The sequence below is a fragment of the Rhinatrema bivittatum genome, chromosome 5 (genome assembly GCF_901001135.1).
Source record: "Rhinatrema bivittatum chromosome 5, aRhiBiv1.1, whole genome shotgun sequence".
NCBI classification, from domain to species: domain Eukaryota; kingdom Metazoa; phylum Chordata; class Amphibia; order Gymnophiona; family Rhinatrematidae; genus Rhinatrema; species Rhinatrema bivittatum.
In genome coordinates this window covers 301,600,867-301,844,659 of record NC_042619.1, presented here as the reverse complement: position 1 = coordinate 301,844,659, position 243,793 = coordinate 301,600,867, and the positions used below count along the sequence as shown (strand labels likewise).

The window sequence follows — 243,793 nt, the reverse complement described above, 5'->3', positions numbered from 1 at the left end:
AGACGGGTAGCGGGTAGCGATAAACACATGTAGGCAAAATCTCTGGTGTATGGTGGATAGCCCTTGGATTGGAAAATTAAGCAATACCAAGCTCAAGTCTGGGGTAAAGTGCACTTTGAGAACAGAGTGCAACCAATCAAAAATCATCAACCGCAGTTTCTCCAGCACAGTGCCGAATGGGTAGGGTATATTCTATGCAACTTTTCAGGAGTGAAGTGCCATCTATAAATCATTTTAAAACAGTTTTCCTGCTATTTAGTGGAGATGGAACACTTACTGGAAAAGAGATATATCTTCCCCCATGATTCAAGACTTAATGGTGTCTCCAGATCAGCCTCCCATTTGGAGACAAATGGGGGAGATCGCTGTGGCGGAGACAAAAGCAATCCATAGATTTTGGATATGATACCCCTGATGGTCGATGCATGGGTGCAGAAATTCTCAAAGATAGACCTAGTGGGTCGCAGCAGGCACATAAGAACATGCCATACTGGGTCAGACCAAGGGTCCATCAAGCCCAGCATCCTGTTTCCAACAGTGGCCAATCCAGGCCATAGGAACCTGGCAAGTACCCAAAAAACTAAGTCTATTCCATGTTACCGTTGCTAATGGCAGTGGCTATTCTCTAAGTGAACTTAATAGCAGGTAATGGACTTCTCCTCCAAGAACTTATCCAATCCTTTTTTAAAACACAGCTATACTAACTGCACTAACCACATTCTCTGGCAACAAATTCCAGAGTTTAATTGTGCGTTGAGTGAAAAAGAACTTTCACCAATTAGTTTTAAATGTGCCACATGCTAACTTCATGGAGTGCCCCCTAGTCTTTCTACTATCCGAAAGAGTAAATAACCGATTCACATCTACCCGTTCTAGACCTTTCATGATTTTAAACATCTCTATCATATCCCCCCTCATCTGTCTCATCTCTAAGCTGAACAGTCCTAACCTCTAGTCTATCCTAATAGGGGAGCTGTTCCATCCCCTTTATCATTTTGGTCGTCCTTCCCTGTAACTTCTCTATCGCAACTATATCATTTTTGAGATGCGGCAACCAGAATTGTACACAATATTAAAGGTGCGCTCTCACCATGGAGCGATACAGAGGCATTATGACAGTTTTGTTTTATTCTAATAATTCCTAACATTCCATTTGCTTTTTTGACTGCTGCTGCACACTGAGCCAACGATTTCAATCTATTATCCACTATGAAGCCTAGATTTCTTTCCTGGCTGGTAGCTCCTAATATGGAACCTAACATCATGTAACTATAGCATGGGTTATTTTTCCCTATATGGATCACCTTGCTCTTATCCACATTAAATTTCATCTGCCATTTGGATGCCCAATTTTCCAGTCTCACAACGTCCTCCTGCAATTTATCACAATCCACTTGTGATTTCTGAATAATTTTGTATCATCTACAAATTTGATTACTTCACTCGTCATATTCCTTTCCAGATCATTTATATATATATTGAAAAACAGGGGTCCCAGTACAGATCCCTGAGGCCCTCCACTGAGAAAATTGTCCATTTAATCCTACTCTCTGTTTCCTGTCTTTTAGCCAGTTTGCAATCCACGAAAGGACATCGCCACCTATCCCATGACTTTTTACTTTTCCTAGAAGCCTCTCATGAGGAACTTTGTCAAACGCCTTCTGAAAATCCAAATACACCTCATCTATCAGTTCACCTTTATCTACATGTTTATTAACTCCTTCAAAAAAGTGAAGCAGATTTGTGAGGCAAGACTTGCCTTGGGTAAAACCATGCTGACTTTGTTTCATTAAACCATACCTTTCTATATGTTCTGTGATTTTGATCTTTAGAACACTTTCCACTATTTTTCCTGGTACTGAAGTCAGGCTAACCGGTCTGTAGTTTCCTGGACCACCCCTGGAGCCTTTTTTAAATATTGGGGTCTTCAGGTACAATGGATGCTATTGTACTATCTTCAGGTACAATGGATGCTTCCTCAACGCAGCATGCAGATTCATTGATGCGTGCGTCATCCAAAGGAGATGATACACGCAGAGCCGCTGTCTTGGCCGAGAGGATCAATTCCCAAAGGTGCCAGAGCCCACATCAAGAAGAGACTAGAGCCTACCTCCCTGCTTGTTCGAGACAGAGTGTGGACCCAATCCTGGACATATTGTCCCAACCACTATGGGCTTCTCCGCCAAAACCTGTCTCCAACAGCTCCAGATCTTCCTCCTCCCAGGAGAACTATAGGTGTAGATTTTCAGACCTATGTACGCCCGATTTTATAACATGCGGACGCATGCTATAAAATCGGGGGTCAGCACACGCAAGGTGCACAACTGTGCACCCCCTTGCCCGCACCGAGCCGCGCTGCCTTTCCTCGTTCCCTACCCCCCCCCCCCCCCCCCCACCTTCCCTTCCCTTCCCCCCCTACCTTTTTGCCAAATTTTCTTTTATTTCAAAACTTACTTCAGCCCTAGGGCTGAAGTAAATTGCGCGCACTGGCACTCAGCCAGTGCGCGATCCCCGGCACAGCAGCAAATGGCTGCTGTGCCAGGAGCCTCTGGTCCCAACCCACCCCCCTGGACCACCCCAGACTGCCCTGCCCCCTCCCTGCCCTTTTTGCAAGCCCCGGGACTTACACGAGTCCTGGGGCTTTATGTGTGTCAACGGGCCTTTTGAAAATAGGCCCGGTGCACGTAACCTTTTGAAAATCTGCCCCATATTGTTTACTCAGATTTATCCTCCCAATTGCACCTTCAAAAATGCATTCTTCAGGTGGAACTCTCTCCGAGAGATAAGCATCCTGTTACATGCACCGACTGCAGGGCCCCATGGTCGGCTGCACTCACCTCTCCCTGGCCCCCAAGGCAGCCCCAGGCTCCCTGGCTACGGCTAGGAGCTGGCATCGATGTTGCACTGCTTCTCCTCTTCCTGACGCTGTCCTTGGTGCAGCAGGCCTCCCCGGGCCAAGCTGTCTCGCTGACTTTGCACTACCAACTTCCTCTCGGGCCAAGAGCGTCCCTACAAAATTTAAAGGGCCCGTGGCAGGAATCGCCCACGGCTCTTACTGATGACATCACAGGTCTTCCTCTACTTAAGGCAAGCTCTGACAGTCAGAACTTGCCTTGGCAACAAGACCCTTCACTCTCCTGAGCTGCGCTTCAGTGCTCCTGTACTTTAGTCTTCTTGCGTTCCCATCTTCCTGCGTTCCCGCCTTCTCCTGCTCCTGCCTCCGGATGGACCTTCGGCTTCTGACTTCTGCTTGGACCTGACTACGAGTATCACCGCCTGCCCTGACCCTTTGCTTGGACCTAATTCTGAATATCGCTGCCTGCTTCTGACCTTTGGCCTGGACCCAACTTCGTGTGCTATCGCCTGGTCTTCTCTTCACAGGATCATCCACGCAGAGGCCCACCTAAGTCCAGCTGGCCCCGGTATCCGAGGGCTCAACCTGCGGGGAACGAGGGCTGATATTGGTGTAGCTCCTGCTGGCCTCTGCTCCTGGCTCAGCCTCGCCTGCCGACGGAGGGGACCTGTGGGGTCTTCTCCCACAGGCAGTGCCAACTCCTTCTGGTTCCAAGGGTCCACTTCTCCAACACATTCTGCACTGAAGAAAGGTTCCTGGAAAGCTATTCAACCTCCCTCAGAGATAGTATCTACAGCTGTTTGCCTGCAGGGAAGGCATTCTGAGTCTTCTTTTGTTGCCCAAAATCAGGGGCCTCCTGTGGATCCACATACCAGTCATTCACAGCAGGCCATGGATCAGATCAGCTTACTGCAGGAGCTATGAACACATGAAGGAATTTTTATCTGAGCTCGGCTGGATGGCTGGTCCTATACCGGAGAATTTCATTATCAAATATGTCTCCCATGCTAAGGATTCAGGTGCCTGCAGGGGATCCATAGTTAAGCACCTAGCAGGACTAGCCTTTTTCACAAAGGCATGTGGCTGGGGTGACCCACCCCAAGTTGTTTGCATTAAAGAGGATGCTCATAATTTGGGCCAGAAAAGATGGACCGACAGAAAATTCTCACCTCCCAATTATGCATGACCTACTGAAAACATTGTGCATGCTACTGCCAACTATATGCATGTCAGTCTTCGAGACTTGCTTATTTTGCTTGGCTTTCTTATTGGCATTCTTTAGAGCATTGCAAGTAAGCGAGCTGGTGGCCTCATCCAAATGTGAATCCGGCTTCAATGGCATCTTATTGTATGTGACATGGGCACCATCGTCCATCTCCATATGGATACACAAGTCCAAGACAGATCATGATGGTAAGTGGGTCTTGCTTACATTAAAATCCATTGGCTCCCCGTTTTTTACTAACCAGTAAAAAACATGAAGAACTAGTTGGCCATTCGGCCCCAAGGTGGGACACATTTGCTTATTCACGCCGATAGGGTTCCACTCACTTGATACCAATTTTCTGCTATACTTCATCTTGCAATAGACAGAGCCGAGATCCCGATCCAGGGCATAGGTCTTAGATGGAACCCCACCCGGGGCATAGGTCAGAGCCGGGACCCGGACAACCCCACCCAGGGCATGCGTCAGAGCCGGGACCCCACCGGGGCATGGGTCAGAGCCAGGACCCCGACCTGGGGCATAGGTCAGAGCCGGGACCCCACCCGGGACGGGTCAGAGCCGTGACCCCAATCCGGGGCATGGGTCAGAGCCAGGGACCCCACTCGGGGCATGGGTCAGAGCCAGGACCCTGTCTCGGGGCATAGGTCAGCTGGGACCCCACCCGGGGCATAGGTCAGAGCCGGGACCCCGACAACCCCACCCGGGGCACAATTCAGAGCTGGGACCGAACCCGGGGCATAGGTCAGAGCCGGGACCCCGACCAGGGGCATAGGTCAGAGATGGGACCGCACCCGTGACAAAGGTCAGAGCCGGGACCCTGACAACCCCACCCGGGGCATAGGTCAGAGCGGGGTCCCCGAACCGGGTCATAGGTCAGAGCCAGGACCCTGACCCAGGGCATGGGTAAGAGCCGGGACCTTGACAACCCCACCTGGGGCCTAGGTCAGAGCCGGGACCCCCACTCAGGGCATGGGTCAAAGCTAGGACCCCACCCGGGGCATAGGTCAGAGCCAGGACCCCAACAACCCCACCTGGGGCACTGGTTAGAGCTGGGACCCCGAACTGGGGCATAGGTCAGAGTCAGAACCCCACACCCAGGGCATAGCTCAGAGCAGGGACGCTGACAACCCCACCCGGGGCATAGGTCAGAGCCAGGACCCCACCTGGTGCATGAGTCAGAGCCGGGATCCCGACCCGGGGCACAGGGCAGAGCCAGGACCCCACCCGGGACATGGGTCAGAGCCATGACCCCAATCCGGGGCATGGGTCAGAGCCATGACCCCAATCCGGGGCATGGGTCAGAGCTAGGGACCCCACCCGGGGCATAGGTCAGAGCCAGGACCCCTACCCGGTGCATAGGTCAGAGCCAGGACCCCAAAAACCCTACCCGGGACTTTGGTTAGAGCTGGGACCCCAAACTGGGGCATAGGTCAGAGCAGGGTCCCCGAACCGGGGTATAGGTCAGAGCCGGAACCCCACACCCGGGACATAGGTCAGAGCCGGGTCCCCACCCGGAGCATAGGTCAGAGCCAGGACCCCGACAACCCCACCCGGGGCATAGGTTAGAGCCGAGACCCCGACCCGGGGCATAGGTCAGAGCCGGAACCCCACACCCAGGGCATAGGTCAGAGCAGGGACACAGACAACCCCACCCGGGGCATAGGTCAGAGCCAAGACCCTGACCCGCCGCATAGGTCAGAGCCGGGACCCCACCCGGGACATGGGTCAGAGCTGGGATCCCGATCCAGGGCATAGGTCAAAGATGAGACACCACCCGGGACATAGGTCAGAGCTGGGACCCCGACAACCCCACCGGGGCATAGGTCAGAGCAGGGTCCCCGAACTGGGGTAGAGGTCAGAGCCAGAACCCCACACCCGGGGCATAAGTCAGAGCCGGGACCCCGACACAGGGCATAGGTCAGAGCTGGGACCCTGACAACCCCACCTGGGGCATAGGTCAGAGGCAGGACCCCGACCCAGGGCATAGGTCAGAGCCATGACCCCAATCCGGGGCATGGGTCAGAGCCAGGGAACCCACCCGGGGCATAGGTCAGAGCCAGGACCCCGACCCAGGGCAAAGGTCAGAGCCAGGACCCCAAAAACCCCACCCGGGGCATTGGTCAGAGCCGGAACCCCACACCCAGGGCATAGTTCAGAGCCAGGTCCCCAACCGGAGCATAGGTCAGAGCCAGGACCCCGACAACCCCACCCGGGGCGTAGGTCAGAGCCGAGACCCCGACCCGGGGCATAGGTCAGAGCCGGAACCCCACACCCAGGGCATAGGTCAGAGCAGGGACACAGACAACCCCACCCGGGGCATAGGTCAGAGCCAAGACCCCGACCCACCGCATAGGTCAGAGCCGGGACCCCACCTGGGACATGGGTCAGAGCCGGGATCCCGATCCAGGGTATAGGTCAAAGATGAGACACCATCCGGGACAGGTCAGAGCTGGGACCCCGACAACCCCACCGGGGCATATGTCAGAGCAGGGTCCCCGAACCGGGTCATAGTTCAGAGCCAGGACCCTGACCCAGGGCATATGTCAGAGCTGGAACCCCACCCGGGGCATGGGTCAGAGCAGGGACCCCGACCCAGGCATGGGTCAGAGATGGGACCCCGACCCAGGCATGGGTCAGAGATGGGACCCCGACCCAGGCATGGGTCAGAGATGGGACCCCACCCGGGGCGTAGGTCAGAGCCGGGACCCCAAACCAGGGCAGAGGTCAGAGCCAGATCCCCACACCCGCGGCATAGGTCAGAACTGCGAACCCGACCCGGGGCATACGTCAGAGCTGGGACCCCGACAACCCCACATGGGGCATAGGTCAGAGCCGATACTCCACCCAGAGCATAGGTCAAAGCCAGGACCCCACCCGGGGCATTGGTCAGAACCGGGACCCCGACCCTGGGCATAGGTCAGAGCTGGGACCCCACACCTGGGGCACAGGTCAGAGCCAGACCCTAACCCAGGGCATAGGTCAGAGCCAGACCCTGACCCAGGGCATAGGTCAGAGCCGGGACCCCTACCTAGGCCGTAGGTCATAGCTGGGACTCCACCCGGGGCATTCATCAGAGTAGGGATCCCACCCAGGGCATGGGTCAGAGTCGGGACCCCGACCCGTGGTATAGGTCAGAGCCAAGACCCCACCCGGGGGGTAGGTCAGAGCCAAGACCCCACCCGGGGGGTAGGTCAGAGCCAGGACCCCGACAACCCCACCTGAGGCATAGGTCAGAGGCAGGACCCCGAACTGGGGCATAGGTCAGAGCCGGGACCCCGACCCAGGGCATAGGTCAGAGTTGGGACCCCATCCTGGGCATACGTCAGAGCTGGGACCCCCGACAATTTCACCCGGGGCATAGGTAAGAGCTGGGACCCAACACCTAGGGCATAGGTCAGAGCCAGGACCCCGACCCGGGGCATAGGTCAGAGCCAGGACCCCGACCTGGGGAATAGGTCAGAGCTGAGACCCCGATCCGGGGCATAGGTCAGAGCCGGAACCCCACACCCAGGGCATCGGTCAGAGCCCGGACCCCGACAACCCCACCTGGGGCATAGGTCAGAGCCGGGACTCCACACCCGGGGCATAGGTAAGAGACGGGACTCCACACCCAGGGCATAGGTCAGAGCCAGGACCCCGACCCGGGGCATAGGTAAGAGCCGGGAACCAACCTGGGGCATAGGTCAGATCCGGGACCTCAACCTGGGGAATAGGTCATAGCCGGGACCCCGACCCAGGTATAGGTCAGAGCCGGGACCTTGACAACCCCACCTCAGGCGTAGGTCAGAGCCCGGACCCCACCCGGGGCATGGGTCAGAGCTGGGACCCCACCCGGGGCATAGGTCAGAACCAGGACCCCGACAACCCCACCCGGGGCATTAGAGCCGGGACCCCGAACTGGAGCATAGGTCAGAGCCGGAACACCAACAACCCCACCCGGGGTGTAGGTCAGAGCCAGGACCCTGACCCGGGGCATAGGTCAGAGCCGGGACCCTGCCCGGGACATGGGTCAGAGCCGTGACCCCAATCCGGGGCATGGGTCAGAGCCAGGGACCCCACCTGGGGCATGGGTCAGAGCCAGGACCCAGACAACCCAACCCAGGGCATTGGTTAGAGCTGGGACCCCGAAATGGGACATAGGTCAGAGCAGGGTCCCCGAACCGGGGTATAGGTTAGAGCCGGAACCCCACCCCCGGGGCATAGGTCAGAGCCAGGTCCCCACCCGGGGCATAGATCAGAGCCGGGACCCCGACAACCCCACCAGGCATAGGTCAGAGACTGGACCCCGACCTGGGCATAGGTCAGAGCAGGGACACCGACAACCCCACCCGGGGCTTAGGTCAGAGCCGGGACCCCGACCCGAGGCGTAGGTCAGAGCCGGGACCCCATCCGGGACATGAGTCAAAGCCAGGACCCCACCCGGGACAAGAGTCAGAGCCAGGACCCCGACCCGGGGCATAGGTCAGAGCCAGGACCCCGACAACCCCACCCGGGGCTTAGGTCAGAGCCGGGACCCCGACAACCCCACCCGGGGCGTAGGTCAGAGCCGGGACCCTATCCGGGACATGAGTCAGAGCCAGGACCCCACCCAGGACAAGAGTCAGAGCCAGGACCCCAACCCGGGGCATAGGTCAGAGCCAGGACCCCGACAACCCTACCCGGGGCACTGGTTAGAGCTGGGACCCCGAACTGAGGCATAGGTCAGAGCTGGGTCCCCACCCAGGGATTAGGTCAGAGCCAGGACCCCGATAACCCCACACGGGGCATAGATCAGAGCCGGGACCCCGACCCGGGGTATAGGTCAGAGCCGGAACCCCACACCCAGGGCATAGGTCAGAGCCGGGTCCCCGACAACCCTACCCGGAGCAAAAGTCAGAGCTAGGACCCCACCCGGGGCATTGGTCAGAACTGGGATCCGTCCCGGGGCATAGGTCAGAGCCGGGACCCCGACCCTGGGGATAGGTCAGCCGGGACCCCGACCCTGGGGATAGGCAGAGCTGGGACCCCACACCCGGGGCATAGGTCAGAGCCGGACCCTGACCCAGGGTATAGGTCAGAGCCAGGACCCAGGCCATAGGTCATAGCTGGGAATCCACCCGGGGCATTCATCAGAGTAGGGATCCCACCTGGGGCATGGGTCAGAGCTGGGACCCCAACCCGTGGTATAGGTCAGAGCCGAGACCCCACCCGGGGCATGGATCAGAGCCGGGACCCCGACCTATGGTATAGGTCAAAACCAGGACCCCGACAACCCCACCCTGGGTATAGGTCAGAGCCAGGACCCTGACCCTGGGCATAGTTCAGAGCTGGGACCCTGACCCTGGGCATAGTTCAGAGCTGGAACCCCACACCCGGGGCATAGGTCAGAGCCGGACCCTGAGCTGGGGCATAGGTCAGAGCCAGAAGCCTGACCCGGGGCATAGGTCAGAGTCGGGACCCCACCCGGGGCATTCGTTAGAGCTGGGACCCCGAACTGGGGCATAGGTCAGAGCCAGAACCCCATACCCAGGATAGGTCAGAGAAGGGACCCCGACAACCCCACCTGGGGCGTAGGTCAGAGCCGGGACCTTATCTAGTGCATGAATCAGAGCTGGGACCCTGACCCGGGGCATAGGTCAGAGCCGGGACCCTGACTCGGGGCATAGGTCAATGCCGGGACCATGACAACCTCACCGCGTCATAGGTCAGAACCGGGTCCCCGAAACGGGGTATAGGTCAGAGCCGGAACCCCACCCAGTTCGGGGACTCTGCTCTGAACTATGGCCCAGTTCGGGGTCCCGGCTCTAACCAATGCCCCGGGTGGAGTTGTCGGGGTCCTGGCTCTGACCTATGCCCCGGGTTGGGGTCCCGGCTCTGACTCATGCACTGGGTGGGGTCCCAGCTCTGATCTACGCTCTGGGTGGGGTTGTCGGGGTCCCTGCTCTGACCTATGCCCCGGGTGGGGTCCCGGCTCTGACCTATGCCCCGGTTCGGGGTCCCTGCTCTGACCTATGCCCTGGGTCGGGGTCCCGGCTCTGACCTATGCCCCGGGTGGGGTTGTCGGGGTCCTCTCGTAGCTCAGAGCCGGAACCCCACACCCAGGGTATAGGTCAGAGCAGGGACCCCGACAACCCCACCCGGGGCATAGGTCAGAGCCGGGATCCCGACCCGGGGCATAGGTCAGAGCCGGGACCCCACCCGGGACATAGGTCAGAGCCGGGACCCCGACAACCCCACCGGGGCATAGGTCAGAGCCAGAACCCCACACCCGGGGCATAGGTCAGAGCCGGAACCTCACATCCGTGGCATAGGTCAGAGCCGGGACCTCACACCCGTGGCATAGGTCAGAGCCGGGACCCCACCTGGGATATGGGACAGAGCCGGGATCGCGATCCGGGGCATAGATCAAAGATGGGACCCCACCCGGGACATAGGTCAGAGCCGGGACCCCGACAACCCCACCGCGGCATAGGTCAGAGCAGGGTCCCCGAACCGGGGCATAGGTCAGAGCCGGAACCTCACACCCGGGGCATAGGTCAGAGCCGGGACCCCGAGAACCCCACCCATGGCATAGGTCAGAGCCGGGACCCCACACCCGGGGCATAGGTCAGAGCCGGGGCATAGATCAGAGCCGGGACCCCACACCTGGGGCATAGGTCAGAGCCGGGACCCCACACTTGGGGCATAGGTCAGAGCCGGGACCCTGACCCGGGGCCCCCAACCCGGGGCATAGGTCAGAGCCGGGGCCCCGACCCGGGGCATAGGTCAGAGCCGGGGCCCCGACCCGGGGCATAGGTCAGAGCCGGGACCCCACATCTGGGACATAGGTCAGGTGTGGAGTCCCGGTTCTGACCTAGGCCCCGGGTCGGGGTCCTGGCTCTGGCTCGGGTTGTGATCCTGGCTCTGATCTATGCCCCGGGTTGGGGGCCCCGGGTCAGGGTCCTGGCTCTGGCTCGGGTTGTGATCCTGGCTCTGACCTAGGCCCCGGGTCGGGGTCCTGGCTCTGGCTCGGGTTGTGATCCTGGCTCTGACCTATGCCCTGGTTCGGGGTCCTGGATCTTCCCCGGGTCCCGTTTTTGCCTTATGCCCCAGGTGGGGGTTCCGGCTCTGACCTATGCCCTGGGTCTGGGTCCGGGTCCCGGCTCTGACCTATGCCCCAGGATGTGGGGGTCCCGGTTCTGACCTAAGCCCCGGGTCAGGGTCCCGGCTCTGTCCTATGCCCCGGGTGTGGGGTCCTGACTCTGACCTATGCTCCAGGTCGGGGTCCCGGCTGTGACCTATGCCCCGGGTATCAAAAGCTTTGGCATATCCAGATTCTATCAAAGATTTTTGGGTGGGGAATTTCCATTGAAATGGGCACCTGGGTGCTTTCGTAATTTTGGGTATTATTATTTCCTTATACAATCTCAACATTCGCCCTTTACCTGAAGGTACTCAGCAAAAATTTGATGTATGGCAGCATCTTCCATTATCCCTGGTAATTTTCTCCAAATGGCTGTATGATGTTCAGCTTTTACCTATTCATATTTTGAGAAGGGATTTTAAAGCTTTAGACAAAATGCTTCTTAGTTTTCTCTGGATGGGAAAAAAACCCGAGAAAAGCTCTTAAAAAATTGAAACAGAATTAGAGACAGGGCAGGTTGGGACTGCCAGATATGGAAAAATACAATTTGGCCAGTTTATTACGGATAGTGAGGGATTGGGTATATGATGGCTCTATTTTCACTTCCATCACGGCTGGTCAGGCCCTTGTTCCTAACCTTGATCTAAGATTTTTATTGCAAGCTCAGAAAATTAACTTTTCTCCATTTTTTACTATACAAATTCTGGTTCAGCCTCTGCTTGGGGCATAGAAATCACTAATGAAGAGTCTGCAGCTCACAAAGCATTGCACCCCCTTTGTACCCATACAGTGTAATCTTCTGTTTTAGGAATTTTCAGTTTTGGAAGCAGAGGGGTCTCACATTGTTACATCAAGTGTTAAGTGGGGATGGTATCATGTTATCTTTCCAGGAGATGCAAAGCCAATTTGGTTTACGAGCTATAGATTTTTTTTTCTGATATGTTCAGTTGCGCCACTACATTCATTCTTTACCCAGAGATGAGTTAACCATTATGGTGATTGATAAAATCGCTGAAAAGTATCTCTCTCCTTGATTTATAAGGAATTACAGAAATTAGAACAAGGAGATTGGATTATGGGTTTGGGTACACATTGGAGACAAGAGTGTGATCTGTCTCTGGACGGCGCTACTATGTTAGCTTGCTTTTGGAATATAAAGAGTCTGACGAGCCACAGTTATTTATGTGAGATGCAATTTAAATTTTTACATAGAGCTTTTTTTTCCTCAACAAATGGCATTTAAGGCTCATCTAGCTCCAACAGCGGAGTGTATTAAATGTAATTTGGTCAAAGGTTCTCTCTTCCATGCTTATTTCTCGCTTCTGGTCTAGGCTTATATCATACATTAATGATCTGTTAGGTTGTGCTATACCCCTACAGCCTGACATACAGGTCGATACTGTAAGACCGCGGGAGAGCGGACGAACGCCCGCTCTCCCGGCGCGCGCACCGGCCCTTCGCCGGTGCGGGCGATTCAGTATTTAAATGAGGTGACGCGGGAAAAACGGGGAAAAGGAGGCGCTAGGAACACTAGCACGTCCCTAGCGCCTCCTTTTTGTCAGGAGCGGCGGCTGTCAGCGGGTTTGACAGCCGACGCTCAATTTTGCCGGCGTCGGTTCTCGAGCCTGCTGACAGCCACGGGCTCGGAAACCGGACGCTGGCAAAATTGAGCGTCCGGTTTTCGGCCCGACAGCCGTGGGCCGAATTCAAATTTTATTATTTTTTTTTTTTACTTTTTTTTTTACTTTTGGGGACCTCCGACTTAATATCGCTATGATATTAAGTCGGAGGGTGCACAGAAAAGCAGTTTTTACTGCTTTTCTGTGCACTTTCCTGGCGCCGGAAGAAATTAGCGCCGACCTTTGGGTCGGCGCTAATTTCTTAGAGTAAAATGTGCGGCTTGGCTGCACATTTTACTTACTGGATCCCGCGCGCATACCTAATAGGGCCATCAACATGCATTTGCATGTTGAGGGCGCTATTAGGTGCCGCGGGTGGGCCGCGTGTTTTCCTCCCCTTACTGAATAAGGGGTAAGGGAAAACACGCGTCCAGAGCAGGCTGACAGTGCGCTCCGACGGAGCACATTTTACTGTATCGACCTGTTAATACTGTTTGAAGTAGGTTTACCCACTTAAGTACAGAAACCTGGGAAACGCCTTTTAGTGCGGAAACTGCTAGCTCAAGGGAAGCGTTCAATGCTATTAGTCTGGAGGGAAGTGCTATCACCTTCTTATTGGCAATGACGTAATGCTGTGCATAATATGATGGTTATGGAATCTATGGCCGCTCGTTCATCTTTTTGCTTAGATGCTTGGGAATCATATATTCAAGGTCTCTCTAGTAAAGCCAGGAGTTTAATCCTGAATACTTTGTAAAGGATTTTAATTTTGTTTTCTCCACACTGCTTAGGTCATATCTTGATAGTTGAGGGGGTTGGGGGAAGGGGTCCTAAGGGGTAATGGAAGTGGGAAGAGGTTCCAATGTGAAGGATAGGTCAGACATACCAGGAACAGATGTCTGACCTAGCTGCGTAGTGTCTTGCTCTTGATCTTTGTGAACCTATTAGGGGTGTGGGGGCTGAGGATGAGAAGGGTGGGGGATAAATGGCCATTGTTTGTCAAATTATCAAATTATTTTTTTGTAAACTGTATATTATCTTTTTATATACAATGATGTTTTCAATGATGGTGAATTGCTATGATGGGAGTAGTTTCTGCGGAGTTTGTTTCTCTGGTTATAGTTAATAAAGATATTTTAAACTAAAATCATCTATTGTACCTGAAAACTGGAATGTGGCCAACGTAAGCCTGATATTTAAAAAGGGCTCCAGAGGTGATCCAGGAAACTACAGACCAGTGAGCCTGACTTCAGTGCCGGGAAAAATCGTGGAAACTGTTATAAAGAATAAAACCACAGAACATATAAATAACCATTGTTTAATGGGACACAGCCAGCATGGATTTACCCAAGAAACGTCTTGCGTCACAAATCTGCTACATTTTTTGAAGGGCTGAATAAGTATGTGGATAAAGGTGAACTGGTAGATGTGGTGTATTTGGATTTTCTGATTGCATTTGACAAAGTCCCGCATAAGAGGCTTCTAAGAAAACTAAAAAGTCATGGGATAGGAGGCGATGTCCTTTTGTGCATCGCAAACTGGTTAAAAGACAGGAATGGTTACACATCTTTCAAATGGTACCCATTAGACTAAAACAAAAACATTTGTCAGAACTGGATAGAGCATTACGAGGCTTTCTGTGGATAAATAAACGAGCACAACTGGCCTTACCCAAATTAAAAGGTCCTATAGAGCAGGCGTGGCCTGAACTGCCCCAATTTGCAGCTGTATAATACAGCCTAGTTACTGCGACATGTCTATGATTGGGGTACAGAACTTTTTTCCCCCCAGCTCCTTTTTGCAGGCATGGAGCACTCTGATACAGCTGGGAATTGCTCAACAGGTGCAAGCCTGCTCCCTTCCCAAACAACTTCAAAGTAACCCCAAGGTGGAATTGGTGTCGACAGGCATGGAAATTTCTTTGTGCAAAATTGCAGGTGCCCTGGACTGGGTCACCGGTGCTTAGGGTCCGGGGGAACCCAGGTTTCCCCCCAGGTATGACTATGGGGATGTATAAATAATGGGCAAGAAAGGGCTTAACTCATGCGTATCAGTTTCTACAAGCCGACACTGGGCAAGTATGTAGCTTTCAGGATTTACAAACCATGTATGCCATTCCGAGAACCAAGTTCTTTGCATATTTACGAGTTCGGCACTTCATAATGACAGACCTTCAAAAAACCCTCAAACTTGGGGACTCTACCAAAATAGTGAATTTCTTCCAGGTCCCATCGGGGAGGCGGTTCTCAGGTTCATTGATAACAAACGCCTTGAGGGAGATGGGGGGAGGGGGGGGGGGGGACATGCAGGCCTTGACTGTGAGATGGAATCAGGAAATGGCAGGAGAAGTAACGCCAGGCTTGATTCGTGCATGCTTTGCAGATCTTACCATGAAAATGTGAAGCTCAGGAAAGTGCAGTTCAAATTCCTATGGCGTATGTATAATCTCACAAACCTGGGCACCCAAAATAAAATTGACTGATACGGATAGATGTATTAAATGCAACACAATCTCGGGCATGCTGTGTCATTGTTTTTGGGAATGTTCGAAGGTGGTTCAATTCTGGGAGAAACTTTTGCATTACCTAGGACAATTATTGTGCTGTACTCTGTTAGCCTCAGCACTATTGTGCCTGTTTAACTCTCAAGAAGACCTCACAGAGGATATGTCCGAATGTACGGGTATGTTTCTGAAGAAGGCGTTTCTTCTGGCTAAGAAGTCAATACTGGCGCATTGGTTGGACACCGGGGCACCATCTCTCATATATTGGAGGATACAACTGCATCAAATGTTGGTATTTGAATACCTGTCGGCGCGTAGATCATCCTCGAAGCGGTATGCTGTGTTCATGGATATATGGTGGGAGTACAAAACATCTCTAACCCCCAAAGCACGGAATAACTAATTTATGCTCAAATAATGAGACACAAGCCTCAAAGATACTATTGCATGATATCTGGTATCGAGGCAATGTGGGGCAGCGGAGGTATATGTCATCTTTCCACTCACCCCCATTGGACTATTGGAGGTGGAGGATTAATGATGGATTGGGGTGAAGCCTGGACTGCTGGGGTTCCCGTACCAAGAGAACTTGCAACTTATGTTGTCTACCCTTGGGCGAGGGAGAGGGGGGTGGGAAAGGGGGAGGGGTGCAGGTTGATATTATTATTATCATTATCATTACTGGTTTCCGAGATACTGAAGGTATGATATGTATAAGAGACCACTTGGAATTAGTAAGTCTCATGATCTATTTTGCAATTGTTGGGTGTAATCTCAAACTGTTTATATGTTGAAGGAAAATGTTAAATAAAGAAGGGAAAAAAAGACAGGAAACTGAATAGGATTAAATGGTCTGTTTTCAAATTGTGAAAAGGTAAACAGTGGAGTGCATCAAGAATCTGTGCTTGAACTGCTTTTCCATATATTTATAAATGATCTGGAAAGGGGTATGACAAGTGAGGTGATCAAATTTGAGGATGACACAAAATTATTCAGAGTAGTTAAATCACAAGCAAATTGTGATAAATTGCAGGAGGTGTCCATATGGCAGATGAAATATAATGTGGACAAGTGCAAGGTGATGCACACAGGAGAAAAAAAAATCCCTTGCTGTAGTTAGGTTCCATATTAGGAGTTACCACCCAGGAAAAGATCTGGGTGTCATAGTTTATAATACATTGAAATTATCAGCTCAGGGTACTGTGGTGGTCAAAAAAGCAAACAGAATGTTAGGAATTATTAGGAATTAATAGGAAGGTAATGGCAAATGAAATGAAGGATCTCATAATGCCTCTGTATCGCTCCGTGGTGAGACCACATCTTGAATACTGTGTACAATTCTGGTCCCTGCATCTCAAAAAAGATATACCATAGTTGCACTGGAGAAAGTACAGAGAAGGGCGACCAAAATGATAAAGGGCATGGAACAGCTCCCCTGTGAGGAAAGGCTAAAGAGGTTAGGGCTGTTCAGTTTGGAGAAAAGACAGCTGAGGGGGGATATGATAGAGGTCTACAAAATCATGAAAGGACACGAATGGGCAAACGTGAATACAAGGACTAGGGGGCACCCCATGGGGTTTAGCAAGTAGCACATTTAAAACAAATTGGAGAAAATTCTTTTTCACTCAAATGCACAATTAAACTCTAGAATTCATTGCCAGAGGATGTGATTAAGGCTGATAGTGTAGCTAGGTTTTAAAAACGTTTAGATAAGTTCCTAGAGGAGAAATCCATATATCTTCCAGTCTTGCAAGGTCCCTCTGCAATTTATAACTATCTGCCTGTGATTTAACTATTCTGAATAATTTTGTGTTATCCACAAATTTGATCACCTCACTTGTGGTTCCACTTTCCTATATTGAAAAGCATTGGTCCAAGTATTGATCCCTCTCTCCACTGAGAAAACTTGACCATTTAATCCTATTCTCTGTTTCCTGTCTTCTAACAAGTTTACAATATTTGATTACATAATAATAACAAAATTCCCTTTACAAATTATGAAAATACATTGTAGGTTATAAGAAATGATGGTTGTGGGGTGTCCCCACTGTTAGGAACTATCAAATGTGTATTTACTGGTTTTGCCTTGAAAGGTTATTTTCTTCAGACAAAAAAAACACATTTGTTCTTTTTTTTGTTATTTTGCTTTTTTTTTTTTACTTGAAAAGATTTTCTTCTGATCTTAAACTCCCTGTTTTGTCTGCAGACTTGTTCCTGTACCTGAATGATAATCTATCTCCCACGGAATCTGTTTGTGAGGCATGTGTACAAAGGAACAAAAAGCAGGTTTTTCTGGAATAATTTAGGGTTACTTGTGTCAGCGTCTACTTGTCTGTCTGTGTGCGCCAGCATTTCCAGTCCTGGGTTCTGCATTTTACCGGTGCCTCTGGCCTTGCCAACCACTAACCCCTTTGACTTGTTTTACGCGCTAGAAACCATGCAATTAAGGCCAAAACTTCGATAGGCAGCAAATGTCCTGCAACCCAACATATCCTACTAGGCGGACAAGTAATTCGCAGATAATGCAATGCTTGTCTCGGTTCTCTGCCTCTCATGCTTAGCTGCTATTAATCACCATACCGGTCCGGCTCCCAGGCTTTAGGGTCTGAAGGTGTTGGGCTGGGACTCTGCCGCGAAGGGCGTGCAGCTCCTTCCGCCGTGCTCCGCCCCCCCCCCAGCTGTGCGCGTGGTGCGGACGCTCCGGCCCCCGACTCGTTCGCCCGCAGCTGGAAGCCGCGAGCTTGTTGCCGGCTGCGCGCGTGGGAATGAGGGCAGACGCCGACCCGCTCCACCTCGGCGCGAGCAACCTGACCCAGGTGAGACTGAGCCAGCGAGAGGAGGAACCGGGACGGCGGGGAGGGGGAGATTCTGAAGCCAGGTGAGCTGGGAGAGTAAGAGGTGGGACTAGAGAGCCTGCTTTGGGGCAGATGGGAGAAAGAAGGTAAGCAAGCTAGGGCTCTTCAGCTTGGAAAAGAGACGGTTGAGGGGAGACACGACAGAAGTTTATAAAATCACGAGCGGGGTGGAATGGGTGAATAAGGGACAGCTACTCTTGCAAACACTACTAAAGAAACGAACAACCAGCACATTCAAAACAAGCTGTAGAAAGGACGTCTTCACTTAGTGCACTGTCAAGCTGTGGAATCTGTTGCCAGAGGATGTGAGCAAGGGGACCTGGCATAATGGAGTTTAAAAGAGGTTTGGACAAGTTCCTGGAGGAAAAGCCCATGACACATTATTAGCCAGGTAGACTAAAGAAAACTATTGTTATCCCTGGGCGTGAGTAACAGGAATTTACATTTGTTATGGGCTCTACTACTTGCAACATGGATTGTCTACTGGGCTTGATGGACTTTGCTCTGACCCAGCATTGCAATTCTTATGTCCTTATGAGTGGGGAACATGACCCAGTCCCAGATAGGATGCAGAGGTGTGTTGTTCTGGGGGACAGTTGTGAAGGAATGGTAGGTGGTGTGGTTTGTACCCCCAAGGGTATTGGGAGAGAAGTTTATGGGGGGGGTGGGAAGAGTATGTAGAGGAAGAAAAGGATAGGAATGAGTGGGACAGGTTTTGTGCTGTGCGCTGGGTTGTGAATGGGTTTGGGCTGTGTCCGGAGAGGAAAAGGCAGGTAGGAAGTTGTTGCTGTCTAGGTGACGCTACCTGTCAGGCAAGGAACTGGTAGGCAGAGGAACTGCAGGAAAGCTATTATAAGAACAAAACAAAAATCATTTTTACAAACTAAAGCCAAAATCCATATGCTAATGTAAGAATGGGGTAGTTTAAAAAAAAAGAAGCAATTATGAAACTGCATTCTATGTAAGCTGTAGTACTAATTTAGTAACATACAGGCCGATTCAGTAAAAGTTGCAGGAGAGCAGGCGAGCGCAGGCTACTCTCCTGTGCGCGCGATTCAGTATTTAAATGAGGGCCTGTGGTAAAAAGGCGCTAGGGACACTAGCGCGTCCCTAGCGTCTCTCTTTTGACAGGAGCGGCGGCTGTTAGCGAGTTTGACAGCCAACGCTCAATTTTGCCGGTGTCTGGTCTCCGAACCCGTAGCTGTCAACGGGTTTGAGAACCGACGCCGGCAAAATTGAGCGTCCGGTTTTCAAACCGTGGGCTGATTTTAAATTTTTATTTTTTAATTATTTTTTACTTTGGGACCTCCGACTTAATATTGCCATGATATTAGGTCGGAGGGTGTACAGAAAAGCAGTTTTTACTGCTTTTCTGTGCACTTTCCTGGTGCCGGCAGAAATTAACGCCTACCTTTGGGTAGGTGCTAATTTCTGAAAGTAAAATGTGCAGCTTGGCTGTACATTTTACTTAGTGAATCGCACGGGAATAACTAATAGGGCCATCAACATGCATTTGCATGTTGCGGGTGCTATTAGTTTCAGGGGGGTTGGATGCGCGTTTTCGACCCCTTACCAATAAAGGGTAAAGCTAGCGCATCCAAATGCGGGTTAACAGTGCGCTCCACCGGAGCGCACTGTACTATATCGGCCTGATAGTAATGATGGTAGAAAAGGACCAAATAGTCCATCCAGTCTGCCAGCAAGCTTCTTATAATAGTATCTGCCATGCAATGCAGGTTACCCCTATGTTTCTCTTAAGGCTAGCAACTGCTGCTGTGTGCACTTATCCTCTAGCCTTATGATATGGATAGTAATACTTACAGTCAAAACCAATCAATTGTCAAGCCCATAAAGAATTACTGCTAGCAACATTTTTACTGGGTGAGGAGTCCTTTTAAAAATTCAGAGAGTGCTGCTTGACGAGCTTTGCTTTTGGACCTGTGCTTTTACCCTTAGGTCTGCGAATCAGTACCCCGCCCCCCCCCCCCCCCCGGACTGGAAAAGTCAGGGACCGTGTTGATTGTCGTCTGAATCCAGTTCCCCTTTTTTAGACCGTGTGGTTTAATATAAAGAGCAAAGGCAGAGAGGAGTCATGTAAAGGTCAGGATCTTAAGAGTACTAATCCTGACATTGGGGGAGTGCCCCAGGGACACAATAGCAGGGTGGGAAGATCTCCAGGAGCTAGAACAGTGCACTCACCTAAAAGAAGCTATTGTAAGGCTAAAAAAAAAACCCCTCATTTCGGAAAGTAAGAAAATGTGAAAGGAAAACGAGACCAGGAAGGTTTTCAAAGAAAGAGACTAAACAGGTAAAAGCAAAGAGATTAAGGTAGAAAAGTTAGGAGGCATGTGGGTTAGTTTAGTTTTAAAATGTATTAATCACCTACGCCAGGGCACTAGGCAATTTACCATAAGTACATTAATAAAAAGTACATTAAAAAAATAGCATAATAGTATTAACAATGCTATTATGAGGAGGGGAGAAAATATCTGGAAAGACTGAGGGAGGCGAAGATAAGACGGCAAAAGCATAACTGGAGTAGAAATTAGCTGACAGTGAAGTGAGGTGTCTCTCTAAGCCAGGGGTAGCCAACCTATGGCTCTCTTCATGTGAAAAAATGTGGCTCTTGTGCTCCTGTCCCATGGCAACTGAGCACCACTGGGGTGGACAGGAAGGGAGAGGCTGGAACTGGGAGTACAACATAACCAAGCAAGAAGAGCCAGTTAACTCCCTGCTCCGGCCACCCCAGCCCTGGCATTGGATGCTGTGAGAAGGGGGATGAATGTCACTTCCGTCCCATCTTCCTGAAGTCAAGGAAATTGGGCTGTCTGGCAACTTATTTCCTCCCCTAGATCTATGTTGCTATTTGTTCTTCAGTGGGCGTGATGGATCGAGGGCTAGGGTGGGGAAAATAGAGGACGTGAGAGAGGGCTGCCATAAGGGCCATGTGGGAGTGGGAGTTCTGTGTGAAATAGCGTGGGGGGGAATGGAGGGGGCACAATAGAGCTAAGGATGAGGGTGTGCAGGGTTAGAAAAACTGGGGGAAAGGCAGTAGAGGGGTGCAGGAAAGTCACAGGGTGGGGGAGGGTGTGCTCAGAGATGATGATGGGGCAGGAGTGAGGGCAATGAGCAAGAAATGGGGTTGTGTGTGTGAAAGGCAGCCAGAGGTGATGGAGTGTAGGGGGGGGGGGGGAGGATGCGGGACAGGGTGCAACAGGTGGTGAAGGGGGAGGAAGGTTGACAGAGAGCCAGAGATGGTAAAAAAAAAAAAAAAAAAGGGGGGGTGGGGAGGAGGAAAGAAAATGAAACTCAGAGGTGTAATGGGGGTGGGGAGGTTAGAGAGACCCAGAAATGGTGACTGGAAGAGGGGAAGGATTTGAGAGCGCCACATACAGAGGTGATTGGGCAAAGTGTGTGAGAGACAGAAGAGATGATAGCCAAGGGTGTATTAGAGAGAACCAGGGAGAGGGTAACTGAGGAGAAGAAAAGAGGGCAATGGAGACAGGAAGTGTGGTGGTGGGGGGAGGAGAGAGAGAGAAAGATGCAGGCAGGACAAGAAAGAAAGCGAGGGAGGGAGGGCTTGTACATACTGATGCTGGGTAGAGGAGAAGAATGTGTGTGGGAAGGCAGAAAGGAGACAGGGAGTGAGGGCAGGGGAAAAGTGGGCATTGGGGAATATTGGGGCTTGGCAGAGGATGGTGGGATGCAAAGTAGCACAAGGCGAGGGCTGAAAGTTTTTCTTTTACAGCCTCTGAGCCTCCATCATTATTCTTGCTTGGCATGGAGGATGTTTTCCTAGGGAAGCTGAGAGACAGCCAGAGGAAAGGGTGGAAGGATTGTGATGGTGGGTACAGAGTGAAAAGAGAGACAGACAGGGAGGATTGAGAGACACTGGTTGAGACAGAGTGAGGGAAGTGAGAGAGACTGGTAGGGGGCAGGGTATGAGAGAGAGACTGGTGGGCACAAAGTTGGGGAATTGAAAGCAAGAGAGAAACTGGTTGGTACATGTAGAGGGATTGAGAGACAGACGTGGGGAAGGGTTGGGGAGGATTGAGGGAAGATGATGGAGAGAGATACTGGTGGGGACAGGGTGGGGGTGTATACTATTGAAGTTGAGGGGGAAGGGGAGTACTCATTGGAACTAGCTTGCCCCTCACCCCTGCAGTCTCTTTAAAATGTGAGGCTCTTTGGTACTGTGTATTCTAGTTTCTTGGCTCTTCGTACATGAAAGGTTGGCCACCCCTGCTTTAAGATAAGTCATGAAAAGAGGAAGAGCAAGGATGAGATTGGACAATGTCCGATCACCTTTAAAAAAAACAAAAAAACTCAAGAACTGGTTGTTCAACCAAGCCTTCTCTTAACTCAGCTATCTTATCAAATCTCCCACTAGTAGACTCTGTCCTTGGCAAATCTCTAATGGTACTTTCGCTCTAATAAACCCACCGTAGTAGCACTTAATCCCTGTGCCCTATTCTAGTCACCGAACATTACACCAGCTAGCATTAGGCTCGCCGGTCAAGTCTCCTTTCTTATATACTATGTTAAACCCAGTTCTTTGTATCCAAGTTTGATCACCCTGGTTTAATGTAAGACATTCTCATGTCATGGTTTTTGTTGGAATGTAAACCGAAGTGATTGGTAACTCTGTTACTTGAATAAATCGGTATATAAAAGTGCTAAATAAATAAATAAATGTTTGTAAAGTGGTTCCGAGCTCACCAAAAAAGAAAGTGGAGAAGTTGACAGAAAGATGTATGACAGAAGGGGCCATATTGCTCTCATTTGCAAAGGAGGGTTTGCGTGGAGCTAGAACAACTGCGTGGCCAAGGCGATTGGGCTGGTTCAGATACATCCCAGGATATTAAATCAGCTCAGAGGTTCTGGTAGCGCCATTGATTATTCTGTTCAATCATTTTATGGAGATGGATGTGATTCCAGAGGACTGGAGGAAGACTGGTAACTGCAAGCCAGTTATTCTGACCTCCGTGGCAGGTAAATTAATGGAGTCCCTGCTAAAGGAAGGTTAATGAAATATCTTGAATCTGGCAGGTGACAATACAGTTTTTACTAAAGGTTGATTTATGATAAAAACAAGTCTAATCTATCTATTTGGGTAACAACAGAATTAAATCAGAACAGACGCTGATCATAATATAATAATTTGAATTTTAGCCCACCTTTCCAAGATGGCTCTCAGCATTTTTTTTTTCTATAATTCAAGTACAACTGGATGTGATGTACTTGAATTTTTTTAGTGTTGCCAGCCAGCTCCATTTTTTTCAGGTCCGTCGGTTCTGGTTTTACCCCATGGCACACATGGACTTGTAGTTCTTCTGTCCTTCACAAAAGTGGTGCTAGAAATCCTTGGATTGTATGGTAAAATTTAGCATGTTCTGAAGAAATGGAGGCCAGTTTATAAGCCTAGTGTCAGTAAAGCTTTTGACGCTGCACTGTATAGGAGGCTCATGAATGAACTAAGTGGCATAGGGGTGCATCACAAGATCATGGATAGAGTTAAGCTGGTTGCGTGATAAACAGGCAACTGCCATATGCGTTCCCTCAATCCCGGGGCCAATCCGGTTCCGTATTTTCAGAAAGGATATTGCAGAGGGGCTGGTAGGGATGGCTTTTCTTTTAGCAGATGCCACTAAGATTTGCAAAGGGATGGACCCTCCAGATGGAGTAGGAAAAAAATGAGTAGTGATCTAAGAGAGCTTGAGAAGTAATCAAGTGCTTGGCAGCTAAGATTCAGTGCAAAAAGGTGCAGAGCCATGCATTGGAGATGCAGAAATAAAAGGGAGCAGCACAGGATAGGGCGATGAGATTCTGATGTGCACCAACCAGAAAAAAGCCCTCTGGCTGATCTGTCATAGTTTCAAAGCAGTACAACAAGGCAGTGGCCAAAAGAATGTAAGGGTGTATAGGGAGAGATCGCTTACCACTAGTGTAAAACAAAAAAAACCCTGATAATTGCCTCTGTACAGGTCACTGGTGAAAGCTTACCTGGAGTATTTTCCAATGCTGGAGGCTTATAGGCAGTCCAGGAAAGGGCCACTAAAATCCCTGTGATACCAAACTAAGGATTTAAATATGTACACCTACAGGAGAGGATATGATAAGATAGTCATACACCTACCTGCAAGGCATAAAAAATGTAGATCTCTTTCAGAGGAAAGGAAGCTCTAGCACGAGAAGTTATGCATGATATGAGGCTCTAGGATGGGCACAACATAAGGAAATATCTCTTCAGGGAGGGGATGCATGGAGCAGCCTCCCAGGGGAAGGTGGTGAGGCAAAAACAGGATCAGAATTCAAGAGAGCCTGGCAGAAAAGAAAACTGGAGATCAGCTGGAAGCCTGTGGGAATGATATCGGGCAAATTAGATGGGCCTTAGGGGCCTTCTCTGCCATCGTATTCTGTGTTTCTCTTTTTTCCTTCCCTTCTGTTTCCTGATCACGATATACCCCTGGCTAGCAATTGGTTAAGTGCTGGAAAAGTGTTTTTGGTTTTTTTTTCACGAAACAGAAGCAAACTCCTCTCAAATAATCACTCACTAAAAAGTGGTAACTTTAGAGAGGGAAATAGTATTTTTAACTATTTACCATAAACACATTAACTCAGACTAGAGACAATATCATCGACTTATGCTCAAAATAGGATTTAATCTGCTGTCTCTCGCCCTCAATGGGCCGCAGGCAGTAGTCAGCCTATGAGCAAAAAACTTTTAATCATTTATTGTCTCCCGTCTAATATACCAATTTTATCTTTTTTATCTTTTTTAGTTTTTTTATCAACTGTTCAAGTTTAATCAAATTAAATATAGAGCATCTATCAAAAAATCTCAACTGGCTTGTTACCCAAAAAATGTTTTTGAAAAAATACTTAGCCAATAGAAGGTCCTTCAGATATTCAACCCGACATGGGCCATGTTTCGACTCAAAAAGAGTCTTTTTCAAGGGGAACGATTACAACGGCTTTCTTAGTTGCCGGTCAAAACGTTGCTGGAGCATCAAAACGCCAAAGTCCTATTTCTCCAAATCTCAACATGGCGATGGACGCATTTGGCGTTTTGATACTCCAGCAACGTTTTGACCGGCAACTAAGAAAGCCGTTGTAATCGTTCCCCTTGAAAAAGACTCTTTTTGAGTCGAAACATGGCCCATGTTGGGTTGAATATCTGAAGGGTTGAATATCTGAATGACCTTCTATTGGCTAAGTATTTTTTCAAAAACATTTTTTGGGTAACAAGCCGGTTGAGATTTTTTGATAGATGCTCTATATTTAATTTGATTAAACTTGAACAGTTGATAAAAAAACTAAAAAAGATAAAAAAGATAAAATTGGTATATTAGACGGGAGACAATAAATGATTAAAAGTTTTTTGCTCATAGGCTGACTACTGCCTGCGGCCCATTGAGGGCGAGAGACAGCGGATTAAATCCTATTTTGAGCATAAGTCGATGATATTGTCTCTAGTCTGAGTTAATGTGTTTATGGTAAATAGTATTTTTAACTATTTCCCTCTCTAAAGTTACCACTTTTTAGTGAGTTTTTTTTTTTTAACATGCGTAGTTTAAAAAGCAAAACTTAAAAAAAAAAAAAAAAAGCCTTGCCTTTTGTGCATTGCTAAAACCCTGTTTATTTTCCTTTTATTCCTGTCAATTTAATACTCTGAAAAGATTTCCCACTGCTTTCATACTGCCCGTATTTAGAGAGTGCTGGAAGTACTGTACACTTAAGCAAAAGTTAAACCGTGATAAACTCCCAGATGTCTCTGATGAATTTCTTTTCAAACCAGTGAGTGATGCCTGAGCAGCTCAGTGTCTCTCTGCTTAACTCTTCAGCCTGAGAAGAAAACAGGGGATTTGGCTCCTAAACATCATGAGCATTTCTCTTTTCACATCCTCCGTGTATGATTTCACCCGTTTAAATACTAGGATTAAGTCTGGTCTGACGACATGGGGGAGGCTCTGTTGTCTTCAGAGGTGGTAATATCATTTATTTTTCCTGTGTGTTTATTTTTACATCCCATCGAGCCAGACACTTGTGTCACCGGCATTGTTTGAAAAATGTGAAAACCGCCCGTGTGATGCCCTTCGGGTGAACCTTGGTGGAACACGAGGTCACGACTGTGTGTGGTGAGGATCACCCAGGTCAGCTGTGGGAGCCCCTGGTTGGGGAGGGAGTCATGGTCATCGCTTGAGGGAGACACCTGATGTAGCCGGATTCAGGACCCGTGGTCGCAGTGTTCCAGAAGGAGCCCTGGCGCATGGCCCCAGGACCCTCACTGCAATGACCAAACTAGGTATGTTTTGGGAGGGGGTAGGAGTAAGAGGAATAAAATGAGGGGAGAATCTGAAGTAGCTGAGAATGAAGGCTCCTGGCACCAGATCTGAGCCTGTGTTCAGTGGAGAAGGACACTGTCAAGTAAAAAAATATATATATATATCCAGAGTGCGATGTTGCTTCCTCTTTTTTTTCTTTTTTTAAATTCCAGTTATGTAATGTAGTGGACCTTCCAGGCTCATTATTATTAGTGGCCCTTAGTAACTCCTTTAGCTGGGGCAAGCAGTTAGAATAGTAGGGGAGAAATTATTCATCTGCAGCCTCCTCTCTTTGAGGTTTTTGGAACAGTCATTCCCCTGGACAGCAGCTCTCTACTGAAAGACTGTGGGCAGTGCTTTTAGGCTTTTGGAGAGTTAGGTGGCAGTAAGGAGCATTGGGTTTGCTGGGTTTTCAGACTTGCTTGGAGGATCCAGGCAAACCCTGCCTGGGGATCCTAAGCAAGGTCGATTTCTACCAGTCCACTCACTGGCTGGCTGGGGCTTCCCTCTCTGTTATTTTGGCGGGATTTTGCATTTTCCTGGTAGAAGCCTGGTGAGACCTCTGGGTTATCTCCTGGATCCAGGGCACGGGGATCCCCTGTGTCTGGTGTGCCCAGGGTAGGGAAGAGATATGGCGATGACCCGAGGCAAGGGACAAACTCCGATGTTAACTTCACTTTTGGGAGAGAGGCTTTTTTGGTTGAAGATCCTGCTGCCCATCTTCCTGCCCTCTGGGGAGCGTCCAGAGCCACAAGTTCCAGACAGGAGCCCTCCCATCAGGAATCTGATTGAGAGAGAAAGGGAACAAAGAAGATCACCTAACTATGAGCAAGAACATCTTGAGGCTTTGAGGGCACCCATCTGGAGTCTTCGCCCCTGGGAAGAGAGAGGATTTCTGACTCTGTGCAGTAGTCTGTTTTATCTTTTTTCTTTTTCGCCAGTAGTGGAAGGGAAACTCCACTTGGCCAAGCCCTCGAGGGTAGGTGCTTCCCTTGCCCTGCAATAGAGACCTCTGCACAGACTGAGGGGAAAAGACTGTAATTCGAGAAGTGTGGTGGTGCTGAGGACTTTATTTCTGCCATGTACCAACCTGATTACCATTTATTTTGGACACTTGATCAGTGGCTCCAGTGTATTATTTGGCACTCGCAGGGAAAAGGAAGTTACGTCTTTTCCCCCCACCAACAGCCACCTTAGGTGGCAACAGTTTGGGGTGGCAAAAACTGCCTCTCAAAGCACTCCTGCTGCGGCCGCCTCAGTCTGCATCTCGACCCAAGACAGCAGCTGTAGGATTTTGATAAATGGCCACGGGGGGGGGGGTTCCCAGCCCCGTGGGCAGGAAGAGCAGAACCACGGCGTGGTTTTGATAACGTGCCAGTGGGGTTCCCAGCCCCCGAAAGCAGGAAGGCATGAACTGCAGTGAAGCCGAAGATGACACATCCGCAGGGTTCCCACCCTCTGCGGCCAGGAAGGACCTTGGTGGAGGGGGTGAGTGAGAAGGAAGCAAAGGGGAAGGTGTTGCGAGAGGGAAGGGGGAAGGAGAAGTGAGGTGGGGAAGTAAGGGAGCAAGAATGTATGGGGGGTGTAAGTAGGAGAGAGTGTAGTGCCAGTAAAAGGACTAGGCGGCTGCCTGAAGCACCTAAGTTTTGGTGGAGGCACAGCAGTGGCAGGACAATTACGCCTTCTTGTTCTTCCCACCCTCCTGGTCCCAGGAAACGTTGTTATGTGGGCCCACGTGGGTGGGAAGAACAAGGAGGGGCAATCACTTGTGGCCAGAAGGAGCAGGAGCAGCACTGGCTCACGTGGCCAGAAGAAAGGAGCAGCCCATGCCCAGGAGGAAGGAGGAGCAGCTCCATCTGCTGTGTGGGCTCATCATGGAGGCAGCTGCAGCTTACGTGTTCCAGAGGGGAAGAAGGGTGAGGATGAGCATGCGTGTGTGTGTGCCTGTATATATGAGAGAGGGAAACATTTGTGCACAGCCCCCCTCCCCCCTAATTCACGGCAATCTCAGGGTGACTGGAAATTCAAGTTCCCCGGTATGGAGAGCAGGGAATTTTTTTTTTTTTTATTTTTTTTTTAATCCTTACTAATTTTGTTTTGTTTTAAATTGAGTATTTGATGTTTGCTCTTTTGAAATATTTTATTAATTTTTGGAACCACTTTAAACATGTTTATATGAGATTTGATTATTGAATATGCTGTCAGCTGTTTTGAAATATTCTTTTTCATAGTATGCTTTATATTTCTTGATTGTATTGTTTGATGTTTTTTTGTGAGGAATGGCAATGTCTCTGTATTTCCATAGTTGCGCCGAGTCTGGCTTATTGCTTCCAGTTCAGTTTTTGTCTGAATTATTATATTTGTCCTTTATGGCCTCTTTACTCTGTATTTGGTGAGGGTCTGACTGTTTTGCATGTGTGACTGAGGTGAGGTAGTCTGTTACCAGAATATATCAGCCTGGCTTGTTGTGTTTTCGTAATCGGAGATGTATTGGTGTTTTAGGGCCTGGTACAATATTTGCAGTGATGCCTTTTCATAGGTAAGGTTGATACTATTTGAGTGCTGGCAGTTAATGCTCTTTTGGTTTGGGAGGTTTACTATATTGAATTGCTTACTCTCGGCTAGTGAGGGCTAAGCTCACACCTAATAATGCACTTTACTATAGGTCTAATATTATATGGGCTCCAATTGTCTTTTTTTTTTTTTTTTGCAGGGTTTTCTGATTGGCAGCACAGCAGTGCATGTAAATATAAAACGCGTGTTGTAAGTGATTCCTGCTTCAGAAAACTGAATGTCCTTTTTCATATAAAATCTGTTATAAATGCACAAGTTGTGTGTGTGTGTGTGTCTGGAGGGCCAGGATGTGGAGGGGTGGGCATGCAGCTGTATGGTTCGCCTAGGATGCACAGTACCCTTGTGTTGGCCTGTAGAGAGCGATCCACACACAGACCCTCCTCCTCGTTCATCCATCTCGCACTTCTCCAGGGGGGAAAATTCTGGGGAAGGCAGGTGGCAGGGCTCCTGGGAGTGTGACAGGGTTACCAACTTCCTAGAAGTACTATCACTGCCACTTATCTTTCACTCCTCTGGAAACCCTGACCCTCCTTTCCCAGCATTTCAAATTAACAAAGAAGGACCCTTCCCGCTCCCCATCCACCAGCTTTTGCCCTCTTGCTGATTTGATCTGTGCTCTGCCTTTGGTGGGGGGAGGGAGGCAGTCTTTCCCCTCAATTCAGGAATCAGATTGCCATGAGCTGACCCAGCTACAACTTTGGGGGCAGCAGGAGGTGTGAGACCTAGGCAGCAGAAAACAGCTGTTCTATTTACTGCTGTAGTCTTTCCTCTCTAACAGTAAGGGGTCGAAAACGTGCCTCCAACCCCCCCCCCCCCCCCCCCGAAACTAAACTAATAGCGCCCGCAACATGCAAATGCATGTTGCGGGCGCTATTAGTTATTCCCATGCGATTCAGAAAGTAAAATGTGCAGCCAAGCCGCACATTTTAATTTAGAAATTAGCACCTACCCAAAAACTGCTTTTCTGTACACCCTCCTACTTAATATCATGGCGATATTAAGTCGGAGGTCTCAAAGTAAAAAATAATTTAAAAAAAAAATTTAAAATCGGCTCGCAGCTCGCGGGTTGAAAACCGGACGCTCAATTTTGCCGGTTTCCGAACCCGTGGCTGTCAGCGGGTTTGAGAACAGACGCCGGCAAAATTGAGCGTCGGCTGTCAAACTCGCTGTCAGCCGCCGCTCCTGTCAAAAAAGAGGCACTAGGGACGCGCTAGTGTCCCTAGCGCCTCTTTTTACCGCGGGCCCTAATTTAAATACTGAATCGCGCACACAGGAGAGCGGGCGCTTGCCTGCTCTCCCGCGACTTTTACTGAATCGGCCTGTAAGGCAGGGAGGAGAGAAAATGAAAGGAGGTAATGAGGCTGGCGTGCACAGTGCACACAGCATAAAAGAACAAATCGATGCCCTTATGAAGCCCCTCTCCTCCTGTTCCTTCCTCACGGCCCTTTCCCTTCTGCCTGCAGGGAACATGAAGGGGAGTTGGTGAGGTTGAAGTGAACAGCAGAAAAAGAAGAGTTTAGGTTTTGACTGGATATTTGTTTCTATTTAGTGGTCACTTATTCTATATTTGGTGAAGGTCTGTGTTTTGCTTGTGTGATTGAGGTGAAGAATTATTCTAGAGTAGTCTGCCTTGTTCTGTTTATCAATAGGAGGAGTAATGGTGTTCTAGAACATGGTGTAATATCTGCAGTGTTCTCTTTCATTGATAGGGTTCTTGCTGTTTGAGTTTTAGGAGTTAGTGTTCTTTTGGTATGGCAGGTTCGCTGTATAGCTTCTGAGTGTCTCTTTTTTTTGTGCTACTTCACAGAGTGTCTGATAAATGAGGGAGTTTGTGTCACTGTTACTGAAGTAACAACAAAATTTGAGTGTGTTTATTTGGTGTGATGAGTAGTAAGGAAAGATCACATCCTAGTTCAAGCCAGCCATTCTTTTTAAGGATTATCTTCAGGCAGTGCAGCATGGATTTCTTTTAATTTATGAATGTGTGCTTTTATTTGTTTGTTTTTGCAATCTGCTTCCCAATATCATAGATAACACATTCATCAGATGCTGACATATGTATCCCCTGGAGCAAAATTAAAATTTGGGGGGGGGGGGGGGGTGTAACTTTTTTTTTTTTTTTTTTTTTTTTTAAATAAAAACATAGAGCTGACAAATTTAAATGTAAAACTGACCTGGGCTCCTAGGGAGGACTACTGTGCTTTCTGGCTGGAGATATCATGGCCAAGCAGAAATGCAGCAGCATTGTTTGTTTTGTTTCTTGTTTATTTGCCTGGAGACAGTAATTATATGGCAGCAGGGTGCTTCAGGAGAAGACAGACCTGCCAGTGATTGCAGGGGGGGGGGGGGGGTGTCTGCAATAGCATTGCAACATCTGTCCCTGGTAGCTGTGAGTGGCAGAAGAGGTAGGAGCTGTGTTAGGAGTCGGTCCTGGCAGATAATTGAATGGCAGGAGGGTGGGACTTTTCAGCCACCATCAAAGAGCCAGAAGTGACCCGAGGAGGCATTTCCGGTTTTGCGCTGGCTCAGGGGTGACTTTAAACTGCCCTAAAAATACTTTTGTGGCAAAATTGCTTATAAAATAGCAATCCAAGGTGGGGGTCTCTGCTTGAGCATAAGATTGAAAGTCCCGACTAAAACGTGTCCAACCCAATCGGTGCCCAGAATTCCCTGGGGTTGCAAAACGTTACCAAATAAGAGAGCGTGGACAGGTCAGAGGAACCTCTTCAGGTGGTCTCATAGTTTCCAAGTTGTGAACTGACCCTAATTTCCCCATTTAAAAAAGATCCTCAGACCTCTTCAAATAAGATTTAAAACTAGCCAATGGAAGTGGTGGTCCTGTGGAATGACCCTGTTGACCTTCAGGCTGGACACTGGATGCCTCTAAAAGAAGCATTTCACATTGAAATGGACAATATTGTTATAGTTTTTTTGTGTGTGTTCAGAGATAATTTAAAAGGGGAATGAATACCTCAGGAGAGATAAGGGCAGCTTGGTGAGAGAATAAATGTTTTTGGCCTTAAACTTTGCCCTAAACTTTGCTTTTTATTCAAATGCTCTCACTGCCACAGCTCATAGGGTTCCCTACCCATGCTCAGTCTAAGCTGGCATTTGAAGCTGCTGAAAACTATCAGCGTACTGTATCCATGGTAACCCAAGTGCTTCAAGATGAGCTGACAGGAAAGTTATGGTAAAGTGGTCAGTGTAAGAATACCAGTTTAGCCCTCACTCTTCGTCTCTGAAGGTGCTGACGTGAACCCCTATAAAACTAAACATCACAAGTAGTTCTCCTAGCATGCTCTGTAAACTTGCAAAGGATTTTTGAGTACTAAAACACCTTATACAGTTACCCTCAGGAACTATTTGCTCATGACATCAGCAGCTGTAATGATTTGCAGCATGACAGGAGGGTGGTTTCAGTGAAAATCTCTGAGGGAGAGACTTTGATTTGAGTGAAGCAGAAGGGCCTGAGACTGCTAAATCTCACTCAAAGTACAATAAATCACACTGAGGGAATGAGAAAACATAAATTGAAGTGTGTATGAATGGAAACGTAGATTTTGGTTTGAATACTTAGGAAATATTCAGGTAAGAATTAGAGTTGAATCAGTTACTGTTTAAAATTCAGCTGAAGCGCAATAATATTTTCTAAAGCTTTTGTAGAAATGTTGAAAGGCAAGAAGGATGAAAGAAAGTAGTAAATATTAACTAACACTGTTAAAGAGAAGGGAATATTATTACTGGATATACTCCCACCCCTGTGTACCATTATTGGTGGGGAAAATCTTAAAGGCTGTGCTAGCCTTTAATTAATTGTATGTAGACACCACTATTTATAGTGGAAGTTGGTGACTACCCAGTTGAGTGTATCTTCTAACTATTACTCTGCTTAGAGTTCAGGAGTGGGTGAAAAATATCCTGAGAAGTACTGGAAGAAAGAGTCACTATAAGCAAATCACTAAATGCTCCAGAAGTTTGCCGTAGAGGCAGAAATTCACAGTAAAAACTTTAAAAAATATATCCGAAGCAGAAAGCCTGTGAGGGAGTCAGTTGGACCGTTAGATGATCGAGGGGCTAAAAGGTTACTTAGAGAAGATAAAGCCATCACGGAAAGATTAAATGATTTCTTTGCTTTGGTGTTTACTGAAGAGGATGTTGGGGAGGTACCCGTACTGGAGAAGGTTTTCATGGGTAATGATTCAGATGGACTGAACCAAATAACGGTGAACCTAGAAGATGTGGAAGACCTGATTGACAAACTGAAGAGTAGTAAATCACCTGGACCAGATGGTATACACCCCAGAGTTCTGAAGGAACTAAAAAATGAAATTTCAGACCTATTAGTAAAAATTTGTAACCTATCATTAAAATCATCTATTGTACCTGAAGACTGGAGGATAGCTAATGTAACCCCAATATTTAAAAAGGGCTCCAAGGCGATCCGGGAAACTACAGACCGGTTAGCCTGACTTCAGTGCCAGGAAAAATAGTGGAAAGTGTTCTAAACATCAAAATCACAGAACATATAGAAAGACATGGTTTAATGGAACAAAGTCAGCATGGCTTTACCCAAGGCAAGTCTTGCCTCTCAAATCTGCTTCACTTTTTTGAAGGAGTTAATAAACATGTGGATAAAGGTGAACCGGTAGATGTAGTATACTTGGATTTTCAGAAGGCGTTTGACAAAGTTCCTCTTGAGAGGCTTCTGGGAAAGGTAAAAAGTCATGGGATAGGTGGTGATGTCCTTTTGTGGATTACAAACTGGCTAAAAGACAGGAAACAGAGAGTAGGATTAAATGGACAATTTTCTCAGTGGAAGGGAGTGGGCAGTGGAGGGCCTCAGGGATTTCTATTGGGACCCTTACTTTTCAATATATTTATAAATGATCTGGAAAGAAATACGACGAGTGAGGTAATCAAATTTGCAGATAATACAAAATTGTTCAGAGTAGTTAAATCACAAGCAGATTGTGATAAATTGCAGGAAGACCTTGTGAGACTGGAAAATTGGGCATCCAAATGGCAGATGAAATTAATATGGGTAAGTGCAAGGTGATGCATATAGGGAAAAATAACACATGCTGTAGTTACATTATGTTAGGTTCCATATTAAGCACTACTACCCAAGACAGAGATCTAGGCGTTATAGTGGATAACACATTGAAATCGTCTGTTCAGTGTGCTGCGGCAGTCAAAAAAGCAAACAGAATGTTGGGAATTATTAGAAATGGAATGGTGAATAAAACGGAAGATGTCATAATGCCTCTGTATCGCTCCATACTGAGACCGCACCTTGAATACTGTGTACAATTCTGGTCGCCGCATCTCAAAAAAGATATAATTGCGATGAAGAAGGTACAGAGAAGGGCGACCAAAATAAGGGGAATAGAACAGCTCCCCTACGAGGAAAGACTAAAGAGGTTAGGACTTTTCAGCTTGGAGAAGAGACGGCTGAGGGGAGAACTGATAAGGTGTTTAAAATCATGAGAGGTCTAGAATGGGTAGATGTGAATCGGTTATTTACTCTTTCGGATAATAGATAGGGGGCACTCCATGAAGTTAGCATGTGGCACATTGAAAACTAATCGGAGAAAGTTCTTTTTTACTCAACGCACAATTAAACTCTGGAATTTGTTGCCAGAGGATATGGTTAGTGCAGTTAGTATAGCTATGTTTAAAAAAGGATTGGATAAGTTCTTGGAGGAGAAGTCCATTACCTGCTATTAATTAAGTTGACTTAGAAAATAGCGACTGCTATTGCTAGCAAAAGTAACATGGAATAGACTTAGTTTTTGGGTACTTGCCAGATTGTTATGGCCTGGATTGGCCACTGTTGGACACAGGATACTGAGCTTGATAGACCCTTAGTCTGACCCAGTATGGCATGTTCTTAGTTATTTGTTGGTGAGATTTCAGTGTAATAAAGTACAAAAAGAAGGCCCTTAAGTTGGGAAGTATTTAATTCCATAATTTATAGAAACAATTTTCATTATTGGTATCAAAAACCTTGCCAATGCTTGAAAAGTAAGTTATAAAGGGAGAGAGAGAAAGGAAGAGAGTGCATCCGTTACACATCACTCATTCCCTCTGAAGGTCAAGAAATAGGGATAATATAATTCTTTTATTTTTACATCAAACTAGCCCAATTCAATTAGCCTTCTGTATGACACTAAGCAAAATATTAGAACACATACAGAAGATTTTGGTTATTTAAAGAATATATTCAGAGTAGAACATCTACATCAACGCACCCCAGCCGGCTATACCAGATCTATGGACTCAAAGTTAAGTGTGCACACTTCATCACAATATCAAATAATCTAGCTAGAACAGCACCTTGGAAGACAGATATCAGCAGTTGGAGGCAGAGTGCAAACTGTTTTGTACTGCCGTCCCTCTCTATATAGCTTGGTGCAGCAGGGAAGGCATCAGTAGCCTCTTGTCCAAGTTCTGGAGTAAGGTTCCCCTGAAACTCAAAGAAAGGCAAGAAAGAAATTCTTTCCAACAATATCTTAGTAGCAAAGGTGAAAAAAGATTGGGCATCATGACTGCTCCTTTCTCCCTAGATTTCCCTTTTGGGATAAGCCCCCAACTGTTCATCATTCTCTCTTTGAGGATTTATATTAACCTGAAACAAAGACAATTGTATATTCCTATCCTTTTTTTTTTTTTAATACTGTTTTCCTCCCAGGGCGGGCTCTGGACTGGTCAGGACTCAAGGAAGGGCAATTAGCAGGTAAGAACCTAACTGAACCTTCCTCATTGTTCTGCCAGACCAGCCCAGACAAGTGGTATGTACCTAAGCAGTACCTATCCCGGGTGGGAATATCCCAGGCTGCCCATGGCAAAAGCTGGATCTCCTCTCTCTTGGAAATTCAGCCTGTAATGTTTCATAAAGGAACGCAACGATGCCCAAGTGGCGGCTCGCCAAATCTACTGGGTATACCTGACTATATTCCACCCATGAGACTGCTTGAGGTCTCATAAAGTGGGCATATAGAGCCTCTGGAACCTGCTTTCCCTAATCATTATACAGTATATGCCGCCGCAATTGACGCCTTCAAGGTTGCTTTCCTTCTGCATGACCTTGTAAATACGAAAAGCCTGTCTGACTTTCTGAAATGATTCCTAGATTCCAGATATCTGATGAGGCATCTCCTTACATCTAGCCCTCTCAGTTTCTTCCTCTGACCCTGGCATTGTTCCTTTCTGAACCCTGGTAAAGTAACTGCTTGATTTACATCAAATTCTGACACTACCTTAGGTAGGAAGGATGGACTGCCCTGATTGTGACTTTCTCTCCAGAGAGGCTGAGGTAAGGGTCTCGGCAGGATGGTGCCTATATTGCTAGCAGTAGCATGGTCTTTAATGTTAAGTCCTTTATGGTAGCTCTTTTGAGTGCTTCGAATGGAGCCTCTGTAAATGCCTTTGGATCAAGTTTAGGTCCCGCTGTGGGACTAGTGGTCTTACTGATGGTCTAATATGACTTGCTCCCTTCAAGAAATGTCACATCTGGATGAGATAGTAGCGAGGCTCTCTTAGGTCACCTCCTATGGCACTAGTCTGGACTGGTCTGTCAGGACTCAAAGAACCTGATTGAACCTTCAAAGACCAGCCCAACAAGAACAGTACAGAATCCTGTTCTTAGCATTCATTCTGTCTCTCAAATAACAGCTGGAAGATATACATTCTTTTATTTTCCTATACAGTTACCCGCCCCCCATGCTCTCTGTCATTTGACATATCTTTTTTTTTTTTTTTCCCTTGATCCGGCAGTTTCCTCCTCCCTCCTTTGGGCTTCCAGTTCATTCAGAACCAACACAGGGGTCCAATGCCGTGAACCTTTGTTCACAATCACCTAGGGATTTTTTCCCCTCATTTTATATCCTCACCCAGCCCAATCATTTGCTGCGACAGTCCTCAGCCAGGGCCCCTTCCAGGACTCTGCAGTCATGAGCCCTAAATCCAGTAGCTAGGTATTGCTTGTTGGGCAGTGATGGTCTCCATCCCCAGGGGCTGTGAGCATTGCCGCCTTGGCTGACCTGTTTAATGGAAGGCTTGAGCTAGAAATTGAACACAGGGCCATATGCCAATGCAGCAAGCCAAATATGTGTGTGTGTGTGTATATATATATATATATATATATATATATATATATATATATATATATATATATATATATATATATTTTTTTTTTTTTAATAGTACGCTAGTCTTTCAATGCTTTAGTTTCTGAAAGAGCAGATTTTAAAAAAGTGGATATACCTCATTTTGCAGCAAATAATTTGTGTTTTTGCTTGTTTACTGGTCTTTCACACTTTATATTCCATCGTGGGTTCCTGCAGGTTTAGTGACTTTGCCCAGGTGGCACAGTGGTGGATGGAATCTGCATCTTGGGTTTGTGGTACACCGCCAGCCCTGTACTGTGGCTTCAACGGGGAGAAGAGAGCAGAGACACAGCAGCAAGCTCCAAACGTACAATAGCCTCATAAAATATTGTTACGGACTGGTGCTGAATCTGTGACTTAAGATCAGGCGAAAGCTTTCCAGGGAAGCTTGTGATCAAGAAGTAGGGCATAGGGTGGGCTGGGGATAGTGTGTGAAGGAGGGCTGTTAGAGTGCAGGGCATGCGGCAGCTGCTGATGCCAGGAGGGAGTGCAGATGGGACTGGGGTGACAGAGGAATGCTTGCTCCTGTTGAAGGGTGGCAGGAGAAAAGTTAATATGGTGAATTTTGGTGCAAACTTGGTAACAATAACTAACAAACAAAGCAAAACAGGAAGACTTGCTCTGAACCTATGGCCCTGCTAGAATCCAGTGCTGTGACCGCATAAACTACGCTTCTGTTGACTCAGCAGTTTTCCTGCTGCTGGATTTCTCTTTCCACACTGAATCCATGGCTCACTCTGCCCACAAGCCTACCGGCTGCAGTTGCAGCCTCTCAAAACAGGAAGTCGGACAGCATGGGCTTATTTTTACTTTTAATCAATAGGGTTCACAAGCCTGTAATGAATGCCCTGCAGACCCTTAGTAAAAAGGGAGCCGGCATGGGCATGATACATTTATTAAACCCAAAAACAGCCACTCTGCAGCCTGGGAAGATAATTCTGAGTGCCCAAGGTGGCATCAGATATTTGTGATATGGGGACCATCATTCGGGTGAGTACATTTTTTTACTAGCACCCTTCACACTGATGCAAAATAGTTTGTAAAGGCCAGATGATGCCATCTTCTGGCTGCAGGGGATGTAGGGAGAAGAATACTTGGAGGGCACGAAAAATTAGAATTAGTTGGGAGGAATGTGTCACCAGTGGTGGCTGTGACTGCAGTACCAGAGGGAAAGGGAGCTGGGGAGGGGGAGAGGAGCAGGCAGCCAAGAGTTAAATTGACACACAGGGTTAAGTGTGTGTTGTGAAATCCTAGGCTGGAAGTCCTATTTGATTGTATTGTTTGACAAGTCACGTACCCTCCTGGTGCCTCATGCACCCAGCAGCGCTCCAGGCCACCTCTACAACAGACAGTGAGCTGGCACATTTTGTAAGAAAAATTTAACTGTTAAGACAATAATATCCAATATATTCTACAGGAGATTTATTTGGGGGTGGAGCTTTGATGAGGAGAGGGGAGGATATCTTAAACCCCACTCCAGCTTCAGTGGCATCAAGTTTTAGGAGGGGGAAAATGGGGAACATGTTTCAGTCAAATATATTGTGCATGTTTGCCAAATCTGGAGGTGCTGTATATTTTCCTGACGTAATTATGAAGTATTCTGAGATCCTAAACTGTTCTTAGTGCAGGGGCTAAAGCATGTGTTTCCTCCACCATGACATATTAGCTCAGTTGTTGGAGCCTGTTCAGTGGCAGATGATCCTGTGTAGTGTTGGTGAAAATCCAAAGCTAAGGCATGAGCCTTCCTCTGTGGCTTCCATGTTTGCCTTCCTAGTAGGTCACCCTTGGTCACACAAGTCAGACGTTGCAGGGGAAAGTTTCTCCAGGCACATCATCTTGACTCCAGGCAGCAGAGTGGCCTAGTGGTTAGAGCAGCAGGGCTGAGAAGCAGGGGAGCCAAGTTCAAATCATGTTTCTCTCATCAATGCTCCTTGTGATCTTGGGCAAGTCACTTTGTTTGCAATTGACTGTAAGCCCTCTGGGGCAGGGCCTACTTCCAGTGCCTGAATTGTAACTTGCCTTGAGCATGGGTTTGAAAACGTTGAGTAATTTTAAATCCAAAATCCAAGCACAGGTGCACCTTTTGTATTAATCCACAGAGGCTAAGGAGGACTGTGCTACCTAAAGATTGAACGCCCATGTCCAGGGTGCAGATGAAGACTTGAGTCGTGGAGGATGTGCTTCTGGGAAGGTAAAATCCACTCCTCAGGAGTACCTGACTTCAGCTTCTTCAGCATGTAAAGTCTATCTATGTGGTCGGTGAGTTGGCTTATGGAAGGCGGGGACTGCAAGTCGGTCCATTTTCCTTTCTTCAAAGACTTGTGTGCGCGCTCCGGGTCTGCCTTTGGTACAGCAACCCCCATCCTGAAGAGCAGGAATCAAAGGTCAAACTTTGACCCTGAATCTCCTCCTTCCATACCAGCTCTGCAGGTATGAATGAAATGTACTGTCTAAATGGGAATTTTATTTTTCCTTTTCAAGCATAAGATGTAAGACACAGGATATTTTAGAAAAAAGTTACAAGGAATCGCTTCTGTTTTTTTTTGTGAAGAGATTTTGGCTTACTCTTGCACAATTGTCTCAATACCAAATATGATTGTTTGAAATGGTTTTTTTCTTGGAGATTCTCTCTAAATTTGTTTTGATTTGCTCACATGAAGAGGAACGAGACTTTTAAACTGTGTTGTTTTGGGTACGATCTCAGTCCCTCAGATTTGTTGCTAGTGCTCCTCTTGCGTTGTGCCAAAAGCTTTCCTTCTGAGGCTCCTAGAGTACAACACACAAAGGGGCCTTCATTAGGTCTGAGCATGGAGGGCCCCACAGATTGTTCCCCGTTGTGCTTCTGATATTGAAGTAACTCCTCCTGTTTCTTCTCTCTGTTGGGCGGAGAGAATCCCTGCTGCGAGGGAGTAAACCTCTCTCCCCTTGGGTCAGTTCTTGGAAAGGAGGACCTTGCTACTTAATACATGAATAAAGATCTACGTGAGATCAGCTAGGAAGTGAGTGTGACCAGATGGTGGAGAGAAGAGAGGAGTGAAAGAGAATTGCCAAACCAGTGTCCTGGTATCCAGGAGGAGAAGGAGAGAGAGGAGTGCAGGAGAAAAGGTTCAGGCCTAGGACAAGGATCCTTGGGAGGCAGAGAGCCCAGGAGGGTGTAACAGAAAGTACCTGCTTGAGGTTTCTAAATGCCTGAAGACCAGACAACCTGCAACTTTTTTTTTTTTTTTAACTTGAATTGTTCAGTAAGGACTTAATTTTGGAACACCATACTTTGTATCAAGTGTCTCCTTGGAACTGTTCCATTAATGTATCTCGGGCCTTGGAGGTAAAAAAAATCTCTCCCCTCTGCATTGGAAGAATTCACACCAGGGTTGGGAAAGCGAATCAGAGACTCAGTCCTGGTATGAAGTGTGGCGCCAGCTGAGTTATAGCTGAAGTGGGGGGACTGCTTGGAATTTCATTTCGGCAGGTAGCACCTAAGATGATTGAGAGTCTCTCTCTTGCTGTGTGCATTAGTGTTGTAGTGTGGTGTGGTGTTCTCGCGTGGTTTGATGGCCTTGGGGTGCTCGCTCCCCATCATCTTGTAATGCTTGAAGCAGTGAAATCCTGGATTTAGTAAGCACGCATCCAAAATGAAGCTGAAATGCCAGCGTTTGGCTGTGGGCTAGTCATTCTGGAAAGAGAATGAGTAGCAGCTCTTTCCCTGCCTGCCCAGCAATGTTATGTACTTTAAATGCAGCTGGTGAACATCACCTTCTTAATCCAACAGGTGCTGCCAGCCCTTGCTGAGGGAGGTTCTCCGCTGTTTTTTTTGGTTTTTTTTACACCAATGTACATTGTTATGCATCCAAAAACAAGCAAGGAATCCACAGGCTTGATTTATTTGCAAGACTTCACAGAAGTAGAATATGGAAGCAAATCCTGGTTAAACTGGGATTACTCTTTCATGGATATGGGAGGGTATGGAGGGGGAAACCTCCCCTCTGTTTAGGATAGGGGTGGGGAACCTCCAGTCTTCAATGACCACATGCTGGTCAGGTTTTCAGGATATCCCAAATGAACACGCTTGAGAGATCTGCATATAACTTACCTCCATTGTATGCATAATTTAATCAGGGTAGCCTGAAAAACCCGACCAGTGTGTGACCCTCAAGGGCTGGAGGTTCCCTACTCCTGGCTTAGGGGGAGAGGACACTTAGGGTCTTATTGTCATTAAATGCTGGCTAGGGTGAAATTCTCCTAATAGGAGTTTAGCACTATACAGACGCCCAAAGATTTTATTTTTGCTTGCATTTTGTTTTCTGGGGGAAGTGGTTTGCGACCTCTTGACAGGAAGCGTCTTGAGAGAACAGTCCTAGGGGGAATCTGAAGTTGCCACTGAGGAAGAAAAATTCTTGGCTTGTGCAACTCCTAAAACCTTGCAGGTAAAAAGTAATTTTGAATGTTTCTCCTTGGAAGAGCATGGCTAGCATACTGGATGCACAGAGTTTTTCAGGCTAGAGCACACTCTGTTTTTGACTGTCTCTTGTTCCAGCTGTTGTAGTTTTCATTTTAAGTTTGTGGCACCCTTGTTTATTTCCTGGTAAATAAAGAATTGGAGATGGTGGTGTCTGGCCTTCCTCAAAACTGTGTTTTTTACCTTCCAGCTGACTGCAGGCTTGAAGTCCTTATCTTGGTGTGTGTAATAGGGAGTCTTGTTTTGACAAGTAGCTCATGCACATTCAGACTTGCAAAAATGTCTCAAAAGTCATATGGCTCAGTCCTGCGTCAGAGGGATCTGCCTTCCCAACGTTTATTTACTCCAAACCTGGAGCGTCTGATCTCTGGGGCCTTGATAAAGGCAATAAGTTCCTGGAATGAAGATTTTGCTGTCTGGTTTGGCTGGCTGGAAGCCGAGCTTTTCATTTTTGTTTTGGTAAGGGGAGGAGATTAGAGGGGCATCTGCATAGCTCAGGTACTTCAGTGAGGTCTGTTGGCCAGTTTGTGGCACCAGGATCTCAGGGCTTATAGGAGCTGCATCCTATTCTGTTACCCTCTGTTGATCCTGGAAATGTCATGGCTATGGCACAGAATGAATGATCTCAGTTACAGGAAAGAGAGAGATTCACTCTGTTTCAGCCGTAAAACACACATCCTCCTTGCTGAATAATTCTTTACCAGAGTGAACAGTGGCACGTCTTGAGTTTTTAGGAGAGCATTCTCTTTTATATATTTTGGATTATTACTCACTTTCCCAAACCTGTGTGCTTAAGAGGGCTTGCAGTGAAGAGTGAAGTCACAAGCAGTGTCAGTGGGAAAAGTGGTTCTCAGCACACTGCTCTAAACACCAAACCCCTTCCTTTTTTTGAACAGGAGAGCATTCAGAGATGGGTAATTGTAAGCCATCTATCTAATGTCCTCTGGGAAGAAGTGGCTGAAAAGGTAAGGGAGAAAAGGTTAGCATTCATGGAGTGAAAGACTCCACAGAAAGCGGAAGACAGGTGATAATATCTAGAAAAGCTAAGAGAAGCTGGGAAAGTACTCAGGAATACAAAAATTCAAATGGAAGTAAACAAAATAGCAAATACGCTAAAACAGGGGGATGCCTTTTTTTTTTTTTTTTTTTTTTTTTTTAGATGTTAGTGATAGAAAATGACACTTTTGGTCTTCCTTCTCAATTCTCAGAGGTGAAGGGGAGAAATATGTAGAGGCTGATGAGGAAAAAGCAAAACTGCTTAACAATAATTCTGTTTGATGTTCACTGTGGAAGGGCCTGAAGCAGAACCACATAAAGCAAACATAAAGCTTATAAGCGAGGTAAACCTCAATCGATTTTCAGAATAGAGGAGGAGCCAACTAAATGTAAAGTAGGTAAGATAATGGGGGCCAGCTGAGATACATCAGAGGGTACTGAGAGAACTTAGAGAAGTCCTGGCTGCTCTGCTGGCTGAACTTTCAGTGCTTCTTTAGAGTTGGGAGTAGTTCTGGAGAAGGGCAGTTGTGGTTCCTATTCATAAAAGTGCAAGTAAGGAGGAGGTTGGGAATCATAAGTTAGTCTGACCTCTGTGGTGAGCAAACTAATGGAACTGCTGCTAAAACAGAGGATAATGCAGTTTCTGGAATCCCATGGATTGCAAGATCTGAGGCAGCATGGTTTTTACCAGAGGTAAATCTTGCCAGACGAATGTGATCAATTTCTTTGATTGGGTGACTAGAGAGTTGGATGAAGGGGAGAGTGCTAGATGTAGTGCACTTGGATTTTGATACAGTTCCGCACAGGAGACTTATAAATAAATTGAGCACCCGTGGTATGGATCCTATTTTTTTTTTTTATTTAAAAATGTTTATATACCGCAAACAATAAGACATTTGCATGTCCGTCTAGGCGGTTTACAAATATACATACATAAATTAAAAGTGAGGCACAGCAAATTTACATATGAAGGTTAAAATAGACAAACACTGCTAAATTAGACATAATAAAGGTCTATCAGTATATTGTGTTGTTGGATTTATGGTATGTTGTATGCTTCTTTGAATAGATATGTCTTTAGCATTTTCTTAAATTCCTTACGGTTTGATGTAAGTCGGAGGTTTTCGGGGAGAGAGTTCCATAAGATTGGACCGGCGATGGAGAAAGTTCTTTTGCGGATTAGAGCCAGGCTGACTGTTTTAACTGTTGGTACTTCTAGCAAACATTTGTCCTGGCTGCTCTGCAGGGGACCTCTAAGGAAGTGATGGGAATTGTAAGGGCTAGATAAATTTGACAGATGGGCAGACTAGATGGGCCATATGGTCTTTTTCTGCTGTCATGTTTCTATGAGGGTCCATTTAGTAAATTGAGGCTTTGTATGGGTGCATCAAGGGTTTGGGTCAGGTAAGGGGTGAGTCACTAATCTACTGAATTTCTTTTGATGTAATTAGGCAGACAAATATCTGGATTCACCCAGGAGTTTCTGCTACTGTACAAGATAATAAAACTTGCTGACCTGAAATTTAAAAAGCTTGGATACAGTTTAATGACCCAGATTCTGACTTGGGAAGTATGGGGATGTGCTAGAGAACACCAAGCATGCAGTGTGTTTGTATAAGGTTTGCATGTGGTGAGAGATAGTATGGTGGTTTTTATGCAGAGGATTCTAAAGTTGATGATAGAACAAACACCCCAGAAGGTACTGAGATGAGACACATGGGCAGGTCTGGCTGGGAAATGGCAGAGGTGCTCAGATAGAAAGGGATAAGAACATGTGCTTGGGGAGCTAATGCAAGGGAGAATGCAGTCGACATGAAGGTTGCATGGGACTTAGGAACCCTCCGCAGCTTGGGAGAGAGCGGCTAGATACGCAGGGTCCCTCTTGTTTCTGAGCAGAGAAGGAGGTGGTTCTATCTTTGCACAGAGCCTGGGTAAATCCATACTTAATCTGGAATAGAAGGGACAGTTTTGGTCACCTCCTTAACAGAAAGAAGACTGAAGCAAATAGAGCACTGTATTCAGGTACATGGTGAGTCAGTGCATAAATGGAATGGGTAGAACCAGGGAGTTCTAGGTTGCAGTGGATCAGTGGTGGGTACATGGACTGGGGAGAACCAGGGAGTTCTAGGTTGCAGTGGATCAGTGGAGGGTACATGGAATGGGGAGAACCAGGGAGTTCTAGGTTGCAGTGGATCAGTGGAGGGTACATGGAATGGGTAGAACCAGGGAGTTCTAGGTTGCAGTGGATCAGTGGAGGGTACATGGAATGGGTAGAACCAGGGAGTTCTAGGTTGCAGTGGATCAGTGGAGGGTACATGGAATGGGGAGAACCAGGGAGTTCTAGGTTGCAGTGGATCAGTGGAGGGTACATGGAATGGGTAGAACCAGGGAGTTCTAGGTTGCAGTGGATCAATGGTGGGTACATGGACTGGGGAGAACCAGGGAGTTCTAGGTTGCAGTGGATCAGTGGTGGGTCTCTCAGCTACGTGGGTGTTGGAAATGTTGCAATTCCTGATTTTGGTGGGGGAGGGGGTGGAGGAGACCATAGGGAAGAAAAGAGGTTGTAAGAGGGGCTTAGCTGTGAGATAAAAATTATGGAAAAGAGGGACTTTAATCATTTGTATTTTGACAACTGAATGATTAAAAAAAACAAAAAATAGGTAGGTAGTGGCAGTACTTTTAATCAGTTAAAGCAGCAGAATCCAATCCAATGGGGATGTGGAAGCCTCAGGAACAGATCAGATGTCTTTGTTCCTCATAAAATGTTCAGGACAGATTCAAACCAAATAATTTTTTGACAAAAAATCATGTACAGGTCTGATTCAGCCACTTATTGCAAGTTAAATATTGGTGTGCAGTGACTATTGACTTTGCAAACTTGACTCAGCCTCGGATTTCTGTGTTTTTGTGTTTTGCTTCCTGGTTTCCAGGACTTTTAATAGTATGTTGAGTAGGTTGAGTGCATGTGTTTTTTTTAATACTAAGAATGTTACTGAGCTCCTCCCCATGCTAAAATTGCAAACTTCTGAGAACGTGTAGCCCAGTTTTTCAGCGTTTCTAAGCTTGTTGGGCAGCCTGGGGCTCTGAGGGATTGCTGGGGAGGTTTTAGAGGACTGGATTCTTGCAGGATTCCAGCGCAGCCTGTCAGTGTCACAAGCAGGCACAGGCGCATATTGAGCTGACAGCAGCAGGAAAGGGCTTGTGTGGTTCATGGCATTCGTGACCGGCTTCTCCGTGGTGCTGCTCCATTCCCCCAGGTAGGGGAGGCGGAGAATCATGACCTGTAAAACCTATTGCTGAGCCTTGCAAAAAGTCTTCCTAAAACACACAGCTGCAAGTTCGGAAACTTTTATACCACAAGACTGGAGAATGAAAATTTCCACATTTTATACTGATAGCTTAGGGCTTAGTAAGTGAAGAACAGCAACTAGTAAGGCATGGAGGGGGGGGGGGGGGGGGGAGTGCCATCCCGTCTCACTCGTCCTTGCCCTCTGTCCACTGCAGGGGCAGCTCAAGGCAATCTGCTGCCTGAGGTGAGGGATAAGATGGTGCACCCCTCCACAAGCTCCCTCTCTCTCTGGCATCCCCCCTAGCACCCTCACACATGCTCTCTCACCCCCACCCCCCAGGGCACCCTCTCTCTCATACACACAGACACACACCCTTCTACTCTCACTGGGGCCTTCATCTTCGCTGTGAGTGGGATGGACCTCTGCTTGCGGCACACCAGGGCATTCATCTGCCACCGGCTTGGAGGAAACGCCAGTGGCACCACAGGGCCTCGTCTGCTGCTGCCAGTTCCGGGAATGGAAATGGCACCCCTCCCCCTGTTACCACCCAGGGCAGACTCCCCTCCTCCCCCTTAGTACACCTGTGATTGAAGGAGACCCCGACTGGGGAGGGGGATTCTGCAAGGGTCCTTTGTTGTTTTTGGCGGCAGGGTGAGGCGGCCACTAAAGGAGTTTGGGGTGGGGGTGGGGGGCAGTTTTTGCTGCTTTCAAAGTTTGCTGCCTGAAGCGGCCGCCTCACCCTGCCTCATAGAACCACCCCTGGTCCCCACAGACAAACACGATCCCCATATCTGGGAACGTTTGACTTCCAGTCACCCTGAGATTACCATGGATGGGAGGGGGGAGGGCAACTGCACAGTGGGACCGGATGCTCACAAATTTGCTCTCATAAACACTCTTACATGTTCACACTTACTTTCACTGCTCATTCTCTCACATTCTCATGTCCATTTACACCTTTACTTCTGCCATTCTCCCTCCAACACACACACACACACACACACACCCGCCCATGTCTCTCCCTGCCCACATGCCTGCTCACTTTCACACCCATGCTTACTTGCACTCAGCTCTCTCCTACTCACCTACATACACTCTCAGATCTTCCTACACAAATACACACTCACTCCCTCTCACAGACCTGCTCATTCATTCTCTCTACCCCCCTTTCAAAACACACTAGCAACAGCAGACTCTGACTTGGGCTCCTGGAGCAGCAGCAGCCTCTTCCTTCTCCTCCTGTGCTGCGGAAGTGGACGCTGCCTGTTTCTTACTCCTCGTTTGATGCACGGGCAGGAAATCGCAATGTCGATTGGCCAAGGCAAACAGGATGGGGGCGGGCAAGTGGCTGGATACAGGAAACAGGCTGTGCAGGAGCAGGTGGAGTCACGAGGAAGCGAAGTTAAGAGTTAAAAAGGTCCAGAGATGGTAGAAAAAGTTCCTACTTTTTCAGCCGTGCAAGACCAATGAAGTTCCTTTCTTCTTTCCGGGTCCAAGCAGATTGGTTTTGCTGCAGCACCCGGAGGTTTCCGGTATTGGCCCGGAGACCCGGTAATTCTTTTAGAATTCCGGAGTCTCCGGGCCAAATCCGGAGAGTTCCCAGGTATGACGATCCCTTGTAAGTGTGTATTGCATGCCTGTTGTCCTCCCCACCCCCTCCACCTACAGAATTTGTCAGCAAATTAGGGCTGCCAGCTAGCACACAAAGACTGGTGGTTCTGATTTTCTTTGGGAAATCAGTGGAAAAATAAGAACTAAGACTCCTGAATGCACTGTGGTAAAACCAGGACTAGATTAACCAGTTCTTAAGAAAAGGAGCTAGTTGGCAGATGTGATTGTGTGTGGTAAAGAAGGGATCTCTACTGAAGACTTGTCTGCTGGCACAGCAGTTAGCAGCGGTGATGGCTGCACCTTGCACAGAATACGATGTAGGCCTGGGCTTGTCTTTCCCACTTGGAAAATGAGCACCCTTGGGCTGGCTTGGTGGCAGTGCTGCACATTGCCATGCAGAGGACCTAGGTTCAGTCCCTGGTTTGGAACTTCTGGTTCTCCAGCCGGCCAGGGTTGTAGATGCTGTAGAGGCAGCATTCACAGCCCTTGGTGGGAGGTGGAAGGGAGGTGATATTCAAGGGTGACACCCAGTGGCCAGACTCTGTCCACATTACCATGCTCCAGAGGACCCCCAGCTAAGGACTGTTGCTGCAGTGACCGGGAGGGGTATAAAATGGAGGAGAAATCCCAGGTGGTTGAGAATGAATATTCATAGCACCATAGTCCAAAGGAGGAGGTTGGTTCAAACTAAACTGGAAGCTCATAGGAGCAGGGGGGAAACTGCTGGGAGAGAGGAAAGAACGAGGAGAACTTTTCAGAGTAACTGCAGTGCAATTCTTGGCTCATTTTACTGTTCTAATCCTTTTTTAATGCTCCTTTTACTGAAGAGAAAATGGAGTCTGAAGCTTAGGATGTGTTCTTGTAGCTCGTGTCCTCTGACATGCTTTACTTTTATGTAATTGGAGTACAAAGGTTCCCTCTGCTTCATTTGCCAGTAAACTGAGTTGATGTGAGCTGAAATGGCAGAACAGCCACAAACAGCTCACCCAGCGTTTCTAACCCATTTTAAGGTTTGTGCTGGGTCTAGTGAAGAGGTTTTCAGCAGTGATTTAGAGAGCAGGTGACAGGCAGGGGATGGATTTGAGGGCACCTTCCATATAAATCCAAATTCTGGGCCCCCAAGCAGGAACGAGGGTGCCCCGCAAAATATCTGGAAGATGGAGAGGGATGGGAGGGAGGCAGGGATTCTCCCTCTGAAGGCTTGTGTTTTGGATTTAGTAACTCTGCTTTCCAAGCCCATGCTCAGAGCCGGTTTCAGTTCAGGTACAGTAAGTAGGCCCTGCCCCAGGGAGCTTACAGTTTGCTGGTACATGGGACAAAGGAGGGCAGATTGATTTGCCCAAAGTCAGAAGAAGTGTCCGTGGGAGGATTTAAACTCTTAACGTTCTGCTTCTCAGCCCTACTGCTCTAACCAGTAAGACATGTCTCTACTCCAGATGTGCCAGTGGCTGGGAAAGTGCCAGAACCACAAGGTATCCATCTAGGGTTACGGCCCAGGTGCCTGTCCCATCAGCCCCCACCCTTCCTAATCATCACTGAGGTAGTGACTCTCTGAGCTGCACCTCTGCAAGTAGCCATTGTGGAGGCATATTTGGAAATGAACGTTATTCCCCATCCAACCATGTGGTCAGAAAGAACCTCAAGTTTGATTTTTCACCGTCTTCTGCCTCACAGAGGAAGGTCTTGTCAGACAAATCTAATCTGATTTTTTTTTTTTTTTTTGAGTGGGTGACTAGAGAAGTGGATCAAGGAAGAGCGCTCGATGTGATTTACTTGAATTTCAGCAAAGCCTTTGATATGGTCCTGCATAGGAGTCTTGTGAATAAAATGAGAAGCTTGGGAGTCTGCGCCAAGGTGGTGGAGTGGATTACAAACTGGTTGACTGACAGGAGACAGCGGGTAATGGTAAATGGAACCTACTCTGAAGAGAAAGCTGGGTTAAGTGGAGTGCCACAGGGATCAATTTTGGGACCGGCTCTGTTCAATATCTTTGTGAGTGACCTGGTGGAAGAGTTAGAAGGTAAACTTTGTCTGTTTGCGGATGATAGTAAGATCTGCAACAGAGTGGACATTCCTGAAGGAGTAGAGAGAATGAAAAGGGATTTAAGAAAGCTTGAGGAATGGTTGAAGGTTTGGCAGCTGGGATTCAATGCCAAGAAGTACAGAGTCGTACCTCTAGGGTATGGTAATCCAAAAGAGCTGTGTGTGATTGGGGGGGGAGGGGGAGTGAAAGACTAATGTGTGTGGACTGGCGATCTGAAGGCGGAGAAGCAGTATGACAAGGGGATAGCTAAAGCCAGAAGAATGCTGGGCTGCATAGAGAGAGGTATAACCAGCAGGAAAAGGGAATTGATAATGCCCTTGTACAGGTCCTTGGTGAGGCCTCACCTGGAGAACTGTGTTCAGTACTGGAACCCGTATCTCAAAAAGATAGAAACAGGATGGAGAAGATCCAGAGAAGGGTGACCAAAATGGTGTGGGGGTCTGTATTGGAAGACTTATGAGGAGAGACTGAAGGATCTGAATATGTATACCCTGGAAGAGAGGAGGTGCAGGAGGGCATGTGATACAGATCTTCAGATTTAATGATGCAGAAACTTTGAAGCTTTTCCATTAGAAAGGAAACAGTAGAACTAGGGGTCACAAAATGAAAATCCAGGGGGGAAGACTCAGAACCACCATCAGGAAATATTTCTTCACAGAGAGAGAGTGGTGGATGCCTGGAATGCCCTTCCAGAAGAGGTGGTGAAGAGGAAAACAGTAAACAGATTCAAAAGGGCATGGGATAAACACTGTGGATCCCTAAAGGATAGAGGAGGATGATGAAGAAAAGGATTATGGGGGCAAGCTGCTTGGAGTGGCAGTTAATACTCTTGATCAGAAGGCGTAAGGGGGATTATTATCCTTGTTGTTCGGTGAACAGATTCAGCAAATAGTAGCTGAATTAAAGGACCATCATGAGACCCTCAAACAGCTCTCATCGATACCTTCTGACTTCCCTTCAAGAATGACTCTAAGAAGTCATTCTTCCACCCAAGGAAGTACTATCCTCCACCAACAAGGTCCCGAGTTACGAGGCCTTTTCAAAAATCCCAGCCTCACCAGTCCCAGAAGCAGAAGCCACAAGCAGCTCCCCAGCCGGGGCCTGCTTCAGGTTTTTTACTTTCCCTTGGAGAGCAGCAGCCTGATTCCTCTGCCAGACATACCAGTGGGAGGTCGATTGTGCCACTTTCACGGCATGTGGCAATCAATCACAACCGACCAATGGGTGCTAGCAATCATTGCTCAGGGTTACCACCTGAACTTTCTTGCTCTTCCACCGGAATCACCACCTCTACAAGCGTGGAGAGTAACCGACCACCCTGTCCTTCTGGAGCAGGAGGTTTCCCTTCTTCTCCAGTTAAGAGCAATAGAACCCGTCCCTCTTTCGCAACAAGGTCTAGGGTTCTATTCCCGGTACTTTTTGATCCCCAGAAAATCCGGGGGGCTTCGTCCAATTCTGGACCTACATGCCCTAAACAAGTACCTCCAGCGGGAAAAGTTCAAGATGTTAACTTTGGGCTCGCTTCTATCTCTTCTACAAAGAGGAGACTGGCTCTGCTCTCTGGACCTCCAGGACGCGTACACCCACATTGCGATAGCTCCAGCTTATCGCAAGTACCTCAGGTTTTTAGTAGGCCCAAAGCACTATCAATACCGGGTGCTTCCATTCGGCCTAGCATCGGCACCACGAGCCTTTACCAAATGTCTCGTGGCTGTCGCAGCCTTTCTCAGGAAAGAAGGTGTTCACGTCTACCCCTATCTAGACGATTGGTTAATCAGGGTCCCAGCCCAGCAAGCCGCTCGATCGTCCCTGGATTTGACCCTACACACTCTAATTTCTCTAGGTTTTCTCGTCAATTACGAGAAATCCTATTTAGTCCCATCTCAAACCTTATCGTTCATTGGGGTAGACTTGGACACCTTACAGGCAAAAGCCTTTCTCCCTCAACGAATGCAAACCCTCGTGTCCCTCGCTCATCAGTTGCAGTCTCAGTATACAGCAACAGCTCGACAATTCCTTGTCCTTCTCGGACACATGGCGTCCTCAGTCCATCTCACACCAATGGCCCGCCTGGCCATGAGAGTTATGCATTGGACTCTGAGGTCACAATGGATTCAAGTGACTCAGCCTCTGTCAACCATTGTCCACATCACCGACGCACTCCGTCTTTGTCTCGCCTGGTGGAAAGATCAGAACAATCTCCTCCAGGGACTGCCTTTTCACCTGCCAGATCCTCAACTCATTCTCACCACCGACGCTTCCAACCTCGGCTGGGGAGCTCATGTGAACGATCTGCAGTCACAAGGATTTTGGTCTCCAGAGGAAGCCAAACACCAGATAAATTTCCTGGAGCTTCGAGTGATGCGATATGCTCTCAGAGCTTTTCAGGATTGCCTATCAAATCACGTCATCCTGATTCAGACGGACAACCAGGTGGCCATGTGGTACATCAACAAGCAAGGAGGCACAGGCTCCTTCCTTCTGTGTCAGGAAGCTGCGCAGATTTGGGCGGAAGCGCTCTCCCACTCGATGTACCTCGGGGCCACCTATTTGCCGGGAGTGCACAGTGTTATGGCAGACAAGCTGAGTCGCGTCTTCAAACCGCATGAGTGGTCTCTCAATCCCTCGGTAGCGACCTCTCTCTTCCAGCAATGGGGTCATCCCCAAATAGACCTCTTTGTGTCCCCTCAGAACCACAAGGTGGACAATTACTGCTCCCTCGTTCGGAGCGAGCGCTCTCAGCCCAGAGATGCATTCTCCGTCTCGTGGGCAGCCGGTCTTCTTTATGCATGCCCTCCACTTCCTCTTCTCTCGAAGACTCTCGTGAAGCTCCGTCGGGACAAGGGAACCATGATCCTGTTAGCACCTCACTGGCCACGCCAAGTGTGGTTTCCTATACTCCAGGATCTCTCCATCCGCAGGCACATTCCCTTGGGAATGCACCCGCTTCTGATCACTCAGAACGACGGATGTCTATGCCATCCCAATCTTCAGGCCTTGTCCCTGATGGCATGGATGTTGAAAGGTTAATTCTTCAACCACTTAACCTTTCAGATTCGGTTTCTCGTGTCCTGATTGCTTCACGAAAGCCTTCCACAAGAAAATCTTATTCCTATAAATGGAAAAGGTACACATCATGGTGCACCTCGCAGTCCCTTGATCCCTTTTCCTGTCCAATCCCAAGGTTTTTGGACTATCTCTGGCATTTATCGGAATCAGGTCTAAAGACCTCTTCCATCAGAATGCATGTCAGTGCGGTAGCCGCCTTCTATAAAGGTGTCTGAGATGTCCCTATATCGGTAAAACCCCTCGTAACACGTTTTCTTAAAGGCTTGCTCCATATCAAGCTACCTTTACGTCCTCCGGCCCCTTCTTGGGACCTTAATCTGGTTCTCGGGTGGCTCATGAAACCACCATTCGAACCTCTTCACTCCTGTGACCTAAAATATCTCACATGGAAAGTGATTTTCCTTTTGGCTATCACTTCAGCTCGCAGGGTTAGTGAGTTACAGGCCCTAGTTACCTATCCGCCTTACACTAAACTCCTGCAGGACCGGGCGGTACTCCGCACTCACCCTAAGTTTTTGCTTAAGGTAGTTTCGGAGTTTCACATTAATCAATCCATCATACTACCTATCTTCTTTCCCAGGCCCCACTCCAACCCAGGGGAACAGGCTCTGCATACCCTTGACTGTAAATGGACTCTAGCCTTCTACCTAGACCGTACAGTTGCCCACAGGAAGAGCACTCAGTTATTCGTCTCTTTCCATCCCAACAAACTAGGGCAACTTGTGGGTAAGCAGACTCTCTCCTCCTGGTTGGCGGACTGCATATCTTTTTGCTATCAGCAAGCAGGCATTCCTTTCCAAGACCGTGTTAAAGCACACTCTGTGAGGGCCATGGCGACTTCAGTAGCACACCTACGGTCAGTGCCACTTCCTGACATTTGCAGGGCTGCCACCTGGAGCTCTCTCCACACTTTTTCAGCCCACTATTGCTTGGACAAAGCCGGAAGACAGGATTCCATCTTCAGCCAATCTGTCCTGCGTAACCTATTTCCAACGTGACGTACCAACACCCTTCCGCCTGCCCAGTGGGGTTCAGGATGTCCTCTACCAAATTCCAGCCCAGTTGTTATGCCTGTTGCACGCCGTTGGGTACATTTGGTGCATGATCAGGCATCCTCAGCTCGGTACTCACCCATATGTGAGGACTACCATCCTGCTTGTCCTGTGAGAAAGCAAATGTTGCTTACCTATAACAGGTGTTCTTACAGGACAGCAGGATGTTAGTCCTCACGAAACCCGCCCGCCGCCCCACGGTGTTGGGTTCGTAACGTTTTGTTGTTTTATTTTTTCGGCACTGCCTGTAGCTATCAAATAAGACTTGAAGGGGGACCCCTGCTGGCTGCAGGGTTAGTGCCATGCTGGGCATGCCCAGTAGGGGCCAGCCAAAGTTCTGGAAACTTTGACAGAAGTTTTCCGTGATTGGGCTCCATCCTGATGATGTCACCCATATGTGAGGACTAACATCCTGCTGTCCTGTGAGAACACCTGTTACATGTAAGCAACATTTGCTTCCCATCTTGCTGTGGCGGCAGCAACTTTAAAAAATAAATTAGCATGGGGCCTGCAGCCGCCTGTTACACCAAGGCCCTGCACATGAGGACTGTATGGGCGGGGGAGGGGCCTTTAGTGCCATTGACAGCTGCAGGGTAGGCCCGCCTTAAATTTGCTTTTTTTTTTTTTTTTTATTGCTGCCATTGGATGGGGACACTACCAGTTTAGGTAACAAGCTAGGAGGGGGGTGGGCTAAGAGTTTATTCCCTGCCCTGCATCTTGAGGGGGGTACCTATCACCATACCCCATTCCCCTGAAATATAAATCCAGCCCTGGGTTCTGTGCTATGCAAACCTAAGGAGAACTAATAAAAAAAAAAATGGTCCTACTCTCTCCATACCACACTAAAAACCCCCACATTCACTAGGGGGGGTCACTATATTAGAAAAAAATAGGAATAAACCCTGCAGCATCCTCCAATGGTGATAGGCTCTTATGCTACACTTCATGACCTGCTACTAGGCCACACTTCTCAGAAGAGATCCCAGTGGGGCCCTGCACTGGTATTCCACACCTCTACTAGGGCATTTGTGTGCTTTTAGTGATGTTGGTATTAGTTTGGCAGTCCTCTCACTGTATCAGTTAACTTGACTCCTCTTCTAATGATGGGAGCCTCACTAGGAGCCAATAATAGAATTTTTCCTATCCCTCGGCAGTTATGTGCCCATCCTTATGGTGGAGCTTTTTTTTTTTTTTTTGTAACAGGGCGGGGCAACGGTACTAATCCACACCTCCACTGCAATTATGTGTTATTTTTAAACTTGGGCCTGGCTAGAGTCAGTCACTCTACTGGGTTAGAGGTTTGGATGAAGAAAGGTTTGGGTCTCGTGCTACTGTGCAGACGTGGAGCCGCCAGCCCTGGGGTGGATGGAGCAGGCTAATGCATTTACTTGAAAGCTGCTGCTGCTGCAAGGAAGGGGAGCAGAGGTGATTTTCCAGACTCTGCTGCCTCTTGGTCACTTTTCCTAATGATCCTTTTCTCATTTTACATATTCACTTGTATTATGGTTGCACCCCTGTTTTTTTGTTAAACTATTTTCTGTCTCTCCTGCCTTTCAGTACCCCAGTGAGGCTTTGGTATAAGAGAAGTGTGTGTGTGTGTGGGGGGGGGGGGGGGGGGGGGGGAGGGAGGGAGGACAATAGACTATCCAGACCTGGTAGTTAGATTTTACAGGAAATATTCAAATCTTGTAAGGAGCTATCCTGTACTGCAAGAAACTCTGTCATCTTGTCCTTTCCTGAGGTCTGCTCTTAGCCGTGGGAGCCGTGTTCATGCTTTTCTTGCGACTCTGAGGGGGTTCAGCACAGCCTTTCCCGCAAGTATTAATGTTAACTCATATCACTGCTTCCTCAGAATTAAAAACGAGTTGGAGCTTCCAACTCCAATCTGATCCCGAGCTAGGATCTGTCACCTCTTATTCTGAGATTTCCACCCCCCACTACCACCACCACTGTATTTTGTGCTCCCCCACAACTAGCTTAGTCAAGTCATTGCAGTGAGAGTCCTCAGCCAGGGTCCTAAAACGCCACAGCCAAGGACCCCATATCTGACCACGAGCTGGCACCATTGTATATTCCCCCGCCCCCAGGTGGAATCAGAAGACTTGACCAGAGCCTGAATCAGATTCCAGTGCCAGCTTGGGTAAATGCTAAAGTCTTTTACAGGGGCTGGACAACCCTTGGCCAAATGTGACTAACAATTCTGCATGAAAAGATAGAAGTCAACAATTTGTACATATATGGGATGCATATGTTTGTTGCCGATAGAGATTAAGATCCGGTTTAAAATATAACTACAACTGGGGTATTCTGTGGAGTGGTGGCTAGCCATATGAATGCATTTCTCTCTATTTGTCTTTCTAATCTTGGTCTACTGCGCAGAGGGTGGGTGTGTGATCTTGATTTTTCTCTGCTTTTGAGAGGGGGGAGATGAGGGGGAAGGTATTTGGGATTTGTTGTATTGCATTTTATATGCTTGTATAAATTAGAAAAATGATAGAGTATTAGAAAAGAAAATGGAAATGTTAGTTATGATAAACTAGTCATGTGCTAAGTTGCAGAAAGGCTGGCACATCCACCACATTCACCAGAATAGCCATTAAAATCATCAGTTGGGCATGAAAATCTCAATTCCTCCGTTTGGTTGGAGCAGGAAGCCAGATAAGCAAAATTAGGCATAGCTTTGGTGGCAGTAAAAATCTGGTGAGAGAACATGTTCCTTGGTTCTTTGATGATTGGGTGCTTTTTTCATATATCCCCTATGATTTTAGGGCTTTTAGGAGTTGCAGTTTAGTTCAAGCTATAAAGATTAATACTGTGTGAAACAGTGTGGCTTAAAATGTCAGGTGTGACATTCATCCGAAGGTGATCTCCAACTAATTCTGACTCTAGTTTTTGCTTTTAATTAGGACTGGTTAATCCAGTCCTGGTTTTACCTTGCTGCATTTTGGGACTTGCAGTTCTGAAGTCCCTATTGATTTCCTTAAGAAGCTGCGCTACAATCCCATGTAAGCAGTGAACTAAAATCAGAACAGGATCAACTTGTTTTGAAACTAATCAACCCTTAAATTCCTGTGCAATTGCACTTTTATTTGTGCGACCTTTTTTAGAAGTTTACAAAAACTTCAGTTTTCACCAGGGCTAATATAGCTGCATTTAACCTTAATGTCAAGCAGAATCACTTTTACCTAAAGGCAAAAAGGGCAGCTCCCCTGGACCCTGCATGGTAGGAAGCCCCATTGCATGTGCACATAAATAGGGCTCTGCTCGCGGGGGGGGGGGGGGGGGGGTCTATTGACCAGTGCCCTCAATCTTAGGCAGGAGAGAAGAGCCTTCTGCAGCCTTGAGCGGACAGAGCACAAAGCCCTGAAGAGCCACTTTGCTCTCTAATCCAGCCCCTCCCTCCTTGTCATTCAAGGGCAGAGGGGAGGGGGATGAATTTGGAGCAGAAATTGCAATGCAAAAAATAGCCACCCTGCTTCCTAACATAGCCCTAATTTTTGTTCCCTCCCCTCCAATTTGCTGGGAAGAGAAGGGGAGGGGGTGAGCCTGGAGCAGTAGCTGCAGAGCAAGAATAACCACCCTGCTCCTTAATCCAGCCCCTCCTCTTCCCCTCCTGTTGGACAAAATGGCTTTGCATGCAAGATTGGCACTGTGTATCCTGTGTATATGCAAGGCCATTGTGCTCCAGTGCCAGGGTGTAATGTTCAGCTGTAGGTATCTGCCCAAGAAAGCTTATGCTTGGATTTTACTTGCCACCCTGAGGTAGGCACCTACACCTAAAATATATGCACTGGCACAGTGGCACAAGGGTCTGGCAGGTGTGATTTTGGCACCGTGCATCCTGATTTTGGCATAATCTCACAGGCAAGGTCACTTTGGTAAGGGGTGAGAGAGAGGGGAAAGGAGGCGAGTAGAGGAAGCAAGACAGCATGCAGGGATGATGTGAGTGGTGGGAGGGGGGCAATTCTTGGGAGGGTCTATGGCTGGAAGCAATCAGCTGACACAACTTCTGTGTCTGAAGTAGAATAAAAGGTAATCTCAGATTTCGGTGGCCAATATTTCTCTACTCCTGTGTCCATGTGGTATAAGCAGCTAAATGACTACCACACAGGCACAGCACTAGATTCATCTTGGCCAACAAGAAATGTGAATTACTCCACTTCAGTGGCGGCTGTTCTGTGTCCATCCAAGAGTGCCTGCTTTTTACCATAATAGCACTTGTGAAGGGTTGGCAAGATTAAGGAAGGCACCCAAGTCCTAATAAGGGAGATGGGTGGCATGAAACTCCATCAGGGGAAACTGCATGCCTCTGGCAAAGGGCTTGGCAGAGCCTGTGCTACGAGTAACACATGCACTGCATGAGCTGTTTAATGAGTCATTCAGTTAGTGGCTCGGTATCCCTGGGATCTGACAATAAATGTCTTAGATTATCCTCCAAATCCTTCATCATAAATCTCAGGAGCTCTGGATGTGCAGGAGCGATTTGGAGCTGCCTGAGCTTCATGGGATGGGCCAGTCTACTTATTGGGTGTGTGCCGAGCCTGACCTGGTCCATCAGGGCTCGGGTTGGCAGGGAGGACACAGGAAGACTGTAATGGCCTGGCTTGAGAAATGTAGCTTTTTGTCTCGGCTAGAAGAACTCATTCCTTTAGCTCACTGTTAAGAGATTAGGGTTGTGCCACCCTTACACACCAGGGCAACAGAACAGGCTGCCAGACCTGGCTGGGCTCCATTGCACTCGGAGCTGCAATTCTGACGTTTTGTCCGATTTTCTCCTAGGAAAGTCAGAACTATATATTCCTGTAGGCAATGGCAAAACCAGGACTGGAGCAACCTGGACTTGCGGGTCACTTGGCAACCCTAGTGGAGATCATAGCCTAAAGACTGCAGCCCTGCAGGGCCACCTTGAAGAGAGATCCGTTTACGCTTGGGGTTGTTTCAGTTTGTGGAAAACAAGTCAGCATAAACCCTCAGATAGAGGTGATCTCTGGCATCCTTGTATAGCAAGCCATACGCTCTGATACACACATTTCATATTCTCTTTTTAGGATGAAAGTATAAACAGTGGTTAAATTATGAGTTTACTATGGTTTATTCTTTCTGCCTTGTCCTCACCTTGTGGATGTTGTGCTTCACATTTGCAAACTGAAGTCTCAGTTCTGCTGTCTTTATTTTTTCTCCCCTCCTGTGATTCCTTTAGATGATCCCACCGAACCTGACAGACCTGCTGTCCAAGGCTGCTGGCACCCCAGTGCCCCCGCATGGTGAGTCTGGAGCCCTCTGGCTACTGCTGGCTCAGGCTAAAATGGTACAGAAACAGCCAAGAGCAAGCTCCCCCCCAACAGTAGGGATCTTATTTAAAGTAGCAGTGCCCTTGCTTGGTACAACATAAAAAAAAAAAAGAGCAGCAAGCTCTTTAGTGGAAGGAGTGAAAAGTTTTAGATCTTGTCTTTGGATTTTTCTCTTATAAAAAAAAATTTCTGACTCTTAAAAACGCGCACACACACACACACACACACACACAGCCCTCTCTGCTTGAGGAAATGACTAGGATCCACGGAAAGTGTTTTGCTGGCATTTCATCTCCTGTCCCCTGACTCTTATTCAAAATCAAATGACTGCGAGAGAAGCTTATAACCTTATCCTGCCCTCCTGACTGCACACTTACATCCTCTGAACATGGTTGCCTGCTTTTTAAAGGCACCAGAATGAGTTTTGACAAGGTGAGTCAGCATAACCCAGTCCCGAGCTCCTCACGCCTGCACAGGGTCGGCTAAGGTTCACGGGACTGGACTTTAGTTTCTGCTCTCGCTCCGTTGAATTGGTTTTAGTTTTAGTGATCGGATTGGGGGAGGGAGGGAGGGGGGGCTTTCAGTTTTGACATCACAAGTGTTCCTAAATAGGGGAGCACCTGCTCCTCTAACGACCTCTTCTGTGCCACTCCCAGGTTGGATCTGGGTCCTGTCGAACGCTACTCCCCGAGCCGTCGTGAGCACAGCAGAGCCAGCCCAGAAGAGTGGCATTGTGCCAGGTAAGAAGAATCTGGGATTCTGGGATAGAGATGGGGGAAGGGGGTGGCTCCTCGTTCCCCTCCCTGAACAGTCTGCCTGGTTGGCTGAGGACTAGAGGGGGAACTTTAAAAAAAATAAAATAAAATATTTTTTTTATCTCCCAAGACTCTGTGCCGCTCTTGTGCCTGCAGGAGTCGCCACCATGGCCGCAGCCTGCCTCCTCACACCCAACTCCTGGGGCTCAAACGCACACCCAAGATTTTGCTGGCTGTTTCAGGAAATATCTATACAAGTCCCCCCATACGATGGCTCGAACCCCAGGGCTGGCCAGGAGCTCTGGTTTTAGGGTAAAACGGGCGTTCTTGACTCCAGCCCTCGCTGGGTTCTCAGACCACACGTGTACAGACATTACCTGAGCATTCATTGTGGGCAGCCTGAAAACCGGGGCAGGCCCTTTGAGAATCCTCCTGAGATAAAAGGAAAATGGTTCATAAAACTCAGCCGTTCGGGTTAGCCAGCGGTAACCTAATAAATGGGTTTCAATGCACCGAGTGTCCCCGAGCTGTAATCCAACTCGGCGAGAGCTGGATCTTTTTTTTTTTTCTTTTTTTCCCTTCTTTACAGCTGGCTCAGGATTTGCATGCGTGGCTCGGTGTAAGGTTCAGGCAGCCGAGTCCTGTTCTGAGAGTCTGCTGGCTCAGGTTGGTTTCTCCGGCTCTTCATATCTGGGGGATGGGCAGGAAGACTTCTTTCTCACCACCTAAAGTTTAGGCAGCAAAGTCGCAGCATCAGTTGAGCTTTTTTTTGCGATGGGGGTTAGGGGGCCGTTCCACTTGGCATGTCTCTGTCACGTCTTGTCAAGGAGAACTTGGTTTGGGGGAAACTGGACCATGTGGGTTCTGATCCTGTTTCAACCACACTGGATTCAAGTTGACACTGACGGGTTTTTTTTCTTTTTTTCTTGTTGTTTACATTCAAACACCCCCCCCCCCCCCCCCCCACACACACACACACACACACACACCTTACAGACTGAAGAAAGGGGAAGGAATTAAATGCAAAGTGTGAGATTATAGAGAGAGATCAATGATGGATGCAGCCTTTTGGTACCCCTAGGTGGTATTACTGCTGCACTGCCCCCCCCCCATCTTGAATCCACACTTTAACACCCCCCCCCCCTCCTCTTGCAGACCTCCGATTTCCAATTTTCCCTCTCTCCCAAACCTCAGATCCAAGCCGTGGACCTTCAGATTCTATTCTCTCTCATCTTGGATTTGAACCCTTATTCTACACCCCCCCCCCCCCCTTCCTGCTCAGAGATTTCATTTTATCCCCATCCTCCTGGACCTCCAATCCCTTAATCCCCTCCCTACCAGACCTCGGATTCCATTCTCCTCCCACTTGCCTATCTTCAGTTCCATTCCTCCGCACAGATTTGATCCCTTAAACTCTCTGTGAGGGGAGTATACAAGAGACTCCCTCAGACCACCTTATAACCCATGCTAGAGCCACCTGCCCCGGTCTGCCTTAATGCGCAGGGTCGCAAAGGATTCTGGGTCCCAGGAGGATCCCTTCCTAACAGCATAAAGGCTTAGGAAGGCCTCGGGGAGCTGCTGCAAGCCTGTACCAAATACACACGAGCTGCTTGAGGTTTAAAGTGAGGTGAGCCACTTCTGTTTTGCTGTTCATTTTGACTCCTGTAAATACATCTTTATTCCTGACCAGAACATTCAAGTCTTGCTGTGTGCTTTTTTTTTTTTTTTTTTTAGCTGTTCCAGACGCTGTGTCCGGTCCATATGCTACACCCTCCTATAGGGATCAGATTCCAATCTTCATCCCCAATTCCATTTTCTCCCCTCCACCCTCTGAGCTCAAATCCAATCTTTTAATCTCCCCCCCCCCCCCCAGCAAACCTCCATACCATTCCTGCCTCTATCACCCCAGCTCCACTTCCGATTCCATTCCCCTCCATCCAAGATTCAATCCATCAAGCCCCATGGGAAATTCGGATTGCATTCTCTACCCCCACCTCCTAATCTTTTGTCATCTTTCTACTTCCCCCACTCCCCCAGTGGCCACTCGCCATTCTAGCATCCCTTGATCTCAGCAGGAGGAGGGGGGAGTCGAGCGATGGCTCCCCCCGATCATATCCCTGATCCTGTGTGCAGAGGAGTAGGCATCGCTTTCTCCTTCAGCTCCCAGCCTTAGTCACAGGAAGAGGGAGGGCATTGTCTCTTTTTATATCTGAGGATCAGCAGCAGCAGCCAGTCACACTTTGTCCCCAAGGTTATCATTTTCCAGGAGTGAGCCACCATGGCCCTTCTATGGGTCCTGCAGGGCCACATTGGGAGCAGTGGTGGAGCTGCACTAGAACCCGAGTGATGAAAGGGGGGGGGGCCCAGCCGCATTTGGTGCACCCCCCTGTGCAGCCCAACCCGACTGAGCTACACAGGCTTCACTCGCTCGGTGCCCCATCCCCTCAGTCATGATAGGAGGGGGGGGACACGCTTCAGTTTCATCACAAGCAAAGGCCCAACGAAGCAGGGGGGTAGGGTGGCAATACTTCTCATTTTGCCCCAGCGGGAGAGGCAGCAGGTGCTCTTTTCTGCCCTGTGGAGCTGGAGGCAGCCCAGCCTTTGCTGTGCCTGCCACTTCTAGCTTGCTGCTGCCCTAAGCACAGGGCCCAGTGTGCCTGTACACAATCCAGTGCTGATCAGCGCAGTAGGGAGATGGTAATATCAGCTGTTTGTAACATCTAAGCTTTAGAAAAAATAAATCACATGGTTCAGGTAGGAAGAAGGGTGTGGTCTTCTCCAAATTGTGAGCCCTTTTTCTTCCCTTCCAGATGCTCGGTTACTTCATACCACCAGAGCCGCTATCCTCCTTGATATCTGTGCATAAGAAATGTGTGTACATCCCTCTGATTCTTAAACACAAGATTTGCCAATCTCATGCATATTAATTCAGAGTATTCTGAAAACCAGACCGGCTTTATTTATTTATTTATTTATTTATTTATTTACTTACTTATTTATTTGAAAAGTTTTATATACCGTTATTCGGAAAAGCCATCATAACGGTTTACATAGTGCAAATATATCCAAGGAAAATTGAAATATTATAACAAAGTGAACATTACAGTAAAAACATGAGTTAGATAGTAAATTCTAGTTCTTAGTTCATTTGAGAGGTGGTATGAGCAGATTATTGGGGGTCCGTGAAAAAATTGCGAAATAGTAAAGTTTCGAGGTCTTTTTTGAAGGTTTTTATGTTGTGTTGAGTTCTCAGGTCTTCAGGTAGAGTGTTCCAAAGATTGGGGGCTTTGGTGGAGAGGTGGAACTGGAGACAGTGGAAAGACTGTGGATCAATTTGAACATTGCTGATTCAGTGTAGGGAAAAGGTGCCATCTACTGGTCAGAACGTTGTCAAAAAATATACAGAGTGCTTGTACTGAATCAATGAAACACTGCAATAGAGCTGAATAGTAGAATACTATTGCAAACGAGTCATATGGAAGATACCTTCATTAAAAAGGGGATACAGTCGAATCACAGTCCACAGGAAAGGATACTTTGTAATTGTTTCACAGGAAGGTTGTTCCAGTGATCTTTCTGTAATCTCTGTTCTACTTCTGCTATATCCTGTATTCTTTCTGTCCCAGATATAGATATAGCGACAGAGATATCAGATGCTGCCATTGCTGAATTCAGTCTAGCAGGAAATGACATTGGTCCGGCGGTGCTGAAGTAGCTGGAGGGCACATGATGTTTCATTACTACCAGTTTGGAGCTTGGAGGAGACATGGAGGAAGCTGCAGCAGGAGGAGGGAGTCTCATACAGCCCAAGTTTATACCCCTCGTCGCAGGGAGATTACAAGTGGATACTTTATTCACATCACTACTATGAAAAAACAGAAAAAAGCCCCAAATAGTTTTTTGTATTCTAGGCAGGAGTGCAGATCGCTGCACACAAGGAATCACCCAGCAGAAAGAGGTTGGCCTTTCTCTGCACAGAGTCCCTTGCAGTTCGGGCTTCCCTTTCTCATGGGTGGTAGTGGACTGGCTATGCAGCTCTCCTGACAGGCTTCCAAGTACCTCCAGGTACATATGTGTACCCCTAGTTGAGAACTACTGCTTGTACTCCACTCCACCAGTGCTTGTATAGCACAATTTGCCTAGTCTCCTTTCTTCCTTTTGGAAATTATGCTGGGTAGCTGTGAGAAATGTTACCAGACCATTCACCTTAGAGGGTGGTAAAGCACATTTGGGGTTGAGAATGGCTGTGAATGTATGTATGTATTTATTTATTTATTTATTTATTTATTTTTTATTTATTTATTTGTGTAAATAGTTAATCTAGGAAAGCTGGCATGCTCCAGCAGGAGTAACTATTTTATTTATTTATTTATAACTTTTATATACCAAGGTTCCTGTATAGGATACAGATCACCCCGGTTTACAAAATACTGCAACTTCGCACAAAGGCAGTACATAAAACAAGTGAAAAACAAGAAATGGTATAAGAAACAAGTGTATCAAATAACTGGTACAAAGAACTCAAACTGCATACTGAATATTATGTAATAACGAAGAACTACATGTTAGTTTCTGTTCAGGGTATCAGTCATGCAAGTGGTTGGTGTTCTGTAGAGTAGGATTTTCCAGTAAAATGCCACTTTACATTTGTAGTTGAGGGAAAGATCTGCTCTCTTTTTTTTAACTTGATCTTCCTCCCAGAAACAGATAAACTGAACTCATTCCTGTAATCAGTGTGTTGCAGTTCCATGAGTAGGGCACACCCGTGGCAGATCTGTTGTCTCCTGCACTGAACAAGAATTCTCCTCTAACTTTGGACACCTTATCCCTAGACTGGTCTAGAGGGTCTGCTGTATGCCTATCCTCAGATTCCTCTAGGAGCAAAAACTCTCCTAAAATTCGGAGACCAGGAGAGTAGGATTCTCATAGCCATTGTGACCAAAATAGGTTTGGTTTCCACTCCTACTGGAGTTATCTATCAGGGAACCAAGCTGGTTGGGATATTCACCCACCCTTCACACAGAACCAGGGGACATGACTGCATCCCAGTGTCAGGTCCCTAGCCCTAACAGCTTGGATGTTGAGAAGGTAGCATTTGATTCCCTGAATCTGCCTGCTTTTAGCAAAGATTCCTTTAGGAGGTCTTATGGCTTGAAGTGGTGGAGGTGTGCCATATGGTTTGAGGGAATGGTCCTAGATCCTTTCTCTTGCTCCACACAAAATTGCTTGAATACGTTCTACATCTCCGAGTCTGGTCTCAGTACTAACTGTGCAGCTGGCACTTATCACTACACTGTAGAAAGTAAACGCATCTCTGTATGGTCTTTAGTTGTCTGGTTCAGGCAGTGTTTGCTTCTATTGAAGCCTCCCATCAGACCTCCTACCGTGTCTTCAAACTTCAGTTTGGTATTGATGCAGCTCCTTCTGAACCGGTGGACTCCTCTGAGCTGAAGTGCCTGACCTGGAAAGTCCTTTTTTTTTTTTTTTTTTTTAACTGGTCACTTTAGCACGTAGAATTAATGAGCTCCAGACCCTAGCGACCTATCTGCCCTATATGAATTTTTTTTTTTTAATAATGGATCTATGCATGTATCCTAAGTTATTATTCAACTTAATATACCATCTGTAAAAACAAATTATCCAGGCTGTTTACAACAAAATTAAAGTTAGTGTCGGACTTCCATTTTTAACCAGTCAGTCTTCCTCCCAGGAGTCTTCCTTAGGCCACATGTCCACAAAGGTGAGCAAGCCTTGCCCAGTTTGCATTGCAAAAAAGCCTTAGCCTTCTATCTGGAATACTATGAAGCTCTTGGAATGCGCATCCAGGTTTTTACCCTGGGATTGCTGTAACTAAGCTCGCCCTGTAAAACTGGGTGGCAGTTTATGCCCATGCAAGCTTTACTCTGGAGGGGCATGTCGAGGCTCGTTGTGCTAGAACCATGGGAGTGTCAGTGGCCCTCCTGAGATCAGCCTCCATGGAAGAGAAATGTTCAAGGCTGTGGCATGGAGCTTGGCCCCTGCGTTCAATTATTACTGTTTTGGATAGGTTCTCCTAACACGACAGTAGATTTGGCCAATCTGTCCTAAAAGATCTCTTTGATATTTAAAATTCAACTCCCTCTCTCTTCCTTGGCCCATTATTTTCAGGTTGCCCATAAAATGAGCTGTATCTCAAGGGGCCATGAAAGAACTTACATCTCAGGGCTAATTCCAGTTGTCACTTTCCCCAGTCTTTTTGTTCCAAGGGGTGGGTTCTTTTCTGTTGGGAGGAAAGATGACCTTCAAGATGCAGGCAGTCTGGTGGAGTCTCCTCCTTTCTCCTGTGTGTTTTTAGGCTTGCTTTCTGATGGTGATGCAGGGACCAGACGGGACACCATTTTGGGTGTTCAAAATTACATTTTACTTTCATTTGCTTCTGAATAAAGTCCAATCATTTTAAAATAACTGGTTCTCAGTACATTTGTGTTGAAATTGGTTTCTTTTACTGAACCTGTTTCTCCTCTCTGTCCCCGTGTATGTTTACTCAGGACAGGATCCTGGGCTAGAGCTTATCCCTTAGGGAGTGAGAGAATAAGAGATCCCAGTTGGGCAGGGAAATTCCAATGTGTGAGGAGGATCCCCTTAGTCCACGAGAGTCCAGTTCTGTCAAACGATAAACCCCAGCCTATGCCCTGTCTCTCAAAGGGTGGGAATCCCAGGGATGGGTCTTCAAAGATCTGGACTCCTCCTGATGTGACCTGTTGCTGAAAGAGACCAGGCTATTACAACCCAACGTCAGTGTGAGGCGAGGTGGTTTTAAACCTCCTCACAAACCAAAAAGGGGGAAAAAGCACTTTCAAAGTCCAAATTTCCTCTGAGGTGATAATGTCACTGCAGCCCCTTCACTTGCAGGGAGAGGAGGACACAGATCTTCTAACTCCTAGCCTCTGGATCCAGGGTTTGTCCCTCACCAGACTGGATCAGGGTCTCAGCATAGGAAAAAAAATCCCAAAATATCAAACTGCTAACAAAAGTCTCTTTGCCACAAAACTGAAGGCAGATCCTGATGGGCAAAGGGTGCAATGAAGGAATCTCCTTCGGAAACACTGAGTTAGGCTGGGAGGCCCTAACTCGACAAAGAGGTAACAAAAACAGCTCCTCACCCTCCAGAAGCCAAACAAAAAAAAAACAAACCACATTCTCTACTCTCCTAGCCCCTCCTTCTGAACTGGTTCAAAACCATCTCAGCCATCCTCTAGGGGAGGTGCTGTGGGGGATGGCATCTCCCTCCTAGCTGACTAACTCAAGGGCAGGGATCTAGGGCCATCTAGTGGAGACCTGGGGGTATCTACATAAAGATGGCTTATTGACATCAAAAATACTTTTTGCTGGTTAGCACTGTGGTCAGGGCATCCTGTAGCTAGGGATGGCCCACTTGTGACAACAGGTTATCAATCCTCACATAGCTGGGTACTGAAGGGAGCCCCACGTGATGGCTATGATGGAGGATAGTCCGCATAGGCTGAGTTGAACATGATAAAGGCGCTAGAAGTCGTATGATCATCGTCCTGACCTGAGCTCCATAGGAGGATGTTGTTCCCCCCTCCCCCCCCCCCCCCCCCCCCCACCTATGAGGACTAACATCCTGCTGTTCTTGGAGAGCACCAATTACAGGTAAGCAACGCTTGCTTTCTGTGCAATTGTTTTGAAGCCAGAATAAAGCAAGCTGAGGCGCAGCACTTTTTGTTCTCGGTTTGAAAGAGGGGGCACACAGTAACTCTGCAGTGACTGTACTGAGTCACAGCATCTCCAAAAAGACAAAAAAAAGCTGCTTCTGTTCCACCGACAATAACTGGAGCCATTATTCCCTCCACGGTGTACCACTCTGTTACTCAAGAAGCTCCTATATTCATCCAGCAGCAGGGCATGTGATTGTGGGAAGGGGTTAATCTGCACGACAGGCAGATTAAGAAAAATCTTTGAAATATATATTTTGTGTGTGTGGTGGAGGGGGGGGAGGTAATAAGTCTCATGATTGTGCATAGAAAACACCAAATCTGATGTTAGAGAAGGACTGTAAGGCCCATCGAGTCTGCCCGACTTCATGCCTGCTACAAGTACCAGGGACCCCAGTTGGTCCTCCAGTTTTGCCCTCTCTTCAGACCATTGGTTTCAGTTTGCTGGATGTTGATGCCAGCTTCAGGTTTTTGTACTTGCTAGAACTTGCTAGAGGGGATTTCTTTTTCCTTGCTGTGCATGACTGCAAACATGTACAAACCAAGCTCTCTCTCTCTGGGTAGCCGTACTGTTCTCTCTCCTTGTTTCCTTGACACAAATTAATCAGCAGGTGCGCTTCAGAATTCAGGAGCCAAGGTGTGAGCCACCGTGGCCCCCTGGAACTGGACTGTTACCAGCATCACATTTCACATAGGGGCTCCCCCTTTTTTTTTTTTTTTTAAGTAATTACTGATCTGAGCTGCATTTGAACTGGTAACCTAGAAGCAAAAGGCTCTGTAACATCTCCCTGATCCATCCTAGCCCCACCCCCATTCCATTCAAATTGGAGGAGCAAGAAGTATAAATCCAGCACAGGATTCATGACGACAGCAGGGCTGGATTTAGGCATAGGCAAGTGCCTTGGGCACCAAATTCTGAAGGCCTCCAAAAACCTGGGATGCTCCCCACTGCTCTGATTTCTGAGTGAAGAGCCCCCTGCTTCTGTTCCTCTGCTTACGGGTACCAAAATCTTAAATCCAGCCCAGGATGACGGGGCAAAGTGTTGAAGCTCTGCTGTCTTCATTGTGTTTCTGCTGTCCTTTTAGTTTGTCGTCATCTTTTGTACCCTAGGAATCATCGCAGCTGCCATCTTCATTTCGTTTTTGCTGTGCTTATATGCAATATTGTGGAAATGTATGGTGTATGCACCCAAAAGGTAAGAGAGATCCCAGAGCAGTAACGCACCATATTAACCTCTGATTCTTCCCCTATAAAATGTGTGCGCTGCATGCAGGGGAGGGATAGCAACCTCAAAGATGATTTAAAATGTCACCCTAAATACAGCAATGCTTGGTTTATCGTGCATTCATTGCATTGATTCTTTGAGCTTTCTGCTCCCCCCCTCAGTTGTGGCTCTTGGCTGTGGTACAGTGCTGCGGCTTATCAACATGGACCCTCTTCTTGGTTTCTAGCTATAAAAGACATTTGGGTGAGGGAGACCTGGTAATTATCATGTTAACATGTTGGAAACTGTCACGTATGTTTTCTATTGCAAACGATCACTGGATGGCATTTTTAGAGATGTGAGCATTGTTGTTTTATGTGTTAATTTTGTTTTGGAAAAGGGGGAATGTTCCCTTAAGGTGGGCTTTTCTGATTGGATGACTGGGAGGTATAAAAGCAGGGAGGTTGTGGTGGGTTGGACTCTTCGGATTCCTGCCTTTTGCTGTGCGAGGTAGGTGGAAGGGACCTCCAGGGATGTGGTCATCTTGAAGCCGCCAGCCTACCAGTTTGGAGTAGGGCCTCTCCCTTTCAAGGTCATGAAGGATAGGGTTTTGTTGCTCCAGGCCCAGCGAGAAGTATCCTGGGGCAAGTCCAAAGAAGAGTGTCCCAAAGGTCCTTGGCATGGGAATCCCCACCTGCTAAAGGACTGAAGAAGGATGGCAGTCAGTGGGGAGGTCATAGACCCAAGGATATGTGAGTAGCGCTGAGAGTGGGAAATTGCATTGGGGGTCCTTTTTTGGATGTGAATTTGGGGTGCGGATATGAGGAAGAATTGTCTCCCATTCTTCCCTACCGGGTTAAATGTGAAAGGAAAAAAAAAATCTATTGTCAACCCAAGCTTTGGTCCTTGGAGTACTGAATCCCTGTGATGGGTTAAGGGGGGACGACAGTATGAGGAGTCTATAGACATTGGCTTAATGTCTAGTATGTGCTATTATGCTTTTGCTAAATGGTTACGTGGGGATGACGATACCGACCGTTGATTTCCATGAACTCTGAGGTATCCAGTGTTTATACTTTTACCTGCTTCACGTTAATTGTAAATAGTTTGCTGGCTGGTTTAAATTTGAAACAGTGTCTCCTGCACTTTGGTTAGCCAGCACTGGCAGGAAGCAGGGACCAGATTCATGGAAGGGGGAACTAACATACTTCCCTGTCTGCCAGAGGACAAAATAGTTCCTGGTTACCCCAGCTATCTCTGAACAATCCACTTCACTGGCTGCATGACCTATTCTAAGAACCCTCTATATACATTTGGAAAGGAGATCCTTATCCAATGGAGAAATCCTTTCCATGATTTTACGTACCCCAATCAGGGGCTACACAAGCAACACCCCGGGCTTCAGTCCCCTTTTAATTTCCATGTGGGGCCTGCCCTAGCGTGTAGACAGAACAGGCATCTCCCATCTTTTGGGGCTACAGATTATCTGGATGGCACAGGCTTTGCGTGGAAGAAGGGGTGGAGGTAAAAGGAATACAGGTGAGACAATACCACCATATCCTCTTACCACAGTCTTTTTATGCAACCTGAGATTTTGAGTGTGCATTGAAACGGCTTCAGTTTCTGTTTGACTTGATAAAGTTAAATGTCTCTTGGCTTTAGGAAAAAAGGAGCAAAGGAGATAGGATGGAGGGAGAAGGCTTTCCTGGGAGAAAGAAGACACAGTAAAGCACTGACATGAAGAGGGAGGCAGTCAGACACATGATTTGTGGGGTATGCCCAGATGGAATATTTTGGGGTGTTTTGTTTTTTTTTATTTAATTTTTTTATTAGAGTTTAGGTTAGTATATGTGTGTGTGTGGGGTTTTTTTTTCTTTTAAGGTTATTTTTGCTCAAATTTTATGTGAGCTTTCTCAGACACTTCAGTGAAACAAATCTCTCTTAAGATTTTCACTCATATAGAAACTGATATGGATTGAGAGGATTGGGCAGCCCCCAAGCCATGGGCCTTCTAGTGAGCAAACCAGAATGCTGCTACACACTTTTGCATCCAGATGACGTGGGAAGAGAGTGAGGGGTATACATGTGGGCCAAGTTTGCCTATTACTGGAAGGAACATAGGGCCAGCCCTTGCTCTATGTATCTGGATATGGAAGAAGTCTCATTATTTTTGGAACTCAGCTAATTCAAACCCACCTCTCCCAACTAAAATGTCTGAAAACTGCCTAAATGTGGGTTTTAACTGAAGTGATTTCTCACATCTTTGGTGAATGGCTGTGATGGAAAACCTTCAGCTCCAGCTAAAACCTAAGAGAACAGACAGGGGATGGTACTTAGCAACTTTGGTTTTTGTCTTGCATGTTTTTTTTTAAGGCTATGCAGTGTCTCTATTGATATTTGGCAAGTCTTGTTGTGCTGTAGGCTTCTCAGGTCTCGTGTACTGTCCAGGGACAAGAATGCCATATTTTAGGTCTGGCAGGAAAACAGGCTAGCAATAATTTTTCTCCTGCCTCTGGAATACATACAGAGCCTTGTTGGGGAAACTAAGAGGCCAGATTCAATGGGCTTCGTTCATCTTGATTGAATATGTAACTGTAGCAGATAAGTTCTCACAGGACTAGCAGGATGGTCACATATGGGTGGCATCACAGGATGGAGCCCGATCACGGAAAACTTCTGTCAAAGTTTCCAGAACTTTGGCCCCTACTGGGCATGCCCAGCAAGGCACTAACCATGCAGCCAGCAGGGGTCCCCCTTCAGTCTTCTTTTTTCCGCGCAGCAGTAGCCTCGCGGTTAAGGAGCTCTGAAGAAGATTACTGACAAGAATTTTCCTCATGAAATTACTAAAATTGTCCCACAGGGGTCCCCTCCTCTAACGTTTCTTAGTCCGCGTTCTCCGGTAAGTTTTATAACCCCATTTCCCATCGATTACTGTCGAGTTTGGCCCTCGTGACCTACTGGCCGTCGACCGTACCGCGGCTCGATTTTTTTCCATGGCCATGGCGTCGGGGTTTCTTCGGTGCCCGGACTGTACCCACACCCTGTCTATCACAGACCCCCATAAAGTCTGTGTAATGTGTTTAGGACGCGAGCACAATGTCTTGACCTGCACCAAATGTGCCTTAATGACACCGAAGGGTCGCAAGGCCAGAATGGAGAAGATGGAACTTCTCTTCCGTGCTCAAACCCCGACTCTGTCCATTGCATCAACGTCGTCAGAACCGGCACCATCAACGTCGTGCCAACATCGACCACCAACCGGTGACCTACCGGCATCGACGACTTCTAGGCCATCGACACCCTCTACTCCCCCTCAGGATCGAGGGGATCGCAGGGAAAAACATCGCCATCGACACCGTAAGACTCGGACCATCAAGGGAGCGAAATCATCGACCTCGCCATCATCCGAGCCGCTGTCGAAAAACCCTGTCCAGGAAAGGCACCGACCATTCCTGCGACCAGGTCACCGAGGCAACCCTCACCCGATCGGGGATCAGGAGCCGCGACTCCGCCTTTAACGGTGGCCCCTCCGGCTATGCCTCTGCCTCCTTCTTCTGTTCCGGAGCCGGGGCTCCTTGCTCCAGGTCTCTGAGAAGAACTGGACCAGATGGTTCAGGAGGCCATTGACAAGGCGATAAAACGTCTTCAGGTTCCTCCGGCACCGCCTCTGGAACTGACCATTGACCCGATTCCAGCAGTGCTGGCACCGCTGCTATCCGGGATGGAAGCACTTATGGCCGCTTTTCCACCAATGGATCCCGGGGCTCCGATGCCCTCCCCACTGACAGCATCATCGGGAGGAGAAACACCGTTCCGCATCCCTCCATCGGGGATTCTGCTTCAGCCATCGATGCCAATAGGTCCCTCGCCACCAACCCATCCATCAGTGCCGATACGTCCGTCTGCGCCACCAAGTCATCCATTGATGCCTTCAATGCCTGCACCAGTGCCTCTGATAATTCCTCTGATTCCTTCGGAGCCTAGACCGGGTCCTTCAGGTATACAACGACCCTGTCCCCCTAGAGTTCCTTATGATACCTGGGGTGATGATACCTCAACAGACACTGATGATTTACCTTCACCTACTGAGAGTAGAAAGCGTTCTCCCCCAGAGGACCTTTCCTTTATAAATTTTGTGAAGGAAATGTCTGAATTGGTTCCTTTCCAATTACAGACAGAACAGGATGATAGGCACCAGATGATGGAGTTGCTCCAATTCCTGGATGCCCCTAAGGTAATCACCTCTATTCCCATTCATCAGGTCCTTCTCGATCTCCTCAAGAAGAACTGGGAACATCCTGGATCAATTGTTCCAGTACATAGGAAAGCTGACACTACCTATTTGGTACAGTCAGCCCCAGGTTTTCAAAAATCACAGCTTGATCACCACTCAGTTGTGGTAGAGTCTGCACAAAAGAGGGCAAAAAGGTCAAAGCCTCACTCGTCTGTTCCTCCTGGAAAGGAACAGAGGTTCCTAGATAACATTGGTCGCCGAGTATTCCAAGGAGCCATGCTCATCTCCCGAATTGCCGCCTATCAGCTTTATATGACCCAATATAACAGAGTCATTTTTAAGCAGATACAGGACTTCTCAGACTTCTTGCCTCAACAATTTCAAGAACAATTACAAACCCTAGTAAACAAGGGGTTTGAGGCAGGCAAGCATGAGATTAGAACATCTTATGACATTTTTGACACCCCTACTAGAGTGTCTGCAGCTGCTATTTCGGCGAGATGGTGGGCCTGGCTCAAGTCTTCTGACCTACGCCCAGAAGTACTAGACCGGTTATCCAACCTGCCTTGTATTGGAGATAATCTGTTCAGTGAACAGATTCAACGGACAGTGGCAGAATTAAAGGATTATCATGAGACCCTAAGACAGCTCTCTTTGATGCCTTCCGACTTCTCCTCAAAACAGCCCTTTAGAAAAGACTCTAAGAAGTCTTTCTTCCGCCTGAAGAAGTCTTACTCGCCACCAACCAGATCCCGTGCCATGAGACCTTATCAAAAACCGCAGTCTCGTCAAGCCCATAAACAGAAACCACAGGCAGCTCCTCAACCAGGACCTGCTTCCAGTTTTTGACTTCCACTTAGAAAGCAGCAGCCACATTCCTCTGTCGCACATCCCAGTGGAAGGTCGATTGTGCCACCTCACAACATGTGGCATTCAATCACATCCGACCAATGGGTATTGGCAATCATTGCTCAGGGTTACCATCTCAACTTTCTCGCCCTGCCACCGGACTCCCCACCTCTACAGACTTGGAGAACATCCGATCACTCCATTCTTCTGGATCAAGAGGTCTCTCTCCATCTCCAGTCAAGAGCAATATTCTCAGCAAGGCCTAGGGTTCTATTCCCGGTACTTTCTAATCCCCAAAAACTTGGGAGGCGTCCATCCTATTCTGGACCTATGGGCCCTCAACAAGTACCTCCAGCGAGAAAAGTTCAAGATGGTCACCTTGGGATCGCTTCTACTTCTTCTACTAAGAGGAGACTGGCTCTGCTCTCTGGACCTCCAGGACACATACACCCACATTGCCATAACTCCAGCTCATCACAAGTACCTGAGGTTTCTAGTAGTCCCCAAGCACTATCAGTACTGAGTGCTTCCATTCGGCCTAGCATCTGCAGCACAAGTCTTTACAAAATGCCTCGTAGTCGTCGCAGCCTTCCTCAGGACCCAAGGTGTTCACGTCTACCCCTATCTGGATGATTGGTTGATAAGGGCTCCCACTCAGCAAACTGCTCTGTAGTCCTTCAATCTAACCTTACACACGCTAATTTCGTTAGGGTTTCTTGTCAATTACGACAAATCCTATTTAGTCCCATCTCAAACCTTATCATTCATTGGGGCAGACTTGGACACCTTACAGGCAAAGGCTTTCCTGCCTTGACAATGAGCACTAACTCTTGTGTCTCTTGCTCACCAGCTGCAGTCTCAGCACTCCGCGACTGCACGCCAATTTCTCATCCTTCTTGGTATGACATGGCGTCCTCAGTCCATGTCATACCAATGGCCCGCTTGGCCATGAGACTCATGCACTGGACTCTAAGGTCTCAATGGACTCAAGCTATTCAGCCTCTGTCGACCGTTGTCCACGTCACAGACCCACTCCATCTGTCTCTCGCCTGGTGGAAAAATCAGACTAATCTCCTCCAAGGCTTGCCCTTCCAGGTACCAAATCCTCAAATCACTCTCACCACCGATGCTTCCAATCTCGGTTGGGGAGCCCACATAGCCGGTCTGCAGATGCAAGGATCTTGGTCTCCAGAGGAAGCCAAACACCAAATAAATTTCCTGGAGCTTTGAGCAATCAGATATGCTCTAAGGGCTTTTCAGGATCGCCTCTCAGATCAAGTCATCCTGATCTAGACGGACAACCAGATGGCAATGTGGTACATCAACAAGCAGGGAGGCACAGGCTCCTTTCTTTTGTCAGGAAGCTGTGCAGATTTGGGAGGAAGCTCTCTCCCATTCGATGTACCTCAGGGCCACCTGGTTGCTGGGAGTGGACAATGTGCTGGCAGACAAGCTGAGTCACGTCTTTCAACCACACGAGTGGTCTCTCAACCCCTCTATAGCGAACTCCATCTTTCAACAATGGGGATATCCTCGGATAGACCTCTTTGCGTCCCCACAAAACCGCAAAGTGGAGAACTACTGCTCTCTCATTCGCAGCACGCTCTCTCTACCCAGAGACGCATTCTCCCTCTCATGGGCAACCGGTCTGCTCTACGCATTCCCTCCACTTCCACTTCTATTGAAGACTCTCGTGAAGATACGTCAGGACAAGGGAACCATGATCCTGATAGCACCTCACTGGCCACACCAAGTGTGGTTTCCAATACTTCAGGATCTCTCCATCTGCAGGCACATTCCCTTGGGAAAGGACCCGCTTCTGATCACTCAGAACGACGGGAGCCTACGCCATCCCAATCTTTACGCCTTATCCCTGACTGCATGGATGTTGAAAGGTTAATCCTTCAACCACTTAACCTTTCTGAACCAATTTCCCGTGTCTTGATTGCTTCACGGAAGCCTTCCACAAGAAACAAATGGAACAGGTTTAAGTCATGGTGCTCTTCAGTCCCTTGACCCCTTTACCTGTCCAGTTACCAAGTTTTTAGACTATCTCTGACATTTATCAGAGTCAGGTCTAAAACCATCTTCCATCAGAATGCATGTTAGTGCAGTAGCCGCCTTCCATAAAGGTGTCGGGGATGTTCCTATATCAGTACAACCCCTTGTAACACGCTTTTTGAAGGGCTTGCTCCATATCAAGCCTCCACTGCCTCCTCCGGCCCCTTCTTGGGACCTTAATCTGGTTCTTGGTCAGCTCATGAAACTGCCTTTCGAGCCTCTTCACTCTTGTGAACGTCGATATCTCACATGGAAAGTGATTTTTCTTTTGGCTATCACTTCAGCTCACATAGTGAATTGCAGGCTCTAGTTACCTATCCGCCTTACACTAAACTTCTGCAGGACCGGGCGGTACTCCGCACTCACCCTAAATTCTTGCCCAAGGTAATATCGGAGTTTCACATTAATCAATCCTTTATACTACCTACCTTTTTTCCCAGGCCCCATGCCAACCCAGGAGAACAGGCTCTGCATACCCTAGACTGTAAACGGGCTCTAGCGTTTTACCTAGACCGTACAGCTGCCCACAGGGAAAACACTCAATTTTTTTCCACCCTAACAAGTTGGGGAAGCCTGTGAGTAAGCAGACTCTCTCCTCCTGGTTGGCAGACTGCATATCCTTCTGCTATCAGCAAGCGGGCATTCCATTTCAAGACCGTGTTAAAGCACACTCTGTGAGGGCCATGGCGACTTCAGTAGCACACCTACTATCGGTGCTGCTTCCTGACATTTGCAGGGCTGCAACCTGGAGTTCTCTCCACACCTTTACAGCCCAGTATTGCTTGGACAAAGCCGGAAGACAAGATTGCATCTTCGGCCAGTCTGTCCTTCGTAACCTATTTACAACGTGATGTACCAACACCCTTCCGCCTGCCCAGTGGGGTTCAGGATGCCCTCTACCAAATTCCACCCCAGTTGTTGTGCCTATTGCATGCCGTTGGGTACATTTGGTGCATGTTAGGACATCCTCAGCTCGGTACTCACCCATATGTGAGGACTACCATCCTGCTTGTCCTGTGAGAAAGCAAATGTTGCTTACCTGTAACAGGTGTTCTCACAGGACAGCAGGATGTTAGTCCTCATGAAACCTGCCTGCCGCCCCACAGTTTGGGTTCGTAACGTTTTGTTGTTTTATTTTTCGGCACTGCCTGTAGCTTTTAAACAAGACTGAAGGGGGACCCCTGCTGGCTGCAGGGTTAGTGCCATGCTGGGCATGCCCAGTAGGGACCAGTCAAAGTTCTGGAAATTTTGACAGAAGTTTTCCGTGATTGGGCTCCATCCTGTGATGTCACCCATATGTGAGGACTAACATCCTGCTGTCCTGTGAGAACACCTATTACAGGTAAGCAACATTTGCTTTCTCCTCCTTTCCTTAATAAATGTAATTTGAATGCTCTGGAGCCTGCTTTAGAGGGGAAATGAGAAAGTTAACCAAATTTTCCATGGTTGCACATGGTGTGGAGAAATTGTTTAACGGAACAAAGTCTAAAATGAAGAATTGGCCCCTGTGATTTTAAGGGTGCAAATAGAGAAAACGAGGGAGTGGGTGCAGAGATGTGAGCAGCATTTTTGGCCAATATTGATGCAACCATAGTTGACCTTGGATAGCTGTTGATGTGTTGCACCTTAGAGAAGGACTCTAAGAGAAAACACTTCCCCTTTTCCTTTCCCTATCTGGCCCCAAGACTTTTTTTTAGTTTCTGCTGATTTGTTATTGTGTGTTTGTTTCCCCCCCTCTCCCCCCCCCCCCTCTTAACATCACAGGAACATGAAGCGCCACAAGGCAAAGCCACTGCCAGACAGACTGCTTCCAGACAAGACCATCTGTTAAAGTGCTCCCGAGCTGGTTGAGGAGTTACGTTTGCCATCTGGAATCACCCCCAGCAATTGGTGGAGGATCAGCAGGGCACGTGTCTTGCATTTCTTATTCCTCCGAGCCTGTTGCTGGGCCTTGGGGTCTCTGAAGTCTTGGTCAGCACAGCCTCCACTCTGTGATGGGAGTAGTAGGAGGCTGCAGGGAGTGGCTCCGATGTTGCCTCGTCCATGGAAGAGGGCATGGTGTTCCAGGACAGAACAGCGCAGGCCTCAATTCTGATGTATTTGGGACCTTGGAAACGACAGATATTGAGAGGCTTCTCTACTTTGCACAATGATTACCTCTTCTTTTTTATATATACACATGTATATATTTTTTCTCAGCCTGATGCATTCTGTTCCCTGTAATCCTGTTTTATCTCAGAGAGAGAGAGTGAGGATAGGTTTTTCAGATGTGATTTAAATAGAAATGGGTAACCTTGAGACTCCAAACAGCCAAGTTTGTGCAGCATGTGCTGTCTCTTTAGCAGGTCTTGAAAATGATTAGGGGGTCTGGAAGAGGATCACAGAGATGCTTCCTGCTGAGCAGAGGTACAAACCAGTCCTGTTTTACTCACCGTGAGGCAAGGCTATGGCCCCCAATTCCACCCCCCCCCCCCCCAAAAAAAAATAATCCTCAGAACTAATGCTAGGAATGAATCTTTATTAAGCTATACGAGAAGTGATCCGGGGGGATCTTACAGTAATGCATGTCGTGCAGATAGATGGAAACAGCTCGTGTTAAAAGGCACTGTGCAGAAAGGATATGTGAAGACAGTGCCTATGAGATGAATCTTTGACACTGCAAAGGAGAAGGTAACAAATGATGAAAAGTATAATTTGGATTTTTAACCCACCTTTCCAAATAATGCTCAAGGTGGCTCACAGTAAAAGAAGTAATTAAGGTACAAATGCACTCTTCCTGAAAAGAATGGATATGAATTCTGTTTTGTGGTGCTGGGGTTTGGATTTTTATTTTTTGTTATATATGAACTGTTAACGATTAACAGAGCCCTGTAAAACAAAACTGCACATTCATTTTTATGTGTCATCAGCAATTACTGGGGCCAGTGTAATCAGGGATGCTAACTTTAGCGCGGGTTTTTACTCCTATTATAGCATGCATTTTTCTACAATAAGTTAATGCTGGTATGTAACGGGTCTTAACTTCTTAAAAAGAAATGCATGCTAAACCAGGAATAAAAACCTGCAATAACATTAGCATGGGTGCATGCAAATCCCATGTAAAAAAATGCAGGGAGGTGCATTAAAGGGCAGACAGCTTAAAGCACCTTTTCTAAACACTGGAAACTTAACTCTTGGGTCAGAGCAGGAGTAAAACTTTAACTCACGTTTCTGGTGGCCATGTTATACTATTGCTGTGCTAGGCGTGTTAGTTTGAAATATGAGTTTATTCCACCTCAGACCCAGGAGTTTAAATTTCACTGTAAAATCTCAGGGTGGGCACTAACAGCTGAATAGTTCACACTTTAGCACTACATGAGTGCATACTGTCCAGCTATTCAGAAAACAAAGAAAACCTGTGTTCCCTGTACGTACCCGGATCAGTCCAGACAGCTGGGTTATGCCTCCCTTCCAGCAGGTGGAGTCAGAGAACAAACTGAAAAGGCACCCCCTGATAACCAGGGGTTATCCCAAGAAGGAGGACTCCTTCCGTCCCATCCTGGACTTGATACTGGATTCCCTCAGTATTTCTCTGACTCCAGCAGGTGGAAGACAGCATACCCTGTGGTCCTGCTCTTATTCAGTTCATTTCTTTTGTTGTTGAATCTTTATGCTTTAACTTTTGGCCAATGATTAGATCAACAATTTAGTGAATATATTAAAAAAAAAAAAAAATTCTATCATAGCCTGCGCGTCCCCGGGCCTCCAGAAGGGGTGGAACTTCACCCAGCTGCTTTGTTTTTGCTTTGCAGAACTCAGGGCTGTCAGCCATGCCACGGGGAGTTCAGTGCTCTGCTTGTGGAGAGTCGGCAGCATGACTCTTCCGCGACAGCCTGTGCTCCCGGTGCTTACCGGGGGGTGAGGGTACCTCACAACTGCCTCTCCCGGGCAGCAGATCGACCCCGCGAGGGCGGGGAGCAAATAATTGGGCACTGGAGGGGGGTCCAGTCAGTTGGTCCCGTTCCCGCGGAGCGCGGGAACGGCGGCCATTTTGAATATTTCCCCCGCAGTAGAAGAACAGAGCTCCGGAGGAGGGAACTTCCCTCCCCACCGCGTTTTAAGCCCGGTCCCGCCCCCCCGATGACATTTCCCAGCCTCTGCCACCTTCTCCTACTCCCTCGGCACCAAAGGAGGGGGCCTTAAAGAGACAGCACCCTTTTTCTTCGCAGTTTGTGCTGCTGTTGCACAAAGCTTATTTAGATGCAGAGGCTGATGATTTTCAGCTTCCGCAGCAGTCCAAAAGGCCCAGGCCTGATCCTCCAGCGCTCCCATCGCTGCGACCGGCCATAGCACTTCCGTCACTGCCGAATTGTTCAATTGACCCCGTGCCTCTAGACCCCAATCAAGATCTGGGAGATCACATGGGCGACGATGTGGATCCCGCAGCGCCGGGGGAGGGGGGACGATCCAAGGGTGCTTCGTTTGTTCCAGAGGGAGGAGTTGGATCCGTTCATTCCGCATGTGTTGGTGGAACTGGATTTACTGGTCCCACAGGCTGGGATGGATAAACACCCGGGGGATCCCGTCCTGTCCAGTCTTCGTGCTCTCCCTCTAGCCTTTCCTTTCCATCCTAGCCTTTTACAGCTCATGACTCGCGAATGGGATGTTCTGGAGGCTACTCTTCGCGTCAGTAGAGCGATGGAAAAGCTCTATCCACTACCGGACGAGTATCTGGAACTTTTTAAGACTCCCAAAGTGGATTCCGCTGTTTCGGCTGTCGCCAAGCACACTACTATTCCAGTGACGGGCGGCACGGCCCTGAAGGATCTTCAGGACAGAAAGCTCAAAATTCTGCTTAAAAGGATATTTGAGGTGTCCGCCCTTGGGTTGAGAGTTGCGGTTTGCAGTAGTTTTATGCAGAGAGCCACTCTCCGATGGGTTCAGCAGCTCCTTACTGCACAGGAATTTACCACCGGACGAGGCCGAGCAGGCAGACCGCCTGGAGGTGGCTGTTTCCTATACTGCGGATGCCCTCTATGATCTACTGCGAACTTCTTCTCGGGCAATGTCCTCCGCGGTGGCAGCAAGGAGGCTACTGTGGCTGCGGATTCCTCGTCCAAGTCTCAGTTGGATTCTTTTCCCTTTAAGGGTAAGCTTCTCTTCGGTGATAACCTGGAACAGCTTATCAAGGACTTGGGAGACAATAAGGGGTACAAGTTGCGGGAGAACAAGCCTAGGTCTACTCGCCCTTTCTCTTCCTTTCGCGGTCGTTTTCGAGGCCAGAGGCATTTTCATTCGGCTAGGGCACTGTCCTTCCCGTCTCGGCAAGCTCCGTCTAGGTCCCAGGTTTGGGCCCGTTCCTTTCGGGGTAGATGGCCTTCCCGAGATGGTGCCTCCCAGGGCTTCAACAATAACAAGGTAGCTCAATGAAGGTGTGCCGGCCCATTCCTCCGTTCCGGTGATCGGGGGCTGTCTCTCTCTCTTTCGGGGGGAATGGCTCAAGATCACGTCGGATCAATGGGTCTTAGACATTATAAGTCACAGTTACGCTTTAGATTTTGCTTTCCCTCTAAGAGATCTCTTCATGGTGTCCCCTTGCGGGTTGCGGATGAAACGGCAAGTGGTGCTCCAAACCTTGGATCATTTGAAGGCCCTGGGAGCGATCATCCCGGTCCCGCCGGGAGAGTATCTGACAGGCCGGTATTCCATATACTTTGTAGTTCCCAAGAAGGAGGACTCCTTCCGTCCCATCCTGGACTTGAAACAGGTCAACAGAGCCCTGCAGGTTCCCCGTTTTCGCATGGAAACCTTGAGATCAATCATTGCGGCAGTGCACAAAGGAGAGTTTTTGGCCTCTTTGGATCTGAAAGAGGCTTATCTACACATAGGTATTCAGGAGCATCATCAGAGATTTCTCAGATTCATGATTCTAGGGGAGCATTATCAATTTCAAGCGCTCCTGTTCGGTCTGGCAACGGCGCCCCGTATGTTCACCAAGGTCATGGTGGTGGTAGCGGCATCGCTGAGAAAAGAAGGGATTTTGGTTGATCCCTACCTGGACAACTGGCTCATACGAGGGAAGACGCAGAGCCAGTGCGAGCAGGCAGTTCACTCGGTGGTGCTTCGACTCCAGTCCTTGGGTTGAGTGATCAACCTTCCCAAAAGCCAGCTGATTCCCTCACAGGACTTGGAATTCCTGGGTGCCCGATTCGACACGAGAGTGGGCAAGGTGTTTCTACCCGTAAAGTGAATGGACAAGTTGATGTTTCAAGTTCGACTACTGGCCATTCCGTTGCCCATCGCCTGGGATTATTTACAGGTTCTTGGTTCTATGGCTTCTACTCTGGAAATGGTCCCATGGGCGTTCACTCATTTGAGACCTTTACAGAGGGCGTTGCTCTCCCGTTGGGACCCCAAATCCGAGGATTTTCATCTTCAGTTGACTCTCCTGGAGCCGGCGCGAAGCAGTCTCCAGTGGTGGCTAATCCCGGAGCACTTACAGCAAGGGATGGATTTGGAGAGCCCTCAGTGGTTGATCATGACGACAGACGCCAGCCTCTCCGGTTGGGGGGCGGTGTGCCAGTCACACTCTGCTCAGGGCCTGTGGTCACTTCAGAGTCCAGATGGTCCATAAATCACTTGGAAACCAGAGCGGTTTGTCTGGCCTTACGCAGCTTCCTTGCCTTGGTCTGGAATCGGTCAGTGAGGATCCTCTCCGACAATGCTACCACAGTAGCATACATCAACAGTCAGGGCGGAACACGAAGTCGACTTGTGGCTGCAGAAGCAGACCAGCTGTTGGCATGGGCGGAACGCAATCTGCAGCATATAGCAGTGTCTCATATAGCCGGAGTAGACAACATCCAGGCAGATTTTCTCAGTCGACAACAGCTAGACCCAGGAGAGTGGGAACTATCCGAGGAGGCGATGCAGCTCTTGATTCGGAGGTGGGGGGTCCCCCGCCTCGATCTAATGGCAACTCGAGCAAATGCAAAAGCGGCACGATTTTTCAGCTGCAGAAGGGAACACGGAGCGGAAGGAGTGGACGCCCTGGTCCTTTCTTGGCCCAGCAATGTACTCCTCTATGTGTTTCCTCCTTGGCCTCTAGTGGGCAAAGTGCTCAGAAGAATAGAGCCCCACCAGGGTCCGGTAATCCTGGTGGCTCCAGAGTGGCCGCGAAGACCCTGGTTCGCAGACCTGATCAACCTGGCAATCGAGGGTCCCTTGCGTCTCGGCCACATCCCAAACCACCTCCATCAAGGTCCGGTATTTTTTGATCAGGCGGAACTCTTCTATCTAGCGGCCTGGCTTATGAGAGGCGCCAGTTGAGGAAAAAGGGATACACTGAGTCAGTGATTTCTACTCTGCTTCGTGCGCTCAAGACTTCCACATCGCTTACGTACGCTCGGGTTTGGAAAGTCTTTGATTCCTGGTGTACCGGTTTTCAGGTTTCCCCAAGGAGGGCCACGGTAGTCCACATCCTAGGATTTTTACAAGAAGGTCTGAAGAAGGGGTTGGCGTACAGTTCCCTTCGGGTTCAGCTAGCAGCCTTGGGCTGTCTGCGAGGCCCCGTGGATGGTACTTCCCTCGCGGGCCATCCAGATGTGGCACGTTTTTTGAAAGGCGCCAAGAATCTAAATCCTCCAGTTCAGCAGGTCTGCCCGTCGTGGAGCTTGAATCTGGTTCTACGAGCTCTATGCGCCCTGCCTTTTGAGTCCCTCAAACGGGCCACGTTGAAAGATTTGACACTAAAGACAGTGTTTCTCGTGGCTATTTGTTCAGTGAGATGGATATCAGAGCTCCAAGCATTGTCGTGTAGGGAACTGTTCTTCTGGTTTTCATCTTCTGGAGTTTCGCTTCGGACAGTGCCATCCTTTCTCCCAAAGGTGGTGTCAGCCTTTCATGTCAACCAGTCTGTCAAGTTGCTGGCCTTCTCAGATTTGGATCTTGATTCCCCTCAGGCTCAGGAGTTGCGAAAGTTGGACGCTCGTCAAGTCCTTCTCCGGTACCTGGAAGTGACTAATGTGTTTAGGTTGTCGGACCATCTCTTCGTGCTCTGGAGTGGACCTAAGAAGGGTCAGTATGCGTCTAAGACTACTATTGCCCGATGGTTGAAGGAGGCCATCGCTTCGACGTATATATGTAAGGGCCGTCCGGTACCTGAGGGTCTTAAGGCTCATTCTCTTAGATCTCAGGCAGCATCTTGGGCAGAGAGTCAAAATGTTTCTCCTCAGGAAATTTGTAGGGCGGCGACTTGGAAATCTCTGCACACTTTTGCTAGGCATTATCGCTTGGACGTCCGGGCTCCAGATGCGGATTGTTTTGGGAGCGCGGTTCTTCGAGCGGGACTTACCAGATCCCACCCCATTTAGAATGGCTTGGGTACATCCCAGCTGTCTGGACTGATCCGGGTACATACAGGGAAAGGAAAATTAGTTTCTTACCTGATAATTTTCGTTCCTGTAGTACCATGGATCAGTCCAGACGCCCGCCCAGGTGGTTAGGTAAGTCCATCGTTTCCCTTTTCTTTCTCTTGCAGAGTATACAGATTTTTCAGATGAATTTCAGAAGATGAGCGATTCATTGAACTGTAAGGTGGGAGCAATCTACACTCCTTGCAACTTTGTAATTAGTTTGGTCCTCGGACCATGTTTGAGCCATTTGTTATTGGTTTTTTGCTCCAGTCATTGGCCATTGGTTTGTTCGGCAGTTGGATTGGGTTTCTTCTTTCTGCTTGGTTATTCATTATATTGAGGGACCACAGGTGGCACACTGGGTTATCAGGGCGTGCCTTTTCAGTTTGTTCTCTGACTCCACCTGCTGGAAGGGAGGCATAACCCAGCTGTCTGGACTGATCCGTGATACTACAGGAACGAAAATTATCAGGTAAGAAACTAATTTTCCTACTGGTGCCTGCCTCAGAAATTACAAGGAAAATTGAACTCCTGGATCAGAGGTGGAGGCAAGTCACATTTCTGGAGGCCAGTGTTGTCTGTTGTGCCCAGTGTGGTACTCCCACCTCAGACAGGATTTAAATTGCCAGCATAAGTTTTCTGGGGCTGAAACCTATAGCTGAACACTGTGTAAGCTCTCTGGGGAAGGCATCTACAGCTGAACTGTATGTCAGAGCTGGGATGCACAACACCACGTACATCACAACCTCAGGGAGTTTGAACTGTAAATATAACACCTTCTTTTGGTCTGAGGTTAAGTGACCTCACATTTCTGGTGGACATAGTTATTCTGTGGCTGTGCAGAAACAGCTAGACACTAGCACAGGGTACAGCAATGGAATATCAAGGCCACCAGAATTGGAAGTTTAGTCTTTGGCCTGAAGTGGAGTAAATGTTAACTTGAAAATCCATATGGAATGAGCAACTACAGCCATTTAAGGGATACACTGCACCACAACATGTACTGTTCGCCTGTAGGTGCCTGCTATAGAGAGCTTTAATTTCACATGGCATGCCTTGCCCAAATGGCCTTACATGAGAAATTATGCCCAGTGTCACCCTTGCATCCAAAGTCATTTTGGTCACATGGCTTTCAGCTTCAAGTAGTTACTTCCTTACTCCCGTTTTAAACCACTTCTATGCATTAGTGCGGATTTTCAGGTTCATGCACATTTTAGCATGCCTGTTTTGTACTCCTTATTTTACATACTGTTAGCTTACTCTTATCCCACAGCGACCCCTGTTTTTAATATGTATTAAGTAAGGCCCCCACTAAAATTTAACTCCAATTTTATTACATTGGGCAGACTGGGAGTAAATATTGCATTCAGATTTTGCTTGCCTCCTTTGTATCTGAGGCATATCTCAGCCAATCTAATACTTTCATTGCCATGCACACCAGACTGAAAAGAAGAGAGACTGCTGCCATCACAGCTGCATAGCAGAGCTGGATAAGAAAATTACGTCTATTTTTAGTGTATATTTCTGCTTATCACCTCCCCAGTTCAGTGTTTTGTTTTGTTTTTTTTAATTTATAACTGTATCTAATGGGTATGCTCGGTGCTGTACAGGTCAGACAGAGGTAGGTTCATGCAGAGTATGTTAAATAATTAGCACTTGTTTTGTAGGTAGAGAGAGGGGCGGGCAGTGTGGGTTGTGAATAGGGTAAGAAGGCATTGCTTACCTGAGTAGACATGGAGGGGGTGGGGTGGAGTGGGAGGCATAGCTCAGCAGTAAGCGCTAAACCCCCCCACCCTGCCAGGCTGTGACTGGGTAAGAAGTGCTTACATTGAGGGGGAGCTATTTATAGTGCACTCTTACTGCTGGAGCAATGCTTTTTTTTTTCTCACTGCTGTGCCAGCACCAGTCCTGCTTGCTATTCACTCTGCATCCTGTCCATAGTGAACCTTCTTGATTTGCATATGTTTGCTTTAAGAACCAGGTTAGTCTTGCATGTATTTGCTTTAGTCTGAAAATCACCTGCCTGTGGCCTTCTGAAACTCCTCTGCCTTGTAATCCATCTACCCTACTCTAAACTCTAACATCCCTCTGAAAAGTTGTTGTCAAGTTCAAGCTACCTACTCTTCCCCCTTCTTCTTTAACTTAAAAATGTACTTCACATTTCCTCCTTCCCTTTCTCCTAGCCCAATGCATTTCACTGAAGAATGAAGAGATCCCCATGCTTCCACCATTTTCATTTAAATAGTGAGGTTGCTTTGCCATGCCTGTTTCTGTAACTCTGCTCTACCTATGTTTAATCTGGGTTGTTTTTTGGGGGGGGTTTTCTTTTTAGTTCTTACAATAGAACAGAATAATTTGTGAAAGAAAATGTTTGTACTCTCCTTTAGGAAAAAAGATAAGCACATCTCTTAACACTATTCTCTCATAACAGTAGGGGCCTCCTACCTACTCCCCTCCCCCAACATTGATTTAATGCTGTAAGTAAGGGGTTAAGGAATGCTTGGCTGCATCATTTAGTGTGAGAGAAAATACAATTTTTGGGGGGAGGGTGGGGAAGTTTCCAGAATAAAATCAAGCTGACTTGTTGAAAATTGTGTGTCTATGTTTTCAGAGGATTCCAGTGTGGGCAAATTGGCTGCTAAGCCTGAAAATGTCTCTTTTCTACCTCCTGTCAGCTGCTCTTAAGGGCTGTGGGCTGAATACTATTCCAGGTGTAACTAATATTGGCGTAAAATCCAGAGCTGCCTCTTCCAAACATGCTACCTATATCCAGTTTCCTCCCAAACTGCGGTGCTGTGCTTACTGTGCTCCTAGTGGCTGCCTCTTGGGGGGGGATGGGGAAGGGACTCACAGGCCGAAACAGTACAGTGGAGCGCACTGTTAACCTGCGTTTGGATGCGCATTTTCGATGCGCTAGCTTTACCCCTTATTCAGTAAGGGGTAATAGCGCGTCAAAAACGTGCGTCCAACCCTCCCGAAACTAATAGCGCCCGCAACATGCAAATGCATGTTGATGACCCTATTAGTTATTCCCGTGCAATTCACTAAGTAAAATGTACAGCCAAGCCGCACATTTTACTTTCAGAAATTAGCACCTACCCAAAGGTAGGTGTAAATTTCTCTCGGCACCGGGAAAGTGTACAGAAAAGCAGTAAAAACTGCTTTTCTGTACACCCTCCGACTTAATATCATGGCGATATTAAGTCGGAGGTCCCAAAAGATAAAAATAATTAAAAATTTTAAAAAAATTTATAAATCAGCCCGCGACTCGCGGGTTGAAAACCGGACACTCAATTTTGCCAGCATCTGGTTTCCGAACCCATGGCTGTCAGCAGGTTTGAGAACTGACGCCGGCAAAATTGAGTGTCGGCTGTCAAACCCACTGATAGCCGCTGCTCCTGTCAAAAAAGAGGCACTAGGGACGCGCCAGTGTCCCTAGCACCTGTTTTTACCGCGTGCCCTCATTTGAATAATTTTTATTTACTGAATCGCGCGCACAGGAGAGCGGGCGCTCGCCTGCTCTCCCGCAATTTTTACTGTATCGGCCTCTTAGTGAGTTGCTCTTTTTGCTTCACAAAATAATTTTAACATGTATCACTGTAATGGTGTCTTCTCCATTTTAATTCCTTCTGGGAGTCTTCTCTTTAAAAATTCTTGGGGTAAATGTGACCTCAGTAGAATATTTAAAGGGTTAGGAGGGTTGCTGTATGAGTGAGTGGCAGCTATGAGTCTGAGACTGGCTACAGCCCTCAGTGGGATTCTCTCTGTACAACACTGCAGCGGCTGCTTTTCTGCTGACTGAATCTGGGTATTGACTCTAACCCCCCCTAACAATGTACATTTTAATCTTGGCATCTCTAATCTAGCTGTGCAATTACCTCCCTACCTATTATGCCAAGATTAAGGGGGGAGTTTATTGAGCAATGTTGTACACCCTCAGGGATCTGTATTGGGACCCTTACTTTTCAATATATTTATAAATGATCTGGAAAGAAATATGACAAGTGAGATAATCCAATTTGCAGATGACACAAAATTGTTCAGAGTAGTTAAATCACAAGCAGATTGTGATAAATTGCAGGAAGACCTTGTGAGACTGGAAAATTGGGCATCCAAATGGCAGATGAAATTTATTGTGGATAAGTGCAAGGTGATGCATATAGGGAAAAATAACCCATGCTATAATTACACAATGTTGGGTTCCATATTAGGTGCTACAACCCAAGAAAGAGATCTAGGTGTCATAGTGGATAACACATTGAAATCGTTGGTTCAGTGTGCTGCGGCAGTCAAAAAAGTAAACAGAATGTTGGGAATTATTAGAAAAGGAATGGTGAATAAAACGGAAAATGTCATAATGCCTCTGTATCGCTCCATGGTGAGACCACACCTTGAATACTGTGTACAATTCTGGTCGTCGCATCTCAAAAAAGATATAATTGCGATGGAGAAGGTACAGAGAAGGGCTACCAAAATGATAAGGGGAATGGAACAGCTCCCCTATGAGGAAAGACTAAAGAGGTTAGGACTTTTCAGCTTGGAGAAGAGACGACTGAGGGGGGATATGATAGAGATGTTTAAAATCATGAGAGGTCTAGAACGGGTAGATGTGAATTGGTTATTTACTCTTTCTGATAATAGAAAGACTAGGGGGCACTCCATGAAGTTAGCATGGGGCACATTTAAAACTAATCGGAGAAAGTTCTCTTTTACTCAATGCACAATTAAACTCTGGAATTTGTTGCCAGAGGATGTGGTTAGTGCAGTTAGTATAGCTGTGTTTAAAAAAGGATTGGATAAGTTCTTGGAGGAGACGTCCATTACCTGCTATTAAGTTCACTTAGAGAATAGCCACTGCCATTAGCAATGGTAACATGGAATAGACTTAGTTTTTGGGTACTTGCCAGGTTCTTATGTCCTGGATTGGCCACTGTTGGAAACAGGATGCTGGGCTTGATGGACCCTCGGTCTGACCCAGTATGGCATGTTCTTATGTTGTGAATGTAATCAGTAGCAAATCTAGAGTGAAGATAACATTCTCTATCCTATTAGTTGAGTAAATGTTACTCTCCCTTCCCCCCCCCTTTAATGGTGGGGGTACTTGCCATCATGTAAAAAGGGAATTGGTGCTTGGATTCTGGGTTTAGAGGGAACAGATTGTCTCTCTCTCCAGGACTGAACCTGGGATGTGCTGCCTCCTCCTTGCTGCTAAAGCTGGCAGTTAAAGGGTATATATCCAGTTAAACTGCAGTAGCTGCTATAAACTGACAGGCCGATGCAATATCGTGCGCTGGCCCTAGCACACGGCTCAACATGTCATTGGTAGCGTGTCCATAACCTCCAATGCAAAATGGGGCATAGTGCATCCAAAACACACGTAGCTAATAGCGCTCATCACTTGCAAATCCTTGTTCATCAAGCTATTAGCTATTTCTCCTACAAAAAAAAAAAAAGTGTGCCCAATACGCACATTTTTACTCTCCAATATTATCGCCTGTTCCGGAGCAGGCGTTAATTTTTGAGGAGTCCAAAAAGTGTACAGAAAAGCAGGAAATACTGCTTTTCTGTACTTCCTACCACTTAATATCGTGGTGATATTAAGTTGGAGGAAGTAAAAAAGTAGAACTGTCCATAAAACCCCCCATTTTTTTAAAAAAAAAAGGGTGCCAGCAATGATGTTAGGAAAAGGAACGCTCAATTAACGAGTGTACATTTTCCTAACCCGCTGCCAACCACCTCTCCTGGGTGCCTGCTGCCGAGGAGGTACTAGGGGTGCACAGTTTCCCCTAGCGCCTCCTTTTTGCCATGGCACTTGATTTAAATATTAAATCGGGCGCCCTGAAGAGGTCGATCGGCGCGTGTTGTGAGATCAGGCACCTGTTTTCCCCCGCGCTGATATTGCATCGGCCTGTAAATGCATAACCACCGTGCAAGTATGACAGGCGAACACCACTCTGCTACACTGGGAGCCTGTAAAGGGATTAACACAAACACATTTGTGTTTTGCTGTTAATAAGTAAGTAGTGTGTTTGAAAAGCTGGACTATTAATGTACATTAAAACAGATGATCTTCCAGCAGGGGAGGCAGGTCTATTCTTGTTTTTCTTTGGCACTTGAGGGAAGGGGGGGAGAGGGGAGAACAGAGCAAGGGTAAAAAGGTGACCAACCTTCCTACCGCAAAGGTTATCAAACTCCTGTTGTAGAGGTATGAGTCAGAGTTTCAGGTTGGGGATTTGCATATGACAACCCCCTGCCTCTTCCTGCTGAATTAGTCAAATATAACTTCGTAAATATTGGCTGTGTCTTAAATTGTACAACTTTTGCCTAAAAGAGAGATTTGGGTTGGAAATGTAGTAAAGACAGTTTTATCAGATTCTCAACCTGAGCGGCAAGCAAGAGTCCAAGAGCTTGCTGTTTTTCTATACTTCTGCTTCAGTACTTGTGGTTGAGAAGTGTCCAGATGTGGACTCATTAAAAGTTGCAATTAAAAGACATGAGTCTAGTAGAGCTATATACCCTAGAAATGAAAGCTCCCTTCCCTTGAAAAAAAAATGCTGGACTTTGGCTGTGCTGAGATGGAGTCAGGTCTGCTAGGAGAATTTGAAACCTGGTGGCTGAGTGGGAGGTGGGATTGGGTTGCCAGCAAGGTGTGGATCTCAGTGACAAAATGGAAACAGGTCCCTCAGGAGGGTATGGACCCCAGCAGTGGATTGGGAAGTACAGTTTGGTACCCACCAGTACAGCAAAGGAGAAGGAGCAATAACCTGGATACAAGTAGTTCCAACTCTCGCACCCTCTCCCCCCAGAAAATAAATAAATGACTAGTAGTATCCACTGTCCTATTTGCATTTCTTCACATGGATGAGAGTTTGGGTTTGATCCTTATTTCCTTTGTAGTGGTGTGGCATGGGGGGACAAACACCAGCTGATATCCTGTAGAAATGTATATAGTTGTGTAGTCTAATAAAACTTATAGATACCTGTGTACATTACCAGCCCTGCTTTCAGTCCCATTTCTTTTCTGGGTTTTCCTGGGGTGAAGGGAGGGAAATCCTACCCAATAATAATTTCTTCCCCAGATGGAGGCACCAAGCAGACAAGGAGAAAGTCTACCCAAGGTGCGTTTTGCTAGGTTGGTTCTTGATCCAGGAATCCCCCTGCAGGTAATTGAGCACAAGGGCATTACACACACAAACCCTACAAGCCACATCCCACCACCACTCTACCCACACCCCTCCACCCCCAACTGTACACATACACACCTCACCCAACTACATACAGATATATCCCACCACTACATATCCTGACCCCACTATCATTTGTAGTCTCCAAATTCACATACAATTGCTCTCCAACCCCCCCCCCCCCACACACACACACACACTCTTACACCATTACCCGCCACCTCCCCTACACACTCATAGTAACTTAGTGAATGATGGCAAAAAAAGACAAAAATGGTTCATCTAGTCTGCCCAGCAAGCTTTCTCTGGACGGTAATAGAAATTGCCACTCCCTGCAGGCTGAAATCTACATTTTAGATGTAATAGAATATTACCCCATTTCTTCAGTTTCATTCTCTTACCAGCAGGGATCCTTTGTGTTTGTCCCATGCCTTTTTGAATTCCATTGCTATTCTTTCTTTCATTGCCTCCTGCAGGAGGGCATTCCATGCATCCACCACTCTTTCTGTGAAGAAATATATTTCTCCAGAGAGTGAGGGATGCATGGATATAATCAGTCCCTCTAACACCATCAACCCACACCCAACATCCAGAATCCCCCTACAGCCCAGCTCTAAACCTACACACACATGCCCCTCACATTCCCCAAATGCACATACCCCCACTCCCACTGTACACCACCATCCCTACCTACACACCCAACCTCTTTATCGCTCACACAATCCCAACTCCCCTATCTAACTAGAGTGGGGTTGGGAAGACAGGACCCTTTACTTGGATGAGCTGGGAATGAGCTGGGGAAGCTGGTAATTGCGTCTGCATGCATATCTAATAGGATCCCCCCACTTACGCGGTAGAGCCGGCATTTGCATACACATGCATGCATCCATACAAAATTGTGCGCACATGTATGTTCCTACAGCCGATTGTGTATCATACAAGCATATACGTGTGTATGCTATATAATGGCTGTGTCCATGTGTGTGAGCCACCATATACCCAAGTGGCTGTTTAAATTTACCGTCTTAGGGAATAGCCATTGCTATTACTGTTATTAGTAGCATGGGATCTATTTAATGTTTGGGTACTTGCCAGGTACTTGTAATCTGGATTGGCTACTGTTGGAAACAGGATACTGGGCTTGATGGACCCTCGGTCTGACCCAGTATAGCAACATCTTATGTTCTTAAGACACCCACACACCCTAATACCACCAACTACCCTTCCAAAAAACACCCACACACACACTCTCTCGCACCAACACTCCTATGCACAGTTTGCACACAAGAGTATGGAAAGGAGCAGAGGGAGAGATGGTGCCTTCCTGTTCACCGCTTCCATGACCACTCCCACACACACTACTCGCATCCTGCGTACACCACCTCACCCACCCACAGGAGGGGAAGAAAGTGTATGCATGCACCCCCCCCCCCCCCCTCCAGTCATGCCCAACACCCATCCCCTGCCTTCCCAGATCATTTGCACCAAACATACATACATCCACTTTCCTTGCCATGTGCCCCCCAATCCCCCTCACATACACACGCACACAAGGAGGAGGGGGTAGAGGGAGTTGGTCAAAGTGGAGAGTGCACACCCATATATCCCCGGCTCCCTCCCCCTCAACACATGCACAAACCTCTGAAATGAACCCCATTACATGTGCCCCCCCCCCCCCCCCAACACCCTCACTTTCACCTCCCCACAACATCCACACACACACACCCACAGGAGGAAGGGTGAAATGGGAAGGGAGACAAAGCCGAATGTTCAACGGAGAGGAGGGTGAAAAGAATGCGTACGCATTTCCTCCCACCTCTGCACTTATATGGGGGAGGGTGGAGAAAAGGAGGTGAGTTCTCTATCCTCTCTCTCCCCCTCTCTTTCTTTATCCCCACATGGATGGGGAGAATGTGGAGAGTACATGGGGCAAATAGTGCACTCCCACACCACATATCCATCACCACCTGTATCCTTTCCCTCCCAACTGCATACACCCTATGCAAGCCGCCGGACTCCTTCCCTGCTGAAACACCCTTATCCCCATTCCTCCACCCCAACAGAGCAAGTCCAAGACCCTATAATGTACACATCTAGCTCATGGGGGGTCATAAAACATGCTTTTTGAAGTTTGCATGCAATTATCACTTTATCATATATGATGGTTCTCTTAACATCCACCCACACTCAGATGGGGAAAAGGGCAGGGTTAAGATTGCTATAGCTCTCTCCCCTCCCCTCCTTTTTTTTTTTTTTTTTTCCTTTTAAAGTTATTGCCCCACCCAGCCTTGTGTTTTCCACCTGGGCGCAAGCATGGGTCCAGCACAAAGAGCCCAGAGGTGGGGCTGGCAAACTTACAGGCCGATACAGTACAGTGCGGTCTGACGGAGCGCACTGTTAGCCTGCTCTTAGACGTGCGTTTTCCCTTACCCCTTATTCAGTAAGGGGAGGAAAACGTGCGTCCAACCCGCGGCACCTAATAGCGCCCTCAACATGTAAATGCATGTTGATGGCCCTATTAGGTATTCCCGCGCGATTCAGTAAGTAAAATGTGCAGCCAAGCTGCACATTTTACTTTCAGAAATTAGCGCCGACCCAAAGGTCGGCGCTAATTTCTTCCGGCACTGGGAAAGTGCACAGAAAAGCAGTAAAACTGCTTTTCTGTGCATCCTCCAACTTAATATCATGGCGATATTAAGTCGGAGGTCCCGAAGAGTAAAAAAATTTAAAAAAAAAAATTTGAATTCGGCCCGCGGCTGTCGGGCTGAAAACCGGGCGCTCAATTTTGCCGGCGTCCTGATTCCGAGCCCGTGGCTGTCAGCGGGCTCGAGAACCGACGCCAGCAAAATTGAGCGTCGGCTGTCAAACCCACTGACAGCCGCCGCTCTGGGCTAAAAGGAGGCGTATGGACGCGCTAGTGTCCCTAGCGCCTCCTTTTGCCCGATTCTACCACACCACTTAATTTGAATACTGTATTACGTGCCCCGGCGAGTGGCCAGTGTGCGCGCCGGGATAGCGGGTGTTCATCCGCTCTCCCACGTTTTTACTGAATCGGCCTGAAAGTGAGCAGGAATGCAACTTGTAGCCTGTGTGCATATGAATGTATAAATGTATTAGTGGAGTGAGTGACTAATCCTATTTTAAAATAATAATAATATGAGTGTGTGTGTGTGTGTGTGTAATGGAGTAGATGTCAGCAGCAAAAACCCAAGTGGTCCAGCCCGTCTGCTCAGCAGGCCCTGTTTTATTATGATTCTATTCGTAGGGTATTTGCTGCTCTGTGCAGGTTCTCGCAGTCAGCGTGGGTTACCCTTTTCCTCATTTCCTTCCTTTAGCCACTGGGATCCTCTGTGTCCATCCCATGCCCCTTTGAATTCCTTTATTGTTTTTGTCCTTGCAAACTCTTCCAGGAGCACATTCCATGTGTCCACCATCCTTTTTGTGAAAAAAAACAAAAAACCTTCCTGATGTTGGTCCTGACCTGTTCATTTTCTATCTATCTATAGAGCTAGATAGATAAAATAAACACATCTATGTACAAAAGTTTGCTGTTATAGCAGAATTTAACTACACCAGCATACTACAGAAGATCACTGTGTAGAACTGGACTTGACTCACTAACTGGTAGGGAAAACATTTCTTTAAGAAAAGGATATTTGGTAGTAGCCAGGCTGAGTGTGGTGACGGAGTGGAAGGTCCTTGGTGGTGTTAGCCCCTGGGGATAGCCATTGCTCAAGCATGACAGCTGGTGGCTGGAATCGGGTTCCAGGAGGAGCCCTGGTACATTGCAGGGCAAGAAGGAATGAACATACAACAATCATAAATTTCACATACTTATTCCCTGCCAATTATACTATTGTAAACTCTATGAAAAAACTCTGGGAACCTTGTTCCTACTCTAGTTTTAAGTTATTTCTGACTATACCCTTGTTTGTATAAGATTCAGCATAGTTAACTTAAAGAATTTGAGGAGATACAATTTATAATTTTAAGCCCTAATTCTAACACTATTTTTTTCTTAACTTTCTATTTTTCTATTTATTTTCTATGATTTTCTATATTTTATATTTTAAATTTTTTATCTTAATTTAATTTGTAGTTGTTATCTCCTATTTTTATTTTGAAATTTTGTAAACCGTTTTGGTCAGCTCCTGTTGCAAAAGACGTCCTGAAGCGAAAGTACACACAGCGGGAGCATCTGGTAATGTGGCGAGATCAGCATGGAGGATTCCTTGCTAACTTGTATTGTGAATCGTGAGCAGAGATTAAATACCAGAGCTAGTGACGTCATGCGGTTGGTTTGCCCCCGAGGTTCCCGCCGTGAAGCACATAAAGGATGGGGCTGCGCGCACGCATGCCCTAGGTGACTCCTGACGAATGCAATAGCCCATGCTGGACCGGGAACGCCAGAGGATTCGGTGTGGAGAAGCGAAGGCAGCCATCTTGCCAAAATGGACTGAGTCAGGCAGAAAAAAGGTGAGCAACAGAGGGCGCAACAGCCTGCAGTCAGTGGGAATGCACTAGAGTGGTGGGAGGGTTACGGAGAAGTGGAGGCAAGCTACAGGCATAGGAAGGAAGGGGGTAAGCCAGCTGGAAGTGCCTGTGCAGTGTTAGGTAGGCTTCTGTCTGAGGTGAGAGAAGTAGCTAGCTGTGGAACCAGCGAGTCTCCTAGAAAATGGGATTGGTAAAGGGAGGCTCTGCTGCAGAATGGGGAAGGGTTAGCAGCAAGCAAGAGCTTTACACTATGATGCAGCAGTGCTGAACTGGGGGCCCGATTTTAAAAGGCCCTCGCGCGTAAAAAAACAGGGGTTACATGTGCGGCCGGGCCCTGCACACGCCGCACGCATTTTACAAAGGGTCCAGACATGCGCGTAACCCATGTTACGCACAGAAGTGCTGGGCCAAGTAAAAGGGGTGAACCGGGGGCGTGGTCTGGGTGGGGAAGGGTGTGCACAGAGTTTACGTCTGCTCCTGAGGAGCAGTAAATATAGAAATAAAAAAATTTGGGGTACCTGGTTAGGGATCGGGGTGGAGAGGGGAAAAAGGAGGAAGGTTAGGTAGGTGGGTAGAGAAGTTCCCTCCCAGTCTACTCTTTACTGGGAGCAGACTGTGAGGGAACTGGGGAAAAGACCAATCGCATCGCCTCGTGTAATTTATAAAATCCCCTCCCCCCCACCCCGTGCGTGAAAGAGCCCACCTGCCCACACGTGTGTGCGGATGGATATCATATTTTATAACACGTGCGCGTGGGTCTTAAAATCGACCCTTGTGTGAGCACATAAGCAACAGTAGCATGTCAGAAAGTGTGTGTCAGAGAGAATGAAAGGCACACATCCATACACACTTTGTGAGAGAGAGAGAGTGTGTGTGTGTGTGTATATATATATATATATATATATATATCTTTTTCTCTGACACAGACAGACACACACACACACACACACTCTCAGTGTGTGGTTGTATCTTTGTGTCTAAGAAAGAGTATGTGTCTTTGTGGTTGTCGTATATGTGCTAATAAAGTTTCTGCAATTTAAAAATCTGTTTGTTACTGAGTGTGTGTGTGTGTGTCTGACACCGACTGGCAGTGGTTCAAGAGCCAGACTGGGAATCCAGGATATATCTCCATAAGAGATATAAGCAGATGTGTAGGGGACCCAACCAATTTGCATGGATAGAACCGGGGCTGCAGCTCTGCTCACCGCTGGTCTAGAATGTGCTCGACTTCTTAGTTATTTAGGAAATATGAAGTTTATTTTGGAGATATTTTGGTTAAATTTTGCAGGGCCAGGGTTGACTTGGCGTGCTTTTGGGAGCTAGTGACATATGTGCTGCAGGGAAAGTGCATGAGGGTTTTTAAAAAATCTCCTGGGCCAATATTTTCTTGGAATCCGCCCCTGTAATTGGCTAAAGGATAAGGAAACAAAGTAGGTCTGAATGGTAATTTCTCTTAATGGAGAAAGGTAAATAGTGGAAAAGGGATCTGTTCTGGGACTGGTGTTTTTCAATATATTTCTAAAAGATCTGAAAAAGGGAGTGATGAGTGACACGATCAAACAAAATTGTTGTCAGATCACTAGCTGATTGTGGGGGAATTGCAAGAGTACCCTGCAAGACTAGGGTACTGGGCATCTAAATGGCAGATGAAATCTTTCACGGTGGCGCTGTTGGGTGCGAAAGCCGGCAGCGAAAACACCTCGGTGGTGCGAAGGCTGCCGGCTTTCGCAGGCCCGCCCCCCTGCCCTCCCAATTTCGCTGGATTCACCATTCTGCGATAGAATGGTGAATCTATGCAAGTTTATTGCATCAAACTTGCAGGTTGATGCAATAAAAAATGCACATTGAAATTCAGCCCATGTGTGAGTAATACAGGTGCAACCACATCTCCTGAGTTCCCAATGTGGTAAACTAATGATATGCAAATCAATGTGGGGGTAAACAAAAGTGCATACATGGAAAAATGTGCACGAGTGTGGTAAGTTATGTTCAGAAATGTATTGCCTTAGGCATAAATGCATCTAAACTCCACAAGGTTTTCTGGCATCAGGATTGTATTCTTTAAAAATCTGCATTTATTTCTGACAGTGGAATAGAGTTTTGGAATTTTTCCAGCAGAAATATACATTGCCTGCATGGTCCCAGATTGCAAATCTCTGGACCACATGGTCCTCTTTCCTCCACCTATCTTCAGTATTCTCTTCGCCTGTGGTTCTTCTATCCTGTTCTCTTTTTATTCTGGCTCGCTCACACAAGAGTTAGGCGACCATAAAAAAGAACTGCAGATATACCATCGTGCTAAGAAATCCTTTACCGCTGCTAGCTAGAAAGAGTGTGAGTAAACTTTACTCCACATCTGAGCTGCAGTTAAATTCCGGCGTTAAAAAACCAATGAATGCCTTAGGCTGTGAGCATCTGTATGCACCTGCCGAGCAGAGTAATGGCTATTGGCTAAGGACTTCATTTACACTGGATATACATGGGCGGGCGCCGTGCTTCTGCGTGTGGCTGTTAGTTTTATGTGCAGAAAATGTGCCTCATTAAAACGGTGCGGAATTCAAGGTGTCTCTTATTGCATTGGACCTCGTAGACTGAGTCCTCTGGGGACTGGGAAATGCCTTCAGCACTGAATGTAACTCACCGTGAGCTAAATCTAAATAAATACAACTGAAGCCTGCAATCAGCAAATGTCCCCCCTTCCCTCATAAGCGCTTGGTATGGACAGTTGCTTGCAATCCTGTTTTGCTCTAGGAGTAAAGGTTTGGATATCATTTTGCATAAATGAGAGCTTGCTGCATGGCTGCTTTGTGCAGCGGATTTGCATTTAATAAGTTATGCGCGTAACCCTTTAAACCCCCCCCCCTGCGCGCACCGAGCCTATTTTGGCGGCGCGCGCAAGCCTCGGGATGCGCGTAAGTCCCAGGGCTTTCCTGGGGGGGGGGGGGGGGGAGTCGCAGCAACGCATCATCTGGGGGCGTTCCGTAGGCGTGGCCGCGGGCGTCTTCCGGGCCGGGGGCATTCCGGGGGGTGTGGCCACGGCCTCCGGACCAGCCCCCGGACCGGAACCTGGCGCATGGGCAGCCAGCCCGCGCACGAGAGTTACGCCTGCCTCAAGCAGGCGTAACTTTGTCGACAAAGGTAGGGGGGGTGGGTTAGGGAGGGGAAGGTGGGGGGAGGCCGAAGGAGCGGCCTCGGAGGGAACGGGCAGTGTGCCGACCCCAGATTTTATAAGATATGCACGGCTATGCGCGTATGTTATAAAATCCGGCGTTCTTTTGTTTGCGTGGGCACATTTTTGTAAAATCTATCCCTATTTGTATTTGTATAATAACTTGTCTCCAATCAAGGTCCTGGTGAACTTTAGCAATTTAACACTTCAAAATCATATATGCCGCCAAGGTTTGTGCAGCTGGAGGTCCTGGTTGTACAGTGCTATCACTCGGACTGCAGCATGATGTCCAAACTCGGACACTGAAAGATCAGCATGGTATTTCAGTTACATTAAATCATAGCAAGGCAGGGACCCTAAATGTTGCACTGAGTCAGTGATTACTTTTATTTGCTGATCTCCACACTGTTCTGTTGCTGTATTTGTCCCAGAAAATAAATAGGGTCAGATGCAGGTTGAGGTATCTTTCACTGGGCTAACAAATAAAAAAAAAAAAAAATGTTTTCCCTGGATGATTTTATTGCTGCGTTTTAGGGCTTCTGCAGCAGAGAGCCTAGGAACGGAAGTCCCTAAAGCCTGTGCTGTATATAGATGTGAATGCATGGGATTTTTTGGGTCTAATTTAAGCTCTCACACTGACCTACTTATTTACTGTAGCTTCATAGATCCTATGTGACATAAGCAGTAGATAGTGTGAAATCACAGAACCCGACATCAGCAGTAATCCTGGGGACAGTGTGACATAATGGCTGTGAGCCACAGGGAATAGCATGACCTCATAGAGATTGTGAGAGGCAAGGGTGCCTCGGGATAATGGGATAGTCCAGAACCTGTGAGCATCAGGACATCTTGGGCTTGATATAACTTCCCAGAGACTGTCAGTAGTAGGGAACCCGGAGAAGGTATGACATCACAGAAATTGTGAGCAGCAAAGATTTTTTGGGTGGGGTTGTGTGATAACACAGAACCCATGAGCAGCAGGGGATCATGGGGATAGCGGGACATCACAGAGCCCGTGAGTAGCAGGGGGATCCCAAGTGTAGTGTGACATCACTGAATGGAGAGGATGAACATACAAAGACTTAGGGTGTATCCCAGCCCTGCTAAACAAGATATAGGCTTAAAACATAATTTCAGAACAGAGCTATTTCTGAAGGAGCCTATCTAGATATATGAATTCAACATAACGTTTTAGAGTTCCTTTCAACTTCAGAGCTGCATCCTGTGTCGCTATGGCAGAAAGATTTGCTGTACTGAAATCTCAGACTAACACTTCTGCTGCAGCAGGGCACTGGTGAAAGAACAGACAAGCAATGAAGGCTTATGGCAAAGGTTTTCACCACTAAAATAACTTCTCTCTCTTTCCCAAGACCTGAACTAGAATTCCAAAGGAGCACTTCTCAAGGAAGGGAAAAACCAGTTGCTTCAGAAGTCCCAAGTCTAAGCTGCTGCTGCTACAATGGAACCTTCTGCAGTGATAAGACATATAAAGACATACATGTAGAGTGTAATGACTATGGCCTGCCCCCTTCCAAGCAAAAACTGCTGATCAGGCCTGCCAGAATCTTCATCCCATCCAGCGACATCACGCCCTATCCTGGATGTCCCTGAGTGTGTTAAAGATGTGACTTAAATGAATTTGTGTTTCAAAGGGCCTAGGCGCTCCCTTTATTTGGGTCAGAGTGGCTGTTTTCAGGGCCAACGTTAGGGCCTGTGGGACCTGTTTGGGCTGCAGTGGACTCCCCTCATCCTGGCACACAACACTCTGGCGCTTGCACAGGGTGCCACCATATTCCTACAGTAAAGAGCCATATTGGTTCATGGAAATAAGTTTGCTTTGGTCTTAGGTATCCCTCTCTATTTAATGCTGACTGCTCTTCGCCTCATCCAGCTCAGGCACCATTCACCAGCCGAAGCGTCCACCTATTGCTTTGGAGATCCTGCAAAATAAATCTCCGTCCACAAGTAGCAGGTAGCTACCTCATTTATGACCAGTTTTCAAGAACTAATTCACCTTATTTGAGGAAGGCAGCAAAGCTCTCGAAAGCAAGGTCTCGCCTGGAACTTGTTTACTGAGCTTTATTTCCAAAAAGCAGATGAACATGGTAACATCACAACTTTATTCAAAGGAATTTGGAAAGAGAGCTCCCCAAAGGATTGTCAAGTTGACTTAGAAAATAGCCACTGCTATTACTAGCATCAGTAGCATGGGATAGACTTAGTTTTTGGCTATTTGCCAGGTACTTGTAGCCTGGATTGGCCACTGTTGGAAACAGGATGCTGGGCTTGATGGACCCTTGGTCTGACCCAATATGGCAACTTCTTATGTTCTTCTGAGGGTTGGGCCTGCTCAAAGATGACTGCTGCAGAGTTGTTCTCTGGTGATGCACAAAGGAATCCGTGGTACACAGGAAACCGTATTTTTTTTTTTTATCTCAGAGGTGTACAAGAAACAAGAGGTAGTAGCAGGATCAGTGCAGTGTGCTGTTGGCCACAGAGATCAGCCATGCCAGTTGCAGCTAGGTGTGTGCATGTGTGGAGAGGATTTTTTCTTGTCACAGGCCAGTGCAAATTTTTGCAAAAAATACAGTTTATATCAGTATTCAAATCTAAAATAAATTAACTTCAGAAAAATACCAGTTAATTATTAATAATAATAATAATAATAATAATAATATCAAAAGCAGCAGGGTTATTTTTTGTTTTAAGTGCTGTTCTTGGTCCCGAGCATCTCCTCTGCAGTTGTTTCACCTTGAATGCCCATAATGCGCCACCAAGTCGAGATCCACCAAACCCATCCCATCATCTGATCCCAGATGGACCTGGAAGCGGCTGTTGGAAAGGTGAAATGCCACAGAGTTTTCCTGGTCGCAGTGTGCTGCCTATGAGGGAGAGGGCGATCGCTCCATGTTTTTGAGCGAGGAGTATTTGATTATAAGGAGACTGTCTGAAACTCCTCCCTCCCTCCCTCTCCATTCGAGTGTTCACTCTATCCCAGCGTGCTTAGTTCTGAAATGAGATATCACTATGGGTGGCGTGGGGGTGGGGAGTCCTAATAAATGCCCCAGATATGTCAAGAAGACCCAACTTCCTTCGAAAGTAGAGTCACTTTCTGTTTGGTCTGTAATGTGCCTTGTGGAAGGTGGTGGCTACATGACAATACAATGAAACTAATGAAAAAAAAGAGTCTTTTGCTATAAAACATAATTGATGACAAAATCCATTGGAAACGTATGAAAATGGATGATAAATAATATTTTTGTTTGCACAGTTCTGATGTGCTTAAACTCAATTCAGGCATCTAGTTCTTTAGCAGTTACTGCCAGCAGCGTGTGGGCATTTGTACTGGGTAAAGCATAATATGTTACAAGCACAAACAGCGTGTCACACAGCTGGTAAATTAATCTCTTTCTCGTAGTAGGTTTTTTTTTTTTTTGCATCTTGCCCTTCTCTGAGGATGTCTGGTAAGGATCTGAGTTCAATGCAACGCCTCTCTTCCTCTTTCAGGTGTAATTTTGACTGCTGTGGGATGGAAGCTTGGTCTCGCTTGGAGGGTGCCTGCCTCAGTAGGTGCCATTCTTGGATGACTTGTTTTTTTCTTCCTCAAAGGCCATGTTGCTGACAGCGAACACCTCTGGAGCCTTCTGGACCTCCTTCGCCTCTTTTCTCTGGAGCTCCAGGAGCATGGCACGGTTGATTTCTGGCCCTGGACAAAAAGACAAGACACAAAATCAGGGCATCAGCCTCTCCCGGTATATCAGTGGCTATCTGACTCTGGGATTCAATACTGCCGATTGATTGCTCACTGTTTAATAATTGTGCTATGGTAAATATTAATTCACTAGTACAAGGGTTCTTCAATTTGATTGGCTATTTATTTATTATTTAAAAATGTTTATATACCGCTTTTACAATTCAAAGAATTAATCAGAATGGCTCACAATAAACATACATAAAAATAATATATAATAAACTAAAAACAATTAAATTAAAATTAACTAAAACCAACCATAACAACTAAAAGAAAGGCCCGCTAATAAACAAAAATACTGTCATAAAACTGATTGTATGACTCAGAAACTGTTCATGATTAATATAAGTAAGGGGTTGTAGTTAGGCTGATATTTAGGAGGGAGTCAATGAACTAAAAGCTTTCTGAAATAAATACATTTTTAATGATTTCTTAAATTGTTGAGCGGAGGATATAAGACGGAGCGAGTCGGGGAGTGCGTTCCAAAGTATAGGGCCGGCTACAGAAAAAGCCCTTTTTCTAGTTATTTCAAGTCTAGCCAGCTTAATATTAGGTACATCTAGGAGGTTTTTCGAAAGTGGTCAGCAACAGCGATGTAAGAGCACTTGGTCTACAGCAGCAGGACATTCTAGAAGATCCCTATAAGGTTCACAAACTGAACTCAGGCATAGTGGAAAGGCAGCTTCCCAATCTCTGGCAAACTGGTTCTTCGGCATGTTTATAGTTACCTTATTTTCCTATTATTTATGATTCTTTTCCTCCTCCACTTCCCTGCTCCTTCTCATCTGGTGGCCATCGTACACAAGCTCTCAGCCTCTTTCTTAACATCTGGCTTTCATTAGGGAGCCAACATGCATACGCTTTCTGTTTACTTCTCCTCACTAGGGGTTCATCCTGTGCAGCTGCTGTCCTTACTCTTTGACTTCTGGCTATCATCAGGAAGGCATCGTGAGAGGTCCCCTGCATTCATTCCTTTCCCCACCCCCATCCAGCTCCCTTTTCATTCATTCATAGGTGAAGCACTGCAGTGACATCTTGGGGCTGAGAGCGGGATGCGATTCAAGAGCCATACTGCGGGCAGCCCCTAGAGAACAGGAGCCTGAGCTGGAAATGGACCGTGCTGCTGACGCTTGGAACTCCAACTGCTAACCCATCAGGATGTTCCATGCTATCAAGGGCCAACTTGCAGTCTCCATAACAATCACACAATAGGAAGCATTTCATCTTTGGAAGCCAGTGAAGAAGCTCACTTTTGAAGAACACCAATCGGACATTCAAAACAACTGACCTAGACAATGTTCGTGAGCCTGTACAGCAGTGGTTCCCAAGCTTGTCCTTTTGACAGAGCCATCGTGACCATGTGGCCAAGACAGGGCACCCTGGCACTGCAGCACCAGGGACAGCTTTTAGGCATTATACATTCTTCCTAATTAAGCCGGCCATCACTTCCTGAAAAAAAAGCCCTCCCTCAACAGTGCTGACAATTGTGGTCTGTCCTCCAGCTTTCAGGCCACGCTCTCTTAGAGGGAACTTAGAAGCAGGTGTTGCATCCTCAGCAACCACTGGGAAAGAGTCCAGTCCCCGCCAGGGCCATCTTCCTACAGAGATCATGCAGGACCCAGTGAGATTTCCCTCTTTCTCCTCATCTTGCAGCTACTGCAGCAGGCAAAAAGCAACTGATTGTATGAGTGTTTCCCTTCCTCTGCGGACACCGCGCAGCTCTCAGAGTGTGAGCCTGAGATGCTCAAACCTTCACGTGGTTCTCACGAGACTTTGAGAATACCGGAGTTCAGCTATGACATGTTCACAGCCAGAACAGTGCGGTGCTGGCAGAGGAAGTGAACACTCAATCAGCTGAGAGCAGCAGCAGTAAGGTGAGGGAGGAATGATTCGGGGGGGGAGGAGGAGCGAGATCACTGGAGGAGGAAGGATGATAGAGGGATTACTGCTGGGGGAGGGGCTGGGAAATGAAAGGTGTATGGTGCGTCAATGGAGAGACGAGTAGGAGCTGGGACTGAGAGGAGGTGTGTGTGTGTATAGGCACAAGATCAAGTCAGGCGCCTCTGTTTTTCAAATGACCTGGAGCAATACCAGGAGCAGTGGGCTACTGCCTTGTTTCCTGGTCAGCTGTTGTGCCCCTTCTCTCTTCCGTTCCCCATGACCTAACTGGCACCCAACACTTCTTACTCCCTCCTGCTGGCTCCTCTTCCTCTCATGAGGTTCAAACAGCTGATTTGTGCAGGAAAGAGAAAACCCAGAGGCAAGAGGAGGGAAGAGAGTAGAAGCATTGGGTTACCAGATCCAGTCAGGTCATGGAGATGACAAGATGAGGAAGAGGAGGGGGCTTAGGAATGTGAGGGAGAGGATGGAGGTAGTGGGGTTGAAAAGTGAGTGGAGACAGAAGGTGAGAGAGAGGGGGAAATGATTTGGGGTAGGGGATGTTTGAGAGAGCATGAAAGCAGGGAATTTTTAAGGGAAAGGATGAAGGGGGCGATATAGCTGAAGATGGTAAAAGGAGCAATCTAGCAAGGAGATGATGGATTGAGAGGGGACAATAGAAGAAAGAGTTGGGGAGGTGTAAGGTTGGGATAGGGAGAACTGGAGAAGAAAAAGGAGGGATGACATCTAGCTATAAGCAAGGCTAAGATAGACTGAAATGGAGACAAATGAGATTATAGAGAAAGATCAATGACAGAGAGAGATGTAATGCTATAACTTAAGACAACAGGAGGAAATCTCGAGAGCAAACAGAAAATGGACATAAAACCCTCAAAAAAGAGTTAGGAGACTAACAAGAGGTAATCAGTAAAAAAAAAAGATGAGAACCAAAGTGATTAGAAAAATATCCAGACAACAAAGAGAGAAAAAAGCAGTTTATTTTCAGTTTAGTGAATAGAATATGTTGGCTTTGGGAATATACACCTCTCATGTCATTATATTTTGTACAGTTCATGAGGAAATGCATTTGTTTTTTTATTTCTCTGGGGTTGCATTGCATGTAGAGTCTGGCTTCTTGGAGTTTCCATTTCAGTTTTTGTTTACATGTTCCTATTTCTAATTTGTGGTCCTTTATTCTCTGTTTGGTGAGGATCTGTCTGTGTTCTGCATGTGTGACAGAGGTGAAGTATTTTGCTGGTGTTTAGTTTCTGTGCAGGGAACTGCAGCAGTCCAGCTTGTTCTGTTTTCACCATAGGAGATGTAATGGTGTTCTAGGGTCCATTAACAATATTTGCAGTGCTGCCTTTTCATAGGAAGGATGGTTGTTGTGTGAGTCCTGGGTGTTAGTGCTGTTGTGGTATGGTATTGCTACAACTGTTCTGAGTGTGTTATTGGCAGGGTTTTGTAATGCATTATAATGTACCTGGCAGTGGAGGGAATTTGCTTTGTTGTTAATGAGGTCTAGCACTTAATTTAATATACTAAAAAATCATACCCTTTTCAACCCCTACAAGGTAGTGATTACTACTCAGTTGAGTAGATATTAAGGATCACATCTATACAGACCTTAGGCTCAAACGTTTAGGATGATGGTCACACTTGTGTCTACTTATAGATTATAAATTACTGGGTTTTAAATTTAAAAAATAAATTTAACAGAATCTCCCAGCATAGTGTCTTGTTTGTGTACAGGGTTAGGGCACACTTTGTTACTTGGCCATAGGTGCCAAATTGCCTAGCTATGTCTCTGCCTATTGACCCCCATGGCTGGTTGGATTTTCAGGAAGTCTACAATGAAGATCCATGAGATAAATATGTATATGCTGAGTCTCCAATGTGTGTAAATCTATCTCATGTACATTTTGTTGCAAATATCTTGGAAACTTGACCAGCTGTGGGTTCACTACTACAGGTTTGGGAACCATTGCTATATGTCAGAAAGCTTTAAAGAGATTTAAGAGGAGAAGCATAGAGAGTTTTAAATGGTTACAGAACTGCACCAAAGGAAAGGAGATACTGGCATGGTTAAAGTACAAATGTTTTTTTTTCTTAAGCAAGAAGTTTTTTGCCTCTCAAACAGGAAGATTTGAAAGTTAGCAACTCTTACCAGCTTAGAAGTAAAATTTAAGACCTGCGCACTTGTGCGCATTTGCCAGCGTGCGCATATGGACACGCCGATATTAAAATATATGCGCATATATGCGCACATTATAAGAACATAATAACATAAGAAATTGCCATGCTGGGTCAGACCAAGGGTCCATCAAGCCCAGCATCCTGTTTCCAACAGAAGCCAAAACCAGGCCACAAGAACCTGGCAAGTACCCAAACACTAAGAAGATCCCATGCTACTGATGCAACTCAGTGGCTATTCCCTAACAGGCCGATTCAGTAAAGTCCACCGGCGTGCGCACCGGCCCCTTGCTGGTGCGCACGATTCAGTATTCAAATGAGGTGGTGCGGTAGAAATGGGGAAAAGGAGGCGCTAGGGACACTAGCGCGTCCCTAGCGCCTCCTTTTTGACAGGAGCAGCGGCTGTCAGTGGGTTTGACAGCCGACGCTCAATTTTGCCGGCGTCAGTTCTCAAACCCGCTGACAGCCACGGGCTCGGAAACCGGACGCCGGCAAAATTGAGCGTCCGGTTTTTTAAACTTTGTTTACTCTTCGGGACCTCTGACTTAATATCGCCATGATATTAAGTTGGAGGGTGCACAGAAAAGCAGTTTTTACTGCTTTTCTGTGCACTTTCCCGGTGCCGGAAGAAATTAGCGCCGACCTTTGGGTCGGCGCTAATTTCTGAAAGTAAAATGTGCGGCTTGGCTGCACATTTTACTTTCTGCATCCCGCGCGCATACCTAATAGCACCCTCAACATGCATGTTGAGGGTGCTATTAGGTATGCGCGCAGGGGTTGGACGCGCGTTTTCCTCCCCTTACTGAATAAGGGGTAAGGGAAAATGCGCGTCCAAGAGCAGGCTAACAGTGTGCTCCGTCTCTTCTCCAAGCTGAACAGCCCTAACCTCTTCATCCTTTCTTCATAGGGGACCTGCTCCATCCCCTTTATCATTTTGTTTGCCCTTCTCTGTACCTTCTCCATTGCAACTATATCTTTTTTTAGATACGGTGACCAGAATTGTACACAGTATTCAAGCTGCGGTCTCACCATGGAGCGATACAGAGGCATTATGACATTTTCCGTTTTATTCACCATTCCCTTCCTAATAATTCCTAATATTCTGTTTGCTTTTTTGACTGCTGCAGCACACTGAGCTGACAATTTTAAAGTATTATCCACAATGATGCCTAGATCTTTTTCCTGGGTGGTAGCACCTAATATGGAACCTAACATCCTGTAACTATAAAATTGTTCTCTGGTGTATGATTTTATATTGATGCGCATGTGCGCACGAATGCTGTCTCAAGCGTGTAAGTGGGGGGAATTTTAGTAGGTTATTATTATTTATTATTATTTAGTACGTTTATTAGCCCTGAGCCTTAACACCATGCTGACTAGCCTCATTTTTTTTTTGTTATATGACTTACACGCCGTCCCTAGCAGAATTCAAGTTACACGGTAGGGGACCCCGGCGCACACTTGTGCGTGTGAACACTTATGTACAGATTTCATGGTACAGTTCCGGCCCACCCATGCCCCATCCCTTTTGATGAGATTTTTAAGTGCATACCGGGAGATGCCCATCTAATCAATTTTAAAGGCCCTATGAGCGCCAAAGCTGGGAGATACGCATGTGACTTGGCCTTGCGTGCACCACACAGATTTTAAAACCCACACAGGTACGCACGTATCTTCTCATATGCACATAAAAACTTTTCTCACCAAACGTGGCTGGGTCTGGGCGGGCTGGAACTGCACCACGAAGTCTGCACGTAAGTGTTTCATGCACAAACGCATGCTGGGAGTCCCCTATTGCGTAACTTTACTTCTGCATGGACGGCATATAAGTCGTGTGACAAAAAAAAATGAGGCTAGTCAGCGGGGTTTTAAGGCTCAGGGCTAATAGGGTAAGAGAGAGGCAAGCTAGCTAGTGGATTTAGGAAGTCCTCTCCTTTACTGGGACGAACTGGGAAAAAAGCCTATTGCGTTGCCATGCGTACCTACTAAAATTCCCCCCACTTTCGTGCTCAAGGCGGCATTCGCGTGCACTTGCGCGCGTCAATCTAAAATCATGCGCACATGTACGCACGGATAGTCAATTTTATAACGCGTGCATATGTTATAAAATCGGCGCAACCATGTGTGTGCACCGACAAACGTGCGAACATGTGCACAAGCGCGTGGCTCTTAAATTTTACTTTAGTGTTGTAGGTTTCCTTGGAAGGTGGAGAGAAGCTCCATAGGGAAAGGACTAAATTGTTATCCTTGCTTGTTTACATGAGAGACATATTTATAAACACTGACCAAAAACATGAGATAAATTGACCACAAATAAGTTCAGAAGGAATCCTGTGACTTACCAAAATAACTGAGTACAACAGGCAGGAATACAAGGCCATGGACCATCCCCAAGAGAGTGATGGCAAGGTTGAGGCGGAAGAAGAAGATCTGAATAAGTTGGGCCTTGGCAAAGGCCAAGACAATGATACCTGGTAAGTTTGTCATGGCAACACCAGCAAACACCTGCAGAGGAAGGAGAGTGCCACCTAGGATCAGAAATAATCATGGCATAATACCAATTTCAAATTACAAAATAGCTGAATATTCATGCATTCAGTTATTAAAAAAGAAATGCTGCCTATTGATCAAAGGAAAATTGGTTCTTACCTGCTAATTTTCGTTCCTGTAGTACCACGGATCAGTCCAGACAGTGGGTTGAGCCTCCTGTCCAGCAGATGGAGACAGAGAAAAACTGAAAGGGTATCCTATATCAGGACAGCGCTCACCCTGCGTCCCTTCAGTATAAATGTTATCAAAGCAGAAAGAATAACTTAATAACCCGAGAAAGAGCAAGCAAGTAAACAACCGTAACTCTGAAATTGTAATCTGAAATTCAAATCATTCAAAAAAAGTGCTCTTATACACATATATCTATAGTAGATACTTCCGGTGCCTTAGAATTTCGAGATAGAGATTTCTCAATCAGAGGCTGTAAAAAATTTCGATTGGAGATATCACAGGTAGATGAAACCAGGGCAGGAGTCTGGACTGATCCGTGGTACTACAGGAATGAAAATTAGCAGGCAAGAACCAATTTTCCTTTCCCTGTACGTACCCGGATCAGTCCAGACAGTGGGATGTACCAAAACTTCCCTAAGTAGGGTGGGACCGAGATAGTCCCGCTCGAAGCACCTCTCTGCCGAAAGAACCAAAGACTGGCGTCTGAACATCGAGGCGATAATGCCGAGCAAAAGTATGTGTTGCGTCCGTCGGTCTCAGACGGCTTCGACCTCTGTGCCTCACCTTTCTTCCTTCTCTCTCCTCAAGCCTTGGGAAGATGGTTGCTGCCGTGTCTTCATGCCGCTCTCTCCGGCGTTCCCGGAATGGCAACAGTGACGGTGTTCGCCATGGATTTCCTGAGGGCCTCCTAGGGTGTGCGCGCACGCCACCCACTTCTTTATCCACGTCATGGCGGGAACCTCGGGGGTGTCCCTTCCAAGTGATGTCACGACATCTGGGTATTTAGCCTGCCTTTCGTTTGCTAACAAACTGAGTTAGCAAGGATTGGACTGCCTCTGGTCTAAGCTGCTCTGCCGCTTCCTTGCTGCCGCAAGAAAGCCTTCTCTCTGCCCTTTGGGGTAATTCATCTCTAACCTGGGTACCCGCTCCTCGGGGGCCCTTATGCTCTCTTACAGTTATCTATCTGAGATATCGGGTACTCGCTCCTCGAGGGCCTGCTCTTCCTACTCTGGTGCCTTGCTACCTACATCTGCCTGCCAGGATCTTCATCAATACAGCTATCTACTTCAGTGAGTAACTACCTTATCAGTCTGTCTCCTCTCCAGCTTCAGTGCTCAGTCTCCATCCGGGACTTTCCTCTACTACCCTGCGCTGCCTACCATTTACTCGAGTGTGGAACTGGTCTCCTCTGCTGAGGACCCCTGGACTGCTTCTACTAAGTTACCTCACTGCTGCCCCTCCTGGGCAGTACCACCGAGCTGTATAATAAATACAAATTCTCTGTTTGTGTGTATAGAGTCTAGCCTAGTACTGCGACTCCTCACGGGGCTCCTCCCCGTGGGCGTGACCATCACCGCAGTACCCAAGAATCCACTCCAACACCTCAAAACCATAACAGTATGAAGAGATTTCCAGGCATATCTCCTGTGGGGAGACCAGCTGGCTCTCCACCCAAGAGGTAGCCTGTGAGCATAACAAATGGGCCTTTAAACCCTCTGGAACCAGCCGGCCCCAAAAGATATAGGCCGACGCAATCGCCTCCTTTAGCCAGTGAGCAATGGTAGCCTTAGAGGCCTTGTTTCCCTTGTTGGGTCCACTCCATAGAACAAAGAGATGATCAGAGACCCGAAACTGATTTGTGACTGATAAGTATTGCAAGAGCACTCTTTTAACATCAAGATGCTTAAGGTCCCCGCCAGGAAATGGTTCCCTGCACGACAAGGCTTGGAGCTCAGACATTCTTCTAGCCAAGTAGATAGAAACCAGAAAAAACGTCTTAAGAGTCAAATCATTAAGAGTGGCCCGACGGAAGCCCTGCAGAGAACTCGAAGTACTAGATTAAGGCTCCACGATGGACAAGTAGCCCGAACAGGCAGGTTCAAATGCTTAGCCCCCTTGAGGAATCGCACGACATCCAGGTGCGCCGCCACGGCATAACCATCAACCCGTCCTAGGAGGGAACCTAGAGCCGAAACCTGAACCCAGAGGGAACTGAAAGACAAACCCTTGGAAAAGCCATTCTGTAGGAAGGCTAGGATCTGGGACACTCTGGAATCAGCACACGTCGTCTCAAATACAAATATAAGCGAGAGATGTTGATGTCTTACGTGTTCGCAACAGGGTGGAAATAACATCCTCCTTATAACCCTTCTTTCTCAACCTTTGCCTCTCAAAAGCCAGGCCGCTAGACAAAACTGATCTGCCTGATTGAAAAATACGGGACCCTGCTACAGCAGATGTGGGAGATGACCGAGACGAAGAGGCCTGTCTGCCGCAAGGTTCACTAGATCCACGAACCATGGTCTCCGGGGTCACTCTGGCACTACGAAAATGACCGGCCCTGTGTGAAGTTCTATATGTCTGAGTACCTTTTCCTCCAGAGGCCAGGGTGGGAACACATAGAGGAGGATGTCGCGAGGCCAGGGTAGCACCAGGGCATCCACCCCTTCTGAGCAGTACTCTCGTCTGAGGCTGAAAAATCTGGGAGCCTTCGCATTCTGCAGAGTGGCCATGAAGTCTAAGTGAGGGGTTCCCCACCTGCGCATGACGAGATCCATCGCCTCGTCGGACAGCTCCCACTCGCCGTGATCTAGGTGCTGACTCAGATAGTCGGCCTGAACATTCTCCTTCCCCGCAATGTGGGAGGCCACCAGACCATCCAGATGGCGGTCTGCCCAAGAGAACAGCTTGCTGGCTTCCAGGGCCACCAGACGACTTCTGGTGCCTCCCTGGCGATTTGATGTAGGCCACCGTGGTGTTGTTGTCGGAAAGGATTCGCACAGCTTTGCGATGGAGCGAGGGCAGAAAAATTTTGAGAGCCAAACGAACCACACACACCTCCAAGTGATTGATGTGCCACCGGGCTTGGACTGGGGACCACAGACCCTGGGCAAACTGGTTCTGACATACCGCTCCCCAGCCGGATAGGCTGGCATCCGTCGTTACAATAATCCACTGGGGCGTCTCTAGGGGTATCCTCTTTGACAGGTGAGCAAGAGAAAGTCACCACTGCATGCTGGTGATGGTAGACTCAGAGAGCGGTAGAGGAGTCTGAAACTGCTCCGAGACCGGCTTCCAGCAGGACAGCAACACTTTCTGCAAAGGTCGCATATGCGCAAAAGCCCAAGGAACCAAATCTATAGTGGAAGCAATAGAGCCCAGAACCTGAAGATAGTCCCAGGCCATGTGAATCGAGAGAGATAACAGGTGTTGAACTTGATTCATGAGTTTGACTGCACGAGCCTCAGGGAGCAAAACCTTGCCCATGCTGGTGTCGAAGCATGCTCTTAATAACTCCAGGACCTGAGAGGGCTTGAGATTGCTCTTAGGAAAATTGATGATCCATCCGAGGGAAGTGAGGACCAACAAAACTCTGTTGATTGCAGACTCGGAGAGCGTTTCTGATTTTGCCCGAATGAGCCAATCATCCAGATAAGGGTGGACCAGGACTCCCTCCCGACGGAGGAATGCTGCCGCCACCACCACCACCTTGGCCTTGGTAAATGTGCGAGGAGCGGTGGCAAGCCCGAACGAAAGAGCCTGAAACTGGAAGTGGCGCCCCAGGATGTTGAAGAGAAGATACATCTGGTGGTCCTGACGGATTGGGATATGCAGGTAGGCCTCCATCATATCGAGGGAGGCCAGGTATTCGCCAGAGCGAACCGCTGCTATGCCCGCCCTCAGGGTCTCCATTCGGAAATGGGGAACCTTGAGCGCTCTGTTGATTCTCTTGAGGTCCAGGTTTGGCCAAAAGGAGCCGTCCTTCTTGGGAACGACAAAGTAGATGGAATATTGGCCAGACCCTTGTTCCTCCCGGGGGACCGGGATTATAGCTCCTAGCTTTTGCAGCCTGTCGAGAGTATGACACACCGTTTGACGCTTCTAGCTCCCGCAAGGAGAGATTAAATAGCGGTCCAGGAGATCCCAAGCAAACTCTAAAGCGTAGCCATTTTCGATCACCTCGAGGACCCACTGATCCATAGTGATTTTGACCCATTCCTCGAGAAAAAGGGACAGACGTCCACCTAAGTTGGGAATGGAGGAATGGGCCGGCCGCATCTCATTGGGAGGACTTAGTGGTGGATCCTTGGGGGTGAGCCTATCGGAATGGACATCATCCACGAAAGGAGTGAGACCAAGACTTGGATCTAGAGGAGGTAGGTCTTTGGGCAGCCCCCCATGGCTTGTTGTACCTGCACTGTCCCCGGAAACGAGGGTGCGATGGAAAGAAGGACTTAGACTGTCTAGGGCGGTCCTCAGGCAGTTTATGGATCTTATTTTCCCCCAAAGATTTAATAAGCTGGTCCAGGTCCTCTCCAAAAAGCAACTGACCCTTGAATGGGAGAGTGACCAACTGTAATTTAGAAGAAGAGTCCGCAGCCCAACTGCGCAGCCAGATGAGATGCCGGGCCAACACCGCTGAAACCATGGCTCTGGCTTGCACCCTGAGGAGGTCATAGAGGACATCCGCCCCATATGCAACCGCCATTTCCAGCCATTCTGCCTGTTCCACCTCTGCAGATGGGAGGTCCTGGGTGCTGAGTAGTTGTTGAATCCACCTAAGACTTGCCCGCTGCATGAGACTGCTACAGACTGTCACCCGGACCCCGAGCACCAAGACTTCAAATATCCTCTTGAGATAGACTTCTAACTTGCGGTCCTGAAGGTCCTTCAAGGCAGTCGCCCCCACGACCGGAATGGTAGTCCTCTTCGTGACCGCGGAAACCGAAGTGTCCACCTTGGGAATCTTAAGCATATCAAGACACTGATCTGGGAGAAGATAGAGCTTCTCCATAGCTCTGCCCACATGCAATCCGGCATCCGGCGCTTCCCATTCCCGCAGGAGTAACTGCATCAGCATTGGATGAAAAGGGAAGGTGGGCAGAGGTGTCCTCAGGCCAGCCAGGACTGGGTCTACATTGCTAGAAGTCGAGGCACCCGAGCAGTCCTCCGGAGGAGCATCTATGCCCAGCTCTGCCAAAACGAAGGGTATGAGGGGATCCAGTTCCTCACGCTGCAACAGGTGCAATACCCATGGATCGTCCCCCTCTACTGGAGGATTCTAGGAGAGAATATTGGCATCTCGGTCGGGGTCCGGAAGCTGAGGGGCTGGACCAGTGGGGGCCAGAGGGACCGGGGCCCCTGGTACCAACCAAACCTGGTTCACTCCTTGAGCATCAGGGATAGTGGATCCCTGAGTCAGAGATGCCCTAGGGGCCTTAGCAAGAGGAGGGCCTATAGGAGGCCGAGCAGGCGAAGGGTCCGAAGGTGGCTCATCCTGCTGCATCAGAATGGCCACATATTCTTTATGCATCAGAAGAACAAATTCTGAAGTAAAATGTCCAGGTGCTTTCCCTGGCATCGGGGGAGGGGGGTCAATGAGCAGTAGAGAGTCCGAGCCTGTGCCTGGAGGGTCCACGGGGCTCAAATTTGGTGGGGAGTGAGGAAAATTCTTGTCCCCTCCCCCACCCGGCTCCGATTCCGAAACGAGGTCTGCAGACAAAATGGCTGCCGTTCCCGCAGTTTGCAGAACGGGGCCGCGAATGAGTCGCTGATTTATCCGACGCAGAGGGACCTTCCCCACCGGGTAGGCAACGCGAACAGATTCCCTCGCGGGAGAGCCTCGAGGCAGGCTCCCCACACGCAAGACAAAAGGTTGAACGAGGCATGGAGGGAGAGGGGGAGGGGGAACAGAACTGCCGCTGAGAACGGCTAAGGTCGGTGGTGCCAGGCTGCGAGCAGGAACGACCTATTTCAGCTACCCGCTCCTTCCCCCAGAGGTATCAGCTGTTAGCCGAGCAGGAAAAAACCTCCTGTATCAGCTTTTTTTTTTTTTTTTTTTAGTTTTGCTTGCAAGACAGAGGAATGAAGCTTCTCTATCATGTCTCTGGGTCTGCATGGGGGAGGGACTGGACCACCAGTATCACCCCTAGCCAGGCAGGTCACCGGGTAGTGTCCTTGGCTGATCACATTAAGGGGCAAGCCCCCTAGGCCCAGATAAGAGCAAGGAGCAAAGTTGTCGCTCCTTGAGATTTTTTTTTTTAAACTTTATAAAATGAGAAGTACTTGCTTGATCAGAAACAGACAGAAGAGAGAGAAACAAACTTTCCCAGGTGAATAACTGTCTAGAAAAGGGGAACTGCAGGTTCTGCTTTCTGCATCTGCTGGAGACAGAGAAATACATAGGGGACGCAGGGTGAGCACTGTCCTGATATAGGATACCCTTTCAGTTTTTCTCTGTCTCCATCTGCTGGACAGGAGGCTCAACCCACTGTCTGGACTGATCCAGGTACGTACAGGGAATGTTCAACTACCGGCTGATTTCAAATTTATCAACATTGGCCAAGTTTATTGAGCGGTCTGTTCTTCTGCAGTTAACTGATTTTTTTTGGACATATATAATATCATGAGTCCCTATCAGTGCAGCTTTAGATCTGGTCACAACCACATACACTCCTTGTGGCTGTGTCTGAATTTCTTCTTTGCCAGGTAGAGTTTATGGGCTGTGACTGCAGTGTTTTTAGATCTCTAGCTGGCGTTTGACACTGTGAGTCACTTCCTGTTACTGTGCCATTTGGGCGAACTAGGGATAGGAAACTGGATTCTCTCCTATTTATCAGGAAGGTCATTTCAGGTGCAGAATAATCAATGTCATTCAACCTGGCCAGGCTATCCGAAGAAGCAATGTCACTTCTGATCGGGAGGTGGGGGTCCCCCCACCTCGACTTGATGGCCACTCTAAGGAATGTGAAGGCGCCCTGCTTTTTCAGTCGCAGACGGGAACATGGGGTGGAAGGGGTAGATCATCTGGTACTGCCCTGGCCTCACGACTTTCTGCTTTACGTGTTTCCCCCATGGCCTCTGGTGGGGAAGGTTCTACGGAGAATAGAAGTTCACCATGGAGCAGTGATTCTGGTGGCGCCAAAGTAGCCAAGAAGGCCGTGGTTTTCAGATCTGGTGAATCTAGCGGTGGACGGTCCAATTCGTCTGGGACATCTTCCTTGACTCCTTCGTCAGGGTCCCGTATTTTTCGACCAGGCAGATCGCTTCTGTCTTGCGGCCTGGCTTTTGAGAGGAGAAGGCTGAGAAAAAGAGGCTATCCAGAGGAAGTTATTACCACGCTTTTGCAGGCCAGGAAGGCTTCCACCTCCATTTCTTATGTACGAATATGGAAGGCTTTTGATTCCTGGTGTGTCTCCAGGGGAATTACTCCTCGTCGTGTGTCTGTGGCTCAGATTCTCTCTTTCCTGCAGAGCGGGCTTGGCAAGGGTTTGGCTTACAATTTTCTTCGGGTTCAGGTAGCGGCCCTTGGTTCGCTCATTGGGCATTTGGATGGAACACCTCTAGCATCACATCCAGACATTGTCCGCTTTTTGAAAGGTGTCAAACACCTGAGACCTCCGGTCCGTGCCCTGTGTCCTTCGTGAAATTTGAATTTGGTACTACAGGCTTTGGGTGGTCCACCTTTTGAGCTGTTGAAACATTCTATGCTCAAGGATTAAACTCTGAAGACTGTTTCTCATGTCCATTTCTTCAGCTCGCAGAATATCAGAACTGCAAGCTTTGTCTTGTAGGGATTCGGGTGTCACCCTGACCACAGTGCCATCTTTCCTCCCGAAGGTCGTATCCTCTTTTCACCTCAGTCGGTGGAGCTTCCAGCCTTTCAAGAGGAGGACTCCAGGGAACTGCGGTGGCTCGATGTTAAGCGAGCGCTTCTTCGTTACCTGGAGGTCACTGATGATTTCCGTTTTTCAGACCATCTGTTTGTTCTCTGGAGTGGCCCCAAGAAAGGTCAACAGGCCTCTAAGACTACTATTGCTCGCTGGTTAAAGGAAGCCATTGTTGCCGCGCATATAGGATCAGGTAAGCCCCCTCCAGATGGTATTAAAGTGCATTCTCTCCGTTCTCAGGCGACTTCTTGGGCGGAAAGTCAGTCGGTATCTCCTCAAGAAATTTGCAGAGTGGCTACATGGAAGTCACTACATACCTTTGCGCGTCATTATCGTCTTAATCTAAGACCTCCGGGGTTGGGTTCGTTTGGCGACCAGGTCATTCGAGCAGGGCTATCAAGGGCCCACCCTATGTAGGGAAGCTTTGGTACATCCCATTGTCTGGACTGATCCGGGTACGTACAGGGAAAAGAAAATTATTCCTTACCTGCTAATTTTCATTCCTGTAGTACCACGGATCAGTCCAGACACCCACCCACACTTTTCGATAGCACATTTCTGTCCAATATCTTGCTTTTCCTCAGCACAGAAATTCCTGAATTCTGAAGAAATTGCCAGGTTTCCAGGCAAACACTGGTATACTCTGGGTGCTGAAGTAGAAGTGGCCTGCTTGTGTAAACTTGTGTAATCTGGGCCTGTGTGAGCAGGAAGGAGGAGGAGCGTCACCGTGGCTGGAAGAAGGAGCAGGAACAGCATGGGCCCATGGAGCCAAAACAAATAGGAGTCCTGTCAACGGGCAGAAGGAGGAGGCTACTATTGTTTGTGGGTTCTGGAGGATGGGGGGAGAGAAGTAAGACAGAGTGTGTGTGTGTCTGAGAAGGAAGTGTGCATTGTGTGTGTGAGTGAGCATGTATGCAAGACTGAGAGAGACTGTGCGCATATGTTGTAGAGTGAAAGTATATGTGTGAGAAAATGAAAGTGTTTGAAACTCTATCTATATGAGAGAGAGAAAAAAAAAGGTTTGTGCACACTCTCCTCGTGCTAATCCATAACAATCTCAGGGTGACTGGAAAACAAAAATATCCAGGTTTAGAAAGCAAGTTTTTGTTTTTTTTATCATTATGACTTTTAATTATTGGTTATTTGATGTGTCTGCTGTTTTGAAATATTTTATTGCTTTTTGGCAATTTTTACATGAATTTTTAATTATCGGATATTATTCTAGTCATTAACTATTTTGAAATATTAATCTTTTTATTAGTATGGTTTTACTATTATGATTGATGTTTTATATTTCCTACTTTTATTGTTTGAATTTTTATGAGAAATGATGATGTTTCCCTTATTCCATTGTTGCACTGCATACATAGTCTGGCTTTTTGTAGTTTCCAGCTTAGATTTCATCTGTACATTTCAATTTATACTTTATGGTTTCTTGAATATGTGTTTGGTGAGATGCCCTACCTTGTTCTCCCTAGGAACATGTATTTGTTTTAAACAAATGTGCAAAATGTGACGAATAAGGGCAATTTGTTTCATTCAGGGTACCTCGAAACGAATTGGGCTTCGACCTGAACCCAGGCCCAAAGACTGGTCCAGTGCCTGGGCCTGGGCCTAGGCCAGGTTTCGGGCCCAGATCTGAACCCACAGCCTGGCCTGGGTCCCAACACCATGGCCCAGACCCAGGGGAGACACCAAGGCCTCAGCCTAGAGTCAGGCCTAGGCTCAGAGCCCAGGTCTTGGAGCAGAGACGATGACGGCGTGCTCTTCTTTCTTCGTAAACTGATTTTGTCCACTGGGGTTGCGACAGAGTTAATTAACTCTGGCACATTCAACCCAGCAGACAGCATTGCCGACTCCTGGGCCTCAGTCCAAGCCAGGGTTCAGGCCCTAGCCTGGCCCAGTGGCCAGGTCCTGATACCTGGTCTTTGGCCTAGGCTAGAGCCTGGGACCAGGACAGATCAAGGCCCAGGTGTCAGCAACGGCATTCATCAAAATGGCGCCTTCCACTGGGGTGAATGTGCCGGAGCCACCACTTACCCAGGTAAGTCAATTCTTATATGTGGGCATCTTTAACTTTTTTGATCATTTTTTTCCCCTTTCTAAGAGGTTTTAAGTGCCAGTGCAGTAGATTTGGAAACAAGTCCAGCTAAAGGGTGAGTTGGCTAAGTAGTGGTTGATGCCACTTACCCAGACAAGTCAATACTTATCTGGCTAAGTAGTGGTCACTCACATCAGATATCCAGATAAGTACAGACTTATCTGGCTATCTAGCAGTGGCTGCCAGATAACCGGATAAATCAGTATTTACCCAGCTAAGTGGCTGCTGCTGCTGTCATTTAAGGCTGTCAGGGTTGCCTCCCCCTTTCCCTAGTTAAAATGTGCGTTGGGCCTGTGCCAAATGTACATTTTACTCTTAAATGCTCTTTTTTTAATGTCTAATGCATTTGAATTTCATTAACTTACAGCATCGGGAGTATAAAAAAGGAATGAATCTGGGTGTTAAAGATGTGTACTAAAAACCAGCACACAGTTTCTTAATGCCCAGATTACTGCATCGGCCTGATGTTCAGTGCTGTCACTGTGAAGAAACAGTAATATGGACAGCAAGGGAATGTGCTTCCTAACATAGTACACCCCTTGTTTCCTCTCCTGTCACAGCTGATTGGCTTTGGTTAGCAAAATGAGCCAATCAGAGGCAAGAGGCAGGAAAGTAGCTGCAGAATGAGAGGCTACTTCTTGCTGGTTCCTACTTGCCTTGGTTGCTAGTGTCTCATCATCATACGCTGGCAAAAAAGATGGCTATGCTGGGGAGAGAAGGATGATCTTTGAGGTCCAGAGTAGGGTCTCTAAACCTAGAGTCTCTGGGTCAGATCCAAAGAGTTCCCAGGTAAATTTATGGACCTTGTTCCACCTTCTCTAAGAAACGAGGACTACGTGTTCCAAAGCAGGATGGGCTCAACCATGTGCGGATGCTGTGGAGCCTGTTGGTAAACCATATCCAGAGCACTACTGGGAACTGTTTTCTCCTGCTCTGTACTTACTGCACTGCCCATGTTCACTGTTGCCTCCTTAGCCCGCTTAACCTTTGATGATTTTGTGCTCATCGCGAAAGAGCGGGTGAGATGGGAAACAAACTCCACAGAAATTCCCACAGCCTAAAAAAGATGAAAAAAAAAAAGAAGACGTTTGTGAGTTATCTATGAGGAAAGGACTACATTACATAAAAGTTATATAGATTAACAGGTTCTGTATGGGGGCAGTTCATAAGTGAACACCTTCTGGGAGGACGGCAGGTGCAGGGAAGAAAGAGCATGTTACCATTGAAATGAACTACAGTAAGAAAAGGCAGTGTAACATGAGCCAGAAAGTCAGAGCAAGACTGAAAAAGCTATCAGACCCCTACTGTGAAGGTGATTAAATCCTTATCGAAGAGATATGAGTCAGAGTTTCAGGTTAGGGGAGTTGCATATGACAACCCCCTGACTCTTACTGCTGGATTACAATCAAATCTATCTTCACAAATAATGAACAAAGTCCTACATTGTACAGCCTGGACTAAAAGAGGGATTTGTGTTGGAAACATTAAATGACAGCCTTATCAAATAGATCCTTACCCTGAATGACAAGGGGGGGGGGGGGGGTACCTAAGCTTTCAGTGCAGAGACAAAAAGGCCAGGCAGGATGGAAGAGCTTGTATTCTTTCTATAATACTGCTTGGGCCCTGGCCTGGATGAGAGAAATTCCTCTATGCTTAGTAAAAGACTAGAGCTGTTCGAGGGCTTGGTTTAGTTTAGTTGGCATCAGTATGCCAAGAGGAAGAAAGCCTCAGGATGTTAGCTTTGCAGAGACAGAGTTGGGTCCCCCAGCAGGGTATGAACTCCAATAGTGAATTGGGAAATGAAGTTTGGTCTCCCAGGAGGGTATGGACCCAGTAGTTGAATGGAGGTGAAACAGGAGATAGCAGCAGTCTGGACCCAATATATACTTATGAACCGCAATACCCACTGGCCCATTTCCATTTCTTCACATGAGGGTACGGTGGGAAGGAAAAAGGGAGAAAGTAACTGTAATGGAGCAAAGGGATCACAAGAGGTTCTTTCATTTCTATATAGTGATACCTCATGTGATCTAATACCCCTAAGTAGCTAAATGTGTTTGATACAGCTATTAGTCATCAACATTTAGCTATTAGTCATGTAGTCTAATAAAACTTGTATATTCCTCTAAATACCACCAGCCCTATTTACAGTCCCATCTAGTTTTTGGATTATCCTGGGGTTAAAGAAGGAAAATCCCACCCAACTAACACCACCTTCCCCAGGTAGAGGCACCAGGGGCCAAGCACACAAGGATTGAAGGAGCTTGCCCAAGGGGAGCTCCCACCAGATTTGTCCCAAACCCAGGAATGCCCCCACAAGGTAATTGGATATGGCGACATTAAATATATGAGTGTTACATCATGCAGGTTTGGAAAAAAGAACACCTACTTTGTAGTTCTCTCAACCTAAATCTAGGCACATTAATCTCCTTAAACAATGCCACACACACCTGCTCTGGGGCACTATGGAGCAGCTGAAGTATCTGCAGTTTGATTGTTTTTCTAAAGGTGACCCTGTCGCAGTTAGATTGTGGGCTTGGTTTTCCCTGAGGAACGATAGGATACAGAATGAGAATGAACCAAATTTAGGCCACGGGAATGCGAGCGTGGAGGCAGATCACAATTATCACCATTCAAAAACCCTGTGCACGCTTACTGCCAGGCAGGCTTTATAGGCGCATGAGTCAAGACTGCATTAAAGCGATGGTTTGTGGGAACTTTTGTCGTATGTTCCTTAATTGTTTGGCATTGTTTTAATTCACTGTTGGATAAAGATCCAAAAAATCCCCTCCTAATGATCGAGGGTGGGGTTTGAGATCATGGTTATGAGGCTAAAATCTACAAAAGGGCAACATGTACATGTACATTATATATACTGTGTGTGTGTGTGTGTGTGTGTGTATATATATATATATATATATAGTATATAAAATAACTAACTAATTATATATATACACACAGACACACACACAAGACCAAGTAATATGTAATCATATAGGGTGCGCAATAAACAAGCAGAAAAACATTCCAAAGGATTGGAGAAAAGAGCACTAGTATTATTAATGTGGTATTCATTAAAACATGAATCTTTATTGATCTACCAGTTCACCTTTGTCCACATGTTTATTCACCCCTTCAAAAAATATGTAGGAAATTTGTGAGGCAAGACTTCCCTTGGGTAAATCCTTGCTGACTGTGACCATTAAACCATGAATTTTACTTCCTGCTTATTCTGTTTCATTGTAAACCGGATTGATATGCATTTTATGCAGGAAAATCGGTATAAAAAAACTAAAAATAAATAAATAAATAAATGTCTTTCTAAATGTTTTGTGATTTTATTCTATATAACAGTTTCCACGATTTTTCCCATGGACTTGAAAGGACTTGAACAAGTTATTTGTTACGGCTATGGCTGCTGTGCAACCGCCTCACCACCAGGGGTCCCTCTAGAGCTGGATCTCCTGACAGGCCCAGTCCATCTCCCTTCTCCTCTCTATGTTCTGGGCTGTCCCTTATAACTCTGCCTGACAGTTCCCTCAGTGCTTCGGCATCGAGCTCGCCTGGGCTCCCTGCTCTAGCCTTCCTTGCTTGCTGTGCATTTGGTCCCTGGACCTTCCCTTGCCTTACGCGGCCTTCGGGCCTTATTCCTTGCCTTGCCTTGCGCGGCCTTCGGGCCTTATTCCTTGCCTTGCCTTGCCTTGCCTTGTGCGGCCTTCGGGCCTTATTCCTTGCCTTGTCTTGCCTTGCCTTGTGTGGCCTACAGGCCTTCTGTGTGTGTGTGGCCTACGGGCCTTCTGACCGGCCTTGCCCTGCTTACGGTGTGTGGCCTACGGGCCTTCTGTGTGTGTGTGTGGCCTACGGGCCTTCTCTGCCTTGCCTTGCTTATGGTGTGTGGCCTACGGGCCTTCTGTGTGTGTATGTGGCCTACGGGCCTTCTCTGCCTTGCCTTGCTTACGGTGTGTGGCCTACGGGCCTTCTGTGTGTGTGTGTGGCCTACGGGCCTTCTGACCTACCTTGCCCTGCTTACGGTGTGTGGCCTACGGGCCTTCTGTGTGTGTGTGGCCTACGGGCCTTCTCTGCCTTGCCTTGCTTACTGAGTGGGGCCTACGGGCCTTCTGTGTGTGTGTGGCCTACGGGCCTTCTGACCTGCCTTGCCCTGCTTACTGAGTGTGGCCTACGGGCCTTCTGTGTGTGTGTGGCCTACGGGCCTTCTGACCTGCCTTGCCCTGCTTACTGAGTGTGGCCTACGGGCCTTCTGTGTGTGTGTGGCCTACGGGCCTTCTCTGCCTTGCCTTGCTTACTGAGTGGGGCCTACGGGCCTTCTGTGTGTGTGTGGCCTACGGGCCTTCTGACCTGCCTTGCCCTGCTTACGGTGTGTGGCCTACAGGCCTTCTGTGTGTGTGTGTGGCCTACGGGCCTTCTGACCTGCCTTGCCCTGACCCAGCCTGAACCCAGACACTGCTACTTGCCGCCTGCCCTGACCCAGCCTGGACCCAGAGACTGTTACTTGCCGCCTGCCCTGACCCAGCCTGGACCCAGACACTGCTACTTGCCGCCTGCCCTGACCCAGCCTGGACCCAGAGACTGTTACTTGCCGCCTGTCCTGACCCAGCCTGGACCCAGACACTGTTACTTGCCGCCTGCCCTGACCCAGCCTGGACCCAGACACTGTTTCTAGCCTTTCCTGTCTCTCTCCACCTGGAGCCACCCTTCTGGGTGGTGTTCACGACTCCTGACCGGAGCCCATGCGTAACAGTATGCCGAAGCCACCAATTTCCAGGGGAAGAGATAGGTCTGTGTGCTAAACCGGTGAGTTAACTTTTTCACTATTACAATATGCCTCCTTCTTCAAAGTTTTATACCTGCAATTCCTGTCAGACCTTGAATTACCCAAGCTATCAGAACTGCCTAGCCTGTCAACTTGCTGGTCAGGAACACAGGACATGCAGTAACTGCAATAAGAGAAATGTCTCTGTCTACCAAGAGTGTTTAAACTGTTCTACTCCAAAGCCAGGATGGTGGAAATGTTCATGTATTCCCAGCCTATTACCACCAGGCAAACCGTGCCCCTGTTGTTCAGCTACAGGACCAGCTGTTTCATTAGGGAGAACAGTCAGCTCTACTACCGTGCGTTCAGCTTCTGGCCCAGTTAACAACATTATTTCATGTAACAGTTTATGGATTAAGCATTCTAGCACTTCATCTCTGGACACTTTGGGAAAAACGTGCTCTGAAAATCTCAGAACTCACCGGGTTAAGAAGCCTTCGATAACTTCCACGCTAGAGCACCAGAAACAGAAGCAGAGGGAAGTAATTAACTCTAGCAGGGCTCTGCTTCCCACAGCTGCCAAGTGGACACTAACGAGCACCTTCCCTAGACGTCCTAGAACTGCCTGTGCCTTCTCTAAATTGCTCCTCCAAAAACAAAATAAGGAGCCTCAGAGTTTGGCTCAAGGTATCAAGCCCACAGCAGTGCAATCTGTGTCTTCCATGTGCACTGCTTCTAACCTTGCTGCTCTGCCATCTGAGCCTGCTTCATCACCCCAAGAGGGGTCCGAGCCTGCTGCATCGCCCCGAGGAGGATCCAAGCCTGCTGCATCACCCCAAGAGGGGGCCAAGCCTGCTGCATCGCCCCAAGAGGGGTCCGAGCCTGCTGCATCACCCCAAGAGGGGGCCAAGCCTGCTGCATCGCCCCAAGAGGGGTCCGAGCCTGCTGCATCGCCCCAAGAGGGGTCCGAGCCTGCTGTTTCACCCCGAGGAGGATCCAAGCCTGCTGCATCACCCCAAGAGGGGGCCAAGCCTGCTGCATCGCCCCGAGAGGGGTCCGAGCCTGCTGCTTCGCCCCGAGAGGGGTCCAAGTCTGCTGCATCACCCCGAGAAGGATCCCAGCCTGCTGCATCACCCCGAGAGGGGTCCCAGCCTGCTGCATCACCCCAAGAGGGGTCCAAGCCTGCTGTTTCGCCCCAAGAGGGGTCCGGGCCTGCTGCACTACCCCGAGAAGAGCCTGAGTCTGCCGAACCGGCCCTGCTGCCGCCCCCGGAGGGGCACGAATTGGCCCTGCTGCCGCCCCCGGAGGGGCTCGAACCGGCCCTGCTGCCGCCCCCGGAAGGGCTCGAACCGGCCCTGCTGCCGTCCCCAGAGGGGTCCGAACCGGTCTTACTGGCAGACTTTCTGACTCAGCCATCTGAGTCTGCCGAACCGGTCCTGCTGCCGTCCCTGGAGGGGTCCGAACCGGTCCTACTAACAGACTTTCTGACTCAGCCATCTGAGCCTGCTGATCCGGTCCTGCTGCCGCCCCTGGAGGGGTCCGAACCGGTCCTACTGACAGACTTCCTGACTCAGCCATCTGAGTCTGCTGAACCGGTCCTGCTGCCACCCCTGGAGGGGTCCATACCGGTCCTGCTGCCGCCCCCGGAGGGGTCCGAAACGAGCCCGCCAACTGACTTTGTTACTCAACTATGAGCCTGCTGTACTGGTCCAGCTGCCGCCCTTGGAGGGGTCTGTACCGGTCCTGATGCCGACCTTGAAAGGGTCCGGACCGGCCCTACTGTCGCCTCAAGAAGGGTTACGGACTATTTCTCTGCCCCAGGTGGGGTTTGGGTTCCCCTTGTCACCCCAGGAGGGGTTATGGAAATCTGCACCGCCTCTGCTACCCCAGGAGGGGTCTAACCCTGCCGCCTTGTCCCAGGAGGGGTTATGGACTATTTTGCTGCCCCAGGTTGGGGTTGTGTCTGCCTTATCACCCCAGGTGGGGTTATGGACTGCCTTACTGCCTCGGGAAGGAGTTGAACCTGCCGCATCACCCCCGGAGTGGTCTCACGTTATTATTGATTACCTCCTGCACCGATGGGATCCAGGAGGAGGGGGAGGCCTTGAGGGGGGGGTACTGTTACGGCTATGGCTGCTGTGCAACTGCCTCACCACCAGGGGTCCCTCTAGAGCTGGATCTCCTGACAGGCCCAGTCCATCTCCCTTCTCCTCTCTATGTTCTGGGCTGTCCCTTATAACCCTGCCTGACAGTTCCCTCAGTGCTTCGGCATCAAGCTCGCCTGGGCTCCCTGCTCTAGCCTTCCTTGCTTGCTGTGCATTTGGTCCCTGGACCTTCCCTTGCCTTACGCGGCCTTCAGGCCTTATTCCTTGCCTTGCCTTACGCGGCCTTCGGGCCTTATTCCTTGCCTTGCCTTGCCTTGCCTTGCGCGGCCTTCGGGCCTTATTCCTTGCCTTGTCTTGCCTTGCCTTGTGTGGCCTACAGGCCTTCTGTGTGTGTGTGGCCTACGGGCCTTCTGACCGGCCTTGCCCTGCTTACGGTGTGTGGCCTACGGGCCTTCTGTGTGTGTGTGTGGCCTACGGGCCTTCTCTGCCTTGCCTTGCTTACGGTGTGTGTGGCCTACGGGCCTTCTGTGTGTGTGTGTGGCCTACGGGCCTTCTCTGCCTTGCCCTGCTTACGGTGTGTGGCCTATGGGCCTTCTGTGTGTGTGTGGCCTACGGGCCTTCTGACCTACCTTGCCCTGCTTACGGTGTGTGGCCTACGGGCCTTCTGTGTGTGTGTGTGGCCTACGGTCCTTCTCTGCCTTGCCTTGCTTACGGTGTGTGGCCTACGGGCCTTCTGTGTGTGTGTGGCCTACGGGCCTTCTGACCTACCTTGCCCTGCTTACGGTGTGTGGCCTACGGGCCTTCTGTGTGTGTGTGGCCTACGGGCCTTCTCTGCCTTGCCTTGCTTACGGTGTGTGGCCTACGGGCCTTCTGTGTGTGTGTGGCCTACGGGCCTTCTGACCTACCTTGCCCTGCTTACAGTGTGTGGCCTACGGGCCTTCTGTGTGTGTGTGGCCTACGGGCCTTCTCTGCCTTGCCTTGCTTACTGAGTGGGGCCTACGGGCCTTCTGTGTGTGTGTGGCCTACGGGCCTTCTGACCTGCCTTGCCCTGCTTACTGAGTGTGGCCTACGGGCCTTCTGTGTGTGTGTGGCCTACGGGCCTTCTGACCTGCCTTGCCCTGCTTACTGAGTGTGGCCTACGGGCCTTCTGTGTGTGTGTGGCCTACGGGCCTTCTGACCTGCCTTGCCCTGCTTACGGTGTGTGGCCTACGGGCCTTCTGTGTGTGTGTGTGGCCTACGGGCCTTCTGACCTGCCTTGCCCTGACCCAGCCTGAACCCAGACACTGCTACTTGCCGCCTGCCCTGACCCAGCCTGGACCTAGAGACTGTTACTTGCCGCCTACCCTGACCCAGCCTGGACCCAGACACTGCTACTTGCCGCCTGCCCTGACCCAGCCTGGACCCAGAGACTGTTACTTGCCGCCTGCCCTGACCCAGCCTGGACCCAGACACTGTTACTTGCCGCCTGCCCTGACCCAGCCTGGACCCAGACACTGTTTCTAGCCTTTCCTGTCTCTCTCCACCTGGAGCCACCCTTCTGGGTGGTGTTCACGACTCCTGACCGGAGCCCATGCGTAACATTATTTACTCTCTCAGATAATAGAAGGACCAGGAGGCACTCCATGAAGTTAGCAAATAGCTCACACTGTTTTCTGTATAAATGTTAAATGTTATCTGCTTGTTTTATTGGTTAATAATATATTATTCTTATTGGAATCCTTAGTTCTTTGTAATTGTTCTCTTGAAGCTCTGTTAATGTTCAATGTAATTGCTTTCATTTACTGAAGCACTGTTTCTGTTCAATGTAAACCGAACTGATTTGTAACCCCTTACAAGAATTTCGGTATATAAAACTGTTAAATAAATAAATAAATTTAAAGCTAATCGAAGAAAATTATTTTTCACTCAGCACATAGTTAAGCTCTGGAATTCATTGCCAGAGGATGTGGTTACAGCAGTTAATGTAACTGGGTTTAAAAAAGGTTTAGATAAGTTCCTAGAGGATAAATCCATAAACTGCTATGATGGTAATTAATAATCAGTAGTAGCTTGTGATCTATCTAATGTTTGGGTACTTGCCAGGTACTTGTGACTTGGATTGGCCACTGTTGGAAACAGGATGCTGGGCTTGATGGACCCTTGGTCTGACCCAGTATGGCATTTCTTATGTTCTTATGATCATTCACAATAAAATTAAAACAAATGAACACCTTAATGTTAACAAATGTATACAATACAAATAAGTATTGATAAGTTAATCATAGATCATACTGACATTTTTTAAATTTCTACACCATCTAGTATGTGAGCCAAGTAAGCAATCCTTTTTTGTTCCTTGTTTATCCTTGTTGTTTTTTCATATTAACGTTTTATTTTAAACAAACGCCAGCATGAATGATATAGATAATATATCTCCCCTTTTTTTGAGTCAGTTTTGTTTGTTTACAAGTGTGTTTTGCTTTTGTTTTCATGTTGTGCAATTGATTTAATTCAATTTAATGTGTGATTCTTAAGTTTTTTCAGTTTTTTTATTACATATAAATGTTTTGTTGGTGTTCCTGTGGTTGGTTTGTCTGTTGCGTCTGATGGGGTATTACTTTATTGGTAGTTGCTGTGTATAGACTCGGCTTCACGATGTCACGTTCAGTGTCATCTTTTTTGTCTGTTTTGGTTTTTAGTATTTTCCTTTTTCTAGTACTAACATAAGTTTACCGCTTAAACATTTTATCTTTTTCAGTTCATCTGCATTTAATAACTCAGTTGGTGTTTTAGCCCATATATATACTCTTGGCTTCTCTCCCTGTTAGATGAGAAGCCTATCAAAGGTAATTTAATTTTGTTTTTAAATATATCTAGCAAATGTTTTAGCTCTTTGGGCTATACAATACATACAATGGTTTATAACATGTGATCCTTTGTTTTTTACATATAGCTTTTTTCACATATGGGGTTTTTTTTGGGTACATAATTTCTATTAAGTAGCAACAATAATGATACATATTTTTCTTATTTTGCATACTTTTTTGACAGATCATCGGGTGTTCCTTTTACCAGGGGGTTCCCCCCCTGAGGAAGCCGCTTTTGGCAAAACAAGGGCCTTGTTGGGGCAATTGACAGCATCCCCAGGAGGAACACCATACCCCCTATTTTTGCTTTTGCAATCTGTTCTCTGATCTATTGCAAGCACTTTTTGGATAATACACTGGCTGCTCGTTTCTTGTACTTTCCAATACTGTCATTGTAATTGTTAAGGTAAAGCATGTTTCTTCTTTAAATGGTTTTTGTGTTTATTATTGTCGTAACATACTTAGGTCTGCTTGAAAGCAATTGTGCCATGATGGCCAAGCATTGACAACAATTGTATTAGCATTCACGCCATAGGAGTGCAGTGTCTGCAATTGATCTATGTTTAACTTATCAATACTTATTTGTATACAGGGTCACATGAATGTTTGTTTGTGCCTCATTTGTTAACATTAAGGTATTCATTTTTAATTTTAATTTTATTGTGAATGATCAATAAAGATTCATGTTTTAATTAATACCACATTAACAATACTAGCGCTTTTTTGTCCATTCCTTTGGAATGTTTTTCTGCTTTTATTTATATATATATATATATATATATATATATATATATATATATATATATATACTCACATACGCATTCATTTAACATATGTTCTGTCATTGTGTGATGAATCCCTTCTAATAGTGAATGCTAACTACAACTGAGGAAAGATAGCAAGGCTTCTACAGCTTAACTAACAGGATGCCAGCCAACTGCTGCTGTCTCTAGACCAGACAATTACTGGTTCCTGTTCAAACTGAGATGTTCCCCTTGTGGATCTTGGTTTCACAGTAGCAGCTCAGTCTGCCTTCTGGTTACTCTCTGAAGAGCACTATAGTTTACTTTTCCAACCAGGAATCTCAAGAGTTGAGCCTGTAGCCTTCTGGATCCAATAACTAGGGCCTGAACTAAAGGAGTAGCTCCCTGAGCTGAGAGCTTTAGTCTGGTTTCTCACTTCCATCCCCTCGTCACTCCACCCTGTCATAGTGGCCAAGCTTGAGAACCGCTCTTGAATATTCCAAGAATGCTGACGAGGAGTTACCGTAACTAAGTTGATGAGGGACACTGCATTGTAGTCGATGTTCCACAGAGTCATGACCCCCACGGTGTCCACGACAATCATGATGATAGTGATAAGGTTGATGAAGCCAGAGCGCAAGTCCATGCCCAGGAGGATGCAGCAGACCACAAAGGTGGGAATGAGGCAGAGTGACAGGTTGAAGAGTCCCTCATTCACAATGGTCAGGTACTGCTCATAGTACACATAGGTTATCCTGTAGGAAGCAAAACGACAACCAATCTTAATGCAGCCTTACAGCAACAAGAGGGATGTCCTGTGCTAAAATGCTCCATCACTGAGAAAAAGTGACACCTTCAGAGTGGCTTATGTGTTAGGGAGGAAAGGGGACGGCTGTCACTCATGAGGTGTGGGAGAACTGGTACTGGATTAACTGGAAGGGCACTCCCAAGAAGCTGCAGATTTGTCAAGGAAATTATTAGAGTTTGATACATGCATACTCATGAGCACCTATTGCTTTGGGTACTACTCATGCAGGTAGTGTGTCTGTCCCTGGTATGACAATTTAGATAGTCTTACACAATAGATCAACTGCAGCTTAAATACAATTAATGTTCCCTGGATAATTATATACAAAATAAGAATGAGGGACTGGAGAAGAAAACAAGGTTCCAGAAATCCCATAGTATGATCCATGCCCCTGACTAGGAGGAATAAATGAAAGGGGCCCACAGCCAGTGATCAGTTCAAGCATATTCTCAGAGTGAGCACTGCTTCCTTGAGGAAATGTTTTTCCTTAACTGTATTTTTGACTTGGAAGTTCCTCTAGCAACTTTGGGCTTCCAGCTGAATTACAGCCAGCCTCTTTTGGACTATGGTGCTACAAACCTTCATTCACTATTACCTGGGGATTTTCCTCTATTTTTATACAATTCTGCCTTCTAGACCAGCCACTGTAGTGATAGTCCTTGACCATGGGCCACAGATCATGGCTCCCTCTGAAACCTGGTGGTTGTGCATTTTGGGCCGGATTTTCAAAAGGTTACGCGGGCCGGGCCTATTTTCAAAAGGCCCGGCGACGCGCATAAAGCCCCGGGATGCGTAAGTCCCAAGGCTTTACTAAAGGGGCGGTCCGGGGGCGGGGCGGTCTGGGGATGGGGCGGGGTCAGAGGCTCCAGGCATAGTCGGCTGGCGCGCACAACTTACTTCAGCCCCAGGGCTGAAGTAAGTTTAGTAATAAAAGAAAGGAAAAAAAAAAAAGATAGGGGGGAAGGGAAGCAAAGGTGGGGTGGGGAGAGGGAATGGGGGAAGGTAGTGCGGCTCGGCACACGCAAGGTGCACAATTGTGCACCCCCTTGCGCGCGCCAACCCCTGATTTTATAACAGGCACGTGCCTGCGCGCACATGTTATAAAATCGGGTGTACACGTGTGCATGCCGGGTAGCGCACGCACATGTACACCACGCACGCTCCTTTTCAAATCTACCCCTTTACGTCCAGCCAGTAGGTGTCGCCAGTGAGCAATGTCTGATTTCCCCCCCGCCCCGGCTGGCCCAGGAATCAAACCCAGGACCTATGCATGACAGTCCACAGCACTATCACTGGACCATCCCCAGCCCTTAAGAAGATACAATAAAAACTGATTTTTTTAATAATCCATAATTTTAGTTCTATCTGTAGTGTTTTTGATGCTCCCCCCCATTATTCCAATTACCATCCCCCTTCTACCCCAGCGTATAGCAGGGGAAAGAGAGGGAGAGAAGGTGTAGAAGAGAGAAATAAACAGACAGATCTAACAGAGAAATGCAAAGGTAACAAACTTTGCAAGTCATGCTACCTACGAGTAGGGGAAGACGGTGAAGCTGGGGTCTGTCCCAGGGCTCTTCCTCATGCTCTCTGTAATGTTTGCGGCCAGTTCCCGGGATGCTTTCAGTGCTGCAGTGTACTGCTGAGAGTTTGTCAGCGGTGTGTGGTATGCCATGAATCTGGAAGCTGCAGAGAGATGAGGGGAGGGGATGGAGAGAGAGAAGGATACAGACAGGGATGAAAGAATTAGTAGAGAAGGGCAGGGGCAGCAGAATGCCTTTTTGGTTGGGGGGGGGCAACCAAGCTCTGCCCCAACTCCACCTCCCTCTACCGCTGCCAGTTTCTTACTTTACATTTACAATTAGTCATTCTTTCTTAAATACATTCTTTGCAAAAATCAGAGAATAATTATTAATTCCTAGACCAACCAACAAAATGCTTAATATCAGACAATGAGACATAGTGATGAATGAAAAAATGAAATAAAAAAACCCAGCATTACTAATAGAAGTATCAGTACTAAGCAACTATTCAATACTATATCTGGAGTGAGAAATCATCAAAGACCAAGAGATGTAATTAGAGATCAACAAAATATGACCTAAATATACAGAGGTCGATATAAGAACATAAGGCATGCCATACTGGCTCAGAGCAAGGGTCCATCAAGCCCAGGATCCTATCTCCAACAGTGGCCAAGCCAGGTCACGAATACCTGGTAGGATCCCAAGGGGTAGACAGATTCCAAGCTGCTTATGTTAAAACAGCTAACTTTAGGACAGCCCTATGGGCCGACCAGAGTTAGCCACATTGATTAAGCAGCTAACTCTGGCCTGCCCCAAAATGCCTCCCACCTGCTCCCAGAATGCCTCCGACTTATTTGCCTAAATTTTAGGCGCACATCTCGATATGTGCCTAGTATTTAGGCGCAGGTGGTGCTGAATATCCCCGGCTAGCCATTTTGTTGGATAAATTTACAGTTATCCATCTAAATGGCTTTTGAATATTGACCTCACAGAAACTGTCCTAATTCTTTGGGCACCCCTTTCCTGATTAAAAAGAAGCATAGAAATACAATAGTGGAAAAAAAATCTCTACGGCCTATCTGATCTGCCCAATCCTTATCACTCAGAGATCCCATATGCATGTCCCATTCTTTCTTGAATTCAGATATTATAGAGGTGCTATGAAAAGGTTTTCATATTAAGCTATCATTACTGCACTATGAAACTGCATTGATTAGACTTGTAAATACTATCTAAGTTTGTTGACATGCCAGAATAAGCTGAAATGCTACAATGTATGCTAAAAGTAAAAAAGTATATTGAGCCAGACTTAAGTTTTATTCCTGTCTTCTGGGCTCAATTTATAAGAAATCACATGAATTAGAAGAATTCAATCCTATTAACATATATGAGATATAATTATAATATCAACCAATTAGGAAAATGTTATTCAAACTAGCTCATTGATATGTAAATTGGAGGTGTGACCTATTTAATCTATTGTGTCAAGAATGCTCTCTGAGACTGCTTCTGAATTGCCTTACTGCTAATCTTGCACTCTCCTGGGATATGCCATACTTTATAAAGATCTTTTTTTCAACTGCCAGTATTAGATGTTTATTTTACAGCCCACAATACTTTCCTTGTTTTCACCACTTCCACTGGGATGCTGTTCCATGCATTCACCACCCTCTTTGCAAGAAATAATAGATTACTCCTCAGTCTACCCCCTTTCACCCTCATCCCACGACCCCTTGTTGCCGAGCCCACTTTCCATTGAAAGAGGTTGGACTCCTGTGCATTGATACCTAAGAGGTACTTAAATCTCTATCATATCTCCCTATCCTGCCTTTCCTCTAGGGTATATTTACCAAGAACATCCAAGCTCACCTTGATGTGTTGCCTGTATACATTTATATGATTCAAGCTTCAGAAAAAAGCTGTTTGGCACAATGCATGTATTAATTTATCATACAGTGATTTTTATTTAATTTATTTTTACTTCTAGTATTTTAGTTTATGGTTTCCGTTACACTGCAGCTTGGATTTTGGCTATGACTGATTTGATTCATTTTAATTATTAATATATTGTGTATGTGCAGAACTGCAACTGTGTTCCTCAAGAAACATTGCCAGTGGGGAGATCTAACAACCAGACAAAAGGGACGCATGACAAAAAAACTCATCGAAACTACAGGTGCCATGGTGGGGCTGAAACACAGATAGAAGGGAGATAGCCTGTGGGAACAGGAAAGATACTAATGTTAGGGAAATAATGGGCTAAGATGAAAAGAAACAATCAACTGTCATGATGCTGGGATAATAGGAAACTGATAAACAAAGAAAGAAAGTTTCTACATAAGCAGTTTATGTGCAGGCAGAAAACTGAAGGAGCTCCAACAGTGACTGTCAGGTCATTTATCTCTCCTTCCTGATACTCTGTCTTATTTTGCATCTCAATAAATGCTTCTAACCTGACTGAGTATTGTGTCTGTTCATCTATAAATGGGGATAAGCACTGTAAGAAGCTTTCAGGTGGATTTGACGTATTTCCTGATTTCTGCAGCAAACAAAAGCTGCTTTTATACATAGAACTCCTGCCCACAAATGATGGACGCCATGGCCCCTATGGCCCACCCTATTCCGATGCCTAAGCAGTAGGGGACAGTGGAGCTTGGCTCACAGGATTCCCCCAAATGTAGTCAAAGATGATTAACCTTTTATTAACTAATCCAGCTGAGACAGAAGGGAAAGGTTGGATGCCCAAGCCTTTCAGTGACATGCTGAGGAGCAGAGAGGCTGCAGGTTCCCTAGGTGTTCCTTAATGGCTGCAGGAATGGCCATGTGGAAAATTGGTTTTCAGTCCAGACCTGTGAAGCTGCCCATCCCAGGTCTGCACCCAATCCCTATCATGTAGTTCTGATGTAACACCAAATCCATCACTATACCCCTTTTCTTTCTCCCTTTCTGTTTACCTTCCTGCTTACGCATCTCCTACTGTGCTGGCAAATAAGTCACTTTTTATTCAGAGTCAGTCCATCATAGCTATCAGAAGTCACATTCACTAGTGACGAGGAGGCTTTATTTCCACTCTAGAGTTAGCTGCATATTGTTTCCTGTCTCTAAAGCCTCCAGAAGGACTCAGAGATGATAACTTAATTGATCACACAGCATAAAAATGTAGAACAAAACTAGTTCTAATTTGCAAAAAGCTATTTTCCATTTCCTTTTATAGAATGACAGTAGGCTGCACATGGCTGAAAGTCTTTCTTAAAGAACAAAAAAAAAAAGGTAAGAAAAGTTTTTCTTTTAAATTTTACCTATAATTTCTCCATTGTCACCTCTCTTGACTGAACCATCATAGGCTCCCAATCCCCTGCAAAACCAAAGGGAACAAGTCAGCTGCACACTGTACAAACACACTTGGATGCACTCTGTCCCGCTTTGCTTGACAGCAGCATGAATTCCAGGATCAAGAAATGCCCAAGCCTCCGAAACATGCAAGGTTTACATTTGCACAGAAAACATGAGAAAAGGATGTGCTGCAGATGGCAGAGGGCCAGGAATGTTACGGTGAAACTGCTTAAAGGATCATTGACCTACCCCTTGGGGCACTTCAGGTTGGGAACATCTCCAAGGAACAAGGGTAAGAATCTGTTAAACTCATCTACAGTGGGTCGCACAATGCTACTGGATGCCTTCATACACTTCTTAATGCAGTTCAGGGAGGCTGCAGGAAAGCAGAGGGTTAACGGGCTGGAGTCAAGCTTACTGAATAAACTTACAGTCAGGGGTAGCATTATATTACAGTATATGAAAAGAGCCACCAGCCAATAAGTAACCAGCACTGCTTGATGGGACAAACAGTTCTAAGTGCATTTATTTATAATAATAAATCTCAGAAAGCCAGTAGATGAAAGGTCAAAGGTCAGCTGCCCCCACCCCTCAGAGTGCTGAAAGTAGTATTACATTTACTGAACAGAACGTCATCAATAGGATAATGGAAATGCGGAAACAATTAAAATATTGGTCATAAGACAACCGGAACACGAGATTCGGGGCTCTCTCTCCCACCCCTAGCGCTAAGCATTCCAGATCACACTTGGGAAAGGCTTATGCTGCCTACGGATGCTACTTACAGATGGTAGATGGGCAGAACTGGTCTTTGTTAGGGCCAGCAATGTATAAGCGGCAGCAGTCTGACATGGGATTTAACCAGTCTATGAAGTCGTCCACCCAAGAGGAGGCTGGGATCTTCAGGTAAGACCTGGAAGAGAAGCACATCTATCAGAGCAACCCTGCTCAGTTAAATCCTGCCGCATTCTCCTACTACTATGTGTTTATATGTAGCAGCATGCACATTGCCTCCTGCTGGTGGGCCTTGTATCACAACCTGCCACTGGAAACAGAAACACGGAAGATGTGGGCAGAAAAGAACAACTTTCTCCACCTTGTTCACCCATGTGTGCCTCTGTACTTTGTTGTCACAGATCTTAAATCAGTCTGTGTTTTTCTCCCTCTCTCCTCCTTCCATTAAGGTCCCATTGTGTCAATCCCATGCATGCTTGCATTCTGCTAGTGTTTTGGCTCTTCTAGCCTCTGCTGGAAGTCTGTTCTAGCTGTCCACCATCCTCTCACATTTCTCTCCATTCAGCCTTATATGATGACCTCTTGTACTGGAGATTTTCATTCTATGGGAAATGTTTTCTTGTGATACTTTATTGAAGTCTGTTAGATATCTGAATGCTTGCATCATATCTCCTCTTTTCCTTCTTTCTTCTAGAGAATGCATCTCTAGCTCCCTCAGACTCTCTGTGATTGGCTTACAGTGCAGGCCATGTAGCATTTTGGTGGCCTTCCTTTGAATTTCCTCTATTTTTTGTCCAGCCCTGGATTAACCATTAAGCAAAATAAGCACATGCATAGGGCAGCAAGGGAAGGAGGCCACCACAGAGTGTTGAAAATTTTCAGTTTTTTCTGTTGCGCCCTAGTTATAAGTAACTAATTTGCTAATATTGCTTACTGCTATTTAGTGTTAAATAAATAAAAGTTTTTTAAAAAGTGTATATTTAATATAGTTGTAGGGTCTGGCCTGGAAGAAAACAGAATTTTTAATCTCTTCTTTCACCTTCAGCACTTATTGAGTCTTAACGTCTTGTCAGTTAAGCAACGGAAGGGCCGAGGGGACACCATTGTTGGGCTGTGCGTAGGGTGTCAGTTGGCTTTAATCTGGCCCTCACTTTGTCAATGGTCTTTTGCAGATGTGATCTCCAGAACTGAACTCAGTGCTCAAAGTGGGGGTCTCAGAGAGCTGTAGAATACTGTAATATATTCAACTGAATAACATGTATCCTGTTTGTTGCTTCCTGTTTTATGCTTATTGTAACCCTGTAGATAATGCTTTTTATTAGTCCTTTGGACCTGTTCATTTGTTTTGCGCTGTCCTTTTTTCCTCCCTTCTCTTCTCAGAGTTTTTCACTTCCTCGCTGTCCCCTTTCCCCTTCCCTGTTTATTGTGTTTCTCCTCAGTTTTTTGTAAACCGCTATGATGTCTATTCGAATAACGGTATAAAAATATATTAAATAATAATAATAATAATATACATCCCCCTTTCTACTAATGATTAGCTTTCCCAATTGCTTTTTCACACTGACTGGCCACCTTCAGATCATCAGGGATGATGATCCCCAGGCCTCTTTCTTGTTTGGCAACTGCTAGTTCACCTCCAAAAAGATATTTGATCTTTGGATTTCTGCTTCCTAAATGCACGGTTTTGCATTTTGTTGATTAGAGCACAGCTCTCATACATTTTTAAAAAAGCATCTATCTTCATCTTATGTATTCCCTCTGCCATTTCTATTTTGTTGCAAATTTTAATATCATTGACAAACAAGCACACGTTCCCTTTTATCCCTTCCCCTTATAAAGATACTGAAGAGGACTGGAACCGGTACTGCAGTACATCCTGGGTCACTTTTCCTTCATCAGAGCACACTCTGTTAACTAGTAACTACCACCATCTGAGTCTGTTGCTCAGCCAACTTTTCACCAGTGTATAAATTTTGTTCCAACTCTCTGACTGGTTAGCTTGCTCACCAGTCTTCTGTGTGGAACAGTGTCATAGGCTGTCAAACTAATAAGCATGCAGTTTTCTCTGGCCTCCTTGTTCCCACCTCTACATCTATCTTTCTCCAGCCCCTTGCAACTTCGACTGTTTCAAATGATAAGTCAGACAAAGCTATGAGAGGTACAGTCAGCACCTCCTTTAGCTCTATATGATGCACCCCATCGGGTCACATAATTTGTAACTGAGTACTACCTCCTCAGCTCTTTATATCCTTGCCTTTTGCTTTTGGTCCATCACTCTCTTCTAATGCAAATACGAAGCAAAAAGATGTGTTAACAGATATCTGCTTTCTTCTGAGCCTGTTCTTTCTTGGACAAATCTTCCCCTTTAATTCTCTTTTTGGTCTTCCTCTTTTCACCGACATATCTAAGGGAAGTTTTATCCCCTGCCTTTACTGACTGGGCAATATATTCCTCCATTTGAGCTTTGCTCATCTAATTGGCCTTCCTTTGTTTTTCCTGATAGTTTTGCCTGTCGGCTTCCTCCTCCTGTGTTTCTATTTCATGATTGTTCTTATTTTTTCTCTTATTTTTTCTCTTACTTCTTTAATGAACCATGGGAGGTCAAAGTATGATGTATGGAGCAGAATTACTCCGCTGCACAGAATATCAGAAGTTTTCATGGTGTTAGCTTCCTCATGCTAAATGCTGGCAACATCCTTGTTTTAAATCTCAATCCCAATATATTCCGAATCTTATTCTGCCAAAGTATCACATTTTATTCCATACACAATTTTACAAGTGCACATTAATCCCATCCTCTGTGATTCTAGTCTTGAAAAAGCCCATACAGTTCTGCAAATGTATCACAGTCCAGACTGCAGAACTCCCTGCTATTCCAGGCCTGAGACCAACCCACACAGCCCTGCTATTCCACTACTGAAACCCCCAAACACAACCTTTCCAATGCACCTCAGTCCTGTCCTGCTGCACACCCTCCTATTCCATTACTGAGACCCTGAGGACACTTCAAGCTAAACCTGAGCCTGATGACAGGTGGGCACAAACCTCAGCACTAGCACCACACCCTCCACAAGTGACATTGTCTCCTATTCTCACTTACAGCTCTGGGAACTCAGTAGCGTACTGAATCTTCTGCGTCAGGGAATTGTTATCACAGCCTACACTGGAGCAGATACCGTTTATTCCTCGCTCATTTGAGAAGTTGTAGCCACTGGTTGTCACAAAGTAGGTGGGTACCCCGACTTCAAAGTACATGTTCAGGTATTTAAAGTAATCCACCATGTAGGAATCCTATGATTAGAACAAAGTACACACAACAAAGTTAGACAAGCAGGATGCACACAGTGTGACCTTTCCCCAAAGCGGTTGTTAAAACAGATCTGCTCCCTGGGGAACGGGGCAGGTTCAGAATGCAAGATTAAAGGCATCTGAACTGGAAGCCCATAAAATCAGGGCAATAGCTAGAACCTGAACAGAACCACTCTGGTCAATAATGAACATCTGGCAGTCATAAAACAAAGCACAGTGGCCATAACCCAGTTGATGGGCATTCCAAAACTCCCGTGACTGTACAGCAAATGTGTTTCAGGAAAGGGGTCTAAGGATGGGTACAGACCAAAGGCAGATTCATTCTTCATTTTCTCACTCACACATGCACAGAAGGAGCTGGGGCTGCCCCTCTGAGACACAGCACAAAGAACTTAACCTCCACTCCAGACTGCTGACCCTGGTGGGGTCTACGTGAGATCGATGAATGGACTGATCTGCCAGGGAGCTCTCACATCTGGGTCTTGTATGCCACATCGTATTAAGCTGTAACCGATGATTAAGCCCTGTATTTTCTGTGCCACAAATTGGTAAATTGCATGTAGAGGGTAATTTTCAAATCAGCCCGCATAAGGAAGTCAGCAGAAAGGCCCGTGAGTCAGAAAGGCACGTGAGGCAGGTCAGTTTTCAAATCTGCTTTGAAAATGATCCCATCAGAATTACCCCACACAAGTTACCTCTGCTGCTTGGTGTGTACAAGTGTTTCCTGAAAAGTTAAGTGGGTTGGGAAACTACTCAGTTCCAGTGCACCCCTTGCTTGGTAGGGGCTATCCCTTCCTTGGAGTAGAGGCTGAGAGTACTTTAGCAAGATGTTTTTCTCAAGTTTGGTTGTGCCCGGGTGAATCCTATTCCTGCTGGTGAGGCAAGTCCTCTAACCAGGGGACAGGAGGGAGAAGACCTGTTTCTACCTTTCCAATCTGCGAGAGGACTACAGTGACTCCTGACCCAGTGGTGAAGTTTTGGGATTTTGAAAGAGTGGTGGTTTTCACGAGGCGGTTTTTTTGTGTGGCAGGGCTGTTAAAGCCCTGCTGGTATCCAGGAAAGGACCTTTTCCTATAAGAGGTCAACTTCAGAAGGACATTCAAGGAGAAGAGTTTCAAGATCGAATTGGAGACCCCTACTGGCTCTCCATCCTAGGAAACAGAACATAAGCTGGAGATATCTAGGACTTTGTTGGACTGCAGGTATGAAATTTTTTGGGATTTATGGGAGCCTCTCAATAGGTTTCCCTTCCCAACTGAGACACTTGCCCACACAGATTACTAAGGGCTGAGCTGTCTCTAGAAAGCAGTGAATAAGACACAAGAGAGAGAGAAAGAGAGAGTTTCCCCCTATATGACCCAGACGGACCACAGATGTGAAGAAATAAAAGTAACACATTGATTGGACATTTATTTTAATTCTGCTAAATCAAAGTAAAGTTTTTTTTGAACACCCACTCTGTGTGCTGCCTGTTCCTGAAGTACAAACACCAAAAAAAGTAACATACCTCAGAGAGGATTCCCGTTCACCACTTGGGCCTTAAAGGATAAGCCTTTCCCCCATAGAAAGAATCCACTCCTTGGGTTTTGCTAAAATTGGCAAAGTAGCAAAAGAAGATAGCCCCAAAATAAATTCTTTTGTGTGCCATCTGGACTACCATAAAATTTGGAATAAAGATTACATTAGCAATCTAAATTAACTAAGGCACAACAATATGAAGATGCAGACAGCAGTCCAGCAGCGAGACAGGGGTCTTCCAGTCTTTTGCACCAATTGCCACATGATTATCTATCAGTTGGTGAGAGGTTGTATGTCTGCACCCAGTGCAAAGAGCTCCTGGCTCTCAGATAATGAGTATGATCTCTGGAGGCTGGAGTAGCAGAGAGGGGTTTGGTAATCTGAAAAAAAACTGTATGCGTTGGGGGGTGAAGGGCTGATGTGCACGAAGCAGGAGAGAGACCTTGGGGTGACTGTGTCTAACGACCTGAAATCAACGAAGTAGTGTGACATGGCAATAGCCAAAGCCAGAAGAATGCTGGTCTGTATAGAGAGAGGAATATCTAGTAAGAAAAGGGAAGTGATAATAATCCCCTTGTACAGGTCCTTGGTGAGGCCTCACCTGGAGTACTGTGTTCAGTTTTGGAGACCGTATCTACAAAGAGACAGAGACAAGATTGAAGCGGTACAGAGAAGGGCGACCAGAAAGGTGGATGGTCTTCATCGAATGACTTATGAGGAGAGATTGAAGAATCTAAATATGTACACCCTGGAGGAGAGGAGGAGCATAGGTATTATGATACAGACTTTCAGATACTTGAAAGGTTTTAAGGATCCATGGTTGTCAACAAACCTTTTCCATTGGAAACAATTTAGTAGAACCAGGGGTCACGATTTGAAACTCCAGGGAGGAAGACTTAGAACCAATGTCAGGAAATATTTCTTCACCGAGAGGGTGGTGGATGCCTGGAATGCCCTTCCGGAGGAAGTGGTGAAGACTAAAACTGTGAAGGATTTCAAAGGAGCATGGGATAAACACTGGATCCCTAAAGGCTAGAGGATGGGAATAAATAAAAAAGCTTGGGGTTAACCTGCACGGAACGGCAGTTGCTACCCTTTACAGAAATGTGGGGGTAATCTGCACGGAGCAGCAGTTACTACCTTGGGAAGCTTTCTGGGCAGACTGGATGGACCATTTTGGTCTTTTTTCTGCCGTCATTACTATGTTACTATGTACCATATGGACACACAGTTAGTGTTGTTTTTTTGCTAAGCCCAGTCCACTGGACTCACCAAGGAGACCCATAGCCATTGATAACTGAACTTCCTGGGCAAGAATCTTTGAAATGTCCCCCTGTGCTTCTGTCCAGAAGCCCTAGTGAGTATATAGACAATATACTTTAAAAGTTCTTTTCCATATCTTCCTCCAAGCAGCCCAGTCCAGTTCTTGCTCTAAATCATTATTCCACTTGTCCATTAGTGGGAGTGGAGTTTCCCCCATGGCTCTTATTGTCTTATATAGTGAGGAGACTATTTTCCTAGTGAGATCTTTATCTGATTCAAACGCTGAGGGCACTCTTCATGTTCCAGTTTAAGAATCACCTCCTTTATCTGTGTGAGCACGAGATGAGACTAAGGTCTTACACCAAAGTTCTCTTGTAGTTCAATGGACAACCACCCTTCATCATCCTGCAACCAAATTTAGGCTTTCAGCTAAAAAGTTGAACTCTAGATCCTCAAAGGTAGCATTCTCTGAAATGTTCCCTGTTCCACACATAGGATCCTAGAGATAGGCAGAGCTTTGGAGTCTCAATGCATGAATGAGACAATGCTGCAGGGAAGAAGGCTTTAGTTTTGTTAGGAACTGGGCAATATTTTGGGGAAGGGGGAGTCTATTCCAAAAGGATGGGCTCCATCATACCCAGAGTGAACCAAGCTGCTTGTACTAACCTTTGAAAAGGACATAGGGCAGCTTTTAAACTAGAACAAGAGGGAAATCCAACAGTCACTCAGTAGTGCATTTCTTGGAGGGAGATATCATCAAAGGATACTAAAACAAAGGAGATGGGGCATCTCGATACAGAGGTTTGAATAAAAGCATACGTAGTCCATTTATCAATGAGTAAAGAACAGATTGAGTTAAAACATTCCAAATTATCTCTGTCAACTGCTAAGAAAGTTGTACATACAAATACAAAATGTACCTTGAAATGTTTGTATGCTAATGTCAGAAGTCTAAAAAGTAAGATGGGAGAGTTAGAATGTATAGTTCTGAATGAAGAGGTAGACTTAATTGGCATCTCAGTGACCTGGTGAAAGCAGGATAACCAATGGGACAATGCTATACCAGGGTACAAATTATATCACGACAGAGTGGATCAACTTAGTGGAGAGGGTGGTGCTTTATGTTAGGGATGGCATAAAGATCCTGCAGGAGACTTAATGCACAGCAGAATCTTTATGGGTGGAAATTCCATGTGTGATAGGGAAAAGTATAGAGGTGTGGGTATATTATCGACCATCTGGCTAAAATGAACAGATGGATGATGAAATACTAATAAAAATTAAGGAAGCTAATAAATTAGGCTGCAAAGTAATAATAAGAGATTTCAATTACTTCAGTATTGAATGGACAAATGTCACATCAGGACACACTAGGGAAGTTAAGTTTCTAGATGAAATAAATTACTGCTTCGTGGAGCAGCTGGTCTAGGAACCATGAGAGGGGGAGCCATTTTAGACCTAATTATTAGTGGAACACAGGATTTGGTGCAAGAGGTAATAGTAGTGGGGCTGTTCGGCAACCATGATCAGAATGCAATCAAATTTGAGTTGATTGGAGGGAGGACATTAAGTAAATCTAAAGCTCTAACATTTAACTTTCAAAAGGAAGACTTTGATAAAATGAGAAAAATAGAAAAACTAAAAGATGCAGCTACAAAGATAAAGAGTTTACATCAAGCATAGGTATTGTTTAAAAATACCATCTTGGAAGCCCAGACCAGATGGATTCCATACATAAGAAAAGGCAGAGGAAGACCAAACGATTGTTGACCTGGTTAAAAGGTGAGGTGAAAGAGGCTATTTTACTAGTAATTTTAACCTACCATTAAAGAAGGGAGGAGGAATAGCCTAGTGGTTAGAGCAGTGGGCTACAAACCAGGAGACCAGCATTCAAGTCCTGCTGTCACTCCTTGTGACCTTGGGTAAGTCACTTTACCCTCCATTGCCTCAGGTACAAAATTTAGATTGTAAGCCCTCTGAGGATAGGGAAGTACCTGAATGTAAACTGATGTGATATCTCAGATCAAATGTCAGTATATAAAAACTAATAAATAAATAATCTATTGTACCTGAAAATTGAAGGGTGGCCAATGTGACACTGATCTTTAAAAAGGGCTGATCTGGGAAACTGTGAGCCTGGGAAAAATCATAGATACTATTCTAAAAAGAATAAAATCACTAAACATATAGAAATGCATGGTTTAATGGGAAATAGCCAGCATGGATTTACCAAGGGATGTCTTGCCTTACCAATCTGCTACATTTTTTTGAAGGAGTTAATAAACATGTGCATAATGATGATTTGGTGGATGTAATCTGAATTTTCAGAAGGCATTTGACAAAGCGCCCCATGAGAGAGTCCTAAGAAAAACAAAAAATCATGGGATAGGAGGCAATGTCCTACTATGGATTGGAAATGATGAATAAGGTGATCAAATTTGCACACGCACCAAATTATTTTGTGTAATGAAATCACAAGCAGATTGTGAGAAATTGCAGGAAGACCATGTGAGACTGGGTATCCAAATGGCAAAAGAAATTTAATGTGGACAAATGCAAAGTGATGCACATGGGGAAAAGTAATCCACACTGTAGTTACATGATGTGAAGTTCTATATTAGGAGTTACAACCCAGGAAAAGGATCTGGGCGTCATTGTTGATAATATCTTGAAATCCTCATCGCACTGTGCGGTGACAGTCAAAAAAGCATAATGTTGGGAATTATTAGAAAAGGAATGGAGAATAAAACAGAGAATGACATAATACCTCTGTAATGCTCCATGGTGAGACTGCACCTTGAGCATTGTGTGCAATTCTGGTCACTGCATCTCAAAAAAGATATAGCTGAAATAGCAAAGATACAGAGAAAGGTGACCAAAATGATAAAGAGGATAGAACAGCTCCCCTATGAGGAAAGGCTAAAGAGGTTAGGACTGTTCAGCTTGGAAAAGAGGTGGCTGAGGGGGGATATGATAGAAGTCTATAAAATTATGATCTGTATAGAATGGATAAAAGGGAATTGGTTATTTACTCTTTCAAATAATATACAAGAATATTACACCAGCTTTAATAGAACTGCAATGGCTGCCAACAAAGTGGCATGCTTATTTTAAATGATTAGTTATTATACATAAACGTTTATATGCTGATTCATCCTGCATCTGAAAAATAAAACTACCTATATGAGCATTGCGATTCGCTAATGTACAATTACTTTCTGTTCCATCAATACATGATTTTAAACATCATAAAATACAAGACTGAGCATTTTCTTACATTGGGCCCAAGCTGTGGAATGCGCTCTCTTTAGAATTGTGTGAATATTAACGTGATATAACGTTTTTCAGAAAGAAGGCTGTTTACACGAGCTTTTAAAAACATTTGTATTATTCCATGTTTGATGATTGTATTGTAATGTTTTATGTTATGTTTTAATTATTTATAAATCTAAATCATAAATAATTATGTTTTAATTATTTATGAATGTAATTTATAAATAATTAAAACATAACAACATTATGTAATGGAAGTAGTGGAATATAAGAATGTTTATATTAAAAAATATAAAAACTAGGAGACTCTCCATGAAGATAGTAAGTAGCACATTTCACTCAATGCACAATTAAGCTCTGGAATTCATTACCAGAAAATGTGGAAAAGACAATTAGGGTAGCTGGATTTAAAAAAGGTTTGGACAAGTTCTTGGAGGAGAAGTCCATAAACAGTTGTTAACCAGATAGACTTGGGGAAAGTCACTAATTATCCCTGGATATTAGCAGCATGCAATCTATCTACTGTTTGGGATCCTACCAGGTACTTGTGACCTGGATTGGCCACTGTTGGAAACAGGATATTGGGTTTGATGGACCCTCAGTCTGATACAATAAGTCAACTCTCATGTTCTAATCTAACCACCCCCCCCCCCCCCCCCAACCTCCCCTTACCTTCACTCTACCAAAGGAACCCAAATTAACCTATCCAATGAAATAGTGTGGCTTTCTAATGCACTTTTAATAACATCACTCTTTATCATTATTGTTTTGAGCTTACCAGGTTGTGTTAGCAACACTATTATAAAACATGGGGCATACGTTTATCTTTTTCTTACAGGCATGGCTCTAGTTCTTTGGTGTTTTGTTTCATTAGTTTTTGTTGTTTCTCAGTTTATTATGTATGTTTTTATTGTACTCTGCTTAAAACATAGGACTATGTGGGCTAGACATTTGTAAAAAAATAAATAAATTTGTGTTTTCATTCATATTGTTTATTTTGTTTCACATAAATGAAATAAAATAAAATAACCACAAACACCCCCCCCCCAAAAAGAAGAAAACCTAAACAGAATGAAACAGCAGAAAAAAAACATATTGTCTATTTAGTCTGCCCATGCACACTAATTGCTCAGTTTTACAATCAGACCCCTAAAACACACACACATACACATTTCGGCGGGTACGTGCATACTTCACTGATTTTCTAGTACATATGAGATACAGAGAGTATGCATGTATTTTTGTTAATGAGATACACACATACTCTCTGTTTTCTCTTGTGTACTAGAAAGTCGGCGAGGTACATGCATACCCACCGAAACAGATGTAACAAATGCATATTCCTAGCACAAATGCCCCACCACAGAACAGGTACAACTTTTCAAAATGATTGTGGTGCTAAACTCTACACAAATTACCCTTCCGTGGACACAGTGGAGACGTTTGCTCAATATTCGGCTTGCTCAAGCACACCATAGAGCTGGCACCGATGGGTACAACGCAGACAACAGCAGTGCAAGCTTTCCCCACACACACACACACACACACACACACACACATGCTGTCCCACTATAGAATAGTTACAGCATAGAGCAGTGAGAGCTTTTCTCACACACACACTGCCCCACCACAGAACATGTGTAGCCCAGGCAGCAGCAGTGCAAGCTTCCCTGCCCCTTCCCTCCTCACACACAGTGCCCCACCACAGAGCTATCCAACCACTCAATCTTTTAGAAAATGTGTCTCAGGTCCTGGTGACTTCTAGAAAGGCTTCCACTAGGAAGTCCTATGGATTGAAGTGGAGGAGGTTTTCCATGTGATGTGAGCAGAAAGCCCCAGATCCATTCTCCTGTCCAACACAAAAACTGCTTGATTACCTTCTACACCTTTCGGAAGCTGGTTTGAAAAACAACTCCATTAGAATTCATCTGAGTGCAACTGGTGCATGCCACCATGGTGTAGATGGTGCACCCATCTCTGTACAGCCTAATAGTCGTATAGGCCTCCCTTAAGGCCTCCCGCTATGGTGCTAGCTCATCTGATGAAAGCTCCTTTTGAGCTGCTGCACACCTGTGATCTGAAGTATTTGATCTGGAAGATCATATTTTTGGTGGCGGTCACTTCAGCGTGCAGGGTCAGTGAGCTCCACTTATCCACCTTATCATGACAGGGTGGTCTTGCATAGGCACCCTAAGATCCTGCCTAAGGTGGTGACAGACTTTCATCTTAACCAGTCCATCGTCCTACCAACATTCTTTCCCATTCACAGCAAAGCGAAGAGCCCTGTACAATCTGGACTGCAAGCAAGCCTTAGCCTTCTATCTGGAGCGGTCAGTCCACCCAAAGTTTTGTTTCTTTTGATAGGATTAGGTTGGCCATTGCCATTGCCAAACAGACTATTGAATTGGCTAGCAGGTGGGACTGCATTTTGGAGGTCATATCAAGGCTCATTCTGTCAGAGCCATGGCAGCGTCAGTGGCCCACTTGCAAGCAGTTCCCATTGAGGAGATCTGCAAGGCTGTGACGTGGAGTTTTCTCCACACATTCTCATCTCACTATTGCTTGGATAGGGATGGCCGAAGCGACAGTAGGTTTGGCCAATCTGTCCTTCGGAATCTGTTAGAGGTGTAGAACCCAACTCTCTCCCACCTAGGGCCCGTTGTTTGAGTTCAGGCTGTGCCCCCCTCTGTTACCAACAGCACCATTGTTGTGCCTGTTGGCACCTGGTTTGGGTGTCTACTGATCCCCTTTTATGTTGGGGAGAAGCTTGTAGCTAGGGATTCACCCATGTGTGAGGACTAACAGCCTACTTGTTCTCAGAGAAAGCAGAGTTGCTTACCTGTAACAGGTGTTCTCTGAGGACAGTAGGGTATTAGTCCTCACGAAAACTGCTCACTACCCCGTGGAGTTGGGTTTCTCCAAATTTTGATTTATAACTAATTCTATATTATAAGACTGAAGAGAAACCCCACGTGGACATGTGGTATAGGGTATCCTGGGCATGCCCAGTGTGGCAAGTCAAAGTTCTAGAAACTTTGACATAAGTTTTCCGTGTTGGGACTCCATCTGATGATGTCACCCATGTGTGAGGATTAACATCCTGCTGTCCTCGGAGAACACCTGTTACAGGTAAGCAACTCTGCTTTCTCCTTGCAGGAAAATAAAATAAAATATGCCTATTTAGTTCTGACTCACTATAGATATAACTCCCTCACTCCAGATGAAGCTATCCTTCTTAGCCTGCTGTAATTTAAACTTTTGGCTCTCGCTGCAGCGAGGTCCAATAAAGAAGAAAGTATAGGAAGGAAAAAGAAAAAACATTTTCCCCTTTATTTGGCATGGTTTCTCTGCACGTGCACAGCTTAGCGCAATTTACAGTTCAGGCTTCCTTCTCTCCCCTAAGCCTCCAGTTCCCTCCTGGGCCTGGTCAGTTATACTCCTTTCCCAGGGACTTCCGCCCAGGACCAGGGTTTCCTGCTATATTAGATTTATGGTGGACCAGGACAGTTCTCTGGAGCCGTTCCTTTAAGGTGTTCTGGGGTTTTCTCCTGTATACCCCTTCATTGTGGAACTCCCTACCTTTAATTCTGTGTCTCGAAAAAGATTATCTGAAGTTTAGGAAATAACTTAAAACTTGACTATTTCTAAGGTTTTCCTTTGATATCCTACTTTTATGTTTTGTTTTATTTTGATACATAATGTTAATACCTTTTTGTACATAGATTTTTGAATTTGTTTTATCATGTCTTTTAGTTTGTCTTAATGGTTATTATATTTTATATCTGATTATATTTAATTGTATATGTATAATTTATGGTATTTTATGTACATTTTTTATACATTGCATTGATTTTTTGTAAGAAATGTGATTCATAAAAATTAATAAACTAAAATACAGTGAAACTGTTTCACCTGAAAGATACCTTTGGCATGGCTAGCTCCTGATCCAAACCCACTCGGACGTGCAATGTGAGGAATATCCCAGCACAGAACATAAAAATGAACACCAGCATCTGAGGAGAAACAAATGGTATGCGCACTGAAACACGAGTCTCCATCACACATGTTCACGTTACTATGATATTTCTACTACTACTTTTATAGCGCTACTTGATGTATGTGGCACTGTACAAAAACATACAAGAGACAGTCCCGTCTTGTTAGAGCTTACAGTCTAGTCAAGACAAACATACAGGGCAAAAGAGATTTAGAGAATTTTGTTTATTAAAAAAATAATTAAAATCAATAAGATTGTAAGTGGGATAATCAGGGGTTAAGATTTAAAAGCAGCCTCAAAAAGGTTGATATGCACTCAGGGGTAGATTTTCAAAAACGGCGCGTTTGTGTACTTTTGTTGGCGCTCCAGGCGCAAACAAAAGTACGCGGGATTTTAGCAGATACGCGCGTAGCCGCGCGTATCCGCTAAAATCCTGGATCAGCGCATGCAAGGCTGCCTATTCCGTGTAGCCGGCGCGCACCGAGCCGCGCAGCCTGCCGCCATTCCTTCCAAGGCCGCTCCGAAATCGGAGCGGCCTCGGAGGGAATTCGCTAACACCCTCCCCTCACCTTCCCCTCCCTTCCTCTACCTAACCCACCCCCCCGGCCCTGTCTAAACCCCCCCCTACCTTTGTTGGGGGATTTACGCCTCCCAGAGGGAGAAGTAAATCCCCGCGCGCCAGCGGGCTGCTGGCGCACCTAGACGCAACCCAGGGGCGGTTCTGGAGGGCGCGGCCATGCCCCCGGACCGCCCCGGGCCGAAACCACGCCCCCGGGCCCGCCCCCGAAATGCCGCGTCCCGCCCCGAAAACGGCGCGCCGCTTGTCCCCGCCCCCGACACGCCCCCCTCGGAAAACCCCGGGACTTACGCGAGTCCCGGGGCTCTGCGCACGCCGGTAGGCCTATTGAACATAGGCGCACCGGCGTGCAGGGTTCTTAAAATCCGCCCCTCAGTGTGGGTGTGCTTTGTTCCTGCAGGAGGAATTTCAGCAGGTGCAACCTGTGGATAGCCTGCACTGAAATTTAAATTTGGCACCAAGTTTCACATCCCAAGGGCCAAATACATTAAGTACGGTACTTATCCAATAGGTCACAAAATGGTAGAAATGTGGATACTAATCTTATGAAAAAATGTCATGGGCTGTTGTATGTACACAGGAAGGACCATGACTTAGTGTTTAATTCAATGAAGGCACCATCAGTTGCATGGCATCTTCTATCACCATATTGGGTCAGTACTGGCTCAGAGGGGAGTGCCCCCCAAGAGTTTGCTGGGCCATTGGGTCAGTATTGGCTCTGAGGGAAAACCAAGCTTAATGCAATGCTGGAAAACTGGGTCATTGCTGGCTCAGTGGGAAGAAAGACCCTAGTGCAGGAGTGGGTAAACTTTTGGACCTGAGGATTACACTGGGGACCTGATCCAGGTGAGGGGTCTGACTGAAGAATGAGAGGGGAAGCCTCCAGAGTCTCAAGAGCCAGCAGTGATATCGCTTTTGATTGAAAATGGTAAGCTGTACCGGCTGCCGATGGGAAAGGACTCAACTCACCTCCGTGGGCTGGGTCACAAGCTCTTGCAAGCTATAATTTACCAGCTCGGCATTAACACCAAGGGTGCCTCCTAACACTCTGCTGGAGCATGGGTCAGTACTGCTTCAGAATAACGAGTGTCCCCTTACAACACACTGAGATACTGTACTGGGGCATTGGGTCAGTACTGCTTCAGAATAACGAGTGTCCCCTTACAACACACTGAGATACTATACTGGGGCATTGGGTCAGTACTGTTTCAGAATAACGAGTGTCCCCTTACAACACACTGAGATACTGTACTGGGGCATTGGGTCAGTACTGCTTCAGAATAACGAGTGTCCCCTTACAACACACTGAGATACTGTACTGGGGCATTGGGTCAGTACTGCTTCAGAATAACGAGTGTCCCCTTACAACACACTGAGATACTGTACTGGGGCATTGGGTCAGTACTGCTTCAGAATAACGAGTGTCCCCTTACAACACACTGAGATACTATACTGGGACATTGGTCAGTACTGTTTCAGAATAAAGCGTGTCCCCTTACAACACACTGAGATACTATACTGGGGCATTGGGTCAGTACTGTTTCAGAATAAAGAGCGTCCCCTTACAACACACTGAGATACTATACTGGGGCATTGGGTCAGTACTGTTTCAGGGGGAAGTGTCCCCTTACAACACACTGAGATACTATACTGGGACATTGGGTCAGTACTGTTTCAGAATAAAGAGTGTCCCCTTACAACACACTGAGATACTGTACTGGGGCATTGGGTCAGTACTGTTTCAGGGGGAAGTGTCCCCTTACAACACACTATACTGGGGCATTGGGTCAGTACTGTTTCAGGGGGAAGTGTCCCCTTACAACACACTGAGATACTGTACTGGGGCATTGGGTCAGTACTGTTTCAGGGGGAAGTGTCCCCTTACAACACACTGAGATACTATACTGGGGCATTGGGTCAGTACTGTTTCAGGGGGAAGTGTCCCCTTACAACACACTATACTGGGGCATTGGGTCAGTACTGTTTCAGGGGGAAGTGTCCCCTTACAACACACTGAGATACTGTACTGGGGCATTGGGTCAGTACTGTTTCAGAATAAAGAGCGTCCGCCTTACAACACACTGAGATACTATACTGGGGCATTGGGTCAGTACTGTTTCAGGGGGAAGTGTCCCCTTACAACACACTGAGATACTGTACTGGGGCATTGGGTCAGTACTGTTTCAGGGGGAAGTGTCCCCTTACAACACACTGAGATACTATACTGGGGCATTGGGTCAGTACTGTTTCAGGGGGAAGTGTCCCCTTACAACACACTGAGATACTGTACTGGGGCATTGGGTCAGTACTGTTTCAGAATAAAGAGTGTCCCCTTACAACACACTGAGATACTGTACTGGGGCATTGGGTCAGTACTGTTTCAGAATAATGAGTGTCCCCTTACAACACACTGAGATACTATACTGGGGCATTGGGTCAGTACTGTTTCAGGGGGAAGTGTCCCCTTACAACACACTGAGATACTGTACTGGGGCATTGGGTCAGTACTGTTTCAGAATAAAGAGCGTCCCCTTACAACACACTGAGATACTATACTGGGGCATTGGGTCAGTACTGTTTCAGAATAATGAGTGTCCCCTTACAACACACTGAGATACTGTACTGGGGCATTGGGTCAGTACTGTTTCAGAATAATGAGTGTCCCCTTACAACACACTGAGATACTGTACTGGGGCATTGGGTCAGTACTGTTTCAGGGGGGAAGTGTGCCCCTGCTGCGCCACCAACACTATTTCCTGCATCACTCCGGGTGTTCCTTGGAGGTCTCTAGTGCAAGTACTGGCCAGGTCCAACCCTGTTGAACTTCTGAAATATGAAGGAATCTGACTCTACCAGAAAGTCTCCCTGGTTCAAAAGATGAGGAGGGAGAGCAGACAGATAAGGAAGGAACCCAAGTCTGTACCCACCACCGGTATCCTCACAAAACTTTTCAGCAGCAAGGGGGCATAGAATTTCTTCATAAACGGGAGCAGGAGGCCCTGTGAGCGTTTTTTTATTTTCTTCTTCTTAAGCTGGACACAGCAACAGATGTCAAACCGAGATGCCTAGGTGAGAACAAGGAAGAACAGTAGCCACAGAAAGTATTTTTAATGAAATATACTCAAGTATTATAGCAGAGAGTTATAATGGACAGGTATCTGACACCACAATATTGTTTTTTCTGCTACTGCCCTGGATTTTACACAATGTGATATTTCCTTCACCTAGAGAAATGCTGAGGAAATGTCGCACTTATTATTAAAAATACTACTCACTCACTCACACACTCCATTGTTTGTGGCAAGTTACATAAAACCCTGCATAATTTACAACAATATCACCAACAAGGATCAGGCTATCAACAGATAAGCATTATTAGAACATTTCTTACACGAAACACGGCATTGCCTGTTTAAACAGATATGTCTTCAATTTCTTCTTATTTATGACACGAAATGAAACACAACTGAGCTGGAAGTGTTTTCCAAAGAGTGGAAAGCTGACTGGAAAGCCTTCTCTTGAGCTTAGGTCAAGCGAACTAACTTAGGAGATGGAATATCTGAATGACCAAGACTTCCAGTCTGCAGTGTGCATGATGGCCAATATATTTTTTTAGGGCAGAGCTAACACCCAAAAGGCACTTGATTGTTTAGTGCTTTGTGCACAATAATAGCAACCTTGAATTTTATCTGCCATGTAACTGGAAGCCAGTGTAAGGATTTTTTAACGCTGGAGATGTGTCCCAGTAAGAATATGAGCAGCTGTATTCTGCCCAATTTATAAAGCCTTGATGGTGATTTTCTGGAATCCCAATGTAAACAGAATTGCAGTAATCCAAACCTCATAACACTAGGGATTGCAACACAATACAAAAATCTATGGGGCGGATTTTAAAAGGGTTACTCGCATATAGTACGCATGTAACAGCGAAAATCCGCTCCTGTGCGCGTGGAACCTATTTTGCATAAGCCCGGTGATACGCGCAAGCCTCGGGACACGCGTATGTCCCGGGGCTTGAAAAAAGGGGCGGGGAGTGGGCGGGGCAGTCCGGGGCGGGGCGGGACCAGAGCCTCCAGGCACAGCGGCCATTTGCTTCTGTGCCCGGGATCGCGGGCTGGTCGTTGGCCGGCACGCACAACCTATGCATGTCCGGAGGCAGGCGCAACTTATAAGATAAAGGTATGGGGGGGTTTAGGTAGGGCTGGGGGGAGGGTTAGGTAGGAGAAGGGAAGGGAAGGTGGGGGGGGGCGGAAGGAAAGTTCCCTCCGAGGCCGCTCCAATTTTGGAGCGGCCTCGGAGGGAACGGAGGAAGGCTGAGCGGCTTGGCGCGTGCAAGTTGCACAATTGTGCACCCCCTTGCACGCGCTGACCCTGGATTTTATAACATGCACGCAGCTGCACACGCATGTTATAAAATTGGGCGTACATTTGTGCGTGCCAGGTTGCACGCACAAATGTACGCCCGTGCGTACCTCTTAAAATCCGGCCCTATATGTGATAAGGAGGGCTTCAGCCTACATATTAATCATAGCTTATAAAAGGCATTCTTAACGACGTTCTTTACATGGGAATGGAAAGACCTGTAACTCCCTCTTGGGAGGAGGGTTCTAATACAGGGGTCACACAAAGTTCCAGGGCAATCTTTAACTTCCTGGACCTCTTAGCTTCCTTTCCATCACCAGACTATTGACCACTGGGTGCCGAGGTTACACTGGTGGGGAGAAGGACATGCCCAGGTCTTTCTCATGTAGTGCTCACTCTCACTAAGCTTAGCAAGCTGGTTCTTCAATGTAGACAAGAACAGGCAAGAAGCTTGGAGTGGTGTTCAACATAAAAGTTTAAAGATGAATTTTCAAAGAGATGCACGCATACAAATTACGCATACAAATACTGTAGACCATATACGCTACTAAAGTTGCTTGAAAAAAGGTGAACACACACATACTTTTCAATACACGAATAAGGTTATTTGTTATTTGGTTAAATATTATTATTACTTTCTATGTTCCTTGTAATAATGTTCAATGGTTGATTGTTATTGTTTCAATGTTCTATTTAAAAAAAAACCCCGGTCTAACCTCCCAGACCAGGGCAACCTTCTCGTTACATGTAAACCGGATTGATTTGTATTGCATACAGGAATTCCGGTATATAAAAAAATTAAAAATAAATAAATAAATAAAATTAGCAGATGTGCATGCACAATAGCACATATTTGCGCACATCCTATTTTATGTTTAAATCTGTTTATTGATTTCAGAAATTTACTGGGGAACCAGAGGTTCAACCACTCTCATCTGCTGGAGTCAGAAAAATACTGAAGGGAAGTAGAGAGTGCACCATCTTATAAGGGGCCGCCCTTCAAGTTTTTCTCTGACTTCATCTGCTGGAAGGGGGACATAACCCACTGTCTGGACTGATCCGGGTACCTACAGGGAATTTGTTTAAATCTGTTTATTGAGGTCATTTGAACACAATATGGTCAATGAGAGCCATGAGCGAGAGCATCCACATGCTATTTTATAAACCTCAAACATACACAGTCAAGTAACGATGCGTGAATAAATTTGCTTGTATAAAAAGGGGCAGGCCAGGGCCATTTCGGAGCAGGACCAATATTTACACATATAAGCTGCTATTTTCTGCAAGCAATTCGCAGATATGCTCCACTTATCCGGACCTAGGGTCACTAATATATTGCTCAAGTTATCTGGAAGGTTACTACTTTCCAGAGTTCATTAAAAGTTCATTGAGTTCTGAGTAAGGGGAGAACCCTCGCATTCTGCAAGCATTCTCTTTGTTAAGGAGGGGTTTTGGGGGGATGTTTGTTGCAGATTGTTTGATGCATGAGGGAAATAGGATGGTGATAGGGGGGATGAGGAGAACTGAGGCTGTGAAGGTCGAGGTAATGGAGGTGGTGCATTCCCTCCACGGGGAATGGGTTGGGGATTACTGAGAGTCTATAAAAGATGCCCCCAGACATCTGATTACTGTTGTCTTGAGCGTCCTGACACAATAGTGCTTGTGAGTCATCCAAGGATTTCTACAACAAGGAACAAAGAAGGTTCCAAGTTGAGAAAAGGGTTTGGTGGCCTACCAGAGGGAGGACACCCTATAAAGAAAAAGGGGTAAAATCCTTGTCTGGGAAAGCTCCAGTCTCTGAACTGTTTAGGTAGGATGTTGCCCGAAGGCCTTGGGACTGGAGTTGGGTGCGTGGGATCCCCCCTGCTCAACGAAGAGTGAGAATTTACTGAGTTTGTTTATTTCCTGTTGTACCGTATCCAGCTATTCATTTCAAGATTCTACTATTTTCAGCTGTTTCTCATTTGGATTTACAAATAAAATTCATTATGAAATCAACACCAGTGTGGACATTGGACTGTGGTAATCTGGTGGTAAGACTTCCCCTAGGCCTTCCAGAGTCAGCCTGGTCCCTACTGATCCCTGGTGGACTTTATCTAATCCCAGGGCTGCAGCAGTGGCACTCACCTCCCTCTGTAGTCTTTGAAGGTGACCCTGAGGAAAATGTGGTTACAAAAGTGCTACTTAGCCGGATAACTAAGATAGCCAGATAAGTCTTCAAACACTAGTTATCCAGCTGACTTATTCATCCGGCTAGGTAGTGCTTTTCTTTTACCTATCCAGCTATCTTACTTAGCCAGGTAAGTCTTAAACAGCGTTACTTAGCCGGATAAGTAGCGTTTTTTGAGACTTTTTTGTCTAAGTGTCAGCTTAGACAAAAAATAAAATACATGTGCTTGCGCATGTCCATATAACTGTGTATATGGGTGCACACATGCTTGTTTTAAAATTATCCTCTTACTGTAACTTAAAAATTAAGATCCAAGCCAAACTAGCAACAATCATCAGGATACAGAGCAAAATGAAAACTCCAAGTGCCACAAATTCTTTCTCCATCTTATCCCTCTGAATCCCTGCCTTTTCCCACTGGTGGGAAAGTAGAAAAATCTATTTTTCAAAATAGGCAGGGAGATGGTGGCGGAAAAATAACTCCACCCTTCCAACCGGTAAAGAAAAATATTCTTCTCAAATACACATTTTCCACCCTTGGACAACCACAGTCCTCACTATTATCTGGATGCAGGTCAAATATAGTGCCCTATCCCCTCAGCAGGGGTGTTTGCCTTCCTGAGCTGGAAGTGCATCAAAACAGCCAGCTCTCTTAAAAGTCAAATACATCCTCTCTTCCTGTCTTCTAGTTATCCCATTGTAGCAGGCTGGTGGGCTTCCTGGGATTCTCTAGCAACCAAACTCTCTCTCCTCCAACCCCCCCCCCCTACATCCAACCACATACCAAATGTGCTCAGGCCAGGTTATATAGGGGGAGCTTGACCAATCCCAGCACCCAACTGGGAAAAAATCTGAGGGATGGTCAAAAAATGCAAGCACTTCATCCTAGAGATGGAAAAGGCGAACTTCATTTAATAAGGCAGCAAAGCAACCCTTACAGACAAATCTGAGAAAAGCTGGGGACAAATGCAGTGTTCTCAGAGTATGCTATGAAGTCTTGTTTGGTATTCATGGTTAACTGTAGTATACTTTCACCACTGTGGCACACTATGACACACCATTGTATCATAGTTCTATGCCAATACTACAGCAGCATTGCAGAAATATTGTCAACGTTGAATATAAAACAAATTATGACAGCACATCACAAGCGCAAGGCCCATCCTATCTGTCCACTTTCCTTTCCTGTTGTAATATCACAGGTCCTACTTGAAGTCTAGCTTCCCCTTCATTCCCCACAGCTAAGGTCGCCTAAACAATGATCTCTTCAACTTTGATACCTGAGTGACTGAGTCACAGCTTGGTCCTTGAGGGCACACAAAAGCGTTGACCTCCTCCTACCTCTTGCCTGCGTGCATCCAAGGAAACCAGGGCTATGAACATGGACATCTGCAGCAGAAAATCCAGCAGCACGGCCAGGGCAGCATTCAGGGCAAAGGTCTTGACTGCCGGCATCTGTGACAGGGCCCCTGCAGGTCCAGAGGAGAAAAATGGGGGACTTCAGGAATTAGAGGTGCAGGTGATCATCACCCCACATATGTCTATGCTAAGTATTTTGCAGCTCATGAGGTACCGCAACAGACAATGGGTACTAGATTAAGAAGTGGATGCCACAGATGGAGAGAAGGAAACAGAGAAAGAGGGAAGGTAAATGAGGACCTTCAGCAGAGCTACGTGACAATTCATGCTGTCATTAGGGATGTGCATTTGTTGGTTGATTCATTTCATTTGTTTCATCGGTACGTGCGTATCTCACGAATGGGCAGTAGGCACACAAAATGCACCTACCTACGCGCATACCATCCATTTTGCATATCTGCTATTCACTCTTGAGATACATGCGTACTGCCGAAAAGAATGAAACTAATCGACCAACTAGTGCACATCCCTAAATGTCATTACTTGTAGAACTATATATGCATAAGCAGAGGTGTTGGTGGTACTTAAGACTTGCAGATAGACCCATGCGACTTGGGCTCATACAGTCGCCCCCTGAGCTTTTGATAATTAAATTCAGCCCTCACGATCAGCATCCCTCCCTCATCCTGAGAACAATCCTGTAAAAACACAGGACACTAGCGTTACTGAGATCTTTTTGGCTTTATGGGGACAAATTAAGAAATTGGCACCAACCGCATTGAAAGAGCCAAGAGGATGCACTGTGCTGGCTGATTCTTACTCGATCAGTGATAGGCTGCCAGTTTCTTACCAGCTCTTAGTAAGGCAATCCTTGTTTTCACTACATTATTTCGCCCTCTATCACCTCTCTCTATATAACAAAAAAAAATAAGTTATTGTATGATCTGTTTAAAATTTAACACTGAAATTATATTCTAATCATGGGATTTTAGGCAGATTCTGAAACCTTTTACTGGATCAGCATATAAATTATCTAAAAGTATTGTACATGATCTTTTGAAACCGTAGCGGTCCCTTCTTCAGATATCAAATCAAAGATATATTCAAATCTGAGGAAGGGACTTGTGTGGTCTTGATAGCTCATGTATAATAATTTTGGATAATACTTAGATTGATCCAGTAGAAGTCATCACAGCCTGCAGAGAATCCAGTTTTCATTAGAAGCCAAATGGCTACTAAATCACTGTGTTACGTACTCCACTCATTAGACTGAAAATGAAATGCTTTTTCTTCCTTTGTTATCTGGGTGGGGTTTCTTTTGCAATGGTCTCTGACTCCTTTTCTTGATGTCCTCATCTGTCTTCTCTTAACTCCTTTTTCAGGATCTCCTTTCCCTTTTATTTTTTTTTCTCTCTCTCCTGTCTTCATCCTTCCCTCCCTGACATCTGCCTTTCCTTTTTCTGCTACAGATCTCTCCCTTACATAAGCATCAGTTCACTCCCCCTATCCTCTCACAGCTGGATCTCTCCCTTTGTCCTATCCATCTCTCATTCTCCATCTCCCCCTCACAGGGTTGCTCTTTCCATCAATCTCCTACGATCTGGTTCCTTTCTCCCCCAACAGCCACCCCCCATTTTATACCACTCCATCATCCCCACCTTGACTTTCTCATCCTCTCTCACCCATTTCATTTTACTCTCCTCCTTTCATTCTCTCATCCCCTCCAGCTCATCCAACTCAACCCATCATGTCCTCTCTGACTCCCTCACCCTAATTATCCCCTCTCATGCATCTCCCCATCATCTTCTCTTTAATTCACTCTCACCCCAATCACCCCCTTGCATACTCTCCCTTCTTCTCCCAATATCCTCTCTGACTCTCTATCATACGTATTTGCCCATTATCCCTTATAGCTCTCACATATATACCCCCATCCATTATCTGCCTCTCTTTCTCTTAAACTCTTCCTCTTCCTCCCAATCTCTGGATCTGGCTCTCTCTCACCCCCTCTATTTCCATTACATTTTCTGGCACTCTCACATTTACCCCCCACCTCATCACACTTCTGGCTCTCTCTCACTTCCTCCAACCCCCATCACCACAACTGGTTCTCTCTCATACACACAGTATCCATCGCCACATCTGGCCCAACCCTGCCTCTCTTCATCCCCATCACTACCTCTAGCTTTCTTTCAAACAGATCCTCCCCATCAGGGTCTTTCTTCCACTCCATTTGCACCCATTCCCCATGTATTGTGCTCCTGCACTCCCCCACACATTCCCACCTCCCACATGATCTTCAGGCACTCCCATACCCTGCTTCTCTTTTGTTAACTCACACAGGCCAAGTGTGCATGAGAGAGGATACTGCATTCACTTCCCCTTTTTATGTTCAACCTCCTCATCCCCCCCAAAAAAAATGTATCCTCTCCCAATACCCCCCTCTCACACCACCAGCATTCATCTCCTATTCATCTCATCCTCTTTCAGCATTTACCTCCTCTGCCTCCCCATCAATCACTTACAGCTCCCCAGGTGCACTCTAGGACTCCTCCTCCCCCACTCTGACCTCAGCTGAGTCCTGGGATCACAGGCTGTGGCTGTGATTGTATCTGGTCCAGCCCCCTCCCCTCCTGTTGAAAAAAAAAAGGGGGAGCGGGTGGGAGGGAATGACACTAAGGCACAGGACACATCAGAACAGAAAAGAAATTGTTCTGCTCCCTTGTCCAGCTTGTCTACTCCGCCTGCAGTAGCTGCTCTCTCTTACTCCCTCCTCCTCCTGACAGGAAGGGGGAGGGGGTTTTGAGGAGACATTACATAGAAAAAAACCAATTGCTCTGCTCTTTTTTCCAATACTTCCCCCCTGTTCCCCGCAGAGAAGTAAGCAGAACAGCTATCTGAGAATTGGGGCACTAGCCAATAGACTCAGGGCAGGAGGCCTGTATGCCTATAGCTAACTCTGTGTACGAGTCCTCCAAATTCCTCTGCTCTTCTCAGAGTAGCTGTGTTAACAGGAGAGCCGCATCTCATCTTTCACTCACTGCTACCACTCACTCCATATGAACCATGATATCGGAATTTAAACCATGTGCAAGATACGAGCCTCTATCATATCTTGTTTCATTTGAGGTGATTTGTTAATACGCCTCTTCCCAGGAGTGCAAGGGAAAGTGCATAAGAGAAGCTTAAAGAACTTGAGAAAAACAGTGGCCTCTGCTAGGAAAATCTGCAGAATTAGAATGCAGGATTGCTCAATGTGTAAATTTCTGAAACTATACACATGACATTGGGGGCATACCTGTCTCATGCATGACCTCCTAAAGGTCATGCAGTGAGTGGGGGGCTGGGGGGTTGGAACCCGAGGTTCCAGGAACCATTGAGTTGCTCCACCGCCAGTTCCAAGGAAAGGGAAGCAACACTGTGCAATTCATTATCTAGTGAGATTAGTCTGCTTTTCAGAATACCCACAATGAATATGCATGAGATAGATTTGCATGTATATTCATCATGGATATCCTGAAAACCAGACTGACTGAGAGTGTCCTGAGTATTGTCTTGAAAACCACTAGTCCACCCTGCTGTTTATTTGCGGTCCTCACTCTGGATTAGGGTTACCATCTTACCCAAGTCAACCTGAACAGGCTGATCCAGTCCTGGTTTTACAGCTTTGATTTCCCTAAGAAAAGTAGTTCTACGTCTCTGTGCATACACAATGGAACAAAATTAGGACTGGTTTAACCTCTCCAGGTTGACCTGGGTGTCGTAGCAACCCTACTCTGGAAGTATTCACCATTTAAGTGCTTTAGCCTGCACGTGGCTTTGGACTCAGAAAATGACAATATTGAGATACTTTGAGAAAAACCACAGGCAGTGAACTAAGCACAGGGTGGCCAGATGGTTCCATGAACACAGGGACCTTTATAGCTAGATCTGGTTTCTAACCTTCCAGCCCAAGACATTTTTTAGCCTTGCAGCTCAGGAAGAAAGGCAGGATTATAAAACCCAGCATGTTTTGAAAAACCAAAATCTGGGGGGGAAAAAAAACCAAACAACTCACCAGCCCAATATGTGGTCCAATGGTTCTGGCAAGCTCCCACAAGTTCCTGCTGTTTATACAAGTGAAGTAGGAGGGAGAGTGAATTCTCTCCAGGAAATCCTGACCTGAACCAGTGTACTCTTGTTACTACATGCAATAATAGAGAAAGTGAGAGAGAATCTTACCTAAGAAGAAGCAGATGGACTCTGAGCTGCTGCAGAGGAGCATGCTGGGAGCCACACTCCCCAGGACTCGGCCGATATGTTCCTCTCTCCGCTCCCCAGGTTTCCTCTCACTTCTCTACAAACCACATGAAGACCTGTCAGGCTGCTCCCTAGTTCTTGTTCTTCCTCTCTAACTAGCATTGGCACCAATATTGACATCATCCCACTCAACCCAGTATTCATGATGCTTATAATATGCAGTAGCTGAGTCTCAGCCTAGCAAGTTAACAATGCTCATATCATGCAATGCTTCAGGCTCAGCCCAGCAAGTTACTGATACTTATAGCCTGCAGTGACTCAAACATAGCCCAGTAAGTTATTGACAGTCGTAAGAATGTTAGGAATTATTAGGAAAGGAATGGAGAATATCAAAATATCTCTGTATCAATCCATAATGAGTCCATGCCTGGAGTACTGTGTACAATTCTGATCACTGCATCTCAAAAAAGATATAGGTGAACTGGAAAAGGTACAGAAGATGGAGACCAAACTGATAAAGGGAATGAAACTGCTCCGGTTAGGGCTGTTCAGTTTGGAGAAGAGACGACTGAGGGGGGATACGATAGAGATCAGATCATGTGTAGAAAAGACAAATGTGAATTGGTTGTTTCCCATTCAAAAAATATACTACTCGGGGACACTCCATGATGTTAGTAAGTAGCACATTTAAAACAAACAGGAGAAAATATTTTTTCACTCAATGCACAATTAAGCTCTTGAACTCTTTGCTAGAGGATGTGCTTAAAGGCAGTTAGCATAACTAAGTTTAAAAAAGTTTGGACAAGTTCTTAAGGTGTTGTGGATGCTATCCCCAACTGCAAGAATAAACACTGACAGTTGAAAAGCAGAAGGTTTTTTTTTTTTTTTATTAGCGAGGCTCTCACAGAGCAATGCACAAGTCTGTACAGATATACAATGCTGGCAGAGCTCAGCTTACAATAGCTTTGCAGCAATTTTTATATGCCTCTTCCCCTCTCCATCTCCCTGTATTACCCCTATTCTCGTTTACCAATGCAACAACCTCCTCTTTTCATTCCTACCTTTAACAGGTTACTACAGTTCTCTTATCTAAGTTTTACTTCCAATCAACTTGCAGTAATTTTCATGTCTGGCTCGTGATCAGAACCTGCTTCAGAGCAACGACAGACATTCTTGTTCAGCATGTGCCACCAGCTGGGTTGGCATCAAAAAGCACCCTAACAGAGGAAAAGTCCATATTAACTAGCTGGACTTGAGAAAAGTAATTACTTATCCTTGGGCATTAACAGAATGGGATCTATCTACTATTTGGGATCCTGCCAGGTGCTTGCGACTTGTATTGGCCATTGTTGGACACAGGCTTGATGAACCCTTGGTCTGACCCAGTATGGCAATTCTTAGGTTCTTAAGAAGGCTGAGGATAATATTTTCTTTCTAAAGTGCTTAAGGGGGGGGGGGGGGGGTTGCTTTACAAATCTTTCTTCAATATACAAAATAAAGCAAACTGATGATGTCATTGATAATTATTGCCTTTCTGACATCGCCCTCAGAGAATAATGTACCGAAGAATGACAATAAGAAGACAGGAAGTTCCATGCTGGGTCAGACTAATGGTTCATCGATCCCAGCATCCTGTCTCCAACAGTGGCCAATCCAGGTCACTGGAAAAAGTACCTGAAGATCCAGATGGTGAATCCCTTTTGCTCATTCCCAGAAGTAAGGGTTGGCTATTCCCTAAGCCTGTCTTGGTAATAATTATCAATGGACCTGTCCTCCAGAAACTTGTCCAAACCTTTTATTTAGTCATTTATACTACTAGTCTTGACAACATCCTCCAGCCATAAATACCACAGTTTAATTATGTGTTGACTAAAAAATATTTTCTTAAATTTGTTTTAAACCTGCTACTGGCTGGTTTTATGGTGTATCCTCTAGCCCTAGAGCTATATGAAAGGGTAAATAACTGTTCCCTTTTAACTTGTGCTATCATGATTTTATAAGCCTTTATCATATCTTCTGTTGCAATCAGCAGTCCACAGACTGCCCCAACAGACTGCTGCTCTTACCTCCAGCCCAGCCCGAGTTGCAGCAGAACGCCGCCAGCATATATGGTGGGATACTGCCGCCATCTTTCCCCGAACAAGAATGCCATTTTCCGATGCGACGAGATGCCACTGAGGCCTACTGCACTGTGCACCCTCCCCAGGCATGTGCATCTCTCCCTGGGCCTTAAAGGGACCATAGTGGGAAAAGCCCCGCAGACCCTGAAGATGATGACACCAGTAGTGCCCTATAAGAGGGCAGCTCCTGAACAACAACATGCCTCAGCAACAGGTCTCCCTAGAGTCTTTGTAATGTGAGTTGCCTCAGCAGTTCCTGACCCTCCTCTTCCGTTCCTGATCCTCGTCTTCAGTTCCTGAACTTTGTTTTCAGTTCCTGGTTTTCTTCTTTGTCCTCTGTTTCAGTAGCTCTTGTCTCTGTCTCCAGGTCCTGTGGTTAGTCTCCAGTTATCTTCATCTGCCTGCCTGCTCTGCTCCTTGCCTTCCTGCCTGTCTATCTGTCCCTCCTGCCCTATGGACGGATACCTGGTATTTGACTGCTACTTGACTCCTGGGCCTTCTCGCTTGCTGCCTGCCTCTGACCACTGCCTGACTCTTGGTGGACTCTGAAGATGCCTGCCACTGATCCCAGCCTGTCTCAGAATTTGTCTGATCTCAGTCCACTCCAACCCTACTACATCAAAGAATCCTTGCTGTCCACACAGGCTCCCTCCTAAGACCTGCCAGCCCTGGCACCCAAAAGCTCAACCTGAGGGGAAGAAGGGCTGGTAAAGCCAAAGCTCCAGTTGGGCCTCTGCCTTGTCTGAGTCCGCCTACCAATGGTGGGGACCTGCAGGGCTCCTTCCTGCAGGTTGTTTCAACCCCATCTCGACCTAAGGGTCCACGCCTACAACATCTTTGAGTTGAAGAGTCCTAACCTGTAAAGCCTATCTTTATAAGGGAGCTGTTCCATCCTCTTTTTGTTGGCCTTCTCAGTACCTTTTCTAGTTCTGCTGTATATTTTATGAGATGAGGCAACCAGAAATGCACACAGAACTCAAGGTGCAGTCTCACCATGGATCGATACAAAGACATTATGATATTTTCAGATTTATTCTCTATTCCTTTCCGCTTAATTTCTAACATTGTATTTGCCTTTTTTGACTGCAGCTGCGCACTAAGCTAAGGATTTCAATGTATTGTCCATAATGATTACAAGATCCTTTTCCTGAGTGGTTACTCTTAATATGGAACCCAGCATTGTACACATGTAGTTAGGATTATTTTTCCATAGGTGCATAACTTTGCACTTATCCACATTAAATTTGATCTGTTATCAAGATGCCCATTTTCCCAGTCTCACCAGGTCCTCCTGAAGTCCTCAGTCTGCTTGTGTTTTAACTGCTTTGAATAATTTAGTCATCTGCAAATTTGATCACCTCACTTATTAGTCCCTTTTCCAGATCATCCTACTCATTGCTCAGTTTTCTAGATCATTAATGAATATGTTAAACAACACTGGTCCTATTTACCTCTCTTCATTGGGCAAGCAAACCATTTAGTCCTACTCCTTGTTTCCTTTACCAGTTACCAATTTATAATAGGACATTGCCTCCTATCCCATGACTTTTTAATTTCCTGAGGAGCCTCTCATGAGGGACTTTATCAAATAGCTTCTCAAAATTCAGGTACACTATATCAATAGCCTTGCCCTTATCCACATACTTATACTTTATGTGGCTTTTCCCCTTTAAGCCATACTTAGCAATAGTTTGCATCATTTTCTCTAGCACTGATGTCAAATTCACTGGCCTGTCATTTCTTGGATCACCATGGGAGCCCACTTTAAAAATTGATATTACATGGCTAACCTCCAGTCTTCAGGTACAGAGGCAGATTTTAATGATAGGGTGCAGATTACTGTACAATGGGTTTGTGGGTTCACATTTGAGTCTCTTCAGAACTCTAAGGTGAACACCATCAGATCTTGGCGATTTGCTGCTAGTATTTGTCAGTTTGTTCTAGCACCTCTTCTAGATTCACAGTAATTTGTTTCAGTTCTTCTGAATTACCACCTACAAAAAATGGTTCTGGTGTGGGTATCTCCCCAAGACAAAACAGAGTGGCGGAACTATATGTCAATTAAAAATACTCAAAATTGAAACAAAAAAACCAGATAGGGTCTTAATTAAAACTAACATAGGTACAACAGGTAAAGAGAGTGGCCCAGTGAGTCCCCTGCTGGGGGGGACAGGGCCTGCGTAACAGCCAACATTATGACAAGAAGAACTAGTTCAAAAATTAATTTAAACTGAAGTCCCAACATGGTCATGTTTCGGCATAAAACGCCTGCTTCAGGGGAATGTTAAAATAATCATGTTGTAGGAAATGACATATGTGCATGTGCATTTTTAGATTGCGTGGTTCTCATTTTGGAATATACATCTGTTAAGTGGGAACTATGCCAGAAGCTGGAAATTTTCTTTGTGAAGCTTTTTCAACCACTTAAGAGTCCTCATGAAAATTTGATTTTGCCACACATGGAAATTGACAGAAGTTTTTTTCTTACTACTTGATTATTTTAACATTCCCCTGAAGCAGGCATTTTATGCCAAAACAAGGCCATGTCAGAACTTCAGTTTAATTATTTTTTCAATCAGTATTCCTTTTATCATTAATATCACTACTCTTACTATTAGTATTTAGCTTAGGTGCACAGCTGACATGTTCCTGTGATTTATGATATTTAAAGCTATTTATGTGCTACACCTATGTTTCTTTTATTTAAGACCCCAATTCTGAGTGATTTTAGTTGTCATTTAGTTCCACAATCCTGTTCTTTAGTGGGTCTCTCTCCACTATTCCTCTACAATAAAGACCAAAACAAACGAGCCGATTCTGTAAAGTGTGCTTGGCCGTGAGCACTGTTTAATATGGGTTTGGCCTCGTGTTTTCGACGGGCATCTATTACCCCTCATACTGTAAGGGGTTAGTGCCTTGAAAACGTACGGCCAAACCCCCTGAAAACTAATAGCACTCAGCACATGCAAATTCATGCTGATGAGGCGATTAGTCAGTCACCCGGGATTCAGAAAGTAAAATGTGCAGCCAATCTGCACATTTTACACTCATAAATTAACGCCTGCCTAAGGGCAGGCGTTAATTTATAAGCAGCCAGAAAAGTGTACACCCTCCAACTTAATATCCTAGCGATATAGTTGGAGAAACCAAAAATGTAAAAAAAAAAAAAAATTTTTAAAATAAAATAAAATAAAAAATGTGCCGGCTGGTCCGGTTAGGAGAACGGACGCTCAATTTTACCAGCGTCCATTTTCCTAACCAATTGCTGTCAGCGGGTTCGGAAAACTGATGCTCGTAAAATTGAGTGTCGGTTTCCTGAACCTGCTGACAGTTCCACCTCTCCTGGGCCAAGGAGGCACTAGGGGAGCATAATCATCCCTAGCATCTCCTTTTAGCATGACCCCTCATTTAAATATAGGATCGCATGCCCAGGAAAGGTGGCTGGGCGCATGTTGGGAGAGCGGACTGTCAACACTGAGCGCCTGTTCTCCTGTGATCATTTCTGAATTGGGCTGAAAGTGGGGGAGCAATTTTCCTGGAAGCTTGGGGGTGGTCTTCCATACCAGTGTACTGAAGCCTGGGCGAGACCTGAGAGACATCCTGGCCTCTTCCCCCTGACATTATTGAAAGGGGACCAGCATGATTTAAAATGCTGTGCCTGCAATGTGCAGCCACTCGTGTGCAACTGAAGTTGTGTGCCAAAAGGGCGCATGGTGTGCCCCAAGGGAGGATTTTGCTGAGGTCCTAGACTTCAACTAGACTTGATTTCTTCCTCATTGTGTACTAGGGATGTGAATAGTTTTTCAACGATTAAAATTATCGCCCGATAATTTTAAAATTGTCTTAAATCGTTAAAGAACACGATACAATAGGAATTCTAACGATTTATCGTTAAAAAATCGTTAATCGGGTTAGTGCGCACTAACGGAAGTTAGTGCGCACTAACCGAAAATGATACAAATTGACACTTTTCAGGTCAGTTAGGAATGAATATGTATTCCTATTGGCTGGCTGCCCTCTTATTTATTGATGTTACCAAGGTTCCCACTGAGGTGATGGTTGGGGGGATGGAAAATGGAAACGGTTGGTAGCTTGACAAAAAAGAAATGTGATCAGTCAATGTGACTAGAACTTGTGCCTATCCCTGATACCGGGAGTGTTGTGATCTTCCTGCACACAGTTCCCTAACCCTGATACCGGGAGTGTTGTGATCTTCCTGCACGCAGTGCCCTAACCCTGATACTAGGGGTGTTGTGATCTTCCTGCACGCAGTGCCCTAACCCTGATACCGGGGGTGTTGTGATCTTCCTCCACTGAGCAGGGATACGGCACTGCGTGCAGGAAGATCACAACACTCCCGGTATCAGGGTTAGGGTACTGTGTGCAGGAAGATCAAAACACTCCCGGTATCAGGGTTAGGGTACTGTGTGCAGGAAGATCACAACACCCCTGGTATCAGGGTTAGGGCACTGTGTGCAGGAAGATCACAACACCCCTGGTATCAGGGTTAGGGCACTGTGTGCAGGAAGATCACAACACTCCCAGTATCAGGGATAAGGCACTGAGTGCAGGAAGATCACAACACCCCTGGTATCAGGGTTAGGGCACTGTGTGCAGGAAGATCACAACACCCCTGGTATCAGGGTTAGGGCACTGTGTGCAGGAAGATCACAACACTCCCAGTATCAGGGATAAGGCACTGAGTGCAGGAAGATCACAACACCCCTGGTATCAGGGATAGGGCACTGCATGCAGGAAGATCACAACACTCCCGGTATCAGGGTTAGGGCACTGTGTGCAGGAAGATCACAACACCCCTGGTATCAGGGTTAGGGCATTGAGAGCTGCAGCAGCCAACCAAAAGTTTTCTCCAGCTGTTGTAGGTGCTAGTCTTTTATTATCAGATATCTTATAATAGAAGCAGTGCTTACCAAACAATGCAGAGTAAATGCCAGCTCAGCTCTTCTGAGCCATAATACTTAGTTAAATACATCACCACCTCTAACTTACATAACTAATGAGTTAGTTTTCCTAATTGATTGGCATTATCATTTTGTCTTATATACGCTATTAAGACTGGATTATTGTAAATCATATGATTTTTTTGTAAATTGAGCCCAGAAGGCAGAAACAAAACTCAATGCTGACCTTTAACACACTTTTTTACTTTTAACATACATTTTAGTATTTCAGCAGCCTTGGCTACTCCTACAAGCCTGATCAATGCAATCTCTATTCCTACAAGCCTGATCAGTGCAATCTCATCATGCTGTATTTATCTTTATTTCTTAATCGCCACCAAACTAGTCTGGTTTCATAGAAAAACTTCTCAAAGCACCCTTATACAACTTTGCAGCTCTCAGAATTTAGAAGCCCATCCCCATTTCACTAAGTGAACAGTGGCGAAACTGGACTCTTTGTGGACGGTGATTATTGGTTTAGAGAAGGCTCTAACTGCAAAGACAGATTCAGTTATGCCATCATTTTCTGATCTTCATACTCAGGTTAAGGTACAAGATTAATTACTGGGTAAATTAAATCAAAGGGTAAATCAGCTTGAGGGCAAATATAAGGAAGCTCAAGGTTCTAAAATGGCATTGATTACAGATAAAACTATAACACATAGGAAAATAAAAGTTTTAGAAAATCAGTATAGAAGTCATAATATTTGCCTTGTAAATTTTCCAGGAAGTATTACCTGGAGATTCTGAAGGTTCCTCTGGAATTTATTTGTCCTGTTATTAAAGCTCACTATTTACCTAATGTAGTGGGGGTTTCAGGTACTGATCCCTTTTCAAGAATAGAATCATCAATTTAACAGATTTTCTTCTAAATTATCAGGTTGAAGTTACAAAATTACTATGTTAGTGTTATTTGTACTTGAATCTGATAAGTACTGGACAATGAAGATGCTCTTTCGAGTTAAACAGAAAGTTGTGTTTATTTTGCCTGATAAATCAAAGGTTATACAGATTAGGCATAAGATGTTTCTCTTAAAAATCAGGAGGTTTCCCAATAAATGCAAGATTAAATTTCAAGGGAAAAAATATTTGTTTTTTGAACCTAATCAATTAGATTCTTTCTTGTGGGTTAGAGCAGGCTCTACTAGTGAGGGAGGTTCACAGAATGGAGTATAACTTGGAATTTTTTAAAGGGGTATTCCTATATATTTTTTTTCTTCTGTTTAAAGCTGTTCCCCATTGAGGTCTAAGATTTTTTGAACATATCATTAGGAAAATTTTGTTGTTTTTTTTTTTTCTTCTTTTTTTTGTAATTTGTATTTGTACTATTTATTTCCTGCAAATTTTAATTTCTATTGTGGACATTGAAAATAGAATAAAGAAACTTAAAATAAAAAAAAATACCAAAGCAAAGTATTAATTTATTTTTTCTGCTATGGTCTTAACTTTCGTGAGCATCTCTTTTACCCCTGATCATCAAATGGTCCAACTGACTCCCTTGCAAGATTCTTACTTGTGATGTATTTGAAAATGTTTTTATTAGAAGTTTCAGGTTTTTGTGGCAAGCCTTTCCTCACATTCTCTTGGCTTGCCTGATGTGCTTACCACCCGTGAGCGGTTAACTCACTCCTGACGCCATCTCTTTCTGAGCTCTCGGTGCAGCCTGGAGAAGCCGCTGACACCACCTGTGTCTTGTTGCCGCTTCCCAGGGTGGGGAGTTGCCGCTTTGTCTCTTGCGTGGCTGGAGCACTGCAGCCCCCTGCTGCTGCCTGGGAGCCTTGCAGCCGGACACTGCCTTTGTAATCCGGTGCTTTAGCTTGCACCACCAACACATCACTCCTGCACTTGATGCTGCTGCTTCTCCCAGTGTTCTCTCTAGGCACGCGCGCCTCTGATGTGGATTTAAAGGGACCACGATGGGAAAAGCCCCGCGGCCCTTTCTGATGATGTCATGCATTCAGTCCTATAAAATAGAGTTCTTCAGTATGCTGTTCCTTGCCTTTGGAATGGATCACTAGCACCATCAATGTCTTCTTGTTCTTCGTTCCATGTTCCTGGTCTCTTGCCAATTCCTGGTTCCTGACGTCAGTGTCTTCAGTCCTGAGTTCAAGTCTTCACCTTTGTCCTGAGTTCAAGTCTTTGTTCCTGTGTTCCATATCTTGTTCTTAGTTCCTGAGTCTTTGTTGTGTTCCTGAGTCTTCCAAGTTCTCAGAGCCCAGCACCCAAGTCCTGTGAGGACATGGACCTTGACCAGCCCATGGTGGGCTATGTCGGTCGCATTGCTACCCAAGTCCTAGGGCCAAGATTTCCAAGTCTTCAAAGTCCAATTCTTCATTTTCAAGTCTGAGTTCCAGGTCTCCTTCCTCATCTTTCAAGTAGTTCCAAGTTCCAATTCCTTCAAGGGTGCCAGCATCATGGTCTGCAACTAGCCTATGGTGGATTGTGTAGGGCACTTCGTTGAACAAGACCTGTTTCCAAGTCTTCAAGTTCATTCCTGCTGGTTCAAGTCCTCAGAGGCCATGCTCGCTCCAATACTATGGTTTCCTAGTTCCGGTCTCGTGGAATTTGTCCAGTCAACATATCTCCTTGTTCCTAGTTCCTCATCTGGATCCATATTCCTCGTTTCAGGTGATGTTCCTCATTCCAAGACTCCTGTGCCTTTGGGTCTCATTTCTGTGCGAGTAGATTCACTGGATGCTTGAGTGTTCCAAGTGTTCCAAGTCTCCCAGTGCTTCTAAGCTTCAGCCTAGCCCGTGCCCAGATGCGCTCACCTACCATAGTGCGTACCTCGGAACCTTGCCCATGAGGGTGTGCTGTGGTCCAAGGGCTCATGCTTACCCGTCAATCAAGCCCCACGCCCGATCGTAACAATTTACAAAGGTCCTCCTCTCTCCAGAGTCTGTGAGGGTCTGAGATCACAACCAATTGTGAAGGCCTTGTGACTCTCAACAGATAGCAAGGCGTCCATCTCCTACATTGCTTTATTAATATTTTACATCTAATTTGCCAGTGGTTATGGCCTTTCCAATTTTCTTCATTTTGACCTTTTCCTTTTTAAAGGTATGCCTCTTTGACTTCAATATTCTCAATTCATAGAACCATTTAGCCACGCTGACCATTGTTTGGTCTTCTTTTTATCTTTTTTAACTTGTGGAATACATTTTATCTGGGTTTCCAAGATGGTATTTTTAAACATGCCTCATGCAGACTTTTAATCTTGGCAACTGCTCCTTTTAGTTTCCTTCCAATTCCTTATTTTATCATAGTCTCCCTGAGGTCCATATTCAGCCACTATGCAGCTGAGTTAGCAGGATAAACCTATCTGGCTAACTTAGCCAGGATATTCAGTGGCATGGTCGTGTCACTGTATCAACTCAGCTATCTAGAAGTTAAATGGATAAATCTATATGGCTAACTTTAGGACAGGTCAGTGGCCCAGCCAGAGTTTTCTGGATATGTTATTCAGCTAACTCAGAATATTGAAGTTAGCTGGATAACTTATCCGACTAACTCAACTCCTCCCTGTTACACCCCCATCCTACCCACCACTTAGCCGGCAGGCCTAAAGTCTTATCAATGGTTCTTTATTGTGGAAATAAAGGGCTTACAAATCAATAGGTTTTGCTTATCCAACAGTGTGTCATGTCAATAGTCATATGACATTTTCAGTATGTTTAAAAACTCACAATGCGTCTCCCATTTCTAGAATTAATGGCAGTGAAAAGCAAAAAAAAAAAAAGACACTATTAATCAAGTTGACTTAGGGAACAGCCTCTGCTATTACTGGCATCATGGGATCTACTTAGTGTTTGGGTACTTGTCAGGTACTTTAGCCTGGATTGGCCACTGTTGGAAACAGAATCCTGGGCTCAATGAACCCTTGGTTCTTATGTTATGTTCTCAGAGGACTGAGGACCCATATATTTTAAAGAGGATGGTGAGTTCCTCCTGAAACAGACACCATTGACACACAGTTTCATGTCAGGGTAGTTTTCATTAAAGCTCCTGGATCACAGATAAGTGGTGTTTTTATATGCAAGTTTAAAAATATCATAAAAGAGTACATTTGAGAATGGTATCATATATCAATAATCACAACAGGCTCAATAAGGACTGAAGATCAAGTAGATTCAATTATAACTGGTGAGCCAAGGCATGTGTTTGCCACAAGTAACTTTGTGAATGAAGGTCCTTTATTCTTTACAAAACAAAAAACAGTATTAAGATAGATCAGGAAGGCTATGTTAATACATTGACCTAAGTTCCTTCTGAGTTGTTTTGGGGATTTTTGGTAACTTTCTGAAAAGTTTAATGCAAAATTACTAGTTATTTGCTGATTTTAACAGATTGAAGATTAAAAAAAAAAAAAGTGAATATGGTATGTGCAAAAGTTTGGACACCCTTTCAATCAGTCTTTAATAACATCTCTTTAGGCAAAAAGTACAGCTTTCAAACACTTCCTGTAGCCAGCTTTCTGTTCTTGCTTTTGGGGGGGGGGGGGGTTCCCACTCTATCTTGCAAAACTCTTCTAGCTCAGACATGGGATTTTCAATAATATTCAAATCTAGGGACTATGAAGGCTTTTCCAAAAAGCTTTTTCTTTCTTTTCTGTAAGTTCTTCATTTGATTTTGAAGTATATTTCAGATCATTGTCATGCTGAAATATCCCACCTCTTTTCAGCTCGTATTCCTTCATTGACTGTGGGACATTTTTCAAGGATATGTTCCATACTTTAGTTGATGACTTTTGTGATGGACTCAGAGAAAAATTTCCTTCAGACAACTCTCCCATGTAATGTGAACCTGTAGACATCTACTCCAGTGTCAGCTAAACTTTTCAGCAGGTCACCTGCAGGAACTATGGGTTTTATTTTGCAGACCTGACCAGTTTTTGGGCAGTTTTATCAGATATTTTTCTTGGTCTTCCAGATCTTGCCTTAAGTTCGACAGTTCCACGTAATTTCCATTTCTTAACAACGTTCTGGCAGTTGAAATTGCTGGCTGGAAGCATTTGGAGATTTTTTTTAAATAGCCTTCCCCTGCTTTCAAATGCTCAGCCAGCTGCTTTGAGAAGCCCATGCTTCTTGAATGTAGTCCAGAACAATGATCACAACCTAAGAGATTAGAACTGTGAAAGTATTTGTTCAACCATGGAATTTTCTTCACCTGAACAATTGAAGACCTAAGGAATCAATCAACTTTTCGGGCTTTATTGACAACTTTTTAAATAAAGGAGTAATGAATCAACTGGAAGGGTGTCCAAATTTTTGCACGACATATTCACTTTTTTATTATTATTTCAATCTATTACAATAAGCAAATAAATAGTAATTTTGCACAAAAACTTGTAGAAAGCTGTCGTGTTTAACTTTGCACCATGTAGAGACTGTGTTAGTTTCTGTTCACTGTCTGGTTGATTTTAAAACCCTTATGCGTGCCAAAGCCTGGAGATATGTGCGTGAATCAGTGAGGGTTTTAAAACCCATGTGGGTATGCTCATAAAAAAAAATTTCACCTAAAGGGTCGGGGCGTGGGTGGGGTCTGGGCGGGGACCTGGGTGGGCTGGAACTGTACCATGATATCTGCACATAAGTGTTCACACACACAAGTGTGCACCGGGGTCCCCAAATGCGTAACTTTACTTCTGCTATGGACAGCGTGTAAGTCATGTACAAAAAAAACTAGGCTAGTCAGCGGGGTTTTAAGGCTAGGGAATAATAGGGTAAAAGGGAGGCAATTTAGTTAGGGGGTTAGGGGGTTTAGAAAGTCCTCTCCTTTTGGGCCGAACTGGGAACAAACTGGGGAAACATGTAATTACGTCGACGCGTGTATCTACTAAAATTCTCCCCACTTATGCGCTCGAGTCATCATATGCCAGATGCGTGCGACAACATAAATCATGCACACATGTACGCACATATAGCCGATTTATAACACGTGGTTGCATATATGTTACATATATGCGTGCATTTTATAAAATCGCCACATCCATTTGCATGCAACGGAAAACGCGCTCACATGTGCCCCTGTGTGCAGGTCTTACATTTTACTTCCTAGAGATTAATTAAAATATTCAATTTGCCTAGAAGGAATGCCTAAACTTTTGCACACTGCTGTAAAATAGACACCCCACCCACCTCATTGGTTCAAGAACCAGTTGCTCCATTAAGCAGTCATTTATGACATCTAGTACCTTAACTTCTCTTTCATGTCCTGAGGAGACAATCATCCAATCAGTATGGGTAACTGAAATCTCCATTATTGTATTCTGATTTTCTATTTGCATTTCACAGTTTACTTTGCTGTCCTGATAGGATGGATGGTAGAATATCCCCACTGCTATACTTTTCCTGATCATACATGAGATTCCAGAGCAATCTATGACTCTATGCCAGCCTTAACATAACCCCCTACCACTAATTCTGTTTTGTCATTTCAATATAATTTGTATCCTGTATCAAAGATCCATTAGTTATCCTCTTTCCACGAGACTCTAAGATGCCTATGATGTTTACGTCTTCATTTAATGCCATGCATTCTGACTCTTTTGGCATTTGCATATAGACATCTAAATATATTTTTTTTATTCCTATTCACAACGTATTTATATTAACAATCAATTTAGGTAATTTGGAATCATTCTTATTTGTCTGCTTTTTATTTAAATTCATCTGAGCTACCTTGCCTTTTTCTACATCCTTATTACCAGGATGCTCTAATTTCCTAGTTTTAACAGCATTCATTGAAGATATCTCACTCCAAACCATGCACTCCCGAAAAACTGGGCTTTCTCCCATCTTGGTCCTGAAGAAAATTTGAATTCTTTGCAGGCTGTGATACCTTTTAGAGGACCAACAGATTAATTATCCAAAAGATGACACTGTAAAAGAGCTTTTGAGAGCACAGAGGTCCCTTCTTCAGATATCCCATCCTATCAGATATCTGAAGAAGAGATCTCTGCTCTCAGATGCTCCTATTCATTTTCATGTTTGGAAAATTCCTCTGTTTGTCAGTAGGAACCTCAGGGAATAACAAAATCTGTTCTTAATCAGAGGACAAGCGTTCAACCCATTCAATGCCTCATTTGGTTCCGAAAAAACCACAAGTCTATAATTTCACTGTTTGGTATCTTGTGCAATCTGCCTTTGGTTGCAGCTCAGAGAACCTAATGACTTACCTGGTACTCCAGCACAAATATGAAAATGTTATCTGCTCCCACTGCCAGCACCAAGAATGGGACCACCTCCACAATGATGAGCGAGGAAGGCACGCCTAGGTAGGAATAGAACCCCATGGACGAAAGCACTGATCCCAGGACCACCAAAATCCCCCCGAGTCCCAATGTGATCTTGGAGTCCACCTGGAGCAGCAAGAAGAGAAAAGTTATTCTGGTATTTAATATTGATTTATACAGTGCCAATAGTATATTCAATTGGATACAAGACAACTGACATGGTTAAAATGTACCTGCTCCAAGGAGTTTAGATCCTTGGTTTGGCTCTGGCAGGTAAAGTGGCTTTCTCAAGATGCATGGAGAATGGAATTGGGGTCTCCAGGTGTGCAGCTCTGGATTCTCCTAAATTACACTTCCAGCTCTATATTCAGGGAATTGTCATTAATATTCCCACTCCATAGAACACTGAGTCACTTAAGGTTTTACTGTGAACTTAATTAGTCTGAACCTGGACAGCTTTAATACTTTTGAAGTTGCTTTCTTACAAACATCATTCCTAACACCCAGCTCTCCAAAATCCCCTTGGAAAAAAATCACAAGGCTGAAGCTTTATCCAAGTTTTATGCTTGGAACACAGACGCTGTTCCTGGAACCTGCTTCACTGACCTGGAAGAGGCTTGAATGTGGTAAGTGTTCACAGCCTGCCGAGGGAGGAAATCTCAGCCATCACACAAAATGGATACCCTATAGGGGGGATTTATGGGGTGTATACATACTGGATTCTGAAGGGAGAAACAGTCTGTGGCCCTTTTCTGCTGCCTGTCAGCACAATGACTGGATTACAGAGGGATGAGGGTAACTAATGGAGGAACGCCTTTACATAACTGTGAATGACAGATTCATGGCAAGGCTTGCCTTCTTCGGGCAGCATTCAGTTGAGCTAGAAACTGGGCAAAAAAAAAAAATTATTCTCAGTCCTCCCATCCATGTCCTTACCAGCACATGCTTGAAGCTGGAGTACTCTCCCAGGGCCAGCGCAATATAAAGGAAGATAACAAGATAGCTGATTGTAAAGATGGGGATATCTTCCAAAGTGGTACGATTAATTTCATCTTCTAACGACCTCTGAGGAGGGAGGAAGGGCGCAAGGTTAGATTGTCCCACGACTGGCTGATCAGTGTGCAAGGGCAGTCCTCTCATTGTACCTGCCCAGGGTGACATATTCAGCAACAAAACATAATATAATACTCTACTATACTCTGTAAATAAACTGTGCAGTTTCAAGGTTTTATTTTACTTTTATTTAAATTCTAAAAATAAGGTGAAAATTAGATTCTACAGGCAATTTGAACTTTTTGGGGTCAAAGTTTTATAAAATTATCTGCACACAGAAACATTTGTTAGAGGGGTTGGTAAACAATCTTATCTTTGGCACTATATATTACAGTGTACAGAAAATCAAAATAGGATTTTAAAGGAAAATGTTTCATTTAATTTGAACTAAAAACATTTGAGATAGTTGGGGTTTAACCCTAAATTTGGTTGGAGGAGAAAACAATAAACATAATTTTTTTTTTTTGCTGGGTGATGAGTATGGTTAAGCCTTAAAACCAGATTTATTTTATTTAGAAACTTTTACATATCATTATTCTAACAGTCAATCATAAAAGTTTACAAAGACAAATAAAATTAAATTAAATGAAGACAAATAAAATAAAACTTAAAACATTCTACATCATAGCATAAGTGATAAAAACTTTAAAAATAATTATACAAAAACCCCCCACTAAAATTAGCTATAAATAAAGCATAAAACAAAACACTATACCCAAAAAATAGTTTAAAAAGGAATGAAAAAATAAGAATAAATGCCTTCAAATCATCCTAATGTAAATATTTCATCCACTTATATAAATTGTCAGCTTTGAATAATATCTTTAAATGACTTCTCAAATAACCATGTTTTTAATTGTTTTCAAAAAAACTAGAAATAGTGTTCAGCCACTCTGTTTTTTCATTGTTTAAAGACTTGTATAGCAAACATAGGACCTTAAATTCTATCCTTGCTTTAATGGGTAGCCAATGTAGTGAGCTTAATATTGGTGTTATGTGATCAAATTTGCTTGATCCTGTCAATAATCTAGCAGTTGTGTTTTGTAATAGTTGTAAAGGTCTTAAAGTACCTGTTAGGGAAGCCTAGTTCTCAGTAAAGAATTTTGGCTAAAATACTGTGCCTAGGCACGTTCATGCTGCCTGTGGACTCACAATTCCTGTTTGTCTAGGAAAAAAGCAACAGCAAATCCACAGATATAGTGAGATGAAGTCAGAACTGACAGGTACCAAGTCAAGGGAGAGGCCTCCAGCGGTTATGCTGGAATCCTCTCGTTTTGCCAGTGGATGTACCTGCATTTTATTAACACCTTTAAACTGATCTCTTCAGACATGTCACCATGGAGCAATGCACTTTTACAGATGTACTGCCTCTGCCTCACACACCAGCTTGGCTCTTCTCAAAGGGGCCTCCTGGATATACCTTCAGTGCGCCAAGCATGGTTATGCTGCACCAGGGTCTATGACTTTTCTGTGGCAGCTCCAATTTTGAGGAACACACTGTCTGAGGCCCTACATTTAGTTGACAGTCTAAAATCTTTCAAATCCTTGCTGAAAACATGGCTATTTAAGCAAGCATATGACTTGATCTGAGAATTGTCTAATCAAACTATTGGTTTATATTAGCGGTAACTGAGCTGGTGTCATTTATGTGATATGTTGGTCCATATTATTTTATGATTGTACCTGTACATTTCTTGCTTTAGGTGGTTCATAAATAAAAATAAAGATAAATGCCTGGACTCAGGGAGGCCTACGAAGAAACCCCACTACTGTCACTTACAGGCAGCTCATCCATTTTCAATAGGTGAGTATCCATAGGGCCTCGAATGGAAGAGGGAGCAGGTGAGGAAGTATAGATCTTAGCTTTTTTCTTCCTCCCCATGTATGCAAAGCCACTCGCCCCTTTGGTGTGTGCGACTTTGGCAGCATGCCGCTCTGCTGCAGATTTTAAAGAGTTGATCAGGCCCTTGATGATAACATCACTGCCGGCGACTCAGGGTGGGGAGGGGCTGCCAACCGCGGGCTTCACACAAATGACTCAGGTCTTCCAAACACAGCCCTACAGATCTCTCTGGTGCCCCTTGTCCCTGCTAGCTCATCCAAATACAATCATTATTATTAGTAAGATCATTCTCAGTACTTCCTGACTGTGAAATTTGCAATTTATGTTCCTTTCATCAAGTTGAAGATCTCACGTTTACTGACTTTTATTTTCATGTATCCTAGTGGTCTAACTCGGCATCCACAATACTTAGAATTCATGGAAGGTATTAAATGTTAGTTACGAAGCCTCTCGCCTTCCCGTACCCTCTTTCTATCTCATTCTATGGACGTTCTGTGTCTCCATTGTGAAACACATATTTCTCGTTCCAATCCTATGGGAAGAACCTGGATCTGGGCCTCTCAAAATCCCTCTTTCTAGGACTCACTTTTTCTCTCCCACAACTACTTTTTCTTTGTCCCGCCTCTTTTTTGCATCCCTCAGTTCCTTTCTGCCTCTTTTCCCCCCTCCCCTTTTGTTTCGGGTCCCCTTCCACACCCCCAGTACCTCCGACATGAAGGTGAAGGTGAAGTTGCTGGATGGATTGTGCTGGTATTCCTTCAAGACTTCAATGAATCTCTTCTCCCAGAGCAAGACGTAGTCAAAACGTGGGTTGGAGCGATTGAAGTTGTTCAGGGAGATGGTAAGGAGGAGAGCTTGAGCCTCAGAGTACTTTATATCTGCAGAAGAAAGAACAATACTGAGACCAAGAAGGAGGGAGGCTGCTTTGGTTTAGATGTTAAACTAAAGCAAGGCGCCATGTTACTTCTTGCAAGAACAGAGAAGCTAATCCCAGGGCCAAACTCTAATACAAAGGGTTGCTAGAATTTGCTAAGGAACCGGCCTGGTGGTTCAGTGGTGGATCTGGATTTGATTTACAACCTCTGAGGCTGGGAGAATCCCCATCATCACACAATGGTGACACTTAGTGGCCAGACACAAGTACCAAGTTCCAGAAGGTGCTGTCTCTTTGACCCTTGGCTAAAAACTCACTATCGGGCAGATACAGTAAAAGTCGTGGGAGAGCGGGCAAATGCCCGCTCTCCCGGCGCGTGCACAGGCCACTCTCCTGTGCGCGCGATTCTGTATTCAAATGAGGGCATGCGGCAAAAAGAGGCGCTAGGGACACTAGCGCGTCCCTAGCGCCTCTTTTTGGACAGGAGCGGCGGCTGTCAGCGGGTTTGACAGCCGATGCTCAATTTTGCCGGCATCGGTTCTCAAACCTGCTGACAGCTGCAGGTTCGGAAACCGGACGCCGGCAAAATTGAGCATCCGGTTTTCAACCCGGGAGCCGCGGGCCAATTTCTAATTTATTTTTTTTTAACTTTCGGGATCTTCGACTTAATATCGCCAATACTGCTTTTCTGTGCACTTTCCCGGTGCCCGGAGAAATTAATGCCTACCTTTGGGTAGGCGCTAATTTCTGAAAGTAAAATGTGTGGTTTGGCTGCACATTTTGCTTTCTGAATCATGCGGGAATACCTAATAGGACCATCAACATGCATTTGCATGTTGCGGGCGCTATTAGGTTTGGGGGGGGGGGTGTTGGACGCGCATTTTCGACACGCTATTACCCCTTACTGAATAAGGGGTAAAGCTAGCACGTCAAAAACACGCATCCAATCGCGGGTTAACAGTGCGCTCTGCCAGAGCGCACTGTACTGTATCGGCCTGTATGTGATGGCTAGGCAAAATTGCTAGGAGGTTATAAAATTGGAGGCAGGAGGGAAAGGGGTCAGTTCCGATTAAGCTGGAAACCTGAAGGAGCAGGAGAAAATTGCTGAGCTGGAAAAATATATAAAATAAAGGAAATAGCCAGCTGTTATGAAAACCAGACTATCCATGATAAAAATATGGGATAGTCTCCAAATTTATATTACTTTGAGATACCTTGAACTCAAAGAGGTATCTTTGTCCTTGATTTGTGTTACAAAGACTGCCGATAAAGTAATTTGGCATACGGCAGCACAAGAACCCTCAATGACCCCCAGCCATCCGCCAGCCTTCCTTACCAAGCTGAGGTTAGAGGTTGTTTTTCTCTTTCTCCTCCTTGTAAAGCTACCCTCCCTAATACTTCATGCCAAGCTTTTATCAGGGAGGCACTGTGCAGAGCTTCTCTCCTGGATTCTTATCAAGGAGGTATCATGCACACTGGCTCCCCTACTGACAACTCTCCTGGGGCAGCTCTTCTGGTGCTTGTTCAGGGAAAAGATATATCTGAAATCTATTTAGTTGTTCCCTGAAGAAACTAGAAACCTTTTCCTAATATATGACTCCACACCCTTCCGGATACCTGTCAGTGTCTACATTTTCTTGCTATATCATCAGAATGTTTTGCCCCTTCAGTCTATATATTTTAGGGTGAGGGTGGGGGAATTTGCTACAGCCTCCAGTACATCCAAAACTCTAAAATCTGAGTCTCCAGTACAGTCAATGTGGCTCCCCAGCAAAACTCTGGAGAACATCCTGCAGGCCTCAGAAAACTCTTGGAGAAAACAGGCCTCAACCCAGCTGGCTTTAGGGTTTGGTTGCACACTGAATACACAACATCGTTTTCTGTTGCTGTTAATCCGGGATATTCCATTGCCAAATGAAGAATAAGTAACCAAAAGTTTAGCTTAATTCCTGCCTTTTTTTTTTTAATTTAAATTTTGCAGCCCCTGCCCATGTTACCCTCCCCCACCACAAACTATAGGACATAAGGGCAGCATGCGAGGTTACTGTGCCTGTGGCGTTGTTAGGGGGTCTCTTACCTTCGTACCCGCCCACAGCAAGGAAGGGGAAGACGGGGGCGCCGTAGTCTGCCATACAGCTCAGCTGCAGGTCCGTGATGTCTTTGAAGGAGAGGGGAGAGCTGGAGGTGAGGGGGAAGTAAAGGAAGCAAAAAAAAAAAAAAGAAATCAGCCGTTTTCTGGAAGACCAGGAGAAGATCCCTTTTGCTGTGGAGTTTTCAGAAAGTTAGTCAATGGTTCTGATATATGCATAGAATCGGCTGTAACTTCTACTGGGTCTTGCAAAAATAAGCCTGTGAGTCTGTTTGGAATAGCACATCCTTTGTCCCCAGAGTTAATTTTCAGAAACTTCTGGAAAGGGAAAAATTCTGAACGCAAAAACTTGCAGGTAAAGCAGGGGAGAACATTTGCTCAGTTCTTAAATGTTACACTTTCTGCCAAAACCCCCGGGATGCATTTTTTGCACAAGCTTTCATGTGCAGGATTTTTTTCCCTTCCAGGAAATACTTGAAAGTAAATTCTTGAGCAAAAGATGGCTGTTTCCAAATTGTACAAAAGCAAACGGATCCCTAGGCTTTCATAACAACACCCCTCCCCCCTTTTTTTTTTTATTATCCCAAAATGAACTTTGAGCCCGAGTGTCTTATAGCAGTCACAGACTAATAAAGCAAGAGGGTAGGTTGTCTAAAAAAGCCATTTGGGCAACAATGCAGGTTAGACACCAAAGATAGTCCCAGTGTAAACTTTATTTGGATGGAGACATATATTCGTACAAATGCCCGACTCTGGCCGAGTTTCGCCCCAAATGGGGCTGCCTCAGGGGCTAGAAACAATGAATAAATACATGATATCAATAAACATAAGAATGAACATAAAAACACATTAGGACATACATAAATAAATCAAAAACATTTAAAACAAATTACAAAGTTAACAAATTTAAAAAAATGGTACCACTGTAAAAAACATATATAAAAAACACACTGATAAAAAAGTGTTAATGTAACTTAAGAGGAAAATAGTGTCAAAAAAAATATGTTTGTACCTGTGTGAAGTTAATCTCTTATTATGTTTCAGAAAGATCTCTTAGAATAAACACACCATATACTTTGAAAGTTTGGTGATCTGTAAATGAATAAAAATAAAAATGACTCTGACCAACACATATAGTGACAAAAAAACAAAAGATTAGTAAAAATTAGGATCTATTGTATATAGAATTGCTAAAAATGGCATAATTATTAAAAGTGAACATATATCAACTGTACTGTGCCCAGTGTTGTGAATATCTATACGACTGATTGCTAACAAATAGTTACTAAGGCTTCACACAGGTACAAACATTTTTTTGACACTATTTTCCTCTTAAGTTACATTAACACTTTTTTATCGGTGTGTTTTTATATATGTTTTTTATAGTGGTACCTTTTTTTAAATTTGTTAACTTTGTAATTTGTTTTAAATGTTTTTGATTTATTTATGTATGTCCTAATGTGTTTTTATGTTCATTCTTATGTTTATTGATATCATGTATTTATTCATTGTTTCTAGCCCCTGAGGCAGCCCCATTTGGGGCGATACTCGGCCAGAGTCGGGCATTTGTACGAATATATGTCTCCATCCAAACAAAGTTTACACTGGGACTATCTTATAGCAGTCACATACTGTTCAAATGAGCCCTGTTCTAGCAAACAAAAGTGTTATCTCTTCCTAACCTGGTCTTCTACCAGGGTTCGTCCACCTCCCATTATCTCCTGCACTTGTTCATGTGAGATTATATCTTTCTAGCCAATCTTCAGGATTTTCTTCATAGCAGGTATTCTTTTCATAGAAATGATGGCAGAAAAGGAACAAATGTTCCATCCAGTCTGCCCAGGAAGCTTATAGTAGCACCAGCCGAGTCATACAGGTATCATCAGGGGATGGCAACTGCCGTGCCGTACAAGTTAACCCTGTACTTAGCTTCCCAAACTGTTAAAGTCAGAGCCCTTGTTGGTTGCTGTCTGAGTCCAGTTCCCTGTTATCTCTTGCCGTTGAAGCAATGTTGGAGTTACATCACAAGTATAAGGCTTATTGGTTAAGGGTAGTAACAGCAGCATCAGCATGTTACCCCCATGCTTATTTGTTTTCCCAGATGGTAAAATTCCTGTCCTTATTGTTTGCTGTCTGAAACTAATTCCCCTTTTCCTCTTTTCCCCCTGCCATTAAAGCAGAGAGCAATAATGAATTGCATCAATAGTATGAAGGCTTGTTGGTTAAGGGTAGTAACCGCCACACCAGCAAATTACTCCCATGTACTCTTTTCCTCATTTCCATCCTTTAGGGATCCACAGTGTTTATCCCATGCCTCTTTGAAATCCTTCACCACTTTTGTCTTCACCACCTCCTCCGGAAGGACCTTCCAGGTATCCATCACCCTCTAGAGCCATGAAGAAATATTTCCTGACATTGGTTCTGAGTCATCCTCCCTGGAGTTTCATTTCGTGACCCCTTGTTCTATTGATTTCTTTCCAATGGAGAAGGTTTGTCGATTGTGCATCATTAAAACTTTTCAGGTATCTGAAAGTTTGTATCATATCTCCCATGCTCCTCCTCTCTTCCAGGGTATACATACCTCTCTTCATAAGTCATTTGATGGAGCCCCCCACCACCTCCACAAACATACCATTTTTGTCGCTCTTCCTTGGACCGTCTCCATCCTGTCTCTGTCCCTTTTGAGATACAGTCTACAGAACTGAACACATTACGCCAGGTGAGGCCTCACCAAGGACCTGTATCACCTCCTTTTTCTTACTGCTTGTTAGGATTTGTAGGTTAGTGGGCCCTTGGCCCGAGGTAAGAGATGGAACCACCCACAGGGTGGAGCCACACTGAGCCTCACCGTCAGCAGGCGAGATCTGAGCTGCTGGAGACGCAACCCAGCAGTAGCTGGAAGTAGTGGAGAGAGAGAGAGCAGACAGGGTCAGGAAGGAGCTGGTGAGAATGACCCCAGGGGGTGGAGCCACGGGGATTGTCAGTACAGGACACCCTTAAGTCTCTCTAGGAGAAGTAGAATGGCATAGGCCCACGGAGCGGGGTTCGCCGGGAAAGTCACACAGTCAAAGAAGTCCAACAGTGGTCCGCAGAGTGGGGTGCACTGATGAAAGTCTCCACAATGGAAGTAGTTCGGAAATGGTCCGCAGAGTGGGGTACACCGATGAGGGTCTCCACAATGGAAGTAGTACGCCAATGGTCCGCAGAGCGGGGTACACCAATGAAAGTCTCCACACTATAGAGGTGTCACGGCAATGGTCCGCAGAGCAGGGTACACCAAAGAGGGTCCTCACTGTAGAGGTGTCACGGCAATGGTCCGCAGAGCGGGGTACATCATGAGGGTACTCATTGTTGAAGTAGTTCTGGAAGTAGCCCCGAGGAGCAGGGAAGGCAACAGTCCAAGGCACAGAGCCCTCTGAGAATTGGATAGCCAGAGACGAGGAAAGGGCCCCGAGGAGCGGGTACCCAAGAGTGTCTCATGCCAAGGAAGCAGGAATCGGGAGGAGAATTCCGTAGCAAGAGCAGCAGATTTCAGCAATGAGGGAACTCGTTGCCAAGTCGTTGAGAGTCGGGGCCAGCCAGCTTAAGAGTCCAGGATCTGTGACGTCATCCGGGGGAAACGCCCCCGAGGTTCCCGCCATGACGTGCTGAAGACTGGCCCGGGAGTGTGCGCACGCGCTTAAGAAACTCCAAGGGTAAAATGGCGGTCGGTAGTGTTCTCGCCACCCTGGAAGGCCCAGAAGCAGAGACAGGAGACCCGGAGATGGCTAGCGGAGGCCACGAGTCTACCCAAGGAGGAGAGAGTAGTGAGACATGAGGTGAGCAACAGCGGTTGCAGCCGTCTGCGACCGATGGGCGTAACACTGCTTATTCCTCTCTCTATGCAGTCCAGCATTCTTCTGGCTTTAACTATCGCTTTGTCACATTTCTTCGCCGTCTTCAGATCGATAAACATAAATCACTTCAAGGTTCCTCTCTTCTTCCGTGCACAGCAGCCCTTCACCCCCCATCACATACATCTCTTTTGGATTACCGCACCCCAGATGCATGACTCTGCACTTCTTGGCATTGAATCCCAGCTGCCATATCTTCAACATTCAAGCTTCCTTAAATCACATCTCATTCTCTACATCTTCTGGCATGTCCACTCTGTTGCAGATCTTAGTATCATCCACAAATAGAGAAACTTTACTTTCTTTCCCTTCTGCAATGTTGCTCACAAAGATATTGAACAGGACCTGTCCCACACCGATCCTTGTGGCACTCCAATTAACACCGCTCTCTCATCAGAGTAGGTTCCATTCTTCTATCCATCAACCAGTTTGTAATCCAGGCCACTACTTTGGCATTCACTTCCAAGCTTCTCATTTTATTCACAAGCCTCCTATGTGGGACCGTATCAAAAGCTTTGCTGAAATCCAAGTAGATCATATTGAGCACTCTTCCTCGATCCAATTCTTTAGTCACCCAGTCAAAAAAATCAATCAGGTTTGTCTGACAGGACCTTCCCCTGGTGAATCCATGTTACCTCAGGTCCAGCAATCCTCTTGATTGTAGATAGTTCACTATTCTTTCCTTCAGCGGTGTCTCCATTAATTTTCCCACCACTGAGGTGATGCTAACTGGCCTGTAGTTTCCAGCCTCCTCTCTGCTACCACTCTTGTGAAGTGGGACCACCACCGCTCTTCTCCAATCACTCGGCACCACTCTCGTTTCTAGGGATCTATTGAACAGGTCATGCAGCGGACCCGCCAGCACATCTCTAAGCTCCCTCAGTATCCTGGGATGAATCTCATCCGGCATGGCTTTCTCCACTTTCAGTTTTGCTAGCTCTTTCCATATATTCTCTTCTGTAAATGGAATTTCATCTACTCTACCCCCCTCTAATGTCTTGTTAACTAGTGACGGTCCTTCTCCATGGTCTTCTTTAGTAAGCACCAAACAGAAATAATATTTCTGCCTTATCTTCGTCTCTCTCCACACATTGATCCTTTTCACCTTTCAATTTCACTACACCGCTTTGGACCTTTCTCCTTTCTCTGATGTATCTGAAAAATGTTTTGTCACCTCTCTTTACCCCTTTGGCAATCCTTATGACCTCAGCAATGGTTAAAGCAGCAGCAAGTATAGGACTATAAAGCTGAGCAGGAGACATGGATAGGCAAACTGGGTAGGTTGTATGGTCTTTATCTATTGTCTTACTTTTCTACGTTAAGTACTAGCTACATTGTTGAAAACATCCAGTTGTTTTCTTGCCTGTATTACAGCTTCTTGTGTCTTATTCCCAGGTTTCCTTTTTTATCATATACTTTATTTCTTATATTTTCTACTTTCTTGGAAAAAAGATATGCAAGTTTTATTATTACTTGATTCCCTGTTTTATCTCCTTTCCTGAGTCCACTCTCCGGTTGTTCATGCTCTATTCCTGCTTTAAATGCATCAGTTTGATGTCTGAATGGGACTCAAATGAAGATCCACCCTTCATTTGTTTGTACTGTATTCATGTTTTATGTATATGAATATGATGTTTCTTAAAATCTAGTCAGATGAATCCAGAACCAGTGGGATATGCACCTCTACCAGCAGATGGAGACGGAGCAAAGCTGACATCACAGTATATATACTCCTGCAGTGACATCAGGCTGCCAGTATTCTCCGTCTCCAGCAGATGGTAGATGTGCATCTCCCTACTGGGGTTTGCTTCAAGTTTTAGAAGGAGAAAGAAACAAGGAAATTTAATTTGCCCTGCTCTCCTGCGGAGATACCCAGTGGTGCCTCCCCCAGTTGAGAATTCCTGAGGTGATTTCCAAGGTCCCTCAGATGAGTGCCTTGATCCTGTAGCTGAAAGGCAAGCGGGTGCAGGAAGTCGAGCATGACAGTGATGGTATTTACCCTCTGCCCCCACAGCCGGATACCGTGCTTGTACTCAGCTGGGATGGGCTGAGCTCAGGTAAAGTTTTGTAAAATTGTTTGATAAGAGAAGGGGAATTGATTAGGGATTCCTCCCTTCCCTCTTTCCAGTATTTTTGCTTGGCGAGTGATCCCATGGCCATTTCGTCTCTGATGGTTTTTGGGATTGGAGGGACAGCCTCGCAGGTTGAGCAGCCCATGCGGCTAGGCCATGTTCCGAAGCTTGGCTGGTTCGCCACATGGTAGGCCACGGCAGCACCTTTGCATGCTTTTTGTGCGCTATATACTGCCCTCTTCAGTTCCGTCGGATCGTGAATTGTGTGACCTATTGTGCGCCTAATTGAGCGCCTAGTTAAGACCATAGGATCGCCTACCAAGGCACCCAAATTGTGCACACACACGCATGCACCTTTTTTAGGCTCATATCCATGAACGCAATTGTTTTTTATGTGAATTCCCTGAGCATCCTATTGGATCTCAAGTTGGGCGCTCATTTCAGCACAGTGTTGTGAGCCTTATCTGATGGCGCCTGTAGCAAAGAAACCTAAGTGCCTGGTCCTGTGTGTGGCATCTAAGCCTGACGTTCCTTCTAACTTGTGCCAGTGCTTTTGGAGGCTCAGGGCGAATTACTCTCCTCTGATTTTACTAAACCTGGTTCTTCCCAACCTAATGAAACTCTGGGTAAAGCCAGGTCAGGATGGGCACCTGATCTTGGACCTCCCTTAACTGGTTTGTCAGTGGGGGAAGGTAGCTCAGTGGCACAGCATAGGTACCTTCTGGCCTTTTCTTGGGAGGAATTTTTTCTAGAAATGCAATCCTTTCTTCAGGTGCAGTCCTCAGCCTCATCCAATCTTGCCAGGCCATAGTTGCAGGTGGTGACCTCTCACTTGCCTGATACTACAGTCAAACACCAAAGTACACCTAGATTGGCAGCAGGTCTTCCCGATAGGGCTCCGTATGGTATGGATAATGAGGCCGATCCTGACTCTCTGGAGGATGGGGAAATTCCTCCGGGACTGGAACCGTATAGGACTATGTTGCAGTTCTTTCATAGAGATGAGTTATAGCTCTGATTTCCCAGACATTAAAGATTCTGGGAGTACCTGGGGCTGGATCCATGTATGAGCCAAAGAAAAATCCCATTTTGGTTTCTTTGTGCAAAGTCTCTTTTTTTTCCCTGTTATGGAAGCCATTCACGAATTTATTGATCTTGAGTGGGGAGCTCCAGAGGCTAATTTCAAAGGGGGTAAGGTTTTGGAATGCCTGTATCTCCTGGATCCAGTGACGAGAGAGCATTTGCATTTTCCAAAAGTAGATGCGGATGCGGATGACTATCAACGTAGAGGGAGAAACGACCTTGAAGGATGTGCACGATAGAAGGATTGAGGCCATCCTTAAGCAAGTATTTGAAGCAGTAGAAATGACCTTACAGATAGCTTCTTGTTCTTCCCTGGAGGCTCACTCTTGTTTGCTTGTCTCTTAGGAGATTGATGATTCTGGAGTGAATTCCAGGGCAGTTATGGAGCCAGCAGCTGCCTTTTTGGCAGATGTGGACTGCGATTTGGTCCGCACATCAGACAGAAGAGTGGCTTCGGTGATAGCAGCCAGGCGACAGTTATGGCTGAGAAATTGGTCGGCCGATGTGATCTCCAAGGCTAACCTTACAAAATTGCCCTTTAAAGGCTAACTCTTGTTTAGGAGTGAGTTGGAGAAACTGGCCAATAAGTGGAGCGAATACCCTATTCCTTGATTGCCAGAGGATAAGAAACAGACGCCATGCTCCTATGGCATGAGAGGTTGTACTAGGGGATCCAAGCATTTTCAACCCTATAGAGGAGCGACTTTTCAGAGGCCTCGACCTTTTGGTAGGTCTTAGTCCTTTCGTCCCATACAGTCCAAACAGGGTGCGAGCTCGGGTAGCTGAACCTGCTGAGCCTCCCAATGAAGGTTTGCCAACCCTCCCCCGGGAACAGAAGATAGGGGGATAGCTCCCTCTCTCTTTTATTGGAGGTGGGTCAAAGTCACATCATACCAGTGGGTTGTGGAGGTGATACGAGAGGGATATACGCTGGAGTTTCACAGTATTCCTCAGGACATGTTCATGGTGTCTCTCTGCCACTCCCCACAGAAGAAGCAGGCAGTGGAGAGTACATTGTCAAGGCTCCTCAATCTGAGGGCTGTAGTTCCAGTGCCCACGTCTCAAGAAAATATGGGTCGATGTTCCATTTATTTCATTGTGCCCAAGAAGGAAGGCTCTTTTCATCCCATCCTGGACCTCAAAGTGGTCAACCGTCATTTGCGGGTGGCTCATTTGCGCATGGAAACATTGCGCTCAGTGATAATGGCCATGCAGTCAGGGGAATTTCCAACATCCATGGATCTGTCCGAAGCATACGTGCACATTTCCATCCAACTAGAGCACCAATGTTTTCTATGATTTGTGATTTTCGGACACCATTATCCTTTTTGGGCGCTGCCTTTTGGTTTGGCTACCACACCCAGAACTTTTTCCAAGATTATGGTGATGAGTGGCAGAGTTGAGAAAGGATAGGATCCTGGTACACCTGATTCAGACCAAGTCTCTGGAAGAGAATCACCTGATGACCCGCATGGTCATTTCCCTCTTGCAGGAGCTTGGTTGGGGGGTGAACCTGACCAGGAGCAGTCTTCAGCCATCTTAGTCGCTAGAGTATCTTTGTGTTCAGTTCGACATGAAACAGGGCAGGGTTTTCCTGCTGGAAACGTGTATTTAGAAGTTGATGGCACAGGTGCTTCTGAACACTATAAGCCCAAAGGTGTGGTTCTATTTGCAGGTACTTGTTTTGATGGCGGCAGCCCTCGAGGTAGTGCGTGGGCAAGGGCACATATATGTCTTCAGCGCTCCTGGCTGTCTTGTTGGAGCCCACAGTCTCAGGACTATTCGATTTGGCTCCACCTGCTGATGAAGGTCTGCTCTCAAATCACTGGACTGGTTAGTACTCATAACGGATGCGATCCTCCAGGGTTGGGGAGCTTACGGTCAGGAACTGGCAGCACAAGTGTGTTGGAGTACAGAAGAGTCTCTCTAGTACATCAATTGGCTGGAAGCCTGGGTGGCCCGGTTGACATGCAGTTAACAGCAAGTTGCAGGGTCAAGCGGTCCAGATAATGTCGGACAATACAATTGGCAGGGAGAAACCAAGAGCAAGCAAGTGTCACAGGAGATAGACCAACTTATGGAATGGGCAGAATTGTATCTTCAGGAGATCTTGGCCTTGCACATTGCAGGAAATGAAAACATGAGAGCAGCCTTTATCAGCAGGGAAAGTCTGGACCCAGGAGAATGGGTAGTGTCAGACGAGGCATTTCAGCTAATAGTGAATTGCTGGGCCTCCCATTTCTAGACCTGCTAGCAACTTCTCACAATGCAGAGGTTCCTCGATTCTTCAGCTGCAGGAGAGATCCGAAGTCCTTGGGTATCGATGCACTTGTGCAGGCATGGCCAGATGACAAGCTGCGGTATGCCTTTCCCCCGTGGCCCATGTTGGACAGAATGATTCGGAGGGTAAAGGGTCACAGAAGGATGGTGCTTCTGATAGCAGCAGATTGTCCCAGGAGACCATGGTATGCAAATCTGCGAAGGCTCCTGGTGGACTCCCGCCTCTGGCTTCCAGTGCACAGGAATCTGTTGCAGCAGGGACCTGTTCTTCATGAAGATCCGACTCAATTTTGTCTTATGGTATGGCCCTTGAGATGGCTCGTTTGCTGAAGCGGGGATATTCTACTGCTGTGATTGCAACCTTGCTATGAGTGAGAAAGTTCTCCACTTTCTTAGCCTATGTGCAGGTTTGGCGAGTGTTTGAGGCTTGGTGTGAAGATTGAGATGTTCTTCCTCCTTCAGTTAAGATCCTGTTCATTTTGGAATTTTTTGCAGGATGGACTAAATAAAGGGTTGGCTGTTAATTCCTTAAAGGTGCAAGTAGCGGCTCTTGCCTATTTCAGAGGTCAGGTGAATGTGGTCCCTTGTCAGCTCATCCAGATGTGGCCCATTTCTTGAAAGGATTGAAACATCTTCGTCCTCCCTTGTGGTTACTGGTGCCCTTGTGGAGTTCTTAATCTGATTTTGGATTTCGTAGTGGATCCTACGATTAGACCTGTGTATAACCTTTCCTTGCGGTTACTGACCTTGAAAATGGTGTTTCTTGTGGTGATTTGTTCTGTGCATAGAATTTCCGAGCTGCAGGCCTTGTCTTGCTGGGAGCCATTCCTCTGAGTGTCTCCAGGGACGATACAGCTGCATACTGTTCCTTCCTTTTTTCCAAAAGTAGTCTCGGATTTTCACTTGAATCAGTCCATTTCCCTGGTGTCTCTGGATAGGGAAAGAGATGCGGAGGAATATCACCTGTTGTGACCCTTAGATATCAAGAGACATATCGTAAGGTATCTGGAGGTTTCTAAACCTTTCCGGAAGACAGATTGCCTGTTTGACCTCCACAGTGATAGTAAACAGGGCAAGACAGCTTTGTGGGCTACAATAGGTCACTGGATTAAGGAGGTGGTCACAGCTGCGTATGTGAATGCTGAACGGCTGTTGCCTAGTCAGGTTAGTGCTCAGGCAGTGTCATGGGCGTAAGTTAGATTGTCTCCTGTCAACATTTGCCAAACTGTGATGTAGTCCTCCTTACACATCTTGTCCAGGTATTATCATCTGGATGTGCAGGCCTGAGAGGACGCAGCCTTTGCATGTACGGTTTTGACTGGACCATGGGCAGCTTCCTGCCCTATTCAGGAGTAGCTTGGGTACATCCCACTGGTTCTGAATTCATTTAACTAGACACTATGAAATGAGAAATTACTACTTACCTGAAAATTTACTTTTCTTTAGTAAAGTCAGATGAATCCAGCATCCCATCCTTGGCTGCCGAATGATTGTGATATGGTCCTTCTGCGTGGCTATGTGTCCCATAGTTTACTGGAAAGTGTTAGTCCAGGCCCTAGACTAGTGCTGAGGCATTCTTTGTCTAAGCTCAGTGTTTCCTGTTAGCTGAGTGTTGCAGTGGTTATCTGTTATTAATCAAGTTTTTGCTAGTCTGTCCACAGTTGACTATTGAAGAGAATACTGGCAGGCTGATGCCACTGCAGGATGTCAGTTTTGCTCCATCACCATCTGCTGGTAGAGATGCATAACCCACTGGTTCTGGATTTATCTGACTATATTAAGGAAAAGGAAATTAACAGGTAAGTAGTAATTTCTCATTTGCATAGGGCTCTGAGGATAAGCACTGCCTGATTTATCTAAATTCATAATGCTGGCAGTGACTGAGGAGGGATTTTCGAACCCTTTAAATACTAATATCTCATTAATTAAGAAGTAATCAAATTGAAAAGGAGAAAATGTAATAATTTAATTGCCAAATTAATTATCAAATCTTTTTTCTTAGGACTGCTGCTTTGTAAAGAGGTTCTTCTAGCAAACAGGGGAGAGACAACTGCCAGTAGCATATCAACGTTTTAAATTCTAAAACTATGGAATAAAAATCTTTTATTCATGTTTAAACCTTAATATCCCTGGAACTCTTTGTCTCACCAGTAAATGCCTGTATGTATGTCTCTAGAAAGCTTGTATTTAGGTTTCCAACAATATGTGTTTGTGAGATAAACAGGTCCAGAGAGATTATTCCTTAAATATGTTACTGAGACCTATTTTGCTTGAGATGAGCCTACACCCACAATGAAAGGAGCCGATAATGCCTCCATACAGGACATATGGAGTATTGTGTCCAATTCTGGAAGCCACCCCTCGGAAAGGATATAGAAAACTGGAAGTGGTCTAGAAAGGAGTTACCAAAATGGTGCCAGGTCCACACCGAAGGTCTTATGGATGAGACTTAAAGATGTAAATATATACGCCCAAGAAGAGAGAAGAGATGTGGAAGATATGAAAGAGACATTCAAATTCCTCAAAGGTTACTCCTGGGGGAATTCTGTGCAATGCAGATTTTGTGCAGAATTGTGGAAGATATGAAAGAGACATTCAAATTCCTTAAAGGTTACTCCTGGGGGAATTCTGTGCAATGCAGATTTTGTGCAGAATTGTGGAAGATATGAAAGAGACATTCAAATTCCTCACAGGTTACTCCTGGGGGAATTCTGTGCAATGCAGATTTTGTGCAGAATTGTGGAAGATATGAAAGAGACATTCAAATTCCTCAAAGGCTACTCCTGGGGGAATTATGTGCAATGCAGAAATTATGCAGAATTGTGGAAGATATGAAAGAGACATTCAAATTCCTTAAAGGTTACTCCTGGGGGAATTCTGTGCAATGCAGAAATTGTGCAGAATTGTGGAAGGTATGAAAGAGACATTCAAATTCCTCAAAGGTTACTCCTGGGGGAATTCTGTGCAATGCAGATTTTGTGCAGAATTGTGGAAGATATGAAAGAGACATTCAAATTCCTCAAAGGTTACTCCTGGGGGAATTCTGTGCAATGCAGATTTTGTGCAGAATTGTGGAAGGTATGAAAGAGACATTCAAATTCCTCAAAGGTTACTCCTGGGGGAATTCTGTGCAATGCAGATTTTGTGCAGAATTGTGGAAGGTATGAAAGAGACATTCAAATTCCTCACAGGTTACTCCTGGGGGAATTATGTGCAATGCAGATTTTGTGCAGATTTGTGGAAGGTATGAAAGAGACATTCAAATTCCTCACAGGTTACTCCTGGGGGAATTATGTGCAATGCAGATTTTGCAATAACAAAAACAGGGACCAGCTAGTGTCCAATGTGTTCCCTCAAAATTAGCTAGCTGTAAACAATACCACAAATCGTATCTGGTAAAAATACTGTTAAAAACCAACTTTTATTTAAACAAAATGTCTGTTTGAGAGATTTTTATTTGGATTTAATGTTGTATATATTTTTAGTATTTTTTATATTTTTAAAGAGACTCTTTAAAAATATGGATGGAGAATTGAGCTTGGGAGGAGGGGATGAGAGAGTTAAGCCAGGGGGAAAGAATGAACTGGGGGTCACAGCAAGCCAGGGGGGAAAGTGTGACTTGGATGTGCACAAGGGAAGGATGGGGAGAGAAGAAAGCAAGCTGGTGAGGTGGGGTGGGGGGGAGTAGAAGGGTTGGGCCTAATGATACACTGTTTATAATACTCCTCAGGGAATTCTGTGCCAAAAATGTAAAAATTCTTCATCTATGAGAAATAACTTTTTTAAATTGCATTTTAAATGATTACTCAAAGATAGTTGTTAAATTGTATTTTGACAAATAAAGTATGTAGAGTATTTGCAAATATGGTATGTGGTATGTGCACGCGCAGTGCCGTGTTAAGCCAGTCAGCTTTATCATCGTGGATTAGTTTATGGATTATACAAAGTGCTTTATATTGTATTCTTTGTTCAATTGGAAGCCAGTGGAGTTCAGCAAGTGTTCCTGTAATATGGTCATTCTTTTTTTTGCCTGTCAAAACTCTGGCAGCGGAATTTTGCAATATTTGCAGAGGCCGAATTGTAGATTGAGGTAGTCCTAACAGCAGGGAGTTACAATAATCTGTGCTAGCGAATATCATTGCTTGTAGAACTGTGCGAAAATTGTTAATCGTTAATAGAGGTTTTAGTCTTCTCAGGATCATTAGTTTTGCATAACCTTTTATTTTCTGTGAGATGTGTTGTAAGTGGGGAGAATCCCCGCTTCCTCAGTTGCTGGAGGATAAGAAGCAGTTGTAGTGCCCCTTTGGTATGAGGGGTTCCAAGCAGATTCATCCTTACAGAAGGTCGACCTTTCAGAGGGCTCAGCCTTTCGGCAGGTCTTAGTCCTTTCGTCCCAGAGAGCCCAAGCAAGGCGCAAGCTCTGGTAGCCAGGGCCGGAGGAACCACTAGGCGAGCTAGGCCTGTGCCTAGGGTGCCGAGACTTAGGGGGTGCGTTGGCAGGCAGCAGAATTTGAAAGGGCAAAAAGTGCCCTTTCAAAATTCTGCCAACCCCCGACTCGCCCTGCCTTCCCCCCAGTGCCACCCTCCCGACGCCCCCCCGGTGGTCCAGCAGAGGGCCCGGGAGCGATCTGCCGCTCCCGGGGCCTCGGCTGCCACTAAGCAAAATGGCACCGGCGACCTTTAGCCCCTACCATGTCACAGGGGCCAACCAATGGCACCGGTAGCCCCTGTCACATGGTAGGGGCTGAAGGCCACCGGCGCCATTTTGGTTAGTGACAGCCGAGGCCCCGGGAGCGGCAGATCGCTCCCAGGCCCTCCGCTGGACCACCAGGGGGGCGTTGGGAGGGTGGCACTGGGGGGGGGGGCAGGGCGAGTCGGGGGCTGGCTGCCTGCCGTGGTGCCCCCTAAGTCTCAGCGCCTGGTTTCCGGTTGCGCCGATCTTCCTTTCTGAGGCCATGTGATCAGCTAGGCCGGCTGCGCCGATCTTCTTTCTGTGTGTGTGTATGTAGTGTGTATGTGAGAAAGGAATGGTGCTTCTGTGTGTGTGTATGTGGTATGTATGTGAGAAAGGAATCTGCCAGTTTAAAAAAGTGAAATTTGATAATACATATACCTCAACTTTTGTGCTGGTAGCACAACATTTGAAAAGTTGGATGAAAGTTGAAATTACTGAATTTTGAGCATTCCTCTGCTGGAAAATAAAATTTAACAATGTGGGTAGAGACAAATACTAAAGCAAAAAAAAAAAATTAAGTATTCAAAATGTTCATCTCAGCAAAATCACAAATTTAAGATACTGATGCCAGGTGGGGCTTGGTTTGTTTTTTTTTTTAAGCATAATTTAAGCATGAAGACTAGAATAGTTCCAATCTGAAACGGTTTTGCTTTTTTTTTTTTTTTAAGCCTTTAGAAAATATATATTTTTAAATTACTAAGACTGGAATCTTCCCATTTAAAAGGGAAGCTGATTAAGGATGTCTTTCTGTTCCATATCTCCCACATGAATAATCATACAACTGATAGTTTGAAGAAAGACACTTGCTTTATTGCCTGAAAGCGTAAAACAAGAGAAGCTGTACGGTGTGGGTGGCTGTCCCTTGGGAGGACAGAACCTGAAGGAAGGGTGTCATTTCGCCTTCTGATAGGAATGTGGTTTTCTTATTTAACAGTTGGGAGCATCACTTTCACTTTTAGTAAAAGTGAAAAATGCTGCAAGTCTGAAAGCAAGGTGCTTCTGTGAGAGTGTAATGTGTATGTGAGACAGGGAGGATGCTTCATGTATGTGAGACAGGGAGGGTGCTTCTGTATGTGTATGGTGTATATGTGAGTCAGGGAGGGTGCTTGGGTGTGTCAATGTGTGTGTGCAAGAGAGATGGAGCATGTTTTTGGCTGGCTTGTGGCTGTGAGAGAGGGCATGTGTGTGATTGAACTTGTTTATAAGTGAGATAGAACATGTGTGTGATTGAGAGCTTGTGTGTAAGTGAAATAGAGAGAGCATGTATGTGATTGAAATCCTGTGTGTAAGTAAGAGAGAGCGAGAGCATTGTGTGATTGAGAGAGACTGGCCAGAGAGGTGACATGTGTATGTGTGAGAGAGACTGATCAGGGAGATGACTGGTATGTGTGTGTGTGTGAGAGAGAGAGAGACTGGTTGGGGAGATGATTGGTGTGTGAGAGACAGAAACTGGTCCTGAGGGTGTGACTGGTGTGTGTGTGTGAGAGAGAGAAGAGACTGGTTGTGGTCCCTAAGGAAGAGGACCGTGAGGACAGCTTCAGCAGCTACTGCTGTTTCTGTTGTGGCCTGCAAGGGAAAGGAGTAGGAGAACTGCTGGAGAGGGTAAGTAAAGGTGGTTTTTTAAGTTCATTTTTCTTGATTGATTACCATTTTAATTATTGGGTAGTATGTGATTTGTTTCACGAGGAATGGTGAAATTTTTGTTTTTCCATTGTTACACTGTATAGAGTCTGGCGTGATGTGTTTTACAGTTCAGTTTTTGTCTGCACATTTCTATTTATACTTTATGTGGCTTTATTCTGTATTTGATGAGGGTTTGTGTTCTGCATGCAAAGACTGAGATGAAGCATTCTTTTAGCATGTGGTTTCTCTGTAGGGATCTGTATTAGCTTGGCCTGTTCTGTTTTCCTGATAGGGGTATTGATATTTTAGATTCTGGTGTAATATTTGTGGTATTCTTTTTTCATAGATGGGGTTGTTATTCTTTGAGTGTAGGCAAGTACTACTGTGTTGATACTGGAGGACCATGCTGAAATATATCACAATAGGTATGATTCCATATGAATTCCAAGATGGAAAGTTTTCTTGTTGGCATCACAACAGTGCATGAAATTATCACAACAACGTGTATATTAATTTTACCTCAGAATGTCATTTTTCATGTAAAATATGTTATAAATGCACAATTTAAAATTGTGTATGGGGAGGGGGCGCCAGACTGTAAGGTTTGTCTAGGGTGCCTAACACCCTTGCACCTGCCCTGATGGTAGCGGATCTTCCTGAGCCTCACAATGAAGGTTTGCTGACCCACCCTCGGGAACACGAGATAGGGGGACATCTCTCTCTCTTTAATCAGAGATGGGTTGAGATCACATCAGACCAGTGGGTGCTGGAGATGACATGAGAAGGATATGTGCTGGAATTTCGCAGTGTTCCTTGGGAAGTGTTCATGGTGTCTCCTTGCCACTCCCCGCAGAAGAAGTAGGCAGTGGAATCTTTGCTCCAAAGGCTCCTCAGTCTGAGGGCTCTGGTTCCAGTGCCTTCGTCTCAAGTAAGTATGGGACAATATTCCATTTATTTTGTTGGGCCCAAGAAGGAGGGCTCCTTTCATCCCATCCTGGATCTCAAAGGAGTCAACTGTCATTTGTGGGTGACTCATTTTTGCATGGAAACCTTGTTCTCAGTGATAATGGCTATGCAGTCGGGGGAATTTCTGACCTCCCTGGATCTGTCCAAAGCCTACCTCCATATTCCCATCTGATTGGAGCACTAACTTTTTCTGCATTTTGTGGTGTTGTGGCGCCATTATCAGTTTTGGGCCTGCCTTTTGGTATAGCCACCTCTCCCAGAACTTTTTCCAAGGTTATGATGGTTGTGGCAGCAGAGTTGAGAAAGGATGAGATTCTAGTACATCTGTATTTGGACGACTGGCTGATTCAGGCAAAGTCTCAGGAAGAGGGCTGCCAGATGACCTGCAAGGATCTCCTTGTTGCAGGAGCTCATTTGGATAGTGAACCTAGCCAAGAGCAGTCTTCAGCCATTTCAGTTGTCGGAGTATCTGGGTGTTCAGTTCGATACGAGGCAGGGCAAAGTTTTCCTGCCAGAAGTTTGGATTCAGAATTTGCTGTCGCAGGTGCATCTTTTGGGGAACACTATACTTATGACAGTGTGATCCTATCTACAGGTGCTCAGCTTGATGGCGACAACTCTGGAAGTGGTGACGCGGGCGAGAACGCATAAAATGTAAACCGAATTGATCAATAATTTTGTTATTGGAAAGTCGGTATAGAAAAGTGCTAAATAAATAAATAAATAAATATTCAACCTCTTCAGTTCTCCCTGCTGTCTCGTTGGAACCCATGGAGCATCAATCACCTGGAAGCTCGGGCAGTCCAGTTGGCATGCTTGCGGTTCAGTGACAGACTGCAGGATCAAGTGGTCTGAGTTATGTTGGACGACGCAACGACAGTGAATTACATCAATTGCCAGGGAGGAACCAAGAGCCAACAAGTATGCAGGAAGTAGACCAATTTATGGAGAGGGCATCTCCAGGTGATCTCAGCCTCTCATGTTGCAGGAAAAGACAACATGAGAGCAAACTTTCTCAGAGTCTGAACCCAGGAGAATGTGTTTTGTTGGGCGAAGTGTTTCAGCTGATAGTGGATGGCTGGGACCTTCCATTTCTAGACCTGCTGGTGACTTCTCACAATACGAAGGTTCCTTGATTCTTCAGTTGCAGGAGAAATCCGAGGTCCTTGGGTATCGATGCTCTTGTGCAGGTCTGGCTGGAATACAAGCTGCTGTATGCCTTTCCCCCATGGCCCCTATTGGGCAGAATAGTTCGCAGGATCAAAGGCCACAGGGGGATGGTGCTCCTGATGGCACTGGATTGGCCCAGGAGACCATGGTATGTGGATCTGCAAAGATTCCTGGTAGGGACTCCCCTTTGTCTTCTGCTGCACAAGTATCTGTTGCAGCAGCAGGGTCCTGTCCTTCATGAAGATCCAACTCAGTTTTGTCTTACGGTATGGCACTTTAGAGGGCTCTCTTGCTGAAGCGTGGATATTCTTCTGTAGTAATTGCCACCTTGCTATGGGCTTGAAAGTTCTCCACTTACTTAGCCTATGTGCGGGTTTGGTGAATATTTGAGGCTTGGTGTGAGAAATGAGGTGTTTCTCCTCATTCAGCTAAGATCCCGCTCATTTTGGAATGTTTGCAGGAAGGGTTAAATATAGAGTTGGCCCTTAATTCCTTGAAGGTACAGGTTGCGACTCTTGCCTGTTTCAGGGGTCAGGTGAAGAGTGGATCCTTATTGTCTCATCCTGATGTGGTCTGTTTCTTGAAGGGAGTAAAACATCTTCATCGTCCCTTGTGGTTACCAGTTTCCTTGTGGAGTCTTAACCTGGTATTGGATTTCTTGGCGGGCCCTACATTTAAACCGCTGCATAACCTTTCCTTGTGGTTATTGACCTTGAAAACTGTGTTTCTGGTGACAATATGTTCTATGCATCGAATTTCCGAGTTGCAGGCCTTGTCTTGCCGAGAGCCATTTCTTCGGCGACTCCAGGGGCAATACAGCTGCGTACTGTTCCCTCTTTCTTGCCTAAAGTGGTCTTGGATTTTCACTTTAATCAGTCCATTTCCTTGCCATCCTTGGATAAGGGAAGATATGCAGAAGAGTATTGCCTGTTGTGTCCCTTGGATGTCAAGAGACATGTCATGTGGTATCTGCAGGTTTCTCAACTTTTCTGAACGATGTCCTTCATGGTGGAGTAAAGTAGGGCGAACCAGCTTCGCGGGCTACACTAGCTCTCTGGATTAAGGAGGTAGTCATGGCCGCGTATGTGGATGCTGAAAATCCATTACCTATTCAGATTAGGGTTCATTCCACTAGGGTTCGGGCAGTGTCATGGGCAGAAGTTAGATTGTTGTCCCCCATCAACATTTGCCGAGCTCTGACATGGTCCTCCTTACACACTTTTTCCAGGTATTATCGCCTGGATGTGCAGGCCCGGGAGGATGCAGCCTTTGCATGTGTGGTGTTGACCACAGGCTGCCTACCACACTAATCGGGAGTAGCTTGGGTACATCCCACTGGTCCTGAGTCCATCTGTCTACATACTAGGAAAGGAAAAATTACTATTTACCTGATAATTTTGTTTTCCTTAGTGTAGACAGATGGACTCAGCTTCCTGCCCTTGGCTGCTGAATGGTTGTGCTAATGGTCCTCTTATGGGGTTATGTGTTTATCCAGTCCCTAGATTGGGGAACATACATTATTTTCATGAGTTCAGTGTTTCCTGTTGATTGTCTACATAATGGTTGACTGTTTTTGATCAAGTTTTTTACTAGTTTGTTCACAGTTGCTTTTGAAGAGAATACTGGCAGGTTGATGTCACTGCAGGAGTATATATACTGAGACATCAATTTGCTCCATCTCCATCTGCTGGCAGAGGTGTATAACCCAGGGGTCTGAGTCCATCTGTCTACACTAAGGAAAACAAAATTATCAGGTGGCCAAAGATCAGAGTGTTGGCCGCTGCTGGAGACCAGGCCAGTACAGCCCGAAGATCGGCGTGCTGCTGCCGCTGGAGATCAGGCCAGCAGGGGCCAAAGACTGAGCTGTTCAGCTGGGTGCCAGTGTGTAAGTGTGGTGTGTATTTGAAATGAGGAGGATGCTTGTGTGTGTGTGGTGTGTATTTGAAACGAGGAGGGTGCTTGTGTATGTGTGTGTGTGGTGTGTATGTGAGGGGGGAAGGTGCTTCTGTGGTCTGTGTGTGTGTGTGGTGTGTATGTGAGGGGGGAGGGTACTTCAGTCTGTGTGTGTATGTGAGGGGGAGGGTGCTTCAGTCTGTGTGTGAGTGTGAGAGAGAGAATGTGATTGCAATCATCTGTATAAGAGAAATAGAGAGAAAACATATGTGTGATTGAAAGACTGCGTGTAAGTAAGAGAGAGAGAGAGAGCATTGTGTAATTGAGAGAGACTGGTCAGAGAGGTCACGTGTGTATGCGTGAGAGAGACTGATCAGGGAGGTGACTGGTGTGTGTGTGTGTAAGAGCAGAAACTAGTCCTGAGGGTGTGACATGTGTGTGTGAGAAACAGAGACTGGTTTTGGTTCCTAAGGAAGAGGACCATGAGGACAGCTTCAGCAGCTACTGCTGCTTCTGGTGTGGCCTCTAAGGGAAAGGAGTAGGAGAACTGCTGGAGAGGGTAAGTAAAGGTGGCGTTTTAAGTTCATTTTTCTTGATTGACTGTCATTTTAATTAGTGGGTACTATGTGATGTGTCTACTGTTTTGAAATATTTTATTGGTGTTCGGAGAATTTTTAATATTTTTTAACAGTTTTTAATTGTTAGATGTTATTCAGACAAATCTGAAATTATTCAAAACTAATCTGAAAACCTGGCTTTTTAAACAAGCATTTTATAAAGATAAAGAAAAGGAGAAAAATAGTTGAGCGATAAGGATGCACCAAGCTAGAAGTATTTAGTAACCTACATAAGCATATTAATGTTAAAATCAAACTGCCTAATTTGTTCCTAACAATCAGGTTTAATTTACACACCTAGTTTATTATTTTACATTGTTACCGTACTATGATGGCACACGAGTAATTTGTAATCTATACCACCTATATTTCTCTTTATCGTGCCCTTCTGTAAACCGTTGTGATGGTATTTAACTTAACGACGGTATAGAAAATTTTTTAAATAAATAAAAATAAATAAATATTCTGTTCATCAGCTCTTTTGAAACATTTATTCCTATAGTTTTACAACTATAAAACTTTGTGGGGATCTGTAGCAGCTTGGCTTTTTCTATTTCCCTAATTGGAGGTGTATTGGTGTTTAGGGCCTGGTTTAATATTTGTAGTGTTGCCTTTTTTATAGGTAGGGTTGTTCCATTTGAGTGCATGCCATAATGCAGGTGTAACTTTGTGTGGATTAGTTTGTGTGCATTATTGCAGATCCTGGTACTATGTTAGGTGCTGTATTTCTGTTTCCATTTCTCCATGTTTGTACTGCATGCAGAGTGGCTTTTTTTGGGTTTCCATTCCAGTTTCTGTCTCTATATTTGTAATTTGTGGTCTTTCTGTACTTGGTGAAGGTCGATCTTGTGTATATGACCAAGGTGAGGTATTTAACTAGCATGTAGGCTCGTAAAATACCTCACCTTATTTGTTGTGTTTTCTCAATAGGACATGCATTGATGGTGAACTGCTGTCTTTTTATAAGTAGGGCTATTGCACCTGGTAGTAGAGGGAGTTTATATTGCTGTTATTGAGATAACACCAGAATATCTTTTTTGTACGGTGAGTTTTACAGGGGATGTTCTAGTTCTGCTTTATACCCATTGCTGAGGGTCGGGAAGGGGATAGGGTTCCTGTGGATGCAAAGTGTACATTTACATTTAGCCTTGGGACTATCATGTGTTCAGTGTGTCACGCATGTGAGAACTATCTAACATGTGTGTCCCGACAGAAAAAAAGGTTGAGAACTACTGATCTAGCTGTCCATATCTTTCACAGACACTGTCCAGACCTTGGTGCTGAACAGCAGTGAAAGGTACACAAAGCTCTGAGTTTATTGGTCATTCTTGGGATATTTCTTTGTAAATTGTTTGTTTTATCAGGAGTCTTAGAGATTATATAAACTAAAAGCACTTTATAACAGAATTGAATTTTGCTTTAATCTTGGTACCTTTCAATGTGTCTCCCCAATCCTCCACTATGGCCACCAGAGGGCATCTTAGCCTCACTCTTCTTGCACTCACCTTCAGCAGCCTAATCCATTTTTTAGTTTTAGTGAGAACTGGATACCAGTGTCTGGGTCCTTCTCCCATATTAGGCCATGAAAATAAAACATTTCTTTTTATCCAATCTGTGTATTAATGTTGCTGCTATTTAGGTATGGTAGAAGAGCAAGGCTTTTTATCTAACTACAGGGGAATTATTTAATGTATGGAATCTGAACAAAACATGGAAGACTGATGCTATGAGATCTGATTATGTCCCTTATAATTCAACTTCTGCCTGCAGCTACGGAATGATAGGAAAACAGAGCGGGCAAGACATATGAATCATCCAGTTTACAGATCTATGTGCCTAAACCATCCCAGACAGATATGTGTCTAACCTGCTCTTAAGCCCTTCCTGTTGCACTCGGGGGTGGACCCTTGACCTGGAACAGTGGAGAATGGCTCCCTGGTAGGGACCAGGAAGCACCTGCCCCCAGGGGGCGGAGCACTGGAGGAGACAGAGGCAAGGATGAGCTTCACCACTGGAAGCCCACGGTCTCCCCGGATGGATCCCGTAGGGACCCAGGCTGCTTGGACTTGGGTGGACCTTGCAGGGACTCCTGGAGAGATGATAGACAGGCGTGCCCACAGACAGGAGAGCGCGATCAGGTTTGAGACTGGAGGTCAGATGGAGCAAGGAGGACCAGAACAGCATAGACAATGACAAGGCTAGGGACAGAGCCAAAATCAGGAGACGTAGTCAATCAGGCAGAGGTCAGAATCCGGGAGTCAGTCCGAGGAGTGGTCAACAAAGCAGAGGTCAGGTACCGGAAGTCAGACGAGGTCACAGGCAGGCTGAGGTCAGAAGGCAGGTAGCAGGCAGAGTAGTCAAGGAGCAAGCTGAGGTCAGAAGGCAGGCAGCAGGCAGGAGAGTCAAGGAGCAAGCCGAGGTCAGTACCTGGGGAGACGACAGACGAACACAGGAACAAGAGGACACTAGAACGGAAGGATGCAGGAACAAGGCTGGGACAGAGGGATCCTGAAACAAGACTGGAACAAGACTGGAACAAGACTTAGGACACAGTGACAATCTAGCAGGATACAAACTTGATTGCCAAGGCATGGAAGTACAGGTAGGGACTTCCTTATATCAGGCAATCAATCAGGACGCGCCACGGAACTAAGATCCACCCCTGGCCCTACAAGAGGCCAGGCGGTCCGCGCGCATGCAGGGGCATGGCCAACTCCATGGAAGGCGCCGAACTCCGACGTGAGGCCTGGTGAGCAGTGGAAGGCCTGGCGATCGCCACTGCGGGATGCCGAGGCCTGGAAGAGCTTGCAGCTGCTGCTAGGGAGGCCGACCCGGGACCCGCTGTGGAGCCAGAGAGGTGAGCAGGCCCGTGTGTGGGACGGACGCGGACGGGGTGCACAGACTTCCAGTATTAAAGAATCCTTACCTCCCTGATTAACCTATTCCAATGTGTGACTCCCCTCGCAGACAGAAAGTTCTTTCTAAGGTCTCACCTAAATCTTTCTGCTCCTAGTGTCCAATACAAACATCAATATTTTAATGTATAAAATAAACTAGGGATAAGGAAATCAACAATGCAGTTGCATATAAGAATATAAGATATGCCATACATACTGGGTGAGAAAGGGTCCATCAAGCCCAGTATCCTGTTTCCAACAGTGGCCAATCCAAGTCACAAATACCTGGCAAGTAAGAACATAAGAACATGCCATACTGGGTCAGACCAAGGGTCCATCAAGCCCAGCATCCTGTTTCCAACAGTGGCCAATCCAGGCCATAAGAACCTGGCAAGTACCCAAAAACTAAGTCTATACCATGTTACTGTTGCTAGTAATAGCAGTGGCTATTTTCTAAGTGTTGCGTCTGTCGGTCTTAGACGTCTTCAACCCTTGTGCCTCACCTTTTTCTCTGCTCTCCCCGTTAGCACTGGGAAGATGGCTACCGCCGCATCTGCAAGCCACATTCTCCGGCATCCCCGGAACGGCTATGGCAAAGCCTCACGCCATATTTCTCCTAAGGGTCTCCTAGGGTGTGCGTGCGCACGCCACCCACGTCTTTATCCACGTCATGGCGGGAACCTCGGGGGCGTTCCCCTCGAGTGACATCACACCATCTGGGTATTTAGCCTATGCTTGTTTGCTAGCTCATTGAGTTAACAAGGATTGGATTCGTCTGGTCTAAGCTACTCTGCCACTTCCGTGCTGCCGCTGGAAGCTCTCTCTGCCCTTCGGGGTAATTCTCTAACCTGGGTACCCGCTCCTCGGGGCCCTTTGCTTTCTTTCAGGTGCCTTACTGGGATCAGGTACTTGCTCCCTGGCCTGCTGTCCCTGCCTCGGTGCCTATTACCATCTACTTCTGCCTGGTAGAATCACCAACCTTACAGCTACCATCTAGTGAGTAATCTAATTCTCAGTCTGTCTCATCTACAGCTCATCTACAGGGCTCGCTCTGTCCCGCTCCAATTTATTAACTTTTGAGACGCTATCGTCCGGGATGAAGGTTGGCACTGCTGTGACACCATAAGCTAAGTACATTACAGAATTGCATATATTTCATGTATATTTCTCTTGTTTTCAAACAGCATCTGTTCTACAATCATTTGAACTATTGCAATTGACTCCTGAAGACGCGATATTTATCGAGAAACACCGGCCGATGTCGGGCTTATTATGCTTCTACTGTTTTTTGAGGAACAGATGTTATTCACACAATCAATAGCATTTTGAAGTATTTCTTGGAATATACACATTTAACCTGTTAACAACGCCGCAAATGACGAGTGGTCCGGACGGCAAGTCACCAGACTGCCATTGCCAGGCTTGCTGATGCGGTTTCATCAAAATTTCTAAATATTACAATAGGTATGCACAGCTTCAAGTTCTATTTTTCGAGTCTTTGTTGGGTTTACTTGTTTTAAGGCAATAAGACTAGTTGCGGTTCTTTTGATTTTTGTATTGTCATCTACAGCTCTGCCATGCTGGGAAACCTATACCTGGATCTCCCTATACCATCTTGGTAATACGGGTTCCCTCCACAGAGGGTCCCTGGACTGCTACCTCTGGATCACCTCTCTATTGCCGCCTCTGGTGGTACACATCAGCTGTACAATAAAAGATTAAACTCTGTGTTTGTGTGTCCTGAGTCTAGCCCAGTACTGTGGCTCCCCACGGGGCTCCTCCCCATGAGCGAAGTCATCTGCCACAGTACCCAAGAATCCTCTCAAACTCCTGGAAACCATAACACTAAGTCAACTTAATTAATAGCAGGTAATGGACTTCTCCTCCAAGAACTTATCCAATCCTTTTTTAAACACAGCTATACTAACTGCACTAACCACATCCTCTGGCAACAAATTCCAGAGTTTAATTGTGCTTTGAGTGAAAAAGAACTTTCTCCGATTAGTTTTAAATGTGCCACATGCTAACTTCATGGAGTGCCCCCTAGTCTTTCTATTATCTGAAAGAGTAAATAACCAATTCACATCTACCCATTCTAGACCTCTCATGATTTTAAACACTTCTATCATAACCCCCCTCAGACGTCTCTTCTCCAAGCTGAAAAGTCCTAACCTCTTTAGTCTTTCCTCATAGGGGAGCTGTTCCATTCTTATCATTTTGGTCGCCCTTCTCGGTACCTTCTCTATCGCAACTATATCTTTTTTGAGATGCGGCAATCAGAATTGTACACAGTATTCAAGGTGCGGTCCACCATGGAGCGATACAGAGGCATTATGACATTTTCTGTTTTATTCACCATTCTTTTCTAATAATTCCCAACACTCTGTTTGCTTTTTTGAGTGCCGCAACACACTGAACAGACGATTTCAATGTGTTATCCACTATGACGCCTAGTTCTCTGTCTTGGGTAGTAGCACCTAATATGGAATGTGTAAATATAGCATGGGTTATTTTCCCTATATGCATCACCTTGCACTTATCCACATTAAATTTCATCTGCCATTTCGATGCCCAATTTTCCAGTCTCTTCCTGCAATTTATCACAATCTGCTTGTGATTTTACTCTGATTGTGATAAATTGCAGGTCTTCCTGCAATTTATCACAATCTGCTTGTGATTTAACTACTCTGAACAATTTTGTATCATCTGCAAATTTGATTACCTCACTCGTCATATTTCTTTCCAGATCATTTATAAATATATTGAAAAGTACGGGTCCCAATACAGATCCCTGAGGCACTCCCCTGCCCACTCCTTTCCACTGAGAAAATTGTCCATTTAATCCTACTCTCTGTTTCCTGTCTTTTAGCCAGTTTGTAATCCACGAAAGGACATCGCCACCTATCCCATGACTTTTTACTTTTCCTAGAAGCCTCTCATGAGGAACTTTGTCAAACGCCTTCTGAAAATCCAAGTATACTACATCTACCGGTTCACCTTTATCCACATGTTTATTAACTCCTTCATAAAAGTGAAGCAGATTTGTGAGGCAAGACTTGCCTTGGGTAAAGCCATGCTGACTTTGTTCCATTAAACCATGTCTTTCTACATGGTCGGTGATTTTGATATTTAGAACAGTTTCCACTCTTTTTCCTGGCACTAAAGTCAGGCTAACTGGTCTGTAGTTTCCCGGATCGCCCCTGGAGCCCTTTTTAAATATTGGGGTTACATTAGCTATCCTCCAGTCTTCAGGTACAATGGATGCTGATAGGTTACACATTTTTACTAATAGGTCTGAAATTTCATTTTCCAGTTCCTTCAGAACTCTAGGGTGTATACCACCCAAACATTAAATAGATCTCAAGCTACTATTGCTTATTAGTTAATAGCAGTTTATGAATTTTTCCTCTAGGAACTTATCCAAACCTTTTTTAAACCCAGCTACACTAACTGTTGTAACCACATTCCCTGGCAACAAATTCCAGTTTAACTATGCACTGAGTGAAAAAGAATTTTCTTTGATTTGTTTTAAATTAACTACTTGCTAGCTTCATGGAGTGTCCCCTAGTCCTTCTATTATCTGAGAGAGTAAATAACTGATTTACATTAACCTGTTCAAGTCCTTTCATGATTTTGTAGTCCTCTATCATATATCTCTTCAGCAGTCTCTTCTCCAAGATGAACAGCCCTAACTTCTTTAGCCTTTCCTCATAAGGGAGCTATTCCATGCCCCTTATCATTTTGGTCGCCCTTCTCTGCACTTTCTCCAGTGCAACTATATCTTTTTTGAGATGTGGCAACCAAATGATATACATGTTTAAATCACACCTATTATGTTTGATTTTAAATAGATTCTTGATTTAAAAAAGAACATAAGAACATAAGAAATTGTCATGCTGGGTCAGACCAAGAGTCCAGCAAGCCCAGCATCCTGTTTCCAACAGAGGCCAAAACCAGGCCACAAGAACCTGGCAATTACCCAAACACTAAGAAGATCCCATGCTACTGATGCAATTAATAGCAGTGGCTATTCCCTAAGTAAAATTGATTAATAGCCATTAATGGACTTAAAGGAAAGTATATTAGTGCTTTAATAGTAGAAAGAGAATTTGTGTGTGATTGAAAAGTCAGAACGTCTATAGGTAGGAGAAGCAGACTGAAACATGATAAACCTGTTGAGATGCTGACAGAGAAGAAAAGATTAATAAACAGAAAAAGAGAAACTGATGGAATATAATGACATGCAGGCCCATCTCCTTGGGACTGAAGTGAACTGGCAGAGCTATAGAGGTGGGCCTCAATACTAGAATAGGAGGAAATGCTGCATGGCCAGGCTGAGGTGCACGGGCAGAGCTGTATGTGTTATTTTCTCTAATAGCAGAGGGTGCTGCAGGGCAAGAATAAGGTTTACTGGCAGAGCTGTACTGGAATAGTAGGAGGTGCTGCAGGTCAGAACTGAGGCGCACTGACAGGGCTGAGTGTGTGGGTTTCAGTAATGAAAATAAGGGATGCCCCAAGGCAGGAGTGAGGTACATTGACAGAGCTCTGTGTTGCAGTTTCTGTACTGGAATAGCAAGGATTCTGCAGGGCAGGATTGGGGTGCACTGGCAGAGTTGTGGGGGGCAGAGGGGAGGGGTTTCAGTATTACAGTAGCAGAAGGTGCTACCAGTCAGAACTGAGGTGCATTGGTAGAGCTGTGTATGGGGATCTCAGTACTGGAATAGCAGGGGATGTTGCTGGGCAAGACTGAGATTCATTGGCAGAGCTGTGTATGAGGTCTTGGTCCTAGAATTGCAAGGGTTGCTGTAGGTCAGTAACTTGGTTGGCTAAGATAGCAGATGCTCCCTGCACACGATGAAGGCGCTTGCTGAATTTTGGTGAAGAATTTATGGGGTCCACACAGCGCTGAAGATTTCATGAGAGCTGTGCCTCAGCAAAGAGCCCCCGAGGAAGCCATATATCGGGTGAACCGTGTCGGGTGCTGCACAGTGTTTGTGAACATAAGGATTTTATTTTCAACTGCTGTAATTTGAGTGGACTTAAAACAGAAGTATTTAAACAATGCTCTGATTTTGTAACGGTTTATGAAGTATTATGGTTCTCCTCCTGTGCAAATATGCTTTTGTGTATTACAACATGGATTCTGTGAGTTCTGGTTTCTCCATACCTGTGTTGAATGTGGACTTTGCAAATTCTATGACTGTCTTTTTTTAGATCTTTAATGGAGATTTTGCCATGGTTTTTGGTTTGAGAGGGGTTAGATTAGGATCTGTTTTGTAATGATAATGGGATGTACATGAGGAGGATCCATATGTTGTATAAACTGTTTGCTTGTTGGTTTTGTTGTATGCTGTGTTATGTGGACCCTGGTAAGTTAAATAGGTTGGCCTTAATTTGTGTGATAAAGATTTATGTACATTTATTTGTAAAAATAATTTGAATGGATAAATGAATATTTTATGTGACTATAAAAGATAGATTTGTAATAAACAGGTATTTTCAGTAGAGTGATATTAAAAAAATATTTACTGCATCTCTCGGTTTAGTAAATATTATAGGTGTACAAATAAGTACTCACTTAACACAGTAAAGGAAGTGGTCTCTCCAGTTGACACTCCCTTGCTGCCCTGAGACAGTCTGCGATATCTCTAGCTCAAACCTGGCCCTGTTGTTCTGGAAATACTGCATGAAACTGTTCACACAGCAATCAGTGCTGGATGTATTGATGGGATTCAGAGGGGCATAGCAGATGTCCTTCAGCGTGATGTTCTTTTGGTACTTGTCCGACCAGACCTTGATGTTTTGGAGTTGTGTCTGGAGCTCCAACAGCTCCAGCAGGATGTCGTCAGATAGGACCCCACTGAAATTCTGTGGCCCAAAGAAGAGCGAGTCATACAGGTAGCTAGTGCGATTGGCCACTGTGATGATAACCTGGTTAGTCCTGAAGAATGGGCCAAAATTGGCGTCATGGAAGTCCTTCTCTTGGCGGGCACGACTTTTGGGTGATGACCAAAGCTCCACAGGATCGGTGGTCAGCTGGATGAAGACGTTTCCAGCTGAGAGTATGGCCACAATGATGGTGGAGACAGAGATGATGATGATAGGATAAGAAGCTACAAAAGTACCCCACCTCCTGAATGTCTTGCTCAAGATGTTATGAGTGTCCAGACTAAACTTCTCTGAGCATGTGATATCCTTCTTGCTACCTGTATGTTGTTTTCGATCCATATATTTGGGGCTGATGAAATAACGTGCGATCAGGAATCCTAGGAATGTAAGTGCCAGGATGATGAAAACTAGGATGCAGATCACCAGGCTTCCATCCAACTTGCCAATTTTAAAGGGCGGAGGCTTTGGCGATGGGGTTGGGATTTTTGGGCAGCTTTCAGTGCAGTCCAGGCATGAGCAAGGTTCACCATCTGAGCCAACAGCTTCATTGCACTTCCAAGTTGTGCTGTTAAATGGCACAATGTCATTCCCGATGGTGGTGCCATCGTCTATCAGCTTAAAGGAGATATCCAGTGGGGACAGCCCATTACTACTGTCCCCTTGGAAGTCCAGCCACCGCTGGGTTGTGCAGAGATGTGCTCCATATTTCCCGCACATGGCTTCAATGGCATACCCACCTGTGGCTGGCATTCGGACATTTCTGCATGAGTTAAAGGAACTGTCTGCAAATTTCCAGTTGTAGTAGCATTGATACTGCAGCACACCTTCTAGACTTTCTCCTGAAATGTTGGCAATGAATGTCCTGGTGACATTGATGAACTTGCTTTGGTTTGGGCTGCAGGTATTCTGGCAATAGATTTGGGCAAAGTTTTCAGCACATGATGGACAGCGGCTGAGGATAGCCCTGGAAAGGGCCATGCTCTTCTGGAGGCTAGCCAGCTGTGTGGAGGAGCAGCAGCTGTATGTGGTATTGTCCCCGTTGTACAGCATGGGGCAGACCTGCTTTAGAGCAGCCAGGTGGGTGCCAGACAGTTTTCTTGCAGGTGTATTGGAGGCACAAGGAACAATGAGCGGAACCAGACTGTCTGATATTTCAGGGTTGAGGCCACATTCATCATAGAAGGCACAGTAGCCTTCCTGGTGGATTTGGGTGGCAAAAACCTTTGACAAGAAACAGAAAAGGAGAAAATTAAAGACCATTCTCTCTACAGAATTGCGTTTCAAACATAATCATTAGCCACTGGCTAGCAGAGGTTCCATATTGATGGCTCAAAATTATACTAAACCAGGGATATTACAAATATTGTAGTAGAAATTCAGAGGTCAATGGTAACCATGGAGACATATCTGGCCACTGTTTTCTTTCCGCAATTGGGTACATGAACAATAAACTTCAGAGGCACTCTGGCAGTAATCTAGTATCCAGTAGAAACCATGAAAGATATTTTGGCTGTCAGTTTTCCTCAGATAAATTATTACCAAGCTTCTAGGGGTTTTTTTTCCTGATCTAATTGCTATTCAGACAGAGGCACTATTTAATAGGATTATGCATCATGGTAATAATTTCGGTACGACAAAGTAACTTACCTGAAACAGGTGTTCTCCTTGGATAGCAGGACAAATAGCCACATGTCTGGGTGACGTTATCCGATGGCACTAAGTTGGCACTGCCTCCCAAGCTCAGAAACTACTAGAATTTACACTGAACAAGTGTGACTGTGTTGGTACCCACACCAGCACATCCTGTCCCGCAGTCAATACAAGAGCTGAGCTAACTTACCAGGGCAGAGGGAAGGTACATGTGGCTGTTTCTCTTGTTGTCCATAGAGAATACCTGTTTCAGGTAAGCAAATTTGCTTTCTCCGTGGACAGGTGGACCAAAACAGCCACATGTCTGGGATCCCCTAGCTGAGATTTGTGAAAATCAGTACTTGTTTTACAAAACACAACCTGCAGTGGGCCCAGACTCCTAGCATGGGGCTCGGGCCATGCATTTCTTTTCCATGTTTGTTTGTTGGGTTTTTTTTGTTTGTTTGTAGAGTTGTGGAGGCTGACTGGTAAGCGGTAAGTTATGACATGGGGTAGAGCACATTGGAACATTAGCAGAATAGGAGCTGCACAGCGCTGCACTGTACAGGCAGGGCTATGGCATGGAGACAGTCATTGATTATGGTTGGCGATGCAATGTAGGCTGACAGCTCGCGATTAGGCAAGAACTGAAGGCATATAGCATTAGTTTGCCTACTTGTCAAAACTTCTGAAGATAGTGCTCCCAAACTGCATATCAGAGTGAAGGTCAGCATCAGTGCAGTAATGCTTAATAAAGGTTTGGTAAGTTGACTATGTTGCAACTTTGCAGGTATCCTGAAGAGGTGTGTCATTTAGGAATGCTAAAGAATAAGCCCCTGCACGGATCTCGAGCTACCACACCAGGCGGCACATGGAGACAAGGAAGCTTATAGCTTGTGACAATGCAAAATCCTAACCAGCAGGACAGCATCTATTTCTAAACTAGAGTACCCAGTTAATTAACATCATAAGAGATAAAGAATTGCATGGAGTTGCAAACTGAGTCAGTCCTGTCAAAATAAATCAACATTGCTCTTCTGCAATCCAGTGTATAAAGATTGGAATCCCCAGGTTTGGTAGAAGGGATGGGATTATGTTACGCCCCGTCTATGGACCCCATCCCGCAGACAGGATTTTTTTTTATGCAGCCGACATGCTACAGCCCTCTCCAAGGCCCGGACTGCCGCTGAGCCGCGGCGAGCCATGCCTCTCTCCTTTGCAGTCAGCTGTTGCTCGTCTCCTGCGCAGCTGGAGTTGCGCTGCCGACTCCTCCTTCAGGGGAATTCCCTCGCGGGGATTCTTCCTTCCTCCACGGCTCGAACATTGCCGCCGGAGATCCTCTTCGCGGCAGGGAGCCGCCGCCACCTCTTCTTCGAGGGTGGACTATGCCCCACTGCAGCTCCTCTTCAGCGGCAGGAGTCACCTCCGGCCTGCTTCTTCCTTCTTCATGTGGCAGGACACTGCTGCAGGTCTCGGCTCCACCTATCTGCCTCCAGAGCTTCCTCTATGGGCGGGCTGCGCGCCTCTCTTCACCTTTTAAAGGGCCAGAGACAGGAAGTCCTCCTGTGCCCTCCTGATGACGTCTTCGGGGCTCTTCCTGGTCCTGACCTATAAAAAGGCTCTGCTTCAGTTCCTCAGAGCCTTCGGATGGAGTTACAACTGCTCCATAATCCATCCTCGGAGTTACAACCTCTCCACATTCGGTGGAGTTCCACCGTTTCCATTGTGGTCCATCTTGCTGCTCCTGTCTGGAAGACTTCATGTTCTATGTCTTCTTGTTCCTGATGTCTTCATCTGATGCTCCAGGTTTCATTCCTCATCGGATCCTCCTCATGGTAAGTTCCAGCCCTTGGCTTCCCTTCCTGTCAGCCTCAGGGTTCCTCGTCCTTATCCAGATGTCCTCTGGTTCAAGTGATCCAGATGTCCAGGTGTCCAGACGTCCTTCGTCCTGATGTCCATCGTCCTCTTTTCTATGACCCTCTGATCTCTACTCATCCAGTAGTCCATTCTTTCTGTGTCCATTGTCCCAGATGTCCAGAGACCCTGATGATGTCCTTTCGTTCTGAGATCCAGATGTCCAGGTGATCTGCGCTTGAAGTTTCCCCTCTTGTGTATCTTCTTCTATCTCTCCTTCTCTCATTCCTGAAGTATCCGCCAGCAGCCTTGCCTTCCCCCAGTCTTCTCCTCCAGTCATCCTTCGCAGAAGCGTCCGGCGTCCCCGGTGTCAGTCTTCAGGTGACCGGAATCGTCTCCAGCTGGACTTCTCTCAAGCGCTGCCCGGACCCTCTTCTCTGTCCTGTGCACGTCCTACTCTCCACATGGTCCGCGACCAGCCTTCCAGGTTGTGTAGGGTGGTCCGTGACCAGTCCAAGTTGGGCTGTGTAGGGCGCCCTGAGGGACCACACTCTTCCACATCCAAGTCTTCAAGAGTATCATCTTGTCCAAATCCTCAAGAGTACCATCTTGTCCAAGTCTCCACATATTCGAGAGTCTCGTCTCGTCCAGTCCAGGAGTCCTTTTCTCGTCCAAGTTCCAGGAGTCCTCGTTCCCCTATGTACTCTGACTCTTTTATTCTCTCAGGTCCGGAATCTCCTACTCTGGTAACTTGCCTCAGAGTTTCCAGCCCTCTATCCTCTCTAGTACGTGTTGGTTCAACAGAGGGTTGACGCACTTCATCCACCTCCTGTATTCTTGCTCCACCCATGCCTGTACGTGCTCACCTCCCTCTGGGTGTGTCTTGGGGCTCCTCCCTGAGCCACTTCATATCCCAAGGGCTCACACTCTCTCAGGAGCAAGCGATCGCGCCTCTACGCCCTTCTCAGGGCTCACTGGGCGCGTTCATAACAGATTCTATAGGCCATGAGCTCGGTGAGCCGGTGCCTGTGATGGGCACAAAATTTCCTGGACAAACATTTAAAATTTTTGTCCGGTTTAACTTTTTCCAGAAACTTTTTCCACAACATTTTCTGGGCAAATTATTTCAAAGTGTTTGGCCTACTTTCACCAGATTTTTTTAATACATTTCCTGGACTAATTTAAAAAAAAATAATTTTCTGGCCAAAACTGTTTCAGAAATGTTTCTTAAGTTTGCTGGACTTATGTTATTTGTTTTTTTTCTAACAAAAGTTTTCTGAACTCTTGTTCCCGATATTTAAGCAGAAAAATGTTTCCCAAGTTCCGAACTTTGCTTTTTGGTTGCAAGCAGCATTTTTCTCCAAGTTCTGAACTCACGGGTTCTTAAATGTTTAAACAAGTTTTGTCTTTTCTTGGACTTGTATTTCCTGTTCTTAAGCAGGATTTTCTCTTCAAATTCCTGGACTCATGTTCTTGTTTTTCACTGAGAATTGTATATTAACTCGCTTGTCTCTTTTCAGTATGTCTGGTTTCCTACGACCCGCGGGAGGTGCCTGCATCCAGACCTTTTTCATTTCCTTCCAGCCCTGGGACCTTCTTGACCAGCAGGAGGCGCCTGCCACTGTTCCAAGGACCATCTTCATTCCTTCCCACTGCGATTTTCGTTCATCCTGGGTTTTCACACGACCTGTAGGAGGAGCCTGCACCCAGATTTCCACATCCAGTATCAACTTTGACATTTCAAAATGTATACCCTTCAGCATCTCCAGGTTTCCAGGGTTAAAATGACCTGCAGGAGGCGCCTGCACCCTAAACCTGGTTCCGCTTCATCTTGCTCACCTCGCTCCTTTCTAGCCAAACTTTTCTTCAAGTTTGAAGTTCACCATGGAGCTTCTCATCTCCTTGATTTCTACACGGCTAGTTCACCTTGGATCCAGCCTTTGATCCTGCTTGCTCCATACAAGTGAGAAGTTTTATCTTTTCTTCATTGCAAGCTACTAAACCAGTATTCTGTGGTTTCTTGTTGTGCCAAGGCAAGTTGCTACAATCCAGCGTTCACTGTCGTTTCCTCCAGCATCCTTCCCTGCAGCGTCCTGAGCTGGTAAATCTGAACCGGACTTTATTAATTCACTTCCGCTCTTCTGGTATTCATCCGCTGCTTAGTAAAGGACTAGAAATGCCATCCTGGCTTACTCATTGCCTGCTTGAGCACTTGCTACCCTTGAGCCTCATTTCTCCTACACCGGCTCAATTGTCTCTATCCCGAGAGATATTCACTCAAATGCCTATCTGGAAACAATACACTGAATCAATATCCTGCCTAAAGTTCCGTACTGAAGTCTGTCGACTTCCACACTCCTTTACCGTACGGAAGTCTGCACTACACGAAGTCTTCCTGAAAGACATTTTTCTCCCTTCACAGATTTAAGAGGAGTCGCTATTACCGCTCGTCCTCTTAAAGAATTGGAACTGGTAACTTTGAGCTTTTCTTCCTCTTGACTTTTTCACTTGTAGCAGCTTTTCAGCAAAGGATCTTCATACTGCTATGACAAGCTTTTCACCTTTGGTACCAAGTTTTTGGACTCTCTTGTGCTTCATCAAATGCTCTGGCTCCTAGCCCAGGACAGGTACCCGTTCCTCAGGGGCCTGAGTGCGTTCTCTTCAAAGGTATTTCCTGTCAGCGGCGGATTCACGATGTCGGACCGGCCCAGGTATTCGCCGCCCATGCCAGCCCAGGACACATCACGTGGTCTACCAAGCGCGGCTCTGTCCCAGCCGCGCACGGCAGACCATGTGACTGGAGCGATCGGCCCACCGGGGGATGCCAGATCCCCCGATAGGCCAATCCGCCCCTGTAATGTGGGTAAATTTAATGTGGATAAGTGCAAGGTGATGCATATAGGGAAAAATAACCCATGCTATAATTACACAATGTTAGGTTCCATATTAGGTGCTACAACCCAAGAAAGAGATCTAGGTGTCATCGTGGATAACACATTGAAATCGTCGGTTCAGTGTGCTGCGGCAGTCAAAAAAGCAAACAGAATGTTGGGAATTATTAGAAAAGGAATGGTGAATAAAACGGAAAATGTCATAATGCCTCTGTATCGCTCCATGGTGAGACCGCACCTTGAATACTGTGTACAATTCTGGTCGCCGCATCTCAAAAAAGATATAATTGCGATGGAGAAAGTACAGAGAAGGGCTACCAAAATGATAAGGGGAATGGAACAAATCCCCTATGAGGAAAGACTAAAGAGGTTAGGACTTTTCAGCTTGGAGAAGAGACGACTGAGGGGGGATATGATAGAGGTGTTTAAAATCATGAGAGGTCTAGAACGGGTAGATGTGAATCGGTTAATTAAACTCAGCTTCCTCTGCATGCCAGCCCCAGAGTAAAATATTTTAAATATTTTTGGCACCATATGGCCGTTTTACTGCTGTGCCAAATAAAACACTAAACCACTGCCCTGAAGTCAGGATCTCTGCTCATCCCCTCCTATCTGCCCTTTCCCTTCACAGCTCTGGCTTGCCTAAAAGTCTGGAGTTACTACAGAAGGATGATCAGATAATTCCAGGTCTGTCAGGAACAGACTGAGCCAGGCCTGGTTTAACCCCATTGCCCGCATGGACTCGTCGGTGTCCCTGATGATAAAACCATCTGGTAACCCTGCTAGAATTATTTCCATTGGCAAAATGTTCCACAATATATGAATGCTCTGAGTGAATAATCCCTCCCGTTGAAGGTGGTGAAATCTATTATTCCCTTACTCATCCTATTTTGGGAGGGATTGTTGTAGTTATAGTTGCTGCTGCTTTGGTAAAAAGATTACTTGCATCCCTTCTCAGTCTAGGATCCAAGTGCGAGGCCTAAACTGAGAGATGAGGATGTTCCCTGAGATTGGGGGGAGGGGACGTTTTAATGCCCTGCCACCTAAACCCAGACATGATTAAGTATAGGACCATTGCCAAAGTAGGAAGATTAAATCTGTTAAAAAAGATCACCTGTGAAAGCTTTCTAGGGTCCTTTGATATTTGCAAAGGTAATTAAATCTCCAATTAAATGTAATTTTGAATGTAAGTAGTCCCACATCTTTCAGCATTTGTGAGCCCCTGTGTCCCTTTTATTAGCTCCATGGTCTTCCCTCGTACCTTGGATACATTTTTTTAAGGATGGGTGCCCCAACTGCAAACCCCACTCCCACCCCCATACTCCAAATATGGTCTGATGCATTATATTTTTGAAGACTGAGGAGGTGGTTTATAAATTTTGCTAAATACATACAGGGGTAGGATAATATCCTCAACCCTTGCCTCTATCCCTGATTTTGTGCATACCAGTATTCTCCCAATTCCAGCAGCTGCTGCTGCCTGCCTTTATCCGTTAATTTCCAGTTTATCATCAGCTGAGTCCTATTCCTGTCTGGTTAGTGTGCAGACATTGCCCCATTCAGTGGGAGCTGCCTATTCTTGTGTCCCAAATACATTACCTTACACTTCTCCAAGTTAAATCCTACATTCCAGTTATTCACCTATTAGCTTAAAGGGGTTGATATTCAGCCACTTTCCAGCTAAACAAGTTATCCAGATGAAGTTATCTGAGATATTCAGTGGCGTGGCTGTGTTGTTCAATACACATGGCTATCTTAATAGTTGGAATAATGTATATTTTCTTAATAAAGTGAGTTTATTTATTTAAAAATTGTTTAAAATAAAGATTTTTATGACACCTACTCTATACCGTGTATGTGTGAATTAATTTATTGTTTGTATGTTGTATATTAACAATGTAAAGGAATTGGAGGAATGTTTCATATAAATTCGTTGGTGTCTCCGCACCACGATTATGTGCTGTTATAATCATTAACTATCCCCCTCCTCCTATGTGAGTTTTTTGTAAAAAAAATTTTTAAGAATTACTTCACCTCTGTAACCTCTTCCGTGTGGTGAGCATCAAATAATTTTTATACCATAACGGTGTTTTATACCGAGAGCTCTAGACTCTCTACTATAGACTATAAACTATAAAGGAGTAAAGTTCAGACTTCCCTTTAAAGTGTTGGTTGTGTTGTCCAATTTCAGACGATAGTCCCGACACAGCCGATCCGTGTTTCAGACTGGTTGTCTTTCTTCAGGGATGTAGAATGTTATAATGCAACCAACTTAAACAGAATCTGAGAAAACTCCATTGAAAAAAGTCCTCTAGCAATCTTAAATGAATGGCTCTTGACGGAGTTGCTCTGGCTCCGTCGCCGGAAGAGTGATTTGTATGTTGTGCTGAACCCCTTTTTTTATTAAGAAAATATACATTATTCCAGCGATCGAGCAACAGCTCATGATTTATTGATTATAGTTACAATCGCTGTAGCAGTGGCATATTGATTTTTTCTATCTTAATAGTTGGCCAGATAAGTTTATCTGGCTATAAAACAGCTATCCTGCGCTTATCCAGAATATCGGCCTTTATCTGGCTACAGGGTCATTTATCAAAGTGCTATATGGCATTTTTGCTTGCCTTTAACATATGTGAAAATGCCATTAATGTGTGTGAAAGCACCATAATGCATGGTGTGATGGAAATGAGAGGATTTTTGGCTGAGCTCACAGTTTTGTGGGTGGAGGGAGAGAGAGAGAGAGAGAGAGAGACTAGTCACAAGGCCCTCACACTAGATAGGAATTTATATCTCAATGGGAGGCCCACCTAGTCACTCGAGGTGAGGTTTAGGTATTAGTGTAGGGGTTAGGGGCCTCTTTGAAATTCAAAGTGAGACGTACGAACAGAACAGTGCTCTCTTGTGAAGATTTGATGACCTTCGGAGTGAGGAAACTCACCCAAAGATGAGATTTGTGCAATGTTCTCTCAACCTAGCTTGATGTTACTCAAGCTAGGTTGAGAGAACATTGCACAAATCTCATCTTTGGGTGTGTTTCCTAACTCCGAAGGTCATCAAATCTTCACAAGAGAGCACTGTTCTGCTTATTACCATAAAACACACCCCTTTTCCTATCACATGCGATATTTAGTGCATTTTGATAAATCCAGGCCTAAGTTAGCTGAATAAGTGGTTCCACCATGGAATGCCCTTGTCCCACTCCTCACTTAGCCCACTAATTCTTTAGCTGAATAAAAAGTGGTAGCCGCTGGTTGTACCTGAATTTTCAAACAGCACCACTTATCCGGCTAACTAGCACTGAATATTAGGCCCAAAGTAGCTTAGTCCCATATAAACTCATGGAGGTCCATCAAGCCCGTCTCTGATGGTGGCTAATTTGGATTACTTGGAAGTACTCAATAGTGGCTTTTCACAGATTTACCTATTTTTTCTAAACCCAGTTATACTAAGCTTCCTTGACCACATCCTCCAACAACAAATTTCACATTTTAATTGTTGAGTGAAAAAAATACTTTCACAAATTTGTCATAAAACTGCTAACATTTAGTTTCATGGAATGTCCACTAATCCTTTTACAATTTGAAAGGGTAAATAAGCATTCCCTATTTCCTTGTTCCACACCACTCATGATTTCACAAACTTCTATCATGTCCCCTCTCAGCTGTCGTCTCCAAACTGTTTATCCTATTTTCTTCGGAAAGCCATCCCATGCTGTTGCATTCAGCGGTCCGTGGGCTGCTCCCCTGAGCCTTCATGGCCGGGCCAGCCTCTCCTCTTCCTGGCGTGGTGGACGCCGCCGATACTTTCCCCAACGGGACACTGCTGGATGCCATGTGGCAGGACGCCGCTAGCCTCAACTCTCCTCGTGCCCAATGTCGGGCTATTTAAAAGGACTGTAGCAGGAAACTGCCCGCGGCCCCTACTGATGATATCACTGGCATTGCCCTCTATACGGGCAGCTTCCTTAATGCATCTTGCCTCAGCAACAGGTCCCATTACGTTAGTTGTGCGTGCTGCCACCAGTTCTCGTTTGCCCAGTCTGTTCCAGTCTTTGTCTGCCCAGCCTATTCCTACCTTGCCTGCCTCCGTCCTATCCATCCGTCTCCCTCCTTCTCGGACAAATACCTGGTTTTGCCCTTTGCTTGGACTCTTGATTCGCCTATTTGCTGCCTGCCCTCGACTCTTGCCTGGCCTTGGACCACACTTCCAGTCATCGGTAGAGACCCTAGCCTAAGTCCTGTCTGCTTCAACACCCAAACGCTTAGCCCGAGGGCTGTGTGGGCTGGTAAAGGTGAAGCTCCTGACCGGTCTCTGCTTCCCCTGGGTCCCCTTGTTGATGGTGAGAACCTGCAGGGCTCCTCCCTGCAGGTAGAAGCAATCTCACCCCAGCCCAAGGGTCCACAGGCTCTTATTTTTTCTTAACCTTCTTGGTATCCTTTCCAATTCAGCTCTGTCCTTTCTGAGATGGGGCGAGCAGAACTGCACACAAGATGCAAGGTATGGTCTCGCCATAGATCAATACAGAGGCATTATGATATGCTCAGTTTTATTCTCCATTCCTTTCTGAATAATTCCTAACCCTACTGCACGCTATTATTGCTACTTATCATTGTTACAGTGCTACTAGATGCTCACAGCACTGTTCAGTTACACAAGAGGCAGTTCCTTCTATGCAGAGCTTACAGACTGTGCAAGACAGATAAACAGGACAAGTTAGAGTTTTAGGAGTTACATTTGTTATGGAAAAACGGTTAAAATCAACAAGGGGATGGCATGCTGAGCTTAGGATTGGAATGTGTTTCCACACTCACTGCAAGGTCTCTATCCCGAGTGGTAACCCCCCATGTGGATCCCAGCATTGTCTGCCTGCAGGTAGGGGTATTTGCACTTGTCCCCATTTCGTTCCATTTGCTATTTAGATGTCCAGTTCTCCTCCTGCCAGCCTGATTCTGTTCAGTGTCGGGTCTGGCACCCTTTGTTATTGGATGGACTAAAGAAAAGGAGTTACTTAGTATTGCAGCATTGCCCCACTTCCCAGGAATTGTTTCCCATTTCACCTATCAAATCACCTGCAGCTTTCTTTCTCAACATTTCATTAGTAAAATACAGTACTATTTACACAACCTTTTCGCACTGGTTTTCTATCTTTAGCAATATTCTTTCATTGTTAATTTTAACTTGCCTGATTCCTCCCCCGCCCGCTCTTGCACTCTCTAGATTTAGACAGATTAGATGGACCTTGATGTCCTTATCTGCCACCCTGTCCTCTGTTTCTGTGTTTCATTGTCCATAGGTTACTGAGGCTTTCTCCACAACTTCTTTTTTACTATTTTAAATGCCTTCCTCTTTTGAATATATTTTTTCTGACTTATTGGTTCAGCCACATAGGATTTACCTTTTATTCCCATTTGCATATACATTTTTTGGTAGCTATGTAAAATTCTTTAAAACATACTTTCCATTTCCCTTTGGGACATTCAGCCGTATCCAGGTAAGAAACTTAGCCAGATATAACATATCTGATATATATAAGTTACATGGGATATTCAGCGGCACGGCACGGCTGAATATCTATACACAAATTGCTGCTTAGCAGGATACGGTATATCCAGCTAAGATAGACCAGCTCTATGGCTGGTCTAACTTATCCAATTAACTTAACTGGATAAAAGCGAATATCACTACTTATCCGGATAAGTTAATAAGATAAGTCAGGCCACCCTGATCTGCCCACTGCCCGCACATTTTTTATGCGGGTAAAAGACAGAGAGGTTAGACCTTTATCCGGCTAACTAGCGGGCCGCTGAATATCCATCTTTTGAGTGCTAAACATGTTTTGAATATGCCGCCCTTGGCGTCTTTACCAAGGAATTCTTCATCCCACTTTGCCCCAGTCAGCAAATTATGCAGGCACTATCTAATACTTATTGTGTTGATTTTACCATTTTTGTCCCTTTCTGTATTTGTCCTGCTCTCAGGAGATATTGTGTTGCAGTTCCAGTTTCTCTAAGAAATGAGGGAATTACAAGTCCATAGATGCAGTGGACTGGCTCACTTGATCACTGTGAGACCAAATGAACAGAATGAACACGATGATTTTACTAGTATATGGGAGGGGAGTAAGCAGTTGTATTAGATATTTAAAAAAAAAAAAATGCTGCCAGTTCACCTGGAATGTTTTTAATCTAGCAGAAAATTTTACATACAAGAAATTGGTTATTGTAAGGTGCTTATTATATCTTAGACTTCAAGCTTTCAGGAGAATATTATCAGGAGTGGTATGTTGTGTCATCTGATGTCTAAGATGTACTGTAATTCCTGATTTCCTACCTGCTATGCTGTATAATCCCCAGGTCTGATCCTATGGTTAAGGGATGGATGGGGGGACCTGCTCATCTGTTACCCTTCGAACTCCACATAGTCCTTCCCCTGACAATGACCCAGATGTGCCCTTTTCCTTTCCACCAATGTCTCTGTCCTCCAAGCCGTCTTTATTTTCCAATATCACTGCCCTGAATGACCAAGTCATTGGGATCAGACTGGCACAAATTAATTCATTGAAACCAGGGCAAGCTTTTGGATATCTTCAGCAGAGGCAGGTCACAGGCTTGACTCACAAGATCTGAGTGCATAAAGACATCCAGGATGGAGCTGCACACTGTTCTCGAATTATTTAGAGACCCAGTATTATTCAGGCTAATTCTTACTCTCTCCTTGGAGCTGTGAGTTATAAACCTGCCTGTGACCTTGGGCCTGTGAGTTACAACCCACTAGTGAGCTGTTGGTAGTAAGTGACAAGGCCACCTAACTATTTTGAAATATTTATAAACCACTTTTCCAAATAAACCGCTCAGAGTGGTGTACAACATGTAATCCAAAAAGAGCAAACAAAAATAAACACCATGCAATATTCAAGAGGTGGATTAACTCTCTTGAACCTCAAAAAGTATCATTGGGCATGTTGGCCTGAGACTTGGATTGGTTTCTGCTCCCGTACAAACTGAGCCGTAATTAGTGCTACCACTTAATCTCGTTACATGGCCCACCCCCACCCCAAACACCCAGCCCTCTCCATCCCAAAGCTTAAACTATGCTTGCACATCTCTTCCCTAAATGATTTAACAGGCGTTTATCACTGGCTCTCTGGGATAGTCATTTTGTACAAAGAAGCCTGTGACTAGTTTGCTTTTTGGAATATATTCCTGACTCTTCTGGATAATGGTAACAAGAAAGGATTTCAGATACGCTGGAAAAATGTCCACTGTCTGAGGTTACTGTCTTAAACTGAAATCCATTCCAGTACCTGCATATTATGCAATTGGCATCTCCACAATTCGGCATCCAGAGCATGATACATGTGTTGGCTATTAGGATACTTGTGCGGACAAATAGAAAATGATATGTGTCTAAGGAAGACAAGCTTGATCAAAGATACAGAATAGGATAGATCTGGAAGAGGAGCCGCTGACCATACCATTAATAATATGGTTCCAAAAGGCTGATATTTAGCACATTCCCTTATGCAATGTAAGTTAATTTTCTGCACTCCTCTGTGGAGATAATTTCTGTCTTAAAAGCCCTAGCTGGGTGGATATTCATTTTGCTGACCATTTTATAATGCATTTCCCACACTAGTGCATTATCCGTTTTTTTTTCTTTTTGCAAGGCAGATCCTCCCCCGCCTGCTCCATTCCATATCACAACAGCAGCTCAGCCTCCTTAGTGCCAGCTCCTGACTATCGGCCGATACAGTAAAAATCGCGGGAGAGCGCCCGCTCTCCCGGCGCGTGCACAGGCCACTCTCCTGTGCGCGCGATTCAGTAACTTAATTTATTTAAATTAGGGCCCGCGGTAAAAAGAGGCACTAGGGACACTAGCGCGTCCCTAGCGCCTCTTTCTTGACAGGAGGAGCGGCTATGAACGAGTTTGACAGCCGACGCTCAATTTTTCCAGCGTCGGTTCTCAAACCTGCTGACAGCCATGGGTTCGGAAACCGGACACCGGCAAAATTGAGCGTCCGGTTTTCAACCCATTTTAAAAAATTATTTTTATTTTTAACTTTTTTTTAACTTTTGGGACCTCCAACTTAATATCGCCATGATATTAAGTCAGAGGGTGCATCCAACCCCCCCTATTAGTCTCGGGGGGGTTGGATGCACGTTTTCAATGTGCTATTACCCCTTACTGAATAAGGGGTAAAGCTAGCGTGTCGAAACAGCACGTCCAAATACCGGTTAACAGTGCGCTCCACCGGAGCGGCCTGTATATTAGCTAATGGATCAGCTAGTAATTTAGGAGTTCATAGGTTCGAGAAATAGAGAGACTCTTTTCTGTGGCCCCCAAGGAGCAGCTCCTGGAATTAATTTTGATCGAAAACGTCGCATTGATATTGTCACATAGTTTCAACATAATGTCTAACCTGCAGAAATGCAAACAAACTCCTTATTTGAAAGTTTGAAATATTCGTTGAACTCCTGAAAAGAAAACACAGTGTCATCCCCCCCCCCCCCCCCCAAAGAAATGAGTTTAATGGTTACCAGCCCTTCCGTAGCTCGTTTTATAAAAGCGCCTCCATTCAGTACAGGCAGGGAATCCGCATTACCACCGACGGGAAGAAACTTAGTGTCGCGGCGGCAGCAACTGCAGGAGATGTCTCGTTCATCTCCATGCCCATCTCACTGTCTGATTTTGGCCGGGAGCATTTTAGCTTAGGGATTGGGGATCTAGTGATTTACAATATGTTTTGCTATCGCTTGCCTTTCTTGTACAGTTTTGTCCCATTTATGGAACTCGCAGATTCAGGTTTCCCTTGTTCAAGTACCATAATATATCAAATTCAATAAACAGATATTAAGTAAACATCGAGCCATTGACCTGGGGGCTGTGAGTAACAAGACCACCCGCTTGACCTCATCGCTTTGACAGGCAGGCTTATGAACTCGGGGCTGTGAGCAATCAGAGATCCGTTCGGCTATTTCTGTCCTTATTCTCATGTTGCTGGTGTGCTCATGAAACTTACCAGATGAAGCACGGTCCCTGCCAGCAGGAGAAGCTGTGGTGGCGTCGGTGCCATTCTTGCACCAGGCACACGCGTGAAATTGAGCACCCGGTGGCAGTGGAGCCTTCCTCTGCGGATTTAGAGAGCGAGCGCCATTAAGAAAAATTTAAAAAATCTTCAAGCCCGAATGGAGTTGTGTGGCATGCGTGGTGTTGCTCCTGGTGCGGGGAGGGGAAGGGAAGTGAAATTGTAAGTTCATCTAATAAGTGGGATGTGTTCATGTCTCATTTCATTCTCTCCTTTTCCTGTGCCATGACAGGGTGGTGGTGAAGGGGGGGGGAGGGGGGGGAAGGTCGATAACCAATGGAGGAACGGAGAGGCTGTAAACACTGTTTTATCATTAACTGCTGAGATATTTTCAGCTCCTGGAGGGTCAGTTCCTGATACCGATAAGAGACTGGTAGTGACAGCAGTCTATCACATATCTCAAGGAGCTCAGATGATCTCTACTGGGTTTCCAAAATGTTCCCCGTTTTTATGGGAATTTTCTTAAAAGTATGAATACTAACATTTCGCAACATGCATATTTTGTAGCTCTATTGCTTCCTCTTTGGTCTTATTACCGGGTCTCCTATCTTTTTTGTGTGTGTGTGTCCTAATGAGGTGGCCTTTCTTCTGTAATTTTTTCTGTTCATAAAAAGTATGCCATACTCCCTTGTTTTAAGAAATGTTCTGCCTGAGGGAGGGCAGGCAGAGGCAGAAAGCTGATGGTCCAGGGTCATCATAGCAGCGCTGCTGATTGACTTTAGATGAATAATGGTTAGAGTACTTGATTAGAGGGGAATTCCAAAAAACTTTATGCATTAACATTTCTTCAGGGAAGAAGTAAAGAATACATTGGAACAAAAAAAGAGGATTTATGATGGCTTGGGCTTGTTTAACTGCCAAGTAAGTGAATTATTTCTTGTCTAAATATCAGAAGTGCTGCATTAAATCAAAGATGTCACATTACTGCACTCAGGCTATAAACTGTGTGCTCGTGTCTTATGATTAATCATTGATTATTACTAATACTAGTAGTCATTATTTATATTGGAGCTTCAGTGTACACAACACTGTAAAAGACAGATCACTTGGACACACATCGCCTGCTGGAAGTCTTTAAAACAACATACACCAAACTAGCTGATAGCTGTGGAAAGTTCCCCTAGGACCCCATTAATTGCCCTCTCCCCAGTCCCAGCACAGCCTTCCCTCCCACTCCAAGCCCCAGTACAGTGTATTCAGCCCCTTCACAGCCTGTCCCCCCTCCCCCACCCTGTAGCCACAGGAGCAGCACAGCCTAACTCCAATCCCTGTCCAGGCTATCTTTCCCAACCCCAGCTGCATCACAGCCACTCATGGAAATTCCCCGGAGGCTCCTATTTATGGTCTTCCCCCTCTCCAGTCCTGCCCAGTCCCAGCTACCTGCCCTTCCCCATTCCAGCCCCAGCATAGCTTTCCCTCTCTCCTGCAGCCCTAGACCTAGCATAGCCTGCCCTCCCCCCCCCCCTCCCCCCCCAGCAGCCTCAGCACAGCCTGTGCTTCCCCAGCCCCATACTGATACAGTCTGTGAGAGCAGACTTTCTCAGCTGACAGAATCTGGATCCAGGAGAATGGGAATTGTCAAATGAGGCAGTTCAGCTAATAGTGGATCACTGGGGCCTTCAGCTTTTGGACTTGCTGGTGACTTTTTGCAATGCGAAGGTTTCTCGATTCTTCAGTCGCAGGAGAGATCCAAAGTCCTTGGGCATTGATGCTCTTGTGCAGGAGTGGCTGGAAGGCAAGCTGCTGTATGCTTTTTCCCCCCGAGGCCCATTTTGGGCAGAATGATTCGGAGGATCAAGAGTCACAGGGGGCTGGTGCTTCTGGTGGCACCAGATTGGCCAAGGAGACCATAGTATGCGTGACGTTGCCAGCACCCCAGCACTAAGCCAGGGACACCTCGAGGCAGAAAACATTGGGACAGGCCCACCCACCACAACCACTAATGGCACTGGAGAAAGAGAACAGCAAAGAAAAGAAATAAAGGCAAGTGCCTTTTAAAATCAATATTGGGACTTCAGTGGGAGCTATCGGGAGCCCTAGCCACGCCCCCCAGCGTGATGTCGCCAGCGCCTCAGCGCTAAGCCAGCAACACCTCGAGGCAGAAAACATTGGGGCAGGCCCACCACAACCACTAACAGCACCGGAGAAAGAGAACAGCAAAGAAAAGAAATAAAGGTAAGTGGCTTTTAAAATCAGTATTGGGACTTCAGTGGGAGCTATCATGAGCCCTAGCCACGCCCCCCCAGCGTGACATCGCCAGCGCCCCAGCGCTAAGCCAGCGACACCTCGAGGCGTCGCACGCCGAAGGAGCGCAACAAATGGGCTCACCCCTTTGTTCACCTCTTCGTGCAATCCGATGTGCCAGCAGAACATAATATCCAAATAGTCCCCGAAAGTTAAGAAGAATGGCAATCCATCATCAACCATCATCCTCCTGCAATGACAAAAAAATCGGAACAAATACTATCAACAACCGGAATGAAAGAGGTTTGAAATCTAAAACAAAACTTAAAAATCAACATACATCCATTAATCAAAATAACAACACATCTCTCTGTAACTATCTAACACTTTCTTTTCTACTCTTTAATGCCCAATCAATAATCAAAAAGATGGCTATCATCAATGACCTTCTCCAAGATGAAAATCCTGACTTTATAGCCATCACAGAAACCTGGGCAAAAAACACAGACACAATAATAATCAACCAAATCAACAACTCCTCCTATCGAACATTTTCTCTACCCAGACCTAAAAAGAAAGGCGGAGGCCTATTGCTCATCTCAAAAAAAAATCTACAGATGAAACAAATTCCAACAAGCAACTGTTCTCCATTAAAAATGGCACTATTTGATTCTCCACACTTACAAATTTGTCTAGTTTATTGCCCCCCCCCCCAATACCCTCGAAAAAAACTGCTCACCACTTATTAAATTTTTCCTAACCAAATTTATTTATTTATTTATTTAAAGTTTCTTTTATACCGATGACCGTTTACACATCGCATCGGTTTACAGTTAAAAAGGAACAAATGGGCAAAACCCTTACATATAACATTGAGAAAAAACAGGTTAACTTTTGGGCAGGGCCCTTACATGTAACTGAGAACAAGGTGTTTAAAAGTGGGATAGGGTATCACCAAATCCATAATTATTCTTGGTGACTTCAACCTACACATTGACCCTACCCCCTAATCACCTGCCTGCTCCTCAATCATTGATGCACTATCATCTCTGGGTCTCAACCAAATTATCACTGGACCCACACACAAAGCAGGTCATACACTAGACCTAATCTTCATCAATACCAATTTTTGGTCGAATCACCAAACGACGATCTCAAACATTCCATTGTCAGACCACTATATCATCCGCACAAATCTAATCTCATAAAACGCACCACAAGAAAAAACACAATCAAATCCTTCTCCTATCATCCTCCTTTCTGCACTGAAACTCTTCAAGCAATTCTACAATCTGAAATAACAAATATAGATCTATCAAACACAGAAAATGCAACTTCTTCCTGGATCAACATAACGAAAACAATAGCAGATAAGATAAATCCCACAATAACAAAAATTATAAAAGAAAAAAGAAATCAGAATCCTTGGTACAACAAAAGCATCAGAGCATCCAAAAGGAAACTCAGAAAAATAGAAAAATCATGGAGAAAAAACAAAACAACCTCACTACGAAATACATACAGAACACAACTAGCCGAATACAAAAAACTCATCCATAAAACAAAAAAAGACTTCTACTCCAAAAAAATAAACAAATACCAACAAAACCCTAAGATGCTCTTCAACATAGTAAAAAGCCTAACAAAATCTTCTTACGACGATCAATCACTTTCAACACCAAAGATCAATAGCGATGACTTCACAGACTTCTTTAATGAAAAAATCAAAAGCCTCATAAAAAACCCATCTCAACAATAAAAAATCTCGATCCAACAATAACCAAAACACTAACTAAAATTGTAAACCTTTCCCTCACTGAAGGATACTACCCAGAATGCCTAAAATTAGCTATCATTAAACCCATTCTAAAAAAGAATAATCTAGATCCTGAAAACCCATTGAACTACAGACCCATATCAAACCTCCCATTCATTGCAAAAATCATTGAGAAAGTTGTCCACACTCGTCTCACTGATCATCTAGATGAAAATAACATCCTCCTTCCTGCTCAATTCGGCTTCAGAAAGCAACTAAACACAGAAACCCTACTACTTGCCATGAATGACTTCGTACTCAAAGGCTTTGAAAAAGGCCAAAGTTACCTTCTAATCCTGCTTGACCTATCAGCAGCTTTTGATCCTGTAAACCACATCTTACTGATTAATCGTCTATCTGAAATTGGTGCTAACAAAATAATCCTTCAATGATTCTCCTCGTACCTGTCACAAAGATCCTACCAAGTTCTACTTAATGATTCCCTATCAAAAAAAATCAACTTAGACACTGGAGTTCCCCAAGGATCCGCCCTTTCAGCGACTCTCTTTAGCATCTATCTACTCCCACTATGCCACTTCCTATCAAATCTAAATCTAACCCACTTCATCTATGCTGATGATATTCAAATATTAATTCCAATAAAAAATTCAATAGAAGAAACATACAAATTAACTGCCAATTATCTTAACAGCATAAAGGAAATTCTAGCCAGCATAAAACTCATCCTTAACTTCGACAAAACTGAATTAATATTATTAGACAGAAAGAACAACTCTTCTCAAACAACTCTTCTCAAATACCTCCGCTCAACTTCATGAACCAAAATTCAATCATATCTCCAATCAACCATGCCCGCAACCTTGGAGTAATAATTGACAAAGAACTTTCATTCAAAAACCACATAACAAAAATCAAAGATGGTTATCATAAACTATTTACACTCCGTCATCTAAAACCTTTCCTCTCAAACAACAATTTCAGATCAGTCCTCCAATTATTAATTTTCTCCAACATAGACTACTGCAACTCTCTGCTTCTCAACTTACCTCTAAACACCATTCGCCCGCTTCAGATTCTGCAGAATGCAGCTGCAAGAATCCTCACAGAAGCAAAAAAGCATGACCACATCACCCCAACCCTCATTTCACTTCATTGGCTACCTATAAGATAGAGGATTGAATACAAAGTCCTTTCCATCCTTCATAAAATTATATATGAAGAACAAAAAAATTGGCTAAGCCCCTACATAAAACTACATACCCCAAGCAGAAACCTTAGATCAGCAAAGAAGGGACTCCTAAAAACACCACCAACGCACTCAAATCAACACTCCTCAACCCAAAAAAGAGCAATCTCTCTTGGTAGCCAAAAACTTTGGAACGCCCTTCCAACGAAGCTCAGAATTCAAGAAAACCTAAAAACCTTCAAAAAGGAATTAAAAACTTGGTTGTTCAGCAAAGCATACCAACTCTCTCAATGAACAACAAATTCATCTTCGTCCTCCAATCCAACCTCATCATATCTATGCTCTCATATGTAAGAAATAATACATAAACTGATCCTAATCATTACTCTTATCTCTCATGTTATATAAAACTCTCTAAATAAATACATAAATAGTATGCAGATCTGTGAAGGCTTCTGGTGGAATCTCCCCTCCAGTTTCTGGTGCACAGGGATCTGCTATGGCAACGGCCTGTTCTACATGAAGAAAAAGATCGATTTTGTCTTGCAGTATGGCCCTTGAGAGAGCTCGGTTCCTGAAGCGTGGATATTCTGCTGCGGTGATTGCCACCTTGCTACAAGCGAGAAAGTTTTCCACTTCCTTAGCCTATGTGCAGGTTTGGTGAGTGTTTGAGGCTTGGTGTGAAGCTTGAGGAGTTCTTCCTTGTTCAGTTAAGATCCCGCTCATTTTGGAATTTTTACAGGACAATTTGAGTAAAGAGTTGGCCCTTAATTCCTTAAAGGTACAGGGGGCAGCTTTTGCCTGTTTCCAAGGTCAGGTAAATGGTGTGCCCTTGTCGGCTCATCCAGATATGGCCCATTTGTTGAAAGGGATGAAGCATCTTCATCCTCCCTTGCAGTTACTGGTGCTCTTGTGGAGTCTTAATCTAGTTTTGGATTTTTTAGCCGGCCCCACTTTTCGACCAATGCATAACCTTCCTTTGAGGTTATTGACCTTAAATCGGTGTTTCTTGTGGCAATTTTTTCTGCTTGTTGAGTATCTGAACTTCAGGCCTTGTCTTGCTGGGAGACATTTCTACAAGTGACTCTAGGGGCGATTCAGCTGTATATGGTTGTTTATTTTCTGCCAAACGTAGTCTTGGATTTTCACTTGAATCAGTCGATTTCCCTGTTGTCTCTGGAGGAATATCACCTGTTACAGCCCTTGGATGTCAAGAGGCATATCTTGAGGTATTTAGAAATTTCTGAACCTCTCAGGAAGATGGACCGGCTCTTTATACTCCACAGTGGGAGTAAGCAGGGTAAGCCGGTGTCACAGGCTTCAATAGCCCTCTGGATTAAGAAGATAGTCACGGCCACATATGTGGATGCCAAGCAGCCATTGCCTAGTCAGGTTAGTGCTCATTCCATTAGGGCTCAGGCAGTGTCATGGGCGGAGGTTAGATTGTTGACTCCCGTCGACATTTGCCGAGTTGTGACATGGTCTTCTTTATGCACCTTTTCCAGGCATTATTGCCTGGATATACAAACTCAGGAGGATGCAGCCTTCACACGTGTGATTTTGACTGGACTGCGGGCAGCCTCTCACCCTGTTCAAGAGTAGCTTTGGTACATACCACTGGTTTTGGTTTCACCTATCTGTATGCTAAGAAAGGAGAAATTACTACTTACCTGATAATATCCTTTTCCTTAGTACAGACAGGTGAATCCACCTCCCTGCCCTTGGCTGTCAAACATTTGTGCTGTGGTCCTCCTGCATGGCTTACCATTACTTACCAGTATTCCCTGTGTGTTCTAGGGAGTACTGGTAAGTGTCCATCCAATCCCTAGATTAATGTTATTATACTCTTTGTCTGAGCTCAGTGTTTTCCTGTTGCTGAGTGCTGGAGTGGTTATCTGTTCATAATCACATTTTTTTTAGTTTGTCCACAGTTAGCTTTTGCAGAGAATATTGGCGTGTTGATGTCACTGCAGGGTATTTATACTGTGATGTCAGCTTTGCTCTGTCTCCATCTGCTGGTAGAGGTGCATAACCCACCAACTGGTTTTGGATTCACCTGTCTATCCTAAGGAAAAAGAAATTATCAGGTAAGTAGTAATTTCTCCTTACAGCAGTAAAATACTTTACTCCTAATTCTTTTTATTTTTGTTTTTTTAAATCCTTCAAGATGCTCCCAGAAATGTGACTGAACTCCCAGGAGCAATCATGACCACAACATTGCCCCAGAATCCTCTCGCTAAGCAGGATCTGATTAATTTGTGCAGCTTGTATGACATCACAAGCAATCTGAACCTATACAATCCAGCAGTGGCGTGCAGTGACATTTATAACAGGGGATTCAGTCTTGTTCCCTAGACCCCCTTTCCACTCCCATCCCATAAAAACATAAGATATGCCATACTGTTGTTAGGAAAACAGAAGAAGCCAGGCTACCTAAAAATACCTGGAAAATTTAAAAAAAAAATACATATACCTAAATATATTGTACAGAAGCTTTTGAAACTACTTAGATCCATTCTTGAGATGTCAGCTCAGAGATATTCATATCTAAAGATGGATCCTATATTGCCTCAATAGCTCTTGTACAGTATTTTTGGAGAATACTTACCTAGCTCCAATAAAATCTATCACAGGCTGCTAAGAATACAGTTTATTCCAAGAGACAAATCTGCCATTTCAAAACACTAACTTCAATGACTTAAAGAGCAACAACCCTACCCAGGAAAGAGCAGTAATGCAAATATTGCATCTGGCCCTAGAAGACCAATACACCTCCTATTGAAAACAGAACACTATAGCCCCCCTACACAGAAACTATATAGCAGAATCCCTCATCTCAGTCACACATACAGAAAACAGACATACCCTTAATAAAGACAAAATAAGGAACCAACAAACAATAAAATCAATAAATATAAACCATAAATCATAATGGTAAAACCATACTAATAAAAATAATAAACATTTCAAAACAACTGATGAATGGAACATCCAATATTTAAAACCTAAAAAAAATGTTTATAAACTTTCCAAAACACCAATATAATATTTCAAAACAGCAGACAGATAAAATATCATCCAATAATGAAACTAATAAGGATTAAATCATCTGCTTTCCATATCTGGGATTTTTTTTATTTCCAGCCACCTTGAGATTGCTGTGGAATTGTGTGGAATGGGAAGGGGAGCCCTCTCAAACTTTCTCTAATTGTTCGCACACATCCACACAGGCTCTCGCACAATCCCCCCCCCCCCCCCCCCCAAGACTTACACACACAGACACTCACATGCTCATACACTTTCCATCACAGACACACATACATGCTATTGCTTATGCTCTCACTCACAGACATACACACACATGCTCAGTATTCACAGATATGCACACGCTGTCTCACAGATATACAAACACATGCTTTTGATCTCTCTGTGATAGACACACACACATACATGCTCATACTCTTTCCATCACAAACACACTCATGCTCACTCCCTCACAGACACACATACACACTTATGCTCTCTCACTCACAGACATACACACATGCTCACTACTCACAGAAATACAAACGTACTACATCTACCGGTTCACCTTTATCCATGTTCATTAACCCCTTCAAAAAAATGAAGCAGGTTTATGAAGCAAGACTTCCCTTGGGTAAATCCATGTTCAGTGTGTTCTATTAAACCATGTCTTTCTAAATGCTCTGTGATTTTGATCTTTAAAATAGTTTCCACTATTTGTCCTGGCACTGAAGTCAGGCTCACTGTTCTATAGTTTCCCAGATCGCCCCTGGAGCCCTTTTTAAATATTGGGGTTACATTAGCCACCTTCCAGTCTTCAGATACAATGGATGATTTTAATGATAGGTTACAATTTTTAACTAATAGATCTGAAATTTCATTTTTGAGTTCCTTCAGAACCCTGGGATGCATACCATTCAGTCCAGGTGATTTGCTACTCTTTAGTTTGTCAATCTGGCCTACCACATCTTCCAGGTTCACAGTAATTTGGTACAGTTCATCTGACTCATCACTCTTGAAAACCATCTCTGGAACTGGTATCTCCCCAATATCCTCATTCGTAAACACAGAAGCAAAGAATTCATTTAGTCTTTCTGCAATGGCCTTATCTTCCCTAAGAGCCCCTTTAACCCCTTGGTCATCTAACAGTCCAACTGAATATCTCACAGCTTTCTTGCTTCTGATATATTTTTAAAAGTTTTTATTATGAGTTTTTGCCTCTACAGTCAACTTAATTTCAAATTCTCTCTTCGCCTGTCTTATCAATGTTTTACACTTTAACTTGACAGTGCTTATGCTTTTTCCTATTTTCTTCAGATGAGTCCTTCTTCCAATTCTTGAAGGATGTTTTTTTTTTAGCTAAAATAGCTTCTTTAACCTCACCTTTTAACCATGCCAGTAATTGTTTTGCCTTCTTCCCACCTTTCTTAATGCATGGAATACATCCGGACTGCATATCTAAGATTGTATTTTTAAACAATGTCCATGCCTGTTGAGCACTTTTAACCTTTGCAACTGCACCTTTCAGTTTGTTTTCTATTTTCCTCATTTTATCAGTTTCCCTTTTGAAAATTTAGTGTTAGAGCTGTAGATTTACTTATTGTCCCTCTTCCAGTAATTTATTTCAAATTTGATCATGTTATGATCACTGTTGCCAAGTGGCCCCACCACCTTTACCTCTCTCACCAAATCCTGCATTCCACTAAGAATTAATTCTAAAATAGCTCCCTCGCTCATTGGTTCTTAAACCAATTGCTCCATGAAACAGCTGTTTAATCCATCCAGGAACTGTACACTCTAATTCTCCCATCTTACTTCTGCTTTTCAGTTATTAGGGATAATTTGGAAATCTTTAGCATAGGTGATTTTTTACATATAGGCACATGGATTACGTTTGCTTTTATTGGAACCTCTCTGTTGGGATGCCCTAACTCTCCTGTTTCATTAGTATCCTTCAAGGATACATTTCTCCGAACCATGCACTGCTGAGTGACTGTCGGCTTTCCCCCTTGTTCTAGTTTAAAAGCTGCTCTATCTCCTTTTCAAAAGTTAGTGCCAGCAGCTTGGTTCCACTCTGGTTAAGGTAGAGCCCATCCTTTCGGAAAAGTCTCCCCCCTTCTCCAAAAGGTTCCTGGTGGATCCTGGTACTCAGCTCCTACCCAGCACTGATTTCAGTTTACCTCAGAGTTAATATTTTCTAGTTCTCTCTCCTGTTCTGTAAGTTGCTAAGGATACAGAAATAACATGGAACAGTAAGTAATAAGATCATCTTAGCTTTTGGAGGGAGGGACTTATAATTCTTCTTGTAGTAGAGTTTAGCTTCCCCTTCCTCCATACAAATCCTCTTTTTTCCATCATCATGATACACCCCCCCCCCCCCCCCCCCCGCAGACATATATGGAATGGCCAGTTTTAGGGTGAATGAATAAAATAGGCTTATTTTTCTGTGGGAAAAAAGTTTTAGATGTATCTAGTTTGAAGAATGCTTGGTAAGGTATATTCCTCCTCATATTTTGAGGTCAGATCATATGTCCTCTTGTTTTAGCTGTTCCTGCAGCTAAAGTAGCACAATGGGCCAGAACTAGACCAATACCATTTTCCTGCACTGCCCCAGTACCTGGGATACACTACTGAAAGCAAGTCACTTAAGAGGCTAACTTTCAAACAACTGTGTGCGGTGGGATATAACACGTATATGTGGCCGGGCGCACATTTACTATAGTATTTTATAATATGCAAATATATATGGGCAGAGCTTCATTGGTAGAGAAAAAAGAAATGGAACTGTAGATTGGGGAGGGAAATTTGATCAGGGCCTGGGGTGATTTGTGTGAGGGAGTGGGGCCAGCACCAGGACTGGTGTGAACTCTCACTTTCCCAAGCACACACACATGTATGCGAATACTCGTCCTCCTCAGCCCAGTGATCCTCCATCCCCAGCCATTCATTAGGGGTGTGCATTCGGATTGACCGCATTAGTAAAACGCAACTCATATTTTTTTTTTACTTAAAAAATTGATTCGACATAAACGATCGGATTTCCCACATATCGAACATAGATATGTTCGATATGTGGGAAATCGCGATTGTTGAGCCAAAATAAAAATATAAACCCCCTCACCCTCCTTAATCCCCCCCCCCCGACTTACCACAACTCCCTGGTGATGGAGCGAGGAGTGAGGACGCCATTTCTGCAATCCTTGGCGAGAAGCATGTGACGTCGGCGGCACGTCGAGTGACGCCGGTGTCACGTGATTCCCGGCTCGTTCGCGCCGGACGGCTCGTTCGGCCCAAAAAGAACTTTTGGCCAGCTTGGGGGGGCCTCCTGACCCCCCCAAGCTGGCCAAAAGTTCTTTTTGGGCCGAACGAGCCGTCCGGCGCGAACGAGCCGGGAATCACGTGGCGCCGCGTCACTCAGACGCGACGTCACATGATTCCCGGCAAGTTCGCGCCGGACGGCTCGTTCGGCCCAAAAAGAACTTTTGGCCAGCTTGAGGGGGTCAGGAGGCCCCCCCAAGCTGGCCAAAAGTTCTTTTTGGGCCGAACGAGCCGTCCGGCGCGAACTTGCCAGGAATCACGTGACGTCGGCGTCACGTGATTCCCGGCTCGTTCGCGCCGGACGGCTCGTTCGGCCCAAAAAGAACTTTTGGCCAGCTTGGGGGGGTCAGGAGGCCCCCCCAAGCTGGCCAAAAGTTCTTTTTGGGCCGAACGAGCCGTCCGGCGCGAACGAGCCGGGAATCACGTGACGCCGCGTCACTCGACGTGCCACCGACGTCACATGCTTCTCGCCAAGGATTGCAGAAATGACGTCCTCACTCCTCGCTCGATCACCAGGGAGTTGTGGTAAGTCTGGGGGGGGGATTAAGGAGGGTGAGGGGGTTTAAATTTTTTTTTTGCACATATGTACATATACCCAACTCATTGGATTTTTTTTATGTCCATATTGGCCGCAAGTGGGACCCCCTTTCGGACATAAAAAATATGAACATAAAATTTTGCTCTGCACATCCCTACCATTCATTGCTTCATGAGCACAGGTGAGTGAAGGATGGCTGGGGCGGGGGGAGGTTAGCACTACTGAGGCCTGGGGATGGAAGATCACTGGGATGAGGAGAAGGAGGGGGTAGAGAGATAGGGTCCCTTTCTCTTTACTCTTCTCCTCCTCCTACCTGCCCTAGGAATCCTGGTCCTCCATTCCCAGCTCCTTTCCCCAGGAATCCCCTAGTGGTCCTTAGGCCCAAGATCTCACCCCAATCCCTGGAAGTCCTTGAGCTCTCCCGCGGAGAAAATTATTTATTTATTTTATTTATTTATTTAACAGTTTTTTATACCGACCTTCATAGTAAATAACCATATCGGATCGGTTTACATTTAACATAGGGTATAACTGAAGGAACAATTCAGGTAAACAATAAATAACCATAGATAGGAATAAGTCAAAGTTACAATCAACGGGAGTCAAGAACTTGGAAGCTTAAAACAAGCTGGAAGGAAGATAAAGGCAAGTATTAATTATGAAAGATACGATAGAGAGAACGGGTTAAAGCTTGGAAGTGCTTTAACCTGGAGGTACCAGAGTCCATAGTTCATGAAAATAAATGCCAAGGCCGGATGAGAGTGGAAGCCATTAGTGATTGTCTGGAGGATCGGAGAAGGCTTGGTGGAAGAGCCACGTCTTGAGTCTTTTTCTGAAAGTTAAGAGGCAGGGTTCCAATCTGAGGTTTGCAGGGATGTTATTCCAAATAGATGGGCCTGCTATCGAAAAAGCTCTGTCTTTGGTCGTGGAGAGACGTGTGGCCTTAGTCGGATGAAATTGTAGAGTGCCTTTGAGAACCTCTCTAGTTGGTCTGTTAGAGGAATGGAGTTTGAATGGGATTTCCAAGTCGAGTTGAAGTTGATGGTGGATGGTTTTGTGAATTAGGGTGATTGATTTGTATAGGATTCTAAAATTTACTGGTAACCAATGTAGGTTACTGAGGATGGGTGAGATGTGTTCACCGCGGCTGGTGCTGGTCAGCAGTCTCGCTGCCGCATTTTGTAACATCTGCAGTGGTTTGGTGGTAGATTTGGGGAGGCCTAGAAAGAGTGCACTGCAGTAGTCTATTTTGGCGAATAGTAGCGCTTGTAGGACTGTCCTGAAGTCCTGGAAAAATAGTAATGGTTTAAGACGTTTTAGAACCTGTAGTCTGTAGAAGCAATCCTTGGAGGTTGTGTTGACCATTTTCTTTAAGTTTAGTCGATTGTCTAGTATTGCCCCAAGGTCTCTAACATGCTTACAGGTAATATGAGAATTGTGAGGTGATGGTGGCGGAAAATTGTTTTCATTTGAGGAGATGAGGAGTAGCTCTGTCTTTGAGGCATTGAGGACCAGGTTTAAGCTGTTAAGTAGATTGGTGATGGAAAGAAGGCAGTTATTCCAATGGGTAAGAGCTTTTGAGATAGATTCTGTTATAGGGATTAGAATCTGCACGTCGTCTGCATACAGATAATGAATTAAGTTGAGATCCGATAACAGTTGGCAGAGGGGGAGAAGATAAATGTTGAAGAGGGTTGGAGATAAGGAGGATCCTTGTGGTACACCTACGGTTGAATTTGTTAGGGGAGACTCTTTGTTGTTGATTTTGACCTTAAAAGTTCTATTGCTGAGGAAGGACTTGAACCATTTTTGGGCTGATCCAGAGATGCCGATATCTGCTAGGCGATCTAGAAGGATGGAGTGGTTGACTGTATCAAATGCCGCCGAGATGTCCAACAGGACTAATAGAAAGGAATGTCCTTTGTCTAACCCCATTAGGATATGATCTGTAAGTGAAATGAGGAGGGTTTCCGTGTTGCGTGCTTTGCGGAAACCATATTGCGAAGGGAATAGGATATTATGGTCCTCTAGATATTCAGAAAGCTGGGTGTTTACCAGTTTCTCCGTAAGTTTGGCAACGAATGGGAGATTAGAAATGGGTCTGAAATTCGCCAGAACATTGGGGTCTAAATTATGTTTCTTGAGGAGGGGCTTGAGAGAAGCGTTTTTTAGACTGTCTGGGTAACTTCCTTGAGTTAGAAGGCCATTGATGATGCTTGTCAGAGGTCCTGAGATCGTGTTCGGGATGAGAAGCAGGAGTTTCGATGGGATATTATCAGCCGGATGGCTAGAAGGTTTCTGTTTTTTTAGGAGGGATTCGATCTCTTTGGTGGAAATATATTCGAAACTGTCGAACTTGGGTCTACTAAGGGATTTGGAATTCTCTCCTGACTTGAGAGGTGTAGTGTTTGGAGGGAGGAGGGCGAGGGTATTTAGAGTTTTCTGTTGAAAAAATGCAGCGAGCTCATTAGCCTTGGTTAGAGCTTGTTCATCTGGAATAGATGGAGGGGTTGATTTAGTGATTTGTGTTACATAAGCAAATAGGGCCTGGGCATCGTACTGGAAGTGGTGTATTTTGTTAGCATAGTATTCCTTTTTTTTTTGTAGAATAGAAGTCCTGTAGTGATGTAAGAATCCCTTAAATGTTGAGAGGGTAGATGTGTTAGGGGTTTTGCGCCATCTATTTTCTTTATGTCGCAATTCCTGTTTCATCTGTTTTAGTTCGGAGCTGAACCAGGGTTGATTTCCCTTTTTTGTTGGATTGATTGTTTTGGAGACTAATGGGCACCATTTGTTTGCAACTTGTTCAGTAATCTTGTACCAGGAGGAAAGGGCTGAGTCAGGATTAGATTGGTCTAAGTTAGAGAGTTCTTTGGAAAGCTGCTCACTAAGTATCTCCGATGGACATGCTTTCCTGAATTGAATGGTAGAGAGATGCGGAGAGGAGAGTGTCTGTTTGCATGTGGAGAAGGAAGATTCAATCAAGAAATGGTCAGACCAAGGGATAGGGGTACATGTGGGTTCTGTTGTGCAAGAGAAATTGGAGTTGATGAATATTAGATCCAGAGTGCGTCCAGCTTTGTGTGTGGGGCTGTTGATGGTCTGAGTGAATCCCATTGCACTGAGGGTGGTGAGGAGGGCTTCGCAGTTCGCAGAGCGGGGTATAGCGTCGGTATGGAGGTTGAAATCACCCATAATCATTGTTGGTAGGTCTCCGTTAATATGTTTCACAATTGATTCTATGAGGGGGGAGGGATCCGTTTCTAGAATTTCCGGGGGAGCATAGACTAACAGTATTTGTAGATGTTTTGATTTGACTAACCCCAGTTCCAATTTGGAGTTAGTCTTGATTGTATGTGTGGTCAGTCTGAGTTCTTTCTTGGTGGCTAGAAGAAGTCCGCCTCCTCTTTTTTTGTGTCTGTGGAAGGTGAAAATGTCATATGTCTGGATAGGTAGTTGGTTGGTTAAGGCGATGTCAGAATTTTTTAACCAGGTTTCTGTGATGGCACAGATGTCTGGGTTGGAATCCAGGAGGTAATCATTGAGGATGTGTGTCTTTTTAGTTAAGGATTGTGCATTGAAGAGGGTTACTGAGAGTAGCGTGAGGCCTAGCAGTTGGTTCAAAGGTGAAGTCATGATTGGGATAATTCTTTTTTGTATGACGTTGGTGAAGTTGGTTGAGGGGATTCTTCTTTGATTGTGGATGATTGGGATGTAGTAAGTGTACATAGTGAATGGGATTCTGGAGGAGGTTTAGACTGGGAGGCACTTGGAATGAATTTGGTAGCAAACTGGTGAAAGTCTGCAGTAAATAGAAGAGATGTCTGAGGATGGATGAGGGAAAGGTGTTTGTCTGAATGATGAGAGTCCTGGATGAATGCTGAGGGTGGCTGGATGAATGATGAGAGTCCTGGATGAATGCTGAGGGTGGCTGGATGAATGATGAGAGTCCTGGATGAATGCTGAGGGTGGCTGGATGAATGCTGAGAGTCCTGGATGAAGATGCTGACTGTGCTGGAACGAAAGCTGTCGTGGCGTGATGAGTGCTGCGGATTTTGTATGAGTGCTGAAAGGTGGGTGGAGGAATGGTAGGGAGGACCTAAGTTAGGAGTTGTAGAAAAAATTTTTTTTTTTTTTCTCCTTTATTTGGATCTATTCTGGAGCCTCGCGAGAGGGTAGTTCCGGGTCCTCCTTCTTTGGCCCCAAAAGGCCGATGCCGAACGCGCGGGGGGGGCCGATCTGGGTTGGTGGAGAAGCGTGGGGTGGCTGCGCAGGTGGAGAGTAATTATGGCTGCCACTTCGAGGTACGCTGTTCTGGTGCGGGTCTGGTGCGCACGAAGGGGCGCACAAAGGGGCTGGCCCCTTTGTCGCGCTCCTTCTTTCCTAATTTCAACAAAAATTAGCCTTTCCAGCAACTTCTTTCCCTCCTCAGCCAGTTTGCCACAGGTGTCTTTGAGCCAGAATCAGCTGGGTGTCCTTAGCTTTGGTGGATGATGGCACCTTGGTGTGTATCACCCACTCTTCTCAGCCTCCTGGGACTAGGCTAGAATTCAAAAGTGTGCTCTGCCTCCTTGAGAGAGAAAGGAAGGGAACGGCATTACATGCATGCTTCACTCAGCCCTTTAATTCACTCTGTTTACAATCCTCCAATTGCCTCCCCAATTCTAATCATCTCA

The 243,793-nt window shown here is 45.7% G+C and overlaps 2 protein-coding genes across 10 annotated transcripts; one reads left to right on the top strand and one right to left on the bottom strand.

Annotated features, from left to right (window-relative positions):
• The first annotated feature begins 17,781 nt into the window (after positions 1–17,781).
• Positions 17,782–86,874, top strand: LOC115092844. Of its 9 annotated transcripts, none has more exons than XM_029604191.1 (5): positions 17,887–18,119; positions 58,943–59,006; positions 59,690–59,773; positions 68,615–68,699; positions 77,617–79,599. In XM_029604191.1, exons 1-5 carry the CDS (start codon positions 18,069–18,071, stop codon positions 77,681–77,683), a joined length of 351 nt encoding a protein of 116 aa, XP_029460051.1. In that variant the 5' UTR covers positions 17,887–18,068; the 3' UTR covers positions 77,684–79,599. The 9 variants fall into 9 exon arrangements, with proteins under 9 accessions (XP_029460053.1, XP_029460051.1, XP_029460052.1 ...); XM_029604192.1 differs by having other exon boundaries at positions 17,887–18,181; XM_029604185.1 differs by having other exon boundaries at positions 17,907–18,119; positions 77,617–86,874.
• A 15,611-nt stretch (positions 86,875–102,485) lies between these two features.
• Positions 102,486–227,291, bottom strand: NPC1L1 (NPC1 like intracellular cholesterol transporter 1). The gene is made up of 19 exons (XM_029604184.1): positions 227,025–227,291; positions 211,318–212,849; positions 182,499–182,599; positions 180,253–180,425; positions 177,588–177,716; positions 176,595–176,777; positions 162,319–162,433; positions 158,080–158,207; positions 153,135–153,272; positions 149,557–149,646; positions 139,371–139,561; positions 136,321–136,448; positions 135,785–135,911; positions 135,502–135,557; positions 132,212–132,362; positions 130,395–130,626; positions 120,350–120,463; positions 109,257–109,419; positions 102,486–102,798 (listed from the first exon to the last, which is right to left on the bottom strand). Exons 1-19 carry the CDS (start codon positions 227,076–227,078, stop codon positions 102,656–102,658), a joined length of 3,948 nt encoding a protein of 1,315 aa, XP_029460044.1. The 5' UTR covers positions 227,079–227,291; the 3' UTR covers positions 102,486–102,655.
• Positions 227,292–243,793: the final 16,502 nt, after the last annotated feature.

Coding starts and splice junctions, on each gene's coding strand:
- NPC1L1 (XM_029604184.1), bottom strand. CDS start 227,078: ATGGCACCGACGCCACCACAGCTTCTCCTGCTGGCAGGGACCGTGCTT. Junction 158,208..162,318: donor GTCCATCTGCTTCTTCTTAG/GTAAGATTCTCT, acceptor CTGGACCTGCAG/GGGCCCTGTCACAGATGCCG. Junction 109,420..120,349: donor CAGTGAACATGGGCAGTGCA/GTAAGTACAGAG, acceptor CTTCCTCTGCAG/GTGTTTGCTGGTGTTGCCAT.
- LOC115092844 (XM_029604189.1), top strand. CDS start 82,189: ATGGGCGTTCACTCATTTGAGACCTTTACAGAGGGCGTTGCTCTCCCG.